General features: G+C 40.7%; 14 protein-coding genes, 1 long non-coding RNA gene and 1 pseudogene across 18 annotated transcripts in view; 2 read left to right on the top strand and 14 right to left on the bottom strand.

The window, feature by feature from the left end:
* LOC310991893 (solute carrier family 12 member 2-like) overlaps positions 1–6675 on the bottom strand; it is a gene marked incomplete at its 3' end in the record, with an annotated part of 18796 nt that extends 12121 nt beyond the window's left edge. Inside the window, exons 1-10 of the mRNA XM_083979824.1 lie at positions 6163–6675; positions 4504–4626; positions 4346–4421; positions 4068–4163; positions 3837–3976; positions 3642–3752; positions 2640–2748; positions 2420–2547; positions 2153–2237; positions 1843–1991 (exon numbers count right to left, since the gene is read on the bottom strand). Coding sequence (XP_083835950.1) covers positions 1843–1991; positions 2153–2237; positions 2420–2547; positions 2640–2748; positions 3642–3752; positions 3837–3976; positions 4068–4163; positions 4346–4421; positions 4504–4626; positions 6163–6591 — 1446 coding nt within the window. The 5' untranslated portion in view covers positions 6592–6675. The remainder of the gene's footprint in view (positions 1–1842; positions 1992–2152; positions 2238–2419; positions 2548–2639; positions 2749–3641; positions 3753–3836; positions 3977–4067; positions 4164–4345; positions 4422–4503; positions 4627–6162) is intronic.
* Positions 6676–9300: 2625 nt separating this feature from the next.
* Positions 9301–73629, bottom strand: LOC310991317 (uncharacterized protein). The gene is made up of 4 exons (XM_083978973.1): positions 73580–73629; positions 72550–73170; positions 11997–13190; positions 9301–11662 (listed from the first exon to the last, which is right to left on the bottom strand). Coding segments are annotated over exons 1-4 (3915 nt in total). The 5' UTR covers positions 73581–73629; the 3' UTR covers positions 9301–9563.
* On the bottom strand, positions 13976–15175 carry LOC310991374 (GTPase IMAP family member 2-like). The gene is made up of 2 exons (XM_083979060.1): positions 15133–15175; positions 13976–14727 (listed from the first exon to the last, which is right to left on the bottom strand). Coding segments are annotated over exons 1-2 (660 nt in total). The 5' UTR covers positions 15134–15175; the 3' UTR covers positions 13976–14068.
* Positions 36404–38020, bottom strand: LOC310991527 (nuclear factor 7, brain-like; the record flags this gene model as incomplete). Its single annotated transcript, XM_083979269.1, has 1 exon — positions 36404–38020. Exon 1 carries the CDS (start codon positions 37913–37915, stop codon positions 36404–36406), a length of 1512 nt encoding a protein of 503 aa, XP_083835395.1. The 5' UTR covers positions 37916–38020.
* Positions 40823–42430, bottom strand: LOC310990732 (nuclear factor 7, brain-like; annotated as a pseudogene). Its single transcript has one exon. The product of its transcript is annotated as a nuclear factor 7, brain-like (transcript).
* LOC310991683 (NXPE family member 3-like) lies at positions 44041–59069 on the top strand. 2 transcript variants are annotated; one of them, XM_083979552.1, is made up of 7 exons: positions 44041–44215; positions 53751–53974; positions 54923–55351; positions 56135–56430; positions 56783–56853; positions 58098–58292; positions 58376–59069. In XM_083979552.1, the coding sequence occupies exons 2-7, from the start codon at positions 53819–53821 to the stop codon at positions 58915–58917; spliced, it is 1689 nt and encodes a 562-aa protein (XP_083835678.1). In that variant the 5' UTR covers positions 44041–44215; positions 53751–53818; the 3' UTR covers positions 58918–59069. The 2 variants fall into 2 exon arrangements, with proteins under 2 accessions (XP_083835678.1, XP_083835677.1); XM_083979551.1 differs by having other exon boundaries at positions 58095–58292.
* LOC310991835 (nuclear factor 7, brain-like) lies at positions 46898–48406 on the top strand (the record flags this gene model as incomplete). Its single annotated transcript, XM_083979766.1, has 1 exon — positions 46898–48406. Exon 1 carries the CDS (start codon positions 46946–46948, stop codon positions 48404–48406), a length of 1461 nt encoding a protein of 486 aa, XP_083835892.1. The 5' UTR covers positions 46898–46945.
* Positions 68349–71970, bottom strand: LOC310991325 (uncharacterized protein). Its single transcript, XM_083978982.1, has 2 exons — positions 70850–71970; positions 68349–70531 (listed from the first exon to the last, which is right to left on the bottom strand). Exons 1-2 carry the CDS (start codon positions 71856–71858, stop codon positions 68439–68441), a joined length of 3102 nt encoding a protein of 1033 aa, XP_083835108.1. The 5' UTR covers positions 71859–71970; the 3' UTR covers positions 68349–68438.
* Positions 73630–102203: 28574 nt separating the features above from the next.
* Positions 102204–108080, bottom strand: LOC310991892 (GTPase IMAP family member 8-like; the record flags this gene model as incomplete). Its single annotated transcript, XM_083979823.1, has 3 exons — positions 107680–108080; positions 105610–107164; positions 102204–102219 (listed from the first exon to the last, which is right to left on the bottom strand). The coding sequence occupies exons 1-3, from the start codon at positions 107903–107905 to the stop codon at positions 102204–102206; spliced, it is 1797 nt and encodes a 598-aa protein (XP_083835949.1). The 5' UTR covers positions 107906–108080.
* Positions 108081–109357: 1277 nt separating this feature from the next.
* On the bottom strand, positions 109358–257259 carry LOC310991891 (uncharacterized protein; the record flags this gene model as incomplete). The annotated part of the gene is made up of 10 exons (XM_083979822.1): positions 257149–257259; positions 255767–255817; positions 255375–255434; positions 216296–216931; positions 216165–216203; positions 214594–215784; positions 114960–116425; positions 114374–114656; positions 111790–111846; positions 109358–109401 (listed from the first exon to the last, which is right to left on the bottom strand). Exons 2-10 carry the CDS (start codon positions 255783–255785, stop codon positions 109358–109360), a joined length of 3795 nt encoding a protein of 1264 aa, XP_083835948.1. The 5' UTR covers positions 255786–255817; positions 257149–257259.
* Positions 142283–145266, bottom strand: LOC310991834 (GTPase IMAP family member 8-like; the record flags this gene model as incomplete). The annotated part of the gene is made up of 2 exons (XM_083979765.1): positions 143326–145266; positions 142283–142289 (listed from the first exon to the last, which is right to left on the bottom strand). The coding sequence occupies exons 1-2, from the start codon at positions 144864–144866 to the stop codon at positions 142283–142285; spliced, it is 1548 nt and encodes a 515-aa protein (XP_083835891.1). The 5' UTR covers positions 144867–145266.
* LOC310991833 (GTPase IMAP family member 8-like) lies at positions 195136–197773 on the bottom strand (the record flags this gene model as incomplete). The annotated part of the gene is made up of 3 exons (XM_083979764.1): positions 196672–197773; positions 195294–196366; positions 195136–195165 (listed from the first exon to the last, which is right to left on the bottom strand). Exons 1-3 carry the CDS (start codon positions 197678–197680, stop codon positions 195136–195138), a joined length of 2112 nt encoding a protein of 703 aa, XP_083835890.1. The 5' UTR covers positions 197681–197773.
* LOC310991832 (GTPase IMAP family member 5-like) lies at positions 198857–199918 on the bottom strand (the record flags this gene model as incomplete). The annotated part of the gene is made up of 2 exons (XM_083979763.1): positions 199865–199918; positions 198857–199470 (listed from the first exon to the last, which is right to left on the bottom strand). Coding segments are annotated over exons 1-2 (615 nt in total). The 5' UTR covers positions 199866–199918.
* Positions 220677–221200, bottom strand: LOC310991398. Its single transcript, XR_014595622.1, has 2 exons — positions 221127–221200; positions 220677–221063 (listed from the first exon to the last, which is right to left on the bottom strand). It is a non-coding gene; the product is annotated as an uncharacterized lncRNA (long non-coding RNA).
* A 3762-nt stretch (positions 257260–261021) lies between the features above and the next one.
* On the bottom strand, positions 261022–262757 carry LOC310991383 (uncharacterized protein). Its single transcript, XM_083979081.1, has 4 exons — positions 262698–262757; positions 262163–262271; positions 261339–261523; positions 261022–261216 (listed from the first exon to the last, which is right to left on the bottom strand). The coding sequence occupies exons 1-4, from the start codon at positions 262730–262732 to the stop codon at positions 261171–261173; spliced, it is 375 nt and encodes a 124-aa protein (XP_083835207.1). The 5' UTR covers positions 262733–262757; the 3' UTR covers positions 261022–261170.
* A 2033-nt stretch (positions 262758–264790) lies between these two features.
* gramd2b (GRAM domain containing 2B) lies at positions 264791–286222 on the bottom strand. Of its 2 annotated transcripts, none has more exons than XM_083979039.1 (14): positions 286086–286222; positions 277554–277661; positions 276498–276585; positions 273745–273814; positions 272824–272927; positions 272021–272116; positions 271808–271879; positions 271294–271383; positions 270117–270228; positions 268366–268575; positions 267280–267355; positions 266305–266409; positions 266101–266182; positions 264791–264958 (listed from the first exon to the last, which is right to left on the bottom strand). In XM_083979039.1, the coding sequence occupies exons 1-14, from the start codon at positions 286199–286201 to the stop codon at positions 264917–264919; spliced, it is 1371 nt and encodes a 456-aa protein (XP_083835165.1). In that variant the 5' UTR covers positions 286202–286222; the 3' UTR covers positions 264791–264916. The 2 variants fall into 2 exon arrangements, with proteins under 2 accessions (XP_083835165.1, XP_083835166.1); XM_083979040.1 differs by lacking the exon at positions 286086–286222 and adding an exon at positions 281361–281572.
* Between the last annotated feature and the right edge of the window lie 2136 nt (positions 286223–288358).

The following is a 288358-nucleotide window of genomic DNA, read 5'->3' as shown; positions in this document are numbered from 1 at the left end:
AACAAAAGAAACAAATGAGATGTGCAGCAGCATGTCAGAGATATCAGTGTCAGTGAGCTGTGTGTGTGTACGTATGTGTGTGTGTGTGTGTGTGTGTGTGTGTGTGTGTGTGTGTGTGTGTGTGTGTGTGTGTAGGTGGTTGTTGTCAATGCTCTCATTCAGCTCCGTCTCCAGCGAGAATCTTGTGACTCAAAACAACAGTTTCTATTATCACTGCTGCTGCTTTGTTTCACACACACACACACGCGCACACACACACACACACACACACACACACACACACACACACACACACACACACACACACACACACACACACACACACTGAAGCCATCTACAACCACAGGCAGAGAAACAGGATCGAGCCTTTTTCACAGTTAGAAAGTAGAAACTCTGTCAATAGAAAATCAATATTGACTGGATGATTGGAAACCAAATATCCTGAGACTTTGAGTTAATTTAAACTAAAATACTATTGTACACAAATCTCAAATAAAGTGAGAGCACAAGTTTATAATAACAGTTACTAAACATTAGTATTAGTTTTATATAAATTTATCAGAATTATTTCATGGTCATTGTTCTGTTCATGTGTGTGTGACAGCAAACAGGGCGATGTTGTATCATAATGTGGCGTCACTGTCAGTGTGTGTGTGTGTGTGTAGCTGTGGGTGCTTTGATACACGTCACACACTCTGTCATTGTGTGTGTGTGTGTGTGTGTGTGTGTGTGTGTGTGTGTGTGTGTGTGTGTGTGTTTATGTAACAGATTCCTGTGGTGACAATAAACTCCTCGACATCCTGAATCATCATCGTGTCCACGTCACAGATGAACAGACAGTTTGAATCCTTCGTCAAATATACAAACATCAATACATCTGTTCATCTCTGTCTGATCTGATCACAGCTGTTTAACACCAACAGTAAAAACCTGCAGCTTCCAAACATTAAAATTAAAAACTCCCTTCTTCAGATCCTGCACCAGTGTTGTCAGGAGTCACATGAACTGCTAAAACAAACTCAGGTTTGACAAACGCATTCCTGCCCAGATCAACAACAGGCAACAACAAACCAAAGTCTCAGAAACTACAGTGAAAACTGTTGAATTATTTATCAATAACAACTCACAGCACAGACGAACCGAACCGAATAGATTGATCTAAGCTTTTATCTTTTTGTTTAAAACTCACTGATTTAATTTGATCGGACCACTGGAGCAGGTCTGATCAATCTGAATGATCACTGTCAATACTGATCCATCAATCAAGAACGTTTATCATATTTTGTCATTTAGTAGGTGTTAAAGGGACAACGAGGAGTTTCTATTTGGTTATAAAAAAGTATCACGTTAATGTGGATGAATCTACGCTACCCACACTTGTTAATGGGCCCATTTTCGATAAATATATCGTTTTGTCTCTATCGTTATTTTGTTATTATTAGTGGTGGCGGAAATGCTGGTCGAGCCGAGTCATGAGAATAACTCCGCCGAATCGCCGTTTATGGTTGGAACTACGACGGTATGTGATCGTCTTCCAACCTCTGACTTTAATTCTTGATGAATGAAAACATGAGTCTGTCTTGCGCCGGTCAAAGAATTTCACGGTGCGCGCGGAGGCTCATAAATGTAGTGTGAAAACGCTTCGCTTTTCCAAAACTCCTCGTTGTCCCTTTAAATGCAAAATGAATAAAATGTTTCTCTGAGATCAAAGTGAAACACAGACATCCTTCTATTATAAATAAATACTCTAAAGATCAATCTCAGATCCATCTCCCATCACCTTTCCTCAGACACTAATCAATAACCGATTATCAAAGGTCGGCCTGAGCGGAGCTGCGTTACCTGGAAGTCGTTGATGAGTCCGTACTGACAGCCGCCCTCTTTACAGATGGAGAAGTCGTAGCCCAGCGTGCAGGCGGCGTCCGTGCAGTTCACCGTGTCGCTCACCGTGTCGTTGTGGTCGCCGGTCGCATCTCTCACGATACACGATCCTGTCAGAGGACGAGAACGACATCAACCACACTCACTGTTTCTGTGTTTGGTTTGTTCTCGTCTCCACAGAGCAGCTCGACCGAGGCCTTGTTTACAGTTTTTATATCTAATTCCTGGTCAAAGTTACAGCTCATGTTCGGTCTGAAACATGAACACTCACCTGTAGAGATGGTCACGGCCACATAGGTGATTCCAGTGATGAGGATGGCCAGCAGGGTTCCTTTAGGGATCGCCGACTGAGGATCCTGAAGACAGAAACACAGTGAGAGTCGACTCAGAGCTACAGGACGTTGCCTTCCTCTGATGTTCATCCTAACCAATCAGGGACTGTACATCTAACACAACAGGTCCCAATTCCCACATTAGCTGAGACAATTGAACGTCACATGAATGCACAACACAGTGAGGCCTTCAGGGTCATTCATACCGTCAGGTCTCCAGAGATGTTGGCTCCGGCCAGGATCCCAGTGGCTGCTGGGAAGAAGATGGCAAACATGGAGAAGAAGGTCTCTTCTTCTCTGAAGTCTGGACCCAGGTTCTCTAAGAATATGGCCGCTGTAAAGAGCCGGAGACAGACAAGTGTGTTGACTGGAGCTTTGATTCAAATTCAGTAAGAACAGTACCATAAATAAACAACAAAGACTGACAGTGGTAACCAAAGAACCCTTTGGGCTCTTTGCTTTCTGACGGCATGAAGGTTCCTATGAAGTAGTTGACGATGGCTGCAAGCAGGATGATGAGGAGGACGATCTGAGCCTGATGGACGGAGGAAGAGAAGAAGGACAGAGGGCAGAGTGATATTATTACTTTAAAATAGAATAAAAAGCTGTAGGTGAGTTCATCAGTAGTTCATCACCAGATTCAAGCAAGTAACTAGAGACACACTGATACAGACAAGTTGAAACAAGACAGAAAGTTGACCAAACTGTGGAGGATCTGGGAGGTTACAAGAAATGTAATAAATAAAAACAGGAATTATTAAAAGAACGTATAAATAAACTACTGATCTAATATTTCAAACCAACCAACCAACCGCCCACCCACCCACCCAACCAACCAACCAACCAACCAACCAACTCAACCCAACCAAACAACCAAACCAACCAACTCAACAAACAAACAAACAAACAACCAACCAACCAACCAACAAACCAACCAACCCAACCAACTCAACCCAACCAAACAACCAAACCAACCAACCAACTCAACCCAACCAAACAACCAAACAACCAAACCAACCAACCCAACAACCCAACCAGCAACCAACCAACCAACCAACCAACCCAACCAACCAACCCAACCAAACAAACAAACAAACAACCCAACCAACCAACCAACCAACCAAACCAACCAACCCAACCAACCAACCAACTCAACCCAACTCAACAACCCAACAACCCAACCAACCAAACAAACAAACAAACAAACAAACAAACAAACAAACAAACAAACAAACAAACAAACAAACAAACAAACAACCCAACCCAACAACCAACCAACCAACAAACAAACCAAACTTCTCCTATACCACTGGGCCTTCAATTGCTGATGGAGACTCTCTTTGACTACACCTCCTGATGCTTCTGGTGTGATGGAGGCTTCAGGGCCACATTAACCTCCTACAGAGACCTGATGTTATGTTTTCGTACCTTTGCTTCCCACTCCATCCCGGCCACAGAGATCCCCAGCAGCAGGATGACGGTCAGAGTGCCAACGATACGAATGTCGTTCACTTCATCGGTCATCAGGGCGTCGACGTCCTGTGATCAATAACCAGGATCAATCAGTGTTATTAGTTGTTCTACAGATGAACAGTTCCATTGATCCACCTGAGTGTTTCTCACATTGAGCATCTCGACCACGGTCTCGGCAAAGCCCACCACGTACATGGCCACGGCCACGGCGTTGGCAAAGGCGAAGATCAGACCGATGGAGCCTCCGAACTCCGGCCCCAGACTCCTGGAGATCAGGTAGTAGGCCCCCCCTGACAAACGATACAAACAGAGGTCATTACAGGTCACAACTGGGAGCCATTTTCAAAATAAAAGCTCCTGACTGGGTTCTTTCTATCTCACCTCCTCGTACAAAGCCGTTGGTTGCTATGGCGGAGGTGGAGAGGCCGGTGATGGTGGTGACCAGAGTGGCCATTAGGATGATGGCGATGGTCAGGCCTGTCACACATGAACACATGACAACAAAACACAGGCACTGAAATTAAAGCTTTGGAGCAGTTGAATACTTTAATAAGTTCAGTTAATCAGGTGTTTCCAGTGTAGGTTTGGATCTTTCCATCTGATTTGTTGTTGTTTATCTACTGAGAAGTCTTTACTCTGATTGATTGATTTGTACCCACCGATTCCAGCCTGCCCGACGATCCAGGACATTCTGATGAAGAGCATCACACCCCAGATATTCAGCATGCAGCGGATCTGCAACACGCACACAGTTAACCTTGTGGGTCACATTGAATATATTGAATAACAGAGAAGTATTCTTAACAGAGATACTCACCAAAACTCCTTTAACCCAACCAAACTTGACCATTCCTCCTTTCGCCTCTTTTGCCGCCAACGCCGCCGCTTCCTCAGCTGCTGATGGCTCCTCTCCATTGGCCAGGCCATCCTCAAACGGCTCCTGACGGCCAATCACAGCAGAGATTAGTAAATAAATAAAAGACAGACTATAATGTTGATCATTATGAATTCACTTGAAAAATCAGTGAAGTTTTATTGGTGTTCAATTATGACATAAAACCTTTAATTAATCATTGACACATTAATTGGCTCTCATTAGAAGCATTTTTAATTTGTTGACACTTAAATAAGAGTTGATTTTCATTCATGAATTCTCTTTAAATCAATTTGATAAGTGCAGAGTGCAGACCTTCAGCTTTAAGGTTGTTTAAGGTTTTGCTTACTCAGAAAATCCTGATATGAACCTGTACACGTGGTTAATAACAAAGACCAGTTGATCAACTTAGAAATGTTATGGGATGTAAATACAGGACAATATACTGTACAGTCATCAGAATTCCTAAAGAATATGTTGTGACACATTCATAAAACTGGCTGTTGTGGTTGGGGAGTGGATATGACGATGTTTATTTTTTGATGTTGGCTCTATAAAATAATGGAAGTGTGTTATTGTTGTTCTTTAACTAATGTGACGAGCTGAAAATATGAGTCGTCACTTTGAAGCAAGTGGATCCGTCATCGAGCCTCCTACTGTCTGAATCCTTTAACTGTTAATGTACAATGTCCATCTATGAGACTGCTACCTAGTTGTAATGGAGCAGTGGGAGAATGAAGGAGGGTGGGGGTGCAGGGTCATGAGAGGCAGCATTGTAGTGTATGTATGTGTGTATGTGTATGTGTGTGTGTTGGGGGTCATGCCTCCGATGATGTCATCAGAGCGTCAGGTGGGAGTGAAGGGAATGTTTTCTGTCGACTGGAATGAAGTGACTCGTGTCAGGTGGTGGAGAAGGAACTTATAACAACTGTTTAAAACCTTTTAATCTATTTTAATGAGTCATTTAGTATCAATTTTATCTTTATCTTATCTTATGCTTCAATATTGTGCTGGATCCACTTGCTCATATCTGTACATATAGTGCACAGTTTTGGCTTTATATCTTGTTATCATATATTTTTACTTTTTAAAAAAAAACAATCTCTCGTTCCTGTTCATGCTCAAGTCAAGTGTTTGAGTTGTATGCTGCAATACAAATGGCCTGTTTGGGGATAATAAAGTTAGTAAAGAGTAGATTCCCTGGAAGTAGGCCTTTAATAATGACTTGGCAATAAAAGTTGTTCTATTGTAAACCTGTAAAGCCCCAGTGTATGAACTGTGCTGTACAAATGAAAACACATAAGAGCCCATTAACCTCTGCTGTGGAGGAGTGAGCTCAGCTACACAGGAAGTTCTGCACCTGATGTGATATAAAGTGCCTGATAACAAGAGCCTCTGTGTAATGTAGTAATTTCATAGCTTCTTCATGTTATTCTTTATACATAACATAAGATACATCTTGCTGGTAATAAAGTTAATAATATTAAGTGCAACTTTAACACCCATTGGCCTGTGTGAATCCTAAAGTCTGTCACTTTCATTGGTTTTACTGAATGAGGTCATATGAATTGAATACTGAAAAACGTGTTATGAGGTCGTTACTTTATCGAGCTCGTCGTGCAGCTCCGACAGCGACGGTCTGGTCAGCTTCTCCGCGAAAGGCGCCGCCGTCTGCCGGTAGAACTCGATGTTGGGGACGGCGTCGATGGTGTTGTGTCCGAAGGTCCTCATGTAGTAGGTGTTGGAGTGGGAGTCGGAGATGTGCGTGTGCCCCGTGCCCGTGGAGTGCAGACTGACCGAGTCGCTCTTCGCCGTGTCCGGTTCGTAGTAGACATCGGGTGGTTGGCCGATGTCAGAATCCGTGAAGCCCACCGACCTGGACCGACCTTTGCCCTCATCGGACGGTTTGGATCCATCGGTTGGAGCCGGTGGAGCTGAGGAGGCCGGGGCCGGGGAAGGAGAACCGGATTCTGACACCACATCCACCTGGAAGCGACCGCCGCTCTTCAGGGACGGTTTCTGTCCCGACATGTTGACGTTAAAAAAGAAAAAACAGCCTAAAGTGTCACTGATGCACCGAGAGACAAACGGTTACCGTGAGAGGGAGACCTGCTCGGTGAGGTCCAGGCAGCAGCGCCGCAGCATTCAGCACCGAGCGGCCGGAGAGGAGCCACAGACCGAGACACCGGAGCACCGACACAACATCTGGAGACAGTGGTTCACTCCTCCGATCTGCTCCACCTCCGCTCTCCTCCTCTCGGTGCTGGATGCGCCAGGACGCACGGAGGTGACCTGTGTGCGCTGCGCGTAACGGACACCAACCAACTGCGTCTCTCCGTCTACGAGTTGGCGGGAGTGTCGTCCCCTCGGATGGTGACTCAAACGGTTTATTGTCATCGCTCTTTCTCTCTCTCTCCTCCTCCTCCTCTCTGGACTCTCGAGACATCCCAGCGTGTCGGGAACACAACGGAGGAGAGAAGAAGAGGATGGATCAGTGTCCATTACGCACCGAGGTTTGGCACGCGTCCTGACGCATCCAAGAGGAGATGGAGAGGAAGGAAGGAACAGAGATAGAGAGATAGGGGGATACTTGAGATAGAGAGATAGAGGGGGTACTTGAAAAGATACTTAGACCATCAGAGATTTTATTTACAATTTTTACTCTGTGAACGTTTTTCTTGAAGAATCAGAATACAGTGAAACAAAGTACCAAACACAACAAAACATGTGTGGATATAAAGCTATATGTGTGTGTGTGTGTGTGTGTGTGTGTGTGTGTGTGTGTGTGTGTGTGTTATAGCATAGTAAAGACATTTGTCATCCCTGCTGGTGACACGCTCAGAGGCCTAGACACGCAGGGAAGAGCGCGTGAGTTGTGTGCGCGTGCAGCAGCAGCATCATTAGCATAGAGAACAACAGCTGCTTTCTCTGTCAAAGTTCTTGATGCTGAAGCCAAACACTGAACAATGAGGACAGGGACAGAATGACAGAAACCGGATTTAGCAATTTAACCAGTTTAAGTTTATTACATAAAAGGTCAGATTACATGTTATATGTCATCATGATTTTGCTGAGAGTGAGTACTCACAGCATTCAACATTTGCTGATTAATACTTTAGAATAAAAACTTTTAAACCAGGGGAAAAGTTCATCGACAAAATTCAACACTAACTGAATTTTAAAATGGAAATTACTCATATTGTGCTTTTGTAAGATAACAAGTAGGGGAGACCGGGGTTGGTTGGCTACAGGGGTTGGTTGGCACGCCCCTGTTTTCTGGCCTCCTGTTGGTCACAGACTCACAAATGTGACATCAAAATGATCATCTTTTTGAGCTGCACTTATCTAGTTTGTTAAAACATCTGAAAATTACTCACTTTTTCGCTGAGGGCAAAATATCAGTTTTTTAGTACCAAAAGTAAAACATTGCCCCCCGCACTTAAAGTGTTATAAAATTGCTTTGGATAAAGATATTGGATATTGAAGTCAGCTTCAATTTGATATGAAACTTGAAAGTCTTTGATGAGTGATGTTACCTGGGCAACATCATATATTCACAAAAGTGGGTTTGTTTTGGTCGGGGTTGGTTGGCACACACAAATCAACCCCAACATGCAGTATACATATATTAAATGTGATTAAACATAATTTCATACAATTCAGTGCACCGAGTGCAGGAAATGGGCACATGACTTATGCAGTGAGCCTACATATGCCAATACTGTAATTCCAATGATTCTATATAGGCCTTAATGTAAATAATCTGCATCCACCCCACACAGCAAATCTAAAACACAGTGAGATGGAAAGAAATAAAAATACAAAGAGGTGATATGCTATATTTAAGAATAAATTCTATATTCATTGAATATTTTCTCTTTAAAATTTTTTTTATTATTATTATCCAATTTATTATTATATTGGTTGCTTCATCCATTCATTTTTACATTGTGCCAACCAACCCCATGCAGTACGGTTTTATTCATAAATAAATAGATTTTAGAATATAACTGTGGACATTGAAATGTGTTTAGTTAAAGCTGACACCTTAACCTTTCATTTAATGCTGGTTTGAATATTCTCACATAAATGATGCCAGAGTGCTATGGCAAAGAGTGAAAAGTGTGCCAACCAACCCCGGTCTCCTCTACTTTAAACACTTAATCAAATTATTTTGTTTCCAGAACATTAAACAAAGCATTTCCTGCTATCAAACAGAAAAAACGGACATCAACTATGACTCAAAGAAAAACAAACAAAATGCATGGAGTGCTGCTTGGGTGTAGAAAAGGGTGAAAAAGAAAAAAGGTTTAGGGATCCAAGTAGAACATATAGAGGCACTCATGAGGGTAATAATTAAAACACCTTCATTCTTGGCTAGTCTAATAAAAACATGCCAACGCATTTCAGCCAAAAAGGCCTTTGTCAGGACAAAGGCAAAATGTTTGTCAGTCAGCTCAGTTCATGGTGAAATAGGTAATTAAAGATGGCTGCTCAGTGTGAACAGGTAGGTGGTCACATGATCAGCTTGACCTACTAATGACAGAAAAAAGGTAAAAGACTCTGTTCAACAGAAGGGAAATCTGCACCACACAATTTAACACCATTAATTCAACAAGTGATCAAAATAATTATTTAACATTATCATAGAGAAATCAACAAACAAACCAGTAAATAGTTTCAACAGCCAGTTGAAGTAAAGAATAAAAAAAAAAAGACTTCAATTTCAAAAAAAAAAAAATTCTTTTCAGAAAACCCATGCTTTGAAAATCATTCAAATTCAAATGTATTTATATATCACCATATAATGCAGAAGCAGTTCAGAGTACGTTACATAAAGATAGGACAACATATTAAAAACAGCAATAGCAAATTATCCTTGAAAGGCAATAAAAACAAAATAGCTGGCAAAAGAAAGTTGCCCTTCTACCAGCAGAGTGTTTGTGTGTTTCTGGTCTAACTTGATGTTATCTCAGTTTTTCTCTGCACTTTGAATCTTTTCCTCATGAAATCTGACAGGGCCACTGCTCCTCTGGGCACAGAAGTTTCTCTTTCAGATCATCAATCTCCTTTTCATGTTTTTTCTGCAGTTCCTCCAGATCTTGCCTGTCACTGACTTCATCTTGGGTCGCACTTTTCTCTTTCAACTCTTTCATCTCTTCCTCATGTTTCCTCTGCAGCTCATCCATTTTAGCTTTCTCCTTTGTTTCATTTTCTTTAAAAAGTTCCTGTTTTAATTCATTTAGTTTCTTCTCATGTTCTCTCTGTAGTTCATCCAGTTCTTCCTTCTGCTTTTGTCGCTGGAGTTTCATAAACTTCAGTTTCCACTCATGAATTTCTTGCTCCTGTTTGATAGACAGCTGAGCCTTACTCATCCTCTGATCTTCTTTACTTTGGTTCACAAGTTCTTTCTCCAATGTTTTCATTTCTACTTTGTGTCTTTCTTTAAATTCAACCAGTTTTTTCTTCTCTTTTCTTTTGTTTTCATGTGAATGTTCTTTCAGAAGATCATCCACCTCGTTTTTCTGTGTTTTTTGCATCTTCTTGATTCTTTTCCTGTTTTCTTTCTTCTGGGTCAGAAGTATCAGAATCAACTCAGTCATCTCTTCTTTTTGTTTGTCCTGCAGTTCATCCATACATTGTTTTAGAGATTTTTCTTTGTGTTGTGAGAGATCCTGTAGGTGTTTATAGTCTCTTTGTTTCTCCTTTATTTCTTTCTTCAGATCCTCCACTTCCTCCACGTATCTGTCTATCTGAGCTGCAAAGTCCGCCTCCTTTTTCTCTCTGAACTCATTGAATTCTTCAGCTTGTTTTCTGGCCTCCTCCTCGTACTTCTTCTTCATCTTCTCCATTTCTATCTCAAAGTTTTCCTCTAATTCTTTACGTTCCTTCTCTTGCTGTTCTCTTCTCACTCTGTCCTCTTCTTTTCTTTTGTTTTCAGATTTTTCTCTTTCTTGTTCATATTCTTCTTGGAGTTTTCTGAGTCTTGTTTGTTCTTCCTGTCGTCTCTGTTCATCTTCTTGTTTTCTTTTATCCCACCACTCTTTTTGTTCCTTCTCCCAGGCCTCCTGTTGTTTTCTCATCTCCTCTTTACTCTCCTTCAGCTTTCTGTCAGTGATCTCTTTTGATTCTGCTTTTGATCTTATTTCGTCCTCCAGGTCTTTTATTTTTTGTTCCCACTCTTGTCGTTGAATTTCTTCCTGTTCTCTCTTCTTCTTGTCTTCTTCTTCTTCTCTCTCTTTCTGTTCTCTGTGTTTCTCTTCACGTTCCTTCTTTATCTTTTCCTCCATTTCCTTAAGTTGTTTGTCTCTCTGTTTTCTCTCTTGCTCAATTTCTGCTCTCTGTTCTTCCATTCTTCCTTCCATGGATTCCTTTTCTTCTTTATGTTTTCTTTCTAGTTCCTCCTTCTCTCTCTTCATCTCTTCCTCCTTCTCCTTCAGGATCTTCTCCACTTCTTTCTGTATTGCTGCTTCAGCCTCTTGCAGCATCTCATTAGTGAAGCAGCTTCCTCCATTTCCCTTCACCATGGTGTCGATCTTCTTTATCAGCTCTTTGACTTGTGAAAGATTGTTTTTATCATAGTTATTAAACACATGGTATCTTCCTCCACAGTCAGAGATCAACTTCTTAAAGGAATCATCACATTTGTTTTTGATGTACTCTTCAATGGTCAGATCCTCCTGTATCAGTTTATCTCCTCCAGTTAAAAGAATGATGGTGAACAACTCTGAATTCTTCCCAAACACTTCCTTGATGAGTTTCAGTGTCTCCTTCTCCTCTGCTGTGAATCTTCCGATCTGTATCACCAACAGGAAGACATGTGGTCCTGGAGCCAGAAGACTGATACATTTCACCATCTCATCATTAACCTCTTCATGGGACAAGGTTGTGTCAAACAGACCAGGAGTGTCGACCACAACAACAGGACGACCGTCCACTTCACTCTGAGCTTTATGACAAAACCTGGTGACTGATGTTTGATTCAGTTCAGCTTTAAACTCTTTTCTTCCCAGAATGGTGTTTCCTGAAGAACTCTTTCCACTTCCAGTCTTCCCTATCAGCACAATCCTGAGACAGTCTGGACTCTTCTTGTCATCATCACCTGTGAAAGATGAAGACTTCGAGTTCATTTAAGTGCTGAGAGTTTTACCACTCTTTAAACAGCAAGAAACAAATGTTATTCAAGAAATGTTTTTTTGTTGTAACATTACAGACTCATTACATACTCATTACATCTCCAGACAATGGTTTTTAATCATTATATTTCTTTCTCTGTGTTTTAAAAGTTGATATTTATTATTTTTATTTTTTATTATTATTTACAGCTCATGAAATTCTGTGGATAAAAATGGTATAGCAAAAATTGCTCAAAAGGGTTCAAGCTCTCAAAGTATGTTTATTTACATACCGGTCCCCAATAATTGTTCAGTACTTACAATTTGCTGTGTCTTTTGTTCTCCACTTCTTCAGTTCAGTCTGCAGTCCGGTGATTTTTTCTATTTGCACATGTGCAAATGTCTCAGTTGTGTAGCAGGATGGTTTGTCTTTGTCAACTCTCATCTTGTCCACAGTGTCCATCAGCTCAGGGATCTGCTGTTTGTCCTTGATGTTGACAACAACAGATCTTCCTCCACAGCTCTGACAGAGCTTCTGGATGTCTCTGTTATCTCTGACAAAGTTAACAACAGCTGGAGCTGTAGGATCTGACTCCACAGTGAACAGGATCATGGTGAAGTCATTGACTCTACAGCCGAATGTGTTCTGGATGGTCTTTAACTCTCCTTTGTCTTCATCAGTGAGGGGACCCACAGGTAGGACCAGGATGAAGCCATGGATTCCCTCAGGATCACAGAGGGAGATGCACCTGAATGATTCGTTCATCACTTCCTCCTGAGGTTTTCCATACAAGGCAGGAAGCTCCACCAGGGAAACCTGACGTCCACACACCTCTCCCTGATGTTTAACACACTCTGATGAGTTGGAGACTGAATGAAGCTCTGTCTGACCTAAAATGGTCTCAGCTGCTGAAGTCTTCCCTGCTCCTCTCCTCCCACACAGAACCAGGTTTAGAGCTGGTTGCATGGGTTCAGACTTTGTTCTCCTGGTCTCTTCAGTGAAGGTGAGGAAGGTTCTTCTGTTTGTTTGCATAGTGTATTCAATCTTCTCCATGAGCTGATTATGGTCATTTTCCAGCATATTGTATTGTCTTTGTCCACAGTCTTGAAGCAGTTGATGAGCAGTGGATTGTGATCTACTCCTCTTCTCCGTTAAGGCGACCATCGAGTGTTTAAAAGCATCTTGACCAAACAAACTCAGGATGAAGTTCAGAGTTTTTCTGTTCTCCTCAGTGAACTCAGAAGGCTTCACCACCAGCAGCAGAACATTTGGTCCAGGAGAACAAAGAGACACACAGTTCTTCACTTCTTCTATCACTGCTCCCACAGACAGACTAAACATGTCTGGAGTTTTCACCACTGTGACTGATTTTCCTCTCCACTTTCCTTTAGTAGCCTCACGTTGCTTTTGTGGGTTGAATTTTAAAAAATCTAAATGTTTGCTGCCAGTGAGGAATTTGAGGGGTGTTTTCTTTTTGTCCTTCATTTTACCAATCATCATGATCCTCAGTTCACCTGCAATGAAAGTCCATAAAATAAAACATTACGTTGAAAAATAAAATAAACACATTGTTCACATATTAATTCATCACATTAAAGGGACAATGAGGAGTTTTGGAAAAGCAAAGCGTTTTCACACTACATTTATGAGCCTCCGCGCACCGTGAAATTCTTTGACTGGAGCAAGACAGACTCATGTTTTCATTCATCAAGAATTAAAGTCAGAGGTTGGAAGACGATCACATACCGTCGTAGTTCCGACCATAAACGGCGATTCGGCGGCGTTATTCTCATGACTCGCCACAAAACCGAAAGTAAAGAAATGCTGGTCGGCTCGCCCAGCATTTCCACCACCACTAATAATAACAAAATAACGATAGAGACAAAACGATATATTTATCGAAAATGGGCCCATTAACAAGTGTGGGTAGCGTAGATTCATCCACATTAACGTGAGACTTTTTTATAACCAAATAGAAACTCCTCGTTGTCCCTTTAACTGTAACCCACCATACTTACACAACAACAAGGAGGGATTTCAGATCATATTGTATCAAAACTGAAATACCTTCTAATTTTATCATACATGGAATTTTTATGTCACAGTCTCTCAAATGAGCATTTTCTTCTTCTTTTTTAAAAATTGTTTTTCAGTCAGTTCATTATGGATCTTTTTCAGTCAGTTACCTTATCATTACCCCCGAATGAATATACTGTAGATCTCAGTGTTGTGAATTATCACTCTATTTACCTGGATAATAATGACAGGTTATGTACTTACATGGTTGGGTCATTGAACATTCGCTGGGAGTTTTCACATCTGTCAAAGACACAGTAATGTCAAGTACAACAGTGGGATTCTGTTTTCAGTGATTAATAATTAAAATTGTAATTTACTGAGTGATTGTCCTACACTTACCCACAGTTTTTGTAGAAGCCAAGTTAAAACTGGTTCCTTCCTCTTGTTTCAGGTTTTCCTGATCACATGTTAAACCTGATGCTTCTTCAAAAACATCACAGCTCACATGTTCATTGTTTTCCTTCACAATTTGACCCATTCTTGTTAACAGCTCTGGAAGTTCAAGGTTCTCCTCCTTCAAGTATCTGTATCTACAGATTCTGATCATGTGTTTTAATGGTGGATGGTTCATGTAGTTTCCACCTGAACTCTCCTCTCTGGGTGTTGATATCAGTATCAGTGAATGATCAAATGATTGATCACTGAAGAGTCTCAGGACTCTGCAGAGCCTCAGGTTGTGTTCCTCAGTGAAGTCTTCAGGCTGTAGAACCAGCAGGAACACATGAGGTCCAGGATCAGAGAGACTCACACAGTCCTTTATAAACTCTGTCAGTTTGTCTTCAGAGATGTTTGGATGCAGCAGATCTGGAGTGTTGATGAGGACTATTTGTTTATCCTTCAACTGTCCACTGACTCTCTGACAACAGTCTGGTTCTTCTTCAGTGTTGAACTTGGTCTCTCTCAGTATGAAGTTCCCCACTGAACTCCTCTCAGACCAGCTGTTCCCCAGCAGAACAACCCTCAGCTCAGACACTGAAAAGAAAAGAAAATTAATTTTGTCAATAGCAGCAAAAAAAGCTTTTTTAATAGTGCAATGACATTTTCTTTTTACAGTGTTAAACATTTAATTTGTGACAGAATCAAGATTGTTCCACGTATACTTCATATTTAATATTATTTTAAACCCTACCAGTAAATGTTTGTACTTTGATTCATACATGTAATCACTCTCAAAAACTTTGCTACATTCTTTCTCTCCACCCATACCTCCGATGCAGATACTGCTTGGATTACGAATGACAAAATACAGTAATCAATATAGGAAAAATAAGCTCAAGTTAATTTTAATTATATATTATCTTAATGGACATACAACATGAATGGTATTTACAAAATCTTGGGACAAACACCAAACACTGTCAGTTCAGTTTGACTCACTGTCAGGTGGCAGGTAAGGATAGCTGCTGCAGCGCTTCAGAGTGTCAGATTCTTCTTTAACTATAAGGATATGAAAATAGACAGATTAAATGTTTCATTATTTATTTTACATGTAACCTACTGTAGCACTACCAATGGCATCATGGAAAACTAGAATTGCTGAAGATTCCTACTAAGCAGTACTGATATTACTTAATGACTGTTTAAATAGAGTATAGTAAAGATTAGGGGTGTCACGATTCTCCAAATCCTCGATTCGATTTGATTTTCGATTTTAGGGTCACGATTCGATTCGATTCTCGATTTTTTTTCTTTTTCTTACAGCACAGAGGTCTATGCTATTTTCAGACTAGTCTAGTCTACGATCATTGGTTTTATTCATCAAATTTTGTACAGTAAATCTTATTTCAAAAGATGGGATACAGATAAGTGATGCAATTTCCATAATGTATCACATTAGGCACTAATGGTCACATTTAAATAATTTCTTTACAATATAAAGGTAACATGCCCCCAAAAATCATGATCCAGGGGCCAAAATTGCCCCCAAGGTTTTGAAACAAATATATTTATATCTGTACATTATCATAATTTTATTTTCATTAATTTACCGTCGTGTCTCATTATTCTCCTGATGTCGGCGTAATGTAAACAGATTGCGCTGATACGGAGAGTCATGTGACAGACAGCGGGGCAGAGCTGCAGCTGCAGCTGCAGCGCTGCCATGGACCTGATGATCAGGTCCTGATCAGACTGACGGTGGCCACAGTCAATCAGTCCCCGATCCTCCACCGTCACCAGATCCCTGAAAGCCCCCGCAAATAATACATCCACAAAAAGTGGCAAGTTGCACCTTTTCGTCGGCTTATTATTTGCGGGTTTTTTTCTTTTTTTTTTAAATCTTATAACGTCTCTGCAACATGCGGCTCTCAGTGCTTGTGTTGGTGCTGTGTAGTTAGAGCTGCGTCTCCCTCCTGTTCCCCAGGTAGGAGGGGGACAACAGCCCACCAGGGCTGGGTGATAAAACGCTATAAATTGTGAAATAACTTTTCCTCAATAGAAATATGAGACGTGGTCGATAGTTTTCATTCATCCATGTTTTGGCAAATAGCCAATTATATTGAGAGTCGCGCTGCGCCGAACCAATCACGTGGCTGGAATAGAGCCAGGCAACATGTGCATTTGTTGGGGTTGCTGCAGACGTGCACATCAGCTGACACCGCCGGTAAAAAAAAAAAAAAAAAGAGAGAGGGAGGGAGAGAGAGAGAGAGAGAAAGAGAATGAGTGAGTGTTGTCTCGAAATAAAAAGTAAAGGCTTGGTGCGCAATGGAAACAACGGGCAGTTGTAGCTTTGCGGGCGGCGGCTGCAGCGGCGGGGGGGGGGGGGGGGATCGTCGATCCTCTCTTTGACTTCGATGCTCGAGATTGTGACGTAATTTCGATCGATTTCGATAAAAAATCGAAATCGTGACACCCCTAGTAAAGATTATTTCAATTCTCAGAGAGAGACTGATATCTCATGCAGTTTAACTCACAGTTAGGACGGATGTCGTCAGGGCTGCTGCTGCGCTTCTGGGAGATTAATTTATAATCATCTACAAAACCACAGAAAATCCCCCCCAAAAATCAAAATCATTAAGTCAGCATCAATGTGCTGACTTGAGTAGACAAAATGCAGAAATTGTTGTTCTATAGGTCTCCAACAAAGGAAAGTATAAACACATCTATGATGAAACTTGCTCCGGGTATCAGATCCATCAATCAATCAATCAATCAACTTTATTTATATAGCACATTTAAAAAACCCCACAGGGGAAGCCAAAGTGCTTTACATTAGGACATAAAGGATTAAGATAAAAGACATAGGATTTTGATAAAAGACATAAAAGACATGTTTGTTTTCTAAAGTGATTTTGTGTTTATACAAAATCACTTTAGAAAACAAACAAATGGACCAGCTCACTGCAGGTGCTTTTATAGGGAGTGACAAGTAAAAAATTAAAATTAAGATGAGTTAAAAGCACGATCCATGATCTACGGAAGCCGTTAAGGGTCATAGATACATACATTTTAATTCCTCCGTTGTCCTGTGATAACGAGATATTTTTCCTCTGTTTTCCCGAGATAACAAGATAATTAATTTTTTTAAGTATATTTTTTGCCTTTATTTGATAGCACATAGGGAGATAGACAGGAAAGGGGGAGGCAGAGAGAGGGGGAATGACATGCAGGAAAGGTCTGCCCGACGCGGGATTCGAACCAGGGACGCGTGCGTTGAGGACTGTAGCCTCTACATGGGGCGGCCGCTTTAACCACTGCGCCACACACCGCCCCAACAAGATAACTAATTTTAAAGAATAAAGCCTAGTTCTCTGTTTGTATTTTGTGCAAGGAATGAATTAATATTACAACAGCTGTTTGATGGCTTGCTAGTGAGAAAACTAGGCTTAACGTTATCTACATTGGTCTTCAAGGAGACGTCAGTCAGCATGACATGTCACATGTGTTGGAAATCTCAGGCCTATCACATTTCATTCATTATCTCTCAAATTAATTATCTTGTTACCTCGGGAAAACGGAGGAAATATGTATGCATGGCCCTTTGAGCTTCCGTAATGATTAATGCACCCTGTGAGGACAATAATTGTATTCTGTTTGTTACCAACTGACCATCTTTAATTTGTTCATGTTTGTTTTAATCTTCAGGTGTTGAGGGAGTCTGTGTGTTTCAGGTGTCTAGACAACTTAAAGGGACAATATGTGACATTTACCCCCATCTAGCGGTGCGGTTGCATGTCGGCACGTATTCTTGCTGTTGCGTTTACGTAAACTCTGGCAGAAGTCAGAAAAACAACACACGCTGCATGTATCAGGATAAACAAGCCTCTATGTAAACAAACGGTCCGCCAGCACGAGGCAAAACAATACAGGCGTGACAATATGTTGTCATGGCGATGTCGTATTGTTTACCTGACCCACGTTTTACCGGCTTTCTCTCGTCGAGTAAAATAACATCCAGTCGGTTTGCCGACGGCGTCACTCACGGCGTCATTCAGGTGTCTGACTGCACCTGAAGGCAACACCAGTGCCTCCGTCCTTCCTCACACTAGCTACACGGTGGTGACAGTTTTAACAGGCGCTGTCTGGAAAACTTTCTCCCCGAGCCGAGAAGCTCCGGCGGCCCGAGTTTGAGGTTACTTACAGCCACGGTGACACTGAACGTAAAACATGGTGATTCAACATGGCAGAGAAGGTTCGGTGAACCCCCCCCTGTATGTTTGTAACGACTTGTAACATCTCATTCTAAGGTACGAGAAAGCGCTCGTTTGTATGCGGGCGTGATTCCACTTCAGTGAAATACGTATTTATGAAAGCGATATTTGATTTTTGTCAATAAAAAGCCAATAAAGTCCCATACTGTCCCTTTAACATGCTGCAACATGTTGTTCAAGTGTGAAATATAATATGACGCTTCACTGACTCACCTGCTGCAGCCATCTCTGTTGAAGACATCAGGACCAACTCAGCTGGAGGGAACAGGAATAACTTTAGTTTCTGTAACACTCAAATCTGTTATTCACACACTTGGACACATCAACATTTACCAAGTTTTCAGTTTTTACGGATGCATGGTCGGCCTTAGCCTCGTAAACCAGCCTCTCGCGGAAATGCATTTCATTTCATTTCTCAGAGAGTCTGGCCTCATCCCCCTGTAAGCGTTTGGGGTGGGCGGGAGCTGGGCAGGAGTAGTAGCGTTGACAGACAACCCCATTCAGCCAATCAGCAAGTTGGTGTAGTGACGGGGCTTTGCACCATGTTGGTCCCTGATTGGCCAACGTGCTGTGTCAATCACAGCGGTGACGCTGATTGGCTTGGCCTTCTGAGGGTTTCAGGCCAAACGCTTACAACGGGGATGAGGCCAGACTCTCCCTCGGAATGAAATGAATTGCATTTCCGGGAGAGGCTGGTTTACGAGGCTAGGTTGGCCTGATATTGGCTGAAAATTATCGGCCAAAATACACATTTAAAGCAGAAGTAAGTGGTCCGGTCGTTTTCGCTAATGCTGCGTTGCAGGCCGGCTTTTGAAATCGTAAATTACAGCTTCAAGTCACAACTTACGACTTTGTAGCGTTCCAGGCAACCCACTCGTGTTTTTCCGACCTGTTTTACCGGTGAAAGTCACTATAACGGCCACTCGTAACTTCCGAACTGTGAACTCGTACCAGATCGAACTGGTACGACTTCACGGTCGGAAAAATACGAGTTTCCTTGAACGCACCATAACAGTCCTCGTCCCTACGTCGCCACATTCACGGCGTTCCTTGGCTGCACACACAGCCCTGCATGCCGTTCTCTCTCCTCATTGGATAAAAACTGTAGGATACGATAAATGTTTTCTCCTCGGCTCAGAGCAGAGCAGAGGGACTGACAGACCCGTGTTTCAGTCCAAACACTCTATGTAAGTGATTGCTGTCGGAAGATATAACTATTTAAGACTTATATTAACACAAATATATCACTCACTTCTGCTTTAAAGCAATACTTACCGATCTGGCATTTCACTCAGCACAGCACAAACATTTGAAAATCAACAGCTCCACCTCCCTCACAAGTCCCACCCACCTCTCCCTCCTGCGCAGCTCCACGAGCCCCCTCCCTCCCTGCTGCATGCGTTGGCATGGCAACGGTAAACAGAACAGGAACGCGAGTGAAACGGGAACAACACAAACAAACACAACACCTGAGTTTTAAACCGTATAAACGGACTCAGTGATGATGACTGATGAGTTTTATAATAAACTGTTGTTAGCCTACTGCTACTGGAGACGCAGGGGAAGCCATTGTTACAGATTACAGTTCTCAACGAGCCGGGCTGGCGGCCGGACCAGCGCCACCTGATGCGCTGGTTCAGGCCGAAAATAAATCCAGACCGAACCAAGTCGAGCCGCGCCGGTCCGGAATTCCACCGGGTCCGGACCGCTGAGAACTCACAGAGCTAACAGTAACCTAGCCGTTAGCACAGAGCTAACAGTAGCGTATATAGCTACTAGCCGTTAGCACTGGATGCTTTATAGACACATGTGACTTCCTGTGTTTACGTATCACTCGGGGCTGATCACTATAACGTTACAATATCAGACATGAAACTCCACGACCAGCTGCGGCTGCAGTTATTGGTCTTTTAAAAAACTATTTATTTCCAAAAACCTTCTTTCTTGTATGTGACTCTAGTCTCCTCTGCTCTCTGTGTCCTGCTACTGCTCTGTCAATAAGAGTTCTTCCTGGTCGGGAGGGGGGAGAGGAGGAGAGGGGTGCACAAAGTGATTACATATTAAGTAGGTTCGGTCGCTCGTCAAATCTTATTAATCGGACCGAATAATATTATTGGTCAGACTTTTCTCAGAATTATATGAGAATGAAAAAATGATGAGTTTTTAACCCTGTTGGGTTTCTCTTACATTTTAATGTATCATCAGATTATTAATAGCATTTTAACTTAGACAAAGAAATGTGCAAAAGTTCCAGAAAGGTAAGTATTGCTTTAAGTCCGACAATGACATCACTGGAAGCTAACTATAAATTAGCCAGCATCGCCTTGATTTGGCTCATTTTCAGTCCGTTACCTGAGTTGATTTGAAACAATCTTCATTCATGAAGAGTCATAAACTGTTCTTGTTGTGATTACAGCAGTGGTGCCAGTTTTATTATTTGGTTAAAGGTAGGTTTGGTGATCCTGGTTCCAGCAGGCCGCATTTTGAAAATACACAGACAAACAGGCGCATGACGTCTGTCCGACTACCCATTTCTCCAACCATACATTTCTTTATTTTTGCGTCCATCAGTCCGACCTCCCACTTCTCCGACTTAAGTAGCCCTAACCCTTAACCTTACCCTAAACCTAACCTCAACACTGTAGAATGGGTAGTCGGAGAAATGAGCCGTCGGACTTGTGGGCAGTCGGACTGACGTATGCTCCCCCAGACAAACGTCCCAGCCTACGGAAGAATATTGCATTCATTTGAGTAATTGATTTTTTGGTTTGTTTTTCGGGGTAATTATTTCTGTTTTTCTGAGTAATTTATTCATTGTTTTATATTTTTGTTGTCAAATCTTTTTCTTCCGACTTAAGATATCAGAATCCCATGAGAAGCTCCCACCTGCAAGTAGCCTAACATTTAACTGCTGCAGTCCACTTCATCACGGATCTATTACATCTTAGATCCATGATAGGATACAGCCATGGATATGCTCCACAAAAAATACAGTCGAGCTATCACTGGCATTGTAGATTTTCAAAGGAAAACCACTCATTTTACTTATTTTCTCTGTGTTCCCAGTAAATTCAGATAACTAGGCCTACCTGTTATTACAGAACACCACCTCAGAGAGTCACTAAAATATCAGAGCAGTCTCATGTAGCACCTTTATTTTGAAATCAGTCCTTACCTTACTTGCATGTGGGAGCTTCTCACAGGATTTTGAAACCTCAATAGCTAAGTCAGAAAAAAAATATCCCCCGAAAAACACCCCACCACGAAAAACAGAAAAATAAAATTGTAAGAAAAACTGGGGAAAAAATAGTCAGAAGAACAGAAAAAAATATTTTAAAAAAACAGGATTTTTTTTATTTATTCAAGGGAATGCAATAGGTTCTGTACCAGCCCCTCTCCTCAGACTTCTCTCTGAAGCCTGCAAAGCACAGGAACAGGCAGGGAGGGAGGGACAGAGACAGCTTGAGAGGCAGCTTGACTAACACATCAAGATCCAGTCATCTGGAATGTCACGTTAAAGATGATCAGATGGTGTTTTTCCAGCCTTGTTCGTTCCACAAGTGTCTTTTTTCATTTTTGTGAAAATCATTAAATTACTTGGTTGCAATTGGGTGTGGAGAGGATTTAAAGCAATTCAGTAAAAAATGCCACAGAGTAAGATCCCCAACCCTACCTTTAAGTCAGACACAGAGCAGCTATAATGTTAAATTCATCTATAGGCTACTCACTACATCTACAGCCTTTCTTAACCTCAGGTGTTACTACAAATGTTATCAATTATCGGCATAGGTTAGAAGCAGGAAGTTATCAGTATTTGTGGTAAAATTAAAAAAAAGATCAGTGAATAAGATTCGACTTGGCTTTTCATTATAAAATGACAGTTCCACTATTTGTAACATAAATCACATTTAAACTAGGCTACTACTAAAAAACAAACAAACAAAAAAACATGCAACACTAGGCCAGCCGAACAGGCTCATAGCCAGCAGGACTGCAGTCTTAAGTACTTTGTCTCAGACGTGCGCCATCTTTGGGTGTTGGCTTCTTGTTAGTTACTGTTACTTCTTTGCAGTTGAATCTTAAATAAGCACTTATACCAAATAAAGAGCTATGACTGGCATGGCCTCTTCCAACGCCGCTGTGACTCAAACCACTTTTGCTGCTCTTGAAATTAAGCATTTAACTCTTCACATAAGACCTGATTTAGAGAAGTGTTTTTAGAGAAGTGTTTCCTGCCCTGATCATGATTTATGTAACTCTTCTTCCTGCTTCTAACCACTGAAATGAAAACCAAGTCACTAGTGCTGTTGTGCTATCACTGATCTTAAGGGAAAAAGGCGATTTAAGCGTGACCAACTTAAGAAACACAACACAAAAAAACATCACGGTTTTCATCCTAAACAAATTTGAGATTTGAGATTAAAACAACCGACATTTCCTCCACGTTTTTTTTTTTTTTAAGGTATTCCCCTGAAATCACCGCAATTTAATTACTATCATTGACCTGAAACCCTCGACGCGTTCAAGAACGAGCATTTATTTCTATCACAATTTCACATCAGGTAAGTTTCCTGACTGTCCATGCAGGTTGCGACGCCATCACAGTGACAAATCCAGTCCACTGACGGACATTAAGATCTGAGTGACTAATCACATGTAGAAATTAGATGATGAAATGCACTCACCTGCGGATGATCAATAATCCGTCTCTAACGTCAGCCTTTCTCCTGATTTGATCAGATTTCCTCACTACTACGATGAATTTTTAATTGAAGTTGTTCAAGTTGCTTCGACATCCGAACTTCATGTTGTAACCAGTCCGACTCCAATCCGAAAGTGAAAGTTATCTATTGACTATAAACAATTTAGACTAGAAGCTGCTGAGATCTAAATATTTACACTTGTACATCCCGTTTCATAAATATCCCCATCCCTCTGACGTGAAGTTTACTACAAATAAAAAACAAAAAAACAGCTCAGGTAAACATTCATGAGGCACGGACAAATTAAAAATCAAGTCTGAAACGAGAAAGCTTCTAACTGATTGTGATTTGAACACATTGAACCGGGCAGGAAATATTTTAAAGTTGTGCAGCAAATACTGTGTTAAAGTTGTTACAGACTCTGCAGACAGCAACAAACCACCTGTTTGAACCATAGACTGTAAAATAGACTGGTTTGAACTAGGGATGTCCCGATCCGATCACGTGATCGGAAATCGGGGTCGATCACGTGGTTTCAGACTCGATCGGAATCGGACGTTACATCCCCATCAGGAATCGGATATATTACATATCTACATGTCAGGGTTTTCCTATCTGTCTAAAGCGAAGACGGGCCGCATGGGGGGCGTTCAGATGTATCATCTTTTGCACTCTCAAACACATTACTTTTACTGTAGACGTTCGTCATGTGCGCTCATTACCCAAAGCGACGCGCATTCGGTGCAGCGTGCTTGTGTTTTGTGCATGGTCTGTGGCGCACAGCTCCACGGTGTGTGTGTGTGGCTGCGTCGTCGTGGACAAGTAACGATATGAAATGACGGCGCTTACGAGAGTGTGAGAGACGATCGTGTCACCGTGTCAGCTCACTGTTTGTTTGTGTGTGTGTGGCTGCGTTGTTTCACTGCTGACTTCCAAGCAGCTTGTTGTTGATGTTTGAGCGCTACACACACCTGCAGCAACAACAGTCACTGCAGCTTCTACTGAGAGCGAGTCCGACGTAACGCACGTGAGACCGACACACGGACCGACCGCGCAGATGTCGCGGACATTGTTAAACTTCTCATACTGTTGAATAAAAAACTACCGTTGTGTTGCGTGATGGCAGATACAGAACCAGGTATTTATTTAAAGTTAGAGAGGGAGAAGGAACAAGGTGAGCTGGGTGAGGGAGGGAGAAGGAGCGAGGTGAGGGGGGGCAGACAGGCAGGTGAGGGTGGGATCAGGGGAGAGAGGCTGGTGATTGAGAAAGACATGATAAGCTATTTTATTTTTGACCAAATGTTCTTGTTGTTGACTTATGGATAACGGCATTAATATTATACTGTGGAGCTACTGTGCTAATATACATTGAGAGTTTACAATACTGCAATAAATGTCATGGGCTTGTTATTGAGGTAGAGTATTATTGTGAGATTGTGATATTGTTACATCCCTAGTAGAGCACAAAGAACAGAAAAATAGTGGGATGATACAGTTGATCTACATTAAAAACTTTACTGCATTGCCAAAGTATCGGATCGGGACTCGGTATCGGCAAATACTCAAAATCAAATGACTCGGACTCGGAGGCAAAAAAATGTGATCGGGACATCTCTAGTTTGAACTAGAGTGCCTATAGAGAGAACTGTCTCTCTATAGGCACTCTAGTTTGAACAAGCGCTGACATGTGGAGCTCTTTTCATTATGTCAGAGCTCCACCTGCTGGACGCAGCGAGGCATCAGACAGTCAGCTCACTGCACAGACAACACTCAAACAAGTATTAACAAGTTACATACTGAAACGTTTTGCTCTTACCTTATTAGCATGACAGGATAACAGGGAACCCAGCAGCCCAAAGGTTCAGACAGCTCCAGGGCTTCAGCCACAGAGACACAAAGCAGCAGACTGAGAAATAAGAAACAGAAGAACTACAAAGCAAAGCAAAGTGACAACAAAAACAACAGAAAACAAATCAAAACTGGCCATTAAGAGACAGAAAGAAAAAGTGAGTGTCATAACTACACCACAAGAGCCATAAGAGGAATTTGGTTTACGGATGGCCAAGGAAGAGGGGGAGATAAGAGAAGGGGAAGAATATTATTATTTTTATTTTCTTTAGAAAAAAAAAATCTAATTTAATTTAATTACTTTTTATTTTTTTCTCTTTTGTCGTTTATTCTTGATTTTACCCATTTCCTTGTCATGCTTCATTGAGTCATTCTAGCTCAATCCCCAGCACATACTCCATACTTATCTAGGCACACACAGAACACACACACATACTCACATGTCATACCACCACAACATATGTACAGTTTTGTCTAATTTGTCTTGTCAAACTTTGTAACTTTTGTATGTCCTTCTCTGTTTGTGTTGTTTGCCACTTGTCCTAGCAGCAGCTAAAAAAAAGAAAAAAGAAAAAAAAAAGACAACAAACAGACAAATGAGCTGCAGACAGCAACTCTGATCCCAAGAACCATACAACAGTTAAATCATGCAAGTCGCCTTAAGATGGCAGTCACTACAATCATCATTTGGAGGAAAACAAATAACCAATCTTGCGATGTTACATTTCCTACATTTTTGCTGTTGCAGTTCATTTGTATTTAATTAGGTGACAGTTGTGAAATGCACCAGTCCAAAGAAACATTGCATAAAGAGATGCCAAAAACGAGCAAAACAAGAAGCAACCAAAAAATGAGTAGCCTACAAGGAAACAAAAAACAACCACAAAGAGAAGTAAAATAGACCAAAAGAGATGAAAAATGACAACAGACACAATTACAACTCTCTCAGACAGCAGGTTTGGACCCAGTCTGAGCTGAACTCCACTCACGTTCATTCTGGATGTTTGGCCCCAGTGTAGTAGGAATGTGAGATCCATTGTCTCAGAACCATCCATGTCCATATTACCGTCATTATCTGGAACATAATTTCATAAATCCATCAACATGTAGCCTAATGCAGAGACACAGACCTGCAGTCACACTACAGCCCCAGAAACACATCAGCTGCTCTTAGACGGTCACAACACTGAGCACTGACACGGTGGTGGGTTTGCTGTGATTTCAGATCAATACTGTAGCCTACTGTAGGCCTTACATTAGCATATACATTTTACATAAATCTGACAAGAAAATAAATCTGGACTCGAATGTGGAATAAATATATTTCGCTTTTGTAATGCAACACAATATTTCTTGACAAATTTTACATAATTCATCACACATCATTTAGAACAAAAGCAGTGTTCCTGTCCTGCTCAGTGTCGCCAAATTGCATTAAAATTTCAATAGAAATACAGCAATAAAAAAAAAATCAATTTCAATGTAATATTTTAAAAGTAGGCTATATTTCATAACTAAAATCCACTGTAGGTGGATAAATATTAGGCTAAGTAGCCTATTTATCATTCTTTTGTGAGAGAGAGACATTTTCAGGGGCATTCGTATACTAGATGCTGGTGTTGATAATTAATTCAAATATCATGACAAGGAGAGTTTGAAGGTGATCCGTGACTAAATCTGACGTTAATTCCCATCCACTGATAACCTTGTTTTAACCAATCAATGACAGGCCTCCTGAGGTGTGTGTATTAACCTACACCTGAAATACACAGCATCATGAAATATGTATGCACTAGACTTTTTAACTTTTACTTCTTTTTTTTTAAAGGTTGAAATGTAATTTCAAATGACATACACCCATCATGAATACAAACTGTAGCCTACATTTTAACATAGGGATCTGGTGCATGCTTTTAAAATGTTTAGCCTAATATTTCTGAATTGCTCATCATGCCAACATGTCACTGATCCAACTATAGCTAGTAATCCCCAAAAAACAAAACAAAGAAATAGACAGAGGGACTGGGGCAGAGTTAAATGTGGTGAGAAGGACTAAAAGTTTACTGTTAGCGTCGTTAGCATGACTAGCTGTTTGGGCGGTTACTACAGTAACTGGTTCATTAGGCTATTACCTATTTAAAGAGCTAAGTTAGCTGGTTAGATACGTGCAGACATAGGAACTAAATACCTGCTAATTAGCCGACAACTTAATTAAATGATACTAGAATTTCACTCACTTCAAAACAGGTGAACAACAACGAGCCACACTGTCCGATCCTTCAAAAGCAGTGATGGGAATAACGGCGTTAAAATAAACGGCGTTACTAACGGCGTTATCTTTTTCAGTAACGAGTAATCTAACTAATTACTATTTCCACCGTTACAACGCCGTTACCGTTACCGACAATTAAATGAGGCGCGTTACAAACTACTCAGTGAAGCCGTTGTCCTCCGACTTGGCTCATCTCATCTCAGACACAGAAGCTGCTAAACTGTTGTTGTTTTTTCCTCCTCTCCTTTGGTGAGGGGAGGGGGGAGGAGGGAGGGACGAGACAACCGCATAAGTGATGCTGATTGGTTGAGGCAGAGTAAGGTTTCATGCTAAGCCAATCAGAGGCAGTGTTCAGTTTGTACACAAACCACACACGCACGCAGTTTAGCCTCACACACACAGACTAGCAGAGGGAAGCTGCCGAGATCGGAGGGAAAGTGGAAACAGACACTACTTTAATCTCCTGAGGTAAAAGACAAGAACATGTGAGGTGTAGCTACATTATGTCCCGGAGCAAAGTGTTTGTCCTGAGCTTCTGCTCACCTGACTGTGGCTGTGCAGCTTCTTCATTAAATCCAAACAGTCCGACACAGCGACGCACTGCTCCTTTAGACTCTAAAGTCTCTGTAGCTCATCAGCTGGAACTCTTCCAGAGCAGCTACAGCAGCGTTGTGACCTCAACCATGGTTGGTGAGAGCAGAAATGTTGTTGTTGTAGTGAAAATGGGCGGGCTCGTGAAGACGCGAATTTACACAAAGTCAAAACGAGCGATAAATCGCATTTCTCGCGTATCTCGCGTTTGGTCGCGCGTATAAACTCGAGCGAAAAAAAAGCGTTCCTCGTGTTTGGCGGGAAGCCCCTTGCGGGTCTTCCCGCCAAACACGATGAAACAGTCGAAGACGCGAAGGTCCCGTCGCCATAAAAGAATCGGGTGTAGCGTCGCAAAAAAAAAAAAAAGTCGCGTCTACCGCGTCTCGCGTCTTTGCGTCACGGCCTTTTACACCGCGGACGTAACGAATAAACGGTGACGGTGTGAACGAACAACATAGAACAGGACCAGACGTGGCGTTGTTTCCTCTTTTCACCTACAGCTCCACTCTCCCTCACTTACACTAACTACTGTTATTGTTGAGGCCAGAGAATTGTGGGATTTGTAGTTTTTGACCAATCGTGTGCTCTTTCTTTTTGTGATTTTTCCGGTTCACACATGTTTGTTTTTTTTAGGGGCAAATGCGAGTGAAATGCTCGCCCATGGTGGGCATAAGAAAATGTAAGACCTGTCTAAAATTATTTAAAGGGATAGTTCACCCTAGAATGATATTTCGCTCATTATCTACTCACCCTCATGTTGACTAAGGGCTGGAAGAATTATCAGAGTCCACCGTCCCTTCTCTTAGTTACAGGGGGTCTCGGCGTAGCAGTGAATTTCAATGCAACGGTTGCAAAGGGACACCGGAGCTCTTCGTAAAAAAACACACACAAAAAAACATCCAAATACCTCCATGATGCTCGTATGTAATGTCCGTCTTGTGCTGAAGCCCCAAATTGCGTAATTGTCCCGAAAAAAATTAAATAAGTCTATTTTTCAAGCTTGTTTGTAGCGGAAGCTTCTCGTCTTCTTCTTCTTCTCCTCTTCCTGGTCCGTCCAAATCTCGCGTGATTTGCGCCGGCGTCAGTGCGGTTACTGCGAATCACGCGATATTTGGACGGACCAGGAAGAGGAGAAGAAGAAGAAGACGAGAAGCTTCCGCTACAAACAAGCTTAAAATATAGACTTATTTAATTTTTTTCGGGACAATTACGCAATTTGGGGCTTCAGCACAAGACGGACATTACATACGAGCATCATGGAGGTATTTGGATGTTTTTTTGTGTGTGTTTTTTTACGAAGAGCTCCGGTGTCCCTTTGCAACCGTTGCATTGAAATTCACTGCTACGCCGAGACCCCCTGTAACTAAGAGAAGGGACGGTGGACTCTGATAATTCTTCCAGCCCTTAGTCAACATGAGGGTGAGTAGATAATGAGCGAAATATCATTCTAGGGTGAACTATCCCTTTAAGACTTGAACACAATAATTCAACAAATTTAAGACATTTTAAGACCTAAAATTTAGATTTTCACATTTCAGACTTTTTAAGACCAAGGCGCATACCCTGTTATTTCATATAAAAGTTTAAGTGCATACATATTTTATGATGCCGTGTATTATATATTTAAGACCATCTTAGAATTTTCTAATAAATTTAATACTTTTTAAGGCCTTAATTTTAGATACATGAATTTAAGACTTTTTAAGGATCCGCAGATACCCTGTTGTGCGCTCGCAGCAGGACAGATAATCAGATGGATAATCGGTAAAGTTAATAATTTCACTTAATGTGGCCATGAATAAATTAATTTCGATGTTTCGCCTGTTATTAAACGCAAATCTTGAATAGGTCTCCGCTGTTTTCACATTTAAAAAGGTCTTTGTTGTCTTTGTACAGAGACAATATGAGATTTGCTTGTAGCCACAGCACTTAAAAAACCCACTGTAACCTATTTTCATAGGCACACCAGCCTCGCTTTCAATAAAACACACACTCGCATTCCATAATTGCGATCAGTGAAATATATGAAAACAATAAAATACAATTTAAAAATGAGAAAAAAAAATCCAAATTCTTCGACATATTTAAACTTTAAAAAAAGAAAGAAAAAGTAACGCAATAGTTACTTTCCCTGGTAACTAGTAACTATTATAGTGAAGTAGTGGAGTTACTAACTCAGTTACTTTTTGGGAGAAGTAATTAGTAACTATAACTAATTACTTTTTAAAAGTAACGTTCCCAACACTGTTCAAAAGACACCGAAACCATGAACAGTTTGTGTTTAAGTTAGCTAAACAGTCACCGGAAGTAAGCTAACAGCTTTCAAACGGTCGCGGCGGTCACCTGTCAATCAAAGCGGCCCCGCCCTCGATGACGTTTCACTTAACGAGATCACATTCTTTTGCTCCAGACACAGAAATAGGAATAATCCGATTCTGAGACATTTATTGACAGGTCCACAGAACAGCCTGACATCAAAATGACATTTTATCAGAGCATAAGATCAGCAGGAATTGGAAAGGGGTGACTTTGTTCAGTTTCGGCAACAAACTCTCGTGAGATTTCACAACATCTTTCATAACTGCTACAGTGATAGAAACGCTTTCAAAACACAAGGACCTATATGTGAAAACCAGAACTGAAACAAAACTACTTTTTCATTCAGTTACAAAGTAGTTTTGTACCGTTTCTGGAGTGAAAACAGTCGCCCAGCTATCCAATTCCACTTATGGACTGCCTACCTAATTACCTACCACAAGGAGACAGAAACACACTAAAAGCAGAAATAAAAACACAATATTTTTTTAATTATCAAAATACTGTAGCCTACATATATTTTTCATTTGATAATTTCCATATCTAGGTATTTATAAACACTTACACACTTCATTCCTCATGCTTCTTATCTATAAAAATAATGTATTTATTTGCTCAGGGAAACAAACCAAATCAAACATGAACACAATACATTTCCCATATACCTATGTGTGTGTGAACACAAATCTGTGTGTATTACAGCATAAAGTAAAGACATCTGTCATCTCTGCTGGTTACATAGCCTACTGTTTTCCTTCTATGTCTATTTTCAGTTGTTGTTTTTTGATGGAGAGAGCGAGAGTGTACAAAGTACAAACTCAATGTACAATATTCACACATTTCAAACATTATATTTCTCATACAGTCCATGTTAACTGTGGCTTCAGGTGAGTGCAACATCCATATACCTGTTATTATGGTCTTCCTGATTCAGCTTCATCATCAGATATTAGGGGTTGAGTTGTTTTGAAACCTCACATGACTAAAGCCCTTTCTTTACTCATTGGTAGATTAAGGGGTAAAAATGTATTTTGTTCCGTCGATGGTGATTTATATTTTCCTTGCAAACTCATCTCTGTTTTTAGATAAATCTTGTCCGATATGTCAAAGAATCCCATCAGATAAAAAAAAAAATGCTTCCTTGTTTCTGAGCTCTGAGGTTTTAATAATCTATAAACATGAACAGGGCTAGGAAACTCCCACATGACCTGAATGCAGCACAAACTAAAACAACAGTGAGTAAATTCAGTTAAGTGAGAGCAATTTACAGTAAAACAAAAAACAGTGCAAACAAAACAAACTTCAGCAAAAATAAATCTTTATTTAAAACGAAAAAACTTTATTCCCTAACAGAGGGAAATAAAATCACATCACTAAATGAGTTAGATTCTTATATTTACAGGATCACAGTGATGCTCGTCTCTGTAACAGTCCATGAAGTGTCTCTGTTCAGGATGAATCTCTTTACTCTGCTGCCACCTGGAGGCCGAACCACAGAACTACCACCAGATCAATATCAACTCTGATCATCAATAATGATAATAAACTCAGGAGGCTCTCGTTTCATTCAGTCAGAGGACCAACATGGTGTAAATTCACTGACTCTGTAAATTCATTGAATCTGTATTTGAAATGCTGCATGGTGCGTTCATGAACAGACAAATGAGAGCTGGCTGCTGAACAGCCTCTCTTCCTTGCTCAAGTCAAATTGTTGTGTCTTTTCATGTCAGTTGCTACAACACAAATTTCACGTTTGGAGACAATACAGTTTATGAGTAAGAGCGATAAGCAGGCCTTTATATTGACTTGGCGATAAAATATGTATGAACTGTGCTGTACAAACAAAGCACATTAGAGTCCATTAATCTCTGCTGTGGAGGAGTGAGCTCAGGAACAAGTTCTGCAGCTGATGGGATAATAGGTCGCTGATATTGAGATATTACAAGAGTCCCTGCAGTTTTAGTGCCTCATAACGTCCTCATGTTATTCTTTAAATGAACTAATGTTGGTTTATATGTTAGTTACATTTTGCTGGTAATAAAGTTAATAGTTAAGTAGGCCTACATCTTATCCTCTTTAACACCCACTGGCCTGTGTGATAAAGTCTTTCACTTTTCATTGGTTTTACTGAATGAGGTCGGGGATTATCTCTACTGTTTGTTCCCCGGGTCCTATGTTCCCCACTTTGTATGCGACCGGGGAACATAGAACCCTTTTTCTAAAAAAAAAAAGGTCCTATGTTCCCCGCTGTGTCTGGACCGGGGAACATCGAACCATTTTTTTTTCTCTATTAGCATAGAGAACAACAGCTGCTTTCTCTGTCAAAGTTTTTGATGCTGAAGCCAAACACTGAATAATGAGGACAGGGACAGAACGACAGGAACCAGGTTTACCAATTTAACTTTATTCCATTTAAAAGTTAAGAACACCAGTGGAGCTGAAGTACAATATTCAACAGTTCAAATCAATTGAACATGTCAAAGCAAAACAAAAGAAAACTTTTTTTTTCTCTTGCTATTAAGCTATTAATACCTATAATATATAAAATATAATATAGTGTTGGTAACCCTTTCAGTGTATATATGTATATATCTTTTGTTTGTCTGTTCATTGTATGTTTATTGTTTGAATATTTGTATGTTTGTATATATAAATGTTTAATAAAAAAAAAAGAGTTTTACGGCCATTAAAAACCAAACACACACACACATATTAAATAAGATTAAATTCCATCTTTGCTTTTGTTGTTTTCTTTTTCTTTTCTTTTTTTGTGTGCGGAGGGAGGGTGGGGAGGGGGGGTCTTTTTCATAAACTGGCGATACTTTTATCATAGATACAGATCCAGAGAAATGATAGATGTTAGACAGGTATGATGATGACGGAAAGAAATAGCAAATCATGGCGTGATTTCTAGAAAAAATTCACTATGCTTCGATTCCATGGGAAATGTGTGGCTCGTTGGTCTAGGGGTATGATTCTCGCTTTGGGTGCGAGAGGTCCCGGGTTCAAATCCCGGACGAGCCCGCTATTTATTCTCTGACATCTGACAACAATAACATAAGACAACGAGCAATAGAAAGAAAAAGCAGTAGTGTCACATCACACTATCTGTTATCAGTAATAGGCCTACTTTCTATCTAATGATCTATTCTAGGGCTCTTGAAATTGCTATTCCAGGCCTGCAAAAGAAACACTACCAGTGGGCTATACAGGAATGCTATGCTATCTATCTTTATTGTGACAAATCTTAAACTTCACATTATTCAGCAATTAAATTTAGTGTTATAACATGTTAATTATTGTTCTTGAAAATGTGGTGAATTGCAAATATTGGGTCCCATGACATGGGAATACAACCTGACCTCAAAACTAAGTAGCTAGGCCTAAATGTTGTTTGTTAACTGTCAAATACCATTTTTTGATATTTACTTAATCATTCTTCCTCAAATTTACTAAGCAACAAAGGTTTTGATTTGAAAATTAATAAATAAATAATTAAATGGATCATTTTTGGTGCAGTGTCTCAGCACCACCTAGTGGAAAAAAATACTAATGACAATTTCATTTCAGTCACTTCTCCACCCAGGGAAACTGAAGACGGTTGAGCAGAGTCAATCAGAGCAGAGACGGGACATCACACTATAGGGATGAGAATCATCGAACTCTGAGAGAAAGTTAATCATGTGTGCTACAAGTTCTCAAAAAGGATTTGATATATCAATATCAGACAAGTCAAATATCAAGTATCGATCCAGTGTTAGTCAGGTTCTAGTTTTAACTTGAATTTATTTGGAGTTGATCGTTAATCCTCCGGTTACATAACTCTTTAATGAGTTGCAGTAGAAGTGGCAGCAGAACAGTTTTTGCACAGATATTGACATGCAACAGTTGAATCTGTTTCAGTCTTGTAATCTTGTTTCCCAATGAGCTTAGAAATATACTTGAGATGAAGTGCTCTCCTTTTCCAGATTGTACAGGACACGTGTGTGTGTAAGAGCGTTGCTGTGCAGCATTTGAAATCTTTTCATTTGTTCAGCTCTATGTTTGGTTCATTGACTGTAAATAGTAGGCTATCTTTATGATATTCACCGTTTGCAATTTTAAAAAAACGTTTTGCCTTTAGTCTTGTCTGTATGATTTAAAAAGTGAAAGAGGACTTGAACTATTTTTGCACTAAGCTCTGCGGGGATGTCTAGAGCAAAACAGCATGACATGACCCTTTAAGCTGAATCTGTACAACACAGCGGACAGTATTCAACCATTCCTGTGAAGCAAAGACAGCCAGATGTGCAGTATTGTGCACATGCACACCTTGCAGATGTTTGCAAAGCTTACTTTACGTGCCATTTTTATTTTCACGACAAAGATGAAGTGATAGCTCTGATGAAGGAATCTTAAAATGTATTGTTTTCTCTTTGAAATCTGCCTTTTGTGGAGGAATCAGCAGAAGCTTTTTTTTTCTCTCTCTCTCTCTATGTTTGACAATTGATATATTTTGCAAAGAGTCCAGTTGAATTGAACTGTTGATCTTTGCTCAGCAGCCCCTCAGAAGTGTCAGTTTACAGGGCAGGAGAGCTGAGGAGTGAAAGCACGAGCGACCACGATGGAGGATACGATCGGTGTGTTGATCCATTCATTCAACGTCTTCCTGGGTCCTCACTTCACAACACTCCACAACCAAATCACTTCAGATCTCATACTGTCCGTACTTACAATACCACAAGGGGCATGCAAACACTTTAAAGAAAAAAGCATGTTTTGATATACAAGCTTGCCAAGAACGACACATTTTGTACATTTAGGACATTTAATGTGATGTCCCGTCCTGACCCATAATCAAGTCAACTGCTTGCAAGTTGGATCCATTATTTGATACCGTGTATTTATATGAATGGAACATGTCGTCTCGGTGTTATCAGAAACCTCCGTATTATGTTGACCTCCACTTTGTTTTTAAATCACGTGTCAAAAAGGGGTTGATCCATTTTGTACTATTTCTTATGAGAAGCGAGTGTCCTTCTCCGTATATAAAATATGAACAAATAAATGCTGCATGCAGCCAGATCTAATGAATGAACGGGTGTTTTTATTTCTTCTCAGGTGTTCAGGTGACAGAACAAACAATGATCACTCACAGATGATGTGTAATTCAACAACTGCTATGACAAACAGCAGTAAAAAGTCGTAGCATCATAGTGAAGTTGTTATAAAATTAAACCAGATTCTGCCACAGTTCATGAATTTGAATAGTTTTGTAAATGTTCTATAATATTTGCTTTTTACTCTCTTCAGACATCACTGTTTTTTTTGTTTTGTTTTACAAAACATGACATGAGACCCCATCAATTTAAAATAATACAAGTAAATTAAATACAATAAAGATTAAAAAATAAAATAAAATCAAATAGAAAATAGATATTCATACCATAATTTACAGCAATGTAAAACAAACACAATATAACAATAACCCATATCCCTCCATGACATCACACAGTTTTTAGATAAGATTACCTATTAGATAGAGGTGTCACTGGGAAATCCTCAATGTCTATCTGTGTAGTACAGTTTTAGTAAATCAGGACAAACTGAGTCATGTTTTAACCAATACATTTACTTATTGTAAAAAAGAAAAACACAAGGAAGGAGGAAACAGAAATTGTCATAATGATAATAGAGAATCAAAAATGTCTGACAGTTTAACAGGAATTAGCATTTCATTGTAAACATCTGATGATAAAAAGTATCATTACTAACACCTGTTTCCCAACTATAAAACAACAGATCAATAAGGGATGAAATCATCAAAAAAAAAATAAAAAATAATAAGAGGCTCAAAAGCCAAAACTGCTCACAAACAAACAGTCAAAAAATCAAAACATCAGTACAGTGGATGTGTGGATAAACGAACAAAACAAGATGCTGATAACCAATGAACATGTGAACAAGTTTATCTCTTGATGATGATGATGATGATGATGATGATGATGATGATGATGATGATGATGATGATGTGATACTCACAGCACGTTGTTTTACATTTTCTCAGATATTCTTAATCTTGATGGTAAAAATGGACATGATCAAAAAATAATCAGTTCAGTGAATGTTACACAGTATACACACTCAACTATACACTGCTGATCAGTTTAATGAGATATTAATCAACTGTGTTTGAAAGACCAAATGACAGGTGAGCAGTGATGTGATGATGAGTTTATAGTTTAATAAACCTCAAACCATCATGAGAGAAAAACTAACGTCCCTGAACATCACAGACTGATCTCAGAGGGACAGATTTTGATATCAGAGGTTTTAGCATCACCAGCTATTCCAATATTGAAAAATGGGAAGAGTTTCTCAGTGAAAGTGTCTCTGTGAGTGCAGATGTGAGTCATGTCTTCAGGGTCGTAGAAGGACACCTCCCCCCTGTCGTAGTCCAGCTGGACTCTGATCCTCTGGAGACTCTTCTTCACTGTCACAGTCTTACCAGCACCATTGTTGTATTTTCCATCACGGTGCCTTAAACACCAGATTCCATCTTTTGGTGAAACACATATCTCTCCCTTCCTGTCAACTGACTCTTTAGCCAAACCCACACACCAGTCAGGATGATCTCCCACCTCCACCTCCCAGCTGTGTTTCCCTGAGCTGAAGCCCTCAGAGCCCAAAACGATGTTATACTGAGTGTTTCTCTCTGGATTGTCAGGAAGCTGCTGCTCTGTGTCTCCATCTCTCACACTGGTCAGATCATCAGACAGATGGAAGCAGGGATGTGCAGTGTTTGGGTCCAGGATGACAGGAGTGAAGTGGACCTTCTCCTTGATCTTCTCCCAGACTCTGAAGGACAGGTTGCCCAGGTGTTTGGCCTCATCTATCAGAGCTCCTGAGAGCAGCTGTGGATCTGACAGTGAGCACTGGGCTCTGGCTCTGGTCTGAGTGGCTTTATAACTGCTGAGGAACGCCACCTTGTGTTTCTGCAGCTCTTCTTCAACAGCACAGATACTGTCTGACAGAGAGGAGATCTGCTCCTCAATCATCTTCATCTCTCTGCTCATAGTCTTCCCCTTCTGCTCCTCTTCCTCCCTCAGAGCTGCCAGTCTGGACTCCTCTTCCTCTTTCAGGAGCTGGTGGAGCTTGTTGAACTCTGCTCTGATCCTCCTCTCTGTGGACGACAGCTGCTTCTTGGAGTGTTGAACCATTTCATTGTAGGTTTTTTCCACTTCCTCATATTTGTTCTTCTTGTCCTGCAGAGACTCTAAATCAGATTTCAGCTGCTGCTTCAGGTCACTGACTGCTTCTTCTATAGGAACAACTTTATGTCCATGGTGGAGAGGAAACTCACAGACAGGACACACAGCTTTCTGTTCGTCCTCACAGAACCAATAAGGGACGTCTGGATGTTCATCACACACCACCTCCTCCTTCTCTTTTTCGTCGTCGTCCTCTTCCTTCTCTTTTTCCTCCTCCTCTTCCTCTTCCTTCAGTTTTTCCTCCTCCTCCTCTTCCTCCTCCTTCTCTTTTTCTTTCTCAGGTGAACCACTGTTCTGCTTCCCAACAAATGAGTCGGCCAGTTCTTTGAGTGAAAAGTTTATGGGTGGAAAAGATGAAAAAGATTTCCTTTTACAAATGGGACAGTTTTTGTTTTCAGCTTGTTCCCAGAATTGTTGCAGGCAGCTTGAACAGAAGCTGTGGCCGCAGCTCAGAGACACAGGATCTCTGAAAGTCTCTGAACACACATGGCAACTGAGGAAACTTTCAAAGAGAGCAGCTTTCTCAGCCATTTCCTTTGATTTCTAGATTTCTTTAAATCAACAACAAGACTCACCAAAGTTCAGTCCCTTCGACTTTCTCTGTACAATCCACCGAGTCTGTGTTGTTCAGTTCAGATCCAAACCTGTAATGTGACGTCTCATCTCTGCTCAGCTGTTTTCAGTTTCATTTACTCTGTTATGGGTGGAGAAGAGGTTGAAAACGAAACTGTTATTAGTTTTTTTGTCCACTAGGTGGTGCTGAGAAACTGCACTAAAAATGATCCAATTAATATTTTATTTATCAATGAAAAAAAAAATCGAAACATTTGTTGCTTAGTAAATATTAGAAACTAAGGATGATTAACTGAATATTAAAACTTTAATATGATCAGTTGACAGTAACTTAGAACATTTACTTAAAGCTTAGAGGTCAAGTTGTAAGTCATGTAATTCACTTCATTTTAAAGAATAATCTACATTTTATTACACTAAATTTAATTGGAGAGTATGATATGAAGTATAAGATTGTTCATCAAACATATATGATCTCTGTCAACACTGTCATGTTATAATATAAAGAATATTCTCATTTTCAATGTCATTTTATTATTTCTAACACTTTCATTATCTAAACTCTTCTGTCCCATTTAAAAACATGTTTTTATTACATATAATAACATTCAGAAATGTCATGATGAGATTTGGGGTTTTGTTCATTACACTGTCCAACACTGTAAAAAACAATATATATTTTCAACTTTCAACTACACCAATAAAAAGCAGCAATAATAGTAACTCCATAATATTACTTAGGATATAATATGTATTTTGCAATGTTCAAATAAAGACTTTTGACTTGCATTAAAGGCAAATACCTTTTTATAAAATGTTAGTTTTTTAACTGATAGAATATGAATTCAATAAAATGTCTGCTCATTATGCATAACACAGTAGGCCTAAATAAATCTGACATGAACAGATACACTTCTGGATTTATATACAATCATGTAGAGTGAGGTGGGGCAGTTTATTGTGGTTCAGTGCATCAGTTTGTCTCAGTTCATCCTTACAATAAGTAAGATAGCTGAAATACAGTCAAATGACAAGTATAGTTTAAAAACTGTTCAAGCAGGTATATTAAAATATTCAATTTGTATACAAATTTAAGACAAATACATACTGAATTATGAGCCGTGACGGTGAGCTTGTTGTATCCACTGATGTTGAGATATTATTATCAGCATCTCCACAACTGTTGAATTATTTATATTTTGATGTGAATCCAATTGAGTTAACAGTTGAGTATTAAAACATCAACAGGGAACAAAGAAATTTAGTTAAAGCAGAAGTAAGTGATATATTTGTGTTAATATAAGTCTTAAAGCAGAAGTGAGTGATCCGGTCGTTTTCGCTAATGCTGCGTTCCAGGCAGGCTTTTGAAATCGTAAATTACAGCTTCAAGTCACAACTTACGACTTTGTAGCGTTCCAGGCAGCCCACTCGTGTTTTTCCGACCTGTTTTACCGGTGAAAGTCACTATAACGGCCACTCGTAACTTCCGACCGGTGAACTCGTACCAGATCGAACTGGTACGACTTCACGGTCGGAAAAATACGAGTTTCCTTGAACGCACCATAACAGTCCTCGTCGCTACGTCACCACATTCACGGCGTTCCTTGGCTGCACACACAGCCCTGCATGCCGTTCTCTCTCCTCATTGGATAAAAACTGTAGGATACGATAAATGTTTTCTCTTCGGCTCAGAGCAGAGCAGAGGGACTGAGAGACCCGTGTTTCAGTCCAAACACTCTATGTAAGTGATTGCTGTCGGAAGATATAACTATTTAAGACTTATATTAACACAAATATATCACTCACTTCTGCTTTAAATAGTTATATCTTCCGACAGCAATCACTTACATAGAGTGTTTGGACCGAAACACCGGTCTCTCAGTCCCTCTGCTCTGCTCTGAGCCGAGGAGAAAACATTTATCGTATCCTACAGTTTTTATCCAATGAGGAGAGAGAACGGCATGCAGGGCTGTGTGTGCAGCCAAGGGACGCCGTGAATGTGGTGACGTAGGGACGAGGACTGTTATGGTGCGTTCAAGGCAGCCCGTAACTCGTGTTTTTCCGACCTGTGAAGTCGTACCAGATCTGGTACGAGTTCACGGGTCGGAAGTTACGAGTGGCCGTTATAGTGACTTTCACAGGTGCAAAAGGTCGGAAAAACACGAGTGGGTTGCCTGGAACGCTACAAAGTCGTAAGTTGTGACTTGAAGCTGTAATTTACGGTTTCAAAAGCCTGCCTGGAACGCAGCATTAGCCAAAACGACCGGATCGCTTACTTCTGCTTTAACAGCTGCAGTAAAACAGAGGAGACTTGACTTTAGAGAAAAATTAAGTTTTAATCATTCATTGATCCAAACTCAACAATATATCGTGTAAGTTTGGGGACAATAAGGCACTAAGTTTCCATGACACCAAGAAATGAATATAAAAAACACTTCACACTATTAATTTCTAGAATAAAATCAGTATGTGACCCAATAATCAATAACAGTGAAACATAAACCTTACAAACTAAAACAGATGATGATAGAAGTTTAAAAAAAACAAAACAAAACAAAGTAGCTACATGATAGAGTAATTACTACAGTGAATATTACACTGTTGGTAAATAAAAACAAAATCATCACCTGATCTCATTCGGTTGTTGAGTTGTTTCAGTTTTGTACATTAACACAGTTCTGGATGATTCAGAGCCCAAAATCAGTGAGATAAATATTTCAGTGACCCTCAACATCAAATCAAATGTGATTTTAAGACAAAATGACAGGTGAGCAGGTGTAGAAGCAGGTTGGCTGTAAAGTGTCATGATGAGTTTAGAGTTTAATAAACCTCAAACCATGATAGAAAAACTAACGTCCCTGAACATCACAGACTGATCTCAGTGGGACAGATTTTGATATTTTGATATCAGAGGTTTTAGCATCACCAGACTTTCCAACACTGAAATAAGGGAGGAGTTTCTCAGTGAAAGTGTCTCTGTGAGTGCAGATGTGAGTCATGTCTTCAGGGTCGTAGAAGGACACCTCCCCCCCGTCATAGTCCAGCTGGACTCTGATCCTCTGGAGACTCTTCTTCACTGTCACAGACTTACCATCACCATTGGTGTATTTTCCACTGTGATGCGTCATGCACCAGATTCCATATTGTGGTGAAGCCAGTATCTCTCCCTTCCTGTCAACTGACTCTTTAGCCAAACCCACAAACCAGGCAGGATAATCTCCCACCTCCACCTCCCAGCTGTGTTTCCCTGAGCTGAAGCCCTCAGAGCCCAGGACAGTGGCATACTTAGTGTTTCTCTCTGGATTGTCAGGAAGCTGCTCTTTGTCTCCACGTCTCACACTGGTCAGATCATCAGACAGATGGAGACGGGGACTTGCAGTGTTTGGGTCCAGGATGACAGGAGTGAAGTGGACCTTCTCCTTGATCTTCTCCCAGACTCTGAAGGACAGGTTGCCCAGGTGTTTGGCCTCATCTATCAGAGCTCCTGGGAGCAGCTGTGGATCTGACAGTGAGCACTGGGCTCTGGCTCTGGTCTGAGTGGCTTTATAACTGCTGAGGAACGCCACCTTGTGTTTCTGCAGCTCTTCTTCAACAGCACAGATACTGTCTGACAGAGAGGAGATCTGCTCCTCAATCATCTTCATCTCTCTGCTCATAGTCTTCCCCTTCTGCTCCTCTTCCTCCCTCAGAGCTGCCAGTCTGGACTCCTCTTCCTCTTTCAGGAGCTGGTGGAGCTTGTTGAACTCTGCTCTGATCTTCCTCTCTGTGGACGACAGCTGCTTCTTGGAGTGTTCAATCATCTCATTGTAGGTTTTTTCCACTTCCTCACATTTGTTCTTCTTGTCCTGCAGAGACTCTAAGTCAGATTTCAGCTGCTGCTTCAGGTCACTGACTGCTTCTTCTATAGGAACAACTTTATGTCCATGGTGGAGAGGAAACTCACAGACAGGACACACAGCTTTCTGCTCGTCCTCACAGTACCAATAAGGGACGTCTGGATGTTCATCACACACCACCTCCTCCTTCTCTTCTTCCTCCTCTTCCTCTTCCTTCTGTTTTTCCTCCTCCTCTTCCTCCTCCTTCTCTTTTTCTTCCTCAGGTGAACCACTGTTCTGCTTCCCAACAAAGGAGTCGGCCAGTTCTTTGAGCGAATAGTTTATGGGTGGAAAAGATGAAAAAGATTTCCTTTTACAAATGGGACAGTTTTTGTTTTTAGCTTGTTCCCAGAATTGTTGCAGGCAGCTTGAACAGAAGCTGTGGCCGCAGCTCAGAGACAAAGGATCTCTGAAAGTCTCTGAACACACGTGGCAACTCAGGTAACTTTCCAAGAGAGCAGCTTTCTCAGCCATTTCCTCTGATTTCCAGATTTCTTTAAATCAATAACAAGACTCACCAAAGTTCAGTCCCTTTGACTTTCTCTGTACAATCCACTGAGTCTGTGTTGTTCAGTTCAGATCCAAAGCTGTAATGTGACGTCTCGTCTCTGCTCTGATCGTCTCTGCTCAACTGTTTTCAGTTTCATTTACTCTGTTGTGGGTGGAGAAGAGGTTGAAAACGAAACTGTTATTAGTTTTTTTGTCCACTAGGTGGTGCTGAGAAACTGCACTAAAAATTATCTAATTAATTGGTTAAGTTATTTATCAATGAAAAAAAATTGAAACATTTGTTGCTTTGTAAATATTAGAAACTAAGGATGATTAACTGAATATTAAAACTTTAATATGATCAGTTGACAGTAACTTAGAACATTTACTTAAAGCTTAGAGGTCAATAATCTACATTTTATTACACTAAATGTAATTGGAGAGTATGATATGAAGTATAAGATTGTTCATCAAACATATATGATCTCTGTCAACACTGTCATGTTATAATATAAAGAATATTCTCATTTTCAATGTCATTTTATTATTTCGAACACTTTCATTATCTAACCTTTTCTGTCCCATTTAAAAACATGTTTTTATTACATATAATAACATTCAGAAATGTCATGATGGGATTTGGGGTTTTGTTCATTTCACTGTCCAACACTGTAAAAAAATATATAATATTTTCAACTTTCAACTACACCAATAAAAAGCAGCAATTTTATGCGTTTATGACTCGTCGGATGGTGCTCAGACCCGAGGGAGCTGATAGGCCTATCACGATTCGGTGAGTATTTTTTTTTCTTTTTCTGAATGTGACAAAATTATATTTAGTCATTTAGTCATAAATATGCACACTTCTGAATGTAACTGCTTCAAAAATAATCCTAAAATTGTTATAATAATGATAATGCGTGATCATACTTTATGTAACTGCTGCTTGATTTGTATTATAATTAATGCAACTGTTATGTGATTGTTGTTTTGATTTGATGTGCTCTCGACGTCATTGGAAATGAGGGTTTACCCTCAATGGCCTTCGAGATCTAAATAAAGGTTAAAGAAAGAAAGAAGCGGGTCGGGCAGAGCAGTCAGTTAGCCGGTGTTGCTGGGTAAATTAGCAGCCTCGGAGACACAGGTCTGACCCACCCTAGCCCCGCCCTCTCGTCCAAATATGGTTTCTTCTGGCTCCAAAAATCAAAGACAGCGGCAGCCTGTAAGCCAAACTCCGCTTCAAAAACGGCCCTTCACAAACCAATGGGTGACGTCACGGAGGGTTGCCACTTGGTCACCATGTGCTTTTGCATACCTGACAGTTGCTAAAAAAAAAAAAACGAGGACAGCGCTGCAGAGCCGTCAGAGGAGCGGTCTGCTGTTCCTCTCTCTGGTGTTTGGCTGCACTTTGTATAAAAATAGTTCAAAAACTGTCACCCTTGGTGCCTTTCTGTTAAAGAATGAAAAACCCACGGTATCCTCATTGAAGCCCATGTGTACTGTCTGGGGTGGCCCAACATAGATACATACATGAAGGCACGGACACACATACACACACACAAACTGAGAGCGGCCAGACCCTAACCTTTTATACAGTCTATGGGCCAGACACACATATCCACATGCACTCACAGACACACACAGATACTCTGTTGACACCACCCACTGTAGAGAGTGCCATGTCCCAGTGGCACGGATGAAAAGAAGAAGAATAATAAGAAGAAGACGAAGAAACACACAGGATTACAAGAGCGCCATGTCCCCATGAGGCACTAATGAAACTAAAAATAGTTGAGCAGAGTCCAGGAGGCATATCACATTACAGGTTTGGACCGTGACTGAACAACACAGACTCAGTGGATTGTACGGAGAGAGTCGAAGGGAATAAACTTTGGTGAGTCTTGTTGCTTTGAAGAAATCTGAAAAAATGGCTGAGAAAATCGCTCTTGTTGAAAGTTTCCTGAGTTGCCACGTGTGTTTAGAGACTTTCAGAGATCCTGTGTCTCTGAGCTGCGGCCACAGCTTCTGTTCAAGCTGCCTGCAACAAGTCTGGGAACAAGCTGAAAACAAAAACTGTCCCATTTGTAGAAGGAAATCTCAAATATATCAAAATATGTCACATTTAGGTCTGTGATGTTCAGTTAGTTTTTCTACCATAATGGGTTTTTTGTTTGTTTTTTCTAGAACAAGCAGCAATGTCTGGCAGCTCTGAGTTTTTACTCAACCTTTGCATTGCTTTTATTAAAGGGATAGTTCAACATTTTGGCAAATTGTCCCATTGCCATAATCCCTATAGTGATAGCTGTAGGTTTGTTACCTTTAATTGTCGGTGCAAGCTATTTTTAGAACGGCGGAGCAGAGCCGTGAGCTGCTCAGAGCTACGCTACAGAGGCTCATGGGATTTCTTGGTTTCTCTTCATCAAACTCATCAAATACACAATCCAACAACTCCAAAACGCTCTGGTGGACAAGTTGTGATCTGCACATTCACCACGCTATGAGATAATAACACAACGTTACCAGACAGAGTTGTTTTAGAGGGAAATGAATGCAAAACGGGGCAGTTTTTCAGCAAGCAGTCTCTGCATTTACCTCTAAAACAATTCCCGTCTCGTAACGCTCTGTTATTATCTCATACTGCTTTGTTTATTTTTTTTGTTTCATGGACGGAGGAAGGGCTTCCTTAATATTTTGTCATTTTGTCCACATGTGTACTGTATGTTTCTTTTTAAGACTAATTCTAAAAATATTTGCGATTGACTGTACTTACATTGAGGACTTGTTATTGGTTTTTGCTTTAAGAAAGTGTGAGTTTATTGTGGTAAAGAATTCTAGTGTTGTGTGAAAGATATAGGTGAGATGTATTTCATCCAGAAATTTGTAAATAAATCCTGGGTGGATAGTCCACTGCTGTCGGGACCCTGAGTGAGACACGGAAGCTGACAGGACCAAGTGAGAGGACGGTTCCTGTCCCACTCCTTGTTGGAAACTTGGCTGTGGTGCCATAGCCTATTTTAGTCCAAAAGTCAAGTGTTATTTTTGTGCTCAGGCCACAACAGCACACACAAGTTCAGATCTGAAAACAAGCAGATAAAAGTAGGTTCAGGAGACTTTCTTTGTGTCTTTGTGAGATTCATTTTATAAACTGACGCCACAACAACCAATGAAAAATTAGCATTTTTAACAGTTTGAATCTGAATGTGCTCAATAAATGTTTTATCTTAATTTCCTCATAGCACTGTCTTACACAAACTACTGTAACTGCTATATTCAGCTATTCAAAAGTTGTCTGGAAAAATGAGCTGATCAAAACTAAATTAGGTAACACTTTATTTTAAGGGGTCCTTGTTCCTGTGTATCTACCTAATTAATTACAGTGTAATTAGCCTACCTATGTAACCGTATGTAATAACATGTACTTACATTGTAAATACATAGTGTATTTTGGTGTACTTACAGGTCCTTGTTACACTTGTAATAAGAAATGCTTGTGCAAAGAGAGAGGCCACTTTGGCATTTCTTATTACAAGTGTAACAAGGACCTGTAAGTACATCAAAATACACTATGTATTTACAATGTAAGTACATGTTATTACATACGGTTACATAGGTAATTACACTGTAATTAATTAGGTAGATACACAGGAACCAGGACCCCTTAAAATAAAGTGTTACCCTAAATTATGTTGCTAGGAATAAAAGGGAAAATATGTAGTTTACATGCAGACAACTCCATCTGCTGGTGACTTAACAACCTGGCTGCATTTCCTGATAATTTAATAATTGACAGAGATAAAGAGACTTAAAGAAGATTTAGACTTTGCTGATCAGAGCTGACTGTGAGATGGGTGTGAGATATCTACTGGAAAACACACGTTTGGATTATTTTAAAGAGCAGAGACAGTGACTTGAGTCTCCCTGCTGAAGTTTAATAGACAAAACCCCAAATTACATCATGATATTTCTGAATGTGATCATAAAGACATGATTTAAATAGGACAGAGGAGCTTAGACCATGAAAGTGTTAGAAAATACTAAAATGACATTGAAAATAGGAATATTCTTTATAATATGACAGAAAGAGATTGTGTTTTATGAACAATTCATATCATACTCACAAATTAAATTTAAGTGTAATAAAAGTAGATTATTGTTGTTGTTGTTGTTGTTGTTGTTGTTGTTGTTGTTTTATTATCATGTAGCCTGAATTACAATGAAGTCTCATGACATAACAACCTGACCTCAAAACTTTAAATTGTTAGTTACTGTCAGCTGATTGTATTAAAGTTTTGATACTCAGTTAATCATCATTCCTCATATTTGCAAAGCAACAATAGTTTTGATTTCGTTTATTGATAAATAACTTAGATAATCAATTTGATTGAGTTTCTCAGCACCACCTAGTGGATAAAAAGACTGATGACAGTTTCATTTCAACCATTTCTCCACCCATAACAGAGTAAATGAAACTGAAAACAGTTGAGCAGAGACGAGACGTCACATTACAGGTTTCAAACCTCTTTACTGAACAACACAGACTCGGTGGATTGTACAGAGAAAGTCAAAGGGACTGAACTTTGGTGAGTCTTGTTATTGATTTAAAGAAATCTGGAAATCAGAGGAAATGGCTGAGAAAGCTGCTCTCTTGGAAAGTTTCCTGAGTTGCCACGTGTGTTCAGAGACTTTCAGAGATCCTGTGTCTCTGAGCTGCAGCCACAGCTTCTGTTCAAGCTGCCTGCAACAATTCTGGGAACAAGCTAAAAACAAAACCTGTCCCATTTGTAAAAGGAAATCTTCAAAGGATTATCCATCCATAAACTATTCGCTCAAAGAACTGGCTGACTCCTTTGTTGGGAAGCAGAACAGTAGTTCACCTGAGGAAGAAAAACAGAAGGAGGAGGAAGAGGACAAGGAAAAAGAGAAGGAAGAGGAAGAGGAGGAAGAAGAGAAGGAGGAGGTGGTGTGTGATGAACATCCAGACGTCCCTTATTGGTTCTGTGAGGACGAGCAGAAAGCTGTGTGTCCTGTCTGTGAGTTTCCTCTCCACCATGGACATAAAGTTGTTCCTATAGAAGAAGCAGTCAGTGACCTGAAGCAGCAGCTGGAATCTGACTTAAAGTCTCTGCAGGACAAGAAGAACAAATGCGAGGAAGTGGAAAAAACACACAATGAAATGATTCAACACTCCAAGAAGCAGCTGTCGTCCACAGAGAGGAAGATCAGAGCAGAGTTCAACAAGCTCCACCAGCTCCTGAGAGAGGAAGAGGAGTCCAGACTGGCAGCTCTGAGGGAGGAAGAGGAGCAGAAGGGGAAGACTATGAGCAGAGAGATGAAGATGATTGAGGAGCAGATCTCCTCTCTGTCAGACAGTATCTGTGCTGTTGAAGAAGAGCTGCAGAAACACAAGGTGGCGTTCCTCAGCAGCTATAAAGCCACTCAGACCAGAGCCAGAGCCCAGTGCTCACTGTCACATCCACAGCTGCTCTCAGGAGCTCTGATAGATGAGGCCAAACACCTGGGCAACCTGTCCTTCAGAGTCTGGGAGAAGATCAAGGAGAAGGTCCACTTCACTCCTGTCATCCTGGACCCAAACACTGCAAATCCCTTTCTCTATCTGTCTGATGATCTGACCTGTGTGAGATGGGGAGACACAGAGCAGCAGCTTCCTGACAATCCAGAGAGAAACACGATGTATGCCCAAATTCTGGGCTCTGAGGGCTTCAGCTCAGGGAAACACAGCTGGGAGGTGGAGGTGGGAGATTATCCTGACTGGGTTGTGGGTTTGGCTAAAGAGTCAGTTGACAGGAAGGAAGAGATATTAGCTTCACCAGAATATGGAATCTGGTGCATGAAGCATCGCAGTGGAAAATACACCAATAGTGGTGAGACTGTGACAGTGAAGAAGAGTCTCCAGAGGATCAGAGTCCAGCTGGACTATGACGGGGGGGAGGTGTCCTTCTACGACCCTGAAGACATGACTCACATCTGCACTCACAGAGACACTTTCACTGAGAAACTCCTCCCATATTTCAGTATTGGACCGTCTGGTAATGGTAAAACCTCTGATATCAAAATCTGTCACTGAGATCAGTCTGTGATGTTCAGGGAGTTAGTTTTTCTATCATGATGGTTTGAGGTTTATTAAACTCTAAACTCATCATCACACTTTACAGCCAACCTGCTTCTACACCTGCTCACCCGTCATTTTGTCTTTAAATCACATTTGATTTGATGTTGAGGGTCCCTGAAATATTTAGCTCGCTGATTTTGGGCTCTGAATCATCCAGAACTGTGTTAATGTACAAAACTGAAACAACTCAACAACCGAATGAGATCAGGTGATGATCAGATGCTTTTGTTTTAATTTACCAACAGTGTAACATTCATTGTAATGACTCATCATATCATGTAGCTACTGTATTTTTTCTTTAACTTCTATCATCATCTGTTTTTAGTTTGTAAGATTTATGTTTCACTATTGATTATTGAGTCACATAAACTAATTTTATTCTGTCTTTACTGCTAGAAATTAATTATGTGAAAAGTTTTTTTTTAAATATTCATTTGTTGCTGTCATGGAAACTTAGTGCATTATTGTCCCCAAACTGGTGTTTCTACAAAATCATTTAGTTCTAGTTTTGCTTTATTTTACATGAGTGCAGTTGTCAATACATATAAACCATGTAAAACAATTATGTAGCAAATGTTTACACAACTTGGATCAATCAGTGATTAAAACTTAATTTTTCTCCCAGTTCAAGTCTCATCTGTCTTAGTAGCTACAGCTGTTAACTACATTTCTTCTTTCCCTGTTGTTTTAAGACTCAGCTGTTAAAGCAGATATCAGCTTCACGGCCGTTTCGGCTAATGCTGCGTTCAAGGCAGGCTTTTGAAACCGTAAGTTACAGCTTCAAGTCACAACTACGACTTGGTAGCGTTCCAGGTAACCCGTAGCTCGTGTTTTTACCATCCTGTTGTCTGTGAAAGTTCCCTATAACGGCCACTCGTAACTTCCGACCCGTGAACTCGTACCAGATCGAACTGGTATGACTTCACAGGAAGGAAAAACACAAAGTACGAGTTTCTTTGAACGCACCATGAGTTAGCAGCCCCCGCCCTTGTCAGGCATCAATTGGTCCTCGTGCTACGTCACCACATTCACGCGCATCCCTTGGCTGCACACACAGCCCTTCATGCCGTTCTCTCTCCTCATTGGATAACACTTGTATCCCACAAGGAAAATTTTCTCCTCGGGTTACAGCAGAGCAGAGTGACGGAGAGACTCGTGTTTAGGCTGAAATACTTCATGTAAGTGATTGCTGACGGAAAATAGGACTATTTAGGACTTATATTAACAAAAACATTCCACTGATATCTGCTTTAACTCAGCTGGATGCACATTAAAATATAAATAACTCAACTGGTGCAGATGCTGATAATAGCTGAAGATCACTGGATATGACAAGCTCTCTGCCAGGGCTCATAATCCAGTGATAATGGTATTGTTATTATAATACTGACTGGTCTTAAAGGAGTAAAAATTGAATACCGGTATTTTAATATACCTGCTTGAACAGTTTTAATTGTCGTTTGACTGTATTACATGTTACCTCAGCTGTCTTACTTATTATAAGGATAAAGTGAGACACACTGATGCATTCACCCACAATAAACTGCCCCACCTAACTGTATATGATTGAATAATTAATGGGAGTTGTGTACGAGCACATGGCGGCTGGTGACTGAAAAAACTGCGGAGGACGGGAGGAATACCAGTCCATGGCGTCTTGTTATTTGATACTTGTTGACTACTTATCCCTACTGACTAATATTCAATGTACAGAAAATGGGCTTTATGCATAGCTCCACTACTTCCTGAAATAAGCCAGCTCTTTAATTCCTGTTTTGTTTTATTGGACCAACTGATTAATCCAGGTTCTAAAAATAGCTTGCACCGACAATTAAAGGTAACAAACCTGCTGCTACGACTATAGGGATTATGGCAATGGGCCAATTTGCCAAAATGTTGAACTATCCCTTTAACGCCTGTAAATGTCACAATGGAAATTGTGAGAACACTGATTTAAAAAAAAAAAAAAAAGAGAAAAAACATAAAACCATGAAATCTGGCATTTCAGGGCTTCAATACAAGACGGACATTACATACGAGCAGCATGGAGGTATTTGGATGTTTTTTGGTGTGTCTTTTTGTTACGAAGACAGTTGGTATCCATTTGCAACCGTTATATGGACATGCACTGCTACACCGAGACCCCCTGTAACTCAGAGAAGCCACGGAGGACTCTGAAACTTCTCCCAGCCCTTAGTCGACATGAGGGTGAGTAGATAATGAGTTTTGGGTGAACTATCCCTTTAAAACAAACCTCATGGGATGTGTCCATAACTGAATTAATGTTAATAAATATGATAATATATTCAGTAATAGATATAAGAAAAGACAGAAGTATTTTGTGTAAATAGAAGCTTTTATTTCTGATACTCTCAGTTTATTTTACTTGTAATACCTCTGTGCTTTTAAATAGGAAATATGTCAACAGCTCTTCTACCACTGCTGTATCCTATAGCTCAATATTTATTCATAGGCTAACATTGAATTAATCCATACAGGTGTGATACCAAGAGGAATAGGTGTTGTTGTCACATGGGTAAGTTGTCTCAACCAAAGGGGGCAACTAAAAAGTGGACTACTAGTTTTCTTCCTTTACATGTCAGGGGTCATATCCTGTCTGAGAAGACAATAACTCATTGTAAGCTGTGATGAGCACCTAGTTATCAGTTTCATATATTTTAAATAAGCTTCTTTCAGATAAAAATCCTAACAGTGATGTCAGCATAATGCTGAGAAACAAGCATGAAAACATAACAAAGCACTGACAAATAAGACTGATGTGAACATTGATATTGAACTCATCACACAAGCCAGCTTAATCCTGGACAACGCTGTACCACTGGTCCTGCTGCATACCTGACACGGCGCAGTACACCTGGCCAACGTAGAGCTTCGCCTTCACCACGACGGACCGATACAATGACTGCATTACTGCGGCCGCTGCACCGATCCGGCTGTCAATCTTGTGTTCTATCCTTTCCTCACTCGTGAACAAGACCCCAAAATATTTAAACTCCTCCACCTAAGGCAGGAACTCCCCCGACCTGGAGGGTGCAAGCCACCTTTTTCCGGTCGAGAACCATGGCCTCGGACTTGGAGGTGCTGATTCTCATCCCAGCCGCTTTACACTCGGCTGCAAACCAGTGCTTGCTGGAGGTCCTGGTGCCTAGAAATTCCGTCCATGAAAATAATGAACAGAACCGGTGACAAAGGGCAGCCCTGCCAGAGGCCGACTTACTGCCGGCAATGTGAACCAAGCTCCTGCTCCGGTCGTACAGGGACTGTGCAGCCCTCAGCAGAGGGCCTCCAACCCCATAGTCCCAGAGCATCTCCCACAATGCTTTCTCCAAGTCCAGCACATGTGGACTGGTTGGCCAAACTCCCACAAACCCTCGAGCACCCTGCGGAGGATGTAGACGCATGTATGATGTAAACCGCATTGTTCCTCCTGAATCCGAGGTTCGACTATCGGTCCAGTACCCTGGAATAGACTTTCCCGGGGAGGCTGAGGAATGTGATCCCCCGATAGTTGGAACACACCCCTCGGTCCCCCTTTTTGAAGAGAGGGACCACCACCCTGGTCCGTCAGTCCAGAGGCACTGTCCCCAACTGCCACGCGATGTTGCAGAGGCATCAGCCATGACAGCCCCGCAACATCCAGAGACTTAAGGTACTGGAGGTACTTGAGGCGGATCTCATCCACCCCCGGTGCCTTGCCACAGAGAAGCTTCACCAGGTGGTGATCAGGTGACAGCTCAGCCCCTCTCTTCACCCGAGTGTCCAAGACGTACGGCCGGAGGTCAGATGACACAACTACAAAGTTGATCATTGACCTCCGGCCTAGGGTGTCCTGGTCCCACGTGCACTGATGGACACCTTTATGCCTGAACATGGTGTTCGTTATCGACAAAACTGTGACTAGCACAGAAATCCAACAACAAAACACCACTGGGGTTCCTCCCACGTGCCCACGTGAGCGTTTAAGTCCCCCAGTAGAACAATGGAGTCCCCAGTTGGAGCACTTTCCAGCACCACTCCAAGGGACTCCAGGAAGGCCGGGTATTCTGCCCTGCCGTTCGGCCCGTAGGCTGAAACAATGGTGCGAGACCTATCCCCGACCCGAAGGCGCAGTGAGGCAACCCTCTCATTCACCAGGGAAAACTCCTGGGGAGCTATGAGCAAGCCCACACCAGCTCGCTGCCTCTCACCACGGGCAACTCCAGAGTGGAAGAGAGTGCAGCCTCTCTGAAGGAGTTGGGTTATGGAGCGCAAACTGTGTGTGGAGGTGAGCCCGACCAACAAAAATATCTTTCAAGTACAAAACACAATTCTACAACTACAGAACTGTCACGTGACTTTTGGCAGTAATATTATGCCTTGATGATCCACACACAAATGCACTCAGATCCACACACAAATCATGGATGTATTAGACCTGGATATGGAAATCTCAGCCGATTTTTTTCCCAGTGGCCTGCACTCATGGTATTGCAAATCATGGTATGCCCAAAAAGCATTTTTCCCATAGACCACAATAGTAAAAGAGAAGCTCAAACTTTGGAATGCCCTGCCTCTCTCTTTTAGTCTAAGATGTTCAGAATCTGTGGACTCTTTTAGGAAACAACTGAAAACTTTTTTATTTAAGCAGGCTTTTAGTTAATGTGTTAAATTGTTTTATTCATTGTATTTTATTTTTTAGGTTTTTACTGTTGTATTTTATTTTATTGTGAAGCACTTTGTGATTGTTATCTGTCAAAAGTGCTATATAAATAAACCTTACTTACTTACTTACTTACTTACTTCAGGGTTATTTAAAATGTCCGAATTCCATACTTTTTCCAGACCCTATAATTTCCAAACTTCTCGGAAAAAAAATTCAAATAATTTGTGATATTTGAGTAAATAGATGTGCATAATATAAAAAAGCATGTAATTAACCTTTTGTTTTAATTATTCTGAATGTGTATGCCAATATGTAACCAAATAATTTCCAGGAGATTGTAGCTAACAGAATAATTAACCCAAATAACTTCAGATAAGACCAAAACCAGATAAGTATTAAGATAAATATATTTCCAGACAATAGTTTCCATTTTCCATACTTTTCCAAACCTGGAAATGTATAAAATCAAATTTCATACTTTTCCATATACTTTCCATACTTGCATAGGAACCCTAGGAGCCAGACACACATGACAAACTATTTGGATAGTGAGAATTTTACAATTTGAGTTTTACATTATTTCACAAGAACAAGTTGTGGGTTACAACTTTCTTTTGTTTGATTTTTTACTTGTAGTTCCAGATTAACTGGTCACAGTAGGTTGCAGCAGCCAGAGAAGAAACGAAGACAGATTCCTGATCAGGATGGTCCAGGCTTGTAAAACAAGGGAGGCAAACTTTTGCCTTCCAAAGTACGGAGTCATCTTCCTGTTACTGGCTGTGTTCATTTTAATCTATGTGCTACATGACATCATCTTAGAGGAGGGGAGGACCTGCCCTTTTGAAAAAAGCCAATCTGAGGTGAAGTAAATTTATACAATTTGTGTTATTAACAATTAAATTTCAGGTTTGTATGTTTACACAAATAGGTTTAGTTTTAAATGTATTTGTGTTAGTTAGAAACAAAGGATTTTTTTCCCGAACAAGAATGAAAAAGTAATGCAAGGCAATCTTCTTGCGTTCATAATCTCAACCAAAAAAACCTTGTCACCTTTATTCTTTTCTACTCAACACCAAATACCCATCAGCTATTGATAAAAATAAAATTATCTTATATGCATATTTCAATATTGCATTAACTACCAGAGCTACTTAAAAGAGTTGAGGCAATTTGTGCATAATTTGTGTAGATCAAGCATGATTAAGCTTTGTTTAAACTTCTCTCTTTTTTTGTATATGAAAAAAATCTTTGTAATATTTAGCCATTTAGATTAAACTTGGTATGAATTACTTTATTTTTTATATGTCCTATGAATGAGCAATGAGACAAACAGCACACAGTCATATTCACACACTGCAGTGGCCAAATATCTTCCTTGCAAGTTTGACAATGTGCAGAGTTTGGGATCTGCTTGTCACTGTCCCATGCACCTGCCTGAAAATAAATGTGTTCAGTATTTTTTTCTTTGAATAATTATTTTAAAAATGAAGTTTTTATATAAGTAGTTTGTGTAGTGGCATGGTGGTGTGACGGTTAGCACATGAGCTTCCCAACCAGGAAGTTCAGAGTTTAAATCAAATGATTTAATCTCGCCTGAGATACATAAATTAATTATGCAAAGAGTTGCCTCAACTTTCTAAAGTAGATCAGTGTAGCTGACCCTATTTGAAATGTTCACTGTTAGTTTTCACATGCACACAATTTAATGTCTTACAACCATAAAAAACTCTCTGACAACAGTAATTTCATACTGTGTGGCAGGAAACATCTTCCTCACTGGCTCTACTTTCCCTCCACTTCACTTTCAGCATGAAGTCAACTCCACCATGATCCTCCCAAAAGTTTTAACTGAACCTTACATGCATCACGGCTTCTGCACCTTCAAGCCACTAACCACGCAGGACACTCAGGAAGAGGACCTCATACTGGACTCCATTGCGTGGCCTGAAACCGCAGCTCTGGTTTCTTTGGAGCAGACCAGCGATCCTGCTCACAGCACCTTCACACTTCTCCCAAAGAAGGGAGGAGGACAGTGGCGTGTAGGAGATCAGTTGGAGGTTTTGATTAAAATGTACGACTTCCGAGGCCAACCCAAGCAATCTGGGGGGGACTTCTTAGTCAGCCGTCTACATAACCGGGAGCTTGGTGCAGGTGTGGCTGGGCAAATGGAGGATCACCTCAATGGCTCCTACTCTGCTGTGTTCTCTTTGCTCTGGGAGGGGAGCGCTGAGGTTGAGGTGACGCAAAAAAAAACTCAAGTTCAGTAGGGATGTAACGATACACTCAACTCACGATTCGATACGATTCACGGTTTTTTGTTCACGATTACGATTTTCTCACGATTCTTTTTAAATCAAAATGAGCTACAGACAAATTATGACCTAATAAAATGATCCTTTATTCATAAGAGAAATTGCAACTGAAATAGTCACCTTTCATTACAGATACACTGCACATCACCATTTATCATCAATTCACATCGGCTATCACTGCCACTGCGGTCAGTTGGAGCAGCAGTCCACTGCAATCAGAGCCTCGCACCGCTGCATGCCGCTGACCAACCATCAGCCTCAGCTCAGTCACTAACTCACCTCATCTACCGTGTTTATTGGTGATAAACAGGCATACTGCCTGTAATTAAAACCTGACCGGACCCAACACTGCCAGACTCATAAGCAACGAGCGACCGCAAGGGGGGTACTGAGGGACAAGAGAGATAGAGAGAGAAAAGAGAGTGAATTAGTATGTGTGTGTGTGGTGGGCGTCGTCGTCTGGTGTCGAACAAGTGAATCAACCAGTGACTTTTGAGATACTGTAAGCTACTTCTCACCAGAGACTTTGTTCTCACGCAACGCGTTTTTATTTATTTCAACCGATGCAAGTATTTGTACTGATTTTTATTCGTGTCACGATGCATCGTTACATCCCTAGTTGTAAGTCTTTATTCAAATTGAACCCCATGCCCTCTCGAGGCCTGTGCTTGTTTTCTCAGTGAAAGCTCTGTTTCTCTATCCCATCAGGTGACACTGGTTCACTCTAGTGAGGCTGTGACCGTCCTGCAAAGACTGACCAGGGAACAGCCAGACAGGATTTACTTTCAAAGCACCTTCCGCTCAGGCTCGGTGTCAGAGAAGACCACCTGTAACGTCTGTCTGCATCCGACCCGGCAGCCGCTGTGCAACTACACTGACCTCCAAACAGGTGACCCGTGGTTCTGCTACAAGCCAAAGAAGCTGAGCTGTGACACCAGGGTCACACACTCTATGGGAGGGTTCAGAAGAAATCTCACGGCTAAGGAGGAGCAGCTTTTTCAAAGGTGAGGGAGCAGAGACACGTAGGACTGTTTTGAATGATTTTACATCTGTACATCATGTATACATTTTTATATATTTGTTATTAAAAATTGTGTTTCTTTTTCTTTATTCTAACTATTGGTCGTATTTTTCTATTTGTATTGTGTTTTTTGTGTTATTTGCTTGCTGCTGTAACACAATCATTTCCCAGCCTGGGATCAACAAAGTGTATCTTCATTTTAGTCTGGAATACATACATATACAGTAGAGTATTACCTATAGCTAGTAGATGTGCATATTTAAAATAGATTTACAGTTTTTGAAGCAGCAGTCTGCTGTAACCCATCTTATTATGTTCACTCTGTTTTCCATCAGTAAAGTCAACATGAAAGCCTCTATTAAGGCTTCAGGACCTGCCAGTGTCACTGTGTTGCCAAAAACAACAGGTAAAGCAGGATTTTGACAATAATGATCAATGTTGCTCTACTTTAAATACAGTATACGACAGGTTGTTAGAGGTAAATCAGGCAGGAAGCTTTGTGCAAACAGAACCGATGTTTGATTGTATGTGTGGGTGGTGGTGGGTATATGCTGCTCAATCAGTGTTTTTATTCACCATTTACATATTTTTTCTGTATACTTGTGTGTGTTTCTCATGGCTGTGGGAAAGCAAAGCAAAATTTCCTGCACAACAGACAATACATTTACCGGTAATCTTAATTTTCTCATGCTGGCTTCAATGCAACTTACAGTGAAAAACAGATCAGAAGGCTGAAAGTAAAAAGTTGCACCAGCTATTGGAAATTGTATCAAAAGCCCACATTTTTGTAAAAAAAAAAAAAAGTTTACATGCACGGTTACGCAGAGAGGAAAGGGAACAATTAGTGATGCAAAGTGAAAATCAGAATCTGTTTTTTGTCATTGCACAAAAAGCAGTACAGTGGAATTTAAAAAATGCTTCCATGAAAACATCAATGCACAGTACATATAATTCTCCCATTAAAACCTTGTCAACAATAATAATAATGTAATGATAGAAGGATCAATAAATGCAGATAATGACCAATACATATTGGACATTGAGACAGAGGGAGAGAGATGGGCATGGGGAGGTTTAAAGCAGCACTAAGTAACTTTTCAACCTTCATAAAATATTTTCATAACTTTTGTGATGATACATCGACTTACAACAAGTTGAATGACACCTCTGTCGTGGTCTGAGGGGGTCTGTATCTCTTTCTCTGGCACTAAGCAGCTTTGAGGAGCATGGTAGGAACCCGGCTCTCACTTTACTTTCACTTTCACTTTTGCGAGTCACAACAAGGAGGGAACAGGCAAAACAGCACTTTAGCAATGGATTATGTTTGTGTTTTCACTTTGAAATGATCCACTGGAAACAGAAACTTAGTTTTGATGTCTTCTGTTAATTTTAATGCAGGATATTTACAGGGCTTCACGCTAGTGTTCATGGGAAATGGAGTCTTCCTTCAGGCAAAACACTACCGCTTTGGTCCACAGGCGCTGCCAAACTCAACCAAAACTGAAAGTTCTTTAGTACTGCTTTAAAGATTGTTGGCTGATTTTGGTTCGGATAAAGATTTGTTTTCAGTGACAACACATTGACCTGAGCCCAAATTTAAAAAAGACTACTGGCGTCTCTATCCTTCACACTTCCCCTCATGTCCAGCAGAAGTGAACATCAGTGATGTGAAGTCTGGACACGCCGGTTATTACCACAAAGGAAGTTGGAGAGCACTGTGGGGAGCCCAGGTTCAACAATTCAACACCTCCACCATCGGTGACTGTCTGAGAGGCATGCAGGTCCACCTTTATGGAGACTCCACCATCAGACAGTGGTTTGAACACCTCACTACAGCAGTACCAGGTACCTGACCTGCAGGTATTTCTTCTGTTTGATGTTATTCTCACTGTGGAATTAATTCTTCATTTCTTGTTGAATGCTTCCAGATCTCATTGAGTTCGACCTGCACAGTCTGAAGCAAGCTGGACCTTTCATGGCTTTACATGATGCTCGCAACACCTTGGTGACGTACCGCTGCCATGGTCCTCCTCTCCGCTTTGGTAATGTTCCCACGAGCCAGCTCCGTTACATCGCCAATGAACTAGACGGTTTAACTGGAGGCAGAAGCACCGTTGTAGTTTTTGGCATCTGGTCTCACTTCAGCACTTACCCCATTGAGGTATACATCCGCAGGCTGCAGAGCATCCGCAGGGCGGTGGTGCGGCTGCTGGACAGAGCTCCAGACACAGTGGTCATCATCCGCACCGCGAACCCTAAAGCGCTGACGCTTGATGTTACACTGACCAACAGTGACTGGTACTCTCTGCAGGGTGATAAGGTGCTCAGAGCCATTTTCAAAGGACTGAACGTTCATCTGGTGGATGCCTGGGAGATGGTCCTGGCCCACCACCTGCCACACAACCTCCACCCACAGCAGCCCATCATTAAAAACATGATTGATGTCGTTTTGTCCTACATATGCCCTTAATATGGCGGCTAGATGTGTGTGTTTGTGCTTTTTTCAAACACACACAGACCGGACTATCTAGTTTTTCTAATCTTTTTCTGAGCCAGCACAAAATAAAGGGTTTGGGTCGGCTTTAACAAATAACCACTGCTGAATCATCTCATTTAAAGAGGAACTATGCAAGATTTTTTTTACCTTAATGTGGCAAGGTGAAGAGGGCCCGGGCGGGGATTGAACCCACACCTCCCGGGTAAGAGTCATGCGCGCTTGCCAGTCACCCAAAGGGACATCCCCTTGGCCAAGTAGCCAGGGCACACGATCAATTGGAGGCATAGTGACAGGACCACCACTGTCACATCTCTCCCCCTCTTTTCACAAGCACGTCCTCGTGCTTCCGCGCAGGCTGCCACACATTAGGAATCCATGGACCCACCCCTAGTGCTACATGGATCCTGCCAACAACGCCAGAATGTGGCAAGGTGAAGAGGGCCCGGGCGGGGATTGAACCCACACCTCCCGGGTAAGAGTCATGCGCGCTTGCCAGTCACCCAAAGGGACATCCCCTTGGCCAAGTAGCCAGGGCACATGATCAATTGGAGGCATAGTGACAGGACCACCACTGTCACATTAACTATGCTTCATTTTTAATTAAACAGCTTTGGAGTAATTGTGATGGTTAAATAAATGACTTGTAACTTGTTATAGGGAGAATGGAGGCTCTCTGCCTTCCACCTAGCGTCTCTTGGCTGAAAACCAACCTTGCAAGATCGGAGCCTCTGACCCGGTGTCCTAGCTCTCGTCTCTGCGGCACCGCCACACAAACACGCCCTGTAACCTGTAATCTCTTGTTTATGACAGATAAGGGGTAGACAACATAAGTACCACTTTTTTATTGTTTTATTTTCTTTTTTCAATGAATGAAATAAACTAAACTAAACATAAGACCACACAAATATACACATCATGACATTGTATATGATAAATAATGTTATCCACCGTTGCATGGAATTGCTTTCTCTGGTAATGTGGAATTGCAGACGGACAGACAGGGTCTAAAACTAATTTCCCCACAGGGATAATAAAAGTATATTTAATTCAATTTAATTGAAATGAATCCATAAGTGTACCTTTTAATGTCAACTTTGTATACTGTGTGTTATGCGCAATGATTGGACATATGATTGAATTAATACTGAAACACGCTGAACATGTTTCTTGTTACAGTGACAGAAAAGTAAAAACCTTGTTCTGGATCAGTGTCAGTCAAGCTGTTAAAATGTTCACACTTTAACATTTCACCTCATTGTTTGTCACATTGAAAATCATCTGTGTATTTCAAATAAAAATTACACGATGTGTCATTGGTTGTGTCTTGAAAACAACAACAAGAAATTAAGTTGTGAATGAAATAAAGTGTTAAATTACAGTTGACATGTTCATACATCCACCTGCTGTGGACAAAACATGACAGTTTTCACAGGTGATAATCATTGACTCAGGTGAATGAAAATGAAGGTAAGTCTGACATTGTCGATCAGAGCTGAGACACCATTACAGGCAGTGGTGTAGTGGGGATTTCTTTTACTGGGTGGACGCCATCGAAATACCAAATCTGTGACGTCATTGAAATAAATATGTGACATCATTGAAATATCATCCACTGCCACACTAAGTTTAGTGTCACTGAACGTGTAATGTTTAATTGTTATCTAGCCTAATGGCACTGTCACAATCATTCACTCCAAAGTGTTGAAAGTCCAAGCCAAAGTGTTATAATCTCTAGACAAACAACTTTTAGACCTAGTACAGTAGGCCTGCCTAATCATAACACATGATGCATGAAACTGACACAGAATTGAAAGGAATCTGCATCCAGTGGAAATTGCCCGTTACTTTGCTATAGCTACCTCTGCCTGGCCATGTGCATTTGTTTACAATGGAACCGTCAAAAAATCAATAGATGGAGTGGTGGATATGATGTTATGAAGTGTATATTTGTGTAGTCTTAAGCAAAAGAATGCAGATTACTGAGCACGTTTGTGTTGTGGTGCCACAGAGAGGACAGCTGGGACACTGGGGGGCAGCGACCAGGATGTTGCAAGGTTTTCAGATGCCAGGTGGAAGGCAGAGAGCCTCAGTTCTCACAAGTAACAAGTTACAAGTCATGTACTTAACAATCACAATTACTCCAGAGCTTTGCAATTAAGGTGAAAATGTAGCATAGCCACAGGAAAATCCAGCTTAGTTCCTCTCAAAAAAAAAAAAAAAAAAAAAAGTCTTGGGGGACGCCGAACCCTCGTGTCCAACTACCACTACACCACTGATTACAGGGTTTGAGATCTCTACTGAAAAACACACTTTAGAGGACTGTAAGAGGAAAGTTGAGGACTCAGTAACTCGGTGAGTCTTGTTGCTGCTGTTGTACATGACATGGCTGACAACATGGCTCTCTTTGAAAAATACGTGAGTTGCCATGTGTGTTCAGAGACTTTCAGAGATCCTGTGTCTCTGAGCTGCAACCACAGCTTCTGTTCAAGCTGCCTGCAACAATTCTGCAAAGAGATGCCTCCATCTGTGTGTTGATCTGACCAGGGTCGTGTGAGATATGAGAACACATATCAGCAGCTTCCTGACAATCCAGAGAGATGCACCAAGTATCACACTGTCCTGGGCTCTGAGGGCTTCAGCTCAGGGAAACACAGCTGGCAGGTGGAGGTGGGAGATCAAGACATGACTCACATCTACACTGACAGAGACACTTTCATTGAGAAACTCCTCCCATTTCTTGATGTTACAAAGTCTGGTGATGCTTAAACCTCTGATATTAACTTTTTTTCTTTTTGTTCCCTGTTGATGTTTTAATACTCAGCTGGATGTACATAATAACAAACAAAATATAAATAATTCAACTGTGGTGCAGATGCTGATAATGATGTTTTAAGATCACTGGATACAACACGCTGTCTGTCAGGGCTCATAATCCAATTGTTGTTATGATACTGATAATTAAATATTTTAATATACCTGCTGAACAGTTTTTAAACTACTATACAATTGTCATTTGACTGTATTACATGTTACCTCAGCTATCTTACTTATTGTAAGGATAAAGTGAGACACACTGATACACTCACCCATAATAAACTGCCTAACTGTAGGCTATATGATTGTATAGATAAATCCACAAGTATATATTTTTATGTCAGCTTTAAATACTGTGTTATGCATAATGATCAGACATTATTGAATTAAAATTCTACCACTTAAACCTACAGTTTTTGTTTTTTTAAGTATTTAAGTTGGTGTTTAGTTGAAGTCAAAACTCTTTTCTTGAACAGTACAAAATATGACATACTGGTATTATATCCTACAAAATAATATTGTAGGTTACTTGTATTACTGCTTTTTATTGGTGTAGTTGACAGTTGAAAATATGTTATATTCTAACTGTTGAACAGTTTAAAGCAGATATCAGCTTCACGGCCGTTTCGGCTAATGCTGCGTTCAAGGCAGGCTTTTGAAACCGTAAGTTACAGCTTCAAGTCACAACTACGACTTGGTAGCGTTCCAGGTAACCCGTAGCTCGTGTTTTTACCATCCTGTTGTCTGTGAAAGTTCCCTATAACGGCCACTCGTAACTTCCGACCCGTGAACTCGTACCAGATCGAACTGGTATGACTTCACAGGAAGGAAAAACACAAAGTACGAGTTTCCTTGAACGCACCATGAGTTAGCAGCCCCCGCCCTTGTCAGGCATCAATTGGTCCTCGTGCTACGTCACCACATTCACGCGCATCCCTTGGCTGAACACACAGCCCTTCATGCCGTTCTCTCTCCTCATTGGATAACACTTGTATCCCAGAAGAAATGTTTTCTCCTCGGGTTACAGCAGAGCAGAGTGACGGAGAGACTCGTGTTCCGGTCGAAACACTCTATGTAAGTGATTGCTGACGGAAAATATGACTAATTAGGACTTATATTAACAAAAACATTTCACTGATATCTCCTTTAATGGACAAAACCCAAATTTCATCATGGTATTTCTGAAGGTGATTATACGTCATAAAAATACATGTTTTAAACAGGACAGTTTAGACCACAAAATTGTTAGAATATACTAAAATGAAATTGAAAACAGGATTATTCTTTATATTATATTATGACAGAAAGAGCTTATAATATGTCTTATGAACAGTCTTATATGTCACATCATACTCACAAATTAAATTTAGTGTAATCAAATGTGCAAAAAGGGAGCTGCCGCTTCACCCGGCTGGCTCTCTGCCAAGGTGCTGGAGGTATCAAAAAGTGTCCAAACTGAAGGGAAAGATCTCCGCACACTTGGATCTATGCAATTTAACTTTATTAAAGGCTAAGCTTTCGGTCTCAGACGACCATACGACGGTATTGCTCTGATGAAGGTCGTCTGAGACCGAAAGCTTAGCCTTTAATAAAGTGAAATTGCATAGATCCAAGTGTGCGGAGATCTTTCCCTTCAGTGTAATCAAATGTGAATTACTGTTCTTTAAAGGTACAGTATGTAAGAATGTGGCCAAAAACGGTTACTGCAGTCAAAATCAAAACACAGTGATCTCGTTTTTTCTCCCAGCCGTAGCGGCAGCTCAGTGGACCAGACCGGAGGCTGAAATGCCACTGACGCCGCCGTGACTGGGAGAGAGGGCTAGGTGGTGCAACATGTAAACACATAAATTCAAAACATAAACATGATTTGCAGTCTGCAAAAAAAGATTTTGAATGCGAATACTCTGGCTGTGCTATTGTTGTTGGTGAGTTCATCATGTTATATGAACATTATTCCTGAGTCTCTGTGACATATTAGGAGGATTTTACGGCCAGTTGCTTTAGATTTCTTACATACTGTACCTTTAAGTAATCCCCACAAGTAATCAATTTTTTTAAAGAAACTACCTGTATTCAGAATATAACTGTTAATGATTGACAAAATCAGCAAAAACAAACATAATTGTTACAGGTCCCAGACTGTGGTTCCATGTGAACAAAGCATTTATCTGTAAAAAACAGTTGAAAAAATACAGCTGCCATGAAGGCATGGCGTGCTCTGCCAGTGTCTGCCGTTGGAATTGCTCCTGTATTTAAAATGTACAAACTCAATATACAATATTCACACATTTCAAACATTATATTTCTCATACAGTCCATGTTAACTGTGGCTTCAGGTGAGTGCAACATCCATACACCTATTATTATGGTCTTCCTGATTCAGCTTCATCATCAGATATTGGGGGTTGAGTTGTTTTGAAACCTCACATGACTAAAGCCATTTCTTTACTCATTGGTAGGTTAAGAGGTAAAAATGTATTTTGTTCCGTTGATGGTGATTTATATTTTCCTTGCAAACTCATCTATCATCTCTCTTTATAGATACATTTTATCCGATATTTATCTATGTCAAAGAATCTCATCAGATCAAAAAAAATAAAAAATGCTTTCTTGTTTCTGAGCTCTGAGGTTTTAATAATCTATAAACATGAACAGGGCTAGGAAACTCCCACATAACCTGAATGCAGCACAAACTAGTGGACAGTGAGTAAATTCAGTTGATAAGTGAGAGCAATTTAACATACAGTAAAACAAAAAACAGTGCAAACAAAACAAACCTCAGCAAAAATAAATCTTTATTTAAATCAAAAATACTTTACTCCCTAACAGAGGGAAATGAAGTCACATCACTAAATGAGTTTGATTCGTATATTTACAGGATCACAGTGATGCTCGTCTCTGTTAACAGTCCATGAAGTCTCTGTTCAGGATGAATCTCTTTACTCTGCTGCCACCTGGAGGCCGAACCACAGAACTACCACCAGATCAATATCAACTCTGATCATCAATAGATGAGGTGTCAATGATAATAAACTCAGGAGGCTCTCATTCCATTCAGTCAGAGGACCAACATGGTGTAAATTCACTGACTCTGTAAATTCACTGAATCTGATTTTGAAGTACAGCATGGTGCGTTTAAGAACAACTCAGACAAATGAGAGCTGGCTGCTGAACAACCTCTCTTCCTTGTTCTTGCTCAAGTCAAATTGTTGTGTTTTCGCTGGATGGATTGGTGTTATGCTCCGAGGTTTGGCCCGCGTCCTGGCGCGTCCAGGAGGAGATGGAGAGGAAGGAACAGAGATAGAGAGATAGAGGGTACTTGAAAAGATAAAAGACCATCAGAGATTTTATTTAGAATTTTTACTCTGTGAACGTTTTTCTTGAGGAATCGGAATACAATGAAACAAATTAGGCCTGCCAAACATTAACACAGCAAAACATGTGTGGATATAAAGCTATATGTGTGTGTTATAGCATAGTAAAGACATTTGTCATCCCTGCTGGTGACACGCTCAGAGACCTAGACACGCAGGGAAGAGCGCGTGAGTTGTGTGCGCGTGCAGCAGCAGCAGCATCATTAGCATAGAGAACAACAGCTGCTTTCTCTGTCAAAGTTCTTGATGCTGAAGCCAAACACTGAACAATGAGGACAAGGACAGAACGACAGAAACCAGCTTTACCAATTTAACCAGTTTAACTTTATTACATAAAAGTTCAGATTACATGTTATATGTCATCATCATTTTGCTGAGAGTGAGTAATCACAGCATTCAACATTTGCTGATTAATACTTTAGAATAAAAACTTTTAAACCAGGGGAAAAGTTCTTCAAAATTCAACACTAACTGAATTTTAAAATGGAAATTACTCATATTGTGCTTTTGTAAGAAAACAAGTACTTTAAACACTTAATCAAATTATTTTGTTTCCAGTACATTAAACAAAGCATTTCCTGCTATCAAACGGACATCAACTATGACTCAAAGAAAAACAAACAAAATGCATGGAGTGCTGCTTGGGTGTAGAAAAAGGTGAAAAAGGAAAAATGTTTAGGGATCCAAGTAGAACTTATGGGCCCAATTCCAATCCGCCCCCTAAAGACTCAAGCCCTGAACCCTCACTGACTAAAGTGACGTCAGCTCTAAGTGACAGAGTGTGAGAGTCTGTGAGGGTCCAGATGCTGTAAATATGACTGGAACAGCACTTACCCACTCTCACGACACGTTACCTTGACAACAACATGTTGTTGACTCCGGTCTTGGGCCGATTATTTACCGTACTTTCAACACGCACAAGGTGTGTGAGGTGGACGGACTCAAAACAAAATGTTCCCGGATCAGATCTGATCAAATCATCATCAATAATCACAAACTGCACATGTTACTAATACTGACAGTAAACTTCTTCTTTTTTTTGGTTGTTGCTCTTGTCCATTAACAATAACGAGAGCGGCGGAGCTCTCTCTGACTACGTGTGTTAATTTACTTTTTTTTTTTTACACTTGCGTTCCGACGGCATCTCATGTGTTTGACTTCACAACGCTATGAACTGTGGGTAATTTGCTTACCCAAAGTCAGCATCGGTGCTGACTTACGGTAAGGGGGCAGTAAGGGCTCATTCACTGACTCACTGACTTGATGATCTGACAACGGAACAGCCCTCACACACTCACGGACTTCCCGTGAACGCGCCTCTAAGTCAGTGAGTCCGTGAGGGGTCGGATTGGAATTGGGCCATAGAGGCACTCATGAGGGTAATAATTAAAACACCTTCATTCTTGGCTAGTCTAATAAAAACATGCCAACGCATTTCAGCCAAAAAGGCCTTCGTCAGGATTAGGGCAAAATGTTTGTCAGTCAGCTCAGTTCATGGGGCCTGGCACACTCGATCACACTTACACACTTGGGCACTTGGCGTGCGCGTTCATGGGCTTAGTGTGAGTGCGCAAGTGTGTCCCGTTTCTCCAACGACTGAAAGTGCAGCGCGCTTGATTTGCACTTTACCCACACTTAAGGTAAGACCGCATCCGAGCGGTATTTGGCCAAGTATAAATCCCACAATGCACCACGGTGAAGTCCGCCGTCACTGGGAGCCACAAGCCCGTTTAGGAAATGCGATTGAATTAATCCCAATAAAATGAAATTAACTTTCTATCTCATAATTATGACTTTTAATGTTCATTCATTCATTCATTTTCTATACCGCTTATCCTGCACTAGGGTCACGGGTGAGCTGGAGCCTATCTCAGCTGACTTTGGGCGAGAGGCGGGGTACATCCTGGACAGGTCGCCAGTCTATCGCAGAACTTTTAATGTCATATTTTATATTCATCATGCTCTGTTCATGTTTTTATTTTTTCGTTTTTTCTTGTTTGTTTTATTTACTTAAAGAGTTGGGCTTACACATTTATGATCTGAATCTTGTGCATAGAGACACTTTAGGAGTAGATGAGACTGTGATCCAGCAGCACTGTTTATTAAAACTGTTGTTGCTGTGCTGTGTGTGAGTGTGTCGTAGTTGTGCTAGTGTGCGCAATGGCACAGGCTGCACTTGTCAAGTGTGTCCCCATTGCTTTTAAATCTCCCCCCACATGCTTGGCCACTTAAAACATGCTTGCACACTATATGTAAATATACGTTCCGATGGCAAAACGTCACCAAAGTGTGTGCGTAACCAAGCACACTGAGCCAAGTGTGGAGGAATGGGACAGGCCCATGGTGAAATAGGTAATCAAAGATGGCTGCTCAGTGTGAACAGGTAGGCGGTCAGCTTAACCTACTAATGACAGAAAAAAGGTAAAAGACTCTGTTCAACAGAAGGGAAATCTGCACCACACAATTTAACATAATTAATTCAACAAGTAATAATATATAAATCCATTTGTCGACATAATGAAAGATCAAAAATAATTATTTAACATTATCATAGGGAAATCAACAAACAAACAAACAAACAAACAAACAAACAAACAAACAAACCAGTAAATAGTTTCAACAGCCAGTTGAAGTAAAGAAAAGTACTATACATAGGACAACAAATTAACAGCAACAGCAAATTATCCTTGAAAGGCAATAAAAACAAAATACCCTCCACTGGCTTCCTGTTTGCCAGAGGATAAGTTTTAAAATGTTATTGTTGACTTTCAAGGCCATGAATGGCTTGGCTCCCCTTTATCTACTGTGCCATAGTAGGCAACCTGCTTGTTCCCCACACTCTGTGTAGAACATCACGGTCAGCTGACCAATTCCTCCTCAGCATACCAAAGTCAAGGCTAAAAACAAGAAGTGATCAAACCTTTGCGGTCGCCGCTCCTAAACTTTGGAATAACTTACCATTCTCCATTAGAACAGCTCCAAATTTAAAACACTTGAAATCTCTACTGAAAACCCACCTCTTCTCCCTGGCTTTTAACCCCTGACTGATTGTTTTATCATTACAGTTTTTATTGTTTCCCATATTGTCTCCTTCTATGTTTATTTTATTGTGCTTTTATCTGATGTTTAAACTTTAATTGTAATTGTTTTAATTGTAAAGCACTTTGGTTCAAGGTGCTATATAAATAAACCTGACCTTGACCTTGGCAAAAGAAATTTGCCCTTCTACCAGCAGAGTGTTTGTGTGTTTGTTTCTGGTCTAACTTGATGTTATCTCAGTTTTTCTCTGCACTTTGGATCTTTTCCTCATAAAATCTGACAGGTCCACTGCTCCTCTGGGCACAGAAGTTTCTCTTTCAGATCAACAATCTCCTTTTCATGTTTTTTCTGCAGTTCCTCCAGTTCTTGTCTGTCGCTGTCATTATCGTGGGTCGCAATTTTCTCTTTCAACTCTTTCATCTCTTCCTCATGTTTCCTCTGTAGATCATCCATTTTTTCTTTCTCATTTGTTTCATTTTCTTCCAAAAGTTTCTGTTTTATTGCATTCAGTTTCTTCTCATGGTCTTTCTGTAGTTTATTCAGTTCTTCCTTTTGCTTTTTGTGCTGTTGTTTAAAAAACTTCAGTTTCCACTCATTAATTTCTTGCTCCTGTTTGATAGATAGCTGAGCCTTATTCATCCTCTGATCTTCTTTACTTTGGTTCACAAATTCTTTCTCCAATGATTTCATTTCCTCTTTGTGTCTTTTCCTGAACTCATCCAGTTTTTCTTTCTCTTTTCTTTTGTTTTCACGTGAATGTTCTTTTAGAAGATCATCCACCTGTTTTTTCTGTGTTTTCTGCATTGTTGTCATTTGTTCCCTGTTTTCTTTCTTCTGGGTCAAAAGTAGCAGAACCAACTCAGTCATCTCTTCTTTGTGTTTGTCCTGCAGTTCATCCATACCTCGTTTCAGATTGTTTTCTGAGAGATCCTGTAGGTTTTTATATTCTCTCTGTTTCTCCTCCATGTTTTTCTTATTCTGTTGCATCAGATCCATCACTTCCTTCATGTGTTTGTCTATCTGAGCAGCAAAGTCCGCCTCCCTTTTCTCTCGGAACTCATTGAATTCTTCAGCTTGTTTTCTGGCCTCCTCCTCATACTTCTTCTTCATCTTCTCCATTTCTGTTTTATACTTTTCTTCCAATTCTTTACGCTCCTTCTCTTCCTGTTCTCTTCTCATTCTGTCCTCTTCTTTTCTTTTGTTTTCAGATTTTTCTCTTTCTTGTTCATATTCATCTTGGAGTTTTCTTAGTCTTGTTTGTTCTTCCTGTCGTCTCTGTTCATCTTCTTGATTTCGTTTTTCCCACCACTCTTTTTGTGTCGTCTCCCAGGCTTCCTGTTGTTTTCTCATCTCTTTTTTACTCTCCTTCAGCTTTTTGTCAGTGATCTCTTTTGATTCAGATTCTGATCTTATTTCGTCCTCCAGGCCTTTTATTTTTTGTTCCCACTTTTGTCGTTTTATTGCTTCATGTTCTCTTTTCTTCCTGTCTTCTTCCTCTCTCTCTTCCCTTTCTATCTCTCTCTGCTGACATTCCTTATTTATCTTGTCCTCCATTTCCTTGAGTTGTTTATCTCTTAGTTTTCTCTCTTGTTCGATTTTTTTCTCTCTGTCTTCCATTCTTCTTTCCATGGCTTCCTTTTCTTCTTTATGTTTTCCTTCTAGTTCCTCCTTCTCTTTCTTGAGCTGTTCGTTCTCCATCAGGATCCTTTTAATTTTTCTCTGTATTGCGGCTTCAGCCTCTTGCAGCATCTCATTAGTGAAGCAGCTTCCTCCATTTTCCTTCACCATGGTGTCGATCTTCTTTATCAGCTCTTTGATTTGTGTACAATTTTGTTTATCATAGTTATTTAACACATGGTATCTTCCTCCACAGTCAGAGATCAACTTCTTAAAGGAAGCATCACATTTGTTGACGTACTCTTCAACAGTCTGCTCATCATGTTCCAGTTTATCTCCTCCAGTTAACAGAATGATGGTGAACTTCTCTGAATCCTTCCCAAAGACTTCCTTGATGAGTTTCAGTGTCTGCTTCTCCTCTGGTGTAAATCTTCCGATCTGTACCACCATCAGGAAGACATGTGGACCTGGAGCCAGAAGACTGATACATTTCACCATCTCCTCATTGACCTGTTCATGGGACAAGGTTGTGTCAAACAGACCAGGAGTGTCGACCACAACAACAGGACGACCGTCCACTTCACCCTGTTTTTTCTTACAAAACCTGGTGACAGATGCTTGATTTGATTTGGCTTCAAATTCTTTTGTTCCCAGAATGGTGTTTCCTGAAGAACTCTTTCCACTTCCAGTCTTCCCTATCAGCACAATCCTGAGACAGTCTGGACTCTTCTTGTCATCATCACCTGTGAAAAATTAAGACTTGGAGTTCATTTAAGTGCAGACAGTTTTACCACTCTTTAAACAGCAAAATACATTATACTGCAAGTTTTGCAATGTAATTAAAAAAAGGAACATTTCTTTATATTAAAGACTCATAAAGACTTCAGTTAATAATAATATTTTTTAATTACTACATGTCCTCATTTTTGCTTTTTTGAAAATTGAAAACTTAATGTCTAAAAATGGTTGAAAAAAAATATTTAAAAAAAAATGGTCCAAAATGGTTCAAGTTCTCATAATATACCTATTTACATACCCAATAATTGCTCAGTACTTACAACTCACTGTGCCTTTTGTTCTCCACTCCTCCAGTTCCGTTTGCATTCGGGTAATTTTTTCTATTTGCACATGAGCAAATGTCTCAGTTGTGTAGCAGGATGGTTTGTCGAGTCTCATCTTGTCCACAGTGTCCAACAGCTCAGGGATCTGCTGTTTGTCCTTGATGTTGACAACAACAGATCTTCCTCCACAGCTCTGACAGAGCTCCTGGATGTCTCTGTTATCTCTGACAAAGTTAACAACAGCTGGAGCTGTAGGATCTGACTCCACAGTGATCATGATCATGAAGTCATTGACTCTACAGCTGAATGTGTTCTGGATGGTTTCTAACTCTCCTTTGTCTTCATCAGTGAGGGGACCCACAGGTAGCACCAGGATGAAGCCATGGACGCCCTCAGGATCACAGAGGGAGATACACCTGAACGCTTTCTTCATCACTTCCTCCTGAGGTTTTCCATACAAGGCAGGAAGCTCCACCAGGGAAACCTGACGTCCACACACCTCTCCCTGATGTTTAACATACTCTGATGAGTTGGAGACTGAATGAAGCTCTGTCTGACCTAAAATGGCCTCAGCTGCTGAAGTCTTCCCTGCTCCTCTCCTCCCACACAGAACCAGGTTTAGAGCTGGTTTCATGGGTTCAGACTTTGGTCTCCAGGTCTCTTCAGTGAAGGTTAGGAAGGTTCCTCTGTTTGTTTGCACAATGTACTCAATCTTCTCCATCAGCTGATAATGGTCATTTTCAAACATGTTGTATTGTCTTCCTCCACAGTCTTGAAGTAGCTGATGAACAGTGGATTGTGATCCACTCCTCTTCTCTGTTAAGACGACCATCAAGTGTTTCAAAGCATCTTGACCAAACAAACTCAGGATGAAGTTCAGAGTTTTTCTGTTTTTCTCAGTGAACTCAGAAGGCTTCACCACCAGCAGCAGAACATTTGGTCCAGGAGAACAAAGAGAAACACAGTTCTTCATCTCTTCTCTCACTGCTCCCACAGACAGACTGGACATGTCTGGAGTTTTCACCACTGTTACTGATTTTCCTCTCCACTCTCCTTTGGTAGCCTCACATGGCTTTTGTGGGTTGAATTTTAAAAAATCTAAATGTTTTCTGCCAGTGAGGAATTTGGTGAATGTTTTCCTATTGTCCTCCATTTTACCAATCATCATGATCCTCAGTTCACCTGCAATGAAAGTCCATAAAATAAACCATTAGGTTGCAGAATAAAATAAACACATTGTTCACGTCTTAATTCATCACATTAACTGTAACCCACCATACTTACACAACAACAAGGAGGGATTTACAGATCGCCTCTTATTGTATCAAAACTAAAATACCTTCTAATTTTATCCAACATAAAAAGTTTATGTCACAGTCTCTCAAATGAGCATTTTCTTCTTCTTTTTTAAAAATTGTTTTGCAGTTAGTTAATTATGGGTCTTTTTCGGTCAGTTACCTTATCATTAGCCCCAAATGAATATGCTGTAGATCTCAGTGTTGTGTTGTGAATTTTCACTGTATTTATATGGACAATAATGACATGTCATGTATTTACATGACTGGGTCGTTGAACATTGACTGGGAGTTTTCACCTCTGTCAAAGACACAGTAATGTCAAGTACAACAGTGTGATTCTGTTTTCAGTGATTGATAAAAAAAAAAAAAAAAAAAAAAGTGTCTGCACTGTCCTGCACTTACCAACAGTTTCTGTAGGAGCCACAGTTACTTCCTCTTGTTTCGGGTTTTCCTTATCACATGTTGAACCTGATGATGCTTCCTTAAAATCCAAGCTCACATGTCTATTGTTTTTCTTTACAATTTGACCCATTCTTGTGAACAGCTTTGGAAGTTCAAGGTTCCGGTTTAAGTATCTGTATCTACAGATTTTGGTCATCTCTTTTAATGGTGGATGGTTCTTGTAGTTTTCACCTGAACTCTCCTCTCTGGGTGTTGATCCAAGTACCAGTGAATGATCAAATGATTGATCACTGAAGAGTCTCAGGACTCTGCAGAGCCTCTGTCTTTGTTCCCCAGTGAAGTCTTCGGACTGTAGAACCAGCAGGAACACATGAGGTCCAGGTTCAGAGAGACTCACACAGTCCTTTATCAACTCTGTCAGTTTGTTTTGAGAGATGTTTGGATCCAGCAGATCTGGAGAGTTGATGACGACTATTTGTTTCTCCTTCCATCTTGCACTGACTCTCTGACAACAGTCTGGTTCTTCTTCAGTGTTGAACTTGGTCTCTCTCAGTATGAAGTTCCCCACTGAACTCCTCTCAGACCAGCTGTTCCCCAGCAGAACAACCCTCAGCTCAGACACTGAAAAGATTTTTTTTTATTATTATTCAAGGAAAACTGAGTTTTCTGAAGCAGCACAATGTGTGCAGTTTTGTAGCAATAAACCTGAATGCAAATTCTGTGACACTGCTAGTAGGCTACTCAGTTTCTAAGAAAAGCAACATCGAGTCCCCATGTGGACTTCAGCACTGTCTTCAGTAGGCCTATTTTCAGTATTTATTTACCTTTGGGTTGCATAATTGGAATTGGTGTTATTATACAGCCTTTGTCTAGGATTAAACGTAATCAAAATGGATTCTGATAGCTCACAGCTTTAGCTGCATATTCAGGTAATGCAGTGGAAGGACTACATGTGTAATTTCCTTGTGTAATCTTATAATTAAATGTACTCTAATGATACAAAACACTGGTTCATTTCAGTTTGACTCACTGTCTGGTGGCAGCCAATCCAAGCTGTTTTTGCGCTTCAGAGGTGCATCTTCATCTTTAAGGACACAGAAATAAAGAGTCATTCACTCATTCTTTTTTTTCCAAGCAATCACTGGTGTCAACAACGATGGCCGCGTTTCCCAGATTTGTTAAGAGGCTCTTAGCGCTAAGATCTTCTTAGGAGCGCTCTTAAGAACGCTGTGAAAGAACGTGTTTCCCAGAGTCTCTCTTAGCTTAAGAAGATCTTTCACTAAGACGGAAACGTAAGATTGAGCTGACCCACTCTTACGAGTCTTCTTAGCGACCAACGCTCACGTTTTCAAGGCAAATCAATATCACACTAAGCAAGATTTAAAGTCCCACTCCCGCGACCCTTTTTGGTCATTTTAAAACCAGCTCATTAGCCATGCACATTAGCAATGCACCTCTGGGGGGTGGGCGGAGACTGCGCTGCTTTGCACCCGCCCAGCCACCTCCTCGCACCCCACCCCCCGCTTGCTGACAGCTGGACATTGTACAATTAGAGATTCAGCGCGTTTAGCGTAAAACTCCACACTGGGATTTGATCCCAGACTGGGCTGTTGCTCACGGTGCAAGCTGCTCTACCAGGTGAGCTATACCTGTTATACCTTGACAGCTACACCGAGCTGTGAAGCCTTTCACCTCTGAGCCAGATGCAGAGCGGGGCGGGAGCTTGTAGCACTAGTGCCCTCCCCTGGAGCTGTGACACGTCAGCTCCAGTCTCCCTGAAACTGCCAGTTTGAGTCTGCCATTGGTTCACAGCAATTTGAAGGCAGAAAAACTCAGAAATGGAATTTTGCACTTCCTTTTCTGCTGAAATGTGCTCTAACACAAGAAAAATGCCACAGGAACATGTGAAAAGCTCAAAAAACACGATTTTCACGGGAGTGGGTCTTTAAACAGTGCACATCGTATGTTTAAAACATATTAAATTATTTGCCGAAATAAAAATAAAATAAGAACAATAAATAACCTAAATATGAGGAATAACATGTGCTCTGCACATCAGGCACACAAATATAATTAATCATCATGACTATCATTTATCATAATTTTTACGCACACATCCACGTCCCACGTCTGTATGAACATCAAAAACACAACCGTTCTTAAATCAACCCCTAGTGTCGCTGTTGCATCGTGTTTTTACGCAGTGGGCAGCTTCTTGGCGTGGTGGGGGCATCGCAAGCAAGGGTCAGTGTCACGGAGTGTGGCAGCCGTGACACCGATCCTCCTGTGCCATGTTATGCTGGCACCAAAAAGACTGTCACGCATTAACACTCCACTGCCTAAATGTATACATGTACATCTGGATAGCATTGATCACTCAGTGATGATGAGAAAAGAAAAACGTGTTGACCAAACTTAGTTGAGTATTAGTGCTGTGCAAATTGGTCTTAAAATATCAATACTTATTCCAAATGATCCTGTGCTTGCATTTCTCTCATTAAAAGATCAATACATTAACTTATTAACTGTGGGAAATGCATGTGTCTTGTATCATCAAGAAGAACCCAGTAGAAAGTTTAACATTGACTGAGATCTAGTCTAAATAATAGCAACTAGCCTATTGTGCCTGAATGCAACCAAAGTTATGTGTTGAACTTTTCAAAATGTATTCAAAATTTATTTTCCTTTTCTTTAAAGGTACGATATGTAAGAATGTGGCCAAAATTGTTGCTGCAGTCAAATTCAAAACACAGCAGCGCGTTGTCCCCCCTCCCCTACCCACCAGACTCCAGGTTGCCAGACAGCGACGCGCTAACCTCCGCTCTGCTCACTCACTCAGTCAGTCTCAAAGCAGAGTAAAAAGCTAAATATTTATCAACAACCTCACTGTTTTATTGCTCTGACTCACAGTAACTACGAGCGGAGTTCACGTCACTCAGGTGATCTGCAAGTTATTGTTACATTCACCGCTCCGACGCTGTGTCTGCAGCGCTGACACACACACACGCACGCACACACAGACACACACACACACACACTGTAACCCCGCATCTACCGGATCACGCCGTAGATGAGCCAACATATGAGACGTCTTACCGCAGAATAAACGACGCGAGCCGCTCCGGTTCTCCTCCACTTTCTGACGTCGGATCATAAAACATGAGGAGCGGAGACAGGCGACCTGACCGGGACAGACTCCTCTCATGAACCGCTCCACACGTTCACAATCACTTCATTTACCATCGGCTCCATTTCGCCACATTTCCTCCCTCTTTTCTAACTTTCACTTTGTAATTCTTCCCTTTAGCTTTAGCGTTAGCAGCAGCTCAAACTAACTAGGCTACATGCTCACAACAGCAAGCTGTGTAGCCTATTAAACGACAGAGCGACAAGCCGCTTATTTCTACCGTGTGATATCAAGCAAATATGACCAATAACCGATAATAGAACACTACCTTTTTTTTCATGATCTCGTTTTATCTCCCAGCCGTATTTGCAGCTCAGTGGAAGCTAACTGGCAACCCGGAGGCTGAAATGCCACAGACGCTGTGACAGGGAGAGAGCGCTGGGTGGCGACACAAACCAACCATAGAAATTCAAAACATAAACATGATTTGCGGTCCGCAAAAATTTTTTTTTAATGCGAATATCTTGGCTGTAGGATTGTTGTTGGTGAGTTCAGTATGTTATATGAACATTATTCCTGAGTCTCTGTTACATATTAGGACGATTTTACAGCCAGTTGCTTTAGATTTCTTACATACTGTACCTTTAAAATTATAGAACAGAGTGGTCCAGTGTCTTGTTTGAAATGGTTATTATTTTCATTCTCAGAACATACTATAAGGCTTTTGAGGAAGGCAAAAGCACTGCACGTCACTACAGCTTCTTCTCTACTAGTATAGTATCTTCTATACTGTGACTGTTTGAATTGGATTGGATCGTTTTCGAAGCGTAAATTCATGAGTTAATTATGTGGCTCTTACCATTACCCCAAAAAGATAAATGTTAACATATCTAAGGGGAGACTAATTGTAACCCAATTGAACATTATACAGTTGTTGATTATATAAGATGTAAATCCATCTATTTCTACAAGACGTATGTGCAGGGTTCACACTTAACTTCTTTGCTCACTGGCCAACTGGCTAGTGAGCTTCAAAAATCTACTGGCCAGAAAGATTTTTTACTGGCCAAAAATTATGTATAGCTGTTTTGTATATTTTTCATTGTGTATTGTATATCTTCCAATGTGTTGAACTGTTATACTACACTCATAAGCATTTTTAACACATATCATAGCAATATTAGCTAGGGGTGTAACGGTATATGTATTCGTCCCGTTCCGTCATGGTACGGGGGTCGCGGTTCGGTGCACACAGTCACACGACGAATACGTGAATATTGTGAATATTAAAAAAAAAAAAAAAAAAGTCGAGTCCTCACTCCAATCTACAGTACAGGCCAAAAGTTTGGACACACTCAATGCATTTCCTTTATTTTCATGACTATTTACATTGTAGATTCTCACTGAAATTCCACTAATGAACCCTGACAAGGCACACCACCTGTGAAGTGAAAACCATTTTCAGGTCAGGTTCACCTCTTGAAGCTCATCAAGAGAATGCCAAGAGTGTGCAAAACAGTAATCAGAGCAAAGGGGGGCTACTTTGAAGAAACTAGAATTGGTGGGGGCAGAGATAGAGGAGGAGGAGGAAGAAGGAGAGGAAGAAGAAAAGAAGAAAGAGAAGACAAAGAAGAAAAGACATGTTTTCAGTTATTTCACACTTTTTTGTTAATTCCACATGTGTTCATAGTTTTGGTGCCTTCAGTGAGAACAAAGGAAACACATTGAATGAGAAGGGGTGTCGAAACTTTTGGCCTGTACTGTAGGTGGCGGTAATGAGCCTCGAAGCTGCCACAACCGTCATAACAGACGGAGAAGTGATGAGAGAGTGAAGTTAGAGGAGCTGCTGCTTCATTTATGTCAGAGCTCTGATTTATGTCACCATGGCTTCTCAATGAAACACAACGGCGGCGGCAGCTCGTGATCATAGACTGTGTAAAGCAGCTCGTGACTGGTCGACTGGACAAAGTCCATTGGCGCTATTTCACGGATGCGATGCTAGAAACACATTAAACACGTAGCGCATGTTCAACCTGATATGTCAATCACTGGTGAAAGGAAAACAAGTTGTGTGCAACAACTTATCACGCTGCTTTTAAGCCTCTTGACATGAACACAGACAGGTAAGGAAAAAAGGAGACACTATCAGACACATTGTCTGATGGAGGGCTGACGCCCAAAACGTGTGAGTGACATTAAACTGTCGCGGGAGCTTTTAAAGCAGAAGTAAGTGATATTTGTGTTAATATAAGTCTTAAATAGTTCTATCTTCCGACAGCAATCACTTACATAGAGTGTTTGGACCGAAACACGGGTCTGTCAGGGTGTATTCACACCTGTTTAGTGCGCACCCTGGTGCGCACCAAATGTTAAAATGATACATTGTTTAATTTTTCAGTGAGTGCGGTTGCGTTCACACCTGCTTTTTGTCACTCGGGACCATGACAACCGGTTGGAATCTGGAAGCGCTGATTGATAAAACTTTCATGATGGTGACTCCAGTAGGGCTGGTTGTTAGGAGCTCTGGTCATTTATTTCTATATTGTTTGCATGTATATTAACTCTGTTTGGTACTTCCGGCTGGTTTCCGGTTGCGTTCACCCAGCTCGGTCCCGTTAGTTCCCGGTTAAATGTTAAACACGGCGGACCTCTGCTTCTCAGTAACCACGGTAAACAGCTGCTCCGCGGACCCAGGGGACGGACCCGCCGACCTGTGCGGTATCTGATCGAATTCAGCAGACACGCACCGACCGGCTGCTGCTGCTGCTGCTTCGTTTGTGGGGACAGAGCTCCGCAGCACCGGGCGGTCTCCCCGCTGCGTTAACCCGTTGTCAGTGACTACGGCAGTGCTTCTAGCTCAAACTTGTTGAGTTCGCCTGGCAGTTGGCTCGCACCAGAGTGCGGTTGCTTTCACACCTAAACTAGTGCGCACCAGAGTTCAGCTGGAGCCGAACCGAGACCACCTCCTCAGGCCGCACTAGTTTTGGTGGTTCCAGGGTGCCATTCCGAAGGGCCGCCACTCCGAACGTTTACTTTAATTTGTCGGAATGCCGACCCTTAATTATTTATGGAAAAAAGGGTGCCATTACGAACCTGAAAGAAAGGGTGCCATTCCGAACCTGAAAATATCTTGAATGGTTCACGGCACGGAGTAAACAAGCCTAATTGCGGTGGTAGGGTAGTAGTCAGAGCATCTGCTTTTGAAGCGGTGGATCAGGGTTCGACTCCCGGGGGAGATACATATTAACTACGATTTTATTGGCCTCTACCTAACCTTTTTACTAAACTTAACCAACTCCTTTCTACATTGCCTAAACCTAACCAAAGCACAGAGCAAGGACATTTATTTTCAGCAGGAGTGCCGCGGCTGCATCAGACCATGGATGTAATGCATCAGACTCGCACCTGGGTGAAACTTTGGAGGCGGAGGGGGAGGGGCCGGTCGGGCGCTGTCCCCGCGGCGCGTCGTGTCAAGCCGGGCAGGAAGTCAAACCACGAGAGAATCCGGTCAATTTTCAAAATAAAACACATTCGGAACGGCGGCCCCTCGGTTAGTTCGAAATGACGGACCTTCGGGAATTTTCGGACTGGCAGACCGTCGGAATGGCGGTCCTTCGGAATGGCGGTCGCCCCCCAGTTTTGGTGCGCATTAGAGTGCGATTTGCTTTCACACCGACCCAAACTGGACCAAATTTAGTGCGCACCAGATTTAGTGCGCACTAACACTGCAGGTGTGAATACACCCTCAGTCACTCTGCTCTGCTCTGAGCCGAGGAGAAAACATTTATCGTATCCTAAAGTTTTTATCCAATGAGGAGAGAGAACGGCATGCAGGGCTGTGTGTGCAGCCAAGGGATGCGCCTGAATGTGGTGACGTAGGGACGAGGACTGTTATGGTGCGCTCAAGGAAACCCGTAACTTGTGTTTTTCCGACCTGTGAAGTTGTACCAGTTCGATCTGGTACGAGTTCATGGGTCAGAAGTTACGAGTGGCCGTTATAGTGACTTTCACAGGTAAAACAGGTCGGAAAAACATGAGTGGGTTGCCTGGAACCAGGGCCGGCCCTGTACATCTGGGGGCCCTAAGCAGGATAAAATTGGGGGCCCTGCCTCACAGTGTATATATGTACCATCAAATATTCATAAAACCAGCTACCGTATGCAACCCTTGCATATTTTATTGTACCTCTATCAACATGATGGCGAGCAGATATTGTATTACTAATTAGAGTCACTGAAACACTTAAAGCTGTCATTTTTCATTCAAAGCTGCACTTGTCATTTTTTCTTCTACTTTGTTTTTGTCTGAATGTTAATGTTAATATTGTGAATGGCAATAGGTGGCTCCAAACCTGCAGTATTAAATCACTACTTTTGATGTAGCAGAAAGATAAAAGATTCTACAAAAGATTACAGTTTGAACAGATTTATTTTCTTTAAATTATCTGTACAGCTAAATTCTAGAACCCTTAAAACAAAACTTCAGTTGAGAATTAGATAGAGGATGTTGGTTGGTCAGCAGCATCATCAGCAGTAACCATTGGAGCTGTGGAGAAGATTAGTAGAATTTTTTTAGCCACTTGTGTACGCACAATTTAATTTTCCAACAGAGATAAACATATTGTGGCAACAAACAAGAAACTTACCAACTGTATGACTGGAACCAGCCACAGGGGAATGAGGATGTGGCAACATGACATATCTAATCAGCCATTAATAAATGGGTGATTGATCCTTTATCCCCTCACAGGAAAACAGCTGTTATCTTTTCACTGTAAACAGACCTTAAAATCAGCCAGGACATGTTACCTGCAGAAGGCTGGTACATGTAGCAGCTAGCCAGCTAAGTGAGCTAACACAAGCACCGACATGTTTTTCGGCTAAACGTACATCTGGTAAACATAACATTAATTAGCCTTACCTTGTCCTTGTTTTTTTTTCATCCTCAACCTTCTTCTTTTTACTATTTTCCTCACCTGACGGATATATCCTTTTGGACATCGTCGCTGTCCAAAAGCTAATCACCTCCTCGCAAATCGCAATCTCAGTGAGTGAGGGAGGAAGGGAGGGGGCCAGGGGGGAGAGGGGGGGAAGGGGTGGTACGCGCTCGTTACCGGAGAACGGCCACAGTCTGCGTTACGTTTACGTATGCATGTCACGGTCATTGTTGCCAGTTGGGTCAAGGGTTACGTTGCCGTTGTCAGAGACGGTTAGACAAATGATTGAGCAAAGTTTGGGGGCCCCCTAGTGGCTGCGGGGCCCTAAGCAGCTGCTTAGTTCGCTTATAGGGAGGGCCGGCTCTGCCTGGAACGCTACAAAGTCGTAAGTCATGACTTGAAGCTGTAATTTACGGTTTCAAAAGCCTGCCTAGAACGCAGCATTAGCCAAAACGACCGGATCGCTTACTTCTGCTTTAACTAGTGTGCGATATCCTTTTTTCCTTACCTGTGTCTTTCTTGGTCCAGCACCTAGTCTTCAGTTTTTTTTGGGATGTGTGTGTAGCTGCCTCTGTTTTATGAACACAGACAGGACCAGAAACATCACCAAAGTAACTGGCATCTAGTCTAATTTAACTGTGTAAACCAACATTGATGTTAGTTTCTTGTTGTGGTTTTTTTTAATAATATATATATTTTTGTAATTCGAATAACAGTTGACAGTTGTCAAGTGCAAGTTCTTTTTTTCCTCTAGAATTAATGAATGGCATTATAACACTCCTAATGCACTTGTTTTATTTTATATTATTATTTTTTTTTTTTACTTTTATAACACAAGACAGATTTTAGTTTTACATTCAATTAGTGCCTGTTGTACCGAAACCGTACCGAACCGTGACCCCCAAACCGAGGTACGTACTGAACCGTGATTTTTGTGTACCGTTACACCCCTAATATTAGCATATTTTTGTGTGGAATAAAGGAGTCAAATTTGCCTTTTTTTCCCCTTAAAGGTTTATTTTAGGGATGCACATGGTTAACCGTTTAACCGTTAACCTATAACAAGAACTTGACCGAATAATACTATCAATATATGTTTTTTATTAGCTCCTTATGTCGTCAACTCATGGGGTCGTGTCGACACGTGCAGACTTCCACTGCTTCGGTCATATTTAGTAGCTAAAAGTTTCACAGGAGGACTGACACTGTGCTCTGCAGTCCCTTGAAGGAAGATCAGACAATAAATGTAGCCTACAGATGTTACTGGTTCAAAGTTGCGGGGTTTTTCCTGCACTGCAGGATCGCGTGAACGCGTGTCTTTTCACCACAACTGTTTTCCTCTAGGTGGCAGCACCGTACTAAATACTGCTCAGACGGTTTAGGGCCAATGCTGACACGTCACACAATGTAGCCGCGATTAGGAGTGGCGCTGTTCATGATACAGCATACAAGAGGATGAAAGGAGAACTAGCTGCAGACAGTAAATAATATAGTAGCCTAGTTTTTCAATGACAAAATGTAACGACGGCAGCTACAGTAGACTATAGCCCACGTCTCACTCTCTTTTTTCGGTCATCTGTCTCGTCATCTCCAAAATGTGTTTTTAAAATGAGCCAACTACAGACTGTGCAGTAGTGCCGCAGATTTCTCACTCCGCACCTTGTTTGAGAGTGCAGCTGGATGATTTCTTGTGAATGAACGGGTCTGTGTCACTTTGGGGCTGGGCGATAAAACATAGGTACGGTGTACATTTTAGGACATCCTCAGGATCAGACTTCAGTGTCAGACCTCAGATGAAAAGGTATATGGTCTGAGGAAAACCTCTGTCATACTCGCACCAAACTTCATCAGGTCTTCATCACTAAGCCTTCAGAGTTAGACTGAACGGCCTCACACGTTACGCCGTCATCTATAAGCTCTCAGAATCATCATGAACGGCATCATGAAAAAATATGTCACAGTGTGTATCAGGACAACAGCTGATTCGCCAGCAACGACGCTGAAGTTCGCTTCCAACACACACACACACACACACACACACACACACACACACACACACACACACACACACACACACACACACACACACACACACACACACACACACACACACACACACACACACACACACAGGAATGAGTTTTGAAGCGGGCCGACATATAGGCTAGTGAGTGTAGATTCATTGATAAAACTGTAAGGCACACACAATGCCATAGCCTACAGTACACTATTTTCAACATATGTAATGTTGTGTGTCGTTTTTTTAATGATTATTATTATAACTCTCAGTTAATGTTGGCTACTAACTAATTTCCACTAATTTATCCATAAATGGACGAAGTGTTTCACCGGCGAGGATTACGCGCGACTATTACGCACAGCTTAATAGAAATTTGCAGCAGTGACAGAACATGCAACTTAAAAGAGGCCGCATCAAATGCAAAATAAATCAGAATCCAGCACTCGATGAGAAACTGAGCTGGCGCGAGTGTGAGGAAGAGTGGGTCTGTGTGTGTGTATGCAGAGTGCGAACTACGGGGAGGCCGGGGGGCGGGGGGGGGGGTCTAAAATATTGGCAAAATGCTGTTGGCTATATTGTTCCCTGCTGCTGAACATCGGATTTTTACATGCAAGTCCTTTGTTTTCCTATTATATTGGTGTCAGGCAAACACGGCGCACCGTCTCTCACTCTCTTTCTCTCTCTGTCGCTCTCTCTCACGTGCACACACACACACACACACACACACACACACACACACACACACACACACACACACACACACACACACACAGGAATGAGTTTTGAAGCGGGCCCCCATTCCTATTTTCACGAGTGCTGGACTCTGAATTATTTTGCATTTGGTGCGGCTTCTTTTATAAGTTGTTCTGTCACTACTGCAAATGTATATGGGAAAGACCCCCTCCCCCACCCCGGCCCCTACTCCTCCCACTACGAATCACCTCCGCTGTGCGTAATAGTCGCGCGCACGTAATGACAGCTCCTCGCCGGTGAAATACATCGTCCATCGTCCGTTTATGGATAAATTAGTGGAAATTAAGCCTACATTAACTGAGAGTTATAATAATAATCATTAAAAAAACGACACACAACATTACATATGTTGAAAATAGTGTACTGTAGGCTATGGCATTGTGTGTGCCTTACAGTTTTATCAATGAATCTACACTCACTAGCCTATATGTCGGCCCGCTTCAAAACTCATTCCTGTGTGTGTGTGTGTGTGTGTGTGTGTGTGTGTGTGTGTGTTTTATAACTTTAAACGTATGTTGTTATTTGTCTCAAACGTCCCACCTATGCGGGTCGTTTGAGACACAGAGGAGGGGCGGTTGAAACAGCATGTTTTAAACAGAAACTACTGACATTAGGCTACTCCCGTTATGAAGCTTATCTGTGAAACGTGCGCTGCTCAGAGACTGGGCAGAACGGTCCCACTTGCTTTCTCCCCGGCTACGTTGGTGGAGATCTCCCACACAGTAAAAGATTTAGGCAACACATTCTTCCAGCTGGCTGTTTTTCTTCCAGTTACAGAAAGTAGCCTATGTGCAAAGTACCTTATGAGACACATTAACATCTCTATTCATATAACGCCCATCGAAACAGCTGATTTACATGTCGGCCGTTAACACATGGCGATTGGCCATTCACGCGGCTTTGTTCTTGGTTTCGGCCAATCAGCAAGCACATGTCTAATTATCAGCTTTCAACCAATCGCACTGTTTTAATGTGTGTGTGAAAGTTATTTTCTTTAGTTAATTTTCGTTTCTTTTGGATTTTTTTTACAACAATGTATCAATATAATATTGTTTTCGTTTCATTTCGTTATAAAAATCAATCCCTTTTCTTTAAAACAATGAGATTGAGCAGCTAAAAACCAGACCAGTTCAACTGTAGCGATTTTCATAACACTATCGCTCCGGATCAGAGGTACTAAGATGCTGATTATTAACTCAATAAACTCAACCATGGCTTGTCTTATTGTTAATCTGAACGCACGTGTATAAAGGGCAGAGTCAAGGCAGCAGATAAATCACAAAACATCAACGCGTCCGTGAGCGCAGCGCACCTCATTTTCTCCTGTGAAGAAGAAGAGAAAAAAGAATCCCATGGTCCGACCTGACCCAGTTATTGAATGTTTAGGTTTATTTAGAAGATGTCTGATTATGACTGCTGCTCTGGATCAGATTATTTGCTCATAATTCGGGTATTTCGGGTATTTTCAAACAGTGGCCAAACAACAGATCAATTAATTATTATAGACTATATTTTCCATTTTTGCTAAGCGGTTTGTTCTGAATTAAATAAAAGCCTGTCCCATACAGCCGCGTGTGTTACGCCATGGTTTGTTGATGCTATCATCTTTGCCTTGCGCAGATGATCCTTCATAATTTGTGATACATAATCATCAAGTCATAAAGCAAGACAGGCTTTATCATATTACAATAGTTTCTGTGATTTAGGCAGGGTATACAGTAGTTAGTTCTAGTTTAATAGCCTAGAGTTTAAGCTGTGGATTACTGCACAGATCACTGAGTCATCCGCCTGTCGTCCTCCGTTCTCACAGATGCCACCTGGTGGTTGTTTTGGCACATTGAGGCTTTTCATTAAAACCTCTTGTCTCGCCAAAGAAAAAAAATTCCTGAGTCTTGTGCCGTCTCGCGTGGACCACGCGTGAAGTCCGCAAATTTGAACCAGTAACATCTGTACACGGACATAGATCACCTGTAACAACGACGCAGCAAAAAAAAAAAAAAAAAGGACGCCGCAGGTCTCCTGCAGCTCCACAGAGGAACTGTCTGCCGTAGTCACTGACAACGGGTTAACGCAGCGGGGAGACCGCCCGGTGCTCCGGTGCTGCGGAGCTCTGTCCCCACAAACGAAGCAGCAGCGGGGCAGCCGGTCGGTGCGGACAGGTCGGCGGACAGCCGAACAGGTCGGTGGGTCCGTCCCTTGTGTCCGCAGAGCAGCTGGTTACCGTGGTTACCGAGCAGCAGAGGTCCGCCGTGTTTAACGTTTAACCGGGAACTAACGGGACCGAGCTGGGTGAACGCAACCGGAAACCAGCCGGAAGTACCAAACAGAGTTATACATGCAAACAATATAAAAATAAATGACCAGAGCTACTAACAACCGGCCCTACTGGAGTCTCAATCATGAAAGTTTTATCAATCAGCGCTTCCAGATTCCAACCCGTAGTCATGGAGATGTGACGTTCACCAAGTTTGGTCCCGAGTGACAAAAAGCTGGTGTGAACGCAACGCACTAAACAGGTGTGAAGAGTCTGGGTGTCGTCCTCGACAGTACTCTCTCATTCCAAACCCACATCAATAACTTTACCCGGTCGGCCTATTTCCATCTACGCAACATCAACCGTCTCCGTCCATCCCTCACCCCAACTCCACTGCCATCCTGGTCCACACCCTGGTCACATCCCGCCTGGACTATTGTAACTCCCTTCTCTTTGATCTCCCCCACAAGTTCATCCACAAACTCCAATTGGTTCAGAACTCGGCCGCCCGCATAATCACCAGCAGCGTGTTGCACCAGCTCTGTGTAAGTTCTACCCTAAGTTAGAGTGTAAAGTCCACACTAAATGATACGTTGAAACTAGTTAAAGCAGAAGTGAGTGATCCGGTCGTTTTCGCTAATGCTGCGTTCCAGGCAGGCTTTTGAAATCGTAAATTACAGCTTCAAGTCACAACTTACGACTTTGTAGCGGGGCCGGCTCTACGCAGGGGCAAGAGGGGGCAGTGCCCCCTCAAATAAATGTCTTGCCCCCTCAAATCCAAATTTTAGAAGTTGAGATTTGAAAAAAATTAAAATTGACATTTTAATATACTCAACAAATGTGTATATTACCAAAGAGAAAGAAGTTAAGTTGGGGGTTCAGACATCCCTCTATCTAGACATGCCGGTAGTCCGACACTTTTTGATGCCGCTATTCCGCGCGTCTCTTTTTTTTTTTTTTTTTTTTACAGCTGCGATACCCAGGCGCGTCTCTCTCTCTCTTTTCTTTTCAGCATGCCTATCACCGGTTTGATGAGGGAGTGATGTTCTTAATCTCAACAACTAAACTATCAAGCCACAAACAAAACTGACACACATGATAAACAAACAGAACTATGCTGCAGTTTGTTTGTCAAGTTAACCTGTCACCTTCAGCACCACGGACAGCGCCGCGGATGAGCCGCGGAGAAGCTTCATCTGTGAGCGTCTGGGCTCTGGGCTTAGGGCCTGGGGCCTCATTTATCAAAACTGTATAGCAGTGTAAAACTGCTGCTACTAAATGTTTTGCTTAGCCCTACGGCGAAAATACACCCAAAATATTTACACCTTTTTCAGATCTATCAAACTGTGCATGCACAACTCTCAGCAATTTCTCTTTGATAAATCAAACTGGATCCAAGAACGGTGCGCAATTGCGCACATGAACGCACCTCCGTCCCGGAACCCCTAGACACAACCATATATGGTCAGCACGTGCATATTAATTAGCCATGTGCTCTGTGGAGCGACAACAAAGTGACAACGAAGACAATGGGCGGTGGGCGGAGGGCGGGGGGAAGAAAGCCAGATAGCTACACGGCATCGGGCAATAAATCAGTCAGAAAAATGATATTGCATTTTAACAAAGCTACAATAAAAACAAAAACCTCCCAAATCTCAACAAAAGGGAGCAGAAAGAAGAATAATCTTACTCTTAATAATCTTAATCCTACAAATTGACAAAATTATCTGCAGTAGCACAAAAATCTGCCGAAAAAAGGGACAGTGTTCTTTTCTAAAATGTTCTGTCTCCCCCCCTCCTCTTCTCAGAGTACACCAGAATGCTTCACTCACATTTTAAAATCACAAAAATTTTCTGGGGGGGATGCCCCCAGACCCACCTACAGGTATTTAGCTACTCACCTTTTTCACCCCCTCTGGGTTTGCAATGCATCTTCAGGTATATGCACCCCCCCCCCCCCCCCCCCATATAATGTGGCTCTTTGCATTACAACAGTAAAAAATTTGGGCTCTAAGACCCTGGTTGGCCACCCCGACCCCTAGTTGGACAGGTCTGAAGGTAGAGGCCTGACAAAGTGCAATCCACTTCTCCAGGTTGCCGTTGGACACATAGTCAACAACCCAATTCAATGAAGTTACTATAAGCACAGAGAAAGAAAAGTGCTGGAGCATGATGTGTTCACATGATGCCCCCTTCACATTTCTGACTGCCCCCTCATATATGCCTGCCTAGAACCGGCCCTGCTTTGTAGCGTTCCAGGCAACCCACTCGTGTTTTTCCGACCTGTTTTACCGGTGAAAGTCACTATAACGGCCACTCGTAACTTCCGACCGGTGAACTCGTACCAGATCGAACTGGTACCACTTCACGGTCGGAAAAATACGAGTTTCCTTGAACGCACCATAACAGTCCTCGTTGCTACGTCACCACATTCACGGCGTTCCTTGGCTGCACACACAGCCCTGCATGCCGTTCTCTCTCCTCATTGGATAAAAACTGTAGGATACGATAAATGTTTTCTCCTCGGCTCAGAGCAGAGCAGAGTGACTGACAGACCCGTGTTTCAGACCAAACACTCTATGTAAGTGATTGCTGTCGGAAGATATAACTATTTAAGACTTATATTAACACAAATATATCACTCACTTCTGCTTTAAGGTGATACTTAAGATGTATCTTTGTTTAGTTGCACCACAGAGACTTACGTTTCATCTTAACAACGTCTAAACTAAGCAAGACGTTGCCGCATATGGTGACGTCATCACATAAAGTAGCCAATGAGAGAAAAGTATCATTCTTCATGCGGGAGCGTGCCTATGTTCCCACAGCCCTATGTTCCCTCTGGACTCTCTCTACCTATCTGGACTCTATCTATCTGGCCTGTCTAGCCTCTACCTGGTCTTTATACTAAATCTCCACTCATGGGAAACGAAACCGTGTCAAAATCATCATACATATCTAAAGGATGTAATGTGTCACAGAGATCACACGGCCAATGTAGGTAACACAGCTGGGAGAATTTACTCTCTCCCCCTCCTCCAAATCATCCCACCTCTCCAAGCGATGCGCCATGAAAACCACTACGGATGACTTTACACCTGCTAAGAGCTAGGTGTAGAACTTAAAGCAGATATCAGTGGAATGTTTTTGTTAATATAAGTCCTAAATAGTCCTATTTTCCGTCAGCAATCACTTACATGAAGTATTTCAGCCTAAACACGAGTCTCTCCGTCACTCTGCTCTGCTGTAACCCGAGGAGAAAATTTTCCTTGTGGGATACAAGTGTTATCCAATGAGGAGAGAGAACGGCATGAAGGGCTGTGTGTGCAGCCAAGGGATGCGCGTGAATGTGGTGACGTAGCACGAGGACCAATTGATGCCTGACAAGGGCGGGGGCTGCTAACTCATGGTGCGTTCAAAGAAACTCGTACTTTGTGTTTTTCCTTCCTGTGAAGTCATACCAGTTCGATCTGGTACGAGTTCACGGGTCGGAAGTTACGAGTGGCCGTTATAGGGAACTTTCACAGACAACAGGATGGTAAAAACACGAGCTACGGGTTACCTGGAACGCTACCAAGTCGTAGTTGTGACTTGAAGCTGTAACTTACGGTTTCAAAAGCCTGCCTTGAACGCAGCATTAGCCGAAACGGCCGTGAAGCTGATATCTGCTTTAAGTTATAACTTATGACTACGTTGTAACTATCTCAGCTGGTGCAACACTTAAAATGTTAGTAGTGTGTAAACTCCATCCTAAGCTCGACCTTAGCCTGCATCGCCCCCCTCCCACCCCTTCCCCTGCTGTTAGACCGGCCTCCCACCCCTTCCCCTGCTGTTAGACCGGCCTCCCCTCCCTTCCCATGGTCCAGTCTACCACCCAGTCCTCCCATCGAGCTGACCGGCTCTCCCTGCCCCCCCCCTCCCCTCACCAGAGACTGCCCTCATCAACCCCTGCTAACATTTCCATATTCCGCACATTCTGTGACAAACTGTAAACTGTTTTCTTGTCTGTAACAACATCTATTGCACGTCTGTCCGTCCTGGGTGAGGGATCCCTCCTCTGTTGCTCACCCTGAGGTTTCTCCTGTTTTTCCCTGTTAAAAGGGTTTCCATGGAGTTTTTCCTCAGTCGATGTGAGGGTCTAAGGACAGAGGATGTTGCTACGATGCCATGTGAAGCCCTTTGAGACAAACTGTTTGTAAAAACGGGCTATACAAATAAAATTGCCTTGCCTTGCCTTGCCTTACGTCCAAACCATAGACTGTAAAAAGAATGGACGTAGCACCCGTGACGTCACCCATTGGTTTGGGGGAGTCTGTTTTGTGCCGCTACTACGGGGGTTTGAGCCGCGCCATGTTGGATTCTACTTGCCATATTTGGAGCGGTGCGGCCGTTGGCCGGCCGAGAGCCCGCCCACTGGCCTCGTAGCAGCGGTCGCCGGACCTGTCACTCAACGGTTCTGCGCCCTAATTGGCCAGAACTTTAAACCTAATAACAGGAAAACGGTAGAGTTTAAAAAAAAATCACCCCCCTCAGAGTGTGTGCGGGGGTAGAAACTATCGGTTGAGACCAAAAAAATGAAATGTACCAGGCTGTAAATATGTTAAAGCTGTAAAATCGGCTATTTTAACATGGGGCTCGATTGGAGTTGCTCCCTTCTGGAGCCAGCCCCCAGCGACAGCCGAGGGGATTGCAGCTTTTTGAACGCGGAAGTGAGCTTCACTCCTCAGACCGACAACTGCCCCCTTGGTCCAAACTAGGCTACGTTTGAACTTACGCACAGCTGGTGCAACCCACTGCAGGATCCCATCCATCAATCACATCACACCTGTTCTGCAACAGCTTCACTGGCTTCCGGTCAAATTCCGCATCGACTTCAAAATTCTGCTCCGCACCTTCAAGGCCATCCATAACCTCTCTGACCTCCTCCACATCAACAACCCTTCCCGGACACTCAGATCTGCCTCATCCATCAGTCCCATCGTGCCTCCTGCCCGTTTGACCACCATGGGGGCCAGAGCCTTCAGCCGCTCTGCCCCCCGTCTCTGGAACTCCCTCCCCCCCAACATCAGGAACATTGACTCATTCTTCACCTTCAAATCCCATCTGAAAACCCACCTTTTTAAACAGGCCTACTCCCTCTAACTCTCTTTGCCCCCCCCCCCACCCACCCACTGCATCTTTCGTTATTGACGATCGCCGATTTGTTTGTTTTTAGTATTTTTTATTTATTTTTTTTATTTTTTTTACTTCTTGTTGTTATTGTTATTTTGTTGTTTTGTAAGGTGACCTTGAGTGCCATGAAATGGAAAATGAATTATTATTATTAAAAATAAATAAATTGGAGCAATCTTTTTTTTTTTGCTGTTAAATACATGGATGTATACACTCGTTTTTTTCACTCCCCAGAAAGGCCGGTCAGCCGGCTTCCTTTACACACCAAAGCATCAAAGTTAGTCGCCATTGGCGACCGCTAATTTTGAACCCTGCATATGTGTAATCTTTATTTGTCCCAACAGTAAAAAAGTTAGAGTTCTTGTATAATAAAATCATATACTCTCTGACCCCTGTGAGAATGAAAGTGCTCCAAAGATGTAACACAAATAATGAATGAATGATCACATTATTGTCCATCCAGCTATGAGTAAGATATAAAATATGCTTCACTGACTCACCTGCTGCTGCAGCTGCCATTGTGAGCTCTGAGGAACTCAGGAGTAATTCACCTGGAGGGAAGAGAGAATAGAGTTTAGATTCTGTCACACTCAGATCAGTTTTTTTTAACATATTAATAACACAATAGTCAAACAATTTACACCCTGTGACTAAACAAAAGTCACAAGTTGTAAAAAACAAAAACAAATAAGCTACTGTAAGACATCCATCATCAGTGCCTTAATTCACATGGCTTCATGATTTGTTTCCTCCCATAGATAAAACTAGGCTAATGCATTTCATCATACTCAGGTTTTTAAATGATCAATATTATACTGCATTAAAACGCAAAGGATTTTAGCATAGTGTTTTAAAATGCTGTTCAAAAGCTGTTGGAACTAATTACTGTTTAATTATTAAACCATGTTTTCTAAATTAAAAATTAACCAGAATTACCTTAAATCATTCCTCATGACCTTCAGGAGAACCATTCTCACCACTGATATCAGGTCCAAACACCTCAGCGCTCATTAAAACGTTGTCAGGATCACAGAGAAACTACTTCAAATTAGTTTTTTAAACACACACTCAATCCAGAAAGCTCTCTCTTCCTGGACAATGACCTCAGACAAGCATGGGTAAAATAATGACCCTTTTTTATACCAGAAACAGCACCCATCAACAAAAAGACATTCTGAAATGACTGTAGTTTTCTGCATTAATACCTTATTACATACCCATTAATTGTAGGTTGAGTTGTAGCTAATACAATAAAGCACTTTCAAATCAATTTATGAAGCAATGGTTCACTGGTTTGTCTATAGTTCTAAAAAATCATTCCACATTTTTTCCCCCCGGAATATGGAATTCTTTCCCTATATATTTTAATATACAAGTTAAGTTCACAGCAGTCTAAGGAAGCACTGAAGTCACTCGTTCTAACCAACTAACACTTTGCATATGGACTGCCTATATAAACGGGGTCAACTCGATATTCAATTACAGGCAAACTTTAATTTCAAACTATGTCACCAGTATGCTCTTTATTTGGGTGTAAATAATTGATCCTGAGTTGTTTGCAGTATAAGGCTAATAAATAAATAAAAACAGAGATGCCGAGCTCATATGTTCAAGGGTCAGGTGATTGAAGATTAGAGGAGTGTAATGATGGTTTTCAGAAGTGGTTGACTCTTCAATGAATAGATGAGTCCAAGGACTGAACTTCAAAGTATTCAATGATTCATCCCCACCACTACAACATGTATCATGTACAGAGTCATACAATGGCCATGTTGTTGTTGTTGTTCAAAGGTCAAGTGAAATAAGTGTGAGAGCCATAATATGTAAATTGTACAGTTGTATATAAGTGAATTTCATAGTTTATATTTCAACATTTTTATTAGATGGGGTTACATAGGCTACACTTTATATTGCTAATAATGTGTATATTTGATGTTTATGCTCCTTTAGTCGGCATAATAAGTAACGTAATGTGCTGCTGCACTAGTTTGGTTGAGAGCTGCATTAAGAACATAGCGTATAGTTTTTTCTATTAGGCTATATGAATTTAATTTCACTTTAAGTAAATACTTGATGAGTGCATCTCTTTTTCATTCACATAATATTAAATACTGTTCATACAGCTCAGTGGATTATTTGACATTCTGAAAGACCGCCACCACAATGAGACTAGAGATGTAACACAATCTCAAACTCTTTTTTACATCTGGTATTAATTCTTTTTTTCTACAGTTTACATATTACCAGAAATATTTAAGCACTTGGCAACAGGATCATCACTAGTACAACATGTGTCATCAGAAATAAAACAGTTGTCATATTGATATTTTAGGTGTATTGAGGAACACATATTCCTCCAAGTACCAAAAATGACAGATAGCTGGTTTCAAATTAAAGCAGAAGTAAGCAGAATATTTGTATTAATATAAGTCTTAAAGCAGAAGTGAGTGATATATTTGTGTTAATATAAGTCTTAAATAGTTATATCTTCCGACAGCAATCACTTACATAGAGTGTTTGGACTGAAACACGGGTCTCTCAGTCCCTCTGCTCTGCTCTGAGCCGAAGAGAAAACATTTATCGTATCCTACAGTTTTTATCCAATGAGGAGAGAGAACGGCATGCAGGGCTGTGTGTGCAGCCAAGGAACGCCGTGAATGTGGTGACGTAGCGACGAGGACTGTTATGGTGCGTTCAAGGAAACTCGTATTTTTCCGACCGTGAAGTGGTACCAGTTCGATCTGGTACGAGTTCACCGGTCGGAAGTTACGAGTGGCCGTTATAGTGACTTTCACCGGTAAAACAGGTCGGAAAAACACGAGTGGGTTGCCTGGAACGCTACAAAGTCGTAAGTTGTGACTTGAAGCTGTAATTTACGATTTCAAAAGCCTGCCTGGAACGCAGCATTAGCGAAAACGACCGGATCACTCACTTCTGCTTTAAATAGTTATATCTTCCTACAGCACTACACTACACTTATATAGAGTGTTTGGTCTGAAACACGGGTCTGTCAGTCACTCTGCTCTGCTGTAAGCTGAGGAGAAAACTTTCCTTGTATCCTACAACCTTTATCCAATGAGGAGAGAGAATGGCATAAAGGGCTGTGTGTGCAGCCAAGGGATGCGCCTGAATGTGGTGACGTAGGGACGAGGACCAATAGATCCAATACGAGGGCGGGGGCTGCTAACTCCATCGGCTGACAAGAAGTTAGCCAAAATGACCGGATCGCTTACTTCTGCTTTAAAAGTGAATCTGGACACTCACCTGCAAACGATCGATGATCACCTTTTGATGCCCAATAATTGCTTCTGATCAATTTCAATTTCCTGGACTTTTTTTTTCAAAGTTTTAGCCACATTTCATTCACAGTTGAATTTGTTGCTGCACCGTCACTCCACATTGATCCTGAACTCTTTGCAGTAATGGTAAGTTAGGCTAATAAATAAATAAAAAAGGAGTGGGAGAGCTCATATGTTCAAAGGTCCATTGATATAAGATTAGAGGAGTGTAATTATGCTTTTTAGAAGTGGTTGATTCTTCAATGAAGAGATGAGTCCAAGGTCTGAACTTTATGTATTCAATGATTAATTCCCACCACTTCGGCATATGTCACTTCCCCCTTTTAGTCCAAAAAAGGGGGTCAACGTTGAACAAATTACAACAGAAGCAAACTCAACTGATTTTGTATCCTCAACATGTCCTGAGTGAGGGAAAAAAAGCCCTGAAGAATCCCATTAAGGGAAAGTTTCGAAAAAGACCCAAATATATCCAATTTATACGCCTGTTTATTATTTTTCTCATGTGAATAGGGTAACATTTTTAACCTTTAGATATCTCCATGAAAATTACTGAGTTGATTACTTACATTAAGACAAACAAAAAATGTATTACAAGTTTTTTGAAATTCTTTGTTAACATGAGCAAATTTGCATAAATTCCACCGTTTAGTGCCTACCGTACAAGTGGTGGTACCAGCTTGAAAATTGGAATGAGTATGTCAACCGACATTTCAGGATGACTGCAATTTTTCAAGATAGCCACATCCTTAGTAGAGCAGGTATGAGCAAACAGTGCATAATCCAATTACGTATGGCTAATTTGCATGTCCTGATAGCCTAAATGGGTTCCATTCAGACCTTAGTATTACGTTTTTTAACTGAAATGTGTAAACAAGACGGAACAAGACATTTTCACCTGCTATACCCAATGTTTAGATCAGGTGTTTTATGTATGCAAATTAGCCATACGTAATGTCATACCGGCTCTACTAAGGATGTGGCTATCTTGAAAAATTGCAGTCATCTTGGAATTTAAAGTGATTTCTTGTCAGCTGACCGATGGAGTCAACTCATTCCAATTTTCATGCTGGTACCACCACAGCACCTTTATGTGCCGCCAAAACTGTGGAATTTATGCAAATTTATGCAAATGTACTCATGTTAACAAAGAATTTCAAAAAACTTGTAATACATTTTTTGTAGTCTTAATGTAAGTAATCAACTCAGTAATTTTCATGGAGACATCTAAAGGTTAAAAAAATTTACCCTATTCACATGAGAAAAATAATTAATAGGCGTATGAATGGAGTATATTTGGGTCTTTTTCTAAACTTTCCCCTACTGGGATTCTTCAGGGCTTTTTTTCCCCTCACTCAGGACATGCTGAGGAGACAAAATCAGTTGAGTTTGCTTCTGTTGCAATTTGTTCAACCTTTTTTCATAAAATAACTGGACTATTTCCCCATTTGTTAAAAAGACAGAAGTCGAGGTGAACACCTAATGTGGGATTACCGCTATCATGGCAAAAGCAGCAAGAAATCCAAAGAAATGAAAAGTTTTGTCTGAGATGATAGGAATGTGACTCAACAGTGACAAGAACAAGTAACAAGAAATGAAATATGATCCTTGGCTGATTAATATCTTCAGCTTCACACTGCTTGTTTTTAACACAGGCATGGACACTGTATATTTTAATCTGATAATAACAGAAAGTGGCAGGTTGAGACAGACATTGGGTAAAAAATTTATGTCCAGTTGGAATTTTAAACTTTGCGTTCTTCAAATGAATGAATCTGCAGTTTGAGACGGATAGTATGAATGAGGAAATGATGATAGAATAAGGCCCCACATGATGAGATAAGGATAAACAAAACTTTGTTATGGAACACTTGTGGGCAAACAGGTTCACAGACTGGTAAGCACTCAATTTGTTGGGCTATCTGTCACAAAAAGTCTGTCACTTGAAAAAGGCAGTCATGAAAAAAATCTCACATGTAGCATTACACACACATTCATAATGCAAAAAAAGTATAAAGCTTGTAATATCATAATCATGAACATATTGAAATCTGATTAACGTGAATTCTAGGTATGTCGGTACTCTTCCTCCTGTTTTTAACTGGAATCTTATGTGAGGGAATAAGACTCATGTGATCAGAGATAAAAATCATTAAAAAACTGACCATTACAAGGTCTCAGAGAAACCACAATTCTTCAGTTAGAACATTCCCTTGGATTCTCCTTAAATACAAAGCCCTCTATTTCAACACAATGGCCACCAGTCCATTAAATGTCCCTTAACTTAATCAGCCTGCAGTAAAAGTTATTATTCACACCTGGCTGTATTGACCAGAAATAAAGCACCGATATAAAGTTTTGAGGTATGCCTTAGGACCACACCCAACCTGCATTTTGATTTTCACACACCTGACAAATGACTTTCTCTTGCAACTTACCACGTTATCACTGCAGCAAAATGTGTCTACATAAAATACAGCTAAAATACTCTATTGGTAAAGTACTAAAAACTGACATAGAGCCGTTTTCTGATCAGTCCGTGAAGTAACGTCCTCAAATTGAATCTAAACGCTCACCTGTGGTTGATCAATAATCCCTTCTTGATGTCGGTTTGCATTCACCTGCTTTGAAATAATCACGTTGTCCGTTCATTCAGTTACAAGGTTGATGTACTTCATCTTTACTCTTTATGTTATGAAGTTATTGTTCATGTTTCTTCCCCGCAGCTTCATGTGTTGTTGCGCCATCAGTCCACGCCCATGCCCATGAAATTCCACACCTACCTGAGAAGGGTGTGATGAAATGAAATAAAAGAAGAACCAACTGTGGAAAATAGTCTATTAATATTAATTCATTCCCCCCTCACAAAATTGTCACTGATGACCTAAATATTTTCACAAACAAAGATTTCCGTTAAAGCAATACTTACCTTTCTGGAACTTTTGCATATTTCTTTGTCTAAATTAAAATGCTATTAATAATCTGATGATACATTAGAATGTAAGAGAAACCCAACAGGGTTAAAAACTCATCATTTTTTCATTCTCATATAATTCTGAGAAAAGTCTGACCAATAATATTATTCGGTCCGATTAATAAGATTTGACGAGCGACCGAACCTACTTAATATGTAATCACTTTGTGCACCCCTCTCCTCCTCTCCCCCCTCCCGACCAGGAAGAACGCTTATTGACAGAGCAGTAGCAGGACACAGAGAGCAGAGGAGACTAGAGTCACAACACACACTAGAAAGAAGGTTTTTGGAAATAAATAGTTTTTTAAAAGACCAATAACTGCAGCCGCAGCTGGTCGTGGAGTTTCATGTCTGATATTGTAACGTTGATAGTGATCAGCCCCGAGTGATACGTAAACACAGGAAGTCACATGTGTCTATAAAGCATCCAGTGCTAACGGCTAGGGGTCTAGGCTACTGTTAGCTCTGTGCTAACGGCTAGGCTACTGTTAGCTCTGTGCTAACGGCTAGGTTACTGTTAGCTCTGTGAGTTCTCAGCGGTCCGGACCCGGTTGAACTCCGGACCGGCGCGGCTCGACTCGGCTCGGTCTGGATTTATTTTGGCCCTGAACCAGCGCATCAGGTGGCGCTGGTCCGGCCGCCAGCCCGGCTCGTTGAGAACTGTAATCTGTAACAATCACTTCCCCTGGGTCTCCAGTAGCAGTAGGCTAACAACAGTTTATTATAAAACTCATCAGTCATCATCACTGAGTCCGTTTATACGGTTTAAAACTCCGGTGTTGTGTTTGTTTGTGTTGTTCCCGTTTCACTCGCGTTCCTGTTCTGTTTACCGTTGCCATGCCAACGCATGCAGCAGGGAGGGAGGGGGCTCGTGGAGGTGCAGCAGGAGGGAGAGGTGGGTGGGACTTGTGAGGGAGGTGGAGCTGTTGATTTTCAAATGTTTGTGCTGTGCTGAGTGAAATGCCAGATCGGTAAGTATTGCTTTAAATGACTATTTCCGGACTATAATGACTTTTGATTATGCATAAAACATTAAGACGGAGCTTTAGCTTACATCTGTGAAGCACCGACAGACGGAACATGTGTCATATAGATGTAATTTGAACAGACATCACCTTGATGAACTCTATCTATCTATCTATCTATCTATCTATCTATCTATCTATCTATCTATCTATCTATCTATGTCTTATATTAAACCGAAGTTGGTTTTAGTTAGCCTATAACCCGTGTGTATCACAATAACTTAATTCTTCTTCAGATAAACCAACATTAATAGAAAAAGTGTACACAAACAAACAAAGCATAAGAACTACAAGCAGTAGTAATGTGTGGAGCTTATTTCATTATGTTAGAGCTCCATCTGCTGCAAACCAAGAGACAATGCAGCTCAGTGTACAGACACCACTTATATATGAGGAAAAGCATAAAAAGCAGTAAAGGTACAAAGCAATACAAAGTGACAACAACAAAAAAAAAAACGAAAAAACCTCAAGCGTAGAAAGCAATAAGACAAAAAACAACTACAAGAGTGATGTTATGATGATGACAAAGAAACTGCTGCAGGTAAGCAATAAGAGACAGAAATTGCCCACCAAAAGGATGAAAGAACATAATTAAAAATGCATTATGACATATAGAAAAGACACAAAATGACGACAGGGAAACACACACACACAGAAAAAACACAGAGAAGTAAATAAGACTCACCTGACTCAGTTACTACTCTCTCAGACAGAGGGACACTCAACTCACTTTCATTCTGGATGTTTGCTTCCTGCGGTCCATTGCCTTTGAATTGACCATAAATCCATCAACATGTAGCAGAGACACAGACCTACATTCACTGTTCACATCATTACATCCTGAGTGAAAATGGTCATCAACCTGAGTAAGAGGTGGAGCTGGGGGAGCAGAGACCGCGGTGTTTGCCGCTTAAATTAATAATATGGCGAGCAAAGCAAACTCTCCCGTTACCATCGTTAGCCATACTCACAGGCTTAGCTAGTTAACGAGCTAACGTTAAGCTATCTAGCAGATGTAAATGAGCTCACACATTGATACGTTAGAAGTGTCAAAGCAATAAAATGATACTATAATTTCACTCACCAACAAAACTGGAGAACAGCAACGAGCCACACTGTCTGAAATCCTCCAAAAGACACCGACAACAACGAGCTCAGCAGCAACACTACAGCCATGTTTAGCTTAAAGAGTCACCAAGCGGACATGGTAACGGCTTTCAAACTGTCGCGGCAGTCACCTGTCAATCAAAGCGGCCACGCCCACAATGACCTTTACACTCTAGGATTGACTTGCATCTCTTCTCTTGTTCATGTCATTGATGATGAATTTAAATAAAGATTTGAGTTAAAAAAAAATCTCTTCTCTTGTTCACTCCAATTAGTACAGTAAACTAGATATCACAGATTATTTTGCTCCACAATCACAGATATTTAATCCGAGCCAAACAGATCCACAGTGAGGGGTTAGAGCAGCCTTGCCTCCGTGTGTGTTATTATTTACCATATAGACCCACGATTCACACTATACCTAATAGTCAGACATTAACACAACCACAAAAACACCAGAATGTAGCGTTCTATTGCTTCTTTCTTGTTTAACTGCTGCAGAAATGCAGACAAACGTTTTCAGAGATGGCCTATAGACATTTCCATGTAGGCCATCTATTTTGACTTTTTAGCTTATAGCTTCTTGATTTTCTCTTGTCTTTAGCCTAATTGAACTAGGATTTATTCATTGATTGCACCTTGAATTTACATGTTTTCCTTAGTGATGAAAACCATAGGTAATTTCTCAGTTTGTAGAGTGGACAGGCTTTTAGTCCATCTGTTCATTCATCCACAAGCGTCGGGAACGCAACGGAGGAGAGGAGAGAAGGAGAGGATGAATCTGTGCCAAATAAAAGAGATTTTACTTCAGAGAATTTCCATAAATCTGTTTTTTGTTTGTTGTTGTGGGTTTGTTTTAGCTGTCAGATCACAGTGAAACAAATGAAACCAATTTACTTCCGTGTGTATGTGTGAATATAGGCTATGTGTTAAAGCATCCCTCCTCGTGACACGCTTACAGCGGTCTAGACATGCAGGAGCGCCTGAAATAAACACTGAACAATGAGCAAAGGGTCTAAGCAACAGAAACCAGTCTAACCAATTTAACCAGGTTAACTTTATTCTTTTTAAAAGTTAAGATCTCAAGGTATGCAAAAAACAATGAGACACGAAGTCTCCGAGAAGCATCTGTTCATGTTACAATATCATAAGTTGTATTAAATATTTATAATAAAAAATAAAAATAAAAAAACAATAATGATAATGATAAAGTAGCCCACTATAATGGCAAACACAGTAGTAGAAATGACAAAACTATATAAGTCTAACACATGAATCACCCAGCAATATGTCTACATTTGGTCTGAAATAAGTATTTTCTAATAGTCTTTAAGTGCTGAACTGAAGGCAACTGGACTTCTTGATTGATTGAATACATTTCACCTCATCAAAAGGCTTCTTGAGTTCTGCTAACAATAGCAAGAGAAAGTCAATAAAGTCAGTAATCAGCAGTAGGGTTGTTGGGATTAAAATAATTGACATACCATTTCATTTCATCAAGACATTCACAAAAAGAAAGAAAACAAATGATACATCTGCACTGACATCAATCTATTCCTGCTCACCTCTCATTTATAGGTTATTCTTAGAAACACTGACACCCAGTGGTGAACATGAAAACTGTATGGTCTTTTACCAACAAAACTATGTACAAATGAATAGACATCCTGCTTAAAATTGTGCTTGTGTTACCTAATGACAAAATGTACAAAAAGCATTACAGCATCAGTTCTGGTCTCAAGATATGGTCAAGGTGGCTTTTTATATACATAAGGTTGAGTCATTCTGAACAAGTAAAAGTCATAATGCAAAAAAAATCTAAAAGTAAAACATTGACATCATCACTATGCTTAAACCAATCATCACACTCTTTTGTTTTGCATGCTATTAACCTAAGTAGCTGTCTGAAAAAATGTAAGAAACTGAAACAATGTTTTTGTTAGTAATATTTAACCAATACATACAAATATAACTTATCTACAACATTCAGCCGGTGCATATTCTCATTTGCCCAGGTCATAGTATTTCAAAGGAGGTTAAATGGAAAGCAACTGGACTTAGTTATTTGTCTAGGAAGGCGTTTCACCTCTCATCCAAGAGGCTTCATCAGTTCATGTACGCATCTGACCAGGCTGGGACTGGTCCAAACTGGTGTGGAGACTCACTATTTAACCTCTTGTGTGGGCGTTTCACAAGGGTGATGTGACATCATCACCCTTGTGAACGCCCACACAAGAGGTTAAATAGTAGCTGTGTCTCAATTCAGGGGCTGCAGCCTTCGGAGGACCCAGCCTACGTGGCCTCCGGAGGCAACGGCTTCGGAGGCTCCTCCGTCGGCCGCATCAACGGTCGGTAAATGAGACGGTCTAGCCTTCAGAGCATTTCCCGATTGCATCCGAATGCAAACAACGGCCGAACGTAAACAACAGCGTAACGTTAAACATTTGAAAGTGGCGCCTGCAACGGCTCTACCGCTTCTCCGCTCCTCACTTTTTTTCCTTTTTTTTTTTTTAATAAGTAGAATAAATACACGGGCAGTTATCATTAATATACTAATAAACAAACAACTGAACAGCAGCCAGGGGGCTAGGCTATTAAGTGAATAGAAAAAAAAAGAGCAGAGTGATATGTTTTCATAGCTTTATTATCATTTGAGTCAGATGCTTTGCCTCCGCTCCTCACCTGTGCGGACAGCAGAGCTCAGCTCAGCGGGCAGCCACACCTCCGAGCCGGGCGCTAAGCCGGGTTACCGTGGCTACAGCACAGAGCTGCTCCGTTCGATAGCTAACGGCTAGGTTGTTAATAACAACAACGGTGCAGCAAAGCATCTTGGGATATAGGAGGCCGCGAAGGATGGTAGCGATGCATCCTCCGAATGCAGGGGAAAGGAGGACGCATTTGGAGGCTGCATTTGGAGGACCCTCGAATTTGGACGAATTGGGACAGCCTTCGCGCAGCGCTGTGACGTAATCGGCCTTCAAATGCACCCTTCAAAGGATGCAGCCCCTGAATTGAGACACAGCTAGAGAGTCACAAGGGTGATGTGACATCATCACCCTTGTGAACGCCCACACAAGAGGTTAAATAGTGAGTCTCCACACCAGATAGTTGGACCAGTCCCAGCCTGGTCAGATGCTACATGAACTGATGAAGCCTCTTGGATGAGAGGTGAAACGTCTTCCTAGACAAATAACTAAGTCCAGTTGCTTTCCATTTAACCTCCTTTGAAATACCTACAACATTGATTTAAGGTTTCACCTCTTGACCTTTATTCCCATGAACTTCTGTTACTGACCCTCTGTCTCTGATGGTCGGTCGTGTGTGGTCAACATGTGTCTTTCTGAGGTCAATGACATCAGCTTTATTTTTCCAGTGTTTGGGGAAAGCTTCTTGGTATATTCTGCTGCTGACAGCACCATCTCATCACTGAAAATTGTTTCAATGTGACTTAGGAGATCCACACTGTTGTGGTGATGGAGTTTGTAGGAGGTTGAGCCCCTGGCTGCAGAGGAAGGTGTGTAAGCCAGGCTGGCTCAGGCTCATCTTCAGGTGATGGGAATTTATTTTTTTGTAGCTTTAGATCGACAAACACCACCACAGCTGAGTGGAGGACAGATTTTAGAGGTGTCTTTGGATGAAAGGTTGGGAGGTAAGGAAACTGTGGGGCTGCTGAAAGATGTAATGCAATACCAGTGCCTAAAATAACTTCTTGATGACAAATTGGAGATGATGACAATGACAATAAACTTCTACAGTAGATGGCTGTTACAGTATGTGACAACTTCCATCTTCTTCCTCACACTGTCAGAAGTCACCTGCAGAATGCCCTTCACTTGACTAATTAAAGGTAAAGGTACTTTATTAGTCACATATACAGCTAGTACAGTGAAATTCTTTCTCTGCATTTAACCCATCCCTGAGGAGCAGTGGGCAGCCGCGGTGCGGCGCCCGGGGACCAACTCCAGACTATGAGCCAGTGCCTTTAAATTAAAAATTAAATTATGCTTTGCGAAGAAATGCATACTCTTATTTTGGAAAGATGATTTCCCTCCAACTCTTAAGATTTTTACAAATCAGATTTCAGCTTTTTTACCCTTAGAAAAATTAACTTTGGAAAAACATAAATGTGGTCATATTTTTCAAGAATTTTGGTTTCCATTACTTTTAGGTCTGGAGGAATTTTCTAAAGGGCACATATGATTGGTTGAGCCCTGAATTGGTGCCCTATAGAGCAGGGCAGACCTTAATATTAAATATATGTATCTCTGTAAAATATATGCGTATGTTTGACTATGTGGATGTACAAACGTGTTGCGAGCACGCTTATGTGTATGTTGGTGCAGGTAAGCACATATAGGTGCAAATACCCACTAATGTCAGTGAAGACAGATTGCTGCTTTTTTTTTTTTTTTTTTTTATTGATTTAGATATTTGTATATTTGTTTATTTTTTGGTTTGTTTTTGTTTGTTTGTTCTGTTTGTATTTTGTTTTCTTGTCTGTCCTATATAGCTAGTGTATATACATGGGTTTAACAAAAAAAAAGAAGAAAGAAAGAAACTGTACGAGTCACCCTATCATCGATATTGTTTCAGGATGGATATTTTTGTTGTTGTATCCTTTTTGTTAATTTATTGGAAATAAAAATATATTAAAAAAAAAAAAAAAAAAAAAAAAATTAAATTAAATTAAATTAAATTAAATTAAATTAAAAACATTATTCAGTTATATAATAGCAAAAGAAATGACAAAAAAAAGAATCCCTCCTTCCAAGTAAAAAATAAAAATGTAGACATTGAATAAAAAGAAACACAATATTCTGAAGTATAATAGTAACCATTATCAACATCAAAGCCTTCTTTAACTCTGTGTGACAATAAAATCTAAAACTGCTCTGCCCTAAGCAAAATGACAGCTCATGTAAACTCATTTAAAGCAAACTACTGTAACTACATTATTTCTCATTAGCTGAACTTTTGGACACTGGCTGACTAGAACAATATGAGAATGTGAGACATTGTAGTTAGAACCATGAGTGGATATTATTGATGGGGGAAAATGTGTAAATAAAACATTTAATTTAACCTTTTTATTTTGATACTAGAATCAAAAGGGAGGAACCTGGTGTTGTCGCACCTCATAAAATGTTACAGTTGTCCTCTTTCCTCACATTCTCTTTCCTCACATCCTCTTTCTTCACATCCTCTTTCCTCACATATTCCTTTATAAAGTTTTTGATTTCTTCCTCATGTTTTGTCTTTAGATCATCAATTGCTTTCTTCTGATCTCCTTTGTTTTGAGTTGAAACTTTATCTTCCAACTCTCCCATTTCTTGTTTTTGCTTTTGCTTCTTTTCCTCAAACTGTTTCTTGAAACTTTCATCTTTCATCAACTGTTCAATCAACAAGTCTCTGTTTTCTTCTAATTCCGTCATCATACTAGCAACGTCATTTTCATATTTATTTTTGAACTCATTGAATTCTTCTGCTTTCTTTCTGGCCTCTGATTCATATTTGTTTTTAATATTCCCAATCTCTCTGGTGTGTTCGTCTTTTAACTGTTTTCGCTGCATTTCTTCCTGTTCTTTTCTCATCTGATCCTCTTTTATTCTTCTATTCTTTTCTTCCTCCTTTGCCTTCTCATACTCCTCTTGGAGTTTTTGCAGTTTTTCTTTCTCCTTTTCTCTCTGCTTTTCTTCCTCGAGATGGTTGGCCCACCATTGTTTTCGCTGATTCTCCCATTCATCTTGTTGTTTTCTCATCTCTTCTCTGCTCTTTTCCAGCTCTACATCAGTCTTCTCCTTTGACTCTGATTTAGCTTTGATCTTTTCCTCCAATTGTTGAATTTTCTGTTCCCACTCCTTTGCTTTAGTCTCCCCTTCCTCTCTCCACTTCTTTTCCTCTTCCTTTCTCTTTTCTTCTTCTCTTTTTCTTTTGTTATGCTCCTTTTTGATGTTTTCTTCTTTTTCCTCAAGTTCTTTCTCCCTCTCTCTTCTCTCCTGTTCCATCTTTGCTGTCTGTTCTGACATTTTTGTTTCCATTTGTTGCATTTGTTCCTCATGCTTTCTTTTAAGTTCATCCTTCTCTTGCTGCATTTCTTCTTCTTTTTCCTTTAAGATCCTCCTAAACTCATTTTGTATGGCTGCCTCGGCCTCTTGGAGCAGTTCATTTGTGTAGTATTTGCTGCCATTTTTCTTTATCATTGTCTCAACCATGATCAGCAGTTCAGTGACTTGTTGACGGTTTCCAGGATTATTATTGTTGAACAAATGGTATCTGCCTCCACAGTCACGAATTAGTTTTTCGACAAAGTCGCCACACTCATTTATGTATTCCTGAAATGACTGATCTTGGAATTGGTCTCCTCCTGTGAATATGATGATTATGAAATCAGTTGACTTCTTCCCAAAGACCTGTTTGATCAGCTCCACAGATTTTGTTTCCTGCTCTGTAATGCGACCAGTTTCCATCACCAGTAAGAAGACATGAGGTCCAGGAGCCAACATGCTGATGCATTTCAGCTCCTCTTGAACGTTTTCATCGGACAGAGATGTGTCAAACAAGCCGGGGGTGTCGACCACAACAACAGGCCGTCCATTTATCTCTCCAACTGCTTTTTCACAAACCTTGGTGACTGACTTTGGGCTGCGTTTAGAATTAAAATGTTTGTTGCCTAAAATGGTGTTTCCAGTCGAGCTCTTCCCAGTGCCAGACCGACCAATCAGAACCATCCTGAGAGGCTCTCTGCTCTGATCATGATCTTCTTCTTCTATCCCGCCCTTCTGTTTCACTGCCTGAAGTTCAGCCATGAGTCTTGTAACCCTCTCCATCTGAGCCCTGGTGAACATGTCCTTAGTGAAGCATCTGGATCCTTCAACACTCATCTTGTCCACAGTGTCCAACAGCTCAGGGATCTGCTGTTTGTCCTTGATGTTGACAACAACATATCTTCCTCCACAGCTCTGACAGAGCTCCTGGATGTCTCTGTTATCTCTGACAAAGTTAACAACAGCTGGACCTGTAGGATCTGACTCCACAGTGAACAGGATCATGATGAAGTCATTGACTCTACAGCTGAATGTGTTCTGGATGGTTTCTAACTCTCCTTTGTCTTCATCAGTGAGGGGACCCACAGGTAGGACCAAGATGAAGCCATGGACGCCCTCAGGATCACAGAGGGAGATACACCTGAGTGATTCCTCCATCACTTCCTCCTGAGGTTTTCCATACAAGGCAGGAAGCTCCACCAGGGAAACCTGACGTCCACACACCTCTCCCTGATGTTTAACACACTCTGATGAGTTGGAGACTGAATGAAGCTCTGTCTGACCTAAAATGGCCTCAGCTGCTGAAGTCTTCCCTGCTCCTCTCCTCCCACACAGAACCAGGTTTAGAGCTGGTTTCATGGGGTCAGACTTTGTTCTCCTGGTCTCTTTGGTGAGGGTGAGGAAGGATCCTCTATTTTCATCCACAATGGTCTTAATCTTCTCCATCAGCTTATTATGGTCATTTTCAAACATCTTGTATTGTCTTCCTCCACAGTCTTGAAGCAGTTGATGAACAGTGGGTTGTGATCTACTAATCTTCTCTGTTAAGGCGACCATCGAGTGTCTCAAAGCATCTTGACCAAACAAACTCAGGATGAAGTTCAGAGTTTTTCTGTTCTCCTCAGTGAACTCAGAAGGCTTCACCACCAGCAGCAGAACATTTGGTCCAGGAGAACAAAGAGAAACACACTTCTTCACTTCTTCTCTCAATGCTTCCTCTGTCAGACTGAACATGTCTGGAGTTCTCACCACTGTTACTGGTTTTCCTCTCCACTCTCCTTTGGTAGTCTCACATGGCTTTTGTGGGTTGAATTTTAAAAAATCTAAATGTTTGGTGCCAGTGATAGATCTGAAGAGTGTTTTCTTATTCTCCTTGATTTTACCAATCATCGTGATCCTCAGTACACCTGCAATTAAAGTCCATAAAATAAAACATTAGGTTGCACAATAAAATGAACACATTGTTCACGTCTTAATTCATCACATTAACTGTAACCCACCATTAGTTACACAACAAGGAGGGATTTACACATGGCCTCTTATTGTATCAAAACTGAAATGCCCTCTAATTTTATCCAATATGAAAATTTTATGTCACAGTCTCTCAAATGATTTTTATTTCTTGTTCTTTTTTTAAAAATGTTTCTCAGTCAGTTCATTGTGGATCCTTTTCAGTCAGTTACCTTATCATTAGCCCCAAATTAATATACTGTTGATCTCTGTGTTGTGTTGTGAATTATCACTGTATTTACCTGGATAATATTGACATGTAATATACTTACATGGTTGGGTCATTGAACATTCACTGGGAGTTTTCACATCTGTCAAAGACACAGTAATGGTAAGTACAACAGTGTGATTCTGTTTTCAGGGTTTAATTTTAAAAAAGTTGTAATTTACTGAGTGATTGTCCTGCACTTACCAACAGTCTCTGTAGGAGCCACAGTTACTTCCTCTTTTTTCGGGTTTTCCTGATCACATGTTAAACCTGGTGCTGCTTCCTCAAAAACATCACAGCTCACATGTCCATTGTTCTCCTTCACAATTTGACCCATTCTTGTTAACAGCTCTGGAAGTTCAAGGTTCTCCTGCTTCAAGTATCTGTATCTACATACTCTGATCATGTCTTTTAATGGTCGATGGTTCATGTAGTTTTCACCTGAACTCTCCTCTCTGGGTGTTGATAACAGTATCAGTGAATGATCAAATGATTGATCACTGAAGAGTGTCAGGACTCTGCAGAGCCTCAGTCTTTGTTCCTCAGTGAAGTCTTGAGGCTGTAGAACCAGCAGGAACACATGAGGTCCAGGATCAGAAAGACTCACACAGTCCTTTATAAACTCTGTCAGTTTGTCTTCAGAGATGTTTGGATGCAGCAGATCTGGAGTGTTGATGAGGACTATTTGTTTCTCCTTAAATCGTCCACTCTCTATCTGACAACAGTCTGGTTCTTCTTCAGTGTTGAACTTGGTCTCTTTCAGGATGAAGTTCCCCACTGAACTCCTCTCAGACCAGCTGTTCCCCAGCAGAACGACCCTCAGCTCAGACACTGAAAAGAAAATGAATTCTGTCAATTGTAGCATTCAAACATAACCTTTTAAAAAAATTAATTGAAAGTGAAGTGTATCCCGAGTACATCATCTTAATTACGCTATGACACTGTAACAACAAGTCACATCTTTGTCTTGTTTTTTTCTTTTACTTTGCAATATCCATTTGTATTGTCAATGTTATTTTATATCCCGTCTTTACATGTTTGTACTTGTACATGTTGTCATTCATAAACTATTCCTGAAAATCGTGCAGATTTTTTTTTCCACCTATACCTCTGGTGCACATATTGCATACTGCACACTGCACTTGAGATTGTGCATGACTAAAATGCTGAAATCAATATAGGAAAAGTAGGTGCAGGCTGTTGTTGTTTAAATTGTGCTTTTTGGACATTTTTATTACGTTGGACAGTGAAGATTGACAGGGAGAGAAGAATGACATAAGGGAAAGATCATCTCGTGGCTTGAAATAGCAATCACTGCTTCAGGCCATGCCAACATGGGACATGCTCGAACAAGTCGACCACTGAGCACTCTAAGCTCGGGTTGATTTCAATCGTATATTATCATACCATATCTTAATGGACACATAACATCAGTGGTATTTTCAAAATCTTTGGGAAAATCAGGAAAAGTAACTTCAGATTAATTTTAGTCATATATTATTCATACCATATTTTAACTGACACACAATGTTATTGGTGTACTAAAAATACTAAATGGTATTTAACACATTTGGACAAATCACCCAAACTATGTCAGTTCAGTTTGACTCACTGTCAGGAGGCAGAAAAGGGTAACTGCGGCAGCGCTTCCGAGGTTGAGCTTCTTCTGTTACTATAAGGATATAGAAATATACATTATGCAGTAGTTATTTTTCATATTCATTTCATATTTTTAGTCAAACCTAGCAATAGATAGCATCATAAAAAACTATAAGCAGACCTGATATTACTTAATGACTGAATAGTGTATAGTCAAGATTACTTCATTTCTCAGACAGACTGATATCTCATGCAGTTTAACGCACAGTCAGGGCAAAGGTGTTTAGGGGCTGCTGCTGCGCCTCTGGGAGTTCAATTTATCATCATCTACAAAACCACAGAAAATCAAAAAACATCAAAATGACAAAGTCAGCCTCAATGTGCTGCCTTTGACTAGACAAAAAGCAGTAATTTATGTACAAATAGTAATCACAGTAATGGGTTCACTTGGGTTGGATCTTGCAGATTCATTTCATGAGTTCACAACGGCTGCCTAATGATGCGTTTTGTCAGTACTTTAAACACTTTTTCAAAACTTAATGCACAGCACCCAAAACACCCAATTTCCAAAACAGTTATTTTGATGCTCAAAATCACAGGGTGAACTAAATACTAACACAAATGTCCAAAATGCAATGAAACTCTCCCTTGTCTTTCCATCTTTTTTTGTACAAGATCAGCCCAAATAGGTCATGTGACTGAAAGAACCTTTGTTGTTTCCTAGATGTTAAGTCGTGTAGATGGGAATCAGCTGTATTAGCTCATTCAACAGTTTTTCAGAAGCAATGAAGCAAAATACAGGTTATAAATGTGTTTCAATCTTCATGGCTGCTCAGCCTCAGCCTTTTGTTCCTTATAGAACGTGAGGTTTTCTGTTTTGATAAACATGGTAAAAGCATTTGAAAATGTAGCAGAACTGTTCTGGCCATTGCTGAGCTTGTGTGTAAAAAAGTTAAAAACAATTTTAAATGTCTAAAATGCACGTATTTTGTGTCAAAAGAACAAGATATGTGTTAATTGTACAGCCCACACTGGCCGTTTTGAAAAAGTGTTAAAAGTATTGAACAACAGGTCATAGTGACCGGGGCCGGCTCTACGCAGGGGCAAGAGGGGGCAGTGCCCCCTCAAATAAATGTCTTGCCCCCTCAAATCCAAATTTTAGAAGTTGAGAAAGCACATTTTAATATACTCAACAAATGTGTATATTACCAAAGAGAAAGAAGTTAAGTTGGGGGTTCAGACATCCCTCTATCTAGACATGCCGGTAGTCCGACACTTTTTGATACCGCTATTCCGCGCGTCTCTTTTTTTTTTTTTTTTTTTTTTTTACAGCTGCGATACCCAGGCGCGTCTCTCTCTCTCTTTTCTTTTCAGCATGCCTATCACCGGTTTGATGAGGGAGTGATGTTCTTAATCTCAACAACTAAACTATCAAGCCACAAACAAAACTGACACACATGATAAACAAACAGAACTATGCTGCAGTTTGTTTGTCAAGTTAACGTGTCACCTTCAGCACCACGGACAGCGCCGCGGATGAGCCGCGGAGCTGCATCTGTGAGCGTCTGGGCTCTGGGCTTAGGGCCTGGGGCCTCATAGCAGTGTAAAACTGCTGCTACTAAATGTTTTGCTTAGCCCTACGGTGAAAATACACCCAAAATATTTACACCTTTTTCAGATCTATCAAACTGTGCATGCACAACTCTCAGCAATTTCTCTTTGATAAATCAAACTGGATCCAAGAACGGTGCGCAGTTGCGCACGTGAACGCACCTCCGTCCCGGAACCCCTAGACACAACCATATATGGTCAGCACGTGCATATTAATTAGCCATGTGCTCTGTGGAGCGACAACAAAGTGACAACGAAGACAATGGGCGGAGGGCGGGGGGAAGAAAGCCAGATAGCTACACGGCATCGGGCAATAAATCAGTCAGAAAAATGATATTGCATTTTAACAAAGCTACAATAAAAACAAAAACCTCCCAAATCTCAACAAAAGGGAGCAGAAAGAAGAATAATCTTACTCTTAATAATCTTAATCCTACAAATTGATAAAATTATCTGCAGTAGCACAAAAATCCGCCGAAAAAAAGGGACAGGGTTCTTTTCTAAAATGTTCTGTCTCCCCCCCTCCTCTTCTCAGAGTACACCAGAATGCTTCACTCACATTTTAAAATCACAAAAATTTTCTGGGGGGGATGCCCCCAGACCCACCTACAGGTATTTAGCTACTCACCTTTTTCACCCCCTCTGGGTTTGCAATGCATCTTCAGGTATATGCACCCCCCCCCATATAATGTGGCTCTTTGCATTACAACAGTAAAAAATTTGGGCTCTAAGACCCTGGTTGGCCACCCCGACCCCTAGTTGGACAGGTCTGAAGGTAGAGGCCTGACAAAGTGCAATCCACTTCTCCAAGTTGCCGTTGGACACATAGTCAACAACCCAATTCAATGAAGTTACTATAAGCACAGAGAAAGAAAAGTGCTGGAGCATGATGTGTTCACATGATGCCCCCTTCACATTTCTGACTGCCCCCTCATATATGCCTGCCTAGAACCGGCCCTGATAGTGACCATAAAAAACTGTTAATAAATAAAGCGGATCATCACAACGGCACAGTGCACTCATGCACCCTCACAGCCTGACCGAGACCAACAGACTTCAGAATTTTTCATCCAACTACAAGTATATGATGCTTCACTGACTCACCTGCAGCAGCAGCAGCGGCCATCTTGAACTCTGCTGAGAACATCAGGATTACTTCAACTGGAGGGAAGAGGAAAGAGTTAAGTTTCTCAAACACTAAAATCTGTTATCCACACACTCAATGTGAACTAATAACCATGTTGCCATTAACATCTTTGGATAAACAGTGAATATTGTTTCAACTCTGTGTCACCCGCATGTTAACATAATCACTTAGGGAGAGCTTTCCTGCCTGTCTTATCTAATTCCTCTTCCTGATTCTGACCACTGAAATGTGAAATTCCAAATCACTATGCTGCTGGTCGGGAAGGAGGGGGTATTCGCTTGGTATCACCCTTAATTAGACTACTATCATTAACCAGAAACCATCTTCGACGCGTTCAAGAACGAGCAGTCACAATTTCACATCAGTTAGGGTACGTTCCCCCTGACTGTCTCATGCAGGTCGCGACGCCATTCCACTGACAAATCCAGTCCGCAGACAAATATATTTCCTGCGTGGCCTCGTCAGATTGAGAAATTAGATTATCAAATACACTCACCTGTTGATGGATCAATAATCAGATTCTATTGTCAATCCATCTCCCGCTTTCCAATAATGTTTGGAACGTTTCCTCATTAGTCCGATGAAGTTTCGTTGAAGTTGTTCGTGTTGCTTTGACGTCCGAACATCATACGTGTCATCAATGCCAGTCCATTCCGAAAGTGAAAGTCATGTGATTTATTTGACTCCTCTCTGGTTGTATCTGTTAAGATCTAAACATATTTACACGCGTATATTTAGTATGAGTAGCCTATTTATATTTTTACATCCCATTTTCACCATAAACATCCCAATCCATCTGACGTGCAGTTAACTGATATTTTGTTTAAATCGACTATTCTGTGATTAGCTTTGTATTGAATTTATTGCAGAGAAATGTCGCAAACCTGTTCTTCCTCACCTCTAAAATGATCATACAAACAAGGATCTGCATGGTTTTTATTATGCTTCATCTCTCTATTACACTTAAAACATTAAAAACGGATCCAGTGAACAGTTATGATGCACGGAAAAATTAAACATGTCTCAAACAGTGACTGATTGTGATTTGAACACATGTGATAAAATTGTGCAGCTTATATTTAAGGTGATCATACAGCAACAAACGTTTGGTGTTCAAAAAAACCCAACAAACAAACAAAAAAAGCTGTTTCAACAATCAGTGAGATGTGGAGCTCTTTTCATTATGTTAGAGCTCCACCTGCTGGACGCAGCGAGGCATCAGACAGTCAGCTCACTGCACACTCAAACAAGTATATAAACAAAATAGAGAAGAGATTGCTCCTGCACAGCTCAGGTAAAACTCCACATTGGTGCAGGTGGTATCAGGAACAAAAACCATGGAAAAAGAAAAGAAGGTTCCACCGCACACAATGGGGTACATTCAATTAATTTATTGTTAAAAACAGCAGCAACGCGTTTCGCCAAAGGGCGAACCTTCTTTTCTTTTTCCAAAGTATATAAACAAATTAAATACAGCATTTTGCTCTTACCTTGTTAGAATGAAAGGATTACAGAGAACCCAGTACCCCAAAGGTTCAGACAGATACAGCCAAATAAGAAACAGAAGAACAACTGTACAAAGCAATGCAAATTGTTATTGTACTGGGGGCCTTACATTAGCCTATAAATGAATGTGACAGTCCCGAATGACATTAGATGGTAACAGTCTTCAAAGTGGGTCAATGATGTGGTCAATGTGGTGAGTGGTGTTCCAGTATTTTTTCCATAAAAATCTGACTATATACAGTAAAATAAATCTGGACTCAAAAGTGGAATAAATGTAACTCACTTTTGCAATGCAAGACTATGTTTCTTGACAAATTTTAAATAATTTGTCACACACTGCGCTATTTAGAAGAGCAGTGTTCCTGTCCTGCTCAGTGTTGCCAAATTGGATTAAAATTAAAATATAGAACTCCAGAAACGGTAACAGTAATTGAATGAAAAAGTACTAGTTTCATTTCAGTTTTAAATTTCTCTTGTCTAAGTTCTTGATGCTGAAGCCAAACACTGAACAATGAGCACAGGGACAGAATGACAGGAACAAGTTTAACCAATTTAACTTTATTCCATTTAAAAGTTTAGATCACATGTTATGTCATCATTCCTGATGCCATCACAGTATTTAACAGTTCAAATTTCTTTAGACATAAATTCATTGAAATTATTTTGTGTCCAGTGAAGAAAGCTATCAAACAGAAAAAAACTATCATCAATTATGACCAATTTGAAACGAAAAACAAAGTTAAAAGATAAAGTATAAATCACTTTGTGGACATTATAAAATGTCAAAGTAATTTAACATTATCATAGGGAAATTAACAAACAAACTAGTACATAGTTTAACAGCCAGTTTTAGAGAAAAAAAAGATTTGAATTTGAAAAATACTGACAGAAAAAAATCCTTTGTGGAAAACCCAAGCGTTGAAAATAAGGTAAACAAAACAAAAGTTGCCCTTCTACTACCAGAGCGTTTGTTTCTGGCCTAACTTGATCTGAGTTTTTCTCTGCACTTTGGATCTTTTCCTCATGACATCTGACAGGGCTGCTGCTCCTCTGGGCTCAGAAGTTTCTCTTTCAGATCATCAATCTCCTTTTCATGTTTTTTCTGCAGTTCCTCCAGGTCTTGCTTGTCACTGTCTTCATCTTGGGTTGCAATTTTCTCTTTCAACTCTTTCATCTCTTCCTCATGTTTCCTTTGCAGTTCATCCATTTTATCTTTCTCATTTGTTTCATTTTCTTCCAAAAGTTTCTGTTTTAATTCATTGATTTTCTTCTCGTGTTCTTTCTGTAGTTTATCCAGTTCTTCTTTCTGCTTTTGTCGCTGTTGGTTAAAAAACTTCAGTTTCCACTCGTTAATTTCTTGCTCCTGTTTGGTGGACAGCTGAGCCTTACTCATCCTCTGATCTTCTTTACTTTGGTTCACAGGTTCTTTCTCCAATGATTTCATTTCTTTCTTGTGTCTTTTCTTAAATTCATTCAGTTTTTCTCTTTCTTTCGTTTGGTTTTCAAGTTTATGTTCTTTTAGAAGATCATCCACCTCTTTTTTCTGTGTTTCCTGCATCGTCCTTATTTTTTTCCTGTTTTCTTTCTTTTTGGTCAGAAGTAGCAGAACTAACTCAGTCACCTCTTCCTTATGTTTGTCCTGCAGTTCACCCATGCGTTGTTTCAGATTTTTTTCTTTGTGTTCTGCGAGATCCTGTAGGTTTTTATATTCTTGCCGTTTCTCCTCTATTTCTTTCTTCAGATCCATCACTTCCTTCATGTGTTTGTCTATCTGAGCTGAAAAATCCTCCTCCATTTGCTTACTGAACTCATTAAATTCTTCAGCTTGTTTTCTGACCATCTTCTCCATTTCTGTCTTATAATTTTCCTCTAATTCTTTACGTTCCTTCTCTTCATGTTCTCTTCTCATTCTGTCCTCTTCTTTTCTGTTGTTTTCAGATTTTTCTCTTTCTTGTTCATATTCTTGGAGTTTTCTGAGTCTTGTTTGTTCTTCCTGTCGTCTCTGTTCATCTTCTTGTTTTCGTTTTTCCCACCACTCTTCTTGTGTCTTCTCCCAGGCTTCCTGTTGTTTTCTGATCTCCTCTTTACTCTCCTTCAGCTCTCTGTTAATAGTTTCCTTTGATTCTGATTCTGATCTTATTCCATCCTCCAGGTCTTTTATTTTTTGTTCCCACTTTTGTCGTTCAATTTCTTGCTGTTCTTTCTTCTTCCTGTCTTCTTCTTCTCTCACTTTCTGTTCTCTCTTCTTCTCATCACGTTCCTTCTTTATGTTCTCCTCCATTTCCTTGAGTTGTTTGTCTCTCAGGTCTCTTTCTCGTTCAATTTCTGCTCTCTGTTCTTCCATTCTTCTTCTCATTGCTTCTTTTTCTTCCTCATGTTTTCTTTCTAGTTCCTCCTTCTCTCTCTTCATCTCGTCCTTCTCCTTCAGAATCCTCTTCATTTCTTTCTGTATTGCTGCTTCAGCCTCTTGCAGCATCTCATTAGTGAAGCAGTTGTCTCCATTTGTCTTCACCATGGTGTCGATCTTCTTTATCAACTCTTTGACTTGTGTATTATTGTGTTTATCACGGTTATTAAACACATGGTATCTTCCTCCACAGTCAGAGATCAACTTCTTAAAGGAATCTTCACATTTGTTGATGTACTCTTCAGCAGTCTGCTCTTCATATTCCAGTGTATCTCCTCCAGTTAAAAGAATGACGGTGAACTTCTCTGAATCCTTCCCAAAGACTTCCTTGATGAGTTTCAGTGTCTCCTTCTCCTCTGCTGTGAATCTTCCGATCTGTATCACCAACAGGAAGACATGTGGACCTGGAGCCAGAAGACTGATACATTTCACCATCTCCTCATTAACCTCTTCAGGGGACAAGGTTGTGTCAAACAGACCAGGAGTGTCGACGACAACAACAGGACGACCGTCCACTTCACCCTGAGCTTTCTGACAAAACCTGGTAACTGATGTTTGATTTGATTTGGCTTCAAACTCTTTTCTTCCCAGTATGGTGTTTCCTGAGGAACTCTTTCCACTTCCAGTCTTCCCTATCAGCACAATCCTGAGACAGTCTGGACTCTTCTTGTCATCATCACCTGTGAAAAATGAAGACTTAGAGTTCATTTAAGTGCAGACAGTTTTACCACTCTTTAGACCGCAAAATACATCATACTGCAAGTTTTGCAATGTAATTAAAAAAAGGAACATTTCTTTATATTACAGACTCATAAAGACTTCAGTTAATATTTTTTAATTACTACATGTCCTCATTTTTGCTTTTTTGAAAATTGAAAACTTAATGTCTAAAAATGGTTGAAAAAAATATTTTTAAAAAAAATGGTCCAAAATGGTTCAAGTTCTCATAATATGCCTATTTAAATACCCAATAATTGCTCAGTATTTACAACTCACTATGCCTTTTGTTCTCCACTCCTCCAGTTCAGTTTGCATTCGGGTAATTTTTTCTATTTGCACATGTGCAAACATCTCAGTTGTGTAGCAGGATGGTTTGTCCTGGTTGAGTCTCATCTTGTCCACAGTGTCCAACAGCTCAGGGATCTGCTGTTTGTCCTTGATGTTGACAACAACAGATCTTCCTCCACAGCTCTGGCAGAGCTCCTGGATGTCTATGTTATCTCTGACAAAGTTAACAACAGCTGGGGCTGTAGGATCTGACTCCACAGTGAACAGGATCATGGTGAAGTCATTGACTCTCCAGCTGAATGTGTTCTGGATGGTTTCTAACTCTCCTTTGTCATCATCAGTGAGGGGACCCACAGGTAGGACCAGGATGAAGCCATGGACGCCCTCAAGATCACAGAGGGAGATACAACTGAGTGACTCTTCCATCACTTCCTCCTGAGGTTTTCCATACAAGGCAGGAAGCTCCACCAGGGAAACCTGACGTCCACACACCTCTCCCTGATGTTTAACACACTCTGATGAGTTGGAGACTGAATGAAGCTCTGTCTGACCTAAAATGGCCTCAGCTGCTGAAGTCTTCCCTGCTCCTCTCCTCCCACACAGAACCAGGTTTAAAGCTGCTTTCATGTGTTCAGACTTTGTTCTCCTGGTTTCCTCAGTGAAGGTCAGGAAGGTTCCTTTGTTTTTATGCACAATGCTCTCAATCTTCTCCACTGGATGATTAGGTTCTGCTGTCAATGTTTTTCTTCTGACAGCCTCCTTCATTTTCTTTTTAAATTGTTTACTGCTAGTGAGTAATTTGTTGAGTGGATTCTTTTTGTCCCCAGTTGTACCAACCATCCCAGTCCCAAGGTCATCAGCTACGAAATCATACAAATAAAACATTAAACATTAGAATGAAAAATACAATGAACACATTGTCATTTAAGTGCTTCAAGTAATCATAGAGACTAGAAAAGTGCTATAATGCAAGTTAATTTACCATTACCACTCAATTCATTACACTGACTGTATATAATATATTTTTATTGTCCACCATGGTAGAAAACTGTCTTTGGTTTACCGACAAAAAAGAGAGAACAGCACTCATTACTTTGACAAGATGTGACATACACATTAGTAAGTTACAGCCTGATTCATCTATATTAAATTTGGGTCGGTACCGTCACCGTCATTTTACACACACAAATCTTCTCTTACAGTTACAGTTACAGGTTACAGTCTATCAAATGGTCACCTGTTTTCTTCAGTTTGTTCATTATGAACACTCAGTTACCTAACGTTACGGCTCAATGAATGTACCCAAATGACTGTTTACTTTTCAAGCTGATTCTACAGACGTCAACCTACTATGTCTGTGGAATCAGTCAGAAATGTCTCATCTAAATGTTGTGTTAGATATTGATGCTGTATTTTACTGGATAATAATGATGTTGTACTTACATGTTTGGGTCGTTGAACATTCACTGGGAGCTGTCACCTCTGTCAAAGACACAGTAATAGAAAAGCAGTGTATCAATGGTTAATACTTTAAGTTATAATTCATGATTCTCCTGCACTTACCAACAGTTTCTGAACGAGCCAAGTTAAAACTGGTTCCTTCCTCTTGTTTCGGCTTTTCCTGATCACATGTTAAACATGGTGCTTCGTTCGAAACATCACAGCTCACATGTCCATTGTTTTCCTTCACAATTTGACCCATTCTTGTTAACAGCTCTGTACGATCCAGGTTCTCCTGCTTCAAGTATCTGTATCTACAGATTCTGATCATGTGTTTTAATGGTCGATGGTTCATGTAGTTTTCACCTGAACTCTCCTCTCTGGGTGTTGATATCAGTATCAGTGAATGTTCAAATGACTGATCACTAAAGTTTTTAAGGATCGATTGTAACCTTGTTGTGTGTTCCTCAGTGAAGTCTTGAGGCTGTAGAACCAACAGGAACACATGAGGTCCAGGATCAGAGAGACTCACACAGTCCTTTATACACTCTGTCAGTTTGTCTTCAGAGATGTTTGGATCCAGCAGATCTGGACTGTTGATTACAGCAATTTTCTTCTCCCCTTCTGGCCCACTGGCCCTCACACAGCAGTCAGATTGTTTGTTGAACTTGGTCTCTCCCAGTATGAAGTTCCCCACTGAACTCCTCTCAGACCAGCTGTTCCCCAACAAAACAACCCTCAGCTCAGACACTGAAAAGAAAAGAAAATTAATTCTGTCAATAGCAGGAAAAAAAGCTTTTTTAATGAAGCAATGACCTTTTTTTTTATTGATTTTTTTTTTTTTTTTTTACAGTGTACAGGTGAAGTCCAGGTGAAAACTACATTAACCATCCACCATGTGTTTTGTTTTGTGTTTGGGGTGTCTTCTAAGCCCATGAGGGCTGGGCACCTACAGTATGGTGCAAGACACCACGTCTAATAAAAACCTACTACTACTGTACTACTACTACTACTACTACTACTACTACACATTTCATTTGTGACAGAATCAAGATTCTTCCATGTATATCTCAATGTTTAATATTATTTTATATCCTATCAGTAAATGTTTGTTCTTTGATGTACATTCATACATGTATCCCTAAAAAACATTTTTTCTTCTCCATCCGTACCTTCAATGCAGATATTGCTTGGATTACGAATGACAAAATACAGTAATAAATATAGGAAAAATAAGATCAGGTTAATTTTAATCATATATTATCTTAAAGCAGAAGTAAGTGGTCCGGTCGTTTTCGCTAATGCTGCGTTCCAGGCAGGCTTTTAAAATCGTAGATTACAGCTTCAAGTCACAACTTACGACTTTGTAGCGTTTCAGGCAACCCACTCGTGTTTTTCCGACCTGTTTTACCGGTGAAAGTCACTATAACGGCCACTCGTAACTTCCTTTCGGTCCAAACACTCTATGTAAGTGATTGCTGTCGGAAGATATAACTAAGACTTATATTAACACAAATATATCACTTACTTCTGCTGCCAAACAGTCTGCCAAACAGTCAGTACGTTTACATGCAGAGCTTAATCGAGCTATGCTCAAAATTCGATTTTGGCGTCAAGTCGGACTTCTGTCCTTGTCTCAATATACATGCAACTGAGAAAATCAAATAACTGACGGGGTCCGCCCCCGCATGCGGCGTCACCCGTTGCTTCAGCGGGTTAATACGCCCCCTGTCCTGTTGACTTTCCTGTCACCTCGTAAAAAACTGAATATAAACAACTTATAAGCTTACTAATAATAAACTCTCAACTGCAGTTCCCGACCAGACGCGCCAGTCTGGGCCGGATTCGCGCTGAGAATAGGATACGAGCTTCCTTTTTTCATCTCTCTCTCTCTTTTTGAAATTTTTTATATATAAAGAAACACTCTGGCTGGTCGCGCTGTGTGAAATGCATTGAATCGGCGCTGACATTGGGGTTTTTTTCTTTACTTTGCCGGGTTTGGCCGGCTTCTCTGCTCCACTTTGTGCTGTCTCTACTGTTGTGGAGCATGCGCACATGCATTGTCCAGTTATACTCTGATTAAGGTGTATACATGACGGAGAAAATCGAATTCCAATCGCATTATCTGGGTGTCTTAATCGGAGTTCTCAACTCCGATTTCAGTCGGACTAAGGTGTTTACATGCACTTCAGTTATCCAGTTATAGTCGGATTAAGGCAATAATTCGGTTTTTTCAAGTGTCATGTAAACGTACTGACTGTCAGTTCATTTTGACTCACTTTCAGGTGGCAGGTAAGGATTCAGAGTGTCATATTCTTCTGTAACTATAAGGATATGAAAATAGACAGATTAAATGTTTCATTATTTATTTTACACTACCAATGGCATCATGAAAAACTAGAATTGCTGAAGATTCCTACACTAAGCAGTATTGATATTACTTAATGACTGTTTAAAGGTAGGGTCTGGAGTTTTGTTTGTTGCAGTTTGTAAACAAAACATTGAATCTCAGCCCCTCCTCTTGGGCTCAACTGTGTAGCCTCCTGCCCCAGACAGCAGCAGTTGCCAGGACCGCAAAGGAAAGGAAATACAGTCTGAGTGAAGCGCTGGAGCCGTGGGCCGATATCCGACCATTACCAACACCGGGAGCCTCCATCTCCGTGTTATGTTGTTATGCCGTTGTGGTGAACTCGGAAGCGGGTGTTATATTATATTAGCAGCGGATGCTCACCGCTACCGCTAGTCAAAGTTAGCATCGAGCTAGCTCACTACAACGGCCCTAATACTTGTTACCAGTGTCGGTGACAGTCGGGAACCGGTCCGCGGCTCCAGTGCTCCACTCAGACTGTATTTATTTTACTTAGCAGTCCTGACTGCTGCTGCTGAGAGAGAGAGGGACTCAGCAGCATCAGACAGCTAGTGCGACTAGCAGGCCTGAGCCCTCCTACTCTGCTGCATGTAGCTTACAAAACTCCAGACCCAACCTTTACTGTAAATAATGAAGAGCATACTAATGATTATTTCAATTCTCAGAGAGACTGATATCTCATGCAGTTTAACTCACAGTTAGGGCGGATGCCTTCGGGGCTGCTGCTGCGCTTCTGGGAGATCAATTTATAATTGTCTACAAAACCACAGAAAATTAAAAAAAAAAAAAAATCATTAAGTCAGCATGACTTGACTAATCTTAGTGATGGTTCACTTGGGTTTGATCTTGCAGATTATTTTAGATTCACTTCATGAGTTCATTGTGTGGATCAGATCATTATTCAACAAAGGGAAGTAAAAACACATCTATGGGGAAACTTGCTCCAGGTATCAGATCCCTGATCTACGGAAGCCGTTAAGGGTCATAGATACATACATTTTAATTCCTCCGTTGTCCTGTGATAATGTACGGAAGCCCTAAAGGGTCAAGTCCGTATAATTTTTTTTATTATCGTTTTCTCGTGATAACGACTTATTATTTCGTTATCTCGAGATAACAAAGTCTGTTTTCTCGTGATAACGAATTAATTTATGTCGTTATCTCGAGATAACAAAGACCGTTTTCTCGTGATAATGAATAATCATAGAATGTGTGGTTGACATGGTTGCCCAGCAACATGTTTCCCCGGTGCAATCGCTTCTGCTTACGGGGAAGTAGCAGCTGGTTAGCCGCTGTATGTTCGTAGCAGGGGGCTACTACGTATGAACTGACTCGCCGCTCTGTGTGTGTGTCGCGGTGATAATTTAACCGTGAAAAGTAGGCTACAACACACACACACAACATAACGTTACAGCCGCAGTGTTGTGAGTGAATCATGTCGGGACCAGAGCGATTGCTGGTCTGGACAACCAGGCTTCATGAACCCGCTCCACAGACCCCGGTGCCCGGCCGTAGGTGGCTCACACACCCGGGGAAGGACATCCTGGCAGTTAAGAGGAGAAACTTTCTGCTTCTAAGTTGTTGTTAAGTTTAGGAGCAGCGCAGCGGCTCGCGGCTGCAGCTCTGTTCACTTCATACACTGAGAATGGAGTCAGTGTATGAACTGCAGCCGCGAGCCGCTGCGCTGCTCCTAAACTAGAAGCAGAAAGTTTCTCCTCTGGGTGTGTGAGCCCGGCCGGCGAAGCTCACTGATCGCCTTCCCCGCCTGGCCGCCCCCAGCGGCGGCGGCGGGCTCACACACCCTCACTGCCAGGATGTCCTTCCCCGGGTGTGTGAGCCACCTACGGCCGGGCACCGGGGTCTGTGGAGCGGGTTCATGAAGCCTGGTTGTCCAGACCAGCAATCGCTCTGGTCCCGACATGATTCACTCACAACACTGCGGCTGTAACGTTATGTTGTGTGTGTTGTAGCCTACTTTTCACGGTTAAATTATCACCGCGACACACACACAGAGCGGCGAGTCAGTTCATACGTAGTAGCCCCCTGCTACGAACATACAGCGGCTAACCAGCTGCTACTTCCCCGTAAGCAGAAGCGATTGCACCGGGGAAACATGTTGCTGGGCAACCATGTCAACCACACATTCTATGATTATTTCATTATCACGAGAAAACGGTCTTTGTTATCTCGAGATAACGACATAAATTAATTCGTTATCACGAGAAAACAGACTTTGTTATCTCGAGAAAACGAAATAATAAGTCGTTATCACGAGAAAACGATAATAAAAAAAATTATACGGACTTGTCCCTTTAGGGCTTCCGTAATAATGGGATATTTTTCCTCCGTTTTCCCAAGATAACGAGATAATTAATTTTAAAGGGGACCTATTATGCTCCTTTTTGCACAAACTAAAATAGTTCCTGGGTGTCTGAAAGACATGTCTGTGACGTGCTTCGGTCAAAATACCCCAAAGATCAAACATCACAGCATTCTCAAAAACAGGGCTGTGCAAAACCGTCCGTTTCAGTGGCCCCTCCCTTTAAATGCAAATGAACCACTCCCTCAGCATTGCGTTACCATGACGATGTCTACTACTAGTACCTATACTGATTTGGCCAAAATGTAGTATGCAAACAAAAGCTAAATCTGCAGTAGGCAAATTTGTTAGATCTCCAGTCTGCATCTACCTGACCATCTACATTGTGTAATGAAATGTGCCCATGACCTAGTCTCACCCTAACCAAAGATGGTATAGAGTAGTCTTTGCCATGTAGGCTACTGTAACCATGTAACATGTAATATAAAAATGCAAAAATAAATATATAAAATAAATTAAAAATATATGCAGACTGGTCAGTTCATTGTAAAATAGTTATTTATTGATGTAAATGTGGTGATTTGTGCACATTGACTACAGAGCTCCGCAGCACTGCACCTCTCCTCCTCCTTCTCACAGCTTCACTTTTCATTCAAACTAATTCAACTGCCACAAGATTTCATCAATGAGACCAACATTCTGCTAAATAGACTAACCACATGGCGGTAAACGTCTAAAAAACTGCGGGTATGTTTATTAGCTGTAGCGATGGTTTTCTCTACCGCGATGAGCACGGACGCTCGCCCGGCCGAGGAGGCCTGCAGACGGGCTCTGCCTGTGTGAGGAGCCGCTGCAGCTGCGGAGCTCCGGTGCTCCGGTGGTCCAGCGTTACGTCAGTCCGGCGAACAACGTGGCCCCGGCGGTACGTCGCTCCTCACACAGGTACAGCTTCACTTACATGAAATGTCGGCGTAAAATCCTAAATAAAACTCAGTAAAGTGGCGCGACAGCGCTACAACATGCAGGGAAGAAGCAGGAAGTAGTCTGCTCCGCTCTTCGCTGTGACACCAGGCACAACAGAGCAGCATGGGAGGAGGCGGAGTCGGCTGGAGCAGAGACCTCGGCATGACCATGTAGGGGAGTCCGGCACGCATCGACGTAGACGCGAGCTCATGTAAAAAAAAACTCAGCGCAACCGAGTGTAACAGGTGTGCAGAGAAATCCCAATTATCTAGCAGGGTTTACCTCCAAATGCATTAACCTCAGGATATGACACTTCCACGGCCTCTAGAACCATTATCCAACATTTTAAACATATATAAAAGTCTGAAAAGCATAATAGGTCCCCTTTAATGAATGAAGCCTAGTTCTCTGTTTGTGTTTTGTGCATGAATGAATTAATATTAATAAAACAGTAAACAGTCATAAACAGGCTCATCCTAATAAACAGTCTCATCCTAATTCAAAACAACAAAAAAAAGAGCCTGAATTCAATTCTAAATCCTGACCCTGTAAAAAGTAATCTCACACCAGAAGATTTCAAAAGCAGAACAGGTCTAGGCTTTCTGCACTTAAATGTTAGAAGTCTTCTTCCTAAACTAGACCTGATAAAGCTCTGGATTTGTACAACTGATGTGGATATCTTGGTCCTATCAGAAACATGGTTAAAAAGTTCAATATCAGACGATGCAATCGCTATTGATGGCTACAATATTTATAGATCCGACAGAGTAGGTAAAGGAGGCGGGGTTGCAATTTATGTAAAAACAAAATTTTCTAGCTCTGTGTCCCTTTCAATCTCCATGGCCAGACAATTTGAGCTGCTTGCCATTAAAGTCAGTCTAACTAAACACCACCTCCTAACTGTTGCCAGGAAAAAAAACAGTACAGTCAACCTTCTTGAGAACCTTGGACTATGGAGACATTATTTATATGCATGCTGCCCCCTCAACTCTCCAGTGCCTCAACACAGCTTACCACAGAGCTATTCGGTTCATCACCAACTCAGCATTCACAACACATCATTGTGTTCTTTACTCTCTGGTCTCCTGGCCCTCACTATCACTCAGAAGACATCACCACTGGATATCTTTCACCTACAAAGCGCTCCTCAATAAGTAGCCATCATATCTGTGCAATCTGTTATCCCCAGCACACACTATGTACAACTCCCTCTCCTCCACACGGAAGTTGTATAAAGTTCCCAGGACTCATACTGAGCATGGTAAGGCAGCCTTCTCCTACGCTGCCCCTTGGTCCTGGAACACCACTCAGAACACACTTGAATTGTCCAATTTCATCTCCCTGGGTGAATTCAAAAGCCTTATAAATCATAAAGTAACAGAAAAGTGCACCTGCTATGAATGATGATATGTTTGTATTATATGTAAGTGTTTATATTGTTATGTAACCTGCTTCTATGCTGTACCAATGCATCCTCTTAGCCAGGTCTCCCTCGCAAAAGAGATTTAATCCAGGGTTTCCTCTACATGTAATTGATCGTGGCGCACCGCCACGGCAAAATAAAAGCCGCCACACCTTCAGAATGATGATTTTTTTTTTTTTAATGTTAAAACAATGTAAAGCAGGGTTTACTTACTTATCCCCATTATGCCCCTATCACATTTTATTCATTATCTCTCTAATTAATTATCTTTTTTATCTCAGGAAAACGGAGGAAATCGTGTTACCAGTAGTGGCTAACTGCTGGACAGTTGCCACCTAAATGGTAGCGGGAGTTAATTGGGCTTGGCGTGCCGGGGCAGCTTGTACACGACCCTAAACCTGTCTGGTCTCATGTAGTGTGAGTCTGTAATCCGTTGCCTGGAAGACAGTAGGTTTGTGGGAGAGGACTAACAAATCAACTCCACCCCCCCTCCAATGGCCAGTAATGGTCATTGGTTGGACAGAGGGCTAGCAACCCTGTTCTGTAAAAAACTATACGGAAACGGCAACAAATCAAACCTCTAACATCTGGATGTGAAGTCCCACATGAGTATCAAACTCGCATGACCGCCTCCAATGAAAGCCCTAGGGAAGTTGGTGGCGCGAAGAGGTGGGCACTGAACACCAAAACCAAACTAAAGTTTGGCTTCTGGAATGTCCGAATCATGTTTGAAGCTGGGAAGCTAGCACAGATCACCAATGAAATGAGACGCTATAACCTTAATATATTCGGGATAAGCGAAGCGAGATGGACAGATTCAGGGTCACTCAAAACAAGCACTGGGGAGACAGTCCTATACTCTGGACGAGATGATGGCCGGCATCATGAAGGGGTTGCCATCATTCTCCAAAAGGGTATAGAGAAGACACTCATCGAATGGAAACCCATCAACAATAGAATAATAAAAGCCAGATTCCAAGGACAACACAACAACCTTTCAGTCACCCAATGCTATTCTCCCACCAACGATGCCAAAGACGAAGAAAAAGACCTCTTCTATAACATCCTCCAATCTGAAGTCCAGGGAACACCTGCCTAGGATCTCCTCATAGTAAGCGGCGACCTAAATGCAAAGGTGGGCAGCGACAACAGCAATTATGAGAGAACTATGGGCAAACATGGATGTGGAGTAATGAACAACAATGGTGAGAGACTAGCTGAATTCTGTTCATTAAACAACATGGTTATTGGAGGCACTCTGTTCCCCCACAAGAACATCCACAAACTGACATGGCTATCACCAAATGGGAGAGACCAGAACCAGATTGACCACCTGATGATCAATGGGAAATGGAGAAGCTCATTGAGAGATGTCAGGATGAGAAGAGGAGCGGATGTCTCCAGCAACCACCACCTTGTAACAGCGGACATCAATCTCAAATTGAAAAGAACAGGACCGACACCCAAAGGTTCCCCAAGATTTGATGTTTGCATGTTGAAAGATCCATCCATAAAGAAGAAATTCACAATACAACTCCGGAATACATACGAAGCTCTCTCTAATGCCACAACCGATGACTATGCCAATGAGATCGACATCAACAAACATTGGTAATATATTGTAAAAACCTACAAAGATACCAGCAAGAAAATTATTGGATACAGGCAAAAACAATACAAAGAATGGATCAATAACAACACATGGAAGATTATCGAAGACAGAAGGAACTTGAAAACAAGAATCAATAACACCAAATCATCCAGGATCAGACACGAACTACAAGCCCAGTACCAAAAAACCAACAGACAGGTGAAAAGGCGATCAAGGAGGGATAAGAGAGCCTATCTGGAGGAACTGGCAAGCGCAGCTGAAGAAGCAGCCTCCCATAACCAACAAGGAACAGTCTACAAAATCACCAACCTGATATGCGGAAGAAAATTCAGAAACAGTGAGCATATCAGAAGTAAACAAGGACAACTACTTACCACGGTAAAAAAGCAAGAAGATCGCTGGACTGAACACTTCAAAGAGATCCTCAACAGAGACCCCCCAATTCACCCAGTATAAAAACAGGAAGCTTCAGAAGACCTAGACATCGGTACCAACCCACCAACAAAAATGGAAATCATTCAAGCTATTCAATCTCTAAAAAATGGAAAGTCCCCAGGCGCTGACAACCTAAACGCAGAACTCTTTAAAGCAGATACAGAAGTAGCTGCAAACCTCCTCCTCCCACTGTACATCAATATCTGGACGGAAGGGAAAATACCAACTGATTGGACAAAAGGAGTGACCGTTAAGGTCCCAAAGAAAGGCGCATTATCTGACTGCAACAACTGGAGGGGCATTACACTTCTTTCTGTTCCCAGCAAAATATTCAGCAAAATCATTATACATCGAATAACAGTAGCTGTCGACAAAACACTGAAAAATGAACAAGCTGGTTTTAGGAAAGGAAAGGGATGTGTTGACCAGATCTTCACTCTCAGAAACATCATTGAGCAGTGCAGTGAGTGGCAACGGCAGCTTTACATCAACTTCATTGACTTCCAAAAGGCTTTTGACAGCATCCATCGCGATAGTCTCTGGAAGATTATGAGAAGTTATGGCATCCCCTCCCACATAGTCAATATTAGAGGTCGACCGATTCATCGGTTTGGCGGATTAATCGGCCCCGATAGGACGTTTTACAAACTATCGTAATTAACGGAAAATGGCCCCGATAGTGGCCGATGGCTGTTTTTTTTTTTTTTCCCCCGCAGCGCCGTGAACTGCTCCTTCCATGGCCTGCTGCTCTCTGTCTCTCTGATCACTGAGGGGCGGGGCTGCTCTGCACACACAGCGCGCATGGGGGAGGGAGGGAGGGGGGGGAGAGAGAGAGAGGGAGGGGGGAGAGAGAGAGACGGTGCGTGAGCAGCGCAGCGGCAGCAGAGAGAGGGAGAGAGGAGAAGGAGGTGGAGACGACGACACGCGTCACTGTAAGTGTATTTAAGTTGAAAGTGAACAGACATAACCTCCTTGGTGGAGGCAATAAGTACCACCTGTGCATCATATTTCAGCATAAACAGCGACATTTCCACCGCAAGTTTTACGCAACCACACGTGCTTAACAATTAACAGCTCGTTAAAAACACGCTAAAAGAAAGCTGTCTCTGTGTAGTCTGTTCATCTTAGTTTGCCATGAATCTTAAAATTTGGCAATTTCTTGTAAACTTTAGCCGCTGGCTGAGACAAAACAAGCCCCCCCCCCCCCCCCTCGATTCCCCCCCCCCCCCCAGATATTATGGAGGTTATAGTGACTTTGCTGTTGGAAACTTTACTGTTGCTGCAGTGGGTTAGCTAGGCTATATTTGGAAATGAATTCTGAATTTATTCTTTTAAAAAAGATAGCCTAATTAAAAAAAACAAACCATTCTTTAGTAGTGATAAAGAACAGGTGTTTAGACTGATGTTCAGTATATCCATTTAGGTGTTTATTATTACATTGAGACTGATGTTACATTAAGACTGATGTTCAGTATATCCATTTAGGTGTTTATTACATTGAGACTGATGTTCAGTTATGCAGATTTATTTATTTCGGTATTTATTACTTTTATATCCAGTTCAAGATTTATATATTTATTTTGGTATTTAGTACTTTGAGTTTGATGTTCACTTCGCGATTTTATACATTTGGATATTTATTAGCTGTTCAGTAAAGCAGTTGCTGCTAATAAAGTCAGAGATTGTGAATTTCCAACAGTGTTGAATTTTTTCAGGGGGGGGGTATCGGCCAATTAATCGGCTATCGGCTTTTTCCTGCTCCAAACTATCGTTATTATATCGGCCTTTAAAAATCCACTATCGGTCGACCTCTAGTCAATATTATCCAACAACTCTATAACGGCTTCTCATGCACAGTAGGAACTAACACCACCAGCTTTCTGGTAGAATCCGGAGTCCGCCAAGGATGTATGATGTCAGCATTACTCTTCAATCTTGCTATAGATTGGGTCATGAGGAAAACAACAGAAGACAAGTCAAGAGGGATTCGATGGACCCTCCACTCTAACATTGAAGACCTTGACTTTGCGGATGATCTAGCCCTTCTATCACATACGCGCACGCATCTGCAGGAAAAGACAGACAGACTGCAACATTATGGTCAACAGGTTGGATTAATCATAAACATCAATAAAACTAAAATCATGGCTATCAACATTAATACACCAACACATACAAAAATAGAGGAGCAGATCTTGGAAAATACAGATCACTTCACTTACCTTGGAAGTATCATCCATCACCATGGAGGAACAAGCCAGGATGTTAAAAACCAGATCAACAAAGCACGTACAGCCTTCATAAAACTTAAGCAAATCTGGAAATCAAGCCAATACAAAACAAAAACAAAACTAAGGATATACCAAAGCTGCGTACTGTCGACACTACTGTACGGTGCGGAATGCTGGGAGACCACAGAAAGTGACATACACAAACTATCCACTTTTCACGCATCATGCCTGCGCAAAATCCTACATATATTCTGGCCAAAGTCCATCTCAAACAATAAACTTCTCAACATTACCCAACAAGATAACATGTACAATATAATCACTAGGCGAAGATGGTCCTGGATCGGCCATGTCCTCAGGATGGACACCAACGCTATCCCAGAGTCGCTCTACATTGGACCCCAGAAGGCAAAAGAAAAAAAGGGAGGCCTAAAATGACATGGCGTAGGACTATAGAGAAGGAACTACAACAGCACCACCAGAGCTGGGGAACCATCAAGAAGATGGCCAAAGACAGACAGAAGTGGAGGGACTTTGTTGCTGCCCTATGCGCCATCCGGCGTAATGGGGTTAAGTAAGTATGTATGGCCCTTTGGGCTTCCGTAATGATCAATGCACCCTGTGAGGACAACAATTATATTCTGTTTGTTACCAACTGACCATCTTTAATTTTTTCATGTTTGTTTTAATCTTCAGGTGTTGAGGGAGTCTGTGTGTTTCAGGAATCTAGACAACTTAACATGCTGCAACATGTTGTTGAAGTGTGAAATAAAATATGATGCTTCACTGACTCACCTGCTGCAGCTGCAGCCATCTCTGTTGAAGACATCAGGACCAACTCGGCTGGAGGGAACAGGAACAAGTTTAGTTTCTGTAACACTCAAATCTGTTATTCACACACTTGGACACATTAACAGGAAGTTTTCAGTTAAAGGGATAGTTCGGGTTTTTTGATATGAATCTATATGGCATCCCCATCATCAGTTACGTGCTGTGACAGTGACTTTCCCCGGACTGTGTCCCGTGAGCGGAGTTCCGGCCTGGTTTCGGTGCTCACGAATGTAGTCCGGCTAGTTGGCTGGGGTCACGAAAATAAAGCGTTTTTCTTCTCAAAACAATATGCATTCAAAAGAGTGATACATTTGCATCACAAAACCGTTGTCCACGAAAAAGTCTGACCTCGCAATCGCTTGGCGCTATTTTCTCTCCCTCCGTATCACTGCGCGCTGCCGCCTGTAGACGGCTGTGCGCGTTTCTATCAGCTGTTTCACGGAGTTTACTGCTCGGATAGTTCACATAAACATATCTGATTATGACACAAGTGATGAAGCCATCCCTTGTTTTAGCACAGAGCCAAAGGGAGAGCTTTATGAACCTGATGTGATGCTGAACTTCGTCAGATGGAGTTAGGTAAAGAGGTGGGTGATCGTTGCAGCGCAGTTCATGGTGGAAGATCAGACCTACAAACATACACAGACAGACAGCGTGCATCACCTGCACCGGACGGTGCTGCTGGAAAAAAAATCATCACCCTGTCCGTCACAGCTACAGCTGTGGTCTAACTTCAGCTTGTCACTTCCCTGTCCCTCCTCTCTCTCTCTGTCTGCTCGTTTTAACTCCATCTGACGAAGTTCAGCATCACATCAGGTTCATAAAGGTCTCCCTTTGGCTCTGTGCTAAAACAAGGGATGGCTTCATCACTTGTGTCATAATCAGATATGTTTATGTGAACTATCCGAGCAGTAAACTCCGTGAAACAGCTGATAGAAACGCCAGCCGTCTACAGGCGGCAGCGCGCAGTGATACGGAGGGAGAGAAAATAGCGCCAAGCGATTGCGAGGTCAGACTTTTTCGTGGACAACGGTCTTGTGATGCAAATGTATCACTCTTTTGAATGCATATTGTTTTGAGAAGAAAAACGCTTTATTTTCGTGACCCCAGCCAACTAGCCGGACTACATTCGTCGGCACCGAAGCCAGGCCGGAACTCCGCTCACGGGACACAGTCCGGGGAAAGTCACCGTCACAGCACGTAACTGATGATGGGGATGCCATATAGATTCATATCAAAAAACCCGAACTATCCCTTTAAAGCAGTACTAAAGAACTTTCAGTTTTGGTTGAGTTTGGCCGCGCCTGTGGACCAAAGCGGTAGTGTTTTGCCTGAAGGAAGACTCCATTTCCCATGAACACTAGCGTGAAGCCCTGTAAATATCCTGCATTAAAATTAATAGAAGACATCAAAACTAAGTTTCTGTTTCCAGTGGATCATTTCAAAGTGAAAACACAAACATAATCCATTGCTAAAGTGTCGTTTTGCCTGTTCCCTCCTTGTTGTGACTCGCCAAAGTGAAAGTGAAACTTAAGTGAGAGCAGGGTTCCTACGGGGACAGCTCTCCATTCCGACACCCCTCCACTTCGACACCCCGCTGTTCCGAAATAGCCCCACTTCGAAACACCGCTACTCCGACACCCCCTCCTCCCCCCCGCAGCTGTCCAAGGTGCTGAACCGCGTGACGTTGTTTACATTCTGCTTTGTGGCTTGTCTGTGAAACGTGCGCTGCTCAGAGACTGGGCAGATCTGTCCCACTTGCTTTCTCCCCGACTCCGTTGTTGGAGATCTCCCACACAGTAATAGAAATACACTTTTTTTATTTTTCTCCCCCCCTGCTCCGCTCGAGCACGGCTGAAGCCGGCTTGAGCTCACACGGGCGCGAGGCTGCTGCAGCTGCCGCTCACACTGACAGCTGACTGAGGGAGATGCTTTGGTTGGGCTTAGGCAATGAAGAAAGGAGTTGGTTAAGTTTAGTAAAAAAGACCAGGTAGAGGCTAGACAGGCTAGAAGCATAATGAACGTTATATGTCATTAATATGAAGTATTTGCTTGTTTTGCAGTTAATTATGCACATGATCCGTTTGACCCCAAAAAGGAAAAAAGGATCAATGCGCACTGCGCACTGGGGGTTTCCCCCAATAGCCTTTTCGGAGTAGCGGGGTCTTTAGAAAAAATAGAAAACCCCGCTATTACGATGAATGGAAGTCTATTGTCGGAAAGGCGGGGCTTCGGAAAGGCGGGGTGTAACCGGTTCCTACCATGCTCCTCAAAGCTGCTTAGTGCCAGAGAAAGAGATACAGACCCCCTCAGGCCATGACAGAGGTGTCATTCAACTTGTTGTAAGTCGATGTATCATCACAAAAGTTATGAAAATATTTTATGAAGGTTGAAAAGTTACTTAGTTCTGGTTTAACAGCTTTTACGGATGCATGGTAACTATCGGCCTGATACTGGCTAAAAATGATCGGCCAAAATACACAGATAAGTCCGACAATGACATCACCGGAAGCTAATTATAATTAACCAACATCACCTTGATTTGGCTCATTTTCAGTCCGTTACCTGAGTTGATTTGAAACAATCTTAATTTTTAAAGAGTCATAAACTGTTCTTGTTGTTGTTGTGATTACAGCAGTGGTGCCAGTTTTATTATTTGGTTAAAGGTAGGGTTGGTGATCCTGAAAAAACAGTTCTAGCAGGTCGCATTTTTAAAATACACAGACAAATGTCCCAGCATACGTAAGCGTATTGCAATCATTTGAGTAATTAAAGCAGAAGTAAGCGGAATTTTTGTGTTAATATACGTCTTAAATAGTTATATCTTCCGACGGCAATCACTTACATAGAGTGTTTGGTCTGAAACACGGGTCTGTCAGTCACTCTGCTCTGCTCTGAGCCGAGGAGAAAACTTTTCTTGTATCCCACAAATTTTATCCAATGAGGAGAGAGAACGGCATGCAGGGCTGTGTTTTTCCGACCTGTGAAGTCGTACCAGTTCGATCTGGTACGAGTTCACGGGTCGGAAAAACACGAGTGGCCGTTATAGTGACTTTCACAGGCAACAGGTTGGAAAAACACGAGTTACGGTTTTCCTGGAACGCTACAAAGTCGTAAGTCGTGACTTGAAGCCGTAACTTACGGTTTCAAAAGCCTGCCTGGAACGCAGCATTAGCCAAAACGACCGGATTGCTTACTTCTGCTTTAATTATTTGGTTTGTTTTCCGAGGTAATTATTTCTCTTTTTCTGACTAATTTTTTTTCTGTTTTTCAGGGTAATTTTTTTCTTCAGACTGAACAAGATTTCAAAATCCCACGAGAAGCTCCCACCTGCAAGTAACGTTTAACTGCTGCAGTCAAGCCTCCACTTCACAGATCTATTACATCTTAGATCCATGAGATAGGATACATCCATGAATATGCTCCACAAAAAATACAGTTGAGCTATCACTGGCATTGTAGATTTTCAAAGGAAAACCACCCATTTTACTTATTTTCTCTGTGTTCCCAGTAAATTCAGATATAGTATATAAAGGAGCATTAACACAAATCCAAATTCTTAATTCGGCCACTAGATGGAGCCAGTGGTGGAGTTTATAAACAAGTGGGCGTCTCTCCTCTATACATGTTATGCTTTATGGTATTTAAAAATCAGCTGTCAGAGAGAGAGCAGCCTCGTTTGGTGATAAGAAGAACAAGTTCTCTAGGGTAGGACATGAGGAGAAAAAACATGCAGGTTTTCTGTAACATTACGGCACATCCCCGCCCCCCCATTTATTTTATATATTTATTTCTTCTCTATATTTGTATCACAATTTCACATCAGTTACGTTTCCCGACTGTCTAATGCAGGTTGCGACGCCATCACAGTAAAAAATTCAGTCCACAGACGGACATCAACACCTGAGTGACTAATCAGATGTAGAAATTAGATGATCAAATGCACTCACCTGCGGATGATCAATAGTCAGTCTTTCTCCTGATTCGATCAGATTTCCTCACTAGTACGATGAAGTTTTTCATTGAAGTTGTTCAAGTTGCTTCGACATCCGAACTTCATGTTGTAACCATCAGTCCGACTCTATTCTGAAAGTGAAAGTTATCTATTGACTATACAATTTATTTGACTCAACGCTGATATAAATAAATTTGCACGTGTATATATATCGTGAAGTTTACTACAAACAAACAAAAAAACAGCTCAGGTGAACATTCATGAGGCAAGGACAAATTAAAAATCAAGTCTGAAACAGAGAGACATATTTGCTATACAGTATATAAATTAATTTCTAAAAGAGTGTTAAGTCTGTGCTCCACCTAAACGGTCTCAAAGGATAAACAATTATGGGGGAAAAAAATACTTCACAAAGTCAACAAACACTGTAGTATTTATTAGATTCTCAGTGCAATGAGAATGAGCAGTAACAATGATAAAACATTTGTGAACTTCTATTAACTTTTTTCCATTTACTTTTCTTGTTCTCTGTATTGTCTTATCAACCAAATCTGATGTATTTTCAGGACTAGAATAGAGCTCAACCCTTTTTTCCATATGCTGAGAAAACTTTAGTATATAAAATTTCACCTGGATTTGACCCAGTCATAAGAAAGTTGAATGTCAGTGTTGCCAAAGACTCATAAGGAGATCTGGGTCTCAGATTTACATCTGCGCAGAACTGTACATGTTGCAACATGTTGTTTACAACATAGACTCCTCACAGCATTTTCCACACAACTACATGCATGGAACAAAATAGGTTTGCCGAGCCGGCCAGCTGATAAATTACACTTCAGCAGCACGTCAGATGATGCTTCTGAGGAAGACTGGAGTCACAGTCGAAACTGTCAAGCAGGTAACACACTCTACTCTTTGTCTGAATACAAGAAAAAAAATAAGTGACAGTGTTAATTGTTTAACTGATCAGACTCACCTTGTGCTGCAGCTGCCACCGTGTCCTATACTGAGAAGGTCAAGGATGAATTCATCTGAAAGGAAGCAGAAATGTAATTTAGCTTCCCTTAGAAATGATTTCCACACTCAGACACCAGTATTAAATCATAAGTATTTTTGTCTGTGTATTCAACTGTCTACAAACATCATGATATGGCTACGGTTCAGGTTGTATTAGAGTCATACACCAGAAAGCAAGACTAAAGGTCAGATCCAGAACAGGTGATTTGAGTTTAATCAACTCTATATTAATTCTAAGGTAACCAGAAACCATGATGGAAAAAAAAGAAAAAAGAAAAAAAAGTCATCAACACAGTTCAGAGCTTCCATTTTAAATCTCTCTCACTACATTTGTCCAGTCTTTAAATATCACATCATCTACAGCAGGGGTGGGGAACCTTTTTCATATCAAGGGCCATTTCAATTTTTATAAAGTCCTCCGAGGGCCATACTATTATGAACACATAACAGGGATAACATAACATAGGGATGTAAAAAAAAAAAAAAAAAAGACGAAAAAAGTCTATAACTGCTGTGTTATAAGCCTCATGATTGCCGCATTTCTAGACTCACCTAATGTGATGGCTGGAACTGTTTTTCACGAACTCTCCTTCAGCGTGAGGTTTCAGCTTCGTGGCTATTAATTCACTCACCACAAAACTTGCACGCGTAATATTCTCTCTGTCATTCTGCGGTCGTGCACCCAAACTCCGCCGAAAAGCATTAATTTTTATCCAAACGCATTTGTCCTCTCAACTCGTCGAGTTGTTTCGAGCTGCCACTGCCTCGCCACAAACTAGGCACACTGGCTTGCCTTTCACTTCAACAAAGAAAATGTAATTTGTCAATTTTTCCTGGAATACGCGACATTCTGCGTCCACCTTCCTTTTCTTGACAGTCGCAATGATCCATTGTGTCAATCACTCTGGCCCACACGTACATCACATGCTGTATTCACTGACCCTGACATTGACTCAGACATAGGACATAGGCCGTCTGTTTCTCTCAAAAAACGAAAGGCTGGCGATATATTTTTTCCTGCTTTTAAATTTTATTTATTTATTTATTCATATACATAAGATATAAAATATAAAAATTGTATTGCATTGCGGGCCGATTGAAATGGTCTCGACGTTCCCCACCCCTGATCTACAGTATGATAGGAATGTGACTCACCACCAGTCACAACAAGAAATGAAATATGATCCTTGGTTGATTAATGTCTTAAGCTTCCCACTGCTTGTTTTTAACACAGGCATGGACACTGTACATTTTAATCTGATGTGAGATTTTTGTAATATCAGAAAGTGACAGGTTGAGACAGACATTGGGTAACAAATTTATGTCCAATTGAAATGGAATTTTAACCTTTGCGTTCTTCAAATGAATCTGCTCTGATCTGCGGTTTGAGACAGACAGTAATGAGGAAATGATGATAGAATAAGGCTCAACATGAAGAGACATGATGAGAAACAAAACTTTGTTATGGAACACTTGTTGGTAACACAGACTGTTACCATGGTTAGGGACTCAATTTGTTGGAGTATCTGTCACAAAAATTCTGTCACTGGAAAAAGGCAGACATGAAGAAAAAAAGAATCTCACATATAGCATTACACACACATCATAATGCAAAAAAAGTATAAAGCCTGTAATATCATAATCATGAACATATTGAAATCTGATGAACGTGAATTCTAGGTATGTCGGTACTCTTCCTCCTGTTTTTAACTGGAATCTTATGTGAGGGAATAAGACTCATGTGCTACTGATCAGAGGTAAAATCATTAAAAAACTAAACCATTACAAGGTTGCAGAGAAACCACTTTGACAATTCTTCAGTTAAAACATTCCCTTGGATTCTCCTTAAATACAAAGCCCTCTATTTCAGCACAACGGCCACCACTCCATTAAATGTCCCTCAACTTAATCAGCCTGCAGTAAAAGTAATTATTCACATCTGCCTGTATTGACCAGAAATAAAGCACTGATATAAAGTTTTGAGGTATGCCTTAGGACCACACCCAACCTGCATTTTGATTTTCACACAACTGACAAATGACTTTCTCTTGCAACTTACCACGTCATACTGCAGCAAAATGTGTCTACATAAAATACAGCTAAAATACTCTATTGGTAAAGTACTAAAAACTGACATAGAGCCGTTTTCTGATCAGTCCGTGAAGTAACATCCTCAAATTGAATCTAAATGCTCACCTGTGGTTGATCAATAATCCCTTCTTGAGGTCAGTTTGCATTCACCTGCTTTGAAATAATCACGTTGTCCGTTCATTCAGTTACAAGGTTGATGTACTTCATCTTTACTCTTTATGTTATGAAGTTATTGTTCATGTTTCTTCCCCGCAGCTTCATGTGTTGTTGCGCCATCAGTCCACGCCCATGCTGAAAGTGAAATTCTACACCTACCTACCTGAGAAGGGTGTAATGAAATGAAATAAAAGAAGAACCAACTGTGGCAAATAGTCTATTAATATTTTTTCATTCCCCCTTCACAAAATTGTCACTGATGACCTAAATATTTTCATAAACAAAGATTTCCGTTAAATGACGATTTCCGAACTATAGGCCTAATGACTTTTGATTATGCATAAAACATTAAGACGGAGCTTTAGCTTACATCTGTGAAGCACTGACAGACGAGACATGTGTCATATAGATTGTAATTTGAACAGACATCACCTTGATGAACTTATCTATCTATCTAGATCTATCTATCTATCTATCTATGGGAGTCTTATATTAAACCGAAGTTGGTTTTAGTTATAACCCGTGTGTATCACAATAACTTAATTCTTCTTCAGATAAACCAACATTAATAGAAAAAGTGTACACAAACAAACAAAACATAACAAGAACTACAATGTGTGGAGCTTATTTCATTATGTTAGAGCTCCATCTGCTGCAAACCAAGAGACAATGCAGCTCAGTGTAGCTACAGACACCACTTAAATATGAGGAAAAGCATAAAAAACAGTAAAGGTACAAAGCAATAAAAGTGACCAAAAAAAAAAACCTAAAGCGTAGAAAGCAATAAGACAAAAAACAACTACAAGAGTGATGTTGTGATGTTGACAAAGAAACTGCTGCAGGTAAGCAATAAGAGACAGAAATTGTCCACCAAAAGGATGAAAGAACATAATTAAAAAAGCATTATGACATATAGAAGAGACACAAAATGACGACAGGGAAAAACACACACAAAAAAACACAGAGAAGTAAATAAGACTCACCAGACTCAGTTGGACACAGCCTGAACTCCACTCCACTCACTTTCATTCTGGATGTTTGCTTCCTGCGGTCCATTGCCTTTAATAGACCATAAACCCATCAACATACGCAGAGACACAGACCTAACTTATATTCACTGTTCACATCATTACATCCTGAGTGAAAATGGTCATCAACCTGAGTAAGAGGTGGAGCTGGGGGAGCAGAGACCGCGGTGTTTGCCGCTTAAATTAATAATATGGCGAGCAAAGCAAACTCTCCCGTTACCATCATTAGCCATACTCACAGGCTTAGCTAGTTAACGAGCTAACGTTAAGCTATCTAGCAGATGTAAATGGGCTCACACATTGATACATTAGAAGTGTCAAAGTAATAAAATGATACTATAATTTCACTCACCCTCAACACTGGAGAACAGCAACGAGCCACACTGTCTGAAATCCTCCAAAAGACACCGACAACAACGAGCTCAGCAACAACACTACAGCCATGTTCAGCTAAAGAGTCACCAAGCGGACAGGTAACGGCTTTCAAACTGTCGCGGCAGTCACCTGTCAATCAAAGCGGCCACGCCCACAATGACGTTTACACTCTAGGGTTGACTTCATAGGTTGACTTGCATCTCTTCTCTTGTTCATGTCATTGATGATGAATTTAAATAAAGATTTGAGTTAAAAAAAAATCTCTTCTCTTGTTCACTCCAACAAAGATATAGTAAACTAGATAGCCTATCACAGATTATTTTGCTCCACAATCACAGAAATGTAATCCGAGCCAAACAGATCCACAGTGAAGGGTTAGAGCAGCCTTGCCTCCATGTGTGTTATTTAGTAGAGACCCACGATTCACACTATACCTAATAGTCAGACATTAACACAACCACAAAAACATCAGAATGTAGCGTTCTATTGCTTCTTTCTTGTTTAACTGCTGCAGAAATGCAGACAGACGTTTTCAGAGATAGGCCTATAGACATTTCCATGTAGGCCATACATAGACTTTTTAGCTTAGCTTCTTGATTTTCTCTTGTCTTTAGCCTAATTTAACTAGGATTTATTCATTGATTGCACCTTGAATTTACATTTTTTCCTTAGATTTCAGAATCCCATGAGAAGCTCCCACCTGCAAGTAAACGTTTAACTGCTGCAGTCAAGCCTCCACTTCATCACGGATCTATTACATCTTAGATCCATGAGATAGGATACATCCATGAATATGCTCCACAAAAAATACAGTTGAGCTATCACCGGCATTGTAGATTTTCAAAGGAAAACCACTCATTTTACTTATTTTCTCTGTGTTCCCAGTAAATTCAGATTTAGTATATTAAAGGAGCATTAACGCAAATCCAAATTCTTAATTCGGCCACTAGATGGAGCCAGTGGCGGAGCATATCAGATATAAACAAGTGGGCCATCTATTTATACATAGACTTTTTATCTTAGCTTCTTGATTTTCTCTTGTCTTTGGCCTAATTGAACTAGGATTTATTCATTGATTGCAACTTGAATTTACATTTTTTCCTTAGTGATGAAAAACCATAGGTAATTTCTCAGTTTGTAGAGTGAACAGGCAGTCCATCTGTTCATTCATTCACGAGTGTCGGGAACGCAACGGAGGAGAGAAGGAGAGGATGAATCGGTGCCAAATAAAATAAATTTTACCTCAGAGAATTTCCATAAATCTGTTTTTTGTTTGTTGTTGTGTTTTTTTTAGCTGTCTGATCACAGTGAAACAAATGAAACCAATTTACTTCCGTGCGTTTGTTGTGAATATAGGCTATGTGTTAAAGCATCCCTCCTCGTGACAGGCTTACAGCAGTCTAGACATGCAGGAAAGAGCGCCTAAACTAAACACTGAACAATATGAGCAAAGAGTCTAAGCAACAGAAACCAGTCTAACCAATTTAACCAGGTTAACTTTATTCTTTTTAAAAGTTAAGATCTCAAGGTATGCAAAAAACAATGAGACATGAAGTCCCCGAGAAGCATCTGTTCATGTTACAATATCATAAGTTGTATTAAGTATTTATAATTAAAAAAAAAACCCAATAATGATAATGATAAAGTAGTCCACGATAATGGCAAACACAGTAGTAGAAATGACAAAACTATATAAGTCTAACACATGAATCACCCAGCAATATGTCTACATTTGGTCTGAAATAAGTATTTTCTAATAGTCTTTAAGTGCTTAACTGAAGGCAACTGGACTTCTTGATTGATTGAATACATTTCACCTCATCAAAAGGCTTCTTGAGTTCTGCTAACAATAGCAAGAGAAAGTCAATAAAGTCAGTAATCAGCAGTAGGGTTGTTGGGATTAAAATAATTGACATACCATTTCATTTCATCAAGACATTCACAAAAAGAAAGAAAACAAATGATAAATCTGAACTGACATCAATCTATTCCTGCTCACCTCTCATTTATAGGTTATTCTTAGAAACACTGACACCCAGTGGTGAACATGAAAACTGTATGGTCTTTTTACCAACACAACCATGTAGAAATTAGTAGACATCCTGCTTGTGCTTGTGTTGTTACCTAATGACAAAATGTACAAAAAGCATCAAAGCATCAGTTCTGGTCTCAAGATATGGTCAAGGTGGCTTTTTATATACATAAGGTTGAGTCATTCTGAACAAGTAAAAGTCATAATGCATAAATCTATCTAAAAGTAAAACATTGACATCATCACTATGCTTAAACCAATATTCACACTCTTTTGTTTTGCATGCCATTAACCAAAGTAGCTGTCTGAAAAAATGTAAGAAACTGAAACAATGTTTTTGTTAGTAATATTTAACCAATACATACAAATATAACTTATCTACAACATTGATTTATACAAAGGTTTCACCTCTAGACCTTTATTCCCATGAACTTCTGTTACTGACCCTCTGTCTCTGATGGCCAGTGGTGTGTGGTCAACATGTATCTTTCTCTGAGGTCAATGACATCACCTTCCAGTGTTTGGGGAAAGCTTCTTGGTATATTCTGCTGCCGACAGCACCATCTCATCACTGAAAACTGTTTCAGTGTGACTGAGGAGATCCGCACTGTTGTAGTGATGGAAGTTTTAGGAGGTTGAGAACCTGGCTGCAGAGGAAGGTGTGTAAGCCAGGCTGGCTCAGGCTCATCTTTTGGGGGGGGGGGGGTCTAAAGCTTTTTTTTAAGCTTTAGATCGACAAACACCACCACAGCTCAGTGGAGGACAGATTTTAGAGGTGTCTTCGGTTGAAAGGTTGGGAGGTAAGGAAACTGTAGGGCTGCTAAAAGATGTATTGCAATACCAGTGCCTAAGAACTTCTTGATGACAAATGGGAGACAATGACAATAAACTTCTGGCTGTTATGTGAGGGTTCTTCCAACCTCTTCCTCACACTATCAGAAGTCACCTGCAGAATGCCCTTCACTTGACTAATTACAAACATTATTCAGTTATATAATAGCAAAAAAAAATGTAGGCTATGAATAAAAAGAAACATAATATTCTAAAGTATAATAGTAACCATATATATCAACATTTTGAATTAAAACAAAACACGAATAAATTCCACTAAAGCACACAAAACTCCTCACAGCTTCCTTTAACTCTCTGTGTGTGAAAATAAAATCTTAAATTGTTCAGCCCTAAGCAAAATTACGGCATTTTCAAACTCATTTAAAGCAAACTAACTACATCATTTCTCCTTAGCTGAACTTTAGACACTGGTTGACCAGAACAATATGAGAATATGAGACACTGTAGTTATAAGAACCATGAGTGAATATTACTGATGGGTAAAAATATGCTTAATGTGTAAATAAAACATTTAATTCAATCTTTTTATTTTGATACTAGAATCGGAAAGGAGAAACCTCTGGTGTTGTTGCATCTCATAAAATGCTACATTTCTCCTCTTTCCACACATCCGTTTTCCTCACATGTTCCTTTATCAAGTTGTTGATTTCTTCCTCATGTTTTGTCTTTAGATCATCAATTGCTTTCTTCTGATCTCCTTTGTTTTTAGTTGAAACTTTATTTTTCAGCTCTCTCATTTCTTGTTCTTGCTTTTGCTTCTGTTCCTCAAACTGTTTCTTGAATGTTTTATCTTTCATCAACTGTTCAATCCACAAGTCTCTGTTTTTCTCTAATTTTGTCATGATACTAGCAAAGTCCTTTTCATATTTATTTTTGAACTCATTGACTTCTTCAGCTCTCGCCCTGGCCTCTGATTCATATTTGTTTTTAATATTCACAATCTCTCTGGTGTGTTCTCTTAACTGTTTTCGCTGCATTTCTTCCTGTTCTTTTCTTTTCTTATCCTCTTTTATTCTTTTGCTATTTTCTTCCTCCTTTGCCTTCTCATACTCCTCTTGGAGTTTTTGAAGTTTTTCTTTTTCCTCCTTTTCTCTCTGTTTTTGCTGATTCTCCCAATCTTCTCGTTGTTTTATCATCTCTTCTTGTTCTTTTCTCATCTCTTCTCTGCTCTTTTCCAGCTCTGCATCAGTTTTCTCCTTTGACTCTGATTCAGCTTTTATCTTTTCCTCCAAACATTGAAGTTTCTGTTCCCACTCCTTTGCTTTGGTTTCCTCTTCATCCCTCCACCTCTTTTCCTCATCCTTTCTCTTTTCCTCTTCTCTTTTTCTTTTCGCACACTCCTTTTTGATGTTTTCCTCTTTTTTCTCAAGTTGTTTCTCTCTCTCCTTTCTCTCCTCCTCCATCTTTGCTGTCTGTTCTGACATTTTTATTTTTATTTCTTGCATTTGTTCCTCATGCTTTCTTTCCAGTTCCTCCTTCTCTTTCTGCATCTCTTCTTCTTTTTCCTTCAAGACCCTCCTAAACTCATTTTGTATGGCTGCCTCAGCCTCTTGCAGCAGTTCATTTGTGTAGTATTTGCCACCATTTTTCTTTATCATTGTCTCAACCATGGTCAACAGTTCAGTGACTTGTTGACGGTTTTTAGGATTATTATTGTTGAACAAATGGTATCTGTTTCCACAGTCACGAATCAGTTTTTTGGCTGAGTCATCACACTCATCTATGAAATCCTGAAATGACTGATCTTGGAAATGGTCTCCTCCTGTGAATATGATGACTATGAAATCAGTCAACTTCTTCCCAAAATACTTCTTGATCAGCTCCACAGATTCTTGTTCCGCCTTGTCAAAGCGTCTGGTGTCCATCACCAGTAAGAAGACATGAGGTCCAGGAGCCAACATGTTGATGCATTTCACAAGCTCCTCCTCAACCTCTTCACTGGACAGAGTTGTGTCAAACAAGCCGGGGGTGTCGACCACAACAACAGGTCGTCCATTTATCTCTCTAGCTGCTTTTTCACAACATTTGGTGACTGACTTTGGGCTGCGTTTAGAATTAAAATGTTCTTTACCTAAAATGGTGTTTCCAGTTGAGCTCTTCCCAGTGCCAGTCCGACCAATCAGAACCATCCTGAGAGGCTCTATGCTCTGATTATGATTTTCTTCTTCTTTCCTACTCTTCTGTCTCACATCCAGATGCTCAGGTCTGAGTCTTGTAACCCTCTCCATCTGAGCCCTGGTGAACATGTCCTTTGTGAAGCATTTGGATCCTTCAACACTCATCTTGTCCACAGTGTCCAACAGCTCAGGGATCTGCTGTTTGTCCTTGATGTTGACAACAACAGATCTTCCTCCACAGCTCTGACAGAGCTCCTGGATGTCTATGTTATCTCTAACAAAGTTAACAACAGCTGGAGCTGTAGGATCTGACTCCACAGTGAACAGGATCATGAAGTCATTGACTCTGCAGCTGAAAGTGTTCTGGATGGTCTTTAACTCTCCTTTGTCTTCATCAGTGAGGTGACCCACAGGTAGGACCAGGATGAAGCCATGGACGCCCTCAGGATCACAGAGGGAGATACACCTGAGTGATTCCTCCATCACTTCCTCCTGAGGTTTTCCATACAAGGCAGGAAGCTCCACCAGGGAAACCTGACGTCCACACACCTCTCCCTGATGTTTAACACACTCTGATGAGCTGGAGACTGAATGAAGCTCTGTCTGACCTAAAATGGCCTCAGCTGCTGAAGTCTTCCCTGCTCCTCTCCTCCCACACAGAACCAGGTTTAGAGCTGCTTTCATGGGTTTAGACTTTGGCGTCTTAGTTAAACCTGAATCATCAAAATCATCACAGCTCACATGTCCATTGTTTTCCTTCACAATTCGACCCATTCTTGTTAACAGCTGTGGAAGTTCAAGGTTCTCCTGCTTCAAGTATCTGTATCTACAGATTCTGATCATGTGTTTTAATGGTGGACGGTTCATGTAGTTTTCACCTGAACTCTCCTCTCTGGGTGTTGATATCAGTATCAGTGAATGATCAAATGATTGATCACTGAAGAGTCTCAGGACTCTGTAGAGCCTCAGTTTCTGTTCCTCAGTGAAGTCTTCAGGCTGTAGAACCAGCAGGAACACATGAGGTCCAGGATCAGAGAGACTCACACAGTCCTTTATAAACTCTGTCAGTTTGTCTTCAGAGATGTTTGGATGCAGCAGATCTGGAGTGTTGATGAGGACTATTTGTTTCTCCTTCCACCATCCACTGACTCTCTGACAACAGTCTGGTTCTTCCTCAGTGCTGAACTTGGTCTCTCTCAGTATGAAGTTCCCCACTGAACTCCTCTCAGACCAGCTGTTCCCCAGCAGAACAACCCTCAGCTCAGACACTGAAGAGAAAAGAAAATGAATTCTGTCAATGGCAGCAACAAAAGGTTTTTTAATAGTGCAATGTGTGTACAGTAAATCAGCTTATATACGATGACATTGTAATGTTAAGTCACCTCTGTGTGTTGTCTTCTTCTTCTTTTTTTTCTTTTTTTTTTACAGTGTTAAACATTTAATTTGTGTAAGAATCAAGATGGATCCATGTATACCTCATGTTTAATATTATCTTATATCCTATCTCTAAATGTTTGTACTTTGATGTACATTCATACATGTAATCACTCTCAAAAACGTTGCTACATTTTTTCTCTCCACCCTTACCTCTGATGCAGATACTGCTTGGATTACGAATGACAAAATACAGTTATCAATATAAGAAAAATAAGCTCCAAAATCTTGAGACAAACACCAAACACTGTCAGTGCAGTTTGACTCACTGTCAGGTGGCAGGTAAGGAAAGCTGCTGCAGCGCTTCAGAGTGTCAGATTCTTCTTTAACTATAAGGATATGAAAATAGACAGATTAAATGTTTCATTATTTATTTTACGTGTAACCTACTGTAGCACTACCAATGGCATCATGGAAAACTAGAATTGCTGAAGATACCTACTAAGCAGTACTGATATTACTTAAAGCAGAAGTGAGTGATCCGGTCGTTTTCGCTAATGCTGCGTTCCAGGCAGGCTTTTTAAATCGTAAATTACAGCTTCAAGTCACAACTTACGACTTTGTAGCGTTCCAGGCAACCCACTCGTGTTTTTCCGACCTGTTTTACCGGTGAAAGTCACTATAACGGCCACTCGTAACTTCCGACCGGTGAACTCGTACCAGATCGAACTGGTACCACTTCACGGTCGGAAAAATACGAGTTTCCTTGAACGCACCATAACAGTCCTCGTCGCAACGTCACCACATTCACGGCGTTCCTTGGCTGCACACACAGCCCTGCATGCCGTTCTCTCTCCTCATTGGATAAAAACTGTAGGATACGATAAATGTTTTCTCCTCGGCTCAGAGCAGAGCAGAGGGACTGAGAGACCCGTGTTTCAGTCCAAACACTCTATGTAAGTGATTGCTGTCGGAAGATATAACTATTTAAGACTTATATTAACACAAATATATCACTCACTTCTGCTTTAATGACTGTTTAAATAGAGTATAGTAAAGATTATTTCAATTCTCAGAGAGACTGATATCTCATGCAGTTTAACTCACAGTTAGGACGGATGTAGTCAGGGCTGCTGCTGCGCTTCTGGGAGATTAATTTATAATCATCTACAAAACCACAGAAAATCCCCCCCAAAAATCAAAATCATTAAGTCAGTATCAATGTGCTGATTTGAGTAGACAAAATGCAGAAATTGCTGTTCTATAGGTCTCAGTGATGGTTCACTTGGGTTTAGTCTTGCAGATTATTTTAAATTCACTTCATGAGTTCATTGTGTGGAATGGATCAAATCATTATCCAACAAAGGGAAGTATAAACACATCTATGATGAAACTTGCTCCGGGTATCAGATCCATGATCTACGGAAGCCGTTAAGGGACATAGATACATACATTTTAATTCCTCCGTTGTCCTGTGATAACGAGATATTTTTCCTCTGTTTTCCCGAGATAACAAGATAATTAATTTTTTTAAGTATATTTTTTGGCTTTTTTGCCTTTATTTGATAGCACATATGGAGATAGACAGGAAAGGGGCAGGCAGAGAGAGGGGGAATGACATGCAGGAAAGGTCTACCTGACGCGGGATTCGAACCAGGGACGCGTGCGTTGAGGACTGTAGCCTCTACATGGGGCGGCCGCTTTAACCACTGCGCCACACACCGCCCCAACAAGATAACTAATTTTAAAGAATAAAGCCTAGTTCTCTGTTTGTGTTTTGTGCAAGGAATGAATTAATATTAACAGCTGTCAGCTCGCTTGATGGCTTGCTAGTGAGAAAACTAGGCTTAACGTTATCTACATTGGTCTTCAAGGAGACGTCAGTCAGCATGACATGTCACATGTGTTGGAAATCTCAAGCCTATCACATTTCATTCATTATCTCTCAAATTAATTATCTTGTTACCTCGGGAAAACGGAGGAAATATGTATGTATGGCCCTTTGAGCTTCCGTAATGATTAATGCACACTGAGAGGACAATAATTGTATTCTGTTTGTTACCAACTGACCTTCTTTAATTTTTTCATGTTTGTTTTAATCTTCAGGTGTTGAGGGAGTCTGGGTGTTTCAGGTGTCTAGAAACGAGTGTGAAATAAAATATGATGCTTCACTGACTTACCTGCTGCAGCCATCTCTGTTGAAGACATCAGGACCAACTCGGCTGGAGGGAACAGGAACAAGTTTAGTTTCTGTAACACTCAAATCTGTTATTCACACACTTGGACACATCAACATTTACCAAGTTTTCAGTTTTTACGGATGCATGGTCGGCCTTAGCCTCGTAAACCAGCCTCTCGCGGAAATGCATTTCATTTCATTTCTGAGGGAGAGTCTGGCCTCATCCCCTTTGTAAGCGTTTGGGGTGGGCGGGAGCTGGGTGGGAGTAGTAGCGTTGACAGACAACCCCATTCAGCCAATCAGCAAGTTGGTGTAGTGACGGGGCTTTGCACCATGTTGGTCCCTGATTGGCCAACGTGCTGTGTCAATCACAGCGGGCAACGCTGATTGGCTCGGCCTTCTGAGGGTTTCAGGCCAAACGCTTACAACGGGGATGAGGCCAGACTCTCCCTCAGAAATGAAATGAATTGCATTTCCGGGAGAGGCTGGTTTACGAGGCTAGGTTGGCCTGATATTGGCTGAAAATTATCGGCCAAAATACACATTTAAGTCCGACAATGACATCACTGGAAGCTAACTATAATTAGCCAGCATCGCCTTGATTGGGGAGCATACATCAGTCCGCCTGCCCAAAAGTCAGACGGATCATTTCTCCGACTACCCATTCTACAGTGTTAAGGTTAGGTTTAGGGTAAGGTTAAGGGTTAGGGCTACTTAAGTGGGAGAAGTGGGAGGTCGGACTAATGGACGCAAAAATAAAGAAATGTATGGTCGGAGAAATGGGTAGTCGGACAGACGTCATGCGCCCGCCTTGATTTGGCTCATTTTCAGTCCGTTACCTGAGATGATTTGAAACAATCTTCATTTTTGAAGAGTCATAAACTGTTCTTCTTGTTGTGATTACAGTGGTGCCAGTTTTATTATTTGGTTAAAGGTAGGTTTGGTGATCCTGGTTCCAGCAGGCCGCATTTTGAAAATACACAGACAAACGTCCCAGCCTACGGAAGAATATTGCATTCATTTGAGTAATTGATTTTTGGTTTGTTTTTCGGGGTAATTATTTCTGTTTTTCTGAGTAATTTATTCATTTTTTAATATTTTTTCTGTCAAATTTTTTTCTTCCGACTTAAGATATCAGAATCCCATGAGAAGCTCCCACCTGCAAGTAACATTTAACTGCTGCAGTCCACTTCATCACGGATCTATTACATCTTATATCCATGATAGGATACAGCCATGGATATGCTCCACAAAAAATACAGTCAAGCTATCACTGGCATTGTAGATTTTCAAAGGAAAACCACTCATTTTACTTATTTTCTCTGTGTTCCCAGTAAATTCAGATAACTACCTGTTATTACAGAACACCACCTCAGAGAGTCACTAAAATATCAGAGCAGTCTGATGTAGCACCTTTATTTTGAAATCAGTCCTTACGTTACTTGCATGTGGGAGCTTCTCACAGGATTTTGAATCCCCCCCACGAAAAACAGAAAAAAAAATTGTAAGAAAAACTGGGGAAAAAATTGTCAGAAGAAAAGAAAAAAATATTCAAAAAAACTGGATTTTTTTTATTTATTCAAGGGAATGCAATAGGTTCTGTACCAGCCCCTCTCCTCAGACTTCTCTCTGAAGCCTGCAAAGCACAGGAGCAGGCAGGGAGGGAGGGACAGAGGCAGCTTGAGAGGCAGCTTGACTAACACATCAAGATCCAGTCATCTGGAATGTCACGTTAAAGATGATCGGATGGTGTTTTTCCAGCCTTGTTCGTTCCACAAGTGTCTTTTTTCATTTTTGTGAAAATCATTAAATTACTTGGTTGCAATTGGGTGTGGAGAGGATTTAAAGCAATTCAGTAAAAAATGCCACAGAGTAAGATCCCCAACCCTACCTTTAAGTCAGACACAGAGCAGCTATAATGTTAAATTCATCTACATCTACAGCCTTTCTTAACCTCAGGTGTTACTACAAATGTTATCAATTATCGGCATAGGTTAGAAGCAGGAAGTTATCAGTATTTGTGGTAAAAAAAAAAATTTAAAAAAAGGATCAGTGAATAAGATTCGACTTGGCTTTTCATTATAAAATGACAGTTCCACTAGCCTATTTGTAACATAAATCACATTTAAACTAGGCTACTACTAAAAAACAAACAAACAAAAAAACATGCAACACTAGGCCAGCCGAACAGGCTACGAAGGAGTATTAGGGCCAACCAAAAAAAAAAAAAAAAGCCAGCCAAAAAAAAAAAAAATCGGGGAAAAGGGGGAAAAAGCAGGCAAAAAAAAAAAATCGGCCCAAGAAAAAAAAAAAAGCCAGGCGAAAAAAAAAAAAATCCAGCACCAAAAAAAAAAAAAAAAACCAGGCGAAAAAAAAAAAAACCAGCACAAAAAAAAAAAAACCAGGCGAAAAAAAAAAAAAATGCAGAGGCTTGACCACGTACCACAACAAAGCGACAAGCGACTGACTGCTCTATGACAGCAGCAGAGTGACAGACAGGCTCTTGTAGTAGTATTTGTAAATACTATAAATACTACAGGAGAGGAGGAGAGGAGATAGGCCTATCCTGTAGTAGCCTATTTGTATTTGTGAATACTACAGGAGGAGGCAGAGACCTGGATCGCGGTGGTCCAGTCACGGAGGTGTCTCCAGTTCACGTTTAGTCACGCTAAACGTTAGCTCATATAACGTCTCTATGTAACTTATAAATGATTGTGTGTGTGTGTTTGTGTGGGGGGCAGCCATAGATATGGGGGACAGCAATGAAGAACATGCATTGCTGATTGCTGTACGTTAGCAGCAGGGGTTGGTCGATTCTGGCCTACCGCTTAAGTTTTCTTGTTTTCATTGTCATACTCCGGCATTGAGTCAAAGTTAATCGGCTTTATTGTTCACTTTTATGGCGCTGCAGAGTTTGGCAGCCTGTCTGTCACTCTGCTGCTGTCATAGAGCAGTCAGTCGCTTGTCGCTTTGTTGTGGTACGGTCAAGCCTCTGCATTTATTTTATTTTTTTTCCGCCTGTTTTTTTTTTTTTTTTGTGCTGGATTTTTTTTTTTTTCGCCTGGTTTTTTTTTTTTTTGTGCTGGATTTTTTTTTTTCGCCTGTTTTTTTTTTTTTTTGGGTGCTGGCTTTTTTTTTTTTTCGCCTGGCTTTTTTTTTTGTGCCGGATTTTTTTTCTTTTTGGCTGATTTTTTTTTTTTCTTGGGCCGATTTTTTTTTTGCCTGCTTTTTCCCCCTTTTCCCCGATTTTTTTTTTTTTGGCTGGCTTTTTTTTTTTTTTTTTGTTGGCCCTAATACTCCTTCGTAACAGGCTCATAGCCAGCAGGACTGCAGTCATAAATACTTTGTCTCAGACGTGCGCCATCTTTGGGTGTTGGCTTCTTGTTAGTTACTGTTACTTATTTGCAGTTGAAGTGTTTCCTGCCCTGATCATGATTTATGTAGGCCTAACTCTTCTTCCTGCTTCTAACCACTGAAATACCAAATCACTAGTGCTGTTTTGCTATCCTACTGATCCTACGGGGAAAAGCCGATTTAAGCGTGACCAACTTAAGAAGTAGCCTAGGACACAAAAAAAAATCACGGATTTTCATCCTAAACAAATTTGAGATTTGAGATAGATTAAAACAATCCACATTTCCTCCGCGAAAGGTAATCGCCTCAAATCACCGCAAATGAATTACTATCATTGACCTGAAACCCTCGACGCGTTCAAGAACGAGCATTTATTTCTATCACAATTTCATATCAGTTACGTTTCCCGATTGTCTCCTGCAGACGCCATCACAGTAAAAAAAAAATCCAGTCCACAGACAGAGAACACATGAGTGACTCATCAGATGTAGAAATTAGATTAACAAATGCACCTACCTGCAGATGATCAATAATCCGTCTCTAACGTCAGTCTTTCTCCTGCTTTGATTTTAATTGAAGTTGTTCAAGTTGCTTCGACATCCGAACTTCATGTTGTAACCAGTCCGACTCCAATCCGAAAGTGAAAGTTATCTATTGACTACAATTTATTTGACTAGAAGCTGCTAAGATCTAAATATATTTACACGTGTACATCCCGTTTCATAAATATCCCCATCCCTCTGACGTGAAGTTTAGCCTACTACAAATAAAAAACAAACAAACAAAAAAACAGCTCAGGTAAACATTCATGAGGCACGGAAAAATTAAAAATCAAGTCTGAAACGAGAAAGCTTCTAACTGATTGTGATTTGAACACATTGAGCCGGGCAGGAAATATTTTAAAGTTGTGCAGCAAATACTGTGTTAAAGTTGTTACAGACTCTGCAGACAGCAACAAACCACCTGTTTGAACAAGCGCTGACGTGTGGAGCTCTTTTCATTATGTTAGAGCTCCACCTGCTGGACGCAGCGAGGCATCAGACAGTCAGCTCACTGCACAGACAACACTCAAACAAGTATTAACAAGTTACATACTGAAACATTTTGCTCTTACCTTATTAGCATGACAGGATAACAGGGAACCCAGCAGCCCACAGGTTCAGACAGCTCCAGGGCTTCAGCCACAGAGACACAAAGCAGCAGACTAAGAAATAAGAAACAGAAGAACTACAAAGCAACGCAAAGTGACAACAAAAAACAACAGAAAACAAATCAAAACTGGCCATAAAGAGACTGAAAGAAAAAGTGAGTGTCATAACTACACCACAAGAGCCATAAGAGGAATTTGGTGGTACGGATGGCCAAGGAAGAGGGGGAGGTACGGGAAGGGGAAGAATATTATTATTTTTCTTTTCTTTAAAAAAAAAAAAAATCTAATTTAATTTAATTACTTTTTTATTTTTTTTCTTGTGTTGTTTATTCTTGATTTTACTAATTTCCTTGTCATGCTTCATTGAGTCATTCTAGCTCAATCCCCAGCACATACTCCATACTTATAGGCACACACAGAACACACACACACACATACTCACATGTCATATACCACCACAACATATGCACAGTTTTGTCTAATTTGTCTTGTCAAACTTTGTAACTTTTGTATGTCCTTCTCTGTTTGTGTTGTTTGCCACTTGTCCTAGCAGCAGCTAAAAAAAAGAAAAAAAAAAAAAAAAGACAACAAACAGACAAATGAGCTGCAGACAGCAACTCTGATCCCAAGAACCACACAACAGTTAAATCATGCAAGTCGCCTTAAGATGGCAGTCACTACAATCATAATTTGGAGGAAAACAAATAACCAATCTTGCGATGTTACATTTCCTACATTTTTGCTGTTGCAGTTCATTTGTATTTAATTAGGTGACAGTTGTGAAATGCACCAGTCCAAAGAAACATTACATAAAGAGATGCCAAAAATGAGCAAAACAAGAAGCAACCAAAAAATGAGTAGCCTACAAGGAAACAAAAAACAACCACAAAGAGAAGTAAAATAGACCAAAAGAGATGAAAAATAACAACAGACTCAGTTACAACTCTCTCAGACAGCAGGTTTGGACCCAGTCTGAGCTGAACTCCACTCACTTTCATTCTGGATGTTTGGCCCCAGTGTAGTAGGATTGTGAGATCCATTGTCTCAGAACCATCCATGTCCATATTACCGTCATTATCTGGAACATAATTTCATAAATCCATCAACATGTAATGCAGAGACACAGACCTGAAGTCACACTACAGCCCCAGAAACACATCAGCTGCTCTTAGACAGTCACAACACTGAGCACTGACAAGGTGGTGGGTTTGCTGTGATTTCAAATCAATACTGTACTGTAGGCCTCACATTAGCATAAAAGATGGTAACTGTCGCCATCTTAAGTGGTAACAGGGTCAATGATGTGATTCAACCCAATGTCAAGTGGTGTAACCTTTGTTGTTTTTTTTTACATAAAAATCTGACAGGAAAATAAATCTGGACTCAAATGTGGAATAAATGTATTTCACTTTTGTAATGCAACACAATATTTCTTGACGAAATTTTACATAATTCATCACACATCGTTTAGAACAAAAGCAGTGTTCCTGTGCTCAGTGTCGCCAATTGCATTAAAATTTAAATAGAATAGAAAATACAGAAATAAAATAAAAAAAAATAAATAAAAAATTCTGTTACGGTCCCTCGGCATTCAAGACACATAGGCTGGAGCTCGACTGGTGCACAACTTTTATTTCCTCTTTGGCACCGTGAAACTAAAAACACACGAAAAGATTTAATTACATGATTGCCAATATTAAAAACATACTACACAATAAATTTAATACACACTCCCGCTCCTCATCCTTATTCATAGTTTAACAACACTTCATTCATAAAAACAATTCATTGTAGCCGTCAACCCATATAAACAAATAAACAAACAAACATTTACCTCATTTCGCCTACCAAGGGCGTAAACTCTTTGCTTCAAAACGTATCCGCTCCACACACATCTCTTCTGGCAGTGGCTAAACAAACACCACAGTCAAAGTTGCATCTACACACACAATCGCATGAAAACGATGTCGCATCAACATACTGTATTTAAATTACATACCATGTCCTTTACTTCTTGATTTCCCCAACCCCGGCGGCTACTCGGGTAAAGCTTGGCGTGCGTGTGTAACACAGAAAGTGGCGTGTGACGACACTCATAACCCCTATACAGTTTCCGGAGCACCAAGACAACAGCATAGAATCCCACCAGCAGCGAGAACCCCCCTGGTGGTCGCTTACACTCCCACCAAATCATGTTAAAATTAACACACGCATTATTAAACATGATTTCAAAATACAAGTTGCTACAACCTCAACCATTTACCAATCAGCACAGTAATTAATCAACATTCATATCCAATAAATTTACCCCTTTTACATGATACATTAGCCACTTTCCAGTAAGAGTACCAGTTTTTGAATGGGCCGTTCAATGACTGATGGTTTTAAAGGAAAACCTTGTTTTAACGCTGCCTTGCGCTCTCCGACTTGAACCTTGACACGGCGCACCAGCCCATCTGATCCTTCAGTAGTTTGAATAACTCGTCCCATGCGCCACTCATTCCTTGGGAGGATTTCCTCTTTAATAATGACCACGTCGTTCACCTTTAAGTTACGTCGAGGAGCATGCCATTTTTGTCTCAAGGAGAGGTTCAGGAGATATTCCCTTCTCCATCTACTCCAGAATTGCTCCGCCAAGTACTGGACTCTTCGCCATCTTTTTGCTGCATACAAGTCTGCTTTCACAAAGTTTCCGGGAGGTGGTAGAGCAACCTTGGCCTTCATTAAAAGAAGATGATTTGGAGTAATAGGCTCTGGCGACCTTGGGTCGTTGATCCCATCCACACTGAGAGGACGACTGTTCACAATTGACATTGCCTCATAGAACAAAGTTCGAAGCGATGCGTCATCAAGTCTTCCAGGACACTGTGCAATGGTGACATTAAGTACACTTCGAATGGTTCGTATCTGACGCTCCCAGACTCCACCTGCATGACTAGCTGAGGGAGCATTGAACACAAACTCACACTGCTTGTCAGCCAGGAAAGCTTTGAGCGCTTCGCTGTCACATTGTTTGAGGGCTTCTTTGAGCTCATTACTGGCTCCAACAAAATTTGTGCCTTGGTCACAGCGAAGATGGGAAACAGCTCCTCGTAAACTTATGAAGCACCTCAAAGCATTTATGAATGAGTCTGTGGACAGGTCGTCCAGCATTTCGATGTGAACTGCTCTGGAAGATAGACAGGTAATAATTAACCCATATCTCTTGATCTCCTTACGGCCGTTCCTGACAGCAAAAGGGCCAAAACAATCCATTCCACAAAATGTAAACGGTGCTGAGATCTCACAGCGCTCCTCAGGGAGATCGGCCATTTTTTGCTCTTCAGGAGGTCTCCTTTGTCTACGGCACTGCACGCATTTATGCACAAATCTTCCAATTGTTTTACTCCCACCTATTATCCAAAACCCCTGGGCCCTGAGCTCCATCAAGGTTTGATTTCGCCCTTGATGACAAACATGACTGTGAAAGTGGGACAGAATGAGCTTGGTGACATGGCCATCCTTTGGGAGAATTACCGGGTGCCTTTGTTCCACACTGAGAGTTGAACCTCTAAGTCTCCCTCCAACACGCAGAAGACCTCCCTCCAGCCTCGGGTTGAGCTTAAAAAGAGGACTTGACCTTGAAAGACTTGCTCCCTGGAGATTTTTCCGAAGGGCGTTTAGCTCCTCAGGGAAGGTTTGCTGTTGCACTAACTTTAACACTTCATCAGCTGCTCTTTTACGTTCTGCCACTGTTACAATGTTGTCATGTTTAAGCCTTGCCCCGAGTCTTTTAATCCTTGCGACTACTTTGAGGAGTGTGGTCCAGGTTGAAAACCTCTCCAGACGCCTCAAAACATCCATTTGGGTGCTGACTTGAGTTGCAAACACATGCACAGATTTGACCTCAGGGTCACCAACCAACAGCTCTGAAGAGGGTTTTAACATTGGAAGCAACTCTTGTTCCCAGAGAAGTTTAGGACCTGATAACCAACCTGATGACGCAATATCTACGGCACGAAGACCCCTGGAGGCGAAGTCAGCAGGATTTTGTGTTGTATCAATGTAATGCCAGTCATTTGGATCTGTTTTTTCTCTGATGAGCTGAACTCTATTTGCAACGAACACGTGAAATCTTCGTGATTCATTATTTATGTATGACAACACAACCTGCGAGTCTGTCCAGAAATACATTTTATCAATTTCCATCTGAAGTTCTTCCTTTAACAAGGTACTCATTCTGGCTGAGGTCACTGCAGCTGAGAGTTCCAATCGTGGGATACTCATTATCTTTGTAGGTGCAACCCGTGCCTTCGCCATCACCAGACTGCAATGGATCTCGTTCTGAGTGTTTTTATATCTCAAATAAGCGCACGAACCATATCCAGTGGTACTGGCATCAGAAAACAAATGCAATTCGATGCTTATGATCTTTCCAAAATTTTCAGGATGGTAACATCGGGGAATGGTGATGTCTTTTAATGCTTGAAGGCCATTCTTCCACTCCTCCCACCGTGAATGCAACTTCTCAGGAACTGGATCGTCCCATCCTATGCCTTTATGGCACAGCTCCTGGAGAATCTGCTTTCCACTTAGGGTGAAGGGGGCCATAAACCCAAGTGGATCATACAGGGAGGCTACAACAGACAAGAGACCCCGGCGGGTTGGAGAATGGTCCTTTGCTTTAACGTTGAAGCTAAAGGAGTCACTCACCATTGACCACTGGATACCAAGTATGTGCCCTTCCGACGTTACCTCTGGACTTAACTTGAGAGGATCTGTTGTTTCTGCTCTTTCTGACGGGGCGATACAGGAGAGAACATCTGTGTGATTAGAGTTGAACTTATGTAATTTTAACCCTCCGTGTCTACACAGTTGCTGCGCCTCCTCAATTAGTTCTTTGGCCTTTTGCACAGTTGAAACACTGGTTAAACCATCGTCGACATAGAAGTCATTTTCAATGAAAGCAGATGCTGCGGGGGAGATGGTCTTATACTGTTGGGCTAGGTACTTAAGACCAAAATTAGCACACCCCGGTGAGGAGGCAGCCCCGAATAGATGGACAGTCATTCTGTATTCTCGTGGTTCATTTCCCAGTTTACCACCCTCCCACCAAAGGAACCTCAGAAAGTTACGAGCTGATGGGAAAACATGAAATTGATGAAACATTTTTTGAATATCGCAGACCACAGCAATTCTTTCTCTTCTGAAACGACACAGAACTCCCACCAACGAATTAATTAAATCTGGGCCAGTGAGCAAAGTGTCATTCAAAGAAATACCGTTAAACTTTGCTGAACAATCGAAGACCACTCTCAGTTTGCCTGGCTTCTTTGGATGGAACACCCCATGGTGGGGAATGTACCAGACAGTTTCGTCGTCGGCAGCTGGAGGGGCAAGCTCTGCATCGCCTTTACTTATTGTTTCTTCCATGAAGAGAGTATACTGCTCGTGATATTGTTTATTGGCCATTAACTTTCTTTTCAGATGTTGAAGCCGAGCAGTAGCGAGTTTTTTATTGTTTGGCAGTGATGGGGGGCTGTTATTTTTGAAGGGGAGGGGCATCTGATAATGTCCATCTTCCTCCTGCTTTATATTATCACTCAAAAGCTGTATAAAGCGAACGTCGTCCTGAGACACAAACTTGTCCTCGTAGCTCCTCTCATTAAAGTCTGACTCCAAAACTTTCAAAACGTCAGTAACAGCAGACACAGGCAACTCTTTCACCGCAACACGATGCACAAAACTATGGTTACTCTGCCTGTCCAGATGAGGGTTAGCAGAACCTATAATACTCCATCCAAGAGAAGTTCGTTGAGCAAAGGGTTCATTTTCATCTCCAACAACGACCTCTAGGGGGGCTAATGCTGAAGGGCAGTCACAACCGATGAGAAGTCCCACCTCACAATCTTGTAGTGGTGCCATCTTGTTGGCCAGATGGCTTAAGTGCGGCCACTGAAGTGCTGTAGCTTTTGTTGGAATGTGAGACTTGTCGACTGGGATGAAGTTACGTGTGTAAGCCTGCTTAATTTGTATGTGTGATTCAGCCTGAAGACTACGAACTTGAAGACCACTGGCTATTTTGCTGGTTATGTTCGTATTAACAGAGGTCATAGTGCTCAACTTCAGCTGAATTGGACGAGTACTTACATTTAACTCAGAAATTAAATTGTCCAGAATGAAGGTGGAGTCACTTTGTGTGTCGAGAAGAGCGTAGGTATTTCTCTGTGAGGCTCCGTTGCTGAGGACACCAAGACTGGAACAATGCTGGATGTGGCAGAGACATTTTGGGTCAAAGCATGAGACATGGCTATGTGGACCTCATTATTACCATAATCTCCTGAAGCAGCAGGTCGTGTGTTTTCTTTATGCAAGCAGGTGGGATGACGCCAACCACAGGTGTTACAGATGTGTCGCTTTCTACAGTCTTTACTGGCATGGCCTTTCCTTAGGCATCCAAAGCACAGGCGATGTTCAAATACAAAGGCTCTTTTCTCCTCCATTGACTTTGCTGCAAAGGTTGAACATTTAGCAACTCCATGATCTTCATTTTTGCAAAATAAACAAGGTGACTTTGACTTTTCTTGTGTCATTGAGTTGGAATCTTCTAACTGAGTGTGTGTATTCAATGCTTTAGCTCGCTTTGGAAACGTATCCTCTGTTTTCACATTAATCAAAAAAGGGGAAGTGATGGGATTACACACTATTCTGGCTTCTCTTTGCATGAACTCAGTGAAGCGTAGAAAGCCAGGATAATTACCAGATTGATCCAGCTCCTCAGCAACAATCCGACTCCATCTACGCACCATCCACTCAGGCAGCTTCTTCAGGAGTTTTTGATTTTCTTCACAGTCGTTGAGAATTGACAGACCTTGAATATGGGGCATAGCTTCTGCACAGCCTTGGAGGAAATCTGCAAACTCTCTCAGTGATTTGGAATCATTAGCTGTTATTTTGGGCCATTTCGTCAGTCTCTCTCTGAAGGCTCTTTGAACAATGAATGGACTTCCATACCTGTCGTTCAAAACATCCCAAGCACCATGATATGCATCCTCCGAGTTCCGATAGAAAAACCCATCCACTGCCTTACGTGCATCTCCTGCCAGATAACTTTTCAAATAAAACATTTTCTCACTTACTGGAAGAGGCTTCTGATCAATCAAAGCTTTAAAGGACACCTTCCAATCGATGAACTGTAAGGGGTCGCCTGTGAAAGTTGTTGGTTCTGGAACAGGTAAACGACTTAGGGTGAATGAGCTTGTTATTGCTTGAGCCAAGCTGGCCTGAGAAATGCTGGCCTCTTCCTGAGTTGACCTTTGAGGCGCCACATGTCGAGGTTGAAAGGGTGTAGCTTGTGGGTTTAGCATAAGTTGATATTCTGTAGCTGGGCTTTCAAGAGCAACTTTACCAGCCTCATTCACACAATTTCCAGGCATATCAAAACTGTTATATGCTTCGACACGGGCCTTTGCCACCTTCACTTCACTGTCTGCTTGCAGCTGCTTTAACTTTGATTTACCTTCTTCCAGCTTTAGTTTTGTTTCAGTCTCCCTTTGTTTGATTTCTGCAAGCATTTTAGTTTCTTCAAGCTTCCACTTAATCTCTATTTTATCCAATTCTGCTTGTTGATCCTGTAGCATTTGAGTGGCCTTTGCTTGCTCCACCTTTGCTGCCAGGTCTGCCTCTGCATCGGCTCGATTACTAGAGGCCCTGGAGAAGTTGCTATCTTGATCATCATCATCACATCTGTCGAGCTGTGAGACAACTGTTTCAGTGTTGCTTCTTCCAAAGACAGATCCATATTCCCTTTTGCTCAACTGCATCCTCACTCTATCCTTTTCAAGACGATCATTAAAGGTTTCATTGATGGTCTCCATTCTTTTATTTACAATATCAGCAATCTCAAACGACAAGACGCTACATGCATCCATTTTCTTTACGACCTCTGGAGAAATCATACGGTTACCTTTAGTCAGTTCATAATGTTGGCACACGTTATCATATTTTTTCTTAATGTCTCTTTGGATCTCTTCAAGGTCCTCTGGTGAACATAAAGTCTTTAGTTTAGCTCTTATGCCTTTGGCCGTTGATTTCCAAATTTCATAAGCCTTGCCAAATGCCTTTTCCTTCTTCATTGCTTCCTGATTTTGCAGCTCTTGGCCCTTTTGTGTTAAGGTTCTCTCCCGTGAGCTGGACCTTGTTTGTTGAGCCCCTAGGGTGCTCTTTATTTCTTCAGCAGGTGCCAACATATTATCTTTATGACTGTTCATTAGTAAAAGGGGGCCCTTAAGTATTTTACAAAACTCAAATTTAAAGGCTGTGATTTTTGCTTATATTTAAATGCTTTATACCATCATTTATGTTAGGCATTTACACCTCTTGCACATCAAAATTCATAAACAGTCCCACAATATCCAAAAACCTGCATAAATATACCATCAGAAAATCATCTGTAAAGGCTTTAGTCTCTAGGATTATTGTTTGTTCAAAAACCCCAGTTCAAGCATTTAACCAGGAAACCATCACACATTCACGAATAACCTTTTTATGAATTAATTGAGCCTTGAGCATTTAAACAGTAAGTGTCCATTAAATTCATTACTGGCAGAGACAGTTCAGACTGTGTGACTTTACCCCTCTTCAACCAGAGTTTCTCGCTGTAGCCATAGCACGATGAAGCCACTGCTGAATGATGTTGTCCGTTTCGAGATCTCAGTTCAATGTCCGATGTCACTTTCTCCCGTGCGCGATCAACTTGCGTCGCTCCGATGCAGCGTCGCGGCTCACTGTCTTCACTGTTACGGTCCCTCGGCATTCAAGACACATAGGCTGGAGCTCGACTGGTGCACAACTTTTATTTCCTCTTTGGCACCGTGAAACTAAAAACACATGAAAAGATTTAATTACATGATTGCCAATATTAAAAACATACTACACAATAAATTTAATACACACTCCCGCTCCTCATCCTTATTCATAGTTTAACAACACTTCATTCATAAAAACAATTCATTGTAGCCGTCAACCCATATAAACAAATAAACAAACAAACATTTACCTCATTTCGCCTACCAAGGGCGTAAACTCTTTGCTTCAAAACGTATCCGCTCCACACACATCTCTTCTGGCAGTGGCTAAACAAACACCACAGTCAAAGTTGCATCTACACACACAATCGCATGAAAACGATGTCGCATCAACATACTGTATTTAAATTACATACCATGTCCTTTACTTCTTGATTTCCCCAACCCCGGCGGCTACTCGGGTAAAGCTTGGCGTGCGTGTGTAACACAGAAAGTGGCGTGTGACGACACTCATAACCCCTATACAGTTTCCGGAGCACCAAGACAACAGCATAGAATCCCACCAGCAGCGAGAACCCCCCTGGTGGTCGCTTACAAATTCAATTTCAATTTAATGTTTTGAAAGCTTATTTTTGTACACTTAAAACCACAGTAGGTGGATACAATATTACATCAGGGCTCTCAAGTTTTGAAGTGAGTTCAGAGTGAGATTTTACCAGCGGCAGCGGGGATTTGGTTGAAGTGAGGATGGATGTCTGACAAATTACTCATAAATTAATTCAAACAAAAATATTTATGATTTATGATTTATGACTGGAATATGTTAACCAGGGCGTCATGCAACCCAAAAATTGGAGGGGGCACAGTGAATGTGGATGTGCTATCGCGTGCGCAGCGGGCACAAAATTTTTTGGAGGATGCCCTCAAATCACTTATTTTGGGCACTTATACAGGACTCTACACTAGTATTTGTTAGTTTATTTTTAGAGCACAGCACAATGAAAAATGTTTAAGTAGCACGTTATTTAACCTTTAAATAATGTTGAGGGTCCAATGTGACCCATTTTTACATTTAGGAACAGTAAAAACACCTTTATTTTCCTCTGACTTTAAGTTGAACTTGTTCTTGACCAACACAATATTTGATACAGATTAATTTAAATGGTCTTTCCTGCCACAACACTATGATGATTACTGTATTTAACTACTTAAATCACAGTAGCTAAACTGATTTGTTGAACTCAGCCTGATGTAAACATTAATAAAACTCAGTAACCAATCACAGAGCAGCTCCATGTTGTCCCTGTGTGATGTTCAGTGACAGGTCAGGACAGTCTGAAGACAGACAGCTCTGAGGTTGAAGTCCTAATAATGAGATGAGATGCACCTGTGACAGTGACAGGTCTGTAGCTATTGACCACATGTCAGCTGATCAGCTGCATCAGAGGAAACTCCGCTGTTCTCATCTCCGACGAGCGCTTTTTTTTTTTTTTAATTAAGCTCCGGTAGCGACCGGCTCAAATACGGGAGTATAGCCTACTGTAAATCGGCGCGGATCTGGTGTGTTTATCAAAGCTTGGCCGCCGTGCTCAGGCACCGGGTCGGTTTTGAGCTGCGTTCATGAAGTTAAGAGGCTGCTTTCAAACTCTTCAGGCAGTGACCAGTGTAGGCTGAGGCCAGTGGGCTAACAGGTAACAGTGTTGTTGTCTCTTTTCACCTCTCTCGTGTGATCAGTGCGCCCTCAAATCTGTTCCACTGTTAAAGCGGTGCAACTTGATGGACGTCACCGTGGTAATTTAAATGCGTGAGAAATACAATGTGTGGCGTGTGAGCGTGTGAACGGGTGGGAATGCGTGTGTCACACGCCAAATGCGTGAGACTTGAGAGCCCTGATTACATTTATCATTCTTTTGTGGTCACACCATTTGACATTTTCGGGGGCATTCAGTCTTACTTTTGTTTGTTTTTTTAAAAGGTTCAAATGTAATTTCATGAATACAAAATGTAGCTACATTTTAACATATCTGGTGCATTCTTTTAAAACATTTTTTAAGGATATTTCTGAATTGCTCATCATGCTAACATTTCAAGTAGTCCATCCTAATCCCCCCAAAAACAAAAAAACAAAACAAAGAAATAGACATAGGGACTGGGGCAGAGTTACAGGAAGACCTAAAAGTTCACTGTTAGCATCGTTAGCATGACTAGCTGTTTGGGCGGTTACTATTGACTAGGCTATTACCTAGAGCTAAGTTAGCTGGTTAGATGTGCAGACATAGGAACTAAATACCTGCTAATTAGTGCTGACAAACTTAATTAAATGATACTAGAATTTCACTCACTTCAAAACAGGAGGACAACAACAACAACGAGCCACACTGTCCGATCCTTCAAAAGTCACTGACACCATGAACAGTTGTGTTTAGCTAACAGTCACCGGAAGTAAGCTTACAGCTTTCAAACGGTCGCGGCGGTCACCTGTCAATCAAAGCGGCCCCGGCCTCGATGACGTTTCACTTAACGAGATCACATTATTTTGCTCCAGTCACAGAAATAGGAATAATCCGATTCTGAGACATTTTATTGACAGGTCCACAGAACAGCCTGACATCAAAATGACATTTTATCAGAGGTAAGATCAGCAGGAACTGGAAAGGGGTGACTTTGTTCAGTTTCGGCAACAAACTCTCGTGAGATTTCACAACATCTCTCAATGTTCATAACTGCTACAGTGATAGATACGCTTTCAAAACACAAATGTTCTCAGGGACCTAACCCACAACGGAAACAAAACTACTTTTTCATTCAGTTCTGTTATAACTGAATGAAAAAGTCGTTTTTTACTGTTTCTTGAGTGAAAACAGTCGCCCAGCTATCCAATTCCACTTATGGACCGCCTACCTACAGATGTTACTGGTTCAAATTTGCGGACTTCACGCGTGGTCCACGCGAGACGGCACAAGACTCATGCATTTTTTTTCTTTGGCGAGACAAGAGGTTTTAATGAAAAGCCTCAATGTGCCAAAACAACCGCCAGGTGGCATCTGTGAGAACGGAGGACGACAGGCGGATGACTCAGTGATCTGTGCAGTAATCCACAGCTTAAACTCTAGGCTATTAAACTAGAACTAACTACTGTATACACTGCCTAAATCACAGAAACTATTGTAATATGATAAAGCCTGTCTTGCTTTATGACTTGATGATTATGTATCACATATCGCCGCGATTAGGAGTGGCGCTGTTCATGATACAGAATACAAGAGGATGAAAGGAGAACTAGCTGCAAACAGTAAATAATATAGTAGCCTAGTTTTTCAATGACAAAATGTAACGACGGCAGCTACAGTAGACTATAGCCCACGTCTCACTCTCTTTTTTCGGTCATCTGTCTCGTCATCTCCAAAATGTGTTTTTAAAATGAGCCAACTACAGTAGGCTACTGTGCAGTAGTGCCGCAGATTTCTCACTCCGCACCTTGTTTGAGAGTGCAGCTGGATGATTTCTTGTGAATGAACGGGTCTGTGTCACTTTGGGGCTGGGCGATAAAACATAGGATAAATAACTTTCCCTCGATAGAAGACGCGGCCGATACAAAGTGACACCGTCAGCCATGCAGCCGGCCTGGACTTTTTATTTTTAATTATGAAGGATCATCTGCGCAAGGCAAAGATGATAGCATCAACAAAACACGGCGTAACACACGCGGCTGTATGGGACAGGCTTTTATTTAATTCAGAACAAACCGCTTAGCAAAAATGGAAAATATAGTCTATAATAATTAATTGATCTGTTGTTTGGCCACTGTTTGAAAATAACCCGAATTATGAGCAAATAATCTGATCCAGAACAGCAGTCATAATCAGACTTCTTCTAAATAAACCTAAACATTAAATAACTGGGTCAGGTCGGACCATGGGGTTATTTTTTCTCTTCTTCTTCACAGGAGAAGAGGAGGTGCGCTGCGCTCACGGACGCGTTGATGTTTTGTGATTTAGCCTATCTGCTGCCTTGACTCTGCCCTTTATACATGTGCGTTCAGATTAACAATAAGACAAGCCATGGTTGAGTTTATTGAGTTTTAGCTGCTCAATCTCATTGTTTCAAAGAAAAGGGATTGATTTTTATAACGAAATGAAACGAAAACAATATTATATTGATACATTGTTGTAAAAAAAATCCAAAAGAAACGAAAATGAACTAAAGAAAATAACTTTCACACACACACATTAAAACAGTGCGATTGGTTGAAAGCTGATAATTAGCCATGTGCTTATAAGCTGATTGGCCGAAACCAAGAACAAAGCCGCGTGAATGGCCAATCGCTATGTGTTAACATTTCCATATTCCGCACATTCTGTGACAAACTGTAAACTGTTTTCTTGTCTGTAACAACATCTATTGCACGTCTGTCCGTCCTGGGTGAGGGATCCCTCCTCTGTTGCTCACCCTGAGGTTTCTCCTGTTTTTCCCTGTTAAAAGGGTTTCCATGGAGTTTTTCCTCAGTCGATGTGAGGGTCTAAGGACAGAGGATGTTGCTACGATGCCATGTGAAGCCCTTTGAGACAAACTGTTTGTAAAAACGGGCTATACAAATAAAATTGCCTTGCCTTGCCTTGCCTTAACGGCCGACATGTAAATCAGCTGTTTCGATGGGCGTTATATGAATAGAGATGTTAATGTGGTACTTTGCACATAGCCTCCTCTTCTCCTGTGAAGAAGAAGAGAAAAAATAACCCCATGGTCCGACCTGACCCAGTTATTTAATGTTTAGGTTTATTTAGAAGAAGTCTGATTATGACTGCTGTTCTGGATCAGATTATTTGCTCATAATTCGGGTTATTTTCAAACAGTGGCCAAACAACAGATCAATTAATTATTATAGACTATATTTTCCATTTTTGCTAAGCGGTTTGTTCTGAATTAAATAAAAGCCTGTCCCATACAGCCGCGTGTGTTACGCCGTGTTTTGTTGATGCTATCATCTTTGCCTTGCGCAGATGATCCTTCATAATTAAAAATAAAAAGTCCAGGCCGGCTGCATGGCTGACGGTGTCACTTTGTATCGGCCGCGTCTTCTATCGAGGGAAAGTTATTTATCCTATGTTTTATCGCCCAGCCCCAAAGTGACACAGACCCGTTCATTCACAAGAAATCATCCAGCTGCACTCTCAAACAAGGTGCGGAGTGAGAAATCTGCGGCACTACTGCACAGTACTGTAGTTGGCTCATTTTAAAAACACATTTTGGAGATGACGAGACAGATGACCGAAAAAAGAGAGTGAGACGTGGGCTATAGTCTACTGTAGCTGCCGTCGTTACATTTTGTCATTGAAAAACTAGGCTACTATATTATTTACTGTCTGCAGCTAGTTCTCCTTTCATCCTCTTGTATTCTGTATCATGAACAGCGCCACTCCTAATCGCGGCTATCAGGCTGTCAGCATTGTCCCCAAAACGTCTGAGCAGTATTTAGTACGGTGCTGCCACCTAGAGGAAAACAGTTGTGGTGAAAAGTCACGCGATCACGCGATCCTGCAGTGCAGGACAAACCCCGCAAATTTGAACCAGTAACATCTGTAATTACCACAAGGAGACAGAAACACACTATTAAAAGCAGAAATAAAAACACAAATACATCAGGCATATTTTTTTACTATCAAAATACGTATATTTTTTATTTAATAATTTCCATAGGCTATCTATTTATAAACACTTACACACTTCATTCCTCATGCTTCTTATCTATAAAAATAATGTATTTTATTATTTTATTTCATAAGGAGTCTGCTCACAGGGAAACAAACCAAATCAAATATGAACACATTACATTTCCAATAAAACTGTGTGTGTGTGAACACAAATCTGTGTGTATTACAGCATAAAGTAAAGACATCTGTCATCGCTGCTGGTTATGTACTGTTTTTAGGGTCCGGGCAGCTAAGCTGCCGGGAACCTATTGTATTCCTAGGAATTCTTTAGGGTCCGGGCAGCGCAGCTGACAGGACACTATTGTATTCCTAGGAATTCTTCTTCTTCTTCTTTCTTTCTTTCTTTCTTTCTTTCTTTCTTTCTTTCTTTCTTTCTTTCTTTCTTTCTTTCTTTCTTTCTTTCTTCTTCCAAGGAAGTCATACTTCCCATGGGCGAAAACTCACCAAACTTTGCACAAAGGTTCAGTCCCATGCCAGATTCACTCAACTCCAAGGACATGTGCTCCCCCCTCCTAGGGGGGGCACAATAAGCGTTTAAATTTAAAAACTTTAAAAATTCCTACCAAACCAACGGTAGATGCTACAGTGTTGAAACTTCCCCACAATGTAGCCTCAATACTGCTGAAACTTTTGTCCACTTAAACTTATTACAAATTATGAAGTCCATCACTCTGTTTTTTTCAATAACTGTAAAACTTTTAAAATGTATCTCCTCCCACAATTTTTGCTCAATTGACACCAAACGTGCTACAGAGCATCTCCAGACTGTCCTCCACAAAACTTGTTTCTCGGATTTTTGATTAAGCAAAAATTGAGCCTGCAGTGCATGAAAACGTTTGACTGTAAACAGTACTGTAAACATATACCATCAAATTCTTGCTAAATACATTTTCAATCTTCCTGAAAAAAAATGACAATATTCTGGAGTCATGGTTGATGACGTTTGGCAAATATCAGAATTTTAACTCAAAAACTGAATTTTTGAGAACATTTTGAATTCTGCTCTCATGGGAACAACTGCAGTCAATGTGAGAGTGGAATTTATAAACATCAGATTTTCTCTTATGAAGCAAAACACTTATCATTAAAAACAAATCACCAACATTTCCATGCTGTCAAGATGCAATTTATGTATTATCAGATTTTTGTTTAGATGACTGAATTATTGACATTTTGACCATTTCATCACAACAGCTGCCCGGGCACTGGCTTACCTGAGTGGATAAATGAAGCTACACAGCAGGTCTCACTACCAGCCAATTAGCTCAGCGAGTTAAGAGCTGGTTCTTGGTGTCAGAGATTGTGAGTTCGAGACCCAGCAAGGGTGATGATGATGATGATGACGGATCAAAATGTCACATGTCCTTAAGCTGTTTTGCTGTCTAAATGCAATTTATGTATTAACAGATTTTTGTTTAGATAATAGAATTTCTGACTTTCTGAAATCTGCCTTGACAACAGCTGCCCGGGCACTGACTCCCTGAGTGGATAAATGAAGCTACACAGCAGGTCTCACTACCAGCCAATTAGCTCAGCGAGTTAGGAGCTGGTTCTTGGTGTCAGAGGTTGTGAGTTCGAGACCCAGCAAGGGTGATGATGATGATGATGATAGATCAAAATGTCAGTTGACCTCAATATGAAACACAAGACAATTGTCCTAATGGTGGCATCACAGCAAGCCTCTAAATTAAAAAAAAAAAAACGAATAGCTTGGACTGGTCCATGCGCGAAGGCTCCTAACATCTTAGACTCATAGTAGATGTTTGACAAATACATATCATTATTTTACCTCAAAAACTGATTTTTCTTTTTACTGTGGTTTCAAATCTGCCTACACGACAGTGAATGGCTTACTCAACTTGTGAAGCCACTGTTAAACTGCCACTCGTCAATTAGCTCAGTGCGATAGACACTGGTCTTTGGTTCCCAAGGTTGTGGGTTCAATCCTCAACTGGTGCAAATTGAACATTAGAAGGTCAACTGTCTTGTCTTCCTATTCTCCTGTTTGTTGCTCAGAATTGCCTAAATTTGCCCAAAAGTAGCCCGGACCCGACCCATCGCTGCGCAGCAGCTATAATCTTCTTCTTCTTCTTCCTCTTCTTCTTCTTTCTTCTTCCAAGGAAGTCATACTTCCCATGGGCGAAAACTCACCAAACTTTGCACAAAGGTCCAGTCCCATGCCAGATTCACTCAACTCCAAGGACATGTGCCCCCCCCTCCTAGGGGGGGCACAATAAGCGTTTAAATTTAAAAACTTTAAAAATTCCTACCAAACCAACGGTAGATGCTACAGTGTTGAAACTTCAACACAATGTAGCCTCAATACTGCTGAAACTTTTGTCCAATTAAACTCATTACAAATTATGAAGTCCATCACTCTGTTTTTTTCAATAACTGTAAAACTTTTAAAATGTATCTCCTCCCACAAATTTTGCTCAATTGACACCAAACTTGCTACAGAGCATCTCCAGACTGTCCTCCACAAAACTTGTTTCTCGGATTTTTGATTAAGCAAAAATTGAGCCTACAGTGCATGAAAACGTTTGACTGTAAACACTAATGTAAACATATACCATCAAATTCTTGATAAATACTTTTTCAATCTTCCTGAAAAAAATTGAGAATATTCTGGAGTCATGGTTGATGAAGTTTGGCAAATATCAGAATTTTATCTCAAAAACGGAATTTCTGAGAACATTTTGAATTCTGCTCTCATGGGAACAACTGCAGTCAATGTGAGAGTGGAATTTATAAACATCATATTTTCTCTTATGAAGCAAAACACTTATCATTAAAAACAAATCACCAACATTTCCATGCTGTCAAGATGCAATTTATGTATTATCAGATTTTTGTTTAGATAACTGAATTTCTGAAATTCTGACCATTTCATCACAACAGCTGCCTGGGCACTGACTCACCTGAGTGGATAAATTAAGCTACACAGCAGGTCTCACTACCAGCCAATTAGCTCAGGGAGTTACGAGCTGGTTCTTGGTGTCAGAGATTGTGAGTTCGAGACCCAGCAAGGGTGATGATGATGATGACAGATCAAAATGTCAGATGTCCTCAACATGAAACACAAGACAATTGTCCTAATGGTGGCATCACAGCAAGCTTCTAAATTTAAAAATCCAAATAGCTTGGACTGGACCATGTGCGAAAGCTCCTAACATCTTAGAGTCACAGTAGATGTTTGACAAATACATATCAGAATTTTACCTCAAAAACTGATTTTTCTTTTTACTGTGGTTTCAAATCTGCCTACACGACAGTGAATGGCTTAGTCAATTTGTGAAGCCACTGTTGAATTGCCACTTGTCAATTAGCTCCGTGCGATAAACAATGGTCTTTGGTTCCAGAGGTTGTTGGTTCGATCCTCAACTGATGTAAATTGGACATTATAAGGTCAACTGTCTTGTCTTCCTATTCTCCTGTTTGTTGCTCAGAATTGCCTAAATTTGCCCAAAAGTAGCCGAGACCCGACCCATCGCTGCGCAGCAGCTATAATTAGGGTCCGGGCAGCTAAGCTGCCGGGAACCTATTGTATTCCGAGGAATTCTTCTTCTTCTTCTTCTTCTTTCTTTCTTTCTTTCTTCTTCCAAGGAAGTCATACTTCCCATGGGTGAAAACTCACCAAACTTCACAGAAACATCCAACCCCATGCCAGATTCACTCAACTCCAAGGACATGTGCCCCCCCCCTCCTAGGGGGGGCACAATAAGCGTTTAAATTTAAAAACTTTAAAAATTCCTACCAAAGCAACGGTAGATGCTACAGTGTTGAAACTTCACCACAATGTAGCCTCAATACTGCTGAAACTTTTCTCCACTTAAACTTATTACAAATTATGAAGTCCATCACTCTGTTTTTTTCAATAACTGTAAAACTTTTAAAATGTATCTCCTCCCACAATTTTTGCTCAATTGACACCAAACTTGCTACAGAGCATCTCCAGACCGTCCTCCACAAAACTTGTTTCTCGGATTTTTGATTAAGCAAAAATTGAGCCTACAGTGCATGAAAACGTTTGACTGTAAACAGTACTGTAAACATATACCATCAAATTCTTGATAAATACATTTTCAATCTTCCTGAAAAAAATGACAATATTCTGGAGTCATGGTTGATGAAGTTTGGCAAATATCAGAATTTTATCTCAAAAACGGAATTTTTGAGAACATTTTGAATTCTGCTCTCATGGGAACAACTGCAGTCAATGTGAGAGTGGAATTTATAAACATCATATTTTCTCTTATGAAGCAAGACACTTATCATTAAAAACAAATCACCAACATTTCCATGCTGTCAAGATGCAATTTATGTATTATCAGATTTTTGTTTAGATGACTGAATTTCTGAAATTTTGACCATTTCATCACAACAGCTGCCCGGGCATTGACTCCCTGAGTCGATAAATGAAGCTACACAGCAGGTCTCACTACCAGCCAATTAGCTCAGTGAGTTAGGAGCTGGTTCTTGGTGTCAGAGGCTGTGGGTTCGAGACCCAGCAAAGGTGATGATGATGATGACAGATCAAAATGTCAGTTGTCCTCAACACGAAACACAAGACAATTGTCCTAATGGTGGCATCACAGCAAGCCTCTAAATTTAATAATCCAAATAGCTTGGACTGGTCCATGCGCGAAGGCTTCTAACATCTTAGATTCACAGTAGATGTTTGACAAATACATATCATTATTTTACCTCAAAAACTGATTTTTCTTTTTACTGTGGTTTCAAATCTGCCTACACGACAGTGAATGGCTTACTCAATTTGTGAAGCCACTGTTGAATGCCACTTGTCGATTAGCTCGGTGCGATAGACAACGGTCTTTGGTTCCCGAGGTTGTGGGTTCAATCCTCAACTGATGCAAATTAAACATTATAAGGACAACTGTCTTGTCTTCCTATTCTCCTGTTTGTTGCTCAGAATTGCCTAAATTTGCCCAAAAGTAGCCCGGACCCGACCCATCGCTGCGCAGCAGCTATAATTAGGGTCCGGGCAGCTAAGCTGCCGGGAACCTATTGTATTCCTAGGAATTCTTCTTTAGGGTCCGGGCAGCTAAGCTGCCGGGACACTATTGTATTCCTAGGAATTCTTCTTCTTCTTTAGGGTCCGGGCAGCGCAGCTGACAGGACACTATTGTATTCCTAGGAATTCTTCTTCTTCTTCTTTCTTTCTTTCTTTCTTTCTTTCTTTCTTTCTTTCTTTCTTTCTTTCTTTCTTTCTTTCTTTCTTTCTTTCTTTCTTTCTTTCTTTCTTTCTTCTTCCAAGGAAGTCATACTTCCCATGGGCGAAAACTCACCAAACTTTGCACAAAGGTTCAGTCCCATGCCAGATTCACTCAACTCCAAGGACATGTGCCCCCCCCCTCCTAGGGGGGGCACAATAAGCGTTTAAATTTAAAAACTTTAAAAATTCCTACCAAATCAACGGTAGATGCTACAGTGTTGAAACTTCACCACAATGTAGCCTCAATACTGCTGAAACTTTTGTCCACTTAAACTTATTACAAATTATGAAGTCCATCACTCTGTTTTTTTCAATAACTGTAAAACTTTTAAAATGTATCTCCTCCCACAATTTTTGCTCAATTGACACCAAACTTGCTACAGAGCATCTCCAGACCGTCCTCCACAAAACTTGTTTCTCGGATTTTTGATTAAGCAAAACTTGAGCCTACAGTGCATGAAAACGTTTGACTGCAAACAGTACTGTAAACATATACCATCAAATTCTTGATAAATACATTTTCAATCTTCCTGAAAAAAAATGACAATATTCTGGAGTCATGGTTAATGAAGTTTGGCAAATATCAGAATTTTAACTCAAAAACTGAATTTTTGAGAACATTTTGAATTCTGCTCTCATGGGAACAACTGCAGTCAATGTGAGAGTGGAATTTATAAACATCAGATTTTCTCTTATGAAGCAAAACACTTATCATTAAAAACAAATCACCAACATTTCCATGCTGTCAAGATGCAATTTATGTATTATCAGATTTTTGTTTAGATGACTGAATTATTGACATTTTGACCATTTCATCACAACAGCTGCCCGGGCACTGGCTCACCTGAGTGGATAAATGAAGCTACACAGCAGGTCTCACTACCAGCCAATTAGCTCAGCGAGTTAGGAGCTGGTTCTTGGTGTCAGAGGTTGTGAGTTCGAGACCCATCAAGGGTGATGATGATGATGACAGATCAAAATGTCAGTTGACCTCAATATGAAACACAAGACAATTGTCCTAATGGTGGCATCACAGCAAGCCTCTAAATTAAAAAAAACAAAACAAATAGCTTGGACTGGTCCATGCGCGAAGGCTCCTAACATCTTAGACTCATAGTAGATGTTTGACAAATATCATTATTTTACCTCAAAAACTGATTTTTCTTTTTACTGTGGTTTCAAATCTGCCTACACGACAGTGAATGGCTTACTCAATTTGTGAAGCCACTGTTGATCTGCCACATGTCAATTAGCTCAGTGCGATAGACAATGGTCTTTGGTTCCCGAGGTTGTGGGTTCAATCCTCAACTGATGCAAATTGAACATTATAAGGTCAATTGTCTTGTCTTCCTATTCTCCTGTTTGTTGCTCAGAATTGCCTAAATTTGCCCAAAAGTAGCCCGGACCCGACCCATCGCTGCGCAGCAGCTATAATTAGGGTCCGGGCAGCGCAGCTGACAGGACACTATTGTATTCCTAGGAATTCTTCTTCTTCTTCTTCTTTCTTTCTTTCTTCTTCCAAGGAAGTCATACTTCCCATGGGCGAAAACTCACCAAACTTTGCACAAAGGTTCAGTCCCATGCCAGATTCACTCAACTCCAAGGACATGTGCCCCCCCCTCCTAGGGGGGGCACAATAAGCGTTTAAATTTAAAAACTTTAAAAATTCCTACCAAACCAACGGTAGATGCTACAGTGTTGAAACTTCACCACAATGTAGCCTCAATACTGCTGAAACTTTTGTCCACTTAAACTTATTACAAATTATGAAGTCCATCACTCTGTTTTTTTCAATAACTGTAAAACTTTTAAAATGTATCTCCTCCCACAATTTTTGCTCAATTGACACCAAACTTGCTACAGAGCATCTCCAGACCGTCCTCCACAAAACTTGTTTCTCGGATTTTTGATTAAGCAAAAATTGAGCCTACAGTACATGAAAACGTTTGACTGCAAACAGTACTGTAAACATATACCATCAAATTCTTGATAAATACATTTTCAATCTTCCTGAAAAAAAATGACAATATTCTGGAGTCATGGTTGATGAAGTTTGGCAAATATCAGAATTTTGTCTCAAAAACTGAATTTTCTAGAACATTTTGAATTCTGCTCTCATGGGAACAACTGCAGTCAATGTGAGAGTGGAATTTATAAACATCAGATTTTCTCTTATGAAGCAAAACACTTATCATTAAAAACAAATCACCAACATTTCCATGCTGTCAAGATGCAATTTATGTATTATCAGATTTTTGTTTGGATGACTGAATTATTGACATTTTGACCATTTCATCACAACAGCTGCCCGGGCACTGGCTCACCTGAGTGGATAAATGAAGCTACACAGCAGGTCTCACTACCAGCCAATTAGCTCAGTGAGTTAGGAGCTGGTTCTTGGTGTCAGAGATTGTGAGTTCGAGACTCAGCAAGGATGATGACGATGATGATGACGGATCAAAATGTCACATGTCCTCAAGCTGTTTTGCTGTCTAAATGCAATTTATGTATTAACAGATTTTTGTTTAGATAACAGAATTTCTGACTTTTCGACCATTTTTGAAATCTGCGTTCACAACAGCTGCCCGGGTACTGACTCACCTGAGTGGATAAATGAAGCTACACAGCAGGTCTCACCACCAGCCAATTAGCTCAGCGAGTTAGGAGCTGGTTCTTGGTGTCAGAGGTTGTGAGTTCGAGACTCAGCAAGGGTGATGATGATGATGATGATGATGATGACAGATCAAAATGTCAGTTGTCCTCCACACGAAACACAAGATAATTGTCCTAATGGTGGCATCACAGCAAGCCTCTAAATTTAAAAATCCAAATAGCTTGGACTGGACCATGTGCGAAGGCTCCTAACATCTTAAGAGTCACAGTAGATGTTTTACAAATACATATCATTATTTTACCTCAAAAACTGATTTTTCTTTTTACTGTGGTTTCAAATCTGCCTGCGCGACAGTGAATGGCTTACTCAACTTGTGAAGCCACTATTGAACTGTCACTTGTCAATTAGCTCAGTGCGATAGACAACGGTCTTTGGTTCCCGAGGTTGTGGGTTCAATCCTCAACTGATGCAAATTGAACATTATAAGGTCAACTGTCCTGTTTTCCTATTCTCCTGTTTGTTGCTCAGAATTGCTTAAATTTGCCCAAAAGTAGCCCGGACCCGACCCATCGCTGCACAGCAGCTATAATCTTCTTCTTCTTCTTTCTTTCTTTCTTCTTCCAAGGAAGTCATACTTCCCATGGGCGAAAACTCACCAAACTTTGCACAAAGGTTCAGTCCCATGCCAGATTCACTCAACTCCAAGGACATGTGCCCCCCCCTCCTAGGGGGGGCACAATAAGCGTTTAAATTTAAAAACTTTAAAAATTCCTACCAAACCAACGGTAGATGCTACAGTGTTGAAACTTCACCACAATGTAGCCTCAATACTGCTGAAACTTTTGTCCACTTAAACTTATTACAAATTATGAAGTCCATCACTCTGTTTTTTTCAATAACTGTAAAACTTTTAAAATGTATCTCCTCCCACAATTTTTGCTCAATTGTCACCAAACTTGCTACGGAGCATCTCCAGACCGTCCTCCACAAAACTTGTTTCTCGGATTTTTGATTAAGCAAAAATTGAGCCTACAGTGCATGAAAACGTTTGACTGTAAACAGTACTGTAAACATATACCATCAAATTCTTGCTAAACACATTTTCAAACTTCCTGAAAAAAATTGACAATATTCTGGAGTCATGGTTGATGAAGTTTAGCAAATATCAGAATTTTAATTCAAAAACTGAATTTTTGAGAACATTTTGAATTTTGCTCTCATGGGAACAACTGCAGCCAATGTGAGAGTGGAATTTTTAAACATCAGATTTTCTCTTATGAAGCAAAACACTTATCATTAAAAACAAATCACCAACATTTCCATGCTGTCAAAATGCAATTTATGTGTTATCAGAGTTTTGTTTAGATGACTGAATTATTGACATTTTGACCATTTCATCACAACAGCTGCCCGGGCACTGACTCACCTGAGTGGATAAATGAAGCTACACAGCAGGTCTCACTACCAGCTGATTAGCTCAGTGAGTTAGGAGCTGGTTCTTGGTGTCAGAGGCTGTGGGTTCGAGACCCAGCAAGGGTGATGATGATGATGATGACGGATCAAAATGTCACATGTCCTTAAGCTGTTTTGCTGTCTAAATGCAATTTATGTATTAACAGATTTTTGTTTAGATAATAGAATTTCTGACTTTCTGAAATCTGCCTTGACAACAGCTGCCTGGGCACTGACTCCCTGAGTGGATAAATGAAGCTACACAGCAGGTCTCACTACCAGCCAATTAGCTCAGCGAGTTAGGAGCTGGTTCTTGGTGTCAGAGGTTGTGAGTTCGAGACCCAGCAAGGGTGATGGTGATGATGATGACAGATCAAAATGTCAGTTGACCTCAATATGAAACACAAGACAATTGTCCTAATGGTGGCATCACAGCAAGCCTCTAAATTAAAAAAAACAAAACAAATAGCTTGGACTGGTCCATGCGCGAAGGCTCCTAACATCTTAGACTCATAGTAGATGTTTGACAAATATCATTATTTTACCTCAAAAACTGATTTTTCTTTTTACTGTGGTTTCAAATCTGCCTGCACGACAGTGAATGGCTTACTCAATTTGCGAAGCCACTGTTGATCTGCCACTTGTCAATTAGCTCAGTGCGATAGACAATGGTCTTTGGTTCCCGAGGTTGTGGGTTCAATCCTCAACTGATGCAAATTGAACATTATAAGGTCAACTGTCTTGTCTTCCTATTCTCCTGTTTGTTGCTCAGAATTGCCTAAATTTGCCCAAAAGTAGCCCGGACCCGACCCATCGCTGCGCAGCAGCTATAATTAGGGTCCGGGCAGCGCAGCTGACAGGACACTATTGTATTCCTAGGAATTCTTCTTCTTCTTCTTCTTTCTTTCTTTCTTCTTCCAAGGAAGTCATACTTCCCATGGGCGAAAACTCACCAAACTTTGCACAAAGGTTCAGTCCCATGCCAGATTCACTCAACTCCAAGGACATGTGCCCCCCCCTCCTAGGGGGGGCACAATAAGCGTTTAAATTTAAAAACTTTAAAAATTCCTACCAAACCAACTGTAGATGCTACAGTGTTGAAACTTCACCACAATGTCGCCTCAATACTGCTGAAACTTTTGTCCACTTAAACTTATTACAAATTATGAAGTCCATCACTCTGTTTTTTTCAATAACTGTAAAACTTTTAAAATGTATCTCCTCCCACAATTTTTGCTCAATTGACACCAAACTTGCTACAGAGCATCTCCAGACTGTCCTCCACAAAACTTGTTTCTCGGATTTTTGATTAAGCAAAAATTGAGCCTACAGTACATGAAAACGTTTGACTGCAAACAGTACTGTAAACATATACCATCAAATTCTTGATAAATACATTTTCAATCTTCCTGAAAAAAAATGACAATATTCTGGAGTCATGGTTGATGAAGTTTGGCAAATATCAGAATTTTAACTCAAAAACTGAATTTTTGAGAACATTTTGAATTCTGCTCTCATGGGAACAACTGCAGTCAATGTGAGTGTGGAATTTTTAAACATCATATTTTCTCTTATGAAGCAAAACACTTATCATTAAAAACAAATCACCAACATTTCCATGCTGTCAAGATGCAATTTATGTATTATCAGATTTTTGTTTAGATAACTGAATTATTGACATTTTGACCATTTCATCACAACAGCTGCCCGGGCACTGGCTCACCTGAGTGGATAAATGAAGCTACACAGCAGGTCTCACTACCAGCCAATTAGCTCAGTGAGTTAGGAGCTGGTTCTTGGTGTCAGAGATTGTGAGTTGGAGACCCAGCAAGGGTGATGATGATGATGATGATGGATCAAAATGTCACATGTCCTTAAGCTGTTTTGCTGTCTAAATGCAATTTATGTAGCCTATTAACAGATTTTTGTTTGGATAATAGAATTTCTGACTTTCTGAAATCTGCCTTGACAACAGCTGCCTGGGCACTGACTCCCTGAGTGGATAAATGAAGCTACACAGCAGGTCTCACTACCAGCCAATTAGCTCAGCGAGTTAGGAGCTGGTTCTTGGTGTCAGAGGTTGTGAGTTCGAGACCCAGCAAGGGTGATGGTGATGATGACAGATCAAAATGTCAGTTGACCTCAATATGAAACACAAGACAATTGTCCTAATGGTGGCATCACAGCAAGCCTCTAAATTAAAAAAAAAAAAAAAAATAGCTTGGACTGGTCCATGCGCGAAGGCTCCTAACATCTTAGACTCATAGTAGATGTTTGACAAATATCATTATTTTACCTCAAAAACTGATTTTTCTTTTTACTGTGGTTTCAAATCTGCCTACACGACAGTGAATGGCTTACTCAATTTGTGAAGCCACTGTTGATCTGCCACTTGTCAATTAGCTCAGTGCGATAGACAACGGTATTTGGTTCCCGAGGTTGTGGGTTCAATCCTCAACTGATGCAAATTGAACATTACAAGGTCAACTGTCTTGTCTTCCTATTCTCCTGTTTGTTGCTCAGAATTGCCTAAATTTGCCCAAAAGTAGCCCGGACCCGACCCATCGCTGCGCAGCAGCTATAATCTTCTTCTTCTTCTTCTTTCTTTCTTTCTTCTTCCAAGGAAGTCATACTTCCCATGGGCGAAAACTCACCAAACTTTGCACAAAGGTTCAGTCCCATGCCAGATTCACTCAACTCCAAGGACATGTGCCCCCCCCTCCTAGGGGGGGCACAATAAGCGTTTAAATTTAAAAACTTTAAAAATTCCTACCAAACCAACGGTAGATGCTACAGTGTTGAAACTTCACCACAAAGTAGCCTCAATACTGCTGAAACTTTTGTCCACTTAAACTTATTACAAATTATGAAGTCCATCACTCTGTTTTTTTCAATAACTGTAAAACTTTTAAAATGTATCTCCTCCCACAATTTTTGCTCAATTGACACCAAACTTGCTACAGAGCATCTCCAGGCCGTCCTCCACAAAACTTGTTTCTCGGATTTTTGATTAAGCAAAAATTGAGCCTACAGTGCATGAAAACGTTTGACTGCAAACAGTACTGTAAACATATACCATCAAATTCTTGATAAATACATTTTCAATCTTCCTGAAAAAAAATGACAATATTCTGGAGTCATGGTTGATGAAGTTTGGCAAATATCAGAATTTTAACTCAAAAACTGAATTTTCTAGAACATTTTGAATTCTGCTCTCATGGGAACAACTGCAGTCAATGTGAGAGTGGAATTTATAAACATCATATTTTCTCTTATGAAGCAAAACACTTATCATTAAAAACAAATCACCAACATTTCCATGCTGTCAAGATGCAATTTATGTATTATCAGATTTTTGTTTAGATGACTGAATTATTGACATTTTGACCATTTCATCACAACAGCTGCCCGGGCACTGGCTCACCTGAGTGGATAAATGAAGCTACACAGCAGGTTTCTCTACCAGCCAATTAGCTCAGCGAGTTAAGAGCTGGTTCTTGGTGTCAGAGGTTGTGAGTTCGAGACCCAGCAAGGGTGATGGTGGTGATGATGACAGATCAAAATGTCAGTTGACCTCAATATGAAACACAAGACAATTGTCCTAATGGTGGCATCACAGCAAGCCTCTAAATTAAAAAAAAAAAAAATAGCTTGGACTGGTCCATGCGCGAAGGCTCCTAACATCTTAGACTCATAGTAGATGTTTGACAAATATCATTATTTTACCTCAAAAACTGATTTTTCTTTTTACTGTGGTTTCAAATCTGCCTACACGACAGTGAATGGCTTAGTCAATTTGTGAAGCCACTGTTAAACTGCCACTTGTCAATTAGCTCAGTGTGATAGATAGTGGTGTTTGGCTTCAGAGGTTGTGGGTTCAATCCTCAACTGATGCAAATTGAACATTATAAGGTCAACTGTCTTGTCTTCCTATTCTCCTGTTTGTTGCTCAGAATTGCCTAAATTTGCCCAAAAGTAGCCCGGACCCGACCCATCGCTGCGCAGCAGCTATAATCTTCTTCTTCTTCTTTCTTTCTTTCTTCTTCTTCCAAGGAAGTCATACTTCCCATGGGCGAAAACTCACCAAACTTTGCACAAAGGTTCAGTCCCATGTCAGATTCACTCAACTCCAAGGACATGTGCCCCCCCCCCTCCTAGGGGGGGCACAATAAGCGTTTAAATTTAAAAACTTTAAAAATTCCTACCAAAGCAACGGTAGATGCTACAGTGTTGAAACTTCACCACAATGTAGCCTCAATACTGCTGAAACTTTTGTCCACTTAAACTTATTACAAATTATAAAGTCCATCACTCTGTTTTTTTCAATAACTGTAAAACTTTTAAAATGTATCTCCTCCCACAATTTTTGCTCAATTGACACCAAACTTGCTACAGAGCATCTCCAGACCGTCCTCCACAAAACTTGTTTCTCGGAATTTTGATTAAGCAAAAATTGAGCCTACAGTGCATGAAAACGTTTGACTGTAAACAGTACTGTAAACATATACCATCAAATTCTTGCTAAATACATTTTCAATCTTCCTGAAAAAAATTGAGAATATTTTGGAGTCATGGTTGATGAAGTTTGGCAAATATCAGAATTTTATCTCAAAAACTGAATTTTCTAGAACATTTTGAATTCTGCTCTCATGGGAACAACTGCAGTCAATGTGAGAGTGGAATTTATAAACATCAGATTTTCTCTTATGAAGCAAAACACTTATCATTAAAAACAAATCACCAACATTTCCATGCTGTCAAGATGCAATTTATGTTTTATCAGATTTTTGTTTAGATGACTGAATTTCTGACATTTTGACCATTTCATCTGTTAGATCCCCGGTATTAGACTCCTGTAAAGAAAAGCCTATACTAGACCAGCTCTCCAATTAAAGGGTAATTTCTTAAGTTCTAATGGTCATGGACCAGAGTAGAATTTCTAAAGAATGTTTAAGCTGGTGATGAGGAAACTCGCCTAGCTTCTAACTGCCTTCGTCCTGACGTCTGTCCCGCTTCCCCAAGCCACTAGTTCTGATAGAGCAGCCCCCCACCCAGAAGTTGTAACCCGGCACGCCTGTTAACGGCAGCTTCCCTCTTTGATCCTTGCACTTGTTATTGGCTAGGTTTAATTTAATGGTTTGGAAAAACAACCCTAGGGACCTGTTTAACTTTTAAAGTGGACACAATACTAGATTAACCTCTGAGAGTCTTACAGATGTTGTGCACACTATGGCCATGAACAGCAATATAGTGATAATTGAATTAAAACCTCTGACACAAAAGATGAGGATAACAGTTCTCTTGTCTTTTAGGTTGTAAATTTATTTGCAGGAATTTAGCAGGGGCAAAGCAGCATCAGAGCATAAATATAAAAATCAAAGAAAATTATAGCTGCTGCGCAGCGATGGGTCGGGTCCGGGCTACTTTTGGGCAAATTTAGGCAATTCTGAGCAACAAACAGGAGAATAGGAAGACAAGACAGTTGACCTTATAATGTTCAATTTGCATCAGTTGAGGATTGAACCCACAACCTCGGGAACCAAAGACCATTGTCTATCGCACTGAGCTAATTGACAAGTGGCAGATCAACAGTGGCTTCACAAATTGAGTAAGCCATTCACTGTCGTGTAGGCAGATTTGAAACCACAGTAAAAAGAAAAATCAGTTTTTGAGGTAAAATAATGATATTTGTCAAACATCTACTATGAGTCTAAGATGTTAGGAGCCTTCGCGCATGGACCAGTCCAAGCTATTTGTTTTTTTTTTTAATTTAGAGGCTTGCTGTGATGCCACCATTAGGACAATTGTCTTGTGTTTCATATTGAGGTCAACTGACATTTTGATCTGTCATCATCACCACCATCACCCTTGCTGGGTCTCGAACTCACAACCTCTGACACCAAGAACCAGCTCCTAACTCGCTGAGCTAATTGGCTGGTAGTGAGACCTGCTGTGTAGCTTCATTTATCCACTCAGGGAGTCAGTGCCCAGGCAGCTGTTGTCAAGGCAGATTTCAGAAAGTCAGAAATTCTGTTATCTAAACAAAAATCTGTTAATACATAAATTGCATTTAGACAGCAAATCAGCTTAAGGACATGTGACATTTTGATCCATCATCATCATCATCATCATCACCCTTGCTGGGTCTCGAACTCACAATCTCTGACACCAAGAACCAGCTCCTAACTCACTGAGCTAATTGGCTGGTAGTGAGACCTGCTGTGTAGCTTCATTTATCCACTCAGGTGAGCCAGTGCCCGGGCAGCTGTTGTGATGAAATGGTCAAAATGTCAATAATTCAGTCATCTAAACAAAAATCTGATAATACATAAATTGCATCTTGACAGCATGGAAATGTTGGTGATTTGTTTTTAATGATAAGCGTTTTGCTTCATAAGAGAAAATATGATGTTTATAAATTCCACTCTCACATTGACTGCAGTTGTTCCCATGAGAGCAGAATTCAAAATGTTCTCAAAAATTCAGTTTTTGAGTTAAAATTCTGATATTTGCCAAACTTCATCAACCATGACTCCAGAATATTGTCATTTTTTTTCAGGAAGATTGAAAATGTATTTATCAAGAATTTGATGGTATATGTTTAGAGTACTGTTTGCAGTCAAACGTTTTCATGCACTGTAGGCTCAATTTTTGCTTAATCAAAAATCCGAGAAACAAGTTTTGTGGAGGACGGTCTGGAGATGCTCTGTAGCAAGTTTGGTGTCAATTGAGCAAAAATTGTGGGAGGAGATACATTTTAAAAGTTTTACAGTTATTGAAAAAAACAGAGTGATGGACTTCATAATTTGTAATAAGTTTAAGTGGACAAAAGTTTCAGCAGTATTGAGGCTACATTGTGGTGAAGTTTCAACACTGTAGCATCTACCGTTGGTTTGGTAGGAATTTTTAAAGTTTTTAAATTTAAACGCTTATTGTGCCCCCCCTAGGAGGGGGGGGCACATGTCCTTGGAGTTGAGTGAATCTGGCATGGGACTGAACCTTTGTGCAAAGTTTGGTGAGTTTTCGCCCATGGGAAGTATGACTTCCTTGGAAGAAGAAAGAAAGAAAGAAGAAGAAGAAGAAGAAGAAGAAGAATTCCTAGGAATACAATAGTGTCCTGTCAGCTGCGCTGCCCGGACCCTAATAATTAAAATCAAATTCTCACCCTATTAATCAACCCTACCTCTGATGGATAGTTGCCTGATTCAAATTTCTAGAATAAGGACGCAGGTTTCGGCCGAATTCCCTGAACCCCTTCTGCTGGGGATGATGATCGGGAGCCTAAGCCCCTGGGAGCGGACCAGCAGAGAGTGTGGAGATCAACCGAGTCCAAATTGCTGTGCGCAGTCTTCTTGTTCGATGGCAATCTTCTGTAGACGCACCAGCCCTCGGAGTCTTCGCAGGAGTAGGGTCTGAGGAGCTCGCTCTCGCACCCAGTCCCGACGCACACTGCCTTTACTTCGTCCCGATGACCTTTTTATATGTTTGGACCACCGACACCCTTCCTTTGTGTCATGGAATAATTTCTCCACCACTCTGCACCGGTCCGTGCCCATATTTGGTCAACGCGCACTTCCGTATTTCTCTAAATTACCCCAATTACCTGACCCTGTGGCCATCTCACCTCGACCTGTCCTGGCATGTCCCGGGACAGGCCACAGGTTCCTCATTTTGGTGACCTTTGTCCTGCCCACCCCATTCTACTTCTCCTTTCCAACAGATTACGGCAACTATTCCATCAGCTCGGGATTCATCATATCATAATACTTTCCCTGAGTCACATACAGTAATCACTTCTAAAAATAGTAAAGACATCAAAAAATAGTAAAAACATCATAAAATAGTAAAAACATCAAAAATAGCAAAACCCACAGTATACATCAAAAGGCCTAGCCCGGGACCCTCAACTCTCCTTGACACCCCCTCCTTGAGGTCCCGTGCTGCCTCCATCAGCCTGTTCCTTAGCACTTAACAAAAACGCTCTTGAAGGTGTATAATACTTTGAAATGCAATCTCACAGGATACTTTTCTTTACTTTGCTTTCCAGCAGATCAATAATAAATCACAGATGACTATCTCACCCTGCCTTTAGCTCTTAGCAGAACACATTTCAAGGTTATACATCTTAAGATAACAAGAATTACTTCTTTAATTTTCCTTGTTAATTTACTTTAGCAAATCACAATTTGAGGTTACACATCCTAAGATAGTAACAATCACCTTTTAGCCAAATACACTTTAAAAGTTATACTTCTTAAGGTAGCAAAAATTACTCCTTAGCCAAATACTTTTAAAAGTTATGTATCTTAAAATTGCAACAACAACAAAAAAAAACTCTTTAGCCAAATGCATTTTAAAATAGCAAAAATTACTCTCTAACGGTCGAGCCTGGGAACCTCAATTCTTCTTGAGACCCCCTCCTTGAGGTTCAGACCTGCTTCCCGCTCCGTCTGCTGGACGAGGGTCGGATCCTCCCGAGGTGAGGCTGGCTCCCGCTCTTCACGCCTCCTTGGTCTTCTCTCCTGGACGAGGGCCGGAATCATCCTGAGGCGAGGCTGGCTCCTGGCTTCCTTGTCTTCTCTCTCCCTGGCAACGCCTCTCAACTCTGCCGAACTTCCGTCCGTCTCCTGGTGGACCAGCACGATGTCCTTTTCTCCAAACGAACCTCTCCCAAGCTGCTGAAAGCCCGAACCCCCTTCCTCCGTAGTAAGAAGAAGCTGTGGCTGACCTCCATCTGCAGCCTGGCTGGAAGGGGTACCGTCTCCTGACGTCTCGTTGACTGCTGCGACAGGGATCTGCTGACCTCCACTGACTCCATATTCATTCACTTTTTCCTTATAACATATTGCCTATATAAGCTTATGCAAAGCAGCTGCGCAGGCCTTTTATTTTCTGACTGGCCTTTAAATTCCTCCATCTCTCTCTCTCCTGGCCGGAACACTCATCAATTCTCTGGAAGTCTCTTGCTGGGCCTCCCTTTAATTCTGTTGGTCTAGGCAGCTTCTGGCTGGTTCTTGAATAGCCAGGTGAAAAGGCTGCTCTGAAATGCTCCAGCGGCACTTTCCAAATCCATGGTAGAGTGCGATCGAGCCACTCCTCATGTTGACCATACCGCCTCCCTCTGCGGTCTGTGTGGTCACGGCCGCCACTTCCTCATGCGGCTCCACTCCTCAGTCTCCTCCAAAACTACTGCCGAGACTCTTGTCACCAATTCTCCCTCTTTCTCACTTGAGGGCATCCGTGTGTGTTGTTTTGGACTGACAAATTTTCTCACTTGCCATTCTTCCGCTCGCCCAACTGCAATCAGATTTCCACATCTTTGCAACACACTGCACTCGCTGCTGCAATCTCTCTCCATCCCACTGACATGTACTGTACATTCATTGAGATCTAATTCAATCCTTCTCAGATCCCACTGAGTGATTATCATCAATCTGGGTAACACCCCAAATCTGCACTTCTCCGCAGATATACGCATCCATCACCTTCACTGGTTTAGGATGCAGGCCTCTGACTCCTCTTCGTTGACCTTTAATCTTAACTGGTTTCAACCAGCCTGGGCCCTCCCAGCAAATTGTTAGTGTAGTGGGTTCGAAACACACCACACACCTGTTGTTGACACTTCTCCATTCCAACATCTCTGTGTCTTCAGACAAAAATCCTCTTTTTGCGTAGTCCAATTTTTTCAGAGCTCTTCCTGCCCAGAGCCCCTTTGTGCTTCTTCTCATGACAACCACCCCATACACAGTGGCCAATCTGGGTGGGTGGCAAGCCTGGTGTGCTATTGGCCATTATTAACTCCTAGTCTCTTCTAGTTAGGAATTGGTTTCAGCTGCTCCACATCTTGGATTCCTTCTTTTCTCCCTGTCACGCCCATGGGTCCAGCCACGTCCATGCACACCGAACCCCAGGGAATTTTGCTTTTTATGGTGAGTCCATCCACCCTCTGTCCTCTCCGCCCTGCATTGTATCGACCACACACATCACAGTCCTTGAGAATTTGGCGAATCCGGTGTTTAGGAATCCAGAGCTGCTGTTTCTCCAACTCCTTGCGTGTGGGATCAGTGCCAACATGGCCCAGCGCTTCATGTACGGCCTGCACTACCTCCATCACGCACTCCTCTGGGACCGCCCTTCCCTTGGGTGTCTTGTCCCACTTCCCGATCCCGACTAAGACAACTTTCCTCATCTGGACGAAACGATCCACTTCCTCATTTCCTTTCCAGTGAGCCCCCTGTCTGGTATGTGCTTTCTGATGCACCACGTCCAGGTCCATATTTAATCGCCGCTCAGCGATTTTCTTCCACAGATCTTGATGTGCCACTATTTTTCCTTTAGCACCCTCAAATCCATTCTCCTCCCAAATAGACAAATCCTCTGTGAGTGCCTGAGCACAATAAAAGCCGTCAGTTATCACTTTTGCTTTCTTTATTTTCCTTTTTTCCCATTCCAGCAGTCCTTCTAGGACAGCCGTCACTTCACCGTTTGTGCACTTCCTGGCACTTTTCCTTTTTGTCCAAATTGTTCTTTGTTATTTCTCATGAGTATGAACCCCAAAATGCTGTTTCATCAAGGCCTTTCTTTGAGCCATCTGTGTACAGGCTCCATTCACATGCAGCTGGTTGCGTCACATTCTCTTTCGCAACTTCCTTGCTCACTGGCTGCACTGACCCAATTTCCAAATCGTCATCTAATAGTATGTCTCCCCATCTCCTATTTGTAGCCTTGGTGCTGCACCTTTAGGTGTCCTGCTGTGTTGAGGCTCCTGCGGGTCATGGACACCTCAGCCCCTGAGTTGACCAGGAAAGGAACTCCATCCACATTGGTGTAGATATCGTCACCCCCACCCAGTAAGCATGCTCAAGGGTGACCCGCGCCTCTTGCGTTGTTACTTCTCAACTCCCCCGGCTGCCAGTTTACGGGCTTCCTGGAGGGCTGCTTTTTGCTCTGGGGTCAGTCTGTTATTCCTCTTGAGGGAGGAAGTCTCTCTCTTTGCCCGTCGTCTTTCGGCTGGTCTTTGGCCTTTGAGCCTTTACTTTTCTATCCTGCTTCCTCCTCTGGGGCTGCTGTGGGAGTAGTCTGGGTGTTAATTTCTCAGCTGCTCTAATCTCTGGCAGTTCCTTTTCTTTAGGGGGCTGTTGTTGTGCACCTTTTCTCTTTTTGCCTCATAGCATCTCCTCTTGAGATCCAACTCTCTTACAGCTTCATCGATTCTAACCCCCGTAGTCCCAATAGCAGGGAGCTTGATGAAATCTACCTTGTCACGCTGCCCTCTGGTCACTTCTCTCAGGACCTTGATGTACCTTTCAATAGGTACTACTCTTTTTAGGGCATGCCACACTTGTGAGAGAGTATGGCCTCGGCTCAGGTCCTTCTTTGCTCTGTCAATATGGGCTTCTTCATCATCCAAATCCTCATAATGCACATATCTTCCATGATTCATGCAACTCTGATCAACTTTCTGGCTCACAGCCTCACGTGATTTGTCTACTTCGAATTTGATTCCTGCTCCTTGCAGGATAACTAGATAGCTGAGCCTGCCACTTGGCCCAGCTGTATCCAGCTCCTCATATTCATGCTCCTCGGGTTGTGGAGCGTCTCCTGGCTCCACCTCGACATAAATTGATTCATTTATGCCTCTGTTGTTTGCTCCATTCCATGTAGCCATCCTGTTGTCTTACGTCGTCTCGGGCTGTCTGCCCCTCAAAGCCTCTCTTCGTCCGCTGAGCAGGGATGAGAGCAGACTGTTGTGGCTGCTCTGCAGCGTCACTCGGGCTCCGGTCACAGAGCTTCCGTCGGCTGCTGATTCTTCCTTTTGCGACCCTTTCTCTCGGTGTCACACTAGGCCGAGGCTCCAGCAGTTTATGTGCTGAATCACCTCCAGTGGTTGCGGGCTTTTTCCTCTCCTTTGCCCACACTCACTCAGTTGCAGATGGTTTCCTTTTCCTGTCTGCTGGTGCTGGCAGGGGATTTCTCTTCTTCCTCTCCCCTGCCCGAGTCCTCGTCTCCAGAGGCTGACAGGCCGACTTTCCTTCCTTGCCGGTCCTCGTCTCCAGAGGCTGACAGGCCAAATTTCCTTCCTTGCCGGTCCTCGTCTCCAGAGGCTGACAGGCCGACTTTCCTTCCTTGCCGGTCCTCGTCTCCAGAGGCTGACAGGCCGACTTTCCTTCCTTGCCGGTCCTCGTCTCCAGAGGCTGACAGGCCGACTTTCCTTCCTTGCCGGTCCTCGTGTCCAGAGGCTGACAGGCCGACTTTCCTTCCTTGCCGGTCCTCGTCTCCAGAGGCAGCAGGGTGCTTCCCTGCTGTCAGAACTCTCACCGCCGGGCTGTCTCTCACGAACAATGTCCCTCCAGGTACACTGTGGTTCTTCCTCCTAGGCTCGACAATTCCTTTTATCGAGCCCCACGTTGGGCGCCACGTGTTAGATCCCCGGTATTAGACTCCTGTAAAGAAAAGCCTATACTAGACCAGCTCTCCAATTAAAGGGTAATTTCTTAAGTTCTAATGGTCATGGACCAGAGTAGAATTTCTAAAGAATGTTTAAGCTGGTGATGAGGAAACTCGCCTAGCTTCTAACTGCCTTCGTCCTGACGTCTGTCCCGCTTCCCCAAGCCACTAGTTCTGATAGAGCAGCCCCCCACCCAGAAGTTGTAACCCGGCACGCCTGTTAACGGCAGCTTCCCTCTTTGATCCTTGCACTTGTTATTGGCTAGGTTTAATTTAATGGTTTGGAAAAACAACCCTAGGGACCTGTTTAACTTTTAAAGTGGACACAATACTAGATTAACCTCTGAGAGTCTTACAGATGTTGTGCACACTATGGCTTAACTTCTTATGGTCATGAACAGCAATATAGTGATAATTGAATTAAAACCTCTGACACAAAAGATGAGGATAACAGTTCTCTTGTCTTTTAGGTTGTAAATTTATTTGCAGGAATTTAGCAGGGGCAAAGCAGCATCAGAGCATAAATATAAAAACCAAAGAAAATAATTAAAATCAAATTCTCACCCTATTAATCAACCCTACCTCTGATGGATAGTTGCCTGATTCAAATTTCTAGAATAAGGACGCAGGTTTTGGCCGAATTCCCTGAACCCCTTCTGCTGGGGATGATGATCGGGAGCCTAAGCCCCTGGGAGCGGACCAGCAGAGAGTGTGGAGATCAACCGAGTCCAAATTGCTGTGCGCAGTATTCTTGTTCGATGGCAATCTTCTGTAGACGCACCAGCCCTCGGAGTCTTCGCAGGAGTAGGGTCTGAGGAGCTCGCTCTCGCACCCAGTCCCGACGCACACTGCCTTTACTTCGTCCCGATGACCTTTTTATATGTTTGGACCACCGACACCCTTCCTTTGTGTCATGGAATAATTTCTCCACCACTCTGCACCGGTCCGTGCCCATATTTGGTCAACGCGCACTTCCGTATTTCTCTAAATTACCCCAATTACCTGACCCTGTGGCCATCTCACCTCGACCTGTCCTGGCATGTCCCGGGACAGGCCTCATTTTGGTGACCTTTGTCCTGCCCACCCCATTCTACTTCTCCTTTCCAACAGATTACGGCAACTATTCCATCAGCTCGGGATTCATCATATCATGTAATACTTTCCCTGAGTCACATACAGTAATCACTTCTGAAAATAGTAAAGACATCAAAAAATAGTAAAAACATCATAAAATAGTAAAAACATCAAAAATAGCAAAACCCACAGTATACATCAAAAGGCCTAGCCCGGGACCCTCAACTCTCCTTGACACATCACAACAGCTGCCCGGGCACTGACTCACACGAGTGGATAAATGAAGCTACACAGCAGGTCTCACTACCAGCCAATTAGCTCAGCGAGTTAGGAGCTGGTTCTTGGTGTCAGAGGCTGTGGGTTCGAGACCCAGCAAGGGTGATGGTGATGATGACAGATCAAAATGTCAGTTGACCTCAATATGAAACACAAGACAATTGTCCTAATGGTGGCATCACAGCAAGCCTCTAAATTAAAAAAAAAACAAATAGCTTGGACTGGTCCATGCGCGAAGGCTCCTAACATCTTAGACTCATAGTAGATGTTTGACAAATACATATCATTATTTTACCTCAAAAACTGATTTTTCTTTTTACTGTGGTTTCAAATCTGCCTACACGACAGTGAATGGCTTACTCAATTTGTGAAGCCACTATTAAACTGCCACTTGTCAATTAGCTCAGTGCGATAGACAACGGTCTTTGGTTCCCGAGGTTGTGGGTTCAATCCTCAACTGATGCAAATTGAACATTATAAGGTCAACTGTCCTGTCTTCCTATTCTCCTGTTTGTTGCTCAGAATTGCCTAAATTTGCCCAAAAGTAGCCCGGACCCGACCCATCGCTGCGCAGCAGCTATAATCCTTCTATATCTATTTTCAGTTGTTGTTGTTGTTTTTTTACGGAGAGAGAACCTTCAGGCATAGCCCTTAAATATAAGTGGTAGTTCAGGCTTCAAAATAATTGACACACTGTTAATGATTGACAAAATCACCAAAAACAAACATAAATGTTGCAGGTCCCAGACTGTGGTTCCACGTGAACAAAGCATTTATCTATAAAAAACAGTTAAAAAAAATACAGCCGCCATGAAGGCAAGTCAGTGTCTGCCGTCGGAATTGCTCCTGTATTTAAAATTTACAATATTCACACATTTTAAATATTATATTTCTCACACAGTCCATGTTAACTGTGGCTTTGGGTGAGTGCAACATCCATACACCTATTATTATGGTCTTCCTGATTCAGCTTCATCATCAGATATTAGGGGTTGAGTTGTTTTGAAACCTCACATGACTAAAGCCCTTTGTTTACTCATTAACAGGTTAAGAGGTAAAAATGTATGTGATTTATATTTTCCTTGCAAACTCATTTCTCGTTATAGATAATTTTTGTCCGATATTTATCTATGTCAAAGAATCTCATCAGATCAAAAAAAAAAAAGCTTTCTTGTTTCTGAGGTTTTAATAATCTATAAACATGATCAGGGCTAGGAAACTCCCACATGACCTGAATGCAGCACAGACTAAAACAACAGTGAGTAAATTCAGTTGATAAGTGAGAGCAATTTAACATACAGTAAAACAAAAAACAGTGCAAACAAAACAAACTTCAGCAAAAATAAATGAGTTAGATTCTTATATTTACAGGATCACGCTCGTCTCTGTTCAGGATGAATCTCTTTACTCTGCTGCCACCTGGAGGCCGAACCACAGAACTACCACCAGATCAATATCAACTCTGATCATCAATAATGATAATAAACTCAGGAGGCTCTCATTTCATTCAGTCAACAACATTGTGTAAACTCACTAACTCTGTAAATTCATTGAATCTGATTTTGAAGTACAGCATGGTGTGTTCAAGAACAACTCAGACAAATGAGAGCTGGCTGCTGAACAACCTCTCTTCCTTGTTCTTACTCAAGTCCAATTGTTGTGTCATTTCATGTCAGTTGCTACAACACAAATTTCCTGTTTGGGGACAATAAAGTTTATGAGTAAGAGCGATAAGCAGGCCTTTATATTGACTTGGCGATAAAATATGTAGCCTATGAACTGTGCTGTACAAACAGAGCACATTAGAGTCCATTAATCTCTGCTGTGGAGGAGTGAGCTCAGGAACAAGTTCTGCAGCTGATGTGATAATAGGTCGCTGATAAAGAGTCCCTGCAGTTTTAGTGCCTCATAACGTCCTCATGTTATTCTTTAAAGGGACAACGAGGAGTTTTGGAAAAGCGAAGCATTTTCACACTACATTTATGAGCCTCCGCGCGCACCGTAAAATTCTTTGACCGGCGCAAGACAGACTCATGTTTTCATTCATCAATTATTAAAGTCAGAGGTTCAAAGAGGTTCACATACCGTCGTAGTTCCGACCATAAACAGCGATTTGGCTGCGTTATTCTCATGACTCGCCACGAAGGAAACGCTGGTCGGCTCGACCAGCATTTCTGCCACCACTAATAATAACAAAATAAGCTGGTGAGCTCGTCGTGCAGCTCCGACAGCGACGGTCTGGTCAGCTTCTCCCCGAAAGGCGCCGCCGTCTGCCGGTAGAAGTCGATGTTGGGGACGGCGTCGATGGTGTTGTGTCCGAAGGTCCTCATGTAGTAGGTGTTGGAGTGGGAGTCGGAGATGAGACTAACCGAGTCGCTCTTCGCCGTGTCCGGTTCGTGGTAGACATCGGGCGGTTGGCCGATGTCCGAATCCGTGAAGCCCACCACCCTGAACCGACCTTTGCCCTCATCGAACGGTTTGGATCCATCGGTTGGAGCCGGTGGAGCTGAGGAGGCCGGAGAAGGAGAACCGGATTCTGACACCACATCCACCTGGAAGCGACCGCCGCTCTTCAGGGACGGTTTCTGTCCCGACGAGGGATGTCACAATTACTTGTTTTCACAATTAATCACGGTATTAAACGCCACAATTAATTGATCGCAAAGATTCCTAACTACCGTCACTTTTCAAAAAAAGATTATGTATGAACCATGTCGGCAGATGAGCGCCAAAGTAAAGGTAAATGCACAGATACTGGTCCATTTACCTAACGTAGCATTGAATTGGTAGGAATTTAAATGCTAGAGTGTAATTTGTAATTTAAAAAAAAGATTTAAAATTAACATTTGGTATAGATGACAATTAATGACTTCAATATTTCAAACACTTCCTCTGGCAGATTAATAATTGGTAATATCTTAATAGATATTTAAAATAAAAAAATAAATTAGCTATATATGATTTTACACATTAATAGTATTGTGAAATTAATTCATGCATAATAATCGTGATAATCGTAATACCATGATTATTTCTCTGACAATAATCGTACCGGAAAAATCTATTATCGTGACATCCCTAGTCCCGACTTTATGACGTTAAAAAAGAAAAAACTGGGGCGGTGCGTGGCGCAGTGGGTAGAGCGGCCGTCCCATGTTGAGGCTACAGTCCTCGCCGCAGGCGTCCCCGGTTCGAATCCCGCGTCGGGCAGACCTTTCCTGCGTGTCATTCCCCCTCTCTCTGCCTCCCCATTTCCTGTCTATCTCTACTGTCATCACCATCAAATAAAAAAAAAAAGCAAAAAAAAAGCCGAAAAAAAAGAAAAAGAAAAAACTGATAGACAAGCGGTCACCGTGAGACGGACAGCTGCTCGGTGAGGTCCAGGCAGCAGCGCCGCAGCATTCAGCACCGAGCGGCCGGAGAGGAGCCACAGACCGAGACACCGGAGCACCGACACAACATCTGGAGACAGTGGTTCACTCCTCTGCTCTCCTCCTCTCGGTGCTGGATGCGCCAGGACGCACGGAGGTGACCTGTGTGCGCTGCGCGTAACAGACACCAACCAACTGCGTCTCTGCGTCTATCTCTCTGTCCATGAGTTGGCGGGAGTGTCGTCCCCTCAGATGGTGACTCAAACGGTTTATTGTCATCGTTCTTTCTCTCTCTCCTCCTCCCTGGACTCTCGAGACATCCCAGCGTGTCGGGAACACAACGGAGGAGAGAAGAAGAGGATGGATCGGTGTCCATTACGCACCGAGGTTTGGCACGCGTCCTGACGCATCCAGGAGGAGATGGAGAGGAAGGAACAGAGATAGAGGATACTTGAGACAGAGAGATAGAGGGGGTACTTGAAAAGATAAAAGACCATTAGAGATTTTATTTACAATTTTTACCCCTTGAACGTTTTTCTTGAAGAATCAGAATACAGTGAAACAAAGTACCAAACACAACAAAACATGTGGATATAAAGCTATATGTGTGTGTGTGTGTGTGTGTGTGTGTGTGTGTGTGTGTGTGTGTGTGTGTGTTATAGCATAGTAAAGACATTTGTCATCCCTGCTGGTGACACGCTCAGAGACCTAGACACGCAGGGAAGAGCGCGTGAGTTGTGTGCGCGTGCAGCAGCAGCATCATTAGCATAGAGAACAACAGCTACTTTCTCTGTCAAAGTTCTTGATGCTGAAGCCAAACACTGAACAATGAGGACAGGGACAGAATGACAGGAACCAGATTTAACAATTTAACTTTATTCGTTTAGATTACATCATCATGATGCCACTGAGAGTGAGTACTCACAGTATTCAACAATTCAAATTTCTTCAAAACCTTTAAATGAGACATAAATTCATTGACTAGAACAATTTTGTTTCCTGTATAGAAATCTATCAAAAAAACTGACATCAATTGTGACTCATTTTAAACACATCAAAAAATAAGGAAAACATAATTATAATTGTCTACCTGTATAAATCACATTGTGGACATTATAAATTGTCAACAAATGTAATTACTTAACATTATCATAGGGAAATCAACCAGTTTTAGGAAAAATATTTTTTTTAAAAGATTAGAATTTGAAAAAAAACTGACAAAAGAAAAAATCCTTTGCAGAAAACCCATGCTTTGAAAATTATCCTTAAAGGCAATAAAAAACTAAATTTCCTTACAAAAGAAAATTGCCCTTACACTGAATGTGTGTTTGTTTGACTTCTATAGTCTAACTTGTTATCTCAGTTTTTTCTCAGCTCTTTGGATCTTTTCCTCATGAAATGCGACAGGGCTTCTTCTGATCATCTGGGTTCAGAAGTTTCTGTCTCAAGTCGTACATTTCTTTCTCGTGTGTTTTCTGCAGTTCCTCCAGGTCTTCACTGTCTTCATCTTGGGTTTTCAATTGCTGTTTCAACTTATTCATCTCTTCTTCATGTTTCCTCTGCAGCTCGTCCACTTTCTCATCTCTTTTATTTTCTTCTACAAGTTTCTCTATCAGTTCATTCAGTTTCTTCTCATGTTCTTTCTGTAGTTTATCCAGTTCTTCTTTCTGCTTTTGTCGCTGTTCAGTCAAAAATTTCAGTTTCCATTCATTCATTTCTTGCTCCTGTTTGGTGGACAGCTCAGCCTTTCTCTTCCTCCGATCTTCTTTACTTTGGTACTTAAGTTTCTCCATTTTTTTCACTTCTTTGTGTCTTTTTTGAAATTCATCAAGTTTTTCTTTTTCTTTTCTTTTCTTTTCAAGTGAATGATCTTCTAGAAGATCATCCACCTCTTTTTTCTGTCTTCTCTCCATTGTTGCAATGTCTTTCCTGTTTTCTTTCTTTTTGTTCAGAAGTAACAGAAACAACTCACTCATCTCTTGTTTATGTTTGTCCTGCAGTTCACCCATATCTTGTGTCAGGGTTTTTTCTTTGTGTTCTGCAAGATTCTGTAGGTTTTCTCTCTGTTTTTCCTCTATTTCTTTCTTCAGATCCTCCATGGATTTGTCTATCTCAGTTGCAAAGTCCTCTTCCTTTTTCTCTCTGAACTCATTGAATTCTTCAGCTTTTTTTCTGACCTCCTCCTCGTACTTCTTCTTCATTTTCTCCATTTCTGTCTTATAATTTTCCTCTAATTCTTTACGCTCCTTCTCTTCCTGTTCTCTTCTCACTCTGTCCTCTTCTTTTCTTTTCTTTTCAGATTTTTCTCTTTCTTGTTTCTCCCAGACCTCCTGTTGTTTTCTCATCTCCTCTTTACTCTCCTCCAGCTTTTTGTCAGTGATCTCTTTTGATTCTGCTTTTGATCTAATTTCCTCCTTCAAGTCTTTTATTTTCTGTTCCCACCTTTGTCGTTTAATTTCTTCCTGTTCTCTCTTCTTCCTGTCTTCTTCTTCTCTCTCTTCCTTTTCTCTCTTTTTCTCTTCACGCTCCTTCTTTATATTTTCCTCCATTTCCTTCAGTTGTTTATCTCTCTGTTTTCTCTCTTGTTTAGTTTTTGCTCTCTGTTCTTCCATTTTTCTTCTCATGGCTTCCTTTTCGTCTTCATGTTTTTTCTCTAGTTCCTCCTTCTCTTTCTTCATCTCTTCTTCCTTCTCCTTCAGGATCTTCTCCACTTCTTTCTGTATTGCTGCTTCAGCCTCTTGCAGCATCTCATTAGTGTAGCAACGGCCTCCATTTGTCTTCACCATGGTGTCGATCTTCTTTATCAGTTCAATGACTTGTGTACGATTTTGTTTGTTACGGTTATTAAACACATGGTATCTTCCTCCACAGTCAGAGATCAACTTCCCAAAAGAATCATCGCATTTATTTTCAATGAACTTATCAATGGTCTGCTCCTCATGTTCCAGCTCATCTCCTCTTGTCAAAAGAATGATGGTGAATTTCTCTGAATTCTTCCCAAAGACTTCCTTGATGAGTTTCAGTGTGTCCTTCTCCTCTGGTGTGAATCTTCCGATCTGTAACACCATCAGGAAGACATGTGGTCCTGGAGCCAGAAGACTGATACATCTCACCATCTCCTTATTAACCTCTTCATGGGACAAGGTTGTGTCAAACAGACCAGGAGTGTCGACCACAACAACAGGACGACCGTCCACTTCACCCTGAGCCTTATGACAAAACTTAGTGACAGATGTTTGACTTGATTCAGCCTTGAACTCTTTTTTTCCCAGAATGGTGTTTCCTGTAGAGCTCTTTCCACTTCCAGTCTTCCCTATCAGCACAATCCTGAGACACCTGTCGCCTGTAAAAAATGAAGACTTGGAGTTCATTTACAGTAAGTACAGACAGTTTTACCACTCTTTAGACTACAAAATACATTATACTGCAAGTTTTGCAAGGCAATTAAAAGAAGGAACATTTAAACATATAGAAGAAACATATATTACAGACTCATAAAGACTTTAGTCAATCATTTTTAATTACTACATATCCTCAGTTTTGCTCTTTTGAAAATTAAAAACTGAATGTCTAAAAATGGTTTAAAAAAATAATTAAAAAGAATTGTCTAAAATGGTTCAAGTTCTCATAATATGCCTATTTACATACCCAATAATTGTTCAGTACAGTACTTACGACTCATTATGCCTTTTGTTCTCCACAAAATTTTTTCTATTTGCACATGAGCAAATGTCTCAGTTGTGTAGCAGGATGGTTTGTTTTTGTTGAGTCTCATCTTGTCCACAGTGTCCAACAGCTCAGGGATCTGCTGTTTGTCCTTGATGTTGACAACAACAGATCTTCCTCCACAGCTCTGACAGAACTCCTGGATGTCTCTGTTATCTCTGACTAAGTTAACAACAGCTGGAGCTTTAGGATCTGACTCCACAGTGAACAGGATCATGGTGAAGTCATTGACTCTACAGCTGAATGTGTTCTGGATGGTTTCTACCTCTCCTTTGTCTTCATCAGTGAGGGGACCCACAGGTAGGACCAGGATGAAGCCATGGACGCCCTCAGGATCACAGAGGGAGATACACCTGAGTGATTCCTTCATCACTTCCTCCTGAGGTTTTCCATACATGGCAGGAAGCTCCACCAGGGAAACCTGACGTCCACACACCTCTCCCTGATGTTTAACACACTCTGATGAGCTGGAGACTGAATGAAGCTCTGTCTGACCTAAAATGGCCTCAGCTGCTGAAGTCTTCGCTGCTCCTCTCCTCCCACACAGAACCAGGTTTAGAGCTGCTTTCATGAGTCCAGACACTTCAGTGAAGGTGAGGAAGGTTCCTCTATTTGTTTGCACAGTGTACTCAATCTTCTCCATCAGCTGATAATGGTCATTTTCAAACATGTTGTGTTGTCTTCCTCCACAGTCTTGAAGCAGTTGACGAACAGTGGGTTGTGATCCACTCATCTTCTCTGTTAAGGCGACCATCAAGTGTTTCAAAGCATCTTGACCAAACAAACTCAGGATGAAGTTCAGAGTTTTTCTTTTCTCCTCAGTGAACTCAGAAGGCTTCACCAACAGCAGCAGAACATTTGGTCCAGGAGAACAAAGAGACACACACTTCTTTATTTCTTCTCTCACTGCTCCCACACACAGACTAAACATGTCTGGAGTTTTCACCACTTTGACTGATTTTCCTCTCCACTCTCCTTTGGTAGACTCACATGGCTTTTGTGGGTTGAATTTGAAAAAATCTAAATGTTTGCTGCTAGTCATCAATTTGATGAATGCGTTCTTATTCTCCTTCATTTTCCCAATCATCATGATCCTCAGTTCATCTGCAATGACAGCCCAAAAACTAATTGTTAGGTTGCACAATAAAATGAACACATTGTTCACGTCTTAATTCATCACATTAACTGTAACCCACCATTAGTTACATAACAACAAGGAGGGATTTACACATTGCCTCTTATTGTATCAAAACTGAAATGCCCTCTAATTTTATCCAATATGATAATTTTATGTTACAGTCTCTCAAATGAGTTTTTTTTCTTCATGTTTAAAAATTGTTTTTCAGTCAATTCATTATGGATCTTTTTCAGTCAGTTACCTTATAATTAGCCCCAAATGAATATAATGTAGATCTCAGTGTTGTGTTGTGAATTATCACTGTATTTACCTGGATAATAATGACATGTTAATACTTACATGGTTGGGTTGTTGAACATTTACTGGGAATTTTCACCTCTGTCAAAGATATTACTGTTAAAGCAGAAGTGAGTGATCCGGTCGTTTTCGCTAATGCTGCGTTCCAGGCAGGCTTTTGAAATCGTAAATTACAGCTTCAAGTCACAACTTACGACTTTGTAGCGTTCCAGGCAACCCACTCGTGTTTTTCCCACCTGTTTTACCGGTGAAAGTCACTATAACGGCCACTCGTAACTTCCGACCGGTGAACTCGTACCAGATCGAACTGGTACCACTTCACGGTCGGAAAAATACGAGTTTCCTTGAACGCACCATAACAGTCCTCGTCGCTACCTCACCACATTCACGGCGTTCCTTGGCTGCACACACAGCCAAGCCACGCCGTTCTCTCTCCTCATTGGATAAAAACTGTAGGATACGATAAATGTTTTCTCTTCGGCTCAGAGCAGAGCAGAGGGACTGAGAGACCCGTGTTTCAGTCCAAACACTCTATGTAAGTGATTGCTGTCGGAAGATATAACTATTTAAGACTTATATTAACACAAATATATCACTCACTTCTGCTTTAAGTACATCTGTTTTCAGTGATTAATAAAAAAAAAGTTAAAAAATAAATAAATAAAAAGTAATTTACTGATTGATTGTCCTGCACTTACCAACAGTTTTTGTAGGAGCCACAGTTACTGAAGATGCTTCCTCAGAAACATCCCAGCTCACATGTCCATTGTTCTCTTTCACAATTTGACCCATTCTTGTTAACAGCTCTGGAGGTTCAAGGTTCTCCTGCTTCAAGTATCTGTCTCTACAGATCCTGATCATGTGTTTTAATGGTGGATGGTTCATGTAGTTTTCGCTTGAACTCTTCTCTCTGGGTGTTGATATCAGTATCAGTGAATGATCAAATGATTGATCACTGAAGAGTCTCAGGACTCTGCAGAGCCTCAGGTTGTGTCTCTCAGTGAAGTCTTCAGGCTGTAGAACCAGCAGGAACACATGAGGTCCAGGATCAGAGAGTCTCACACAGTCCTTTATAAACTCTGTCAGTTTGTCTTCAGAGATGTTTGGATGCAGCAGATCTGGACTGTTGATGAGGACTATTTGTTTCTCCTTCCACTGTCCACTTTGTTTTTGACAACCGTGTGGTTCTTCCTTAGTGTTGAACTTGGTCTCTCTCAGTATGAAGTTCCCCACTGAACTCCTCTCAGACCAGCTGTTCCCCAGCAGAACAACCCTCAGCTCAGGCACTGAAAATATTTTTTTTTATTATTCAAGGAAAACTGAGTTTTCTGAAGCAGCACAATGTGTGTACAGTTTTGTAGCAATAAACCTGAATGCAAATTCTGTGACACTGCTAGTAGGCTACTCAGTTTCTATGAAATGCAACATCAAGTCCCCATGTGGACTTCAGCATTGTCTTCAGTATTTATCCAGACCTTTGGGTTGCAAAATTGGAATTGGTGTTATGCAACCTTTGTCTAGGATTAAACTTAATCAAAGTGGATTCTCATAGCTCACAGCTTTAGCTGCATATTCAGGTATTGCAGTGGAAGGACTACATGTGTTATTTCCTTGTGTAATCTTAAAATTAAATGTACTATAATGATACAAAACACTCTGGTTTAGTTCAGTTTGACTCACTGTTAGGTGGCAGCCATTCAAAGCTGCTTTTGCGCTTCAGAGGTGCATCTTCATCTTTAAGGACACAGAAAAAAAGAGTCATTGACTCATTCTTTATTTTTCCATGCAATCACTGACATCAACAATATTATCACTAAAATCTAAAACAACTGAGTGTCATTGGACTAAAAACTATGATTTATCATTGTAAATCATACTTTACTACTTAATCCAAACTTAGTTGAGTATTAGTGCTGTGCAAATTGATCTTGAAATATCAATACTTATGATTCCAAATGATCACATGCTTGTGTTTCTCTCATTAAAAGATCAATATATTAACTTATTAACTGTGGGAAATGAATGTGTCTTTTATCATCAACAAGAACCCAGTAGAAAGTTTAAAGACCCACTCCCGTGAAAATCGTGTTTTTTGAGCTTTTCACATGTTCCTGTGGCATTTTTCTTGTGTTAGAGCACATATCAGCAGAAAAGGAAGTGCAAAATTGCATTTCTGAGTTTTTCTGCCTTCAAACTGCTGTGAACCAATGGCAGACTCAAACTGGCAGTTTCAGGGAGACTGGAGCTGACGTGTCACAGCTCCAGGGGAGGGCACTAGTGCTACAAGCTCCCGCCCCGCTCCACATCTGGCTCAGAGGTGAAAGGCTTGATAGCTCGGTGTAGCTATCAAGGTATAACAGGTATAGCTCACCTGGTAGAGCAGCTTGCACTGTGAGCAAGGACTATGCTCCAGTCTGAGATCGAATCCCAGTGTGGACTTTTACGCTAAACGCGCTGAATCTGTAAATGTACAATGTCCAGCTGTCAGCGAGCGGGGGGTGGGGTGCGAGGAGGTGGCTGGGCGGGTGCAGAGCAGCGCAGTCTCCGCCCACCCCCCAGAGGTGCATTGCTAATGTGCATGGCTAATAAGCTGGTTTTAAAATGACCAAAAAGGGTCGCGGGAGTGGGACTTTAACATTGACTGAGATCTAGTCTAAATAATAGCAACAACTTGTGCCTACTGTGCCTGCCTGAATGCAACCAAAGTTGTGTGCTGAACTTCTGCAGTTCTGAGAACAAGGCAGCTTGTTTACATGTGTCCTTTAGCAGAGCCAGGTATCATCTAGTTATAGAACAAAACTATTGACTGACGACATTGATCACTGTCATTGACTGTGGAAAAGTGATTCACAACTTTCCAGGATTAAGTTTGTGTGTTGTTGTGGGTATTGATATTAACTCATTGAGTGCCGCGCTCCTTTTCAAAGTTTTAGTCAAGTGTACCGGCAATTTAGACCATTTTTGACGATTTTTGTAGAGCCACAGTGTATTCTATATTATTGCCACCAACACATACTGTGGCTCAATTGAAAGGTTTAACTTAATGCTTCAAGTGGCCACAAACCGTTTGTTTCTACGTGCCTCCGTTCCTGAGAAAACTCAAGCTAAACATGGCTGGGTTTCACCAAAATCCCTCCTTTTTTTCTAGAAAAGGAGATAGAGCGTCTTTTATGAAAGGTGCGCTGTTTGTGTCTGTCGCTCTTCTGACACTCGCATTTCTGGATCAAAGGGCTCGTATAAGATAAATATATACAACAATTGTTGTTCTATTCACAAAACCACCATCGGGGGCGGGGGGGGCGCCACTAAACAACAATAACACAGACGCACCGTGCCGTGTCAAAGCCTCTCGCCGCGGAACGTGAGGGTCAGTCGGCCACCGCGGCTCGGGAAGACCGGTCTCGCCGGTGGTCGCGGTCCTTCTGTGGTTCGGGTCGGTGATGCCGGTCTGCTTTGGCCCAGAGACCATCAGATTTTACCGCGGGAGGACTTTGGGGAGGACACGGTGTTGCTCCAGATGAAGACCGGGCGGGACTGTCGGCTGAGAGCTTCCTGGTTCAGCTCCCAGCTGCTGCAGCAGCGCGGGTGAGAGCAGAGCAGCTGCGCTGCATCTGCATGCAGAACTCGTTTGCAGAAGCCGAGTTATGATAAAAACTTCCAGATCATGAGCTGTCATGTGACTTTGATCGTCATCTATTTCAGTTCTCCTCGTCGTAGAGTCCCCAAATTTACATATAATGTGTATTAAAGTGTCTATTTTCATAATTAAAAAAAAAAGCAAAAAACGTAAAATTACGTTTTTGGCACTCAACGCATGGGAACGAAAAACGAGAAATTACGTGGTTGGCACTCAATGAGTTAAATATGCCAGATGAATAAATATTTTTGAAGTAACTCATCAAACAAATAGATGCCTTAAAGGGATAGTTCAACATTTTGGCAAATTGGCCCATTGCCATAATCCCTATAGTCATAGCAGTAGGTTCGTTACCTTTATTTGTCGGTGTAAGCTATTTTTAGAACGGAGGAGCGGAGCGGCAGGCTGCTCAGAGCTACACTATGGAGGCTAATGGAATTTCTTGGTTTCCCTCATCAAACTCATCAAATACAAAATCCCAAAACTCCAAAACGCTTTCGTGGACAAGTTGTGAGCTGCACAATCACCACGCTATGAGATAATAATAGAACGTTACGAGACAGAGTTGTTTTAGAGGTAAATTCATGCAAAACCGCTGATGCGCGTTGCGTTCAGGGACAGTTTTTCAGCAAGCAGACTCTGTATTTACCTCGAAAACGGCTCCGTTTCGTAACGTTCCATTATTATCTCATAGCGTGGTGATTGTGCAGGTCACAACTTGTCCACAAAAGCGTTTTGGAGTTTTGGGATTTTGTATTTGATGAGTTTGATGAGGGAAACCAAGAAATTCCATTAGCCTCCATAGTGTAGCTCTGAACAGCCTGCCGCTCCGCTCCTCCGTTCTAAAAATAGCTTACACCGACAAATAAAGGTAACGAACCTACTGCTATGACTATAGCGATTATGGCAATGGGCCAATTTGCCAAAATGTTGAACTATCCCTTTAAATACGGTAGTTATATTAAAGCAGAAGTAAGTGATATATTTGTGTTAATATAAGTCTTAAATAGTTATATCTTCCGACAGCAATCACTTACATAGAGTGTTTGGACTGAAACACGGGTCTCCCAGTCCTTCTGCTCTGCTCTGAGCCGAGGAGAAAACATTTATCGTATCCTACAGTTTTTATCCAATGAGGAGAGAGAACGGCATGCAGGGCTGTGTGTGCAGCCAAGGGACGCCGTGAATGTGGCGACGCAGGGACGAGGACTGTTATGGTGCGTTCAAGGAAACTCGTAACTCATGTTTTTCCGTCCTGTGAAGTCGTACCAGTTTGATCTGGTACGAGTTCACAGGTCGGAAGTTACGAGTGGCCGTTATAGTGACTTTCACAGGTAAAACAGATCGGAAAAACACGAGTGGGTTGCCTGGAACGCTACAAAGTCGTAAGTTGTGACTTGAAGCTGTAATTTACGATTTCAAAAGCCGGCCTGGAACGCAGCATTAGCGAAAACGACCGGAGCGCTTACTTCTGCTTTAAGATCAGGGCTGCAACTTCTGAATTCAACCAAATGTATTTTCCTTTACTTTAAAATTATAGGACAGAGTGCTCCAATGTCTTGTTTGAAATGGTTATTATTTTCCTTCCCAGAACATATAAGGTTTTTGAGGAAGGCAAAGGCACTGCACGTCACTACTGAGAATCCAACACAGCTTCTTCTCTACTATGACTTTCTTAATTGGATTGAATTATTTAAAAGAGTAAATTAATGAGTGAATTACAGTACATGGCTCATACCATTACCCCAAAAAGATAATATCTAAGGGGAGATTCATTGTAACCCAACTGAACTTTATGCAGGTGTTGATGATGTAAGATTGTAAACCACTCTGTTTCTACAAGATGTATGTGTAATCTTTACTCGTCCCAATTGTAAAAAAAAAAAAAAAGAAAAAAAAGAAAAAGTTCTCATATAATAAAACCATATACTCTCTGTCCCCTGTGAGAATGAAAGTGCTCCAAAGATGTAACACAAGTAATTTACTGTTATCAGATGCCTGATCAGTGGAACCACTCAGTGATCACATTATTTTACATTCAGCTATGAATTAACATATGATGCTTCACTGACTCACCTGGTGCTGCAGCTGCCATTGTGAGCTCTGAGGAAATCAGGACTAATTCACCTGGAGGGAAGAGAGAATAGAGTTTAGCTTCTGTCACACTCAATCCTTTTTTTTCTTTTTTTTTTACAGATTAATAACACAATAGTCAAACAATTTACGGAACATCTTTTAGTGCCTTTACAATTTCTTTTCCTTTGGTAAAAGTGGCAAATGAGCCAAGATTAAAGGGGACCTATTGTGCTCATTTCAGGGGCTTTTAATGTGATATTGTACCCCAGTGGAGCACTACAGTATAATAGATGAAAACCTCGTGTCTGTGTACTCCTCCATTCTGGCTCTTTCCTGCTTTGCTCTGAAATTCTCAGATTCATCGCTCATTAAAACTTTGTCATGATAACAGCTCGCCAAGCATGCTCACTGAGTCTATTTCATCTCTCTTGATCCACCCCTCAGCATTTGTCCTCATCCAATCACAATCTGCCACCTTCTCTCCTTCTCCAATCAGCTTTCAGCTGTCATGTTTAAAAGTGCTCTCTCTCTATCGTCCCGGGGAAAGTCCTCTTCAGATAGAGGCTTCACATCAATCTGTCTTTTAAGCTGATCTGCTCCCTGGGGCCTAAGCACCAAAAAATAATTTGTTCACAATAAATGTCTTCCTGCTCCACATCCCATCTTATTCCATTCTTAATAGTCTGTCCTGATTGAAATTCAATTATGACACACAATAAAATACATGAAAAATTACAAATGTCACTGAAAATTAAAAGCCTTTCTAAATAAGTGAGTTTTAAGGTGCAACTTGAAGAGTGCTATAGGTCAGTAATATAATATAATTCCGGGGATAGGGAGTTCTGCTATCGAAAAGGCAAGATAATAAAATTTGAAGAAGGAACCTCCAACAGGGGCTGTTCCACTGGCGTAGCCACGGGTGTGCCAGGGTGTGCCAGTGCCACCCACAGAGGAAGCTGGCACACCCAAAAAATTTGATGCATTTTTTGTTTTTGTTATAGTCTATAGCTACTAACATGTTATCGATCAGTTAATACATTTGTAAAAATTGCCGTCAGGTGATGCGTTGCGGAGAAACTGGACTAATGGAATAATTAACGAGTTCAAGGCCAAACCACGCCGTCTTGCCCTTTAAATTGAGAGCTGCGCAGTGCGCACAGGTAAGCAGCTATATCATTGTCCTCTTCTGCTTTGCGATATAAAACCATCAGGCCATGCTGTTACATAATCATATGTGATGAATGATAAGCCCAGTAGTTGTGTTCAGATGGTTAAATAGCTTTGTTGATCATGCGATCAAAGTCATTTAAGCGCCGTTACGCACGCCGCACCTCTCTCGTCCAGTGCGCTCCTCCTCTCCTCTCCTCTCCTCTCCTCTCCTCTCCTCTCCTCCCCTCTCCTCCCTCTCCAGTACCTGGCTGCTCTGCTCTGGGACCGGGGCTGAGAGACGTCACCGCTGCCTTCACTCCGTCCGTGATCCATCTGGTCAGCGCGTTTAGACCCGAGTGGCCTGAGTGTCCCACCTGAGCTCTGTGCCATAGCGCGCAGCTCCAGCTCAATGAATGACAGCAGGTCTCCCAGTTACCTGCTCAGCTGCTGCTCAACACTGATCAGAGCAGCTCTCCCTCGTTTGCTGAGGTTTTATTATAAACTAAAATCTTCTTTTGTTCTTTGTCGCATAGGCCTATATCTCCCCATCTTCTCTTCACTTCATCTCTTCTCTTCTTGTTTTACCAACCACATTTGAACTTTCTCATAGATAATCTCCCACGTTTCTTATGCTGCAGGCAGCTCCACAATATGTTTATTTGTCCCTCTCTCTATTAATGCGTCGGATCAAATTTTTATTCTGCGTTTGTATCCATCCAGCTCTGTCCACACTCTCCATGGCGGAAACGGTTACGCGCAAAACCCTCATTTAAATACTGCGGTTTGCGCGTGTTGTCATTTAGTGTGTTACTCTTAGTAGATCACCTATTGTGCGTGCGCTAACCAGACACGCAAAAGTGTGTTTTTTTATGACTTTGTTATTGATTTATTTGAGCACGTCATATGTGTGAATGTTTTGACCTGTTGTACTGTTGACTATAAGAGCAGTTACTAAGCAGTTTTTTTTTACTCAGCGTTGCATATAGATTAGAAGATAAGTATGATCATACAGGCTTGCCATGATGCCACTGTTACATTATGTGCAGTCTGTGTCTGATGCTTGTTAAAGGCCTATGGCTTATTGAGAGCGAATAACACATGGTTTGTTATTACTGATGAGAACGCACACAACATATAATGTTGGAATTCTTTTGAATATTTATGGAGGTGTAACGCTCAGTTTGTTGAAAATAAATTTGGCACACCCAGTCTTTGCAGGTGCACACCCAATGTCTTTTTTCTGGCTACGCTACTGCTTCTGCCTTCTTTCTCTCCCTCCTCTCTCCTCCTCTTCTTCTCCCTCCTCCTCTCCCTCTTCCTCCTCCTCTCCCTCCTCCTCTTCTTCACCCTCCTTCCTCCCTCTTCCTCCTCCTCCTCTTCTCCCCCTTCCTCCCTCGTTCTCCTCCTCTCCCTCCTCCTCCTCTTCTTCTCCCTCCTTCCGCCTTCTTTCTCTCCCTCTTCCTCCTCTTCTTCTCCTTCCTTCCTCCCTCCTCCTCCTCTCCCTCCTCTTCTTCTCCTTCCTTCCTCCCTCCTCCTCTTCTCCCTCCTCCCCCTCTTCTTCTCCCTCCTCCTCTCTCTCTGCCATTCAGCCCAATGCAATTTATTTCACAGCAGAGTAGCAGGAGCTCAACTTTTTAATTCACTGGAATGGGCATTATACTTTGTTGATTTCATCAAAAAATAGTCACAAGTCACAAAAAAGGTCCTCTACTTACTTGTTGTGGCTCATTTCTTTTTTTTTTTAAGAATCATTGAAAAATCTCACATTCATGAAAGTCTCAACCTCCCTTCTCCACAGCTCTGTCTGTAGTCCAATGGGTAAGGTGGCTGCTTGCCAACCTCAAGGTCACTGGTTCAAATCCAAGAGGGGCAATCTTGTTATGTTATGTTGAATTCTGCTCCCCTCCCCCACCTTCAATTGGTTACAGGTGTTCGTTAAGCGCCACAGTTTGCAGCACATCATCACAATCAATGACAACATGTTTAGGTGTGTGCTCTCTGTGGTGAAATGGCAGAGTAAAGGTTTATTGATCATGAGGCCATGGGTTCGATTCCTGCCTCATTCATGTGGTACTTTCTGATAGAGACTTCATTCAAATTCTCATCTGTAGACCAACTTCTAATGGCTCATTTATACTCTTTTCTTTCTTTCTTTTAAGCATCATTGAAAAATCTCACATTCATCAAAGTCTCAACCTCTCTTCAGAAGTCAGTGACCTCTTATACATGGATTTCTTTTACTCTTCTCTAATTGAATCTAACTATGGTGAAGAGGTTAGGTCAGTGGGCTGATGTACTGAAGGTTGTGGGTTCAATTCCCTCCTTGAACATGTTTCTTGTATGCCATTCCGCATGTCTTTGTCAATTTATTCTGCTAAGTCAGCATGGTTCAGCAATGGCTTTCAGCATTCACACCATTTCCATTTTTGGAAATGCTTTTTCTAGTTATTATTAGTTTTTTTTTTTCTACAGTTTACATATTACCAGAAATATTTAAGCACTTAGCGACGGGATCATCACTACAACATGAAATAAAACAGTTGTCATATTGATATTTTAGGTGTATTGAGGAACACCCAATATACCTCCAAGTACTAAAAATGACAGAGAGCTGTGAATCTGGACACTCACCTGCGAATGATCGATGATCACCTTTTGATGTCCAATAATTGCTTCTGATCAATGAAAATTTCCTGGATTTTTTTTCAAAGTTTTAGCCACATTTCATTCACGGCTAAATTTGTTTCTGCGTTGTCACTCCACTTTCATCCTGAACTCTTTGCAGTTATTGTCCCGATACCTGTAGGCTAATAAATAAATCAAAAGGGAGTGGGAGAGCTCATATGTTCAAAGGTCCAGTGATATAAGATTAGAGGAGTGTAATGATGCTTTTTAGAAGTGGTTGATTCTTCGATGAAGAGATGAGTCCAAGGTCTGAACTTCAACGTATTCAATGATTAATTCCCACCACTTGAAGATCTGATCATCACTACATGTGTCATGTTGAAAGTCAGAAATAAAATGTCCATAGTTGACATAGTTGTTGGAGCTATTTATTTATTTGTAGTATTTAGTGCTGTTTAGTTTATTATTTTGTTTATGAGTATTTAGTTTTGGTTATTCTCAATCAATTTGCTTGATTTCATTATGATTAGATTTCTATTAGTATTCTAGTTTATTATTTGTTTACTTTAGGTGTTTCTTGTTTATTATTTGTGTTTTGTTTCATTTGGGTACGGTAGGAGGGCACCTGAAGTTATATAGGTAGGCTGTCGGTAAGGGACCAGCATGCACCTGGGTGGGCAAATGGTTTTTTACCGGAGCGGGAGAGGCACAGGAATTTTCTTTGTTCCTTGTTTGCTCACTTTTTGGTTAAATAAACCACGCTTTTTGTTGAAACTGGACATCTGTTTGGACATTATGTTTTTCCCATCCGCGTACACCACAACCCATGGTGCAACAGTGGCCCTTTGATTAGTATAATTTGAAGTTTGATTTGATACTTTTATTTGTTTGACAATCGGCTGCTACAATAGTTACCATTATAGGTGTACTGAGGAACACTCAAGAAAACATTACCTGTCTTGCAGCTGCTCCTGTGCTCCATGAATGAAATCATTATGTAATAGTAAAGACAGACAACAAATCGTGATTTGAGCACAGGCGTCCTCTCTTTGAACCAGACAGGTGAGCCAGGTGACAGCTGTATACATTATGTTAGAGCTCCACCTGCTGGACGGAGAGAAAGTTAATGAACAAAGCCAGCATGCACAGACATCAACACCTGCTAATTACTGCTAGATTTTCACACATCGCAAATGACAACAACAACAAAAACTGGCGAACGGGAGAACAACAACAATGAGCCACTCTGTCCAGTAGTTACATAAAAAATCATCAAAAACACATCAAAACCTCAAACTTAGCCAAAAGATTGTTTCCTTAGCCATGTTCAGCTGATGAGTTGCAGAGTGGTAAGGTGATGGCTCCAAACTGTAACGGTTGTTGTCACGGTGACGAATCTGTCACTCAAAGCGGCCCCACCCTTTATTAGCCTGCAAGAGGAAGTTGACTTTCTGGCTCGGAAACTAACTCTCGCGAGATCACGTCTTATCACGTTTGTTTACATGCGGTTTGACTTCTGCAGATGACGCTTTTAAAATAGGAAGTAGTAATTCTGTGAAACTTAGAATTTAAGATTGGCTATATTTATGGCAGAAATGTGGAAATACACAAACTAGACAAAAATAACAATTTTATCACCAAATCGAATTTATTATTTATTTATACTTCTGTCAGGACCACTTTGTCAAAAATATTTATTTACTTGCACAAGTTTTATTTGGCGGTATGGTACTGTTCTGGGACCCCCTGCTCTTCCACGCACTAGAGTGGAAAGCCTGAGGCAGGAAGAGCACCTTCCTGCACTTCATCATGAACGGCATAAGCAGAGAGCGCAGCAGCAAAGAAAACCCCCCAAAACGACCACATCGGCAAATCCCTGACCCTCTGCAACAAGAGATGTCAGGAGGCTATCTGAGTTGGAAATAAATGTAGCCCATTTAAATAAGAAATAGACAAAGAACCCCCCACGAAAGGAGCTGAGTCGGTGAATAATTCAATGCCAAATATGATTCTGTATTATCGATATGGAGGTTGAAACCTAGGGCAAATTAAAGGGATAGTTCAACATTTTTGAAAATTGGCCCATCGCCATGATCCCCCTAGTAATAGCAGTAGGTTCGTTACCTTTAATTGTTGGTCCAAGCTGCTTTTAGATCAGGGGAGAAGAATATCGAGCGGCGCAGCTACACTACGGAGGCTAATGGAATTTCTTGGTTTTGCTCATCAAACTCAGCAAATACACAACCAAAAAACTCAAAAACGCTGTGGTGGACAAGTTGTGACCTGCACATTTACCACGCTATGAGATAATAGCGGAAAGTTAAGAGAAGTGAAGCAAATACTCGGAACTACTTTCTTCAGTGAACCACTGGTCGGAGGGACACAGTGTGCGCACCTCAGCCAGTGCCGTAGTATACGGACGTATCTGCAGTAAACAGGCGCTTTTGAAATCACTCCGCCGAGCAGCCGTCTAGAGTGTAAAGTCCGACTTTGCCTCTAAAACAACTCCATCTCGCAACTTTCCGCTATTATCTCATAGCGTGGTGAATGTGCAGGTCACAACTTGTCCACCACAGCGTTTTTGAGTTTTTTGTGTATTTGCTGAGTTTGATGAGCAAAACCAAGAAATTCCATTAGCCTCCGTAGTGTAGCTGCGCCGCTCGGTATTCTTCTCCCCCGATCTAAAAGCAGCTTGGACCAACAATTAAAGGTAACGAACCTACTGCTATTACTAGGGGGATCATGGCGATGGGCCAATTTTCAAAAATGTTGAACTATCCCTTTAAGAATAAAGCAAACCATTCCTTGTGTGACGCTCCGACTGCGTGGCAGCATCGCTGGCAAACAGAAACACCACAGCCCCGGAATCAGCCGTCGTCCATCAATGGAGCATCTGGTACGCCGCCCCCGCCTGCCAGGCGAGAGCCCCGTCGTCGCAGACGGCGTCCTCTATTCCACATCTTCCCTGAAGCCACATCTGTCTTGCAAAAAAGCCGGCAGAGGAAGCAGCAGCGAGGGAGGTGACGTCGGGCTAAAGCAGTTTAAATAGCCGCTCTGAATGCAGTTCCCCAATAGGAAGCAGCCACAGGGAGTCAGCTGGGCCATCAGCTGATCTACTCGATCTGCTTGGTGTTGACAGCTACGCTGTGCTGGTTTAGAGCTTGACGTCATGGCCTGCCAGAATGAAGCTATGCTTCATTTTGTTGAAGTTTAGATAGCACATGCATATTAGAGAGGCAATTTGTATAATTTATGTCATATTTTAACCTGCATACACATTTTAAAACTACTACTACTTTAATAATACTACACACAAACACACACACATATAGGATGGCGTATATTATGTTTTTATGTGTAAATAAAAATCAAATCAAATCAATGCTTTTTAGGGCAACAAAATGCAAAAATACTCAATTACAGCTAAAAGTCCTGAGTGAAACGTGAGTTTAATTGGTAAAATCCATTAAAAACATCACAGTAAAATGTCTTTGTCTGACTCTATGACAACGTATCCTGCAACTAACATTGAATTATTAAACATTAAATCAGCAGTGTAACATCAGGAGGACATGATTTTTTTTAACAAATACTGATCCAAATAATGACAATAAAATGTTCATCACTTCAAAAGGAGGTTCTTATCTTTTTCAAAGAGAACACTAGAAACCAAAATTATATTTATTCAAATCTTAAAATGAGATATATTACAAAATAGGCTACCTAAACAAATGTAAAAGCAAAGCAAATATAAAAAGCATTAACTGGACTCGAGACATACAACTACAGTATGATAAAATCCTAAAATACAGGCATGCCACTGGCAAAAGATCTACTCCTCTGTGTTCAAAAAGGTACAACAAACAGCTTAGCAAAACAGCAGTTAGAAAACACAGGTGCTTGGTCCCATAGAAAGATGCTCTGCATGCATATTGTGCATTTATCACAGGATGCTCTACAGAAAAGCATTACACCAGTACATACAGCATTAACCTGTTGGCATGTACCAACTGTTTCGGTTAGACAGGATGTTGTGGTCAAGTGGCTGTTGTATCTTCATCCAGCAACTTCCTGCACCAGCTGAAGACATAGTTCATTTTTTAGTTCTCTACATTTTAGTTCACCCGATTGCTTTCCTTATTTTCTGTGTCCAAATGATGTACAACTCAAGGGAATTAGATGAAAGAGGCTGAATACATTCATTTTTGTATACAGGTCTTGTTAAAGGAATCCAATTTCAACAAGCCGATGATAAAAGAGTGCTATAGGGTTATATAAGTTTACAGGGCCTTCCCCAGACAGTAACCTGCAGAGTAAAACATGAACCCCCCAGTACCTGTATTCAACAAGTCTTTAAATGCTACCAGAGAATTAAAAAAGTAAAGACATGATACAGTATAGTTTTGCTCATGAAATGTGACAGGGGCGCTGATCTGGGCTCAGAAGTTTCTCTTTCAATTCATTAATTTCTTTTTCGTGTTTTTTCTGCAGTTCCTCCAGTTCTTGCCTGTCACTGTCTTCATCTTGGGATGCAATTTTCTCTTTCAACTCTTTCATCTCTTCTTCATGTTTTCTCTGCAGCTCATCCATTTTATCTTTCTCATTGGTTTCATTTTCTTCCACAAGTTTCTGTTTTAATTCATTTAGTTTCTTCTCATGTTCTCTCTGTAGTTCATCCAGTTCTTCCTTTTGCTTTTGTCGCTGGCGTCTTAGAAACTTCAGTTTCCACTCGTTCATTTCTAGCTCCTGTTTGATATATAGCTCAGTCTCATTCATCCTCTGATCTTCTTTACTTTGGTTCACAAATTCTTTCTCCAATGATTTCATTTCATCTTTGTGTTTTTTCCTGAATTCATCCAGTTTTTCTTTCTCTTTTCTTTTGTTTTCAAGTGAATGTTCTTTTAGAAGATCATCCACCTCTTTTTTTTGTGTTTTCTGCATCGTCATCATTTTTTTCCTGTTTTCTTTCTTCTGGGTCAGAAGTTGTAGAACCAACGTAGTCACCTCTTCTTTGTGTTTATCCTGCATTTCATCCATATCTTGTTTCAGAGTTTTTTCTTTGTGTTCTGAGAGATCCTGTAGGTTTTTATATTCTCTCTGTTTCTCCTCTATGTTTTTCTCATACTGTTGCTTCAGATCCATCACTTCCTTCATGTGTTTTTCTATCAGAGCTGCAAAGTCCGCCTCCTTTTTCTCTTTGAAGTCATTAAATTTTTCAGCTTGTTTTCTGGCCTTCTCCTCGTACTTCATCTTCATGTTCTCCAGTTCTGCCTTATAGGTTTTATCCATCTCTTTCAGCTTCTCTTCCTGTTCTCTTCTCATTCTGTCCTCTTCTTTTCTTTTGTTTTCAGATATTTCTCTTTCTTGCTCATATTCTTCTTGGAGCTTCTGAAGTCTTTCTTCTTCCTGTCGTCTCTGTTTATCTTCTTGTTTTTGTTTTTCACACCACTCTTTTCGTTCTTTTTCCAAAGCCTCCTGTATTTTTTTCATCTCCTCTTTACTCTCCCTCAGCTCTCTGTCAGTCGTTTCCTTTGATCGTATTTGGTCCTCAAGATCTTGAATTTTTTGCTGCTGAATTTCTTCCTGTTCTCTTTTCTTCCTGTCTTCTTCCTCTCGCTCTTCCTCTCGCTCTTCCTTTTCTCTCTTTTTCTCTTCATGTTCCTTCTTTATCTTTTCCTCCATTTCCTTGAGTTGTTTATCTCTCGCTTCTCTCTCTTGTTTAATCTTTGCTTCCTCACTTTCCATTTTTCTTCTCATTGCTTCCTTTTCTTCCTCATGTTTTCTTTCTAGTTCCTCCTTCTCTCTCTTCATCTCTTCTTCCTTCTCCTTCAGGATCTTCTCCACTTCTTTCTGTATTGCTGCTTCAGCCTCTTGCAGCATCTCATTAGTGTAGCAGCTTCCTCCGTTTCTCTTCACCATGGTGTCGATCTTCTTTATCAACTCTTTGACTTGTGAAAAATTTTGTTTATCATAGTTATTAAACACATGGTATCTTTCTTCACAGTCTGAGATCAACTTCTTAAAGGAATCGTCACATTTGTTTTTGATGTACTCTTCAATGGTCAGATCTTCATGTTCCAGTGCATCTCCTCTCGTCAAAAGAATGATGGTGAACAACTCTGAATTCTTCCCAAATACTTCCTTAATGAGTTTCAGTGTCTCCTTCTCCTCTGCTGTGAATCTTCCGATCTGTAACACCAACAGGAAGACATGTGGTCCTGGAGCCAGATGATTGATACATTTCACCATCTCATCATTAACCTGTTCATGGGACAAGGTTGTGTCAAACAGACCAGGAGTGTCGACCACAACAACAGGACGACCGTCCACTTCACCCTGAGCTTTCTGACAAAACTTGGTGACATATGTTTGTCTTGATTCAGCCTTGAACTCTTTTCTTCCCAGAATGGTGTTTCCTGAAGAGCTCTTTCCACTTCCAGTCTTCCCTATCAGCACAATCCTGAGACAGTCTGAGCTCTGGATGGCTTCACCTGTGAAAAGAGAAGACGAGATGTTTGAAGTGAAGAGTCTAAACATTATATTGACTGTTGGTTTTCTTAGGCAGCTTCTTGCAGAATTTCAGGGCTCTTGACTGCAAATGCTCTGTCATCTAGTCTTTTTAACCTTGCTATGTCAATGACTAATAGATTTCGGCCCAACATCCGCAGGCTACTTGTGGGATACTCAAAGCAAGAAGAAAAGATGACATTATTGGAGAGAGAACTCCATAGTGCCATTCTGAAGCTGTGCCTAAAATTCCTACCTAGTGTTTGTCATGATCTTCACAGCTGTGTGACTTTGAGGGTGTGTTGGTTGTTTTTAGTTGCTGCTACAGTGCATCTTCTACTACAGTCATTAACAAATGCACACACGATTGCAATCGTAGACATTTGATATTAAAATTACTTACAACTGACAACACCTTTTGTTGTCCAGACATCTAGTTCAGCCTGTAGCTTGGTGATGTGTTTCTCTTGTTGTATTATCTTTTCTTTTTGGGCATAAGCAAATGTCTCAGTTGTGTAGCAGGATGGTTTGTCTTTGTCAACTCTCATCTTGTCCACAGTGTCCAACAGCTCAGGGATCTGCTGTTTGTCCTTGATGTTGACAACAACAGATCTTCCTCCACAGCTCTGACAGAGCTCCTGGATGTCTCTGTTATCTCTGACTAAGTTAACAACAGCTGGAGCTGTAGGATCCGACTCCACAGTGAACAGGATCATGGTGAAGTCATTGACTCTACAGCTGAATGTGTTCTGGATGATTTTTAACTCTCCTTTGTCTTCATCAGTGAGGGGACCCACAGGTAGGACCAGGATGAAGCCATGGACGCCCTCAGGATCACAGAGGGAGATACACCCGAGTGATTCCTTCATCACTTCCTCCGGAGGTTTTCCGTACAAGGCAGGAAGCTCCACCAGGGAAACCTGACGTCCACACACCTCTCCCTGATGTTTAACACACTCTGATGAGTTGGAGACTGGATGAAGCTCTGTCTGACCTAAAATGGCCTCAGCTGCTGAAGTCTTCGCTGCTCCTCTCCTCCCACACAGAACCAGGTTTAGAGCTGGTTTCCTGAGTCCAGACTCTTCAGTGAAGGTGAGGAAGGTTCCTCTATTTGTTTGCACAATGTTCTCAATCTTCTCCATCAGCTGATTATGGTCATCTTCAAACATGTTGTGTTGTCTTCCACCACAGTCTAGAAGCAGTTGATGAACAGCGGATTGTGATCTATTCCTCTTCTCTGCTATGACAACTAGTGAGTGTTTCAAAGCATCTTGACCAAACAAACTCAGGACGAAGTTCAGTGTTTTTCTGTTTTTCTCACTGAACTCAGAAGGCTTCACCAACAGCAGCAGAAGATTTGGTCCAGGTGAACAAAGAGACACACAGTTCTTCACTTCTTCTATCAATGTTTCCACAGAAAGACTGAACATGTCTGGAGTTTTCACCACTATGAATGGTTTTCCTATCCACTCTCTTCTGGCAGTCTCACATCGCTTTTGTAGGTTGAATTTTGAAGGTTGAAAGTCTTTGCTGCCAGTGATAGATCTGAAGAGTGTTTTCTTTTTGTCCTCACTTTTACCAATCATCACAATCCTCAGTTCACCTGCTACGCAATTATGAAAACAAACATTAAAAACATTATTTAGAGAATCCAAGTAACATGTTTACTTAATTCAACATACTAACTGTAATTAATTATCACTTGAATAAAGAGGTACCTACTAATGAGTGACTGCCTCTCATTGTAACAACATAATTTGCCCTCCACTTTTAGATATACAAACCTGTACATTTTTTCAGTTTGTTTTGGACACTTTATGGACACTTTATGGACACTTTTCAGTCAGTATCCTTACCCATATCCTAAATGACCATTCACTTTTCTGATTGGTTCTACAGATGAACATACTATAAACCCAAATTTTGTGTCACATAACATATTGCTACTGTGTTTACTTGGATAATAATGACATGTTATACACTTACATGGTTGGGTTCTCGAACATTCACTGGGAGTTTTCACCTCTGCCAATGACACAGAAATCAACAGTAAAACAGTGTGATTCTGTTTTAGTGATTAATAATTAAAGTTCTTTGAGTGATTGACCTGAACTTACCAACAGTTTTTGCAGGAAGGAAGTTAGAAGTGGTTCCTTCCTCTTGTTTCAGGTTTTCCTGATCACATGTCAAACCTGAAGATGCTACTACAAAAACATCACAGCTCACATGTCCATTGTTTTCCTTGACAATTTGACCCATTCGTGTTAGCAGCTCTGGAAGTTCAAGGTTCTCCTGCTTCAAGTATCTGTATCTACAGATTCTGATCATGTCTTTTAATGGTGGATGGTTCATGTAGTTTTCACCTGAACTCTCCTCTCTGGGTGTTGATATCAGTATCAGTGAATGATCAAATGATTGATCACTGAAGAGTTTCAAGACTCCGCAGAGCCTCAGGTTGTGTTCCTCAGTTAAGTCTTCAGGCTGTAGAACCAGCAGGAACACATGAGGTCCAGGATCAGAGAGACTCACACAGTCCTTTATAAACTCTGTCAGTTTGTCTTCAGAGATGTTTGGATGCAGCAGATCTGGAGTATTAATGAGGACTATTTCTTTCTCCTCCCACTGTCCACTGACTCTCTGACAACAGTCTGGTTCTTCCTCAGTGCTGAACTTGGTCTCTCCCAGTATGAAGTTCCCCACTGAACTCCTCTCAGACCAGCTGTTCCCCAGCAGGACAACCCTCAGCTCAGACACTGAAAAGAAAATTAGTTCAATCAATCAGAACCCTCGTTTTGTTTTTTGTTTAACAGACATAGGTTTCATTTATGACGGAATAAAAATAACTACAGTTTCCATTCTGTATTTGTTTTAACTCTCTCATTGAATGTTTGTACTTTGATGATGTCATTCATACATCCAACCACCCTCTAAGATTTTGCTACATTTTTTTTCTCTACACCGTCTGGTGGACATGCTTGGGATTACTCATGACAAAAATACAGAAATCAATATAGGAAAAGCACACATAACAATAACATATAACAGATAACATATTCCGACTCATACCATATCTTAACTGACACAACATTGTTAGTGCACTAAAAATATTAAATGGTACACCTTTGGACAAATCACAAAACACTGTCAGTTCAGGTTGACTCACTGTCAGGTGGCAGGTAAAGAAAGCTGCAGCGCTTCAGAGTTTGAGATTCTTCTGTAACTATAAGGATATCAAAATAGACACATTTAATGATTCAGTATTTATTTTATGTGTAATCTAACACTAACAATGGTTTCATGAAAAACTATGTCTGTATCTTTCTACACTAAGCAGTACTGATATTACTTAATGATTGGTCGCCCCCCAAGATTATTCAATCCCTCAGATGAACTGATATCTCTAGCAGTTTAACTCACAGTTCGGGCGAAGATGGTGGTCAGGGCTGCTGCGCTTCTGGGAGTTAAATTCATCATCGTCTATAAAAACATAAATATGGATTTAACCTCAGACGTACATTTAAAAACTTTCAAATGATAAAACTATTTTCACAGAAGAAGAAGAACAGGGAAGAGATTTCAGTTAAGATAAGATAAAAATACTTTATTGTCCAATGATTTAAAAACACAGTGGAAATTTGCCTTTGGCATCTTGGTAGTCAGCCAACAACAGCAGCTGGACACAACCAGCACAAGAACACATAAATAAACACATGGAGTACAACAATACAATATCATACAGAAGATGCGGTTTCACTGGAGCTCAAAGTTCACTTAGGATATCCACTGCAGACAGCACTTAATGACTTTTTGTACTCTGCTTTTTTAGTTGTTTTAGCCTCCTTCCTGATGGCATCAAAACAAATGCAGAGTTGAGAGGGTGGGTGGTGTCACTGTAAATCTGAATGGCTTTCTTGGTTATAGAACGGTTGTGTATTTCCTGAAGCTGCATTTGCTTGTCGCCCATCTGGTGTTTATAAACATACACACTCCCCCACCGATACATTTCTCTGCTCGCTTGGGGTCTCTAATGTGCTGACTTTGATTAAACAAACAGCAGGAATCATGTGTAAGTAATAAGTTCACTTAGGCTAGATCTTGCAGATTCAGTTCATGAGTTCATTGTGTGGGTCAGATAATTACCCAACAGGATAAGTACACATCTATGGAGAGACTTGTGTCAGATCCCTGATCAATGCACCGACTAAATGATCTGTAAGCACAATAATTGTATCCTGCATGTTACCAATGAGCTTCGTTAATTTTTTCATGTTTGTTATAATCATTAGGTGTTGAGGGAGTCTGGGTGTCAGATTCAGGCCTGTAGAAAACTTAACATGCTGCAACATGTTGTTCAGACTTCAGAATTTTCCAACCAGCTGCAAGTGTGAAATTAAATATGATGCTTTTGACTTACCTGATGCAGCAGCAGCAGCAGCAACTGCAGCCATCTCGGCCTCTACTGAGAACATTAGGACTGATTCAGCTGGAGGGGAGAGGAAACAGTTTAGTTTCTCTAACACTAAAATCTGTTATTCACACACTTGGACTTGGACACAGTAATAAATATATGATCAAGTGTTTCGCTAACGTCTTAATGAATGATGTTTCAGCTCTGTTTCACCAACATGTTAAAGGGATAGTTCACCCAAAATTCAAATTTCACTCATTATCTACTCACCCTAAGGGCTGGGCAGGGACGTGCACATGACTATTAGGCTAGTGACAAACTGTCAAAAAGGGCTTTAGTTTTTGAGATACCCCTACCGGAGGTAGAACAAAATCTAACAATGTTTTTCCTCATCTCCAAGGTCTCCCATATATGAAATTGATTCTTAGGTTAAAATATTTTACTGCAAACATTGTTGAATTGATACATATTGTCATACACTTGAAAAAGAACAAAAATACAGCCTGGCCGTATGGGAGTTAAGACACATAAACTCATGTAGATTAATAACACAAGCTCTGACAGCTTTGAAACTTGACATAATTGTGGCCAGGAAGTTCCTTTACCTATTAGAAAAAACTGGATGTGAATATCTTGATGTGTGTGACATATAGAGACCTATAAACACTTGCCTTAAATAAGCGGACATGCAAAAAAAGAATATCTATGCAGAATATTCTCATTTACTTTGTAGTTGCTCAGCCAGGGATTGTCATAGAAACACATATGATGGCTTGTTTGAAAGATGGATTTGTGCAGAATCCAGTGATACCAAATATGTGACTATAGCATGCATAGTCAGCATAATACATCACCAAATGTATGAGGTGTCCCAAATGAAAGAAAGTGAAACATTAACATAATCAAGTCTCCACAGCCCATTATCAATGGTGACAAGAATGTTGACCAGTTCAGTCTTACTACAACCTAAGTAAGTAACTTTGGGTAAGTGCTACTCTTTTTTATAATACATTAAATAATATCATATTTCATGATGACACCTTATATAGTTCATATGGAAACAAATATCCAGTAGAATCAGTGTGTGCAAATGCTAATAGAACACCTTAAAGGGATAGTTCACCCTAGAATGATATTTCGCTCATTATCTACTCACCCTCATGTTGACTAAGGGCTGGAAGAATTTCCAGAGTCCACCGTCCCTTCTCTGAGTTACAGGGGGTCTTGGCGTCGCAGTGCATTTCAATGCAACGGTTGCAAAGGGACACCAGAGCTCTTCGTAAAAAAACACACACAAAAAAACATCCAAATACCTCCATGATGCTCGTATGTAATCTCGCGTGATTCGCAGTAACCGCACTGACGCCGGCGCAAATCACGCGAGATTTGGACGGACCAGGAAGAGAAGCTTCGAGAAGCTTCCGCTACAAACAAGCTTAAAATATAGACTTATTTAATTTTTTTCGGGACAATTACGCAATTTGGGGCTTCAGCACAAGACGGACATTACATACGAGCATCATGGAGGTATTTGGATGTTTTTTTGTGTGTGTTTTTTTACGAAGAGCTCTGGTGTCCCTTTGCAACCGTTGCATTGAAATGCACTGCGACGCCAAGACCCCCTGTAACTCAGAGAAGGGACGGTGGACTCTGGAAATTCTTCCAGCCCTTAGTCAACATGAGGGTGAGTAGATAATGAGCGAAATATCATTCTAGGGTGAACTATCCCTTTAAATATATACTGTATACAGCCAATTTATTTTTTGGTCAAGTCATTACTGCATAATGGAAAATAATAGTGTTAGTGTTGTGTATTTCCCTAATAAAGCACAGGATGCAGTGACTCTTACTGCACATGGCACCTTTACTCAGCTCGTGCAAAACCAGAACTTCACACACATATCCCAGCATTCCTTGGTACACTGATAACAACGGCACAAGGGTCACACAGAATACAAAACTCAAAATCTGATCCATCACCCCCCCACCCCCCCTCCCCCTTTTAAATTAAAGTACACTTTTGTTACACCATGACTTAAAATATCAGTGCCTTGTATTACCATACAAACTCATACAAATGTCTCTAAGTTAATTTAACAAACTCCCTTGTCTTGCTTTTTTTTTTTTTTTTTTTTTTTAATTCTGTACCTTTTTGAGCTAGGTATAACAGCAAAGCTATACTGAACTGAAAACAATAGTTACATTATTATTATATTGACCAACTTAGTCCAAGTGTCAACCTGCTTGTAAAGAACAATCAATCTGCACATTAACGGTCATAGCGCTCAGGCAGCTTCCTTTCTCTGGCTGAGCGGCACAGCATTGGAGATGCTGCTGGCACCTCTGCACTGTCCATATGCAGAAGATCAGAACCGGCTGACACGTTGTCTTGGAGCACACTTGGCTGGGTGGACGTGTCAGTATTAGAGGTTGTACAGTCAGTAGCCAAAATGAGTCCATCAGTTGTGACATGGGATCTCAACTGATCCCCATGTCTCCTGTATGTTATGTCTGTGTCTGTCTCTTGCACTTTGTAGGACACTGGTCCTGTTTGGTGCTCTATCACTCCAGGAATCCACCCCCCCTGCCGTATTTTGCAAAGAGAAAGATCTGCTCACTGCCCGCTGGTCATGATAGAACTTCTGCATGTACTGCTTTCTGCGAACTGTGACTGCAGTGTCAGGTGCATCAGGTCCAGGCGAGTTTGCATATGTCTGTTTAGGACCAAGTCCGCAGGCGACTGACCAGTGGTGCAGTTTGGGGTACAGCAATACTGCATCAGAAACACAGAGATCTTGTCCTCAATGTCGAGTGTAGTCTGAGAAAGCTTCTTAATTCCACTCTTAAATGTCTGCACATATCGCTCTGCGAGACCATTAGAAGCAGGATGGCCTGGGGCGCTTGTAGAGTGCAGAATTCCATTCTGATGCATGAAGTTCTTGAACTGCGTTCCGTTGTCAGTTACAACATGCTCCGGATGACCATATGCTGCGAACAGTCTCCTTTAGTCTTGTGATGAGGTGCTGGGCATTCTGAATACTTCTAGCCACTTGGAGTAGGCATCTACGACAACCATGAAGGTGTGACCTACAGTAAGAAGGGGCCTGCAAAGTCCACGTGTAATCTTTTCCAGCTCTGGCTTGGAAACTCCCAAGGATGTAAAGGCACCTGCCGAGGCATCCGTTGTTCCATCTGGCAAGATTCACAGGCTTTGCAGACCTGCTCTACATCCGTGTCAACCTTAGGCCACCATACATATTTGCGTGCCAGAGCTTTTCACAACCCCTTGATGACCAGAATGCAACTCTTTCAACACAACTTTTCTGAGCCTCTCAGACAAAACCACCCAAGTGCACCAGAGTACACATCCACGTTCAGCTGACAGTTCATATCTGCGTGTGTGGAAGGGTTTCAGACTATTGTCCACATCATCAGGCCAACCATTCGTAATGTATTTCAGAACCTTGGCTAGCACACTGTCTGTGCATGTGGCACGTGCAACTTGATCAGCATCCACTGGCACTTGCATCAAATGTTCAGTTCATAGAACATGCATGAATGTTCTGTGCTATGGCTTCAGTCCCTACATCGCTTGTGTCAGGTAAGGGAACCCTTGACAGTTTGTCTGCATTGCTGTGTTTTTCCGAAGCACAGTACTCAATGCAATAGTCATACGCAGAGAGGATGATGGCCCGTCTTTGAATCCAGGCAGCAGCCATGGTGGGCAGGCTTTTGTGTTCTCCAAAAAGAGTCAGCAAAAGCTTATGATCAGTGACAAGCTTGAATTCCCTTCCCCATAAATATTGATGGAACTTTTTGACTCCAAAAATCAATGCCAGTCCTTCTATTTCAATCTGAGAATATTTGTTCTCAGCAGGGGATAGTGTCCGTGACGCCTAAGCAATGGGACGGGTTTCTCCTGTTGGCCTCTCATGCTGAATGACAGCTCCTATACCATAAGCTGAGGAGTCAGAAGCCAGAGTGAGGGGTAGGTTAGAAGCATAGTGCAGGAAAATCTTGTCACTTCTTCCACACCCATGCCTCGTCATACTTTAACAGCCTATGGAGTGGAGCTAGTACAGTGCTTTGGTTATTCATAAATCGTCATATTAATTCACTAACCCCAAAAATGCTCTCAGTTCGTTCACACAGGATGGTGCTGGTGCGTCCTTGATTGCTTTTATCTTGTCTGAAGATGGATGAATGCCATGGCTGTTCAAAACAAGTCCCAAGTATTCAATCTGCATTTACCAAACTCGCATTTGGTTTTCTTGACTCTAAAGCCTCTCTCTTGGAGTCTCTGTAGCACCTTTTGCAGCTTTTTCAGATGATCTTGTTCGGTTTTTCCTGTAACTAACAAATCATCCCAATAGACAACAACATCCAGATCTTTCATTAGATTTTCCATAATCCTTTGGAAAATGGAAGGTGCTGAACCAACACCAAAAGCCAGTCTATTGTACACAAATAACCCTTGATGTGTATTGATGGTCAGTAGTTTCTTTGTCTCATCTTCTAGAAGGACCTGCTGATATGGTGAGGCAAGATCGATCTTTGAAAACACAGTCCCGCCAAATTCGGGGCAAGGGATAGGTCTCTGTGGTGGCAGCCTGATTTACTGTTAATTTATAATCGGCACACAGCCGAATTATGTTGTCTCTTTTCACTACAGGCACCACTGGCGCAGCCCACTCACCACACCAGTCTTCTCGAGTCGATCTAATTCAGCATCCACTCTTGACTTCATGGCAAATGGCAATGGGCGGCTCAACATCAGAATTATTTTCCATTATGCAGTAATGACTTGACTAAAAATAAATTCAAGTGGGCCTATTTTTGAGGTGTTCTATTTCAATTTAAACTGATTCTACTGGATATTTGTTTCCATATGAACTATATAAGGTGTCATCATGAAATATGATATTATTTAATGTATTATAAAAAAGAGTAGCACTTACCCAAAGTTACTTGCTTAGGTTGCAGTAAGATTGAACTGGTCAACATTCTTGTCACCATTGATAATGGGCTGTGGAGATTATGTTAATGTTTAACTTTCTTTCATTTGGGACACCTCATACATTTGGTGATGTATTATGCTGACTATGCATGCTATATTCACATATTTGGTATCACTGGATTCTGCACAAATCCATCTTTCAAACAAGCCATCATATGTGTTTCTATGACAATCCCTGGCCGAGCAACTACAAAGTAAATGAGAATATTCTGCATAGATATTCTTTTTTTGCATGTCCGCTTATTTAAGAAATTGTTTTGAAAAAGTCTATATTTTAAGCTTGTTTGTAGCGGAAGCTCCCAGTGTTGCTCTGCGCGATTTGCGGAGCTGTGAACTGGGCGAGATTTGCACAGACACAGGCAAAGCAGTGAACTGAGACACTGGGGGCTTCCGCTACAAACAAGCTTAAAACATATACTTATTTAATTTTTTTCAGAACAATTTCTCATATTGGGGCTTCAATACAAGAGGGACATTACAGACGAGCACTATGGAGGTATTTGGATGTTTTTTGGTGTGTCTTTTTGGACGAAGAAAAGTGAGCTCCGTTCGCTACCGTCATATGGACATGCAGTGCTGCACGGAGCCCCGCTGTAACTCAGAGAAGCCACGGAGGACTCTGAAACTTCTCCCAGCCCTTAGTCGACATGAGGGTGAGTAGATAATGAGATGAAATGAAATGAAATGAGATGAAAAAAATGAAATGAAATTTGAATTTTGGGTGAACTATCCCTTTAACATCAACACTTTCATCATGAGTCAAAAGATACCAAGATCAATATATGATTCAATTTGGCTGCTCTTTAAAATAAACAAAAAATGCTGAACTTTTGTTTTATGTCTTAATATAAATCAAATTTAAGTCTTAATTCTATGAAACTCGGATAAAAAAGAAAGGATATAGAGGGCAATAGCTTATCAGGGGAAATGCATGAATTTATAAATAATGTCATGTCGGGCAAGACTGCAGACTACAGGCCGACTCTCTCCAAGTCTGAAAGGTTTTTGTGACTCTGGTAAACCAAAGCTGTAGTTTCATTATGAATCTTTTGCAATAGTTACTTTAATCAATGTATTTTACTTACTGGTTATTGTAGGCTGGTGATGGTCTCCAGTCCAGGAGATTCACTCAGTACATTTACATGCACAGCTTAATCGAGTCTTGTCGGACTGTCCTCATCCCAGTTTACATGCAACAGAGAAAATTGAATAACGGACGGTGTTAACATGCACTTCAGTTGTTCAGTTATATTCAGATTAAGACAATAATTTGCATACTGAGAGATTTTTGATCTGTTGTATTTCTCACACAGTACATGTACATGATACCTGAAAAAAACGAATTACTGCCTTAAAGTTAAAATGTAAATATAGAGACAAGATACACTAGTGCTCCATCTTTGGGTGTTGGCTTCCTGCTGTGGCATGTCTAGACTCACTTCATTTCGAATCTTATTAATACATAAATATGCACCAGCAGATAAACAGATATCACTGCTGTGGCCTCCTCACTCACTCAAGTGTCTTAATTCACTTTTGCTGGACATGACTCTTCAAATTAAGCATTTAACTCTCCACATAAGACCTGATTTAGAGAAGTGTTTCCTGCCTTGATGTTTTATGTAACTTCTTCCTGCTTCAAACCACTGAAATCTGAAATACCAAATCACTACTGTTAACGCCACTGATCCGAGGGGGAAAGCCAATTTAATCTCAACAGGTGTGAAAAAAAACGAACACGCACAATATCACTCTGAAGGCTTTTTCTTTTTTCTTTTTTTAAGGGTTAAACAAATTCGAGATTTGAAATGGATTAAAACAGCAGACATGCCCCCCGCACGTTTCTCGTTTGCATATACAATATCATATTACATATAAATATTTATTATCATCATTAACCAGAAACCATCCTCGACACGATCGAAAACGAGCAGTCCTTTCTATCTCAATTTCACATCAGTAACGTTTCCTGACTGTCTTGTGCAGGTTGCGACGTGACAAATCCAGCCCGCAGACAGAGATATTAACACCCGAGTGACTAATAAGGCGCAGAAATTAAATAACAACAGAGATGATGAAATACACTCACCCGTCGATGATTAATAGTCCGTTTGTAACGTCAATCCTTCTCCTGCTTTACAATGATCAGTTTTCCTCATGAGTCCGATTAAGTTTTTCATTGAAGTTGCCCGAGTTGGTTCGACATACGAACTTCTTCTTGTGCCACTGCCATCAGTCCGAGCCCATTCCGAAAGTGAAAGTCAGATATCTATTCAATACTATTTATATCACTCTTCTGATCAAAACATATTTACATGCCTATTGCCTATATTTATAGAGCATAATATTTGTATGCCCCGTTTTCACCCTAAACATCCCGAGCTATTATCTGATATTTTGTTTAAATCGAGTATTTTCTGTGATAAACAATTTGTATTGATTTTATTGCAACGATGGCGCAAACCTCACGTCTAAAATTATCATGGATTATCTCAGAATAGGGATCTGCATTAAATCTGGCAGAATTCTTATATGGTTTTATTATGCTTCATCTCTCTCCGAGACTATTATTACACCCAAAAGATTTAAAACTGGTCCAGTGAACATGTATGAAGCAAAGACAAATTAAACATCATGTCTGAAACTGTTAAAGATTTTTAAATGATTGTGATTTTAACACATTGAACTGGCATCTGCATGTAGCAACAAACCCTCCGGTGTCAAAAAAGAAAGAAAAGAAGCAATAAACAAACAACCACACACATACTGTACTGTAGGCTACCTGTTCAGCAAGCAGTGATGTAGAGCTCTTTACTTTATGTTAGGGCTCCACCTGCTGGACGCAGGGAGGCATCAGTCATAATACTGAGCACTGACAACACTGTGATGGGTTTGCTGTGATTTCAGACAGTAGGCCATACAGATTAGCCTATAAAAAGACGTGACAGTCCCTAAACAGTAATGGTCGCCATCTGAAGTGGAAACTGGGTCAATTGACATGATGCAGGCAACCCAATGTCAAGTGCTGTAACCAGTTAGCTTAGCTGGCCAGATACGTGGAGAGACATAGGCCTAAATACCTGCTAAGTGCTGACAACTAAACGCGCTAATGATAGCTAGGCTACTAGAATTTCACTCACCTCAAAACAGGAAAACAACAACAACAATGACCCACAGCCACACTTTCCTACATGAGAAATCTTCAAGACGCTAGCAAAACCACAAACTCAGCCAAAGTTACGTTCAATCAACAGTTTGTTTAGCTAAAGCGTCACCAAGTGAACGGTTAACAGCTTTCAAACTGTCGCGGCAGTCACCTGTCAATCAAAGTGGCCCCGCCCTCGATGACGTTTCACTTCTGGCGGGTTGACTATCAGTTGCTACTCCGGTTTAAAACGTGAACGAGATCACACAGGTTGTAAATAATCCCATTCTGATGTTATCGGCAGATTGAACAGCCTGATATCAGAAGGACATTTTATCAGAGTGAAAGATCCGGAGGAAACGGGTGACTTTCTTCAGTGTCGGCAACAAAGTCTCGCGAGATTTCACAACATAGCTTATGCAGTGATGCAGAAACTTTCAAAGCACAGCCGTTTCAAAACACTCATTTATATTTTAAACTGAAACAAAACTAACACTTCAAAAAAAATTATATACCATTAACTGTTACTCTTATTATCATTGTATTGTTTTTAGAGGGAAAACAGAGAGTCACCCAGCTAACCACTCCCACTTGATGTACAACCACCAACCATAAGGAGACTGAAACATTATTGGAAGCAGAAATGTTACAATAAATATAAACACAAATGTGATTTTTCATAATCAAAATACATTTATTTTGCATACAATCATTTCCATATCTATTAATTACATTATAATTTTTTGTCTTTAGCTTCCTGACTTTTTCTTGTCTTATCCTTCTGATCTATACAAATGTAGGCCTATTTGTTTTCTATAAGGAGTCACAGGAAAACAGACGTTTAAACATGAATACATTAGGCTACATTTCTGTAGGCCTATGTGTGAATACAAATCTGTGCCTGTATGTTATAGCATTAAATAAAGACATCTCTCTGCTGCTGACACCATTTTCCTTCTAGATGAGTTTTTTGAGAGAGATTCTTGATGCTTCGGCAACATAGTTCTCATCACATTCATGCCAATAAAGCGAATTTGAATAGAATTGAGAAAGAGAGAGAGAGAATCTGCAGTTAGGCAATACACACTGTTAACCATTGACCAAATCGGCAAAAACAAACATAAATGTTGCAGGTCCCAGACTGTGGTTCCACTTGAACGAAGCATTTATCTGATCAAAACAGTTTTTAAAAAATAGTCTGCTGTCAGAATTGCTTCTGTATCTAAAATGTACAAACTCAAAATACAATATTCACACATTTCAAACATTAGATTTCTCATTACAATAGTCAAGTGAGAGCAACATACACCCTTACACCTGTTATTATCCATTATATATCCATTACATCTCACATCTTCCAACAAAAGCATAACTCATATTTCTGGTGCACTGCACTGCAAGTGTACGTATAAGGGCTACAACATACAGGCCGCAGAGCAAATGAAATAATTATTTTACTGTAAATCAACCCGGCAGGCGCTAGTCATCTCCTACTGGATGTACAGTGCACACTTCATTCACACATTATTTTCACTCAGGAAGGAATATGAACACTTTCAAAATGAAAGGCTAGGACCATTTCACAATAACATCACAGTAAAACATCAATGGTCATCACTACACTTACCAACACTAAGTTGTTTTGCATGTCATTAATAAACTGTCCGATCAATTCAAGCAAGTAAAAACTGTTTTTGTACAGATAAAATTTTGATAGCAAACCAATTCCCACAAATATAATGTAGCCTATCTACAGTAGTGACTATTCAAAGTCCAGTCGATCTTTATCCCCATGACCTCCTGCGTCTGGCCCTCTCTGTCTCTGAGGGTCAGAGGTGTGTGGTCAACGTGTGTCTTTCCAAGGTCAATGATATCACCTAGAGCACTGGAAAAGAGAGTAACGACACGCATTGGTTCAATGGAAGCGCCTCCTGATGGCGAAATATGGGTATTGCAAAAGCACCCAAGAACTGACAACTCTGCATTGTTGGTGAATGAGCAAGTGTGGTATTTTCAATAATTTAAGGACATTTCTAGATCACCCACATTAATAGCATCATTGAGGACCCTTTACAGATAAACATTAACACATAGGCAAGTTAAAAAAAAAAAAAAAAAAAGTTGTCTACATTAATGTTTCAATCTACATTTTGTTATAAACAAATTATAAGTATAATTTGATATGACCAAGACACGTAAAAACAAAAACACGGCCGTTTTCATCAATTTACAAGCAAGTGGGCAACACTACGGAAGCCCTAAAGGGTCAAGTCCGTATAATTTTTTTTATTATCGTTTTCTCGTGATAACGACTTATTATTTCGTTATCTCGAGATAACAAAGTCTGTTTTCTCGTGATAACGACTTATTATTTCGTTATCTCGAGATAACAAAGTCTGTTTTCTCGTGATAACGAATTAATTTATGTCGTTATCTCGAGATAACAAAGACCGTTTTCTCGTGATAACGAAATAATCATACAATGTGTGGTTGACATGGTTGCCCAGCAACATGTTTCCCCGGTGCAACCGCTTCTGTTTACGGGGAAGTAGCAGCTGGTTAGCCGCTGTATGTTCGTAGCAGGGGGCTACTACGTATTAACTGACTCGCCGCTCTGTGTGTCGCGGTGATAATTTAACCGTGAAAAGTAGGCTACAACACACACAACATAACGTTACAGCCGCAGTGTTGTGAGTGAATCATGTCGGGACAACCAGGCTTCATGAACCCGCTCCACAGACCCCTGTGCTTGGCCGCCGCCGCCGCCGCTGCTCTAGTGGCGGCCGGGCACCGGGGTATGAAGCCTGGTTGTCCCGACATGACTCACTCACAACACTGCGGCTGTAACGTTATGTTGTGTGTGTTGTAGCCTACTTTTCGGCTACAAGTTCACACACAACATAACGTTACAGCCGCAGTGTTGTGAGTGAATCATGTCGGGACCAGAGCGATTGCTGGTCTGGACAACCAGGCTTCATGAACCCGCTCCACAGACCCCGGTGCCCGGCCGTAGGTGGCTCACACACCCGGGGAAGGACATCCTGGCAGTGAGGGTGTGTGAGCCCGCCGCCGCCGCCGATCGCCCGCCCCGCCAGGCGGGGAAGGCGATCAGTGAGCTTCGCCGGCCGGGCTCACACACCCAGAGGAGAAACTTTCTGCTTCTAGTTTAGGAGCAGCGCAGCGGCTGCAGCGAGCCGCTGCGCTGCTCCTAAACTTAGAAGCAGAAAGTTTCTCCTCTTAACTGCCAGGATCGCCTTCCCCGGGTGTGTGAGCCACCTACGGCCGGGCACCGGGGTCTGTGGAGCGGGTTCATGAAGCCTGGTTGTCCCGACATGATTCACTCACAACACTGCGGCTGTAACGTTATGTTGTGTGTGTTGTAGCCTACTTTTCACGGTTAAATTATCACCGCGACACACAGAGCGGCGAGTCAGTTAATACGTAGTAGCCCCCTGCTACGAACATACAGCGGCTAACCAGCTGCTACTTCCCCGTAAACAGAAGCGGTTGCACCGGGGAAACATGTTGCTGGGCAACCATGTCAACCACACATTGTATGATTATTTCGTTATCACGAGAAAACGGTCTTTGTTATCTCGAGATAACGACATAAATTAATTCGTTATCACGAGAAAACAGACTTTGTTATCTCGAGATAACGAAATAATAAGTCGTTATCACGAGAAAACGATAATAAAAAAAATTATACGGACTTGACCCTTTAGGGCTTCCGTACAACACACATACATTGGAGTGAATGAGTTTTCTGGGCGCTTCTGCAATACCCATATCCTGCCACTCGGGGCACAAAACCCTTACCACGGGAGTCAATGGTGGTGTCGTTACTCTTTTTTCCAGTGCTCTAATATCACCTCCTTTATTTTCCTGGTCTTCCTGATTCAGCTTCATCATCAGGTGTTGGGGGTTGACTTGTTTTAAAACCTCAGATAAAGTCGACAAACCGCCGCCTAACACAAGAGTCCTTATTCTCCAGGTGGGACGTAGCTGGGTGGAGGACAGATGTTAGAAGTGTCTTCAGATGAAAGGTTGGAAAGGTGAGGAAACTGTTGGGCTTAAAGGGATAGTTCACCCAAAATTAAAATTTCACTCTCCTTCATGTGGACTAAGGGCTGGGAGAAGTTTCAGAGTCCTCCGTGGCTTCTCTGAGTTACAGGGGGGCTCCGTGCAGCACTGCATGTCCATATGACGGTTGAGAACGGCGCTCACTTTTCTTCGTCTAAAAAGACACACCAAAAAACATCCAAATACCTCCATAGTGCTCGTTTGTAATGTCCCTCTTGTATTGAAGCCCCAACATGAGAAATTGTTCCGAAAAAAATTAAATAAGTCTATATTTTAAGCTTGTTTGTAGTGGAAGCTCCCAGTGTTGCTCTTCCGGAATCTTGCGCGATTTGCGGAGCCGTGAACTGGGTGTCAATGCAAATTGTGCGAGATTTGCACAGACAAAGGCAAAGCAGTAAACTGAGACACTGCAGCACAAACAAGCTTAGTATATAGACTTATTTAATTTTTTTCAGAACAATTTCTCATGTTGGGGCTTCAATACAAGAAGGACATTACAGACGAGCACTATGGTGGTATTTGGATGTTTTTTTGGACGAAGAAAAGTGAGGCCCATTCGCAACCAGTCATATGGACATGTAGTTATGCACGGAGCCCCGCTGTAACTCAGAGAAGCCACGGAGGACTCTGAAACTTCTCCCAGCCCTTAGTCCACATGAGGGGGAGTAGATAATGAGTGAAATCTGAATTTTGGGTGAACTATCCCTTTAAGTGTGATGGGACAACTGGATTTAACTCCTGTGAGACCAGTACTGTATCTCAAAGCATTTCATGATGAGCTGGGGGAAGGAAAATCTTCATCACCTGCACGTTAAATAAAAGGTTCTGCACATCTGGAGCGGAGGTAACAGTCTGTGGTGGGACTTGTGTACTACAATGATCTTCTACTAACAGTGTCTGATAACTTGATGTTATTTGTTTTTTTCCTAGATCTTTTGCTCATGAAACGTAACAGGACCGCTGCTCATCTGGGATCTGAATCTTCTCTATCAGTTCATTCATGTCTTTCTCATGTTGGTTCTGCAGTTCCTCCAGTTCTTTCCTCTCACTGTCTTCATCTTGGGTCATTATTTCAATTTTTGTCTCAATCATCTCTTCTTTGTGTTTCTTCTGCAACTTGTCAATTTTTTCTCTCTCATTTTCTTTATCTTTCCTCAAAAGTTTCCTTTCTAATCCTCTCAGTTGTTTCTTGTGTTCTTTCTGTAGTTCATCCAGTTCTTCCTTCTGCTTTTGTCGCTGTCGGTTCAAAAACTTAATTTTCCAGTCATGAATTTCTTGCTCCTGTTTGTTGGACAACTCAGCCTTTCTCTGATCTGTTTTACTTTGGTCCACAAGTTCTTTGTCAAGTAATTTAATTTCTTCTCTGTGTTTTTCATTGAATATCTCCAGTTGTTCCTCCTCTTTTCTTTTGTTTTCAAGTGAATATTCTTTTAGAAGATTGTCCACCTCTTTTTTCTGTGTTTTCTGCATCATCTTTATTTCTTTCCTGTTTTCTGTCTTTTCAGAAAGAAGTTGCAGAACCAACTCACTCATCTCTTCTTTATGTTTGCCATGCAGTTCATCCATACATTGTTTTAGAGTTTTTTCTTTGTGTTCTGAGAGATCCTGTAGGTTTTTATATTCTCTCTGTTTCTCCTCCATGTTTTTCTTATTCTGTTGCATCAGATCCATCACTTCCTTCTTGTATTTGTCTATCTGAGCTGCAAAGTCCTCCTCCTTTTTCTCTCTGAACTCATTGAATTCTTCAGCTTGTTTTCTGGCCTCCTCCTCGTACTTCTTCTTCACCTTTTTCAATTCTGTCTTATAAATTTCCTCTGATTCTTTACCCTCATTCTCTTCCTGTTCTCTTCTCATTCTGTCCAATTCTTTTCTTCTGTTTTCAAATTTTTCTCTTTCTTGTTCATATTCTTCCTGGAGTTTTCTGAGTCTTGTTTGTTCTTCCTGTAGTCTTTGTTCATCTTCTTGTTTTCGTTTTACCCACCAATCTTTTTGTGTCTTCTCCCAGCCTTCCTGTTGTTTTCTCATCTCCTCTTTACTCTCCTCCAGCTCTCTGTTAATGGTTTCCTTTGACTCTGATTCTGATCTTATTTCATCCTCCAGATCTTTTATTTTTTGTTCCCACTGTTGTCGTTGAATTTCTTCCTGTTCTCTCTTCTTCCTGTCTTCTTCCTCTCTGTCTTTCTGTACTCTCTTTCTCTTTTCACGTTCCTTCTTTATATTTTCCTCCATTTCCTTGAGTTGTTTATCTTTCAGTTTTCTCTCTCGTTCAGTTTCTACTCTCTGTTCTTCTATTTTTCTTCTCATGTCTTCTTTTTCTTCCTCATGTTTTCTTTGTAGTTCCTCCTTCTCTCTCTTCATCTCTTCCTCTTTCTCCTTCAGGATCTTCTCTACTTCTTTCTGTATTGCTGCTTCAGCCTCTTGCAGCATCTCATTAGTGAAGCAGCTTCCTCCATTTTTCTTCACCATGGTGTCGATCTTCTTCATCAACTCTTTGACTTGTGTGTGATTGTGTTTATCATAGTTATTAAACACATGGTATCTTCCTCCACAGTCAGAGATCAACTTCTTAAAGGAATCATCACATTTGTTTTTTATGTACTCTTCAACAGTCAGATCCTCGTGTATCAGTTTATCTCCTCCAGTTAACAGAATGATGGTGAACTTCTCTGAATTCTTCCCAAACACTTTCTTGATGAGTTTCAGTGTCTCCTTCTCTTCTGGTGTGAATCTTCCGATCTGTAACACCAACAGGAAGACATGTGGACCTGGAGCCAGAAGACTGATACATTTCACCATCTCCTCATTAACCTCTTCATGGGACAAGGTTGTGTCAAATAGACCAGGAGTGTCGACAACAACAATAGGACGACCGTCCACTTCACCCTGAGCTTTCACACAACATTTAGTGACTGATATTTGACTCAGTTCAGCTTTAAAATTTCTTCTTTCCAGAATGGTGTTTCCAGTGGAGCTCTTTCCACTTCCAGTCTTCCCTATCAGTACAATCCTGAGACACTTCTTGTCATCATCACCTGTGTAAAAATGAAGGCTTTGAGTTAATTTAAGACAAAGTTAAAAAAAAATTACAAGGATAAAAAAATGTTTTTGCAATGTTATCAAAGAATGAAAATGTTACATATTAAACACTCATTACATTACATTTTTTAATTATTACATTTATTTATTTGTTTGTTTATAATTTCAATGCTTACACCTAATGGAAATCAACTGTCATACTGTCTTAAAACTGTAGCAAAAAATATTCAAGTTCTCAGCGTATATCTATTTATGTACCAGTACTTACCACTGACTGTGTCTTTTCTTCGCCACTCCTTCAGTTCAGTCTGCAGTCGGGTGATTTTTTCTATTTGAACATCAGCAAATGTTTCTATTGTGTAGCTCTGTGCGTCACCTTTGTCAGGTCCCATCTTGTCCACAGTGTCCAACAGCTCAGGGATCTGCTGTTTGTCCTTGATGTTGACAACAACAGATCTTACTCCACAGCTCTGACAGAGCTCCTGGATGTCTCTGTTATCTCTGACAAAGTTAACAACAGCTGGAGCTGTAGGATCTGACTCCACAGTGAGCAGGATCATGGTGAAGTCATTGACTGGAGAGCTCAATGTGTTCTGGATGGTTTCTAGCTCTCCTTTGTCTTCATCAGTGAGGGGACCCACAGGTAGGACCAGGATGAAGCCATGGACGCCCTCAGGATCACAGAGGGAGATACACCTGAACGCTTTCTTCATCACTTCCTCCTGAGGTTTTCCATACAAGGCAGGAAGCTCCACCAGGGAAACCTGACGTCCACACACCTCTCCCTGATGTTTAACACACTCTGATGAGCTGGAGACTGAATGAAGCTCTGTCTGACCTAAAATGGCCTCAGCTGCTGAAGTCTTCCCTGCTCCTCTCCTCCCACACAGAACCAGGTTTAGAGCTGGTTTCATGGGTTCAGACTTTGGTGTCATAGTTAAACCTGAATCCTGATCATCAAAAACATCACAGCTCACATGTCCATTGTTTTTCTTTACAATTTTATCCATTCTTGTTAACAGCTCTGGAGGTTCAAGGTTCTCCTGCTTCAAGTATCTGTATCTACAGATTGTAATCATGTGTTTTAATGGTCGATGGTTCATGTAGTTTTCACCTGAACTCTCCTCTCTGGGTGTTGATATCAGAACCAGTGAATGATCAAATGATTGATCACTGAAGAGTGTCAGGACTCTGCAGAGCCTCAGGTTATGTTCCTCAGTGAAGTCTTTAGGCTGTAGAACCAACAGGAACACATGAGGTCCAGGATCAGAGAGACTCACACAGTCCTTTATAAACACTGTCAGTTTGTCTTGAGTGATGTTTGGATGCAGAAGATCTGGAGTATTAATGAGGACTATTTCTTTCTCCTTCCACTGTCCACTGACTCTCTGACAACAGTCTGGTTCTTCTTCAGTGTTGAACTTGGTCTCTCCCAGTATGAAGTTCCCCACTGAACTCCTCTCAGGCCAGCTGTTCCCCAGCAGGACAACCCTCAGCTCAGACACTAAGACGGAAAAACAAGGTAATTTATTCAAGGGAAACTGTGTTAAATGCAGTCAAATTATTCTAGCCTCAGTTTGTACAATTTTGTAGCAATAAACCCCAGATAAGATCGTGTGATATTGCTAACTTAAGGGATAGTTTCACATATTAATAATTAATAATTTCACTCATTATCTACTCAACATCATGTCGACTAAGGGCTGGGAGAAGTTTCAGAGTCTATATTTCAAGCTTGTTTGTAGCGGAAGCTCCTCTTCCCGGTTTGTCAAATTTGGACGAACCGGGAAGAGGAGCTTTGAGAAACTTCAGCTACAAAACAAGCTTGAAATATAGACTTATTTAATTTTTTTCGGGACAATTTCTGATTTCGGGGCTTCAATACAAGACGGACATTACGTACAAGCAGCATGGAGGTATTTGGATGTTTTTTGGTGTGTCTTTTTGTTACGTAGAAAAGTGGTATCCACTTGCAACGGACATATGGACATGCACTGCTACGCCGAGACCCCCTGTAACTCAGAGAAGCCACAGAGGACTCTGAAACTTCTCCCAGCCCTTAGTCCACATGAGGGTGTGTAGCAACCAAAAACGTAATAACGGCCAATAACGTAATAATTTTGGCCATTTTAAATGTAATAAAGCCAATAATGTAATAACATGCCAATAATGTAATAAAACTTTTGAGCCAATAACGTAATAACTTTTTGCCAATAATGTAATAAGTTACTACATTATTGGCTGGTTATTACGTTATTGGCCTAGTATTAAAAAAAACCTTTGACAATGTAATAACTGGTGCCGATAATGTAATAATACATAGATATGACTGCAGTTCTTGGAAATAAAAGGCAGTTTTGTGCAGTTTGCTAATCAAAAATAGGTATAGTGGATGACATAGTTGTCATATTTATTCATCCAAGATGTAGCCTACTATCTTTCACCTCTCTCTCTCTCACTTCTACCATGCTTTATGATATGTTTGCAAACGGAAGAAGTAAGCATTGTAGGCTATCAACAACCTCCAAAACATAACCAAACTTGTGTATTGAATGGTGTCTGCCAGCCAGTTTATGTTTCAGTCATGTATAACTTCCTGCCTCAGACAAACCATTGGGAATAGGTTGATTTGATTTTACCATTGATTTTTTTTTTAAATTAACATATTTAGCCATCATTTGTCCAACTTGATGGTTAGCGTTATCTCCAGAACACCCAAATGAAGTGGCAGCACAATTGTACACATTCAGAAATGTTTTCTTTTGCAGCACCAATCAACAAATAGCTCACTACTGAAACCAGCTGTTGGAGATCTAAAATGAAATCTCTGCAGGTTTCATACGTCTAACTTTGATTTTCATGTTTGAAAATTAAGAACTAGCCTACATCAAAACGTTGAGCTTAAAGGTCCCATTTGGATAAAGTGACATTTCACTGTTTTTTGTTTTTTCTACAATGATGATAAAGCAGCTTTAGGTTCTATATTGATACTGTGAAAGTCTAAAGGTAGATGTTTGTACAGTATTGCTCCATACAGTATAAAGGTAGTTTTTTTTTTTTTTTTTTTACATTTGTGAATGAAAAAACTACCTTTATACTTTCACAGTATAAATATAGAACCTATGTTGCTTTATTATCACTGTAAAAAACAAAAAAAACAACGACAACAAAAAACATCAAAATGTCACTTTATCCAACACGGGACCTTTAAGCTCAACGTGTTGAAAAAAAAATTCAAATAGAAAGAGAATGGTAAAACCAAATCAACTCCATTGCTCCTCCGAGCCATGCTGGGATTATCACATTTCACATTTGTCTGAGGCAGGAAGTTATACATGACTGAAACATAAACTGGCTGCAGACACCATTCAATACACAAGTTTGGTTATGTTTTGGAGGTTGTTGATAGCCTACAATGCTTACTTCTTCCGTTTGCAAACATATCATTAAGCATGGTAGAAGTGAGAGAGAGAGAGAGAGAGAGAGAGAGAGAGAGGTGAAAGATAGTACATCTTGGATGAATAAATATGACAACTATGTCATCCGCTTACCTATTTTTGATTAGCAAACTGCACAAAAACTGCAAAAAATCCTTTTATTTCCAAGAACTGCAGTCATATTTATGTATTATTACATTATCGACACCAGTTATTACCAGCCAATAATGTAATAACTTATTACATTATTGGCAAAAAGTTATTACGTTACTGGCTCAAAAGTTTTATTACATTATTGGCACGTTATTACATTTAAAATGGCCAAAATTATTACATTATTGGCTGTTATTACGTTATTGGCCATTATTACGTTTTTGGTTGCTACAGGGTGAGTAGATAATGAGTGAAATTTCAATTTTGGGTGAACTATCCCTTTAGTTTTCATGAAACATCAAGGGCCCTAGTTTGGTGGCGCAAGCAGGGTATAAAATTAACTTTTTGACCTATCTGCCAATGGCAGGTAGGTCAAAAATTTTACCGGCCAAAATATGTTTTCACCGGCCACTGAACTGCTCACAACACAAAGTCATTAAAATCAGCAGTGTTTTCCCCATTGCATTAGTTAGGCAGCTATCATAAAGTAACAACACACACCTGCCTCCTAAACTAAATTGTTGCAATAAATATATATATAAAAAAAATAGGTTTAATCAGATTAACTGATGGAATGACAACAGACATTACACAAATAGGCTTTCAGAGGAAGATATAGCCTAGTGATGTGAGTTTTGAAACTTAGCCTACATTTAATTCAGACTGAATAAGTGGTGTGAACACAGGTTTTTTATTTGGTTTTTTTTTTTTAAATGTAGATTGCCTACTGTTCATCCTACAGTAGCCTATAGAAGGATGCAACTTTCCTTTGAAATATCAAACAAAGAGAACTATGGACTGTGGAAGTTTGAATAGCCTAAATACAGAAGTTATCATGACGTGAATCATATGTTGCGGTAAAAAAAAAAAAAAGACAGTTGATTCGGTGGAAACCCGGCTTTCCGGGCGGGGGCTGCGGGGGTAGGCTATACTTTACGGCCCAGAGTGTCACTGACACTGTCGAGCCCAGTGTTTGAATCTCTCCCACTCTCGTCTGTGATCAAAAAACACAGTTTCACCTGATCACGGCACCTCTTCACAGGGTTGCGAGCGGGGTGATGCTGCATTCAAGTGAACTCGGAAATACGAGACAAACCCGGTCCCGTATTGATGCAAAACAGGACGGAGTTATTTAATCTGCAAATACGGGATGATTCCATATTGTCGGGGACATGTGTAACCCTACCTCTCACCATCGTGATGTGTCGCCACATAAACACGTTACCACAAACTAAAGTCACTCGCTTCTGACCGCCTCCTCTGAATGACCGACTGAACGCGAACGTTACAGCAGAAAACTTGATACATTTTCTTAAATGTTGAATCACGGAGGATAAACGGGACAACTCTGACATTCGAAACACAGTCGGTAGATCTCCTGTAGCTGTAAACTGTGTTCGTTTCACTGTTCAGCATTTATGATGACAATTATATAGTGAAGTTGGCATATTCCAGCTGCCGGCCAATGGCGAGTGACCTAATAATTTTACTCGCCAAATCATATTTTTACCCGCATTTGGCGAGTGGCGGGTGCTAATTTTAAACCCTGGGCGCAAGGTAACGCAGCCGGTCTAATGCAAGTTTCGACCAGCGCAGCCTAGCGCAAGGTCAGATTGGCAGATTGGCAGATCGCGCTGCGCTGAGATAGGTGTGGCCGCGCAGCAGGGGGAGGCGTCACAGATTCAGCTTGGTGCAGTGGAAGTTTCGTGCGAAAATCTCCCGCCGAGGTTGCGCTGAAAGCTCGCCACCTCCAACCAGGTCTAGTCTCAGCGCAGGGCGGAGCGCAGCAGGTGCAGTGGAAGTTTGGCTGACTGACCTGCAGTGCACACACGTCACCAAGACCTCACAGGCAGGTTTCCACAGTGCAGGCACATTTCAATGCAATAAATATCCACAATAACCACTATTTAATGCAACTAACGGAATCAACACGTGAATTTATATCTATATAGATTGTCAAATTGTAGATTGTCAGATCAAAGGCTGTCGGCAGCGTAATGGAAACTCCACCTGAATTAACACAGCAGGGACGAACTGGCACTGAAAAGCAGCTGTGGATGTCCCAAGCAGGACTGAGGGTGGATGACTGCATGTCGCTGCCGTGTTGAGATACCACTCTGCCCTTGTGATGATCGCTGTATTTATTTATTTACATATTAATTCATTAGCGCGAGCGACCGCATCAGGCAGCCGTATTGAAAAACAAAACACAAATCATCATCTCTCTTAGTCCACCACAACAGCCTCGGTATCAGATAGTGAGTATATAGCCTACTACAGTATACTCAGCATCTCTATCACAGAGAAAAAAGAGAGAGAGAGAGAGAGAGAGAGAGAGAGCGCGTCCTTTACGCTGATTTCATCCCGCATGGTGTTTGTTTATGTTGTGATTAGTGTACACCTCTCATCTTTGGTTTGAATAAATGTGAGTTTCTTTATTAGTTTATTAGTTATTAGTTGTTGTATCTTACACTGAGCACCGGTTCTCAGTGTATCAGATCAAACCTGATTAAGGATATTAACCCTTCTGCGGTATTAGCGGCAAAGACTGCCACTAGGGGTCACTTTTTCCTCTTAATTTGACCATAACTTTCACTATATTGCAGCAAATGGCATGATTTTTGCTGACAAACCTTATTTTTACATACAATTTGAAAATATGATTTCGAAATTTTCAAAAGGTCAATATTACACTGTCGGCAAATTTACTACCCTTTAGCGGTATTAGTGGCAGTTTTTGCCAACTAACTTTGACTGCTGTAAAAATATATCAGATTAATATTTTTTTCAAATTTTTTTGCATAAATCTGTTAATCAACTTCAGTGTTGATCAAAACTACTAAAACATTTTTTTAAATTCAAAATTTTAACCCTTTTAATGCCAATTGAAAAAACAAAGTCACTGATATGGGAAAAAATACACACAAAATGAGCTATTTTCAATGTAAAAAGTGATTGGACAAAGAAATTTTTTTTCATGCTATCACAGTCTTGGATATGTCAAAGATTAGTAACATAATTGGTTTTGATGCATATTTAGTTTTTGTGCAGCAACAGATTTTCAAAAAAACTTCCTTTAGCGGTATTAGTGGCAGTTTTTGCCAACTAACTTTGACTGCTGTAAAAATATATCAGATAAATATTTTTTTCAAATTTTTTTTGCATAAATCTGTTAATCAACTTCAGTCTTGATCAAAACTACTAAATATTTTAAAAAAAATTCTAAATTTTAACCCTTTGAATGCCAATTGAAAAAACAAAGTCACTGATATGGGAAAAAATACACACAAAATGAGCTATTTTCAATGTAAAAAGTGATTGGACAAAGAATTTTTTTTTCATGTTATCACAGTCTTGGACATGTCTTTGATTAGTAACATCAATGACTTTTATGCATATTTAGTTTTCGTGCAGCAACAGATTTTCTAAAAAAAAAACCTTAGTGGCTGTTTTTGCCCCATTGACTCCCATTATAACCACATGTTTTGAATGCAGAGACATGACACTATATATAAACATGATTTTTACAGTCAGGGTGATCAACCCTGTTCAGAAGGGATCAAATTAGGTAATTTTACTGTTGATCACCTGGTTCACCCATTTACCCATTACATAGGCCTGTTGTATTACTAGCCTAGTTTCTGTATCTGTATAATAGTGTTTATGATTAGGTTAGGTTAGTCTTTATTGTCTCCCTTGGGAGAAATTCGTCTTGGACAGACCAGAGACTCCAGGCGCCATGAACACATAAACAAAACAGTACATCAAGACCATAAACAAACACAACATCATATCCCATATCCCCATCATATCCCCCAGGTCCTTGCCCCCCACAATGTCCTGAAATCACCTATACATATAAAAAATAAAAAGACAATAATAATACTATGATGCCCATCTGACCCCTTGCTACAGCAACATTATTGCACATTACTCTATACCTACAGCAGCACACTCAATATTGCACATTACCCTTTCCTCTTTACATACAGCAGCACACTCATTATTGCACATTACCCTTTCCTCTTTACATACAGCAGCACACTCATTATTGCACATTACCCTTTCCTCTTTGCATACAGCAGCACACTCATTATTGCACATTACTCTATACATACAGCAACACACTCATTATTGCACATTACTCCATACATACAACAACACACTCATTATTGCACATTACCCTTTCCTCTTTGCATACAGCAACACACTCATTATTGCACATTACTCTTTACACCCCACAACATGCTCACCCCCCACCCCCCCCCCCACACACACACACAACTTATTTCCTGTTATTAAGTAACTTAATTGATAATGGAATAAATGAGAATTTGTATCTATTGAGCTTACAGCTTGGTAACCTGTACCTTCTGCCTGAAGGCATCAACTCATACTCCCTGTGAAGGATATGATTTGGGTCTGAGGTGATTTTTTGACCTTGCTTCATAACTGTTTGTTCGAATATCTCCTGGAGAGATGATGGAGGCAACATGCCAATTATTTTTCCTGCCCTTTTGATCAGGTTTTGGAGTTGTACTTTACATTTAATGGTCAGGTTGCCAAACCAGGTTGTAATGCCATAGCGGATGATGGTTTCTATGGCTGCTCTGTAGAACAACAACATAACATCTTTATCCACTCCATGAACCCTAAGCCTGCGCAAAAAGTACAGGCGCTGGCTGATCCTTGAACAAACATAATCTACATGGTGAGCCCACTGTAACTTAGAGTCAAAATAAATGCCCAAATACTTGTGCACTGTAACCTGTTCAACCCTCTCCTCATTCAGAAAGACTAGACTGTGATCACCAACAGACCTGGGATCGAACAGCATTTCTTTTGTTTTCTTAACATTTAAAATCAAATTATGCTCCTCACACCACTGCACACATCTTTCTACCTCTGACTTGTACACGGCGATATCTGAGTCCACTGTCAGTAGACTCAGTATGGCCGTGTCGTCAGAGAATTTAAAAACATGATTATTCGGGTGATAGTTCCTACAATCGTTAGTATATAGTGTGAATAGAATAGGCGAACTGACGCAACCCTGTGGAGCGCCAGTGTTAATCACCTGAACCTCGGAGAGAGTTGAATTGATTTTAACCTGCTGCTGCCTGCCTGTAAGAAAAGAAAAATACCATTTAATTATGTAAGGATTCACATGCATCTGTTCCAGCTTGTTTAAAAGGATGTGAGGGAGTATGGTATTAAAGGCAGATGTAAAATCCATGAACAAAAGTCTTGCATAGGCTCTAGAATTTTCGAGATGTTTAATAATTAAATGTGATATGGTGTTTAAGGCATCATCAGTGCCAAAGCCATACTTGTAAGCAAATTGGCAGGGATCCAGGAGGTGTTCAACCTCACCCTGTAGCTTCCCTACCACGATGCGTTCAAGTGCTTTCATCACAGTCGACGTTAATGCTACTGGCCTAAAATCGTTATTGTCCTGCGGACAAGGTTTTTTAGGGACTGGGATGATTACAGCTTTTTTCCATATTGTGGGAATGGTGTGTGTGTCGACAGAGAGTTGGAACAGAGGACTCCAAGCTGGAGTCAACTCATCGGCAAAGGTTTTCAAAAGAAGTGCTGAGATGCCATCCGGCCCGCAGGCCTTCTTAGTATGTAATTTTTTGAAAACCTTAGCCACAGCACTAGGATCGATCACAATTCTGTCTGTTGGGTCACATGATGACATTAAAGTGTCACAACATACCTCTACACCATCATTCACCATACAGTCAAACCGTTTATAAAAGTTGTTGAGTTCATTTGCTTTTTCCATCTCATTTAACACCTGCATACACTCTCTCTTAGAATTCATGTCCATAGCTTCTTTCATACTATCCCACAGTTGTTTGGAATTTTTGTTTGAGAAAGCTTCTTTAATACGCAGACTATGTTGTTCTCGTGCTTCCTTCAGTTTGAATTTTAGTTCTTTCTGAATGGTCTTCAGTTCAGTTGTGTTGTTGTCCCGGAAAGCTTGCCTTTTCCGTTTGAGGCAGTGTCTGATGTCAGGTGTGATGTAGTCTTTGTTATTTGGGTATATTTTGATGGTCTTTTTTGGCACTACAGTGTCCACACAAAAGTGTATATACCCAGTTATTGTTTCTGCAATATTGTCAATACAGCTGTCCTCAAAGAAGATATCCCAGTCCGTGGCCAGGAAACAACCACGTAGCTCCTCTTTGTTCTCCTCCTGCCACACACTGACGGTCTTCACAATCGGTTTACTTCTTTTGAGGGCTGACTTGAAAGTAGGAATTAACTGTATGGTATTATGATCCGAATTTGCAAGGGGCGGTTTGATCTTTGCAACATATGCTTCCTTAATATTACCATAGCATTTGTCTAGTATTTTGTTTTTTCGTGTGCTGTTGTTTACAAATTGATGAAAACCTGGAAGAGCATGGTCCAGTTTGCACTGGTTTAGGTCCCCCAGTACAAATATGGGAGCATCAGGTTTATTTTCCAGTTGCTGATGAACGCAATCGGCTATGCGTGAGGCAGCTCTGGATGCATTCCCACTGGGCGGGACATAAACGACACAAATAAAAATGTTCCCATAGTCTCTAGGTAGATAAAAGGGTCTTAGGCTTAAGCATAAAAGTTCAAGGTCCGGTGTACAGACTGTATCTTTAACTGTAAAGTTTGAGCACCAGGAGTTCTTAATGTACACACAGACTCCACCACCCCTTGATTTCCCCGAGTTATTATTCCTGTCCATGCGCACATTAGAAAAGCCTTGTACCTGCGCAAGTTCATCGGGAAAGTCTGCTTGAAGCCAGGTCTCTGTGTATATCATAAGGCAGGACTCACGGTATTCATTGCAGACTTTTGTGTTCACGCGTAGCTCCTCCATCTTGTTCCTCAGGGAGCGAGCGTTGCTGAAGAGTATTGATGGTAGCGGTGGTTTGTTGCACCTGCGGCGGAGTCGATGAAACACGCCGCCTCTCTTCCCTCGTTTTCGTGGGCGCCTGCCTCCACGCCGTCGCAACAGCTCCTCCGGCACATCATCCAGCAAGCCCGGCGTTGGTGTGGCTTCTCCCCGTAGGGACAACAGCCACTCTCTGCTGCCCGTCCGCATCACCTCGTGTCCCCCACGAAGCATGGTGTTGGCGTCATGCTGTGTGTAAACGCTGGATATAACCAGCACCAGCAGCAGAAGCAGCGCAGTAGTCTTTGTGTTCCCCATTGTAACACATTCAGCACACCGACAGACTTAAACAAACAAAAAAACAAAAGACAAACTTGGCGCCCGTCTCTAGCGTCCGTGTCGCAGCAACGCCGCGCCACCGGAACCGAAGAGGAGCTGAGCATATTTGTGTGTGTGTGCGTGTGTGTGTGTGAAGTTCTGAGTGCCACGGCTCCTCTTCTCAAGATCAAAAGGCCACCTGGCCAGCAGTTGCATAATCACACTTACACTTTGTTTTTGTTTACTGTATGTAGACTCTTTGTAGTTCTGAGAGCCGGGGTGCATGTTTTGATTTTTTAGCTATATCAAGGTCGGTGCACAAAGGTCACACACCTAATTGAACATACACTTCTGAGGTCAGTCCTGCAGTTACGTACCCTCTATTTTAACCCTGTGCTCTCCACCCAACACACACACACACACACACACACACACACACACACACACACACACACACACACACACACACACACGCTCATAAACACCATTATACAGATACAGAAACTAGGCTAGTAATACAACAGGCCTATGTAATGGGTAAATGGGTGAACCAGGTGATCAACAGTAAAATTACCTAATTTGATCCCTTCTGAACAGGGTTGATCACCCTGACTGTAAAAATCATGTTTATATATAGTGTCATGTCTCTGCATTCAAAACATGTGGTTATAATGGGAGTCAATGGGGCTAAAACAGCCACTAAGGATTTTTTTTTAGAAAATCTGTTGCTGCACGAAAACTAAATATGCATAAAAGTCATTGATGTTACTAATCTAAGACATGTCCAAGACTGTGATAGCATGAAAAAAATGTCTTTGTCCAATCACTTTTTATATTGAAATAGCTCATTTTGTGTGTATTTTTTCCCATATCAGTGACTTTGTTTTTTCAATTGGCATTAAAAGGGTTAAAATTTTGTAGTAGTTTTGATCAACACTGAAGTTGATTAACAGATTTATGCAAAAAAATTTGAAAAAAATATTTATCTGATATATTTTTACAGCAGTCAAAGTTAGTTGGCAAAAACTGCCACTAATACTATACTAATAGTTTTTTTGAAAATCTGTTGCTGCACAAAAACTAAATATGCATCAAAACCAATTATGTTACTAATCTTTGACATATCCAAGACTGTGATAGCAGGTAAAAAAAAATCCTGTCTCCGATCATTTTTTATATTGAAAATAGGTACTTTTGTGTTTTTCCCCTTCCAAAATCAGTGACTTCATCTTCTAAATTGGCACTTAAAGGGTTAAAATCCTGATTTTTTTTTTTAAATATTTAGTAGTTTTGATTAGGACTGAAGTTGCTCAACAGATTTATGCAAAAAAAGTAGAAAGAAATATTAATCTGATATATTTTTACAGCAGTTAAAAGTTAGATGGCAAAAACTGCCACTAATACCGCTAAAGGAACTTTTTTTTTTAACGCTGTATGAGGGTTAATAAACTCATTATTCGGCCACTCTGAGCTTGGACCTCCGGACCAAAACAGCTGTTTCCTCCTGGGAGAGGTTCGGCCTCTGGCGTTGCTGTCTCCTCCGTCCATGTCAAAGTATAAAATGACAAACTTGCGGTGCGCATCGCCCGCGGCGCAGTTAAAGGTGAGGAGAGGAGCTCATTTGATTGGTGAAGATCCGGCTGTGTTAATCCCACTTCACGCCTTTCTCACCTCCTCCTGTCTCCTCCCCCTTTGCCGTTTGCGCCGGTAGGAGGGACGAGGGGAGGGCTTGCACTGGCCTGCATCGGACTTCGCTGCCCACCAAACTTGCAAAATGGATCTGGACACGCCTCATCGGCACTTAGACTTCGCTCGGTCTAGGAAACTAGGGCCCCAAGTCTCCATGACACTGGGTACTAAGTGAAATAAAGCCTTTGTCTGGGATTCAACAATTCAAAACAACAATTCATGTTATTTTATCTTGGTTTGTTATATTTCTTGGTACATGACACTGAAATAAAATGGATTACAATATCTCATAGTTTATGTTATTGTTCAAATTCATACAGATGCAAATTCAATTAACAGAGTTAATATAATTCGCTATAATATAATTTTTTCCAGCCCTTCAAAGTGCAGGAAAAACCCAGTTTTTATTTGGACCTAACCAACTCACGTATCCCTCCGGCCCAGGGTTAGCGGCCGCCGATCAGCAGTTGGTTAGGTCCAAATAAAAACTGCGTTTTTCCTGCACTTTGAGTGGCTGGAAAAAATTATATTATAGTGAACAATGGAACTGTGTTTTTTTTTTTCAGGTAAAACCTCTTTTAGGCTACGAAAATAGGCCGTTTCTTTGGGTCCATTCACAACAATGTATGTTGTAAATCTCTGAGCAGGGCTATTATGGGCTGGCGTTGCTAACGGGAGGAGTGCAGAGAGTCTGCTACTGCAATTTAAGTACTTAGGGGCTATTTGTAGATCATACAACCCCACTTAAAAAATATGCTACTATCCCTTTAACTTTTTTGCTCACTGGCCAACTGGCTAGTGAGCTTTAAAAATCTACTGGCCAGAAAGATTTTTTACTGGCCAAAAATTATGTATAGCTGTTTTGTATATATTTCATTGTGTTGAACTGTTATAATACACTCATAAGCATTTTTAACACATATCATAGCTATTAGCATATTTTTGTGTGGAATAAAGGAGTCAAGTTTGCCTTTTTTTCCTAAAAGGTTTATTTTAGGGATGCACATGGTTAACCGTTAACCATTAACCTATAACAAGAACTTGACCGAATAATACTATCAGTTATTTATATATTTATTTATTAGCTCCTTATGTCATCAACTCATGGGGGCGTGTCGACATGTGCAGACTACCACTGCCTTCGCCCTTCAGTCATATTATTTAGTAGCTAAAAGTTTCACAGGAGGACTGACACTGTGCACCATGAAGGAAGATCAGACAATAAATGAAGCTACACGGACATAGATGTGAATCACCTGTAATAACGGCACTGCAATAAAAAAAAAAAAAAAAAAAAAAAGACGTGGCAGTTCTCCTGCAGCTCCACAGAGGAGCTGTCAGAGGAGCTCTGCTGCTCCTCTCTCTTCAGTCTGGTGTTTGGCTGCACTTTCAATAAGAAAAGTTCCATATGAGCGCGATCAGCAGAGACAGAGCACAATGGATGTGGCATTGATCAGATATCGCAGCGCAGGGTCACGTGGGTACGCCGAGCAAGATGGCGGCGCAGTAGAGGAGCTCCGTTCACCCACCGATATTTATAATGTTTTACTGCATGAAAAACCACAACTTTTTTGCAAAACAACAATCCTTGGCGTTCACGATTCGTGCTTGAGCAGACCAGAGTGTTTTTTGGACCTCAATGGCGACCACATCGAAGTACTTCAAAGATACGTTCCGCATGGCTACCAGAAATACACCACCGACTGAAGTTAAGCTAACTTCAGACCCGCCGTCGCCAATGCAGCCAGCAAAACAACCTGCCGAAAAAACTGTAAGCCTGGAGAATTTGTTTGTCGAAATCTCCAAAATGAATAACACGCTACAGGGAGTGGCAGCAGACATAATAACTATTAAAGAAACAACAAATGAGCTAAAAAACACCGTGAGCGGCATTCAAGAAAGGCTCGAGGAGGCGGAGGGGCGGATTTCCCACCTGGAGGACACGACTGGCCGGCTGGTGAATGACGGAGAAGGCGTTGAGAGAAAGATGGAAGTTTTGTGGGATCGCATTCAAATGCTTGAAAATCACAGCAAACGAAACAATGTAAGATTACTGGGGCTGAAAGAAACATATGGGACGAACGGCACAATGGAAGAATGTGTGAAGAAAATGCTGAGAGACGGTCTCGGTCTGGATGTCGAGGGTGAATTTGAAATAGAGCGGGCACACCGAGCACTTGCCCCCGTCCCCAATGAGAACCAGCCGCCCAGACCGGTGCTGGTCAGATTTCTGCGCCAGTCAGCGAGGGAGAAAGTTCTGAAGGCTGTCAGAATAAAAAGAGGTCTCGAGTGGGAAGGAGCGAGACTCTCCGTGTTTCCAGACATGTCGAGGGAACTGGCCGAGAAGAGGAAGACCTACACGGCCGCGAAGAAAACACTGCAGCAGCTCAATGTGAGATACACGCTGGCGCACCCAGCAACTCTACGATTCACTTGGAAAGGGAAAAACCGGAGCTTCACGAGCGCAAAGGAGGCGGAAAAATTCATCCAAATGAACTGCAGTTCAAATGGGTAAGCAAGCACGAACGCTTAAAAACATAAACAGTGCACAATACAAGATGACGTGGACATTGAGAAATAGACTGATCTAAAAGTGGACCGTGTGTGTAACAGATATTGGTGGGGGTCTGGGTCTGATCCTGTACCGCCTGAGCAGAAAGCCAGACTGGCTAGAGGTGTAATAACCCACGGACCAAAACGTCCGTTGTTTTTCTTTCTTCTTCTGTTTTTCTTTTGTTTTAGTATGGCTGGAGAAAAGCCAGGCGCCCCAGTTAACGTTTTGTGGGGCTTGTTTAAGTTTGTTTTTTTGTATTTTTTCTTTTTCTTTCATGAAAGTGTTAAAGTTAACAACACTGTTCATAAAGTGGTTTACACAGAGTTGCACCTGGTGATGACAGCTACTGATAGAGAGGAAAGTGAGATGTTGACATTACATGATGCATTAATAGGGGACACAGCATCAGAATTTCACAATACGTTTTCTTTCATACTAAAATATGACTAGGAATTATGTCACATGCATAAGCTGGAACATCAATGGATGTGGAAATCCTGTAAAAAGAGGGAAGGTATTGACTTATCTAAAACATAATAATACTGACATCGCTTTTTTACAAGAAACAGACTTTGTAAAAGAAGAAGCACTCAAACTGAAACGGAGCTGGGTCGGACATATTTTTCATAGTTCTTTCTCTACCAAACGGAACGGGGTAATCATATTGGTGAATAAAAATTTGAGTTTCTCTTTTCTTAAGGAGGTTAAAGATGATGAGGGCAGAATGATATGCGTACAGGCACTGATAAATGGGACTAAGATGACGCTTTGCAACATTTATGCCCCAAACAAGGGAGATCCAAACTTTTTCCATGAAGTAAACAAGACACTGGGTGACATAGAGGGCCAGATAATATTAGCAGGAGATTTCAACCAAGTTTCAGATCCCTTTTTGGATAGGAGCAAATTTAGTGGTCCAATAACGTCTAAGGATAGAGCTGCGATACATATGATGAGTGAGGATATGGGATTGGTGGACATATGGCGTCTGATAAATCACAGTGACAGAGAATATACTTTTTATTCACACTGCCACCAATCCTATTCCAGGATTGACATGTTTTTGATAGCCAACACAATAATAAAACAAGTTGTTAATTGCAAGATTAAAGCAATGGCTCTCTCAGATCATGCAGCAGTCGAACTTAGCATTGACATAAATACTGACACTGAGAAAAAAGGTAGATGGAGGATGAATACATATTTATTACAGGATGAATCCTTCAACTTGTCTTTAAAGGACGATCTTATATCCTTTTTTGAAATTAATGCTGGCAGCGCAACCTCAAAAGCGATGGAATGGGAAGCATCAAAAGCGTACATTAGGGGAAAAATTATAGCACATTCATCCAAAAAGAAAAAAGAGGATATGAAGAGAATAAAAGAGTTGGAATCTGAGACAGTAGTCGGGAAATAGAATTATCAAAAAACTTCTCAGATAAATTATATCGAGATATATGTAAGCTTAAATTCCAACTCCAACAAATTTATAATAAAAAAGTGGAGTACGCTTTATTTAGGCTGGGCACAAATTTCTATGAAGGGGGAGAGAAGACAGGTAAGCTGCTTGCTAGACAATTAAAACAACAAAATTCCTACAGTGTAATACCAGCAATTAAGAAGGGAGATAAAATAGTTTCCTCAACAAAAGAAATAAGTGAGGTCTTCCAACAGTTCTACAAAGAACTATATACATCAGACATCAACCCCACACAAGAAGAGTTGATGGGATTTTTCTCTAACATTAATCTGCCTAGACTGTCACCTGAACAGGTGGAATTATTAGATAATTTAATAACAGAGAATGAAATCAGGAATGCAGTTTCATGTATGAAATCAGGGAAATCACCGGGCCTTGATGGATTCCCTGTGGAATACTACAAGCAGTATATAGATATCCTGGCTCCAATATTGCAAGAGATATACAATGAAGCTTTCAAAACAGGAACTCTTCCCCCAACATTTAATGAGGCCTTAATATCAGTGATACCTAAAAAGGATAGGGACACCACAAATCCCGCTAACTACCGACCTTTAAGTTTGATAAACCTGGACTGTAAGATCCTGACTAAAATCCTGGCTAGAGAAGGCTCTGCCGAATATTATACACTCTGACCAAGTCGGATTTATGAAAAATAGGTCCTCGACCGACCATATGAGAAGATTACTACACCTAATTTGGTTGAATCGGACAGGAAAAGAACCGGTCGTTGCCCTCTCGCTTGATGCCGAGAAGGCATTCGACCGAGTTCAATGGGAATTTTTATTTGCAGCCTTGTCACATTTTGGTTTTGGACCAACCTTTATTAAATGGATTAGAACTACAAAAACCCTAAGGCAGCGGTGATAACAAATGGTGTAATCTCGCCCTCTTTCAACCTCACCAGAGCCACTCGACAGGGTTGCGCTTTGTCGCCATTGCTGTTTAAAGGCCCCATGCTGTGCACTTTTCTCTGGGTTTATTTACCTGCTGATATCCCTAACAAGATGTATCATTGGTTTTGAGTACCTGTGATCTGCTTAATATCGTCTATATTGCCCCTTTCTGTTGCCTCTTTCTGGAGTTCTAACAGGCACAGGTCATTTGGCCAATCAGAAGAGAGAATGAGAACCACTCCTCTGATTGGCTGACTGTTTTAGAGTGGCATGTGGTCGGGCCAATCACAGGCAAGTAACTGAAACCTAAGCTGCATTCATAGAAATTGAAAAATAACAACTGGTCACGGTGGGCAGAGTTACCTTGTGTGTGACATCACAGAAAGGAGGAAGTGCTATCTGCTCGTCTTAAAGAGACAGTTCCTACAAATGGGCGGTGTGTGTTTCTCCGTTTATGACCAGTTTGATGCATGGGACAGTATATACGTGGCCCAGAGACCTCCCCAAGCATGAAAAAATAACCAAAATCACATTTTTCATGCCATGGGGCCTTTAATATTGTACTGGAACCATTGGCTATTGCCATCAGAGCTAATGCAGCTATTAGAGGGGTGGAAGGAGGAGGGAAAGAGCACAAACTATTATTATATGCGGACGATATTTTGATGCTGATAAAAGACCCATTAAACTCGATACCACACCTGATGAACACGATACAATCTTATTCTAAATTATCAGGATATAAAATTAACTGGACAAAGTCGGAAGCTATGCCTATATCTGGTTTATGCAATTCCAATGTACTGACAAATTTCGGCTTTAAATGGATATCAAAAGGGATGAAATACTTGGGAATCAAACTCAGTAGTGAAGTGGAGGAAATACCTTCACTAAATTTAGAACCTTTATTGCAAAAAATTAGAACTAATTTGGATAAATGGGGGAAACTTAATCTTACATTATGGGGAAAGGTCAATGTGATAAAGATGGTGGTCTCTCCGCAAATTAATTATGTGCTTATGATGTTACCAGTAAACGTATCACCTCAGATCTTTAAACAGTATGATACAATAATTAAAGAATTTTTATGGGACAGGAAAAGACCCAGAATTAAATTCAGTAAAATGTGCTCTCCTAGAGACAGAGGAGGACTTGGGTTGCCAGACCTGAGATTATATTATGTCTCCTTTGAAATGGCCAAATTAGCCAAACACTGGAATAAGGACAACCAGCTAGAGTGGGTTACTATTGAAAATAAGATATCATCCCCTTTCACTCCTATTGAGAGATTATCCCAGTCTACTCGTAATGTAGTGAACCCTATTATGGCTCACTCCAAAGAGATCTGGATCAAAATACATAAAATGCATAAACTATCACATTGTAAACAAAGATATTCTTCTCTGTGGCACAACCCCATGATAAGCATTGGGAAGAAATCAGTATATTGGAAGGAATGGCACCTCAATGGACTATGTCATGTTGCTGATCTACTGTATATGAGGAAGGTGTGTTTATGTCTTTCCTTGATATAAAAACAAAATACAATCTTAAGGGAAAGGAGCATTTCTGGAAATATCTACAGATCAGAGACTGTATTACATCCAAGATTCAGTATAAAGATGGAAACCACATCACGGACTATTTCATGCTGCCTGTGGAGCATCGCCGAGCCTCTATATTTTATAGAACAACAAACCAACTGCTCAGCGATAGCTGTCAGAGCCTGAAAACGATATGGGAGAGGGAGCTGGGATGTCTGATGGATGAGGAGGAATGGACGAGAATCATATCTAACAACGGGAAATTCATTAGGGAAGCTAAAGGGAAATTTACACAATACAAAATAACACATACTACTGGACTCCACAAAGACTAAATAGAGCCGGCATAATGAACAATAACTTGTGTTGGAAATGCCAGAAAGACATAGGTACTTTGTTACATTGTATCTGGGAGTGCCCTGTCATTCAGCCTTTTTGGAAAACAGTCCTGGACAATTTGAGCAAATGGCTGGGCAGTGACATACCGTTATCTCCCAGGTTATGTCTATTAGCAGACAGAAGCCAAATAGTAAACATATCAAGTGGAGAGTTCTCTGTAATCATGGCAGGGACTACAACGGCTGCCAGGGCAATACTTAAACTGTGGAAAACACCTAAAGCCCCTGAACTAAAAGAGTGGATAAACATTATGGTTAAAACAGCTTCATATGAAGTTATGCTCGACAAGATGAATAACAAGAATAAGGTCAAGGCACCAGTCTGGGACTTGTTTTGGACTCACATCACCATGACTGATGATCCTACAGCTTGAACACCTTTTTCTGAGTGTATTCAACATGTATGTATCCACCTATTGTATGTATATGTTTTCCAGCTATGTGAATGCATCAATATGTCCCCTATACATCATTACATCATCGCATCATTTATATCATTTACATAATTTATGTGGTATTCTTATTTTATTTTTGTTTTTCTATGCCACTGACACCTCATGTAACGTGCATAAGATGTCTGAAAATGTAAAATGTTCTAATGTCATACACCAGAGATAAAAGAAATAAAAACTTGAATTACAAAAAAAAAAAAGATATCGCAGCGCACATGTTTATTTAACGGCAAAAAAAAAAAAAAAAAATTGGAGCGATGTTTTTTTTGCCGTTAAATACATATGTGCGCTGCGATATCTGATCAATGCCACATCCATTGTGCTCTGTCTCAGCTGATCGCGCTCATATGGAACTTTTCTTATTGAAAGTGCAGCCAAACACCAGACTGAAGAGAGAGGAATACACACATGCGCCGCGAGTGTTGTAATCGGTCACAAATCATTGCTATACGGCATGTTGTGAGCTTTAAGATCTGCACGACAGCGGCTCACAACCCAAGCCTCACAGCCGGGTCAGGAGAAACAGTAACAACAACGAAGTAGTTGGATTTTTTTCACTCGCCAGAGTGGCCAGTCAGCCGGCTTCCTTTACTCGCCAAAGCATCAAAGTTAGTCGCCACTGGCGACTGGCGACCGCTAATTTTGAACCCTGCATGTGCATGATAAAAGTTATAATATTTAAAGGTGATAGCTACAAGTTTAATTCCTCCTGGCCAGTAGGTGTAGAACTCACACTGCCTGCTCGAGAGGGACCCATGTGCTTGGACAAGGGCGCCGCCATAGCTCAGCTCATCCATACCGGAAGTCACGACCGGAAGTTGCTTTTCTTTGTGTATATTAGCCTATTTCTATGTTATTCTAAGAACCCCCTCTCTCTCTCTGGCCTGTCTAGCCTCTACCTGCTCTTTTTACTAAACTTAACCAACTCCTTTCTTCATTGCCTAAACTCAACCAAAGCACCCACCAAAGACATTTCATTTCTTTTTTCTCTCTCTCTCTCCTGGTCTGCTGTCAGCAGGAGCGCCGCTAGCCGTTAGCCGTTAGCCGTTAACAGCGTTTTTTAATAACTCAATAAACGATCCATGCAAAAAAATATTTAGTTAGCTCAATCATGTTGTAACTAAGATATTCGCTGGAAAAATTTTTTTTTATCATGGACCATTTGAGTTACTTAGTTATTTTTTTTTATCTGAGAAATGATACACACGAAGAAGAGCAACTTCCGGTCATGACTTCCGGTATGGATCAGCTGAGCTAATGGCGGCGCTCTTGTCCCTGCATACGGGTACTCTTGGCCTGCTCTCGCTCCAAACTTCCGTTGTACTGGTCGCCAGTTACAGCAGTTACACATGACATCAACATTCTAATGCTGTTGCCACAGAGATCATACCATGCCGACGTTGCCAACGTAACCAGATGTAAATATTTACATATTTTGGACCCGCCAAAATTTATTAAACAATTATTTATATACTATTTTTAAAAAATTCAGTAAAATTAATACTTTTATTCTGCGCCCCTCTAGACATTCTGTGGATGCATTATTTTTGAAAAATTCATCCTTTCGATGAAAAAGTTGTAGCTATAACCTTTAATCATTAAAATATTTCTAGACTTCTGCCCAGCTGCTAAAATCCAATAATAATGGAAACACACCATCATTGTAGTCTGAAAACACTGTGGTTCAGTTCAGTTTCACTCACTCTTAGGTGGCAGCCATTCCAAGCTGCTTTTACGCTTCAGAGGTGCATCTTCATCTTTAACTATAAGGACACAGAAATAAAAAATAATTTGTTCATTCAATTCAATCTTCAATTTTTAATGTAATATCTGATTAACAATGGTTAAAATCTAAAATAATTGAAGGTTAATAGGCTCCACTAAAAATTATGATTTATCATTTCAATCACACTTATTATTTATTTGATCTGAAGTTATTGAGTAGCCTATTGGTGGCACTCCAGATATGTTAAAGAAATAGTTACACTTGTTAGTTACAGGTATCAGATCCCTGATCATTGGAACCACTGAATGATCACATTATTTTCCATCCAGCTACGAGTATGAATTATCATATGATGCTTCACTGACTCACCTGGTGCTGCAGCTGCCATTGTGAGCTCTGAGGAAATCAGGACTAATTCACCTGGAGGGAAGAGAGAATAGAGTTTAGCCTCTGTCACACTCAAATCTGTTACAAATGAATAACACAATAAATGATCACACTCAGCTTTTCAGCTCAGTAAAATCTTACAATGCACTTACACTTACAATGCATTATAACAAAATACATCATTTTAAATGGTGTTCAAAAGCTGTAGTAGCTAGTTAGTAGTTACTTATCAATTATTTTACAGTTTCTTTTTAATCAAAAATGAACAAGAATGACCTTAAATCATTTCTCATGACCTTCAGGAGAACCTTTGTCACCACTGATATCAGGTTCCAACACCTCAGCCAAAACCCTCAAGAGACTAACAACCGGAGGCCTGTGCTATGAGGAAGGACTTAAGGATATCAAGATAACAGACCTGCCAACCTTGGCAAAATATTGTTTAACATTAGCTTTATTACATTACTATCACTTGTGGCATGCGCAGACTCTTGCAACTACTTTGCACACAGTAATTTCCCCATTCACTTGCCGGAAATGGGTTATAAAAAAGACAATAAAAAATATATTTTGCTGCAAAAATGTTGTTGCCTACATGTTTAAACTGTAGAAATAATTGCATCCCTCCTTATACAGGCCTACTCTATCGGATTCATAACCTTAAAATTCTAGGGTAAGAGAATAACAATGTGGAATTTAAGTAACCATATAAGCCCATTTACTCAAATAAAATCATACTGTTCTTGACTACAGTTTTGGTACTTTCCACATTGGTACACTTATACTGTACTGTAATACAGTAAATGTATAATGTCACCATTCTAGCCTCAAACTCATTTAGCTTGTTCTCCTGAACTCAATGCCAAAATTAACTAGTAAACATGGACCCAGGAAGACATTTTCTGTTCCTGTTAATATTTAACTATCAAGTGGAATCTGAAATGGCGGTATAACAGCTAGTGTGCCAAGATTAAAAATCATCATTAAAACTTTGTCAGAATCACAGAGAAACCACTTCAAATTTGTTTTACATTCAATCCAGAAAGCTCTCTCTTGCTGGACTATGGTCCCAGACGAGTCTAAATTAGAATATTCAGGGAAACTGATATTCAGCCTGGATCAACAAAAACCTAAACTAACCCATTTTTACCAGGAAAAGCACCCATCAACAAGAAGACATTCTGAAATGAGTTTTCACTATGAGCCTAATCAATTTACATACCCCTTAATTGTGAGTTGTAATTGAGTTGTAGTACTAACATGCTACCAAAACGTGACCACAGACAAAGGCATAAAGCACCAGCAAAGAACTAAAACTGGTTTCAAATCAGTTTATGTTCCAAAAATTGAATCTGGACACTCACCTGCGAATGATCAATAATCCCTTTTTGATGTCCAATTATTGCTTCTGAGTAAAGTTTAGTCGTGTTTCCCTCGTAGTTGAATTTGTTGCTGCGCCATCATCATTCCTGAACACTTTGCAGTCATCGACCTGATAACAGTAGCGGAAAGGGAGGAGGAGAGCTTGTATGCGTTCAAAGGTTGAGTGAGATAAGATTAGGGGAGGAGGAGTTTTTTCCATATTACATATATTTAAGCCCTTGAAGATCCGGTCATCAGAGAAATAGAATGAACTTGGTTGTCATTGACATTTTAGGTGTGATTGAGGAACACTGACGAAGAAAAACGCATTTGGAGAGATATAAAAGTATAATGTATTTGTCCCTCCTCATTTACTTCACATTACACATTAGTTGCGACCGGGGGGCGGGACTAACTCTGTTATACTTTTATAAGAGACTTTCTTCTTTCATTTGATGGGTTGAATGTGTATATAATACGAGTACATGGTTTGTCTAAAAATATCAGTCAAAAAGCTGGAAAATGCCTGCCAAGCTGGAGGTAGCTGTTGTGAATCTGGCTAGCAGTAGAAGCATGATTTGAACACAGACGCCATCTTGTTTAAACAGAGAATAAAGCAGGGTAAAGGAGCCACAAACCATCTAAGACAGTCATCTCACTGAACGGAGACCCCACTCAAACTAATATATTTCAGGAAAAACATACAAAGTAATGCAACGTGACCACAACAAAACAAACCAAGACAACCACAGAAAAGTGCCACAAAGAACTGAAAAACAACAATAACAAAACAGAAAAAAACTACAGAGATACATTCATGATCCTCACTAATCCGAAAATAGACGTAACAGTTGCCATCTTGTACTGTCTCTGTCACACCTAATTCAAAAATAGATACAGTACGTACTGTAGGTGGAGGAGTACATGGGGCAGAGACTGTGGTTGCCGGTGTTGTGGCCCAACTGGTTTCAATTTAACTGGTTACCGTACTGAACAGCTGCAGCTGTTTTGCGCTCCCTCAGCAGATTCGTCACAAATTCACAAACATACACAGCATATTACCAGCGAGTTTCAAGCCGCAGTTCACATCTACTGCAGCGAATATGCTGCTGTGAGTGAGCACTAACAGTTACGTACCAGCCACATGAAAAAAAAATAAAGTGGAGAAAAAATAATCTTCACATATTTGCGTGGGTCGGGACTCGATCTCGCTTCAGCAAAAACAGTTACACCACTAACCACCTGTCTAGCTCTGTGAGCCACTCAAGCTCACAGGTGACAGCCGTTTCACTGCATATCAGTCAATTACGTCAGCACAGGTAACGTTTTGACTCGAGCTGATCTGAGACAACTGGTTACCATTGAAAATACACAGACAATGCCTCGGTGTTTATTGTTCTCTTTCCTCCAGTCTATGAACATATTCAGCGCTACTTCTCTCCGCACAACACTACACACTATGACAAAGCCTGTCGTGTTGAGAAAGTGATGAACTAACTCGGAAATACTGTCAAAATAGCTAAACAATATGTAAACAAAAGCGCAACACTTGAGCCACTGCTTGTAGCTACATGGGTGAAAAGTACGACTTGCATTTAATCACATTACTGTATTGCGAATGTTTTGTGTACTTACATTTCTTTACACTTCTCTACAGATCTTATAAAACGCACAACGTATTTATTGGCGTGCATTAAAAGAAATGTTCACTTCAAGTCGCCGTGGTTCAAGGAAGAGGCGATGTTACCTCTGAGTCTATCTGTTTCTGCCTGGTGATGCGTTCAAGGGAACAGGGCAGCGTCGGACGTGAGTCGATTGTTTGAAATGTATTTATAGAATGGTCTGATGCTTTAGATTTCGTGTGCCGACATATTTTATCATTGCCCTTTGTAAAGGTATACATTTTTATTAAAACTAGTTTGACATTCACAGAAAAAACTGACAAACTAAACAGTTTTGGGTCCATGGCGATCTAAATGGCAAGAAAATTATCAATCTCTTTTTGAACATTAGTCCAGAATGATTTTCTGTCATAGACATGTCAGTTTTTTCTGTGAATGTCAAACTAGTTTTAATGAAAACGTATAGGAAGGGCAATGATAAAATATGTCAGCACACGAAATCTAAATCGACAATCGACTCACGTCCGACGCTGCCCTGTTCCCTTGAACGCATCATAGTCACAGCGGCAGAAACAGATAGACTCAGAGGTAACATCTCTTCCGCGAACCACGGCGACTTCAAGTGAACATTTCTTTTAATGCACGCCAATAAATACGTTGTGCGTTTTATAAGATCTGTAGAGAAGTGTAAAGAAATGTAAGTACACAAAACATTCGCAATACAGTAATGTGATTAAATGCAAGTAGTACTTTTCAACCATGTAGCCTACACATGCAGTGGCTCAAGTGTTTCGCTTTTGTTTACATATTGTTTAGCGTATTTTGACAGTATTTCCGAGTTATTTAATCACTTTCTCAACACGACAGGCTTTGTCATAGTGTGTAGTGTTGTGCGGAGAGAAGTAGCGCTGAATATGTTGATTAGACTGGAGGAAAGAGAACAATAAACACCGAGGCATTGTCTGTGTATTTTCAATGGTAACCAGTTGTCTCAGATCAGCTCGAGTCAAAACGTTACATGTAGTGACGTAATTGACTGATATGCAGTGAAACGGCTGTCACCTGTGAGCTTGAGTGGCTCACAGAGCTAGACAGGTGGTTAGTGGTGTAACTGTTTTTGCTGAAGCAAGATCGAGTCCCGACCCACGCAAATATGTGAAGATTATTTTTTCTCCACTTTATTTTTTTTTCATGTGGCTGGTACGTAACTGTTAGTGCTCACTCACAGCAGCATATTCGCTGCAGTAGATGTGAACTGCGGCTTGAAACTCGCTGGTAATATGCTGTGTATGTTTGTGAATTTGTGACGAATCTGCTGAGGGAGCGCAAAACAGCTGCAGCTGTTCAGCACCGTAACCAGTTAACTTGAAACCAGTTGGGCCACAACACCGGTTCAATTAATGTGGCGAGAAGACTATTCCCCCATTAGCATGGTTAACTGACTGGCGGGGGTTAACCAGTGGTAATATAGTTACCAGTTAGGCTAATTACCTACCAGCAATGCTACTACTATAACTACTAGCTAGATGTGCAGACAACCTGCTCAAATTAGTGCTAGAATTTCACTTACCATAAAAACAGGAGAACAACAATGACCCACTTTGTCCGCTGGCTATACGAGAAATCATCCAAAAGACACCAACACCACGAATGCAGCCGAGATTGTTTTTTTTGTTTTTTTAGCCGTTGAGCCGAGGAGTCTCCGAGTGGTAAGCTAACGTTAAAACGGTTTCAAACTGTAACGGCTGTTGTCACGGTGACCAATCTGTCAATCAAAGTAGCCCCGCCCTCAATGACGTTTATCTTCTGGCGGGTAAACTTTTCAAGTCAGTTCACGGAAGAAGTGAACGAGATCACTGGTTGACAGATTCCCTCCACAGTCTTAGAAATAAGTAATCAGAGACATTTTTAGGGAGCTACGGACCCATGGAACAGACTGAATTACATCTTACCAGAGCCACGAATGAAGCGGAAGTCATCTGTAAGTATGTTTGGCCGCCTGGCCGTCTCAAAAACCAAGTCTCGCGAGAACACGTCTCTCCGTTTGTTTACATCCGGTTTGACTTCTGCAGGTGACGCTTTTAAAATGCAATATGCTCTTGTGAAAGCAAGAACTTGAGATTTAGACTCAAACTAAACTAATATTTATTGCAGAATTGTGGAAATACACAATAACTAGACAAAAAGAACAATTTTATCACCAAAACGAATTTATTTATTAATTTATACTTTTTATTATTTTATTCATAGCTTCCAGCTTTCTCTTGTTAATTAAAATGTGATTGATTGATTCATTTGAAAACTGGACTGAAGGACTATCCACCTCATTCTATTAGCTACTGTAAAGGTTATTTCTCAGCTTGTAGAGCAGGTGGGTTTATTGATGTCTGTGTGATCTGTCTTCAGGTTTCATAGAGACGTCTGATCGTCACCACGGAGCTGTTGTACCTGCAGGAAAACACAGAGTGAAATGATGTTGTCGCCTCCACAGCAAGTTGTCCATAAGTTGCTGACTGTAGGCTAAACAAACTTGAATTTTCCCAACAAAACTTCTGTCTGAGGTGTTTTACCTGGAGAAGTGGGAGGAGTGGTGAGATGTCAATCCAGTCTGGTTTAGAGGAGCTGAAGAAGAGGAGGAGGAGGAGGAGGATGAAGAGCAGTGGTCGGTGTCCTGACTGTGGCAGAGACGCTCCCGTCCACAGAAACACAAAGACTCCTCAAGAGGATCCACAGGAATCCCTGCTAGAGCTGCGTTCTGACACAGAATTAAAATGGACTTGAATGGGAAGGTGCTAAAATCCTTAAATTATACTATCATCTAGTGGCTGTTCAGTAAAAGTACACCTTTTGTCAAATAAAATCCATTGAGGCTGATAATCAGACATTTAACTAAAGGAGATGTATCTGGAGTCTGCTCACAACACAAACAAGTGGTCGTGTCAATTTAAACAAAAATCAGAGTTTATATTTGAAAACATTACGATTAACAACAAGATAATGACTCAAAATCTTATTTATAAGTGCAAATTAGAAAAGAGAGTTATAAAAAATGCTTTCGAAAGATTTCTAACCACATGTTTTGAATGGATCTGTTGGTTTCACTGGATCAAGGTTCAGTTTTTTTTATTGGTTCAGTTCCACTCTCTTCATGATCAGACTAGAAATCCTTTTGGTTTCATTTGAACATGTCATTGACTGATGTGACATTTTAAACCTCTGACTGTAAATCTACAATCTCTAAACTTTGCAGTACAATACTTGCATGCTCTAGTCTAAAGGGAGGTCCTTCATAAAATGGTGCAGAACTAAACCTAAACATGTTATTGAGACTTGTCCTTTTTGTCCCAACAGGAAGTGAAGTCTGACTCTTTGTTTCCTGCCCTGGTGTCTATACCTTCATCAGGAGCCTCTGGTTCTTCATGTCCTGTTTCCATGGCATCACGTACAGTCTGGGGATCATGGGATGTCGGGCCGAGAACGTCGGGATGTGGGAACAGGATCGACTACAGGAGGAAATATGAGGAGACCGTTTGTTTATTTTGACCTTTGATCTTCTCTGTCACTTTTATTTTTACACTCATTTCAGAGGTTGGTTTCAGATTTTACTTTGAACATTTGTCCTTAAAGTTTCCAGACAAAATGAACTGAGAACTGAGCCAAAGTACAAAGCATTCATTTTAAACATAGACCCAAAAGCCCTTTATTTACTCATTGACAGGTTAAGAGGTAAAATGTATTTTGTTCCATCGATGGTTAGTTATATTTTCCTTGCAAACTCATTTTATTCTTTATCGGTAAATTTTGTAGGTCTGATATTTATCTATTTCAAAGAATTACATCAGATTAAAAAAAATAAATTGCTTCCTTGTTTCTGATCTGAGTTAAGAAAAACATTGTTTTGACTAATAATAATCTATAAACATACTCACTCGTGTTGTTGAGAGCTCCCTGCAGATTCAGCCATGTTTGTTGACGGTCAGAGTCGCCCTAGAAACCCCCCCACTGATGCATCATGGGTCTTGGGTTGGATTACAAGTGGAGACTGTAGTGAATCAGTCAGGTGTTACTCTGCTCTTGTTAAAGTTTCAGTGTTTAAAAGCTGCAGACCAGTGACTTTCTGGGAGGATTTAAAGTTTCTGTTCAATAAATGTAATGCTGCATTCACATTAAATAAGCGTTAGCAACATACGCACTAAAGTAACAGTTATGTAAACAAGTCCGATTAGCAGTGGCTACCGGGGCTAGGAAACTCCCACGTGACCTGAATGCAGCACAAACTAAAAAGCTCTGAAACAACAGTGATTAAATGCAGTTGATAAGTGAGTGCAATTTAACATACAGTAAAATAAAAGGAAAAAAAGAGTGCAAACAAACAAACAAACAAACTTCAGCAAAAATAAATCTTTATTTAAAACAAAACAAAACAAAAAATTATTCCCTAACAGAGGGAAATAAAATCACATCACTTAATGAGTTAGATTCTTATATTTACAGGATCACAGTGATGCTCGTCTCTGTAACAGTCCATGAAGTCTCTGTTCAGGATGAATCTCTTTACTCTGCTGCCACCTGGAGGCCGAACCACAGAACTACCACCAGATATGAAGTCTATCATCAATAATCATAATAAACTCAGGAGGCTCTCATTTCATTCAGTCAACAACATGGTGTAAACTCACTGACTCTGTAAATTCACTGAATCTGAATCGGTATTTGAAATGCAGCAGGGTGCGTTCAAGAACAACTCAGACAAATGAGAGCTGGCTGCTGAACAAGCCTCTGAAAATAAACACAAATAATCACATTGAGAATATTTAAATTTGTTCCCTGATCTCTGACCAGTTAATTTAGGCTCCAGGTTGTTTCATATGTTGTTACAACAACTTCCTGTAGAAATGTGAACACAATAAAACAACAAAACACAAGAGAGTAACATGAAAATCTACTAAAGGGGTCTGAAATGTTGGACCAGAACATTATAATGTGGAAAATTTGAACTTTTGTCATTGATATTTTTAAAAATGCAATAAAACTTTAACTTTTAAGGCCTCAAAATGCAAAATAAAGAAACCTGCAGTGATGAAGAAGATGTGTTCAGGTTCCTACATGACGATTTAACACAGTTTCACCTGTGTTTAACATCACCAGTGACAGTGAAGGCAGCACAAACATCAATGTGATGAGCTGAAGAGAAACCCACACAGAAATGTAACATATGACATCATCTATAAGGTTATATACTATCATCTGACTATATGAAGATATACGTTTGTAATGCAGTAAAATACATACATTAAAAAAAGATCTACAATTCTACATGATGAATTTTTACATAAAAATGGATGTGCTAATATTATAGATTCGATTTATCTATGCAAATGTATACACATATAACACATATATTAAAAAACTTTTTTTTTTTTTTACACTCTCTTAATTAATTCTCATTAAACATGTCTGACATGTCAGAGTCTGGGATAAATAATAATCACACTGATTTTATATTACATATATATTCAGAATTATATTAAATGTACAGCACTTGGTAAACCTGGTTGTTTTAAATGTGCTCTATAAATAAAGTTTGATCAGATTAAATTTGATATAAATTTATATCTACAGTATCAACAAACACAGGCTTACATTATTTCCATATAAGAAACTTTCCTGTATAATATTAACACAAGTTTATATTTTACACGTACATATATTTCATATATGTAACTTATTGATACATGTTGATATGTTACATTTGTGTTTGGGTTGATGCGTTGAGGTCGAAAAGCTCATGATGACATCACTGGTGGGTGTGGCTACAGGTGAGTCCATCAGAACAGGAAGTGAAACGATGTCCAGTCACAGTATTTAAAGTGTTTGTGCGTCATTATTTTAAAAGTCTGTAACACACGTCTGTGTTGTTCATGTGTAACTTCTGCTGTAATAAACTATATTCTTTATATTTACACACATGTGGACCCGATGAGACCTGAACCTGATGGGACCTGCACCAGGTTTAGACAAACACTCATAAACACCTGTGGACCGGTTCTGGGTCTGGTTCTGGTTCTGGTCCGGCTCGGTCTTCACCTCCTCCTCCTCGTCCTCCGGTCGGTTCAGACAGAAACATGAAACTCTTCATCCTGAACGTTCATGAAGCTTCATCCAGCAGCTTCTGCAGAGTCTTCTGAACCTACAGGGACAATGGTACAGTAGCAATGTCACATCCCATAATAATCAACATGGATCATCTACAGCCACTGGTACAAGTTTCTTATATATGAAATTTACAATTCATTATAATTCCCTCAGTTTATCATTAGTTCTATTTTTCTCCTGTATTTGTCTTATTATTGTCCTTTTATTATGTGTTTACTGGTATAACCCAAATGAAATGAAATGAAATAAAAATTAAATTAAAAAATAAAGCATAGTCTGAGAATCATCAATATACAGTATATAGTCATAGCAGTAGGTTCGTTACCTTTAATTGTCGGTGCAAGCTGTTTTTAGAACGGCGGAGCAGAGCCGCGAGCTGCTCAGAGCTACACTATGGAGGCTCATTATGGGATTTCTTGGTTTCCCTCATCAAACTCATCAAATACACAATCCAACAACTCCACAACGCTCTGGTGGACAAGTTGTGACCTGCACATTCACCACGCTATGAGATAATAACACAACGTTACCAGACAGAGTTGTTTTAGAGGTAAATTCATGCAAAACCGCTGATGCGCGTTGCCTTCAAGGACAGTTTTTCATCAAGCAGTCTCTGTATTTACCTCTAAAAGAACTCTGTCTGGTAACGTTCTGTTATTATCTCATAACGTGGTGAATGTGCAGGTCACAACTTGTCCACCAGAGCGTTGTGGAGTTGTTGGATTGTGTATTTGATGAGTTTGATGAGGGAAACCAAGAAATCCCATAATGAGCCTCCGTAGCGTAGCTCTGAGCAGCTCACGGCTCTGCTCCGCCGTTCTAAAAATAGCTTGCACCGACAATTAAAGGTGATGAACCTACTGCTATGACTATAGGGATTATGGCTATGCGGGCCAATTTGCCAAAATGTTGAACTATCCCTTTAACCAGCTTGAAGGTGACTGTGTAACACACTCGGCTCCTCTTACAAAGTGACGTCTGAACTGATCAGTGACTATAAATGTTTGATTAACAGCGACGAGCGTCTGGTTTCACTGAACACAGCTCACAGCGCAGCAGCAGCACAAACACCAGACTGAGGAAGATGAAGATGATGAAGATGATGGTGATGAAGATGAAGATGAAGATGAAGATGAAGATGAAGAGGATGATGATGAAGAGTGAGTGTGAACTGACCTTCTCCAGCTTCATCAGGTTGATGGTCAGAAGTTCAGAGAAAAACTCCGTGTTGACGTCGGCTCCTCGCAGGAAGTCGCCTCTGACCAAACAAAACAACCACAGACACGACTTGTTTAAAATCCTCCCAAACAAACAAACAAACAAACAAACAAACAAACAAACAAACAGGTAAATAACAACTATAAACAATAATCAACTCACTCTTTGTGGTTGAACTCTGAGACGGAGCCGAGCGTCGTCAGCGTCTTCTCCAACGAGACGATCTTAAAGGCCAAGTAACAGGAGGACAGCACCAGGACACACACTCTCAACACACACACACACACACACACACACACACACACACACACACACACACACACACACACACACAACCAGTCAATGATGGAAGGAGTGAGAGAGAGAGAGAGAGAGAGAGAGAGAGAGAGAGAGAGAGAACCAGGGAGTGAAAATAGTCATTCTATAAAATAAATAATTGAATTTGTGTGTAAATTAAGAGCTGCAACAATTAATCGAACAATACTCGATTGTTAAATTAATCGTCAACTATTCTGATAATCTGATAATCCGTTTAATAATTAAGTTTAAATAATCAGTTTGAATAATTTTTGAAGAAAGAAAATCAAAAATTCTCTGATTTCAGCTTCTTAAATGTGAATATTTCTGGTTTCTTTGTTCCTTTACAGTATGACAATAAAGGGAGAAAAAGAAAAGTCTTGTTTTGATTTTGATTGTCCGATTTGTGTTGCTTGTTTCAACTCTCGACTGCAAAACTAGTTTACCCTTGGGTATCAATAAAGTAACCTGAACCTAATCGTCAACTATTTTGATCATCTTGAGTCGTTTTTTGAGAAAAAAAAGTCCAAATTCTCTAATTTCAGATTCTTAAATGTGAACATCTCTCATGTCTTTGTTCCTTTATGACAATAAACTGAGTCTCTCTTTGGTTTGTGGACAAAACAAGACATTTGAAGACGTCGTCTGGTGGTTTGAGAAACAAAGATTGATATGTTTTAACATTTTATTGACCAAATAACTAATCAATTAATTGTTTAAATAATCAATGGATTAATCAATAATGAAAATAACCGTTAGTTGCAGCCCTAGTGTAAATGAAAATGCTCTAATGAATGATTTAAATGATGAATGAAGTAACAAATGAATGAGTGAACTCACAGAAAGAGGTAGATGAACAGCAGCGTGTTGAGAGAAACTGGTTTCAGGTTCCTGCTGTCGATCATCACCTCTGAGTCTGCACAGCACAGCACACACACCAATAATCAATAATCAATATGTTAAACTCACACAAAGTCAACATGTGACCTGGACGACGAGGTCAGGGCAGAAAACAAGAACTGAACAGAAAAACATCAAAGAAAAAAGAAAAGAGAAAAAAACAACAACAAGAGAGATGCAACATGACAACGAGACAGGAAGAGATAGAAACCATCAGCTGTTCTTCAAACCAGTTAAACAAACTATCTGTACATCTAATTATAAAGCTCCTTCTGATTGGACGAACCTAAACCATCACTTCTCCTCCTCCTGCTTTGTGTGTGTGTGTTTGTGTTCACATGTTTATACGCTGCAAGTGTGAAAATCCTTGGTACCATCATCCATTATTCTCCTAAATCAATGATCAGATGTTTTACACTATGCACTTTGACCCCCCACCCCCATTGAACCATTGATAATTAGGAGTTACTTATTTATTTATACTATTTATCTACACTGTTTAACAGATATAAAGCTGTCTTTGGCAGCATCTGCGGTGTCTGAGGCTTTTGTATGTTGTGTGTGCTGTGCAATCTTGTCTGTGTTCACAGTATTATATGTTTTTGAGGCAGAAGACAGTGCACAATAGACATTTTAAAAATGTATTTATTCATTTTTCAAATTATGTCTATGGATATTCTCATTCATCCAGGTCATTGTTCTTTTCTGGGCAAATTGAATCGTAGGCAACTAGTCCAGTTGCCTACGATTTCAATTTGCCCAGAATAAAAAATAATTACATTGAATGATTACATTTCCTGTGAAGATGGGAGGGGCCGTGTGTCTGACTTATGTCGTGTTTGATTTCTATGTTGTGAATTGTGTTTTGTGGTAAATAAATAAATAAATCGTTGTAAATAAAATGGTTCCTGCTCTAAATCAACATGTTAAGATGAAAACAAACAAGAAACAAAGAGACGGAGACGGAGGACAAACAGGAGGAGACGGTGAAACGTCCACACACTCAGAGGTTTAAAGTTTTCATACTGGGACGAAGTCCTTGGTGCTGCTTGTGGACGGAGCTCTGCTGCTGGTTCTGCTGCTGCTGCTGGTTCTGCTGCTGCTGGTTCTGGTTCTGGTTCTGGTTCTGGTTCTGCAGCTGGACCTTGGCTTTGTGCTGCTGGGCCTGGTGATCGGGAGGCGGCGCCGCTCGGTCCGTTGGCTTCAACGTGTCCAGGAACGGAGCCACGGGGAACTCTGCAGTGATGGAGACACAGAGGAAGAAACTGGAGAAGCAGGACCGGGACCAGAATCTGGTTTCTAGTTCAGTTTGGACCGGTTCTGCAACACGGAAGATCTTGCAAAAATAAATCTCTGATCTAAATGGAACAAACCTGGTTAGATAAAGGTTATATTGTACAGTGGAAACGGCTAATATCATCTCCTGGTATGGGAACCTCTCAGTCAGACACAGGAACAAGTTGGCCCAGGTAGTTAACCAGGCCAGTAAGATAATAGGAGACAAGCAAATTCAGCTCAAGGAAATATACAATTGTTCTATGGCCAAAAAAGCCATTCAGATTTACAATGACACCACCCACCCTCTCAACTCCGCATTTGTTTTGATGCCATCAGGAAGGAGGCTCAGAGTTCCCTTGGCTAAAAAAGCAGGGTACAAAAAGTCATTTGTGCCGTCTGCAGTAGAGATCTTGAACCAGAGCATTTTCAGGTGAACTTTGAGCTACAGTGAAACCGCAGATGTTGTATGATATTGTAATGTTGTATTTCATGTGTTATTGTATTTCATGTGTTTATTTGTGTTTATTTGTTACTGTGCTGGATGTGTCCAGCTGTTGTTGTTGGCTGACTGCCAGGATGCCAAAGGCAAATTTCCACTGTGTTTTTAAGACCACTGGACAATAAAGTCTTCTTATCTTATCTTATCTTATAGTGATCAAAAGGCTCGGGACAGAATCATTTCTATACAAATGCTGTTGAAATAATTTGTTTATAGTAATCAAGAAATCCACTTGTAGTGTTCATTTTTGGTCGTTTTTATGAATGAAAACATGTGCAAAAACAATTTCAAAAACTATGTGTATTTATTTTATTTCCTACTCCCATGATTCCTTGCAGGATGTCTGCTTCTGCTGCTATAGCTAACGTAAATGAGTCGACACCGGGCAGCAAGCACATAAATCATGGCTGGAAAAAGGAAGTCATTTTCTCTTAATGGAATATGTATTTTAACCACAGTAAGCTACATTACTGTGCTGTATTGTGTACAGTATTTGAGTTATAATTGCACAGTAATTAAACTTGCACAGTGCCTCTGGAAAAGCATTTGAAACGACTGCACCATGTTTGAAACATTAAATAAAGTTCAGTAAATGCTGAAGCTGAACGTTTCCTTACATTGTTCTCATTGAAAAGCTTTACAAATGACATTTAGACGATGTTCTGCATAAAAAAATGAAGTGAAATAAAAAAAAAAAACTGGTTATAATAGTCAACCACTTACAGTGCTGGACCCATGTGATACTATAAGCTGTTTCCACTGTAATAATAATCTAAGAGAGACCTTTGTGTTTGTGCATCGTGTCACCGTATCTCCCTGTGATCCTGCTGCAGTGAATAAAGAACAAAATCTGCACAAAGGGAAGTTTCGCTAATACGCTACCAGGACGTCGTCATGGGAACAGGCCCAGAGGAGGAAGAACCGAGGGAGAACCAGGAAGTAACGTGAACAATAGAAACAGAACAGGAGAATAAAACGAAACAGGAAGTGAGTTAGTTACCTGTCATCTTGTCGTAGTCGGGCGTCTGCGAGTCGGAGCTGCTGCTCTCCTCCATCTCCTGCCGCCGCTGCCGCACGGCCACGTCCAGCTCCATCAGGTCACCGGAGAAACTCTGAACACACACACACACACATACACACACTTCCTGAGTCTCAGCAGCGACAAAACACTCTAAAGGAAAATGTTTTACAGGGATGAAGAGGGGAGGAGGGGTCTATGATTTTCTATTTATTTATATTTTTTCCTTCACCCTTTTATGTTCAGTGTTACTGTGTCCTTTTCTGTTTATCAATCAGTCAAGTTTATTTTTAGAGCACATTTAAAAACAATCCAAGTTGACCAAAGTGCAGTACAGTTAAAATAAAGGGACAATACAAAGAATTTAAGTGATAAAGAACAAAAGCAGCAACCAACTATATATTATACTATATATTAAATACAACTGTATATAACTATATATTACGTTTTGTTATAGTTTGGTACATTGTCTTTTTCCTGTCTATAAAGACAGTTATATATGTATATGCATATTATTACTATCATTATTAATATTATTATGAAGTGAGTTATTAAAAGTAGTAAATTCAGGGAAGCATTTAACTTGTACAGGGAGAAGAGCTGGAACTAGATGAGTTTAAACTTCTTCCCACTCCTTTTTGAACATGTTTTGAGTTTATCTGTTGTGTTGTTTTATGGTATTTTATTTTTATCATGTTCAAAATAAGAAATTTTCAATCAAAAACAAGCAAAAAACCCTGTCATAATCTAATATTATTATAAAAATCACAATATTCAGGTTCAAAGTTTTGGATTTGTCACCTGTTGATGATTTTACACTGACAGTAAACAAGACTCTTCAAAACTTCACTATGTACTGTATATAAACATATAGAATATATAAAAAGATAGATAAACTGAAAATATATGGAAAAAATAAAAATACAATCGCTGTCATTCAATTAAAGTATTTGTGACCGCTGCTGATTCATCTCCAGCGCCTGATTCAAACTGTGGGTGAATGCTGCAACATTCAGTCTCATCTCACATCAACACCTCTGTGACTTTGACCAGTTTTACAGACGCTTATACACTCAAAACTGTTGTCATATTGTTGTTATGTGTGTGTGTGTGTGTGTGTGTGTGTGTGTGTGTGTGTGTGTGTGTGTGCGTGACCCACCATAGGAAAGCGAGGCGTGAGCGGTGACCTCTGACATCTGAAGCTGTTCTCTGCTGAGGACGGGACGGGGCTGCTGCACGGACTCTTCTCCTGGACATGAAACAATCAGACACAGTTGTTCTTCACTGCATAAACTAAACATGAATGATCTACCTACCTACCTACCTACCTACCTATCCATCTATCTATCTATCTATCTATCTATCTATCTATCTATCTATCTATCTATCTATCTATCTATCTATCTATCTATCTATCTATCTATCTATCTATCTATCTATCTATCTATCTATCTATCTATAGACGTTACATTAATGTTTAATAATGTCACTAATAAAGTTTGTTTCTGTATCATCCAACATCAGAGCCTGAAACTGAGACAAGATGAAACTTTGACTGTAGCTCTGTTATTAACTAACGTATCATATCCATATCATAACTTATCGTTTCTGTCTGTATCGTGTCCTAGTATATCGTATTGTATCATATCGTATGTGTTAGAAACGTGTCCTACCTCCAGGTGGAGACAGACGGACATGAGGAACTTGTAGGTGTTGTCTCTGGACATGAGGGACACGAAGACATACTGCAACAGAAAAAACAAAAAACACTGTGTTTGATGCTGACGGAGCTGATGTGGAAACAGAATCTGCACCTACATGAATTACAACATTACATTTATATTCCTTTATGTTTGAATAAGAAGAGAAAGAAGAAGAACCCTCACCCTGTCGTTTGCCGTGGCGATCACCAGAGCGTTTGGCACCAGGATGGCGGTTTTGGTTTTCTTGATCTGAATGACCGACACCACTGGGATGGCGATCTGTGACGGACAGAGAGCAGGAAGAAGAACAGAGACCGTCACTCAGGGTCGCTCAGTTTAACATTGTCTTCTTTTTCTCCTGTGCTTTTATTTTGAAGGGCTGATCCATAATCTTAAGATCTAAAAAACATCTCAGTTTCTCTCTGTAGCTCTAGTAACAAGGGGTCGTTGTCAGCCAATCAGAATAGGCCCTTTTTATGTCAATATATATCCATAATATCACTATTAAAGTGGAAGATCTTTCGTGACATCTGCAGCTCAAAGTTATGTACTTAAAAATTTTGCAAAGTTTGCAAGAGTCAAAATAATCAAACAGCACAGAAAACAGGAAAATAAGAATCAAAGAAGCATCAATAAATAGAAATGATTAATAAAATCAATAATAAACGGAGGAAATTCATGATTGAGGAGTTAACAGCTAATGAAAGGATGGATGTTCTTCCAGAAAATCTAAAAAAAAGAAGAAGGAAAGAAGAACTGGGACAGAACAGACTGATAAAATAAAATAAAAGTTCATTAAAATAACATGAGAATTCAAAATGTCTGATAACACTGGGCCTCGTTATGTAACAAGGCTTCAGTTGTATAAAAGAGGAAAGAGGAGACGAGTGTGAGAAAGTCTGAGGATTCAGCACCAAAGGAATCTGAGAGGGGACAGAGATTCAGATCTGTGACCCGGTTTCATTTCATTCGGTCTCCGTCGGTACCTTTGTGTCTTTGCCAAACACCTTGGAGTGGAAGCAGATCCAGTGGTCGGAGACGAACATGCGTCCCTGGTACAGGATGTCTTTCTGCAGAGCGCAGGTGTAACCTGACAGAGAGACGTTATGAAACACATTTAAAAAAAATAATAAAATACCTATGAGGTTTATTTCTAATTTAAAAAAAAACAAAAAGCAAAAGATGTTGAATCAGTTTAGAACAGCTGGCAGACTTTATCATGATCCTTGAAGGGATAGTTCAACATTTTGGCAAATTGGCCCATTGCCATAATCCCTATAGTCATAGCAGTAGGTTTGTTACCTTTAATTGTCGGTGTAAGCCATTTTTAGAACGGCGGAGCAGAGCCGCGAGCTGCTCAGAGCTACGCTACGGAGGCTCATGGGATTTCTTGGTTTCCCTCATCAAACTTATCAAATAAATACACAATCCAACAACTCCACAACGCTCTGGTGGACAAGTTGTGACCTGCACATTCACCACGCTATGAGATAATAACACAACGTTACCAGACAGAGTTGTTTTAGAGGGAAATACAGAGACTGCTTGATGAAAAACTGTCCCAGAAGGCAACGCGCATCAGCGGTTTTGCATGAATTGACCTCTAAAACAACTCTGTCTGGTAACGTTGTGTTATTACCGTTCTGTTATTACCTCCATAGCGTAGCTCTGAGCAGCTCACGGCTCTGCTGCGCCGTTCTAAAAATAGCTTGCACCGACAAATAAAGGTAACAAACCTACGGCTATGACTATAGGGATTATTTGCCAAAATGTTGAACTATCCCTTTAAATGGTTTATCCAGTGTTTAACAATAAGATCACACAGGTATCAGGTGTTCAGCTTTATCATCTAATCCCTCATCCAGTATTTAAGGTGGAGTCGATGGTTGTGACGGTGAAAGACTCACTCTGCCTGAGCTGCTCCTCTTTGCTGATCTCCTTGAATATTTTATGGTACTGGCAGTTGGTCTTGGAGAGCTGAAACACACACACACACACACACACACACACACACACACACACACACACACACACACACACACGGTTAGGATGTGCAACATGCTCACACTTTGGAGGCTTTGAGTGCCTGAATATATTTTTTGTTTTTTCCACTGAAGCTGTCAATCAGTGTCGGCCTCATTATGAAATAAACATGAAGCAGTCTACTTAGCATACAATTTATGATCCAATTTAAGCGTTTTAGCATAAATATTAATTTCAAACATCGATCCCAAGTCACAACAACTACGCCGATTAAATTACAGTGATGATGGACAGGTAGTGTTGGGCTATATTTACATAGCCTATTACACAGGAAAATATGAGAAATGACAGTCAACAGACAAAAATACTGTGTAAAGATCAAGCTTTTGTTCAGTTTTATATATTACATATGTTTTAATTTAATTCAATCCTTCCTAAATATCCTATAATGTAAAGCCTAGTGGTGGGGAAAAAATGGACTACAACAACCAAGATGCATTTCGGCTTTTTCAGTGGCTGCTGTAGTTTCAGACGGCGTTCAAACTCTGTGTCAACAGTGAGCCAATTTCATTGAAAAACCTTTATAAAACACGTGAATTAACTGCGTGTTTCGGTTAAAATGCGAACTTTTTAATTCAAATTTACTTTATTTACAAATAAAAGTATATATATTATGACGGTGTTTGCTCTGTATGTGTTTATATCGGAGGTTCCGTTACCTGCCGTTAGCTGCGGATGCTGCGGAGGAGGAGGAGAGTAAAGTATCGCGGTCGTTAACGTGATTTCACCTGGACAACGAGAACCACCACAGCCCCCTCACCCCCTCCTCACCTGGACACCTACCTGTCCACCTGCCCCACCTCCATCTCCACCTGAACACACAACACGTTACCTGTTCTGTCACAGCCCCGAAGAGTTGTTGTTAGCTTGTTAGCACCTGAGCTAAATGAGCTACTTTCTACCTGGTGTCAAGTATCGCGAGAGTTGAGAAGTGAACCGAGGATGAGACAACGGGTGAACTCGTTACAGATGTTGTGGAGGATAAAGAAGACCGTGATGTGAGGTAGGCCTTGCCTCTCTATTTGTGTTGTTATTCACCAACGCGTATGTGATTAAAATACAATTTAATGCTTTTTTATTGTCTTTGTATGTTAAATAACTAAAAACCGCACAATTCAATTCAATAGCTACATGATTTAAATGAATTGCAAAAAAAAAGGATGCATGTGCAGGCAGGCCTTGCACAGAAACAATTGCAGTGTTGTTGCACTTGTGTTTTTTTTTTAAGGTTGCACTATATTGCTATATTTCTGTCTATAAGCTGCAGTGTCTCCACAGTGAGAAGTTGTTGACTTGTTGTTGGTTGAATGAGTTGGTTTTTGGAAACTTCTTTGTGTTTGTGTTGTTGTAGCCTATCTGCAGCAGTTTGGTTGATGTGGTGTAAACCCTGTAAGATACAGGTAACATGATGCATGATTTGGATGTTTACTTAAGCAGAGCATTATGAAGTGATCACTGTGTGTATGTCTTTTAAAAGTATTATCACAGTCACATTCTGTAAATCCTGTATGATAGAAGATATCTACAGGTGTTGACCATGTCTCATATTTATCACTATTTTTTGCACTGGAACTATTTTTTGAATATGAATATATTGGGGAATACACTTTCTTTACGCTTTCTTGATATGATCTGTTCAAGGTTGTAAAACCTACTGTGTGTTTAGCAGAAACCTCAGAGTGTAACCCTTCCCATTCAGGTGACTGTGGCTGTTGCTGCTCAGGAACGTCCACTTGCAAGTGTAATAGACGCTCATCTTGTTTGTTGTGTACTCAGTTTTCGAAATTCCCACAAGAATGAGTAACAACAGCTTTGTCCAAAAGCATTCAGGCCATAATTTAAATATTCCATCATTTTCAGCTAACTGCTTTGTTCTGGCTACAGTTCCTGCTGCCGTTAGGAACTGTGTAATCTCCCACAGACTGTGAACGTCACCTGACAGACCAATACAGGATTTTAATAACTCATATTAATTACTAATATAAGTGACTGTAGGAGCCATGAATTGGGTTTTCTGTTAGTTTCAGTTTCAGTTTGGTTTATTTGAAAAGGGACAATGCACATTAATAAACATTGTAGAAAAAAACACATGTGAATGCACCCGAATTAGCTGAAAGTTAAGGTTAAGGGTTGTCTTGGTGTTGTTTATTTTGGAGTATGATTTAGATTGTTATTTTTAGTAGCAGGTCACGTTATAATGGGCGGAGTTTAGCACTTCACATGTTCACCTGTTGCTTTTCCTTTGTTTCAGAGAGAGAGGGGGTTGCCGTACTTTTTGTCGACCGCTATATTTTCGCTATTTTCTGTTCCGTTTGCTTTAGTTTGTACACTTTATTATGAGTTAAGTTAACCTATTTTGTGTGGTTAATAAACACTTTGATCTTTTTGTAGTTGAGAAATAGCGAAAGTCGCTATAGTGACTGACTGACGGGAGTGCAGCGTCTCCTCGGTCTCAGACACACAACACTGTGACCGTGTCAGTGAGATAACATGTTGGAAACGAGCCAATCAGCAGGGAGAGATGACGTGTGATCTCACACAGCTGGAAAAACAAAACTCCACGCTGTCTTGTTTACAGGTGTGATATATAATATATTATATTCTAACATGGACTCACCTGGCTGTAGTGAGACTTCTTCCTCTCTATCTTAGAGTCCGAGTCGGGCTGGACCTGAGTCAGCAGAGAGTGGTCGAAGGTCTTTGACCTGCGGACCACACGATCAATACACACACACACACACACACACACACACACACACAGAGGAGGAATTAACTTGTTATGCAACTAATACAACATTATATAAATCCTTATATTGCTCCTGTCTGTGACCTCTGACCCTTTGTACTCTGATTCAGATGTATTTATATAAGACTTATACACTGGAACTTTAGATAACAACTCTACTTTGTCTCTGTTGTAAAAGTTCATCAAAGTCTTTCTGTAAACTACTTAAAGCGAGAGTTAAAGAGTTAATCCAAACTTAAACAGCATAGTGTTGTGATATTTTGTGGCAATATTGTATCAGTGCATGGACAGCGCCAATTATTCATCTTTTATGATGTGGATTGTAAATAGGATTTTTGGCACTTTAATATTACAGTACCTTTTATTATGACTGTGTCCCAGTGTATTAATAACTAACTGTAACTGTAATACTTATATTTACACAATGAGGTTGTTACACAATGTTTAAAATCACACTAATATCAGATTGTGACTGAAGTAAAAAGTAAAAGTTAGAGTTATGAGTTTAATAAACACTAAAAGCAAGAGTTAAAGAGTTCATCCAAACTTAAACAGCACATTTTGTGGCAATATTGTATCAATACATGGACGCCAATTATCAATATTTTATAATGTGGATTGTAAATAGGATTTTTGGCACTTTAATATTACTTTAATCAGTACCTTTTATTATGTGTCCCAGTGTATTACAATAAGTTCCTGTAATACTTACATATTTACACAATGAGGTTATTACACAATGTTTAAAATCACAATAATATCGGATTGTGACTGAAGTAATGTGACAAAACGAATCATTTAGTATAATGGCACCTTCATTTCTTGTTCATTATCCTAAATATTATTATAGATATGAACCCAGAGGCATTAATAAACCTGCCCTGCACTCCTACAGTAGGTATTTATGTACCATGTGTGGTTGTTTACCTGACTAAGGCCGGCTTCCTGCGGCCCGGCGCCTCCCGTTGGTCTGCAGCCTCCATCACCGTCCTCCCATTCCTCAGGCGCTCCTCAGCCGCGTTCTCCAGATCTGAGCTGGACGAGACAGGACAGGACGCTCCGTTAGATAACTATCAGTCTACATCAGCCTGCACAGAGAAACATAGGGCTACAGAAGGGGGACATTTCTGTACTTAAAGGTACAGTTCTGTCCTACTGTAGCGCCAATTATTGTACTCTAGAGTACCTATGTGTACCTTTTGGGGGTAGAAAAGGCACATAAATGTTCCAGAATGGCAAAAGGTACATACAGTATGTACTCCTATGGTACACATATTTACCCCCTAAAGGTACATTATCAGAGAAAGCAGGAGCGGTGCAGGAGGTTGTGGGATCTTTCCTCGCTCAGGGCAGGTCGCAGAGCAAACACACACAACGCTTACATATATACCCAGGGTATATATGTACAAGTACAAGTAGTACAAGTATATATTGTACAAGTACAATTGTGCACCTATTATACCCTTTAGATGCTAGGTGCACAATACTACTGTACTTAAACTGGTACATTTTGAAAAGGTACAAAAATGTACCGGCACCAACGGGTACAAAATTGTCTCTAAAAAAGGTTAAAGGCCTGGAGCGACAAGGGTTTTTACCCTTTTGAGTACATTTCCGTATTTCTATTTTTCTCTGTGTGAGGAGAAACTGCCGTTGCTCTTCATGTAGCAGGAGTTCAGTTTGTGGTTGGTTTGTGAAATGGAAATTAGTTTTATTAATTTACAACGTTTTCATCACTAACTGGAAACACAAAGAGCCTGAAGGCGACGTCTGACTGTTACCTTTGTTTATTGGAGCCTTAGGAGGTTTTTCAGCTGATTGACACAATGAACTGAAGCTAATTAGTGATTCTGGTGCATGTCTTAGTGGACACAAGAAGATTGTCTATTTAACTTAAAGGGATACTGTAGTTCAACATTTTGTCAAATTGGCCCATTGCCATATATAGTCATAGCAGTAGGTTTGTTACCTTTAATTGTCGGTGCAAGCTATTTTTAGAACGGCGGAGCAGAACGGTGAGCTGCTCAGAGCTACGCTACGGAGGCTCATGGGATTTCTTGGTTTCCCTCATCAAACTCATCAAATACACAATCCAACAACTCCACAACGCTCTGGTGGACAAGTTGTGACCTGCACATTCACCACGATATGAGACAATAACACAACGTTACCAGACAGAGTTGTTTTAGAGGGAAATACAGAGACCGTTGATGAAAAACTGTCCCTGAAGGCAACACGCATCAGCTGGTTTTGCATGAATTTCCCTCTAAAACAACTCTGTGTGGTAACGTTGTGTTATTATCTCATAGCGTGGTGAATGTGCATTGTGATAAATTGTGCAGCACTCATTAGAAATTAGTTGTAAACTCTTGATCTAATGTGACTGGTTGTTTTTAGAATATTTAACATGGAAAATAAAATGTATGATATTAATACACTTTACATGAGGTGTTTAATCATGATGACATGTGTTGCTGACCACATTATTTGTGCAGCATCTCACAACTTGTTTTTTTGTTTTGTTTTGTTGTTTTTTTACCTTCATGCATTCAAATCGGTGTTACCAGCCTGGACAACTGTTAGCAGGAAAAGTGACGTTAGGAACTACTTTTGACCAAAAAAGAGGAAATATTAATGTGATGTTAAACTTGCAGATTATAGAAACACTAGTTTAACACTGAACCACATTAAAGCACAAGGTGAATTTAAATGTTTTAGTTTATATTGGTTTGATTTGAAACTGCAGCTGATTCCTGTTGTTGGTGATTTATTCTATTTACTTATGTTAATGTAAAAGTATATGATAGTAATGATCTCTGATGGACAAGTAGGAGGTTTCTGTCTGACTATCAAGTAGCCTACTTAACTTAAAGCAGAAGTGAGTGATCCGGTCGTTTTGGCTAATGCTGCGTTCCAGGCAGGCTTTTGAAATCGTAAATTACAGCTTCAAGTCACAACTTACGACTTTGTAGCGTTCCAGGCAACCCACTCGTGTTTTTCCGACCTGTTTTACCTGTGAAAGTCACTATAACGGCCACTCGTAACTTCCGACCGGTGAACTCGTACCAGATCGAACTGGTACCACTTCACGGTCGGAAAAATACGAGTTTCCTTGAACGCACCATAACAGTCCTCGTCCCTACGTCGCCACATTCACGGCGTCCCTTGGCTGCACACACAGCCCTGCATGCCGTTCTCTCTCCTCATTGGATAAAAACTGTAGGATACGATAAATGTTTTCTCCTCGGCTTACAGCAGAGCAGAGTGACTGACAGACCCGTGTTTCAGACCAAACACTCTATGTAAGTGATTGCTGTCGGAAGATAGAACTATTTAAGACTTATATTAACACAAATATATCACTCACTTCTGCTTTAAAGGCCTGGAGCGACAAGGGTTTTTACCCTTTTGAGTACATTTCCGTATTTCTATTTTTCTCTGTGTGAGGAGAAACTGCTGTTGCTCTTCATGTAGCAGGAGTTCAGTTTGTGGTTGGTTTGTGAAATGGAAATTAGTTTTATTAATTTACAACGTTTTCATCACTAAATGGAAACACAAAGAGCCTGAAGGCGACGTCTGACTGTTACCTTTGTTTATTGGAGCCTTAGGAGGTTTTTCAGCTGATTGACACAATGAACTGAAGCTAATTAGTGATCCTCTGGTGCATGTCTTAGTGGACACAAGAAGATTGTCTATTTAACTTAAAGGGATAGTTCAACATTTGGGTCATCAGCGGTTTAGCACGAATTTACCTCTTGTAAGAATTTGGCTTAAAACTTGATTAAAAAAAAAGTTAATTTCAAAAACCAGCATGCATGTGTAAAGTAGATTCAACAGGCGTCTCCATAGCAACACAACACATTCTACTTTGATTAGAAAAAAAAGGCAGTTTGGATGTTTTGGCCACATTGTGATAAATTGTGCAGCACTGATTAGAAAGTATAGTTGTAAACTCTTGATCTAATGTGTCTGGTTGTTTTTAGACAATTTAACAAATAATGCGGAAAATAATGTATGTTTGATAATACTTTACATGAGGTTTTTAATCATGATGAGACGTGTTGTTGACCACATTATTTGTGCAGCATTTCACTACTTGTTTTTTGTTTTAGTTTTTTTTACCTTCATGCATTCAACTCAGTGTTACCATGGCAACTGTTAGCAGGAAAAGTGATGTTAGGAACTACTTTTGATCAAAAAAAAGAGGAAATATGCTAGTTTAACACTGAACCACGTTAAAGCACAAGCTAAATTTAAATGTTTTAGTTTATGTTGGTTGTTGGTTTGATTTGAAACAGCAGCTGGTTTCTATTGTTGGTAAAAGTATAATGATCTCTGATGGACAAGTAGGAGGTTTCTGTCTGACTATCAAGTAGCCTACTTAACTTAACTTTTAACTTAACTTAACTTTTAACTTAACTTAATTGTCTTTTACATTAGTCTTTGATTATTCCAGTGTATAAAATGAATCTGTCAGTTTGTAAAGGACCTTAAACACATCTCACAGAGGTTAAAGGTCACTGTGTTATCTCTGCTGAGCTCATTTCAACTGGTGAATCAGTCGAGGTCAAATCAGGATTATTGTCCACACTCAACGTCTTCACACAAACAAATACACACATAACCAGACTGCACAACTTTACAACTGCTCCTGAAAAGAAAAAAACACATTTTTCCCGACACCAGTGAACTCATCACCAGTTTCTCTGTCTGTCTCTGTGCTCAGTAACTCACTGATAGTCTCTCTCCTCGTGCTTCGCTGCTCTTCTGCTGTTCTTCCTGCCGTCTTCCTGGGACGTCTGTTGGCTCGCGCTCTGTTCTGTCATTTTACTCTATAACCCTCCTCTTCCTCTTCGTCCTCTTCCTCCTCCTCTTCTTCCTCCTCCTCCTCGTATTCGTCCTCCTGAGCCGGCGTGAGAACCGAGACGCTGCAGCCTGGTCCTGAGCTGCTGCCTTCACCTGCCTGTGGGAGTGTCCTACTGTCCGTCCACTGGTTTCTCCTGGTTTCACATGTCACGGCCAATCAGACGGCCCGAAGGACAGGGTGGTGTGTGTGTGTGTGTGTGTGTGTGTGTGTGTGTGTGTGTGCCTCTCTGTATTCAAACCTTTGATCGGTGGTGACATGTTGTGCAGCTTTGTTTGAGGAGTAAAGTTTCATTTTTGCTGCTGGCTTCTTTTCTTTTCTCTCCTCTTGTCCTGTCGTGTTGCCTTCACTTGCCTCTGTCAGTGTTGGGTTCCCACTCTTTTCTTGAAATCGTTTTCCAGGACTTCACTGCAAAAACTCAAAATCTTACCAAGAATATTTGTCTTATTTCTAGTCAAAATGTATTTTCTAGTCAAAACAAATCTAATTCTACTTAAAATAAGACTCATTACATTAAAAAGCAGCTTGTTTTTAGACACTTTTTACTTTTTTCAAGCAGATTTTCACTTGAAATAAGTAGAAAAATGTGACAATGGAGCAAGTTTTTCTTTCTTATTACAAGCACAAAAAAACAGCTTTCACTGGCAGATTTTTCTACTTATTGAAAATTAGTTTGAAACAAGTGAAAATGATCTAAAAACAAGTTAATTTTTAGGTTATGAGTCTTATTTTAAGTGGAAAGAGATTAGTTTTGACTAGAAATGAGACGTTTTGACAAGAATTTGAGTTTTTGCTGTGTTTTCCAGGACTTTTTCCTGACAGACGTTAGCTAGTTTTTAAGCCATTCACTGATTCATCCCCTGTCCCATTCATGCTTTGGAGAAGTGTTCTTTTCGACAATGGTACTTTATTTTGTACATTTAATCAGTTTGTTTCTATGTTTATTCCTCTCTCTCATTCTCTCTCCCAGAAATCTGATTTAAAGATGTGCAATTTACGGCTCTAACTAATGAAATAATCTCTTAAATACTTAGAAATTATAACAAATTTATCATAGAACAGCACAAACATGTTTGTTTTTTCTGAAAAAGTCAAATAGAGCTCTGGTAGCTGATGTCATGATGTGGAGGACAACTTTTTTTCTAATTTTCCATGTGTTTACCATTCCTGACTGGAAAATTGGTCAACCATTTCCCAGGTTTTCCAGATTTTCCAGGACGCGTGCATGGGAACGCTGCTCTGTACGAACGGACCACATCGGTGCGATGAGACGTTCAGTGTTAGTGGGAACACGGTGTTTTCCCATAAGTCTCTCTGTCTGTCTGAGCGGTTCAGTTTACACAGGAACAAAACTCTTCTCTCTCCTCCTTTTTGTTCATTCATTTCTTCTTTATCCTCGTCCCTCAGCAGCAGCGACACCCGATCTCTTTTCTGTTTGCTGATATAAACCTGATATAAACGTTGATTATTATTTATTATTTTTTGTAACAGTGCAGGTGAAGACGGAGCAGGAGGCTCAGGCAGAGAAAACACAGACTCACTGGGTTTGTGTTTCAGTCTCATCTCTTCTTACATGTTTAACTCTGTCGTCCTCAGTGTGTGTGTGTGTGTGTGTGTGTGTGTGTGTGTGTGTGTGTGCGTGTGTGCGTGTGTGCGTGTGCGTGTGTGTGTGTGTGTGAGTGTGTGAGTTAACCTGCGGCTCACTGAGGCCGCCTGCTGGACGCTGCTGAGAACTACAACTACAACTACAACTGCAGTTAATTAAAATAGAGCCGCACCAATTAATCAATTAATCGCACAATAATCGACTATTAAATTATCTATTTTTTTTTTATTTAGAGACTGACTTTTTATCTCATTGTTTTATTTATTTTTAAATTGTATTTATTAACCTATATCTGTAGGAAATTTGCTCTTGGCGTTTTTAATTATTTGTTTTTATTTCATGCTTTTATATTTATTTCATGAATTGCAGCACTTTCTGTCAAGTCTAATTTGTTTCTTGTTTTGATTTTGATTGTTCGATTTGTGTTGCTTGTTTTCGACTCTCGACTGCAAAACTAGTTTACCCATGGGTATCAATAAAGTAACCTGAACCTAATCGTCAACTATTTTCATAATCAAAGAATTGGTTTGAATAGTTTTTTGAAAAAAAAAAGTCAAAATTCTCAGATTTCAGCTTCTTAAATGTGAATATCTTTCGTGTCTTTGTTCCGTTATGACAATAAACTGAGTCTCTCTTTGGTTTGTGGACAAAACAAGACATTTGAGGACGTCGTCTGGTGGTTTGAGAAACACTGATTGATATTTTTCAACATTTTATTAATCAATTAATCGTTTAAATAATTGATAGTTGAATTGATAACGAAAATAATGGTTAGTTGCAGCCCTAAATTAAAATTACATCAGTCTGATTCATTATTCAGGAGTAACGAGGTCGAATTGAATCAGTGACAGTGAAGCTGCAGAAACATCTGGAGAGAAAATATTGACTTTTGCATTTACAGATGTTTAGATTGAGACTGACTGAGGTCACGTGACTGTGTGCGTGTGTGTGTCTAATCTGAGTGCACTGATAGCAGCTGTAGGTTACTGGGTCAACATGTTGTTGAGTCTGTCGTCTCCTCCTGGTTCTCAGTGTGTATTGTAACATACAGAGCTGGAATAAGACTATCTTAGCTTAGCTTAGCATAAACACTGTAATTAGAGGGAAACTGGTAGCATGGCTCGGTCTGACACCGACCAATCAACACAACTACATCTCACAGATCAATATATTATACTGTAGATTTCACTGGTTGAACAGACGAGTTGTCTTTCGATTAAAATAGAATATTTAGTAGTAAATAAATGAGATATTTTCTATATGTTGTAATCACGTGATCAAATTAATGGCTATTTTTGGTGATTTTATGTGTGTGTTTTTTGTGCTTCCTGATTTATTTTTCTTTTTACTTTTTTTTTTTAATTCAGTGAGTTTCCATCCTGTACATACTGCATTGGTTTATTTCTTTTTTTCTTATTTTATCTTATACTAATTATTGTTTTTGGTTTTTATCTTTTCTTTTTAACGTCCGTCCTGCTTCGTTTGTGTTTAAACAACAATTCAATAATTAATATTTCATGTAACCACATCCAGCTGTGATCTGCTCGGACTGATTCACATTCAGATTCAGTCTGTACATTTGTACCATATGAATGTGTGTGTGTCCTGTGTGTTGTGTTGTGTAAATAGAGGACGGACGCACTTTGAAACACAAACATGAACTGAATGAACGGCAGATTTTTCTCACTGTGGCTCAGCTCTGTGACGTTTTGAACCAAACATCATGATTACAGATGTGTAAATGTGTTTGCTTCAGGTCACAACAAAGAAAATGTGTGTGTTTGTGTGGGTGAGTGAAGGAACAATAATGTTTTATCCACTAAAGACGATCATTTTCATTCTCTTCTTTTGTTTATATCATATTTCTCGGCAGATCTTCTTTATAAAGAGTGAATTCTTGAGGTAGAACATATCGTGTCATGTTTTTGGTTTTTTGGTTTGGTTTGGTAAAGAAACTCTCAGTCTAAGACATGAAGCCTAATAAAAATCCACCATTTACAGATGTAAATGTGACTTCGTCACGTACTGTTTTGAGTATTTCACTTTGCACAAACCTATATTAACACATTCTTAAACAAACCACTTACAGGAAGTTGCAAGGACACTTTTTGTTTTGTGGAACATGAGTACGGTGGCCCTGAGGGGTCAAATCTCTGCAGCTTCACAAACGTGCTACAAACTCAGAAAACAGCTTCATCATTTTGTCAAAAAACAAACAACAGTTTCTGGAGGACACAATAAAGTGACGGACCAGGATAGAGTCTAATCATGGATCTTTTTATAAGATAATATATAGAGCTGAAGCAGAAGCAGGAAGTAATGCTCGCCATGGGACCTCAATATCTGACCTCTTCCTATTTTAAAATCGTGTTTCATGCCGAAAAATCGTCAGGTTGTTGTAAAATTATTGTAAAATAAAATTCAGAAAAATCCGTAACCAGAAAGACTACAGGTGGCGTAGGTACATCACACACCAAATGCCGCCCTTTCCCATGTCAGCTACTCCAACTGTACTGTAGTCTGTAGAGCGGTCTGCACACTAAATACATTCTGCTACTGCTGATTTTTATCAGATATTTTTATATTCAATCGGATCATGAAATAAAATGTTGACTCTCATTCACTAACATGGAGATTTTTTCTGAATTGAGGTCCCATGGTGAGTTTCGCTTCCGCTTAGGCTCTCTATAATACATCCGAGTCTAATGCTAAGCTAACATGATCAATGTGATCAATACCATGTGAATCATGTGATATTGATGTTCTAATAAACCAAACAAACTCAGTTTATTGTCAAACCCACTAACAGGAAGCTGTCTGCACAACTTCTAGAGTCCAGAAGAAGAACAACTAAAGGCCCCAGACCGCCGGTCCCTTGCTTTATCGTGTCCCCAGAAACAGAAACACTTCCTGTCGTGTAGCACATTTAGCCTCAGTATTTTGACCCCACAGGGCCACCGTACTCTGTGTCTCGCCGTATTCTTCTTACCTGTGGCGTCCTACTGCGTGGTACACAGACGGTTTGGACATCGTGCTTCGTCTTTTAAAAGCGTACACGTCGTCGTACCCGTAGATCTCCATGGCGACCACACAATCACAGATCATCACGGTCGCTCCTGGTTCATGTTGTGAAGTTGTGCAGCAGCTGTTGTGTCTTTGACTCCAATATAAACTTGGTGAGGACACGCCTCCTAACCCGTGTGTGTGTGTGTGTACAGTGTGTGTTTGTTTGCTCTGCTGTCAGTACAGTGTGTCGACCCCCCCTGTTCCCCCCCTCTCTGTCCTACATCTCTTATCTCCTCAGCCATTGACAAACTCTCTGTTTTGCACTTAAACCGCAACAAATTTGTACATTTGGAGAGAAGATATGGGACAAATACATATGTTTGTCTGGTGTCTGGTCCAGAGGATGTTTAAACAGCAGCAGCAGCGCCCCCCTCTGGTCAACCTGTAACACCTGTTTTCTATTGGTTTTACTCACTGAATTTGTGTTTTCTGACATTTTGATTCACATTATTTACAGTCAGAGACACAAAGAACGCCAACAACTTAAGCACCGAACAAATAAAATGGATAGAGAAAAGAATTCATGAGCACAAAGCATAAAACATCTCAAATCTGAATTATAGAAGCAATAACATAGTTGAAACAAAAAAGATATAACTATAAATCAATCATTGTGCAATTTAACTAGCACTTCAATACACCTTGAAAGCGAGCAAGGTGCAATAACAAACAGTATGATGTGCAAATCATGAAGCAAATGAAGTCACTTCAACTAGCACCATGCACTTTAACATTTTACTAACTCAACAGCATAGAAGATGTCTGGCTTGTATTCACTCATTTTATTGCCTTTGTGTTTTGTTTTATTTTGTTTTTTATCTGCTTCTTTATTCACATCTATCGTTTTGTTGTGTTTTTCTATTAATACCAACCTGCCAATGGGACTGGGGACCTCGGCTATAATCTTGTGCATATGTACATGTAAATATTCATCAATAGGCCTATGTATGACTCCTGTTTAATAAATAAATAAATAAATCTCAAATCTGACCTCACACCAAAGGCCAGGACAGAGGCCTATGTGTTTTGATAAGAGATTTATATGTGGAGACAGGTTCAGGTGACGATTGGTGTTGATTAGATTTTATTGCATTGGTTAATATGAAAACATATGTGACCTTCTCAAATCGTGACTTATTACAACTTTACTTCCAGTGTTTTTGCAAATTATTGTTATTGTAGCAGTTGGGACTTCAAGGTAGGCTATAATATGTAGGAATTCCCCCCATCTAGCGGTGCCGTTGCATATCGGAACGTATTCTTGATGTTGCATTCATGTGAAATCGGGCAGAAGTCAGAAGCTGCATGTAACAGGATAAACGAGCGTGGTCCACCAGCACGAGGCAAAACAATACAGGCATGACAATATGTTGTCATGGTGATGTCGTATTGTTTACCTGAAGAAAAAACAAACGATGTCCGCACAACTGCTATAATCGAGCTCCCAAGAATTTATTATAAGGACAACGTTTTGACCACTTGGGTCTTCATCAGGTCATCTGATGTGTAGGGGGGTGGGGCACATTATGTTTTTGTCCTGCACCTGCCTGCACTGTCTTGGATGTGCGTGCACTGTCCTTCCTTGGTATTGTTTACCTGACCCACGTTTTACCGCCTTTCTCTCCTTGAGTAAAATGACTTCCGGTTGGTTTGCCGACGGCCGTCAGCCTGACTGCACCTGAATGCAACACCAGTGCCTCCGTCCTTCCTCACACACAGTGGTGACAGTTTTAACAGGCCGAGCCCACAGCTCCGCTGAGTTTCCGTGGTTACCTACGGTCACGCTGTCACTCAACGTAAAAAAAAATGGCGATGCAACATGGCCGCCTCGGTTCGGTGCGTCGCCCACTTATGTATTTGTAACGACTTGTAACAACTCATTCTCAGGTATGAGAAAGCTTTCATTTGTATGCAGCTGTGATTCGACTATAGTGAAATACGTATTTATGAAATAAATATTAGATTTTTGCTAATAAAAAGCCAAATAAGTTACATACTGGGGCTTTAAAGGTAGGCTATAATATGTAGGAATTCCCCCCATCTAGCGGTGCGGTTGCACATCGGAACGTATTCTTGATGTTGCATTCACGTGAAATCGGGCAGACGTCAGACAGACAACAGACGCTGCATGTAACAGGATAAACAAGCGTCTATGTAAACAAGTGGTCCGCCAGCACGATGCAACATGGCCGCCTC

This window comes from Trachurus trachurus, assembly GCF_905171665.1.
Source record: "Trachurus trachurus genome assembly, chromosome: 9".
Lineage (NCBI taxonomy): Eukaryota > Metazoa > Chordata > Actinopteri > Carangiformes > Carangidae > Trachurus > Trachurus trachurus.
This window is presented reverse-complemented; position numbering and strand designations above follow the sequence as displayed.

What these genes read in the sequence shown, in the direction of transcription:
- LOC310991683 (XM_083979551.1), top strand. Translation starts at nt 53,819, where the DNA reads ATGGTCCAGGCTTGTAAAACAAGGGAGGCAAACTTTTGCCTTCCAAAG. An exon ending in TTGAAAAAAGCCAATCTGAG is followed by an intron (nt 53,975 to 54,922) that starts GTGAAGTAAATT and finishes CTTCACTTTCAG; the next exon opens with CATGAAGTCAACTCCACCAT. An exon ending in AGGGGAGCGCTGAGGTTGAG is followed by an intron (nt 55,352 to 56,134) that starts GTGACGCAAAAA and finishes CTATCCCATCAG; the next exon opens with GTGACACTGGTTCACTCTAG.
- LOC310991325 (XM_083978982.1), bottom strand. Translation starts at nt 71,858, where the DNA reads ATGTCCAGTCTGTCTGTGGGAGCAGTGAGAGAAGAGATGAAGAACTGT. An exon ending in GAGAACAAAAGGCACAGTGA is followed by an intron (nt 70,532 to 70,849) that starts GTTGTAAGTACT and finishes AATTTTTCACAG; the next exon opens with GTGATGATGACAAGAAGAGT.
- LOC310991317 (XM_083978973.1), bottom strand. An exon ending in GGCTCCTACAGAAACTGTTG is followed by an intron (nt 13,191 to 72,549) that starts GTAAGTGCAGGA and finishes CTTTCATTGCAG; the next exon opens with GTGAACTGAGGATCATGATG. An exon ending in AACAAAAGACACAGCAAATT is followed by an intron (nt 11,663 to 11,996) that starts GTAAGTACTGAA and finishes CATCTTTCACAG; the next exon opens with GTGATGATGACAAGAAGAGT.
- LOC310991383 (XM_083979081.1), bottom strand. Translation starts at nt 262,732, where the DNA reads ATGGCTGAATCTGCAGGGAGCTCTCAACAACACGA. An exon ending in GGGAGCTCTCAACAACACGA is followed by an intron (nt 262,272 to 262,697) that starts GTGAGTATGTTT and finishes TTCCTCCTGTAG; the next exon opens with TCGATCCTGTTCCCACATCC. An exon ending in ACCAGAGGCTCCTGATGAAG is followed by an intron (nt 261,524 to 262,162) that starts GTATAGACACCA and finishes ATTCTGTGTCAG; the next exon opens with AACGCAGCTCTAGCAGGGAT.
- gramd2b (XM_083979039.1), bottom strand. Translation starts at nt 286,201, where the DNA reads ATGATCTGTGATTGTGTGGTCGCCATGGAGATCTACGGGTACGACGAC. An exon ending in AGAGGAGCAGCTCAGGCAGA is followed by an intron (nt 272,928 to 273,744) that starts GTGAGTCTTTCA and finishes TCTCTCTGTCAG; the next exon opens with GTTACACCTGCGCTCTGCAG. An exon ending in CTGTTCATCTACCTCTTTCT is followed by an intron (nt 266,410 to 267,279) that starts GTGAGTTCACTC and finishes GTGTGTGTTGAG; the next exon opens with AGTGTGTGTCCTGGTGCTGT.